The following is a 288358-nucleotide window of genomic DNA, read 5'->3' as shown; positions in this document are numbered from 1 at the left end:
AGCACACCCAATATATGTGATGTCGTATCAAATGAACGATTTAGATGATCCAAACAATGTGGGCCGACTGACTTTTCGGTAGTGAGTAAAAACCAATGATATTGCCAACACCAATGATACATTAATGATAAGTTTTACAACAGTCACGGTCAGCTGTACAACCAATGTAATACTATAAGTCTATAATAACGTTTAATTTATACAAATTCTGTGTGAGTAAATATTTATGTGCAGTATGAAGAGTCCCAAAATCAATGCCACTTTGTACAAACAAACCAACAACTCCATCCCTAAGCAAAGAAAGGAGGTGCGAATGAGACACCGGACCTACAAAAAAAACATGCAACAATCAATAAAATGATGGGTTTGATAGAGAAATCATATCAAGTGAGTCATAATGGAACATACGTATTTTCTGTAGGTGCGGATGGACCGATGGGCGTCATATTTAACTGAAGATTTACAAGGGGAGGATTTTTGCACGTTCTTTTGTTGTGTCCAGGTTCCCCACATGATTTGCAGTTGTGATGTTGTCCAAATTGTAGCCCTCTTTCCATTCGTACTTTTTTGGGTCGTCCAGGCTGTCTTCTTACTCGTGGTGGCAACACTACTTCTAAAACATGGGATGGCTCCGGCCATTGTGTGCGATCTAAAGTAGGGTGAATCACGTCGTCATATGTAGTCCGATAAGTTGAAGCCAAAAACCAATCCTGACAGTACCTATATTTGTCCAGCTTGTTGACTCCCATGGCTGCTATGGCATGCCCACACGGCAATCCCATAATTTGGAACAGACCACACGTACACGTTCTCTGCTCTAAGTCCACACGATCCGTATTAGTTGACGATATAACTTCATATTCATTCCAACTACACGGCCGGGGTGTGAACTTACTGCCATACAGACATGATCTGGCTAACCATTTTTCTGCATTATGGGTCAAATGCATTTTCCATTCAGAAGCAGCCTTGCGGCGAAGGTGGAAGTACTCTTGTACTTTCCATCTAGTGTGATCGACTAGAGCCGCGATGGGTAACTCCCGTGCGCCCTTTAATACGTTGTTGAAGTACTCCGCTGCATTAGTTGTCAACATATTCCACCTAGACCCTTTAAAGTATACATTAGCCCACTTTTCTTTAGGAATCTCAGATATCCATTTCTCTGCTTTTGCATTCTTCTCTTTAATACATTCCATCGTCTCCTTATATTCTCTCTCCCTTAAAGCATATGCGGCTCTCGAAAATAGTTTACAAAGTATTTGACTCTTAAAGGTCTTCAGAAAATTAGCATTGAGGTGACGAATACAGTAGCTATGGTATGATCCCGGCAATGCTTCGTCTATAGCTCTAGGCAAACCCTTCATCCTATCAGAGGAAATAGTGAATTTGTTGTTGTTTTTTTCGGCTGGTATCACCCTTTGGCGGAGTAAACGAAGAAACCATAGCCAGCTCTCATACATCTCATTCTCAACCACTGCATATGCTAACGGAAATAATCCACCGTCACCATCTACTGCAGTGGCAGCTAATAAAATTCCTTTATACTTGCCTCGCAAATGTGTCCCATCAATTAGTATCAGTGGTCTAATTGTTCGACTGAATGCGCGAATGCTAGGGCCGAATGACCAAAATAAACTAGCAAATGTATTATCTCCACCGGTCCATAGCTGACGACTTCGATATACACACATAATGGTGCCAGGATTGCATCTCTCCATCTCTTCAGCATATGCAGGAAGGATGCGGTAAGACGCTTCGGCATTTCCACACATTTTTTCGTGTATAATGACCTTCGCATTGAAAGCCTTCACATAGCTTATGGTTATACCCTACTTATCCTTGATGTATGCTCTTATCAGAGTAGGCCTCACGTCTCCTGGGCAGGGAAATAACCCAAGACAGGTGTCTGCTGCCCAAGCTGCTGTGACAAGGGGATGGTCATTACCCCTCATAGTACCTGAGCATGTATGCTCTGGCACAAACCGTTTTACCATAACATGATCCAAACAAATTCTCCCACTGATTCTGAAGGGGCAACTTTTATCCTTGCATCTAACAGCATATTTTGTAGGCTTTGAATCTACTGGGACGAATACAAACTTCCGTTCAATTGCGTACTCTTTCACTTTGTTCTTAAATACTTTCAAATTCGGGAAGATTCCCCCCACCTTCATCTCCTCAAGTCCTATACGTCCCTCATTTAATTCATCTACAACCATCTCATCTACTTCCAACCGCTCCCTTCTATATGTATTACACAACGGGTCGCCCACAACGTTCTGTAGACCAACGAGGGGGCGTACAGCTTCGCACTCATCTTCCTTACCAAAGTCACCTTCGCGCACACTGTCCTCAACGAAGTCATCATCACCAAATGAATCATCACCCTTTATACTATTACCATCCTCGCATTCAATGCCATTACTAACATGCATATCACTATGGAAATCCCTACTGAACTCTGCATCGTGCCTGCACAGTAGGGACTACGTTAGAATGAATATTGTATGAGAGAAACATAGAACTGGCGAAGTAAATGTAATTAGTAATTACAAGATTACATGGCAGTGCTCATATGTTACCATGTATTTTCGTCTGCCACATTAAAAATAGGGTCCTCATAGTCTTCGTTCAAGTCCACGGAATATCTGTTCGGATTCCGAGGAATATTGGTATCTTCTCGGTTTCTGCCCAATATTTGTATGTTCTTCGGAGCACCAACGTCATTTCGATTAGGTGTTGCTGACGCTGCACGGATGGATTTATTTATGAGGTTCAATGGCGGTTCAAGAGGACGAGAAGAAGGTTCACAAATATTTCCATATAAAATAGGATATTCATAATGTTGAATTCGATCCCTCATATTCCTGAGCAATGACAAATTTCACATCACCTAATAGTGTAATGGAATGAGAGTTGAAAGAATGAAAATTTCCACCTTACTGAATATTTTACCTCCGGATGGGGATCGGTGAAGAACTAATTCCTCCTACTCTGTACTCTTTGGTTATGTACAGGCTCATACAATTGAAGAGGCTATTCTCAAAAAGCATCATCACCATAGCTACGTCATCGTCATTTCGAATGTCGTACAACACGATTTGATATGGATCCACGACATATCGACATTGTATAGATTGTGAGATACCGGTTGCTGTGGTATGGATTTTTTGGTGAACTAGAGACTCAAATTCTGCAAATTTTATATTCCGATTCACAATTAAAGACATCTTCGTCCCGCCAATATACTCAAATGATACTTTATCCTTCAAGTACCCATCAACGTGTAACATAAAAGAAGCCATTCTTTCCACCATTTTCGCAAACCCTGTTAGGATAAGAACCAATATTAAACCCCCATAAAATTAGAATACAAAGTAATATATGAACAACCATTTACAATGATACAACCACAATTGGAACAATAAGTTACACTCATGGAAGCACACTTTAATTCCTTCGAACCACAGCGGGTCCACAATTTATACCTCGGAACAACATTTTATACCCCGGGAACCATTACGGATTCACATTCTATACCTCCGAACCACTACGGAACCACATATTATACCCCACAACCAATATGGAACCACATTTTCTACCCTGGAACCTCTAGGGAACCACATTTTATACCACGTAACCACAACGGGATCACATTTCCTACTCCGCAACCACTCCGGAACCACATTTTATACCTCGGAACCACTACGGAACCACATTTTATACCCCGGAACCACTACGGAACCACATTTTATACCTCTGAACCACTACGGAACCACATTTCCTACCCCGGAACCTCTAGAGAAGCACATTTTATACCCCGGAACCACTACGGAACCACATTTTATACCCCACAACCACTATGGAACCACATTTTATACCACGTAACCACAACGGGATCACATTTCCTACTCCGCAACCACTCCGGAACCACATTTTATACCTCGGAACTACTACGGAACCACATTTTATACCCCGGAACCAGTACGGAACCACATTTTATACCTCTGAACCACTACGGAACCACATTTCCTACCCCGGAACCTCTAGAGAAGCACATTTTATACCCCGGAACCACTACGGAACCACATTTTATACCCCACAACCACTATGGAACCACATTTTATACCACGTAACCACAACGGGATCACATTTCCTACTCCGCAACCACTCCGGAACCACATTTTATACCTCGGAACCACTACGGAACCACATTTTATACCCCGGAACCACTACGGAACCACATTTTATACCTCTGAACCACTACGGAACCACATTTCCTACCCCGGAACCTCTAGAGAAGCACATTTTATACCCCGGAACCACTACGGAACCTCTAGAGAAGCACATTATTTCTCTACCCAACCAAATTAATGAAATCTAGGGTTTATTTTGCTTGCATGGATTTTCCTTAGAGTTTGAATTTTATTTATTTATTATTTGGTTCAGTGTATGTTAATATCAATTTCCAGTTTCTTACTGTTGTCAATTTCATTTTGTTTAAGATTATCTTCTCCATTGTCAAATTTTGGTAATCCTTACTATTCTAAATGCGTCAATGTGAAATTGTTATTGTTGTTGTGTTACCCTTTTTCTATCCAAAGTATCTTCGAAAGATTATTTTGTTTTGACTTGAAATAAAGTTGTGTTTGAAGATAGTTCTGGATCATTTTGTTGCCTATACCATTTGAATTAGTTTCTGAGATTTTTCATAACCAATTACCATAAAAATTGGTAATGTGGTTTGATTTGATATCAAGCAAATCTCATCATTTTTCTGGCCAGCTATAGTTTTGTTCTGGAGAGAGTACCTATGCTTTTTCTCATTTTCTTTTTAATGTATTGATCAGAAACGAAAATCTAATCTACGAACAAATGGAAGGAAAACAAAAAGTGGGCTAACATTAATTAATTACCTTCCATTTTTTCTCCGTTGAGTTAAAATTTCATGTATTTCTATCTCATAAAAATTATTCTTTTAGACATTATCCATTGGAACTCTGAAATTCATTGCTACAGATTTCAGATTCAGGAATCCAATGGTGAGGCAACTGTTTTCAAAACCCTAGCTTTCAATATGTCATTGTTACATATTTCAGATTCAGGAATTAATTGGCGAAGTAACTGTTCACAAAAAATAAAAAAATTCGGGATTCATGTTTCTTCCTTTTAGTTGTGTTGCTGGTCTTTTGCGTGTTTCTGAAATTCATTGGAATCTTAAGGGTTTTAGATTTCAATAGTGGGTATAGAAAGTCCAAAAATAAAAAACAAAATCAGAATACGATTGTCATTGATTGACCTGTCAGGCATTCATTACTGGATGCTCCATCTGATTCTCGCAACAAGTGAACCTTATGTCGTTATTCCCACAGGCTGTGGTTTTCATTTTGTTCATTCATTCGACTTCATCAATGATGTTGACCCTTATACACTATGCAGGGCTATGCTGACAAGTATGTCAGGCTGCAAGATGCGGTTGTATGAGTTGGCTTGGGCAATGGTGAGGATGGGTTGAATATTCTGTTAGTTCCTATTTGTGGGCACTATTTTTCTAATTTCATTGATGAGGTGTATTGTTGCATTTGGCTTCAATTAAGTTCGAAGGGCTTTGTGAGAGGGTCAGTGAAGTTCCCATGGAATGAAGGTATTGGAAACTGGTGTATGAATTGGCTTGGACAATGGTGAGGATTTGTTGATTACTCTGTTGATTGTTATTTGTAGGCATAATTTTTCCTAATTTCGTTTATGCGGTTAAGTTCAAAGGACTCTGTGATAGGAAGTAGAATGCTGCTAAACTTGGTATGTTGGAATATGGCTACATGTTCTGAAGTTTACTTGGGCCATGTTTATTTTGGATTGTGAGAATGGATTGTAAGTCCAAAACTTATTATTGGACTAAAACATAAACATAAATTTGAGTCCAATTGTCTTGGACTCACAAATTGGTTCCTCTAAGAAAGTATTTAAATTGTGATATCTTTCTATCTCTGTCTATAGATATAATTGAGAATTGTGAATGTGGACAATTCGCTGATTAACCCCTTTTCCTTGGTTTTTTGTCTGAAATAATCGCTATTTTATTGGAACATACATTGAGACAAGACAATAAAATAAAAAAGGGAATATGAGTGTGGACAATTCGCTGATTAACTCCTTTTCCTTGCTTTTTTGTCTGACATAATCACTATTTTATTGAAACATACATGGAGACAAAACACAAAAATAAAAAAGGGATGGCAGGGTTGTGGGTGGTTATTTTCTCCAGAAGTAACAGTCAAGTGAAAAGGATGGCCTCGACTTCCTGGCAAACCATAAAACATGGTGACACTCCAAACTCTTTTAAAAGCAACACGCAAGTAAACTAATTAGCAAGCCAATTTTGTAAGCCATAGGCCTTTTTTATCCTTTCATATGCATGTTACAACATAAGTTATACAATCTTTGTTGTTTTATGGGTGCAAATCCTTGGTACATTTAACTAAAAGATTGTTATTGGTATTATGTTGGTTTTGGTTTACAAGATTGTGTAGAACTATTATGGTAATTGAAATCCCCCCGTATTGTATTTTTCATTTGTTATTTATGTACTGGAAAGATTGTGTAGGCCCCAAAATTAGAAAATTCATGGTTTTTAGTGAATTAATTCACGGGGTCTTTCAACCTTTAGAATTTTTTATTTATTTTCTCCTCAGTAGCTTGCCTTGAATTTACATGCTTCACAATGGCCTGAGTAATCTCTCTTTATTCTATGAGATCTTTGCTTTGGACGCAGATGGGGTCGGCATCAACCCACAGCAAAGGGCAGATATGCGGTATGCCACGTATTTGGCATATACGACATCTGCTCTGTTTAGGGAGACAGATGGCGAGACTTTTGGCATATATTTATGATGAAAATACCCCTCAGAAATGGGACGTAATGGAAAGATAGAGCACAAGGGCAAGGAAAGATTGGAAAAGAGGAATCGAGTGAAAGAAAGGGAGTTGGCAAGAAAACGAGGAAGGAGCGGCTATCTTTGGTATCAACGTCAAAAGTCGATGAAGGATGTATTCCATTCAATCCTTCCCATGTGATGTACAGCTGCATCTTTGCAGTCATAGATAAAGTGAACCTGGGTGTTCCAAGTAATGGAAAGGGGCACATTTATCATTTCCCTTTGTTTTCCCTTTCATTATTTGATTAGTTATTTAAGGGGGATTGCGTGTTGAAACAGTTGTCCATTGCTAGGAAGCAGATGAGTACAATGCAGCCATGTACTGCTTCATATATTCTAAAGAGATTGAATATGTCCCACCCCATTATCGAGAGTACGGAGCCGAAAGAAGTGTTGGAAGAGAAGTCAGGTGGTCTGTTACAGAATCTTATCTTCCATCTCTTGGAACGACGATGAGTCAAGTAAGGGAGGAACCAAGGGAGGTTAAAAGTGCCAAGGCTACTCTTGAAGTGATAAGAGAGGAAGGGATTGGCGTAAGTTTCTTTGAATACTCCTTTAACTTTATTATGCATTATGAGAGCATGAACAATGTTCCAACATTTCTAATAAATCTAACTTCAAATTCTTGGCAATTTGTTTGAGTTAAGCTATTAAAAAAAGGGCGGGGGGGGGGGGGGGGGGGGGGGGGGGGGGGGAGAGGGGAGTATTTCTTTCTCCATATTTAACACTTCTACAGGTATTACAATGGGCACATTTAGTAGTTATGTTCCAATTGAATACATTTAAAGGCTCAACTCCATATTTATTTTTGCCACATGCTCCAAAGCTTTTTTATTTGAAAGGGCTTTGCAAAGCATCACAGTACTCATTAATTTATCTAATTTATTGGAAAGATGATATAGGAGCACTCTGTCTTTCCTGTAACTTTTGAATATTTTTTTGATGTATTTGTTTGTATCTTATAATGGACGGCCTGCACATGACTGCCTTGTAATTTAGAACTTTGGAGCTGGAGTTAGTTGACGACTGTAATGGGGTTACAGAAACAACAATGCATTTCATGATTCTCCACTAACTTGTGACTTGTGAGAGAAAATTACAGGGCTCTTTGATGTGATGATAAGAGAACTTAGCACTGAAAATATACTTGAATTTCTATATCGTAGCTCATAAGAGGTAAGCCATTTATATTTTTGTGATAAGTTCCCATTCATTTTTCTATGTTCTATATATACTTGAATTTGTATATCCAATGACATTATCAATCAGTGTTTCCGTGCTGCTAAGAGAACTTAGCACTTAAAATTGTTATATGGACATATGTTGTGGATGGTCACATTTCATATTTTAGGTGTTTTGAATATAAAGGTACTGCTATAGGATACCTGATGGTTGGCTTTCTTTTCCTTCTAATAAATCTCCACCAGTTAAAAAAAAGAGGATACCCGATGGCTACCCAAAAGCCTTGGCAGCACCATTGCTATGTGCAGGACTGAATGGGGGCTTACACGACTTTTTCTGACGCAATATATTCATATTAGGTTGGTAGAAATCATGATTTTCTTCTTACTGAATAAGTTTCCAATTTTAGGTGTCTTTTAAGCTATCTAAGTTCCAAGTGCTGTTTCTTCCTAGGTTAAGGTTTTTCTGAAAGATGGCACTACGTATTCTATTTTCAAGATATGTTTATCAGAAAGGTGAAACTAATCTTAAATATCATTGCATTATTGAGTTTTGAATATCCTTGTGTTTCTTCTAAGAGGGACCAAATTAAGCAATGCTCTGGCCACTGCGCAGGAAGATACAAGTCATGGTATAAAATTGAATATTTTTTAATATTTCTTTTCTTTATTCATCACCATGCTTCTATTTTTGTTCTTATTAGTTTTATACTTACTCCTGGGCGTGAAATCTAACTTTTAGTTTCCCTTCAGGAGTAGAGAGTTTGAAAGAAAACAACAAATGCTTTTTTAACTCATTGTAATGCAAACTCCTAAATATCCATGAATGTTGTATCACTGCCACTATAAAACTAAGGGGCCGTTTGGATACGCGGCTTTTAGAATCCAGTTCTTTAGTTTGAAAACAGTGCAAAAGAGGGTCCATGATTAAGCTGCTGTATGCTTTCCTGACAGCGTTTCTTGGATTTTAAGTGAGAAATTCAGGTTTTAAAAATCTTTCCTACATCCTAAGATTTCTAAAACCTAGAAATATAGAAATATGGGACGATCTGCTACTCTCTTGCTGACGGAAAGAAGGGAGAGAAGTCAAAAATGAGTCAAAACGACCGCTGGTCTGCTTCTTCTCTCGTCTCTTAGCTACAATTTTGAAGAAATCCCGGATTCTAAAATCTGAGTATCCAAACGGCTCCTAAATGTCTAGACCTCTTTCTAAAGACTTGAATTGCAGATGATTTTTTGCGTCTACTTGCATTTGCTTTTGATTTTGTTTGGATCATTGGATCATCACCTTTTTTATTTTGACACTTTCCTAATCTCTGGGTACTCTTTTTTTTGTACATGAAGTCTTTTTCTTAAGGCAGATTCCTCAATTGTCTCTGCTCATGATCTGATTTTTAAGCCATTTGAAATCAGCCTTGTCCATTTCTAATCGGCCTTCTCCTTTGGTTTTGCCTTTTCATTTCCCCACCCAACACCCCAATCTACACTTAGGGTCCGTTCCAAATGAAGTAAAACCCAGGTTAAAAAAAACATTTACGCCCTTACTTAAGCCTATGGTGTTAAAATATGACAGCAAAGTCACTTTCGCCGAGTGGTAGCTTGTGACTTTCATGGGCTTTTCCACAAGAGGTTGAATCTTTCAGGGTACGAATTAAAGGGTTTATGAGTTAAATTAGCTTTTCTTTGCATTTAGTTTGGAAACCATATTTTAGAGGAAGCAAAAGAATAGAATTGAACTTTTGAGATTTAGTGGTTCATTTGTTGACTTCGGCATTTATTCTTGACATTTATCATTTGAAAGAGCGGTACATCTTAATCATGTCATGAACGAATGGAAAATGTTTTCCTGTAATTACTTAGTTCCATTTTACCACTTATCACCACTCATGATTGGCATTGTCTTGTTTTAGGTAGAATTTAAGTACATCGAATTCTTTAGACCAGGAGGCTTTTGGGTCCTCTCCATTTCACCACTTATCACCACTCATGTATTATGTGCAAATGCCTTGCCATTTGCCAACTTGTCATTAATGTTTAGATGCACATGCTTATGATGCATGCAATTAATGCATACATGCCTACGCGCATATATGGAAATGATATATTCACCCTCTTCTTCTTACTACTGCTTTTCTTCCGTGAGTAAACAATTTCAACTCCTTTGTCAGATGGATTTTCATTGAGTGATTGTATGTGCAATCATGACATGTGGCCCATGTGGCCTTGATGTTGAATGTCATATGAGCTTTTCATCAAGTGGGCGCAATGGTTATTCGTTATGGTCATCCATTACCTACGCTGTTATATGGCTGCTGTGGAATGAGAGGAATAATAGAATTTTTCATAATAAACAATAGACATGGCAGCATATCGCATTGGATTCTAAACTCGCGATGATATCTTGGTACAAGGCTAAAGCGAAGAGCCCGTATTCAGCTGGGGATATGCTTCGGAATTGGAATACGATCATCTCGGAACACCCACTGAGGAAGAGCATTTCACCAAGATGGATGGCACCTCCCGCTGGATGGTTTAAATTGAATTTTGATGGGAGTTCCTTTGGAAATCGTGGACCGGCGGGTATTGGCGGAGTCCTTCGTAATGAGTTAGGGTACGAGATTATGTCCTTTTCTGGTCCAATCGAGTTAGCGATGCAAATTCTGTGGAGACCAGAGCACTATTGTTTGGACTTAAATGGTATACGGCTAACAATATGGCACCTCTCATTGTGGAGGGTGATTCGTCTAATGCTTTGGCCTAGGCTGCAAATTGGTCTTCTGGACCATGGCGTATTTCTTGTGTCCTTGATGAGATTCGTGATCTTGTTCGCATCATACGACCAAAACTATGCCATCAACACCGTACTACCAATTCAAGAGCCGATGAACTTGCAAAGGCGGGGACTAGCTTGTCGGGGACCATTATCTCATATGTTGGTATGGATGGAAATGTGGGAGATTAAGTGATCATATCTTGCTTTGGCTTATCATTGATTAGTATCTCCTGTAATCCTTGTAATTTGTTACAGGGACCTCTTATCCCAGTCTTTGTAATTACTGAATTATTGGAATAAATCTTTGTTATCTTTCAAAAAAATAAAAAAATCAAGTGATTGTATGTGGAATCATGACATTTGGCCTTGAAGTACAATGTTGTAAGTGCTATTCGAAACTGCATCATTGTAGTTAACAAGATTATTGAGGCTTGCCACCCTTCTTCCTTTTGTTGCAGGCAGCATCACAAGGACGACTGGTTCCTTTCCGCAACAAGTTTTTTTTAAATGATCCTAAGTTTTTACAAAAATTTATCTTGTACAATAACTTAATTCCATCTGTCCACTGCTTCCTTTTCCGCAACAGGTTTTTTTTTAAATGGTCCCAAGTTTTTACAAAAAATTATCTTGTAAAATACCGTTGTTTCATCTGCCTACTGGTTCCTTTCAGCAACAGAATTTTTTAAATGATGCCAAGTTTTTTCTAAAATTTATCTTGTAAAATACCTTAGTTTCACGTGCCATGTGCCTTTTACTAGTTACTCCAAAAGCTTAAGCTGATGGAGAAGGTGTTACTTAATCTTTCATACTTTAACACTCCCTCTCATGTGTGGCTCCTCTTTTTAGCGTAGCACATGTGACCCCTCGTTTTCGGTTCGCCATTAGATGTGGGTTTTAATATCAAGGGGGTTTGAGCTGAGGACCTTGGGCTTTGAAACCATGTGAAACAACCAAGTACTTACTTTAACAACTCCCCTCACTATTTTACGCTTTTCTAATCAGTTGTAAAATCGTATTGACAATTCACGAAAAGCTACCAACAGCCCTTCTCATTGGGGATTTGCTAGGCAATTCCATTTGGCATCTGACTTTTGAAGAAGAGAACAGCCACACAGGCTCACTTTTCAGCAGATTTTGTCTTATTCATTTAATTCATCTGAGGTGGCTGTTCTCTCCTGGAAAAGTCATCCGTGAAATGGCTTTCCTCAAAATTGCCTAGCAAATCCCTTCTCAGAAAAGTATATAATTGGGTGAGGGTAAGTTGAGACAACTCATTTAGTTCTTCTGTCATGTCCGGTGTTGGAAGCCTCCAGTTCCTAGCAGCAGCCACAAACACCTGAAAGAGAGAATTTTCTGTAGTTTATATATCTTAGCTATTTCAGGACCTCTTTGCATGTCTCTTTCTTTGGACGTAAAAAAATTTTACTCCCATTTTTAATTTTAGACCCCATTTCTTTCAACCTAAAAGGCACACAAAACAAATTTTACGCCCATTTTTTTAGGGTAATGATTTCAACGCTACCATGTTTTGACAAAGATGCACGATGCATCTTGCCGTTTAGTGTTTAAAGGCTTGTTAGAGCTTTTTGATAATTGTAATATTCTTCTGATAGCACTTTAAATACTAAACGTTAAGATGCTTCGCGCATCATTATCAAAACATGGTAGCGCTGAAATCATTTCCCTTTTTTTTTTTTTTCCCATTTCTTTCAATGTAAATTGAGCATGAAAAAATTTTTACGTCCATTTTTAAGTGGAAATGGGAAGAAATTTTTTTACACCAATTTTACGTTGAAAGAAACAGAATCTTTACTGAAAAATGACTATTTTCAGGAAAAGAGAAACCAAAGGAGGTAAAAATGTAGTCTTATTTACTAAATGACAAAAAAGAGAGGACAGATATGCTACAGAAGGAGGTGGAACTATAATTTCATTCCGCTTAATCTTATATGCATATGATTTTGAAGTTAAATATGATTATTTGCAAATAATGGTTATAATAGTTTTAGAAATGGCATAGTCAATGATTTCCAAATAGACCTTAATGTTGGGTTTGCGAATAAGATTAAATTAAAATAACATAATTAGACACACATATATCAAAGGTACATGTACCTGTAAGATTCGAAGGATTGTGCTTCCTTTCGGGACATTGTGCCAATAAAAAAACTTGCCCATGCATACAAACACAATGCCGAAGAAGTGGGCGATGCTACACACAGTGAAATCCCATTCCCATCCTATGTTGTCAGTGATCCACACCACAAATGTCACGCCTACTGCGGCTCCAATGGTAAGACTAAAGATGAACCAATTGAAGAAGCTTGAAAGAAGGGCGGCCTCCTTGGGGTCCCTCTCGTCAAATTGGTCAACCCCAAGGGAGGGCAGCCCTGCTTTGACGCCACTCGTTCCCAGTGCAACCAAGTACGAGCCCAAGTAGAGGATCGCAGATTGGCCGACAGTAGCAACATCACAATGATTAGTGTTGTTTATATTTAATCCTTTGCAAGGCCTGGGTCTTAGGGCGTGGAAGTGAGCTTGTAGAGTTAGCAAAATGTACCCCTAGCAAAAAAAATGTGCACCCATGTGAATAGTTAATAACTTTAGCTCAATCAACTGAGCTTAATGTTAGAATTAAGAATTGTGTTATGAACTAATAAGAAAACTTTTTATTGGAAAAATTTACAAATATTATTGATCTAAAGGTGATTCAATGACAGGAGGATATGCCAATTTTACAAGTAAGGCAATCAAAGGGTCTCATTGGATATACCTCTGAATATAATTTGCATATAAGGTAATGAGTTTTGTTAACGGGCACTCGTTAAGGTGCATTGGAAACGAAAATTTACAATAAATTTATGTAAATTGTTTAAGAGTTTTACATATGTTTTAAGTCTTTCGTTATGTGTAAATTTACTTTTCCAATGCCCATTTGCAAATAATATTTGTAATAGTTTTAGCAGTGAAATAGTTAAAAATTAAGACAATATTGTGTGCAAATAACAACCAATTTTGGTGGCAGCACATCTTTGAATATCTGTAAATATTATTTGGATATAATCTTATATGAAACTGAGTTTTGAAGTGAAACACGATTAGTCATGAATGATTGTTAAAATAGATTTAGAAATGATATAATTTCCAGAGTGGCCATAAAATCAACCCCATCCTCTTTAGAAATGATTGTTACCATCACTTCCATCCTCTTTTTTGTGTCCTCAAAATGACTTCCCTTTCATCAAAAGTCAAACAGAGGGTGGAAATGCAGTCATTTCCAAGAAAATAAAACGGAAGGGGGTGAAGTGCTGGAAAACTATCATTTCTCTAAAGACTAAATTAATATAATCTCATTTGCAAATAAATAAAAATTAACCATTCCAGACCAATGTTACGTGGAATCTACTTAGACAACGCGACACATGCCTTTTCAAGTCACTTACTGCAGCGTTTTTGTTTGATCCGACGCTTGTTTGAACAACAAATTAAGTAAAGATTCATAGAGAAAATTACAATGAAGATAAAACAACAAGTTTAATTCAATTTAATTAATGGTAGTAGTAATTCGATAGTTCATTAAGAGGGTTGAATGGCTAAATATATAGTGTATGCACTGACTATATGTTCTCCGCGCAATACATTGTCATCTGATCAAGATATGGCTGTGATTGGATCTGCCTCGTTGATTGATCACAGTTAGATCATCATTGAAGAACAGGTCAAAAGCTAGGGACAAAGTAAAGCAACATTGGCGAATCCTGACCGTCGAATCACTATGATGAGCTACCTATAATTCTTGATTGTCAGTGCAAGGGAATCTTATCTGTATATTCTGTGATTGTCACCACTCATGGCAATGGGCTATGGGCATGGCAAGGCATTCACACTGAAAAGACACCAGATGATCTATAAAATTGTGCAAACTTCAGTCATTTCAGATATAAAAAATCGAATTGGCAATTCTGACTGATTTTACACTCTCTTCTACACTCCTACAAAAATCCCCAAGTATTTCTACATACTGTTTTTTTCTTTTGTTTACTGTTCTAGATACTGTTTTTCTGCAGAAACAGAATCTAGAGATTTCTCTAAGGCTTGAAATTTCGGAAGGGCATTTCGGGTTTGATTCCGCTAGTGCTACGCGTCATCAAACATTAGTAGGGCTTCCCTACTAGGCTTCATTGTATCTTGGAGGCAATTCGCGGATCCCCTTTGCACACTACTAGTGGGGGCGAATCTTGTCTTAAGGAAAGTGATATCACGCCTTGAAGCAACAAGTTTCTGTTTTCTATCATCAACAGTACCCTCAACAAATTTTCCAACATGTTTTTGGTCACATAAAGCATTGGGCAGTAGATTAATGTATAGGGTTGTTGCAAGGGGCAAATCATGCCTGGCCCACATTTTAGAGTTTTATGCATGTCGTGTAGTGGAATATGTGCAGATGACCATGCTTAAAAAAATGTGAGAATTACTTTATATGTAACAAATTCAAAGAAGCATATGAATGAGGCTAATTTGTGGGAGATTCTCGTGTGAAGTTCAAAGATCCTTTCCCTGTTATAGTCTACTCCTATCTGCTTCAACGCCTAAATGCCCTTTGATCTAGCCTATCAGAAAGAAAAAGAAGATGTTCTTTAATATGGAAACAAGATCTGGGTACATTTATAAGATCCAACCATTCATTTGGTTGTCACCAAATTTTGATACTCTTTTGGATCTGACTGTTTTCTTTTGATGGGTACCCACTATGAAAAAGGACCCCCAAGTTGTTATTACTTAGCAAACCTTTTAGGGGCCATTTGGGTACGTGGATTTTAGAATCTTGGATTTCCTCACAATCCTGGATGGGAGACGAGAAGAAGGAGACTGTCCGTTTTGCTTTTCTTTAGAATCTTGGATTTTAAGTAAGAAATCCAGGTTTTAGAAATCTCTCCCCCATCCTGAGATTTATAAAACCTAGAAACATGGGATGATCTTCTACTCTCTTGGTGATGGAAAGAAGGGCGAGAAATCAGAAAACGATGGCTTGTCTCCTTGTTCTCTCGTCTCCCATCTACCAGTCTATGATTATAAGGAAATCCAAGATTCTAAAATCGATGTATCCAAACATCCCCTTAAGGTCTTCAAAACCTTGTATGCAAATTTCAGGAGGAATTGCATAATGCTCTTCATGGATATTTTGTTAGGGATAACATCTATATATGTGGGCCACACCTTTAGTTGATGCAACCCATTCATCTATTGGGCCCCATGGATTGGCAATATCCCTTGTCAGCTAGATAGTCCATGTTCAATTTCAAATTAGGTTTGCTAGAGTCATCGTCGACTGGTACACAGCGTAGGAGGGGGTCGGCCCACTAAGTCAAACTATAGGACCTATTGTTTTTAGAAGACTTGTAGTCAGATAAACTGATCAATGTGCAGTTAGTTAGGAGTTGTGGTTAAATGTGTTAGAAGAATAGAAATTGCAGTTAGAATAAGACACTGTGTTTTGTTTTATTTGCATGTTTTATGTGATTACTTTATAGTTTTTGGTTTTAAGAAAGTGGGGGAGAAGTGCTTGGTTTCAAATTTTCAGTCGGGTCTATTTTTGTTTTTGTTTATATATTGGGAGGGGCAAAACCGTACTCTCTATATGCCCTAACTAATGCAAGTTGATTAGCCTTAAGCTAATGCAGGTGGGCCTTATACCCTATGTGTATCTAGGCTATGCAACCTAATGAAAACCTTGGGCTGACTATATGCTTCCTAGTCTAGTCATCAGTTCGACTAAATGTCTAACCGATCAACTCGAGGCCTCCTAACTCTAGGGACACTCACACGACAGGACACACCATATCAATACAAATCAGGACAGCCTCCTAACTCTAAAAAATACACCAAACAGCTAGGACAGACTCTTAACTCTAGAGGAAGATCTTTTTGAAAAGGTTTTGAAGAATTTTTGTATTTTTAAAAGGTTTGAAATGTTTATTTTGAAAGGTTTGGCTGGACTTGGGATCAAGATCCCAAGCTGCACTACGTACCTCGTAAAAGAGGATCAAGCCAACGTAGTTCGGAAAAGATTTTCCTACTACTCTCCTAATGACTCGAGATTTTTAAGATTTTTGGTTTTTTGAAATGTTTTTGTTATTTTTGACACAAGAGGACAGGATCCTATCATCATAAAGGCAGGACGGACTCCTGATATCCCGCAAAGGTTGGACAGCATCGTATGCTTTGCGGGGGGGAAGAATAGAATCACAGCTCTGCAAGGGTTGGACAGCATCCTATACCTTGCAAAGAACTGAATAAAATCAAATGACTTGACGAGAGGTTGGACAGAACCCTAACCCCTATGATGATAGGACAGACTCCTGAAAGATTGACTCTCTAACTAAAGACAGACTCTCTAGCTAAAGACTGACTCATATACGAAAGGACTGACTCCTAGTGTACAACCCTAAGAGGGGAGTGCTAATGAGACTAGGTTAGTCTCCTAAAAGAAATGGAGATAAAGAAGGGTGCTAGTGAGACTGGGCAAGTCTCCTAGAAGAGAGAACACTATGACCAAAGAGACAAAGCCTGTCTCCAGAAGGTTTGACTTTTCTGCTGAGACATAGCTTGTCTCCTAAAAGGGTTTGATTTTTCTGTTGAGACACAACTTGTCTCTCTAAAAGGGTAGCTCCAGCTAGCGCTTGTGGGCCCCGATCCCGCGAGAGGGGTGGTGGCGCGAGAGCCGCCACGCACTATCTCTTGGTCTCTCGTACCCACGCGATTGGCGTGTGCCTTTCATTATTGATTTTAATTCGTCTTTTATGTGAACTTGGGATCACTAAGGCAATCCGAATTCCACACAAAAGAGACTGACAGAGTCGCCACCTAGATGTGGGATCTAGGACCCATAATTAACCAGAAATCTAGACTCGCTACCTGGTTACAAGAATGGAAGGTATGGGGATTTATCCACCACATGCACCATTCCTGCCCGATAATCGGTCTTCAATTCCAAAAGTTAACTCTTTTAAATTCATTTTTAATGGCTCATTCAACTCTCTGTTAATGTGCTATCTATGTGACATGCATCCTATGATCTAATTTCAATGTGAATCCTAAATGTGTATCTTGATTTCTTAATTGGTTTGGATTCAATCTAAGTGAAAGTTCTCCTAAAATTCTAATTTCATGGAAAATCCTAAGTGATTTGATTGTTTCAACAGTTTTAAAAGTGATTAGCCCGAGTCCTCAGATGATCTGGTATTCATCCAAAGAAGCCTACGTATCCCCGCCTCCACGAGAATCAAGGCAACGTAGTTCTCCGCGCCTATTCTAAGCTAGGATGCCTAAGACACCTAGACTTCTATCCTAGACTCGATCTAAAAGACCGAACCGGTTATTAAAGTTTCTTGTACGATTATTTAAATTTCAGTGAATTGTGGATTTTATGACACCCTATATGCCCTAACTAAATGCAGATTAGCCCTAAGCTAATGCAGGTGGTTCTTACAACCTATGTGTGACTAGGCTGTATTTCTTAAGGAAAACCAAGGGTGGACTAGCGTATCATACTCTAGTCATCACTCGGCGATGTGGATCGCCGACTGACCGGACGGAGGCGCTCCTATAACTCTAGGACAGACCCCTAACTCTAAAACAAGCACACAACAAACAAACAATCAAATAACCTATCAAAAGAAAAACCCTAACTCTAAAACTCTCTATCTAGGAGAAACTCCTAACTCTAGAAGAAGATCTTTTGAAAACAAGATTTTAAAGGTTTTTTAAGAAGGTTTAAAATAGTTATTTACAAAAAAGTTTGGCTGGACTTGGGATGTAAATCCCAAGCTGCACTACGTACCTCGGAAGAGGATCAAGCCAACGTAGTTCGAAACGAACTCTCAAACTACGCTTCTAAAAGAAACACTCACACTTCAGATTTTTTAAGGTTTTTTTATATTTTCAAATGTTTTTGATATTTTTAAAGTTTTCAAATGTTTTTGAGTTTTAAATTTCTAATGTTTTTGGATTTTAAAGCTTTTCCAATGCTCAGGACCTTAAAATATTTTTAATCTTAAAGGGAACACGCAAGTAATACCACAAACTAGGGCAAAGCCCTAAAGCAAAAGGGGAAACCCCGAATAAGCAATTAGCGTCTCAAAGAGACAAACCACAACAAGAAAGATAGCGTCCCAAGAAGAGAGAAAACGATCCAAGATCCCAAGCAAGCAAAGCTCTAATAAGACTGAGTTAGCCTCTAATCAAAAGCGAAGTAATCAACAACTCTAAAGGAGAAACTCCGAACTAACAACACTAAAGAGGGGAACAGATGAGTCAGAGACTCTCTAATACTACAACTTAGAGGAGGAATGAGTCAAAGACTCCCAAAAAACGCCAACAGAAGAACCAATGAGTCAAAGACTCCCTAGTAATACCACAAAAGAACGAATGAGTCAAAGACTCTCTAATAATACCTACTAAGAAAACGAAGTGAATCAAAGACTCTCTAAAAGAAAAGGAAACACGAGTCAGAGACTCCACTAACACCCACTAAAGGATAGATGAGTCAAAGACTCTATAAAAGAAATGGAAACATGAGTCAAAGACTCCACTAACACCAACTAAAGATAAATGAGTCAAAGACTCTCTAAGAGAAAAGGAAACACGAATTTGAACATTTGGCAGAGGTAAAACACCCAGCCGGGCCGGACAGCTACCTAGCCCTAGGGTGCAACAAATGTGCAACCCAATACCCATAAGGGTAGGGGTATGAAGCCAAGCCGAGTATGGTGTTCTCCCAAAACCAAACGGCGCACAAAGAGGACTAACGAGAGAATGAGACCGGGCGGGTCTCCCAAACACACACAAAGATGAAGGTGCTTTAGAGATTTTAAGATGATTTTCACTTAATTTTTATTTTTTTAATGGATTTTACCAATTTTTAACCATATGAGTGATTTTACAAGTGAAGCTGTTGCAAACGAACTCGAAATGAGTTGAAACTTCTCCACCAACAAGATATGATGAGATGTAATTTACTGGAAGATTTTTACAGATTTTTACATTAAACTCATATTTAATATGGATTTAAAAATTAATTAATCAGATTGCAAAAATAACACATAAACTACTAGAAATAGATATCTAAATTCCATGAAATTTCTACAGTAGTAAGAGATAAGTGAAAATAGCATGCTGTGAGATTTCCATGAATTTAGAAAACTATTTACTATCAGTTTCGGATTTTTCAAATTTCAAACCAGATTATGAATTAACACTACAGCTCATATGAAAAAAGATCCAAATCACTTGAAAATTTTACAGAAGCAAGAAGTATAGAATTTAAGACTACTGTAAAACTTTGGAGAATTTTATCTGTGATTTGACGTCAGTAACAATTCTCTCAAAATCTGATAATTTTCAAAGAATGCGTAAAATAATATACCAAACAAAATCCAAAAATTCTCACAAATTCATGGTAGAATGTATCATTATCATATTATTTTCCCACGAAATTTCATTATTTTTGGAATCTGTTTAGTATATCGTTTAGTTTTCTTTGTTAAAAATCATGCAAAAATCCGAAAATATACCAAATAATTCTAAAAAAAATTCCGAGAATGGTGTACCTACCTGTGATCGAAATCCTCGCCGAATCCGAGAGCCGAAAAACTCGAAAATTCCGCCTCCGTGCGATCGCTTCCGCTTTCTTTCTCTTTTTGCTTCTTTTTTGTTTCTTTTTCTTCTTTTCTTGTTTCTTTTCTTTTTTTTTTCTTTTCAACCCCTCATAGCAACTTTGTTAGAACACATGATAGAAGAGAAATGAGTTCTCTCCTCTTACTCACCCTCATTGAACCATTTATAGCAAAGGAATGGGAGGGTGGTGGCCACCATTGTGGACTTATTCCATGGTAGGTGGCCACCATTGTGGACATATTCCATGGTAGGTGGCCACCATTGTGGACATTGAATTTTGACATGTGTGTGGCCCCATGCATGTTTTTTAAAGTCCTTTTGAGTAGGTAAAAGATAATCCAAATGGGTCCCATATGTGACCAAATTCCCAATTGTGCATAAAATCATATGTCCCACTCCAAAGTATGATCGGAACCGTTCATTTGATGGGCGACAATGTGATTTAATTTGTGCTCCGCTAATCAATCCTATGGGCTGATCCAAGCCATCCAATAGATCAAAATGTGAATATGTTACCCCATTTTTAAATCACTCCCATTTGATGATCCGAACCGTCCATTTGATGGGCGACAATTGATGATCTTGACCGTTCAAATGGTGGGTCGCAATGTAAATTGGTTGTGCCCCCTTAAATCATTCCTCTATGACGATCCAGACCATCCAATTGATGGGTCCCCTACCTAAGTAGGTTGTGTCCTCCTAAATCATTTCAATGGGCTGATCCGAGTAACTCAACCTGATGATCGTAACAAAATTGGTTGTTAAAACGACTTCTCTGAGATCTTGACCGTTCTCTTGATGATCATCTTTAGGTGTTGGATCGAAGTAGGTTCAAAACTCATTTTTCACTAAAACAATGCGCGGGCCACCCTGTTTGATCCAAATCTAAACAAATGCTCAAGACGGGCCCATCAATCGGATCCAAATTCTCTCTTGCTCGAATTCTTGGGAATAATCTCTCTCAACACTTAACGGAAAAGTGCGAAACATGGCGGAAACGACCAAAAATATTTAGAAATGTAACAAACGGACGCGGGAAGGAAAGACATTGGAAAACCGATGGAAAAAACCCTAATTTCTTAAGGCAGAGCAAAATGGGGTGTCTACATGCCAAGCATAGCGAACTTGGGTCCGGTCAAAATGGGGTGTCTACAGATGCCCCTCTTTGGCAGAGCGTGTGTAACACGCGAATGGCAAAGCTGAACAGACGACACATTTTGACTGACCCGAAAGCAAAACAAATTTTTGGTTTTTTTCAGCTTTAAAATGATATTCACAAAGATAAAACTCTACCAACAATAGAGAGATAGCCTCTCACTAACTCTTAACTCGGCAACTAAGACATCTCAAAGAGATAGTCTCTCCCTAATACTCATGACTCAACTATCTAAAACAAATACGCAAGGGCTCTATTAAAGCAAACACAAACACACTCTTTTTAACAACAAAGCTTTAAGAAAACTAACACAATGAAATTATTTTTAGAGAATGTAGACCATTATCAATGCAAATATAAATCAATCACCCGAACAAATGTGAAACAATCACTCAAAGAGTCGGTAACACTCTGGGAGTTTCAAAACAATCACCCAAAGAGTCTGTAACACTCTGAGAGTCTCAAAACAATCACTCAAAGAGTCTGTAACACTCTGAGAGTTTCAAAACAATACAGAAATCTTTATACTCAAAGAGCCCTAACTACCCGAAGAGTCTCTAACACTCAAAGGGTCTCAACTACTCAAAGAGTCTCAAACGCACACGAAAAACCTTTATACTCGAAAGAGTCTCAACTACATAGAGAAACCTTTATACTCAAAGAGCCTCAACTACCCGAAGAGTCTGTAACACTCAAAGGGTCTCAACTACTCAAAGAGTCTCAAACACATCAAAGAAACTTTTATATTCAAAGAGCCTCAACTACCCGAAGAGTCTGTAACACTCAAAGGGTCTCAACTACTCAAAGAGTCTCAAATACATCAAAAACTATTTATACTCAAAGAGTCTCAACTACCCGAAGAGTCTGTAACACTCAAAGGGTCTCAACTACTCAAAGAGTCTCAAATACATCAAAAACTATTTATACTCAAAGAGTCTCAACTACCCGAAGAGTCTGTAACACTCAAAGGGTCCCAACTACTCAAAGAGTCTCAAACCAACACAAAACATTTATACTCAAGGAGTCTCAACTACCCGAAGAGTCTGTAACACTCAAAGGGTCTCAACTACTCAAAGAGTCTGAAATCAACAAAAACATTTATACTCAAAGAGTCTCAAATCAACACAAAACATTTATACTCAAAGAGTCTCAACTACCCGAAGAGTCTGTAACACTCGAAGGGTCTCAACTACTCAAAGAGTCTCAAATCAACACAAAACATTTATACTCAAAGAGTCTCAACTACCCGAAGAGTCTGTAACACTCGAAGGGTCTCAACTACTCAAAGAGTCTCAAATCAACACAAAACATTTATACTCAAAGAGTCTCAACTACCCGAAGAGTCTGTAACACTCAAAGGGTCTCAACTACTCAAAGAGTCTCAAATCAACACAAAACATTTATACTCAAAGAGTCTCAACTACCCGAAGAGTCTGTAACACTCAAAGGGTCTCAACTACTCAAAGAGTCTCAAAACAAATCAAAACATTTATACTCAGAGAGTCTCAACTACCCGAAGAGTCTGTAACACTCAAAGGGCCTTAACTACTCAAAGAGTCTCAAATCAACACAAAAATATTTATCGATCTTATATCGAGTTCATTGATAGCATAGCGATCTCCTGCCGAGAATAAATGGGAGTGCATGATCTTTGCTGAAAGCAAAACTCAAGTAGATTGATGAGATTTTTAGGTGCTGACTCTCTTTAACAGATGAAAAGCATTCTAATGAGGTTTGAAGGATGCAGGAGTAGATTATATAACCCGCTGGGAATTGAAGTTTATGAAACTTTTGACTCCAAAAGAAACAACTTGATCAAGGGAATTCAACTCAAAGAGTATGTTCAAGCTTCTCTGGTTTCTATTTGCTAAGAATAGATATCCCAGTTATCATTGTGTAATATCTTTTATGACGCAAGTCATAAAAGATGCCCCTAGTATGATGTGCTTCCATGACAAGGTTTTAAGAAAGCAGAACCAAGGTAAGTAGGAAAAATTTGAGTTTGCATGGGTTCTTTCTTTGGTATAATGGTAAGACCACCTTCACAAAGGCTGAACGTAAGAGTTCTTCATTTTGCTCAGTGCTTGAGGCTTTGATGTTTCAGGCAGGTCTGAATAACAAATCTCTTGCCCTTCTTTGATTCTTAAACCAGGATCTACTCTAGATTTTTCTTTACATTTCGGAAGGTCTACACCCATTCTCTCCAGTGCCAAACACTTTTGATTCTAAAAGAAAACAATGAGAAACAAGGAACAGACTCCTGAGGACTCTTTCAAAGAAGACTTACAATATTCATGAGACTTGACTAAATTTTGATTCACTCTTAAATCAAATGTGTTATTTTTAAATGGTAAGGTCAGCCACTCTTAGAGTAGTCTCAAAAACCATGCCAAAAGGCTCTAGTTTCCTCCATCAGGACATCCGTCATGGTTATACCCCTTCGGATTGCTCGGTTTTAATGCCCCTAGTTTAAAAAGGTGTCAAAGTAAGCCTTGCTGACACTATTCGGATTCCAGGATCCTGCCCTATAGAGGTTGCTTCTCAGTCTCCTTGATTTGTCTTTTCGGAAGAAGTCAAAATTAATGTCTTCCAAGTTTTCAGTCTAAAAGACCACTTATCTCAACTTTTGCTTTCCAAGCTTTCAGTCTAAAAGACTACTTATCTCAATTTTTGCTTGTACTCAAACTTGAGAATTCTACGTAACTGAGGAACTCCTTCTGCTTCTATTCAACTCAACTTTTCATGGGAAGTATTTGCCTCTGACTAGATTGTCTCTTCAAGTTTTCAATCCAGCATACCACTACCCTTACCTTCTGATAAGTCAATCATTTTGCTTATTGACTTAGCAAGAAAAACGACTTTCACCTTTCTCTAGGCCGCCCTTTCGGGTTTTCAACCTAGCGGATCTTCAGACTCTCATTCTTTTCTTTCTGTTTTTCTTTTCATTCGCCTCGAACCTTTACTTGTTTCACCAGAAGGACTTTCTAGGTGGGCTCGGGTTCAAAAGGGTTGAATACCTAAGGTTCTAAGGATTTGGACCGAATCTGGTCTAGCCAGACTACCTACGTACCCCAAAAATGGAGGATCAGGTCCGCGTAGTTCGCTTAAGGATTTTTCAAAGAATGGTTTAGCATTTAGCTTCAAAATTTTGAAAAGGGATTTTATCCCAAGGTTTGACCGAACCTGAATTAATCAAGTTGCCTACGTACCCCTGAAGAAATGGGGATCAGGTCCGACGTAGTTCGGGTGCATAAATGCCCCGGGTTTATAATGTGTTTGAAAAGAAACATTGGCTTTAAATTGTTGGCCCAAAGGGTTCTCAAAAGGATTTTAAAACGTTAGGATTTTGGCTATAAAAGTTCAAACGCCCAAGGATGGCCTCCTGATGTATTTGATGTATAAGCTCTTTTGCTTAAGGTTCAAAGGCTTAAAAAATTTTCTAGGAGTCTGACGGCATGTCAGGCAAAACTTCAACCACTGTGCTCCACTCTCATCTCAAAGATCTTGGATTTATGCTCAAGATTCCACCACTCCTTGTCCGAAAATCTTCTCTCAGTATTTCATCAGCTCCACAGGATGTCTGATGCTTATCTCTTTAAAATTTTACTCTTCAACTGGATGTCTAAAGCAGATGAAGTCTTGCTTTGCTCAACGACAGGGCATTCCCCTGGTTTATCCTTATAGGATCAAGCAAGACTACCTCAAACCCCTCTAAACAGGTTTATCAATTCTTTGCGTTCCTCGGGAGATAAAGTTTTGCCACTCCATCTTTCTCGAGTTTCGAATTTTGATACCACTATCAATGGCTTCGATTTCTTCTTCAAGTGGCTATGCTCGACGCTCTTCCTCTCGTTTGACCATCTTTCAGATCTCGAGGGGAATTTCGTCTGCATTCTCATCCGAGAAGGGGGTCTTGTAGTTGTTTTAAACATTTAATCCAAGAGTGAATCATAAAAATTTGAAGATACAGACTCAAATGCTTTATTGAATTGAAATACTTTGAAGTACATAGATGACTTTGAACGCGCCTCAGTAGGCTCTACATTGAATTTAATCAAAAAGCTAAACACCGACTCTGAACGAGAAAGACTGATTGACATGACACATTTTCTTTTCTTTTTTTAACATCAACATAACTGAACTTTTCCAAGTTCGAGAGAAGAAAGTTGATGTACACTTAATGAAAGACAAATCTAAAGACACAGGACACTTCTTCAAAGGTAGTGAACCGGCACTGAAAGTTTATAGGTGATACACCTTTCTTCATGATAATGATAATTATAAAGTTCGATCCCGAAGTAGGAATCCCAGAAAAGGCAACTCCACAAGGTCTAGGTTAAATGGGGCAACAAAAGGCTTATGCTGACAATGTGGGTAAAGCAATAGACTGATGTATCGAATGAATTCAGAAATGGTCAGTCTTTTGGAAGAAGGGCTTTTTGTTGAACACAGACTTTTGACTTAGAAGCAATCACACTATCTCAATAGTCATGGGATAAAAATTCTAAACAAATAGAGAAAAGAGTAATCTTGAAATACATCAACGGGTATGTTAATTTGGAAAGAATCCTCAATCTATTCCTTAAGATGTTCTTTGGGTATAACCGTTCTTCTTTTGGGAATGAAAGAGTCAGGAACGATAAACATCCCTAATCAGAATAAGTTTCGATCTCAGCAACGATCATGCACTCAAAGAATACAGGTAAGATCAAACTTTTCCATCAATGATTTCGATATGATCCAAAGGTAAAAGATATATGATAGGTAAACATTGATCAATGAAAAATCAATGGCTCAGATAATAGACCATGGCCATAAGAATGACAAAAGTAGAGTCCAGGGCCAGATCTAAAATCTGAATGATGGATATCAACAACTGTAGATCAATATGATTAGATCAAGATGAGATGAGATAGCATAAGATTGCTTTCAACGGATGGATCATGAATGACTAATCCTATGAGATCTTTGGAAATGAATGGGATTTACATCCTAACCCCAAAGGAAAAGTTTTTTTTAATCTTCGCACATTTTATCAGTGTTACCTGAAGGCATCAATCCTAACCCTAATCTAGCGGAGTGGAGAGAGGATCTCGACTCATGACTTTGTTTGTGTACCTAGGACCGATCGTAGCCATTGGAAGATGGACTACGGCTTAATCTAGACACAAATGGGTTGGATATCCTAAACTAGGCTCACACACGTGATGCACATGTGTTCGTATACTACATGCATGTGTGGGTTAATCTAGGGGTAAGGCCAAGAGTTCCCTTAGCGCGAATCCATGTTCGATATACTGTACCAGTGTCCGGTGTATCAGTACGTGAACAAGAGATCCGTTTACGTACCATAAAGGTACTAGGCTAAGGGTGGAATGCTTCTCTAGCACAGAGGCACCAGGTGATGAAATCCCAGTCAACCATGCTAGATAACACTCCGGGTTCCTAAAATAGGACGTGTGTGCATGTGAGATGCAGGGGTTTAGATGAAAGTGATGTAAGTGTGTGCAATAAGTTCGCGCAATCTATGATGCCTTCAGGTTTTGTTAGATTAAGTTTGAGTAAATGTGATGAGAAAATAAAGCATACAAAGTAATCTAACAAGCATAAAAGAGATAGAGTTTTCATGAGCCGGTTGAAATAGATTCAAATGAGTTATCCTTTGGAATTGTAATGAAGTTAGGTTGTCCCCAGCAGAGTCGCCAGTCTGTGGGCCCCGATCCCGCGAGAGGGGTGGTGGCGCGAGAGCCGCCACGCACTATCTCTTGGTCTCTCGTACCCACGCGATTGGCGTGTGCCTTTCATTATTGATTTTAATTCGTCTTTTATGTGAACTTGGGATCACTAAGGCAATCCGAATTCCACACAAAAGAGACTGACAGAGTCGCCACCTAGATGTGGGATCTAGGACCCATAATTAACCAGAAATCTAGACTCGCTACCTGGTTACAAGAATGGAAGGTATGGGGATTTATCCACCACATGCACCATTCCTGCCCGATAATCGGTCTTCAATTCCAAAAGTTAACTCTTTTAAATTCATTTTTAATGGCTCATTCAACTCTCTGTTAATGTGCTATCTATGTGACATGCATCCTATGATCTAATTTCAATGTGAATCCTAAATGTGTATCTTGATTTCTTAATTGGTTTGGATTCAATCTAAGTGAAAGTTCTCCTAAAATTCTAATTTCATGGAAAATCCTAAGTGATTTGATTGTTTCAACAGTTTTAAAAGTGATTAGCCCGAGTCCTCAGATGATCTGGTATTCATCCAAAGAAGCCTACGTATCCCCGCCTCCACGAGAATCAAGGCAACGTAGTTCTCCGCGCCTATTCTAAGCTAGGATGCCTAAGACACCTAGACTTCTATCCTAGACTCGATCTAAAAGACCGAACCGGTTATTAAAGTTTCTTGTACGATTATTTAAATTTCAGTGAATTGTGGATTTTATGACACCCTATATGCCCTAACTAAATGCAGATTAGCCCTAAGCTAATGCAGGTGGTTCTTACAACCTATGTGTGACTAGGCTGTATTTCTTAAGGAAAACCAAGGGTGGACTAGCGTATCATACTCTAGTCATCACTCGGCGATGTGGATCGCCGACTGACCGGACGGAGGCGCTCCTATAACTCTAGGACAGACCCCTAACTCTAAAACAAGCACACAACAAACAAACAATCAAATAACCTATCAAAAGAAAAACCCTAACTCTAAAACTCTCTATCTAGGAGAAACTCCTAACTCTAGAAGAAGATCTTTTGAAAACAAGATTTTAAAGGTTTTTTAAGAAGGTTTAAAATAGTTATTTACAAAAAAGTTTGGCTGGACTTGGGATGTAAATCCCAAGCTGCACTACGTACCTCGGAAGAGGATCAAGCCAACGTAGTTCGAAACGAACTCTCAAACTACGCTTCTAAAAGAAACACTCACACTTCAGATTTTTTAAGGTTTTTTTATATTTTCAAATGTTTTTGATATTTTTAAAGTTTTCAAATGTTTTTGAGTTTTAAATTTCTAATGTTTTTGGATTTTAAAGCTTTTCCAATGCTCAGGACCTTAAAATATTTTTAATCTTAAAGGGAACACGCAAGTAATACCACAAACTAGGGCAAAGCCCTAAAGCAAAAGGGGAAACCCCGAATAAGCAATTAGCGTCTCAAAGAGACAAACCACAACAAGAAAGATAGCGTCCCAAGAAGAGAGAAAACGATCCAAGATCCCAAGCAAGCAAAGCTCTAATAAGACTGAGTTAGCCTCTAATCAAAAGCGAAGTAATCAACAACTCTAAAGGAGAAACTCCGAACTAACAACACTAAAGAGGGGAACAGATGAGTCAGAGACTCTCTAATACTACAACTTAGAGGAGGAATGAGTCAAAGACTCCCAAAAAACGCCAACAGAAGAACCAATGAGTCAAAGACTCCCTAGTAATACCACAAAAGAACGAATGAGTCAAAGACTCTCTAATAATACCTACTAAGAAAACGAAGTGAATCAAAGACTCTCTAAAAGAAAAGGAAACACGAGTCAGAGACTCCACTAACACCCACTAAAGGATAGATGAGTCAAAGACTCTATAAAAGAAATGGAAACATGAGTCAAAGACTCCACTAACACCAACTAAAGATAAATGAGTCAAAGACTCTCTAAGAGAAAAGGAAACACGAATTTGAACATTTGGCAGAGGTAAAACACCCAGCCGGGCCGGACAGCTACCTAGCCCTAGGGTGCAACAAATGTGCAACCCAATACCCATAAGGGTAGGGGTATGAAGCCAAGCCGAGTATGGTGTTCTCCCAAAACCAAACGGCGCACAAAGAGGACTAACGAGAGAATGAGACCGGGCGGGTCTCCCAAACACACACAAAGATGAAGGTGCTTTAGAGATTTTAAGATGATTTTCACTTAATTTTTATTTTTTTAATGGATTTTACCAATTTTTAACCATATGAGTGATTTTACAAGTGAAGCTGTTGCAAACGAACTCGAAATGAGTTGAAACTTCTCCACCAACAAGATATGATGAGATGTAATTTACTGGAAGATTTTTACAGATTTTTACATTAAACTCATATTTAATATGGATTTAAAAATTAATTAATCAGATTGCAAAAATAACACATAAACTACTAGAAATAGATATCTAAATTCCATGAAATTTCTACAGTAGTAAGAGATAAGTGAAAATAGCATGCTGTGAGATTTCCATGAATTTAGAAAACTATTTACTATCAGTTTCGGATTTTTCAAATTTCAAACCAGATTATGAATTAACACTACAGCTCATATGAAAAAAGATCCAAATCACTTGAAAATTTTACAGAAGCAAGAAGTATAGAATTTAAGACTACTGTAAAACTTTGGAGAATTTTATCTGTGATTTGACGTCAGTAACAATTCTCTCAAAATCTGATAATTTTCAAAGAATGCGTAAAATAATATACCAAACAAAATCCAAAAATTCTCACAAATTCATGGTAGAATGTATCATTATCATATTATTTTCCCACGAAATTTCATTATTTTTGGAATCTGTTTAGTATATCGTTTAGTTTTCTTTGTTAAAAATCATGCAAAAATCCGAAAATATACCAAATAATTCTAAAAAAAATTCCGAGAATGGTGTACCTACCTGTGATCGAAATCCTCGCCGAATCCGAGAGCCGAAAAACTCGAAAATTCCGCCTCCGTGCGATCGCTTCCGCTTTCTTTCTCTTTTTGCTTCTTTTTTGTTTCTTTTTCTTCTTTTCTTGTTTCTTTTCTTTTTTTTTTCTTTTCAACCCCTCATAGCAACTTTGTTAGAACACATGATAGAAGAGAAATGAGTTCTCTCCTCTTACTCACCCTCATTGAACCATTTATAGCAAAGGAATGGGAGGGTGGTGGCCACCATTGTGGACTTATTCCATGGTAGGTGGCCACCATTGTGGACATATTCCATGGTAGGTGGCCACCATTGTGGACATTGAATTTTGACATGTGTGTGGCCCCATGCATGTTTTTTAAAGTCCTTTTGAGTAGGTAAAAGATAATCCAAATGGGTCCCATATGTGACCAAATTCCCAATTGTGCATAAAATCATATGTCCCACTCCAAAGTATGATCGGAACCGTTCATTTGATGGGCGACAATGTGATTTAATTTGTGCTCCGCTAATCAATCCTATGGGCTGATCCAAGCCATCCAATAGATCAAAATGTGAATATGTTACCCCATTTTTAAATCACTCCCATTTGATGATCCGAACCGTCCATTTGATGGGCGACAATTGATGATCTTGACCGTTCAAATGGTGGGTCGCAATGTAAATTGGTTGTGCCCCCTTAAATCATTCCTCTATGACGATCCAGACCATCCAATTGATGGGTCCCCTACCTAAGTAGGTTGTGTCCTCCTAAATCATTTCAATGGGCTGATCCGAGTAACTCAACCTGATGATCGTAACAAAATTGGTTGTTAAAACGACTTCTCTGAGATCTTGACCGTTCTCTTGATGATCATCTTTAGGTGTTGGATCGAAGTAGGTTCAAAACTCATTTTTCACTAAAACAATGCGCGGGCCACCCTGTTTGATCCAAATCTAAACAAATGCTCAAGACGGGCCCATCAATCGGATCCAAATTCTCTCTTGCTCGAATTCTTGGGAATAATCTCTCTCAACACTTAACGGAAAAGTGCGAAACATGGCGGAAACGACCAAAAATATTTAGAAATGTAACAAACGGACGCGGGAAGGAAAGACATTGGAAAACCGATGGAAAAAACCCTAATTTCTTAAGGCAGAGCAAAATGGGGTGTCTACATGCCAAGCATAGCGAACTTGGGTCCGGTCAAAATGGGGTGTCTACAGCGCTATCATTGCCTTTGCAATGAGAGGGACCTAAGGTTTAAGGAATATACATCTAAAAGATTGGGCAAGTCTTTCAAATCAAAGAGGGGAGTGCTATTTGGACTAAGCAAGTCCCCTAATGATGGGCTTGGGCTATCGCCTTCATCGCCCTCGGCAATGAATGGGATATGAATAAATGCCTAATCAGTGGGACAAGATGACTTTCTAAAATAATAAACCAAACCCTGAACTAAAGAGCAAAATCTTAGGCTTATAGACAAAACCTTAAACTAAAGGACAGAAGACTCCTACACTAAATGGTAATTTAATCTTATGAACACCAAAATATCTGTTATATATGATGGGAAGTGATAATCCATACCACAAAGTCTGTTAAAAGTATTGTCAAATGAATCTAATAATACTCATAAAAATTATAAGGAAATAACTCAAGCATTCTTACTTCAGTATTTTTTTTTTATAAACTACACATATGTCCTGATTCATGAGAGGTTTGCATAAATCAATCCAAAAATACACAACTACTGTAACATGGTTAAATCGACACCATCCCACATGTTGGAACTAATGGACAGCAGTTATATCATGGCCTATCTTTACTAGGACCACTTCATTTGGCACATTAATTATCGATTACAGTCATGGAGACATGGCCTTTTTAGCTTCAGTCAGTCAAAGTTTATGAAACACACTATAGACCCAATCTTTTATACAGTACATATACATGGCAAGCTTGAAATTTAAAGGAAGCAGAAACTCCTTATTCTTCTTTCAACACCTATCATCATATAGGAACTAAAGCATAATGAATCATGACCATTGTCTGTACAGTCCTATAAGGACAGCAGCTATGTGCTTGTGAACCGAAACAATGGGCAGCAATTATATGAAATAATGAGTAGCAAGCAGTGGACAACAGTGGACAACAATTATGTGCTTGTGAACCAAACCAATGGGCAGCAATTATATGAAATAATGGACAGCAAGCAGTAGACAACAATGGACAGCAGTTATATGCTTTTGAACTGAACCAATGGGCAGCAGTTATATGAAATAATGGACAACAAGCAGTGAACAACAGTGAACAGCAATTATGTGCTTGTGAACTGAACCAATGGGCAGCAGTTATATGAAATAATGAGTAGCAAGCAAGATTGGAAACATACTTAGAGCGACAAGCCATGAGCATTAATTCATGAAGTTTTGATATTTTCAATTAAACACCTAAATTTTCACAAGCGAGAACCATGTGTCTCCGAAACAAATCATTTGCTCGTTAATTTTCAAATACATATACAGCCCCTCACTACTGTTCCAAAATCCAGAATATTTTTAACTTTTCAAAACCCCCATTTTCTTTTTTTCACACATACATATTAATGACACTTATATATAACTGATCAAACCTTCATCAATAAGCTTTTCCTACCCCTCACCACTACAGCCCACTCTCGTGCATGCCTATTGATAAAACTAAATGGACTCACTTGCTCAAACTCTAATAGTGTAAGCACTTAAACATGGGTGGAAGAAAGGTTGTCATTATCAAAATAAAGAAGTTGCCTCCATAACAAGTGTGTGGGGGCTGCACATATCAAAAGGGTGAGGGGCTGCAAATATCAAAAGTGAAATGAGGGCTGTGCATATCAAATAAGGTATGAGGAAATTCATTAGAAGGTGATAGAGGTGTACAAGTTTAGTTCTGACTCACACTGTTTTGAATAAGATCATCATGCAACTCACAAAACTTAGCATGCCTAAGATTTATCATAGACTGGACCTTTACATGTCATAATACTAAAAAAAAAAAAAATTGGAACATCATACCAAAATAACAGCACAAAGATTTTCAAGTAAAAAAAAAAAAAATTATGCACAAGGAACCCGTAACAAAATTTGTCTACTTTGCATATTATCCCTAAACATGTAGATAAAAGCATTCAAAACACAAGTTTCAACTAAAAGCTAGAAAACTTCTTTCCCCTTTTTTATTTACTTTGCTTTTGTTTGGAAGACTATAAAAAAGGGAAAATCTTCACCCACAATTACCAACCTCTCCATTTCAAGAGGCATAGAAGAAACAAGGGAGCTTGATGTTTGTCACATAAGGGAACTCCAACCGAACTTGGTGTACTCATCAAAAAATAAAATAAATAGAGCATCCACGTAAATAATTCCAATAACCACTATATTATTTTATTTTAAAAAAAAAACTCACTATACAGTCCAACATTTCAGCAATATGCATTATTTCTTCTTCTCATTTATATCTAAAATGTTATTTCACTCAAAACCTTAAAACATATTTTAGGAATAAAATCCCCCCAAACTCATTTTCAACAATCCATGCATCCATCTATTCAAATTCTTTTGGGAAACTTCACTGAATAATATTCTATATAAGTAAATGATCACCTAGCTGCTGGCGCAATTTTCAAAAATTACTAATGCTAATAGCCAATTCTCAAAACAAAACAAAAAATTTCATGTATCAAATTGAAATAAAAAGCAAAGATCAAATCGATTACTAGCACTTGCAGAGAACTTCGAAAGCAGGTATCATTCTCCAAAGAGATTCATTAAATCTGAAATAAAATAATCGTATCAGAGAGATTAAGCTAATTCTAGCAATCAAAATAACAACCAGAGTTCAGGTAAGGTTTTGGCAAGCTATGAAAGACAAAGAAAAAGAAAAATCGAGGAGCTTCGGCCAGAGACTAATCAAAGAAAATGAAAAAAGAGACTGCTAAAAATAAAAAATAAAAATCATATGATTGTTAAGGCGTGTCAGTGTTTGTGTTAAAAAAAAAATCATACCCCCGTGTCTTTTACACTTGTATTATCCTAACAAACATCCAAATGGAACAAAACCGTGTCAAAAGAAAATCAATCATCATTAGAAAATTTCTAAAACTGAAATTATGAACCTTGCCTTTTCTAAAAAATATACATCATTCTAACCCTTAAGCCCCAAAAATAAAAATAAAACATAAGAAGAAATCACATGCTTTTCAAATATAATTCAAAGACTATTACTAGACAACATGACCGGAGTTGCTACCCCCAAAAAAATCAAATTATAATATTTCTAGCTTCTCTTCTTCGTTTAGATTTATTTTTCTTTACTATGACTTCCACAAAATTAACTCAATCATTTAATCATTAACCGGTTGTATCCTGATGTTGTAGAAGATTAGCAAGAATCAACTCATCCTTAGAGACATCATACAACACATCATAATTTGTGTTAAACAAAGTTATTCAAGAAAAGATGAAAGGAATGAACCAAAAAATAATAATAATAATAATAAATACCTTTTTTAGAATTTCGAAATGATCAAGCTTAGTTGGAACCTAGTTGATCTTGTCTTTGAAAAGTTCTGGAATGCTCAAACCTTGCTCAAATCAAACAAATTTCTGCAATTTCTCTTCTTTAAAATCCTCTCAAATTTCTCTCCGAAGCTTCCGATCTCTCTCTATTTACAACTCCTCCTTGTAGATCTTTAGTTTTTCTCAACAAATTCGTAGATCTAGGGCTTTTGGTTAAGGTTTTAAGCTTTAGGATGATAGATCTAGGGTTTGAAATCGTAAGAGAAAGGCATAATAGCAGCAAAGGCTGGTGAAGGAAGGAAGAAAAGAACGGCCGGAGATCGAACGGAGCTTGATCGGAGAGGAGAAGAACTTGATCGGAAAATGAAAGGAGCAAGGGTTTGGAAGTTTAAAAAGAAGAAAATCTGAGATTTTAGGTTTAAATCAAAGAAAATAAGAGGATAATGAAGATTCTAAAGATCATGACACCGGATTCCAGTGAAATTCCGGCGGGATTACCGGAGAAGGTGACCGGATCTCTCTCTCTTTCTCAGATCTATTTTCACTCTCTTTTCTTCTCTCTCTTTCTCTCTCTAAAAGGCAAACGAGAGTTTTTTTTCTTTTTTTTTATGAGGGTAAAATCGATATTTATAGGTATAGCAAAGTGTTGATATTAGCACCAGTGGAATTGATGGGCGCGCAGTTGCGCGGATTTTGATAAGCGCACAATGCTATTGTGTCCCATTCCAAATCGGTTCTGTACCGTTCAGGATAAATGCACCCCCCCTTCTGCGAACTTGCACTACGACATTGCTTGACTCGTTCGCCAGGCAAACGCGCTCGGATTTCGATAAAATTTTACGGGGACCTTGCTGGGACCCTAACCTACCTTGAGGTGAAATTTGGAGTTTTAAAACATTGGTTTGATAGGATTTTGCTTAAACTAGTGAGGTTTAGGGTACGGTCAAAATCGGGTGTCTACAATATCTAGAAAAGAGACAATCGAACTGGTGTTGTGGGGAAACTGAGGAATTGAGCCTTCAAAGTGGTTACCCCTCAACGACATGATTCGAAGTGATGTAGTATTGTACAAAAGCCAAGATGGGATGACCCCTTTAAGGGAGTTATGATCCAATTGGAAGCAGTATAAACGTTGCTGATTTGAAATGAAGCTGGGGATGCTAGAAGTGCTACGTTGGTTTAGATTGCAATTTTCAAGGAGCAACCACATGATTTGAAAAGTAGGAACCCAATGCGGGTATTCTGTTTCAACCTCTAATTGGACATTGTTTGAAAGGTCAACATATGAAAGCTTTGAGAGGTTAGCAAACATGGAAAATGAGAACACACCTGTGAACTGATTGTTTGACAGAAAAATAGTCTCCATCATTGTTAGGTTGTTGAAAACGAATGAAGGAACCCCCCCTGAGAAGCGATTGTACGAGAGATCAAGCGATTGCAAGTAATGCATATCTTTCAAACATGGATGAATATTGCCTTCGATCGAGTTCCTCTTAAGATTCAAGGTAACTAAGTTACTTAGTTTGCAAAGCCCTGCAACAACAAGACAGAGAAATGGATCATGAAATTAGATAGATGGTCTAATAGGGGCCAATACCTAAATGATACATGGGAACCTAATTTTTTAGAATGAGGCTAGGCAATTCATCGTTTGCAAAATAGGATCATTCTTTTCTTTTTATGCTTATTTTCAATTTATTCATAAAAATGTAAACCGCCAATTTTTGGGAAATAACATTCCCACACCCTTGATTTAATGTCACTAGATCTTTTTACTTTACACTTTTCTAATTAGATTTTAAAGATTGTTACATTCCTAAAATGCTTTCAACAACCAATTTAAAACGTGTAAAGGGTGTAGTGCTATTATTGAAATAAGGGAGAGGAAATATCATTTCCCATAACCAGAATTAAATTTCTACTTATTCGCAAAAAATCCAAAAATCCGCTCTTGAAGTTTCCCACAAATGAATTTTGGCTTGGAATACGTTAGAAACAAAGAGAGCTGAAACAACTACAAAAGCCTAGCAAATAGATCATGTTATCATTATCATTGTGAGAGAAATGAAAGTGAAGAAAAAAACTACTTCATCCATCATCATCACTTTGGATGAGAAGATACTATAACCATGTACCTGTTGAGATGCCAAATGGGTTTGTAAAATTATTCTCTGATAAATCCAGTAGTTCCAATGAGGAAAGGTTGAGTAGACAAGATGGAAGACTTTGATCGTTAAGAAAGTTATTGCCAAGATCTAGTTCCTTGAGTCTCTTCAAGCCACATAAACCTACAAGAAAATGATCACGACATAAAACCTCATGCAACACTTGATTTATTACCAAACAACAAATTCCTTTTAATGCAAGGGGAAAACTCAAATTTGTATATGAAAAATGCTAAAAAGACTCATCCTTAGTTTTTTTTTTTTAACAACAGATCACTCTCTGGTTATGCTTCTGCCATGTAGATGTAACCAATTTCGTCAACCCAAAATTAACACAAATCTGGCCTGTTGTTGTTTTCCCTAACATGATTGGATAATCCTAACCCTTGATTTATTGGTCCCGTATAGTGTTCAACTAAGAGAAGCTAAAGTTTTGATATTTATTGGCCTTAATTTGGGGGATGGGATGTCCATTGGGGGACTAGGACCATATGGATTGCCTCATGATGGTCTAACAAGAACAACGTTCTTGACTACACATCCCCTCGCCACAAAAACAGAATGGGCCAAATTTGAGGAACACCATCTCTGACTTTATATATGGTGTAATTGCATTGCTGTGCATAATCAGGGCCCCGCTCTTGATATTTTTGAAATAAACAAGAGGGGGGGTGAATTGGTTTTAACACTAATTTATGCCCTTTTTAAAATTTAAGTATTAAACCTAATTTAATTTGTCTTCTCTTGATTGAATTTTTGGTTAGTGTAAGTAAGATTAAAAGACAAAGTTAAATGCTAGACCAAAAAGAATGAAAGTGCAAGATAATGGAAGAGACACACCGATGTATAGTGGTTCGGGCAAAGCCCTACTCCACTCTTCTTAAGATCGTCCTTAAGGATTTCCACTATGCGAGACCTCCACGATGCCCGGCTCTGAGGCGGTTACACTTCCAAGGGATATTAAATAAGGATGCCCTTACACCTTTACAATGACTCTCCTTCTCCGCCGAGTTCTAAGTGCTTGCTCTCTAGGGAATTAATATAGGATGCCCTTACACCTTTACAAGAAATGAAAGAGAGATAGCTTGGCTTCTTCTTGAAAGCTTGATGCTCTTTGTAGTCCCTTGATTGCTCTTCAATGATGGTTGCAAGTGAAAGCTCTAAAATCCCAAATCAAAAGATTTGCAAGTTGCAAGGCAAGTTTGGGAAAAATAAATTCTTAAGCTTGAAAGGATTGCAAATGTGTTTGAAGGCTTAAGGAAGTTTTTCAAATGATCAAGAGAGAGGAAATAATCCTCTAGATGTTGTATAAATAGTCTCTCCTCAAAATATGACCGTTTGGGGGTGGGAATAACAAAAACCACAAATTAATTCAAATCCCAACGGCTATATTCTCAGCTGTCGTGAGGTTCTCAGAGTTCCGAGAACCATTCTCGGAGCTCCGAGAGAACGGCCAGAAGATGAAAATTTTCTACTGGACAATTTCTCGGAGTTCCGAGAAAATTTCTCAGAGTTCCGAGAAAATGGCCAGAAGCTACTGGACCATTTCTCGGAGTTCCGAGGGAACTCTCGGAGTTCCGAGAAGCCTAAAAATCAGCAGTTTTTGTATTTTTATTGCTTGTTTCATTTTTGGCTTTTGGAACTCAACTCCTATGATAATTTTGGAATATTTATGAGGGTCCCAACATGTCGGTCCACCACATAATCATTCACTAACCATTTTAGTTCTTAAGTGTTTTTGAAAAACTCTTTTGAAAACACTTTGCCTTGTCTTGGAAATCTAAAGAGAAAGGATGTACAATGATACCTATGTAACCTTCAACTTCTCTTTAGTCTTGGTCTTCAATTGCTCTTCCATTGTATGCTTGCTTGAGAGATGATGTGAGCTCCACTTAGCTCCTTTGACTCTTGTGTTGGTACGTCTTCAAGCATGACCATGTAGTGTGTTGGTTTCTTCAATTGATTAATCCTATCTTAAACACAACACTTCAAGGCAAATTGATTAGTATTCAATAACACAATCAATTATGTTTAGAATCATCAAAACAAGATAGGAGAGTAGACCCTTGGGCTTACAATCTCCCCCTTTTCTATGATGACAAACAAAATTGATTATGAGGTGTGTGTGGAGTGACATAATAGGCAAGTGAATGCTGGAACTCCCCCTCAATATATGCACACAGAAAAATGATAGCAATTAAAAGCATATGGTGCATATAGTCAATTGAATAGATAATCAATTTCAAACTTCTCCCCCTTTTGTCATCGACAGAAAGGGTGTACTAAAAAGTAAAGCAATTTAGGAGTAGAGGAAGATTGAGTTAGGTACTCCCCCTAAATCAATGCTTATGGTATAAAAATATATAACCAAGTAATGCACATATACCTGTTCATGATCGAGATGTTGACAAATGTCAATTTGTTAGGTATTTTTAATTAAAGTGAAGGTACCTCTCCAACTTAGAAAATTAAGAAGGCTAAGAGTACCAATTGAGTGATTTTTAAGATTAATATTTGACATCTCATTCATGCAGATACTACCAAACAAGGATGATAAATATAAATACTATATAGATAAGCTGGTGAAAGGCACAGAGTATTTATTTGGCAATTTCTTTGACTTGTTCCGCACTCCAAATGTTTAAGGCACTTCTGATATAACATATTCTATCATCACTAAGGGGTTTTGTAAAGATATCCGCTAATTGTTCTTTAGTGTTGATATATTTTAAGCAAATATCCCCTTTTTGTGAGTGATCTCTAATGAAGTGGTGCCTAATCTCAATATGTTTTGTTCTTGAGTGTTGTATGGGGTTCTTTGTTAAGCTTATAGCACTAGTATTGTCACATTGGATGAGAATGTTTTCCATTTTAATTGCATAGTCCATCAATGTGCTTTTCATCCATAGGACTTGTGCACAGCAAGCTCCAGCTGCCACATATTCTGCTTCTGTTGTGGACAGAGCTACTGAATTTTGTTTCTTGCTAAACCATGAAACAAGTGATTTGCCCAAGAATTGACAAGTCCCACTAGTGCTTTTCCTATCCACTCTACATCCAGCAGAATCTGCATCTGAATATCCAATGAGAGTGAAGGCAGATGATCTTTCATACCATAGTCCCAGACTTTGGGTTCCTTTTAAGTATTTGAAGATCTTCTTGACTGCCGATAGGTGAGACTCTTTTGGATCCGATTGAAATCGAGCACAGAGACAGACAGTAAACATAATGTCTGGTCTGCTGGCTGTCAAATAGAGTAAGCTACCTATCATACCCCAATACATCTTCTGGTCCACAGATTTGCCAAATTCATCCTTTTCTAGCTTAGCAGTAGTACTCATGGGAATTCTTGATGTCTTACTGCTATCCATGCCATTTTTCTTGATTTAAAAATATCCCATTTTTGTATTGTTTAATTTGGAGTCCCAAGAAGTAGGTTAACTCACCCATCATGCTCATTTCAAATTCATTTTTCATTAGAGTTGCAAATTCATCACACATTTTTTGATTAGTTGAGCCACAGATGGTATCATCCACATAGATCTGGACAAGGAGGATATCTTGATTTTCTCTTTTGATAAATAATGTTTTATCCACCTTTCCCATCTCAAAACCTTTTTCAACTAAGAAAGTCCAAAGCCTCTCATACCAAGCTCTAGGAGCTTGTTTCAACCCATATAAGGCTTTATCAAGCCTGAAGACATGATTTGGGTGTTTGAAGTCTTCAAAACCTGGAGGTTGCTCAACATACACTTCCTCTTGGATATAGCCATTTAGGAAGGCACTTTTGACATCCATTTGATATAGTTTAAATCCTTTATGAGATGCATATGCCAAGAGTATCCTAATAGCCTCCATACGGGTAACAGGAGCAAATGTCTCATCATAGTCTATTCCCTCCTCCTGATTGTACCCTTGGGCTACAAGCCTAGCTTTATTTCTAGTGATAATTTCATTTTCATCCAACTTGTTTTTGTACACCCATCTCGTGCCAATGACTGGATGATCACTAGGTCTAGGCACTAGCCTCCACACCATGTTCCTTTCGAATTGACTCAACTCTTCTTGCATAGCCATCAACCAATATTCATCCTTTTCGGCTTCCTTGATGGTTTTAGGTTCTAATTCGGATAGGAACGCTAAATTGTTACTCACACTACGATAGTATGATCTAGTTCTTAGTGGTGATGTGGCATCACCTAAAATTTGGGATTCAGGATGATCTACCAATATTCTCATATCCCTAGGTAATGAGTCATCATCTTCATTTTCTGCTTCCTCACTAGGTAATGTGTGACTTGTAGATGCATGAGGAGGAGCACTCAACTTAGGTAAGAGATGTTCATTAGGTTCATCCTCATCATGTGGCATTTCTTGAGGTGTTGGCTCTCTCTCATCAAATGTCACATGCATGGATTCTTCTACAACTAAAGTTCTTCTATTAAATACTCTATATGCTTTGCTATGTGAAGAATACCCTAAGAATATGCCATCATCCGATTTCTTATCAAATTTGTGTAGGTTATTTTTAATGTTCAAGATATAGCATTTACAACCAAACACTCTAAAATAGCTTATATTTGGTTTTAAGTTTTTCCAAAGCTCATAAGGTGTTTTCTTAGAAATTGGCCTTAAATATACCCTGTTTATGATATAGCAAGCAGTGCTAACCGCTTCCGCCCAAAAAATATCTAGGGAGATCATTTTCATGCAACATAGTTCTAGCCATTTCTTGGAGGGTTCGGTTCTTTCTTTCTACAACCCCATTTTGTTGAGGTGTTCTAGGTGCGGAAAAATTGTGTTTGATGCCATGTTCATTACAGTAAGTGTCAAAATGTACATTTTCAAATTTCGTTCCATGGTCACTTCTAATGTAAGATATGGCAATACCTTTTTCATTTTGTATTTGATTACACAATTTTAGGAAGTTTTCATAGGTTTCATCTTTATCTGCTAAAAATATGACCCATGTAAATCGTGAGTAGTCATCCACAACTACAAACACGTAACCTTTTCCACCTAGGCTACTTGTCTTCATTGGTCCAAAAAGGTCCATATGAAGTAGTTGCAAGGAGTAGGTGGTTGAAATCATATTTTTAGGGGCAAATGAGCTTTTTAATTGTTTTCCTAATTGACAAGTTCTACAAATGTGATCTTTGGTGTATTTGAACTTAGGCAATCCTCTAACAATTTCTTTTGAGGAGAGAGTCGAAATGAGATCCATTCCGGCATGACCCAACCTCCTATGCCACAACCAAGAATCTTCACTAATGGCATTTAGACAAGTCACATTTTGGAGTCTAAGATCATCTAGTCCAATAGTGTAAATGTTATTGTCTCTAGAACCTATGAATTTCACTTCTCCATCTATCTTATTTTTAACAATGCATCTGTCGGGGTTGAAGACTACTTCAAAACCATTATCACATAATTGACTAATGCTAATAAGATTATGGGACAAGCCATCAACAAAGAGTACATCATGTATGGGAGAGGTAGAGTTACCTATGGTGCCTTCTCCTTTGACTTTTCCTTTCTTATCATCTCCAAAGGTAACGTCTCCACCATCCTTGAGTGATTGGGATGCAAATTGAGTGAGGTCTCCGGTCATGTGTCTAGAGCATCTACTATCAAGGTACCATGTGTTCTTCTTGTTATGGCTTTTAAGGCATACCTACAAATGAATAGGCAAGTGAGATCCTTTAGGTACCCAAATCTTCCTAATCTTGCTATGTTCATTTATTTTTACTTTAGAGTTCAATTTGATTTTATCTTGTTTAGCATGGATGCAAGCAACTTTATAATGACCTTCTAAACCACAATAAAAGCAAGTTTTGGTACTACTAGAAGAAGCCTTTGAAAGTTTGTTTTTATAGTTGGATATTGTAGTATTCCATTTATGTCCAAGTCCACTTTTATCATGTGGCATTCTTTGAATGTTAACAAGTCTATCCAATTTCAATGAACTATGTTCAAAATTTTCAAATAGTTTCTTTAGTTCATCATATTCACAAGATAGTTTACTATTTTCATGCTTTAGCTTGTTGTTTTCAATAGAAAGTTCTTGACGATTTTCATTTAAGATTTTAACAGAAGCATTTAAATCATGAATTTCAACTTTGTATTTTTCATTTTCATCCTCTAAAAATTCATGGTCTTTCTTTAACCAACCAAATTCTTTTGTCATGTTAGAGAGAGAATTTTCAAGTGATGCATTTTTATCAAATTCAATCTCAAGTTCATCATGTGCATTTTGCAAAGAATCTAGAACTTCTTTTAAAACAATGACATTATTTAAGGTATTTACCTCTTGGTTGTCGTTTGTTGAGGCCATGAAGCAAATGTTTCTTGCAATCAAGCAATCTTCTCCATCATTTTGTTCGCCTTCACTTTCAATTTCCTCATCCCATGTGGCGGTCATTCCTTTCTTGCATTCTCTTCTCTTGAAACGGTTGTTTGAAGAAGGCTCATTATTGAGTGGACAATCCGGGCGAATGTGTCCAAGCTTCTTGCATCCATAGCATCGGGGTTGAGACGATCCATCACCGAGCTCTTCTTTCTTTTTGAATGGAGGATTGGTCCTTCTATTTTTCATACCTCCCATGTCCTTTGCAAGAATTTGATCATTCTTGTTAGGAGGGCAACTTCATCTTCGATGTCTTCCTTTGCATCTTCATTTTCACCTACATTGCAAGCAAAAGCAACTCATTTTCCTTTTTCAATTTTAGTTTCAATTTCGGGTGCTTTTGTTTTGAAAATCATCTCATGGGTTATCAAGGACCCTATTAGTTCATCTAAGTTCAATGTATTCATGTCCTTGGCTTCGGTGATTGTGGAGGTTTTGGATTCCCATGACAAAGGTAGGGATCTAAGGATTTTGGTCACTAAATCTCTATTTGAAAATTGCTTTCCAAGTCCCCTTAATCCATTTACAAGGTTCGTGAATCTAGTGTACATGTCGGCAATAGTTTCATCGGGTGTCATTTGAAAGAGTTCATATTGCCTAAATAAGTGATTCATTTTAGATTCTTTGACTTGGTTGGTTCCCTCATGGGTGACTTCTAAGGTGTCCCAAATTTCCTTAGCCGAATTCAAATTTGACACTCTATTGAATTCTCCGGGAGACAAAGCACAAATTAGGGAATTCATGGCTTTAGCGTTATAGTTTGAGGCTTGTTGCTCGGCTTCGGTCCAATCATTTAGATTTCTAGTGGGTAATATATATTCATTATTAATTGCTCTCCACATTTGGTAATCTTGGGTTAAAAAGATTTTCATTTTGGTTTTCCAAAATCCATAGTTTGTTCCATCAAAGTAGGGTGGCCTAGTGTTTGAGTAACCTTCATGGTGTTGAGGATGGTTTGCCATTTTTTAGAATCTTTACTCTAGACCGGTTAGGATTTTTAAAAATTAGAGACGAGGCTCTGATACCAATTGAAATAAACAAGAGGGGGGGTGAATTGATTTTAACACTAATTTATGCCCTTTTTAAAATTTAAGTATTAAACCTAATTTAATTTTTCTTCTCTTGATTGAATTTTTGGTTAGTGTAAGTAAGATTAAAAGACAAAGTTAAATGCTAAACCAAAAAGAATGAAAGTGCAAGATCATGGAAGAGACACACCGGTGTATAGTGGTTCGGGCAAAGCCCTACTCCACTCTTCTTAAGATCGTCCTTAAGGATTTCCACTATGCGAGACCTCCACGATGCCCGGCTCCGAGGCGGTTACACTTCCAAGGGATATTAAATAAGGATGCCCTTACACCTTTACAATGACTCTCCTTCTCCGCCGAGTTCTAAGCGCTTGCTCTCTAGGGAATTAATATAGGATGCCCTTACACCTTTACAAGAAATGAAAGAGAGATAGCTTGGCTTCTTCTTGAAAGCTTGATGCTCTTTGTAGTCCCTTGATTGCTCTTCAATGATGGTTGCAAGTGAAAGCTCTAAAATCCCAAATCAAAAGATTTGCAAGTTGCAAGGCAAGTTTGGGAAAAATAAATTCTTAAGCTTGAAAGGATTGCAAATGTGTTTGAAGGCTTAAGGAAGTTTTTCAAATGATCAAGAGAGAGGAAATAATCCTCTAGATGTTGTATAAATAGTCTCTCCTCAAAATATGACCGTTTGAGGGTGGGAATAACAAAAACCACAAATTAATTCAAATCCCAACGGCTATATTCTCAGCTGTCGCGAGGTTCTCGGAGCTCCAAGAAATTCTTGGAGTTCCGAGAGAACCGCCAGAAGATGGAAATTTTCTACTAGACCATTTCTCGGAGTTCCGAGAAATGGCCAGAACCTACTGGACCATTTCTCGGAGTTCCGAGGGAACTCTCGGAGCTCCGAGAAAAAAAATCTCGGAGTTCCGAGAAGCCTAAAAATCAGCAGTTTTTGTATTTTTATTGCTTGTTTGATTTTTGGCTTTTGGAACTCAACTCCTATGATAATTTTGGAATGTTTATGAGGGTCCCAACATGTTGGTCCACCACATAATCATTCACTAATCATTTTAGTTCTTAAGTGTTTTTGAAAAACTCTTTTGAAAACACTTTGCATTGTCTTGGAAATCTAAAGAGAAAGGATGTACAATGATACATATGTAACCTTCAACTTCTCTTTAGTCTTGGTCTTCAATTGATCTTCCATTGTATGCTTGCTTGAGAGATGATGTGAGCTCCACTTAGCTCCTTTGACTCTTGTGTTGGTACATCTTCAAGCATGACCATGTAGTGTGTTGGTTTCTTCAATTGAATAATTCTATCTTAAACACAACACTTCAAGGCAAATTTATTAGTATTCAATAACACAATCAATTATGTTTAGAATCATCAAAACAAGATAGGAGAGTAGACCCTTGGGCTTACAATTTTATCAAGGGCAGCTGATTTTATAAGTCTCTATCATTGGATCAAATATCAAGGTGGCACCTATGTCGTTTCCTGTTACACACTGAAGCATGTCGAGCACCATATAATTTCACTATATAGGACAATCTTGTTGTGGACATGAAGAATTCTTCAGTTAAAAGGATTAAAACGTTGCATTATATATTTTTTGAGAAATTTCTAAATAGTAAAATCTACTTTCATTTTTTTTTCACACTGCTTCACCTAGTATAAAAGTAGAAAATGAAATGGGAAAAAGTACAATACCAGGTAAGTTTCCTCTCAGATTATTCCCATACAAGAATAATTCTTCCAATGGAGAGGAAGTGCTTAGTAGACATAGTGGAAGTGCTCCATCAACAAGATTGTTGTAGTCAAGATCCAAACTTCGTAGTTTTGTCAAACCACATAAACCTACAAGAAATGGGCTAATTATATACTTGTATAGTGAAAACATGCTTTTTACAAATCACAACACAGTTTGAGGCAGGATCAATACTCCGCAAGGAATTGCTGCTTTCGTTTAGCCTATTCAGCCCAAGTTTCAATATCTCTAAGTTTTGCATTTGAGTGAACCCTGCGAAAAAAAGAAGAGACGATGAGAGATGGACTTGGTGATGATTTTAGATATCGCATTCATGAAAAGTTAACTAAATCATATTATATTGAAGGTTTTTTTTATCAGTAAGCTGGGGTTTGGTGGACCCCTACCAATATATTAAATAAAGTAAGATGATACAATAGCAAGAACAAGAGCACTGCCCAATCTTGAGAACAATGTCTAGGGAAAAGGGCAAAACAACTAGTGTCATGATACCTTTGAAGACAAACTCAAAACAAGCAAGAGAAAAAAAAATACATGAGCTGGATTGTGCAATTTGTGGGACTTGAGAGACATCTGATCCCTAGAGCAAGACCCCATACCCAGGTAAAGCCTTGTTTACTGTGATCTGGGAGATCTATCATCTTCTGGCTATACTTCCTTATTCTCTAGCTTTTCCTCAACTCCTGAACCATTGGGGTTGACTCGTAAATTTCGTTGGGATGGAAGATAGCCCACTTGTCGTCTAAGATAGGAAGAAGACGGGAGTGTTCTTTTTTCCTTTGGACATTTTGCCATGATTCTTCTTCAGAGGGATTGGATTCCAATTGGAAGGATGTTCCTTCCTCTAGGGTGTCTAAAGGCGAGAATCTGTTTCCTTGGCTCTTTAGGAGTTGTCTCTTTAAAACTTCTACATGAGACTCACCATGATGGTTGCCTTGGTGGTAGGTCGCCTGTTTTTCCTAAGTTTTGTCCTTTGGGGAGAACTTATTATCTAGGGAAACTATTGTATTCTTGTTCGGTCGAGGAGCCTAGGTCACTGAAGTTTGAAGCTTGTCGAATTTTTCACTTTTCTTAACAGGCCTCAATTCCTTCTTAGGTTAAGGGGGTTTCTGATCTAAAAGGTAATTGCACTCCTATGTGTTGTGGCTGAAATCTTTGCAATTGCTTCAAACCTTGGGTTTTAAATCATAGGTTATTGGTTGCATGATGACTCCCGAAGCTGTTCTAAGTTTGATTGAGTACGGTAGGGGTTTATTGACTTTAACTTGGATGCACATCCTAGCATAGTTTAACCTTGACGAATCGGTAATTGGGGTACTGGCAATCCTGCTCATATTATGGGGGGTCCAAAACTTTAGGTGGAGCCCCGAGAGATGAATCCAAATGGGAATTTCATAAAGTTGCTTCTTCTCCAAAGAGGTTTTTGGACTTCACCTTTTGAGGATTTCTTATACTAAAGGTTAAACTTGCTCACAATCAGCACCACCACCCCAATACTATATCCACATAAATTGCTCATGATTCTAACACCCTTTTGCCCAAACCCAAAACTCCAACTAGAAGATCAACTGGAATCACTCTCCGATCACATCATAGATATATGTAGAGAAAGAAAGGTGAAAGGAGGATCGAAATTTCAAAGTCTTCCACTCAGACTAGCTATCCTCCACTGTCCAAACTTCAGAGAATAAGCTCACAGCTTACACCAAAAGAAGAAGCCCAACTTTAGTTTCTTTTCCAAACCAATCTCTCTTTCTACAACTAGAGACGACTCCCATGGTATTCTAAAATCGTGTGACACAGGGTGTGTTTCGTAACCACACCTCTAAAGTCTTCAATGTGAATAAGCACCACTAATCCTAAGCTATCAAAGGGTCAAAAGAAATACAGGGGAGGGTGAGAAAGGGAAAGGTGATCAACCTTTCTAATAATTATTTTCTAATATCGTTTCAACACGGGTCAAAGATGTCGGCAGGGGATCATTAGGAAACTACTAGACTCAAAAGAGTCGGCCATAAACTCATTACTCTCCACACGATTCATCTTTGGTAAATCTAGACCATTAAATTATTGTGGGCCCACCTTGATCTACAACAATCCAAAAAGTACATAGATCATGTTGGTCATCTCGTGATATTCATCTCATGATCAAGGGGTCAAAGACATAAAACACATATTATTAAGATATAATGCATGATTGGTGTGCCTTTCAAATGTTGGATATTTTTAAAATATTTTATTTTTTAAATAGAAAAATGAGATTATTCAACCAGAATTTTCAAAGAGAAACTTCTTTTTGTGTGAATGATGTTTCCAAAAACTAGAAGACACTTATGTTGTGAAAAGGTATTGTTTTGCGCACTGTTCATGTCAAATCAAGCTATAAGGGGTGCGGATGCGTACTTCAGGGGGTGCGAATTTATCATTGCCCTTGTTTTAAAATGAAAGGGTACTTTTCATTTGACGTGGTGCCTTCATATCCTTTTTATATTCGATTAAAAAAAACAAAGGCTTGCTGTGTCAATTTTAAGATAACTTTCTCCCATTTCACTCTTCTCTTTTCCTATATGTAAGGGCATACTTGTTGTCTTGAACTCGGGGTGCAGACCTTGTTCTTGGGTTTATGCATTATTTCCGTTGGACTTATTTCCATGTAGTCACCTCCGTAAGTGGAGAAAAAGAATCTTTAAGAGACACCTTCGTTGTGCCTTGCCTACCTCTCTTTCTCTCCTATTCTGATTCTTTGTTCTAAAGAGTCACTTTGTTCATCCACCGTTACAATTTGTCACAACATGAAATGGGCAATATTTGCCTTATGGAGAGCAGATTCAAATTCATGCCTCAACTCAGTCGATAAGTCACTTCTTTACCATTTGATTGTTACATTACTTTCTTGCGATCAATTACTTCATTTCCGCCATTTATTAGTATAATCCTAAAGTCCATGTTCATTTTCAATCACAAGTAGGACCTTATAGGCAGTAAAATTTTCACTATAGGTGCAGAATGCTACATTTAAAAAAGAAAACCCCATAAATGTGAATAATCATACTGAAAATATGTACTATAGTGAATAGTTATACTTAATATGTTATTAGTGTGGATAATTACACCGAAAATTTACGATAGTGTGGACACCCACACTGAGTATTTTATAAAGTGGGGATGGATTCAGTGAGAAAAGCTGAGCTAGTGATGATGGCTATCATCTGTTCTAGTGTGGATAACTACAATGAAAGTATGTCTTAGGTGTGGATCTCCACACTAAGAAAACCATATTGGATAAGTTATGGATAGCCACAATGAATTGTAACTAGATTTTTTATTATGGGTTAGCTGGTGTTTGGCTGAACCCTTACCAGTGCATTGAATAGAAGGAAAGAATACAAGAGGAACAGATGAAAGCAGAGAACAAATTGCAAACAAGAGTACAATTTTCCTTCACTATCTAACCGGATTATTTCCATGAGCATTGGAGGGATGAGTGGAAGAGGGATATCTTCTCCCTTGCATGGGCAACCTCACTTTGAGAGGAAGTCTGCGGCCGAGTTTGCTTCCGTCGACACGTGAGTTATGCACCAGGCTTTGAAAGTGTTGAGGATTTCTCGAATGTGGGTTATCATTGGGATATTTTCCATGGGGGCTTGGATTTTCCCCGTAATTACATCTACTGCAAATAATTAATCGGCTTCAATCTATGCATTTGGGGTTCCCCATTTTTGCACCATTTTCACTCCCATGAAAATGGATGAGAGCTCTAGTCCAAAAAACTGTTCTTTCATGACTTCGATGGAGAATAAACCAAGAACTATTGTCTTGAAGAATTTCACCAATTCCAGCTCCTTCGATATTAATCTTGAGCTATCCAGGATCAGGATTCTGCGTTTCATATGGTTTGATTTGGAATATCCTTCCAGTAATACTATCTGGTGTTAGAGCGTGTAGCATTTCTTACCCTTCAACAACTAGCATTACCTAGCAGGCTTATCCTAGCCTTTAGTAAGTGTTGTATTTTTTAGGTGCCTTGAAGTCCTCCTTTGAGTCGTTAAGATTCCTTTTCAGGTCTACCTTAGGGCATGTTTGAATTGCAAGAAAAACATTTCCGATGGAAAAAGCTTTCTTGGAAAATTTCTTCTTTCCACGATTTTGAAGGAAATAATATGATTATTATTATAAATTATAAGTTCCTCTTAATAAAATTTGAATTGTGGTGGTTCCAATTAGCTATTTCATGTGTAAAACAAGTAAGAAATTTTAGAAATATTTTTCCTTTCCAAACGTTTCCACAAAATTCTTGCCATGTAAACAGGGCCTAAAGGATTTCAAGTGAACAAAACTTCGCTCCTCAACATTGAGTAGGAAATGCTCCGCAATTCTACGTGGGTGTAGACACCCCATTTTGACCAGACCCAAGCTTGCGGTGTTCAAGCAAAACCCCATCCAATCACTAAGCTAAGATCTCAAATTACATTGCGAATTAGGGTAGGGTCTCACCAAGGCCCCCGCCAAATTTCATCAAAATCCAAGCCGATTTGTCAAATAAGACGAGCAATGTAGGAAGCATAGTGTAATCTACATAGTGTAATCTAAAAAGGGGGGTGAATCATCTTAAAGGTGGTTGTCCATGGAAAAGGGAGGCATATATATCATTTATTATTATTATTATTATTATTATCATTTTCGTTTTTTTTTTTTTTTTTTTTTTTTTTTTTTTTTTTTTTTTTTATCTGAGATTTTGGGAGTCTCAGATCTAGATCCGAGATTTTAAGAATCTCAGATCTGGATCTGAGATTTTGAGAATCTCAGATCTAGATCTGATATTTTGGGAATCTCAGATCTGGATCTGAGATTTTGGGAAAACTCAGATCTGGATCTGAGATTTTGAGAATCTCAGATCTGGATCTGATATTTTGAGAATCTCAGATCTGGATCTGAGATTTTGGGAGAAAATCTCAGATCTAGATCTGAGATTTTCAACTATAAAAGAAGAGTGTAGAGAGGTGTTTAGGGAGAGAAAAAGAAAAGGAAAAAAGAAAAAAAAGAAGAGGAAAGAAAGAAAAAAGAAGAAGAGAGAAACAGAAAGAAAGAAAAGAGAGAAAAAGAGAGAGAGAGAGAGAGAGAGAGAGAAACACAGAGAGAGGGAGAGGGTTTGGAGATTTTCTTCTCCTACCACCATCTTCTACTTCAATCCCATCTCCTCCCTCCACCTTCACTTTCTCCTCCATCGCCGATCATCCCACCGATCTCCGGCAATCGGGTGGACTTCGACAACTCTGGTCGAATCCCAACCATCTTTCCGTCAATAGCACAATTACAGTTCCTTCATTTGGCTCTACTGGAACTCAGGGAATTATCTACATCAGGTATGTCAATACAATGGATGTATATGGATATGTACTTATTTGCAGATATATATGCGCATGTCTACAAATAGATGTATGTGTCTCTGAATGTGTATGTGTGTTTCCTAGGTATAGTGATCCTTAGTTCTGATTTTTTATTTTTATTTTTTTTTATTTTATTTTTCGACCTCAAATGCTCAAAATTTTCAAAATTAAACATCTCAATCTTGTAGATCTCGTCAAACCGGTCAATTCGACATATGGCAGCCCAAATTTGGCCAAAAGACGAGAGAGTTATGCCCGTTTAAAATTTTCAGTCCATAATGATGTTTTTGTTAAGTGTATTAGAAATTACTGTGTCGTGAAACTTTTGGACTGCTACTGCTTAGAATTGTTCAAAACTGTGAACTGGAAAAGTGTTCGTTATAGTATTTCCTAAAACTTTCTTATTGATCAAATTTTTCCATAAATGCTTTTTAACATGTCAAAAACGACTTGCAAGCTTCAGTTTTTCTAAAAACAATGTCATTTCTGCAACAGCAGCTTGTTGGCCATTTTTAGGCTATTCCAGGTCTGTTTCGCCCGAAGCCATACAAAGAAAAAATGTTATTCAAGAGATTTTCTAATACTTTGTCCTTGTGTGAAGTTTTCCAGAATCAATGTTTTAAGTGTCAAAACGGAGCCCGAACTTTCAGTTAAAACACTAATATGTCCTTTAATTGATGTTTTTGTTGTGTATTAGAAATTACTGTGTCGTGAAACTTTTGGACTGCTACTGCTTAGAATTGTTCAAAACTGTGAACTGGAAAAGTGTTCGTTATAGTATTTCCTAAAACTTCCTTATTGATCAAAGTTTTCCATAAATGCTTTTTAATATGTCAAAAACGACTTGCAAGCTTCAGTTTTTCTGAAAACAATGTCATTTCTACAACAGCAGCTTGTTGGCCATTTTTAGACTACTCCAGGTCTGTTTCGTCCGAAGCCATACAAAGAAAAAATGTTATTCAAGAGATTTTCTAATACTTTGTCCTTGAGTGAATTTTTCCAGAAGCAATGTTTTAAGAGTCAAAACTGAGCCCGAACTTTCAGTTAAAACACTAATATGTCCTTTAATGGCGATGGATCGGAAGAAGCCATTTTCCGACCACTTCTGGCCAGATCCAAACAAAGTGGTCAACTGAGAGAATGTTTCTTATGATGAGATCTACAATTTTGATTAGTAGTATTTTTTATGGTTTTGATGTTTGGGGGGTCCAAAAGTAAGTGCAAAGTTGCATTTTTCACATTATATGTCATAATTGTGCTATTTCTTGAAAATCATGGATAACTTGAGCTCAATTCAATTTTAATAATTGTTTTGGATGTTTGAGCTTGGTAGCAAGTTTTAAATTATATATTGAATCATTCTCATGATTTGTTTGGCATTTTTTACAATTTTTGTTGAAAATTACATGTTGAATGGAGATTTCATTTTTTTTAGATTGTTTTGAGCCTATATAGTTCTAATGCTTGTATTGGGATATGATGAGCATGCTAGCAAGTCAGAAATCACATATTGAATCATTCCCATGATTTGTTTGGCATTTTGACCATTTTTTGAAGAGAATTACATATTGGGTGGAAATTTCACCTTTTCTTTTTTTTAAAAATTGTTTGGAGCTTATATCAATTTTAATGCTTATATTGGGGCGATGAAGGTGCTAGCCCAAGCCCATCCTTAGGGGACTTGCTCAGTCCAAGTAGCATACCCCTCATTTGTATATAGGAGACTTGCCTAGTCTTGCTAGTTTTTTTTCTCTATCCTACCTCTGTGTATAGGAGACTTGCCCAGTCTCTTTCTCTTGCTAAACCTCCTCTTTGTGCGTCGTTTGGTTTTGGGAGAACACCCTACTCGGCTTGGCTTCATACCCCTATCCTATATGGGTATCTGGTTGCACATTTGTTGCACCCTAGGGCTAGGTAGCTGTCCGGCCCGGCTGGGTGTTTTACCTTTGCCAAATATGCGCAGGGTCTCTTATTCTTTTTTTACGTCATTTGTGTCTCGGAGACAAGCCTTGTCTCATGTAGACAGTTTCCCCTTTAGGAGGCTTACTTAGCCTCATGTTAGAGTAGCCTCCTCTTTTAGAGTGAGTCTTTGACTCGATAGTGTTATTAGAGAGTCTCTGACTCATTTATTCTCCCTCTTTAGTGTTGTTAGTTCGGTGTTTCTCCTTTAGAGTTGTTGATTACTTCGCTTTGATTAGAGGCTAACTCAGTCTTATTAGAGCTTTGCTTGCTTGGGATCTTGGATCGTTTTTCTCTCTTCTTGGGACGCTATCTTTCTTGTTGTGGTTTGTCTCTTTGAGACGCCAGTTTCTTGTTGTGGATCGTCTCTTTGAGGCGTTAGTTGCTTGTTCGGGGTTTCCCCTTTTGGTTTTAGAGCTTTGCCCTAGTTTGTGGTTGTTCTCGCGTGTTCCCTTTAAGATTGAAAACATTTAAAGGTTTAGAGCATTGGAAAAGCTTTAAAATCCAAAAACATTAGAAATTTAAAACTCAAAAACATTTGAAAACTTTAAAACTATCAAAAACATTTGAAAATATAAATAAACTAAAAAAAAAATAAATCTAAAGTGTTGAGTGTTTCTTTTATAAGCGTAGTTTGAAAGTTCGTTCCGAACTACGTTGGCTTGATCCCTTTCAACAGGGTACGTAGTGCAGCTCAGGATCCACATCCTAAGTCCAGCCAAACCTTAAAAAATAAACATTTTTAATCTTTAAAAATTACAAAAATATTCAAACCATTTTCAAAAAGATCTTCCTCTAGAGTTAGGAGTATGTCCTAGCTGTTTAGGTTGTGTTCTAGAGTTAAGAGTTTGTCTTGATTGGTATTGATATGGTATGTCTTGTCGTGTGAGTGTCTCTAGAGTTAGGAGGCCTCGAGTCGATCGGTCAGACATCTAGTCGAACCGATGGCTAGATTAGGCATATAGTCAGCCCATAGTTTTCCTTAGGATGCACGGCCTAGTTACACATAGGTTGTAGGAACCACCTGCATTAGCCCAGGGCTAACCTACATTTAGTTAGGGCATATAGGGTGTCCTAAAATTCACAATTTACCGGAATTTAAATAATTGTGTAAGAAACTTTAATAACTAGTCCGGTCTTTTAGATCGAGTCTAGGATAAAGGTCTAGGTGTCTTAGGCATCCTAGCTTAGAATAGGGCATCGAACTACGTGGGCTCCGATTCTTCCCGAGGCCGGGATACGTAGCGCAGCTAGGATGGATGGCCATTCTGGTCCGAGTCCAGTCCTGCATTAGAGTTAGGACTTGTCCTGTCATATATAGCATAGATTTGTATCTCATGTTTTGATGTGTTTTCTTACTTTCTTGTACTGATACTATACCTTTGGTTGTAGCTTGCATGTGTGTGTCCACCAGAAACTTAGACACCCATTAGGCATGTCACTCATAACCTAGCTTTGCTTAGGTGACACATTTTTCATTTCATTTTATGTGTTTATTTCTTCATTCTCAGGAAATGCATGCTTAGGTAGACGATTCCTGAGGATTGTTCCCATTTCACATGATTTTTACCCAACTTCTTTAGAGTTAATGAAAATGGCATAAGAGACCAAGTGCTTGCACTCGGACGAATTGGGGGTGCTCTCAGACCTTCTCCATTCGTAACCAGGCACGAACCCATATATATTTCTGGTTATCCATTGCACAGAGGATTTGATTTTAGGGTTCCATGGCATGTCCATGGATGGCGACTCTGAGTTTATTTTAGGTATGTCTCGATTTTGAACTTCGGTTCCGGATCAAGACATATCTCTTTCTTTTTACATCGCCACTCGTGATATGCTATGAGGGTGGCATCCGTTTTGAGAGTTCCTTGGCAGAGCTCTCATTCACGTGGATGATCCAGAGGATGGTGTAGGGGGCCTGTTCCCTCACCTTCTCATTTCGTCCTCTCCGGATCGGGGTCCACAGGCTGGCGACTCTGCTGGGGAGTTTTTTTGAAACATTGCCTAACTCTATAAAAATGCCATTTTTACTAACTTTGAAGAAATTTGAGCTAAAATCATTTTAAATGGGAACTTTATCGTTAGAATCCAGGGGCACCAGATAGGCGCGTAATTAAAATGAGGGATTCACACACTACACATCATGCATTATCATAATTGTTATTTCTTTCATTGTTTTTCCTTCTTGGTTCCACGGGATAGATTCAATGCGTGCCCGACTGGGATATCTTTATCCTGATGGTACTGTTGAATCTATTTCCAAGCTATGCGCCGGTGCTGCAGCCGTAGACATTGGGCGTACTTTTGTCTACAGCAGCCGATGAGCAATGAAACATACTATGTATAACATGGGGCGTACTTGTGTTATACATGTTAAGTATGTTTCATACGCATAGTACCCGATAGATTGAGTCTGGAGCCCTACTTTGTTTTATATATATTATATATACTTACTAACCTAGTAAAGCCCAACTAGGAAGTACCCGTTTCGAGATTGCATTCATATAGGGTCGAACATGTGTTGCTTACACATGTGGAGCCTAGAGTTAGGAGCTTTGTCCCATCTGTAGACTAGAGTAGCTCACCTTGCGTGGCTACAACACGGTCCTAGCACACTCATCAGTCTGTCTTGAGTCGAGATTTTCTCGACTCCGCTAGATTAGATTTAGGGCTGGTGCCCCTGGTTAGGATTTGTGTGTATGTGTATATACCTATATATATACTGATTATGTATATTATGGTTCTCCTCTTAGTCAGAGATTCTTTATTTAATTCAATCAGTTATATCCATTCCGTTATTCAGATCTAAGTCTAGTCAGTGGCTTTTTGGTCGCCATTATCTTGGCCAGGTTTAGTCCTTGATCTGTTGATTATAGGGTTTGATCAAAGATGTGTGATCACTCATCTTTGATGAAAAAATTCCATGTCCCAGATTGTCAAGCTTATTCCTATTGATCACTTAAAGGTTATCTTCCCTTCCTTATCATCTTGTTCTATCTGAGTGTCAGGTCTGATCATGGCGAACAATCTGTTAGACAAGTGGATAGCCGAGACTATTAAATCTTTTCCGCTAAGGTGTGAAGAATGGAGTATCACTGAGCGTTTCATCGGTTCATTTACTCATCTGAATAGTCGTGGCATAAATTGGAAGTTTCTTCAAGCAGCTGCTAAATGTTGGGATCCTGTTTTCCATGTTTTCCGATTCGGGTCTTTTCAACTCTGTCCTATATTTGAGGACTGGTGTGCCTTGTTAAAGCTTCCTCCCGAGGGACTCTGGATCCGACCTTCAAGCACAGACTCCCCTCATGATCTTTTTTACAAACTTTTTGAAAATAAGATCGTGAAAACTCTGCCTTGCTTAACTGAGAAAAATGTGCAATTTCAAACCCTCATTGAACTGTTTTCTCAAAACGTCGATCCTACTGACTCCCGTTTTCAGAAGTGTCGACGTAATGCCTTAGTCTTTGCTGTCTTTGCACGTCATGTTCTTCGTAGAGATTCTAGTGCTGCTCCTTTCACCTTGTTAACAATTGTAGATCAGATAAATGAGGGGAGAAATCCTGTCCCTACAATGCTAGCTGAAACCTTTTATGGCTTAGACGTTATTGCTAGTAAAAAGGTACAGGATAACTTTTTCGGCTGTGCCAAGCTGTTATATGTGTGGCTATGTGAGAAACTCACTATCCTTCAGCCACAGAACCGCATTGAGTACACCCTTAAAAGTCTTCATTCCTGGAAGACCAAGATTAAGCAATCTCAGCTTAAAGAATGGCACCATTGGTTGCAGACCATAAAGGAAAGCCAAATTCGTTGGGTGAGTCAATCATGTCCACAAATTGTTACCAGTACTTGCCCATACTCATTTGTCCATCTTATGGGTTTAGAAAAATCATCTTTCTATGCACCTTTGTGTTTCCCTTCTCAGATTATTGGAATCTTGTGTCCTCCTAAGGTTATCACACCACCTTGTTGTGAAGACCTTACTCCTGATCTCATTGCATCCATAGTAGCTGCCTGGAGAAACAAAATCACGGAGAGGAGATCTATTTTCATGTCTAAACTTCGAAAGGGAAGAGAATTTGGGGAGCCTGCAAACCGAAGAGCTCGAATTAATGAACCATGAGGATCTTTGGATCAAGATTGTCATTTTATTGTTTTCATTTGTTCAAAGAATTTTTTTTTTTGATTCAGGGTTTTCAGCATTTTTACATTGTAACCGATTGCCGCCAGTATAATCAATACAAAGGATGTTTGTTTTTACTTTTGTCTCTATTGGTACAAACTCTTTTATTTCATTTGTCAATCAATTAATCTAGTTTGTTAACTTCCAATCAGGATTCTGAAAGATAGCAACCATCGCTCCTAAAAAAGACTCCCAAGCTAAGCCTGCCTGGTCTAGACCTACTTCAGTGTCTAGACTTGTTCGTCATTTTGATTCTCCTGTGCCATCCGCAGTACACTCACCTTCTTCACCAGAGTCTTCTGGTTCCTTTGAAGTAAATCAAATGGCAGACACAACTGAACTTTTAATGAGCATGCAAGAGATGATGAAAAACCTCACCCGAGACATGGCAGGAATGAAAGAAGAAATGGCAAACATGAAAACACAGATAAGTGATAAGACTTCCACGTCTAGGCCCGTACTTCAGCCTTCTCATGTTCCAGCTCCGGAGTCGCATAGACCCGTTATCCAGTCTTTCGAGGTGAATTTAGATGATGATCAGTATGCTGCAGAGTATTGTGCTCCAGAGGTTGATAGAGAAAAAGAAAAATTTGAAAAATTTGAGAAGGAAATGTCTGAAAAGTTCAGCAAGATGGCTCATGAGATGGAGCAGATGAGAGTCCAGGGACCCAAGAAATTTGACGTATCTGAATTAATACTATCTTCAACAGTTTCTTTACCGCCCAACTTCAAAGCTCCTGATTATGACAAATATGACGGAACCGGGTGTCCGCGTAACCACATGAGGTGGTTTATCATTTTGTCCCAGCAGTATGGTCTGAGCCGTGAGCAGATGGCCCAGTTATTCCCGATTTCTTTGATTGGGATCGCAAAGAAGTGGTTTCTAAGGTTAAAGCCCGAGGAGGTGAGAACCCTGGAAGATATTTCGGAGAAACTGATAGAGCAATTCTCAATGGAAGAGGGTATTGAGGTCACGAAGAGAGACCTAAAACAGCTAAAGCAAGGTCCTCAAGAGACCTTCACTTTCTTTATCAGGCGCTGGAGACACAAATCTGCTCAGCTAAGCCAGAAAATGACTGAATCAGAGCAGATAAAGCTGGTTCTGAAGAGTTTGTCTCCCACGTATTTTCATTTTCTTGCTCCTCAGCATTACCCGAGCTTTGACCATTTAATCAAGACGGGTACTCAGACAGAAGATGCCATAACAAAAGGCTTGAGAGCCAAGGTTTCTTCTGAAATCCGAGACGGGAAAAGACCTATGGTCCAGTCCAAAGAAATTCATGCTGTCAGTTATACCAGGCCTGTGGCCAGAGTTGCTGCAGAGACTGCTCCAAGGAGAATTGCATATGACAGAAAGTTTGATCCTCTTCCATATCCGATAATAATGATATTCAAAAGGCTTATGAAAGACAGGAAGATCCGGCTCCCAGATATCAAACCTCCACCCAATCCCTTACCCACATTCTGGAAGACGGATCAGTACTGTGAATATCACAGAGGTCCAGGGCATTTGACTGAGAATTGTTTAGCCTTGAAGCATGCCATCCAAAACATGATTGACAAAAATGAGTTGGCAGTGGAGAGACCAAACGTCACTCAAAACCCACTTCCTAACCATCATGCCATGCCTCCTCCTACTACCAACGCCATCTTTACTGACGAACCTCTGCTTGATCCAGCAAACCTCATTTGTGCCATTACAACAGAAAAAACCTATGTCATGAAGTTTGATGATAGGGAGCTGGAGGCAGTAGAAAGGAGAGAACGTTATGTGATTTCCTTCGTTGATGACGAAGTTGCTGAGTCATCATCATCCCAGCCTTGTGTATTTCAGACTGACAGTGTCGGAAATGCAAGGGCAGCTCCTTATGTCTTAAGGGCTGAGGACTTTGAAGAAGATGAGTTATTGTTGTTGGATAACCATTGTGACGAGATGCGTCACATGACCCGTGGTGGGCGTGTATTCAAGCCTCAAGAATTGTGTGTTGAAAATCCTGCAGAGGTTGCACGAAATGCTGAAAACCAGAGACAGAATAAGGTCAGTAAGGTCAGCGCCGATGAAGAAGAAGAGAGCTTGTTAAAGCAGTTGAAAAAGACTCAGGCTAATATTTCTGTATGGGGTTTACTCATGGCCTCATCTAAGCACAGAAAATTAGTCCTTCAAGAGCTTAACTCAGCACAAGTCTCTGTAGACACTACTCCTGATGAGCTGGTAAGCTTGGTTGCCATGACAAGAGTGTCTAAGACTTTATCTTTCACTGACGACGATCTGCCTTCTGAGGGCCGAGACCACACCAAATCTCTGAAAATCACAGTAGTTTGCAACAAGAAGAGAGTACCAGAGGTATTGGTTGATAATGGCTCTGCTCTGAATGTATGCCCGTTGAGTACTGCAACAACTCTTGGATTTGGTCCTGCGGATTTCATCCCATCTGAACAGGGTATTCTGGCATACGATGGTACTCGCCGAGATGTGATCGGAACCCTAGTAACTGAGATACAAATCGGAGGAGAAGACTTCGAAATAGAATTCCAGGTTTTGGACATCAAAGCCTCATTTTTGCTGTTACTTGGGCGCCCCTGGTTGCACAAGTTCGGGGTTGTTCCTTCCTCTCTTCACCAAAAGCTGAAATTTCTTCGTAAAAACGGAGTGGTAACCGTAAAGGGAGACCCGGACCTGGAAGTAGGACTGATTACTCAGGACCTGACAATGGAGAAGTCTGAGGATGTTAGTTTAACTGGATTTTCACTAGAGGTGGCTACCATCACCTTTAAAGAAGCTATGAATGAGGAAATTTGTTTCCTGACCAGTACAAACTTGAATGTCGTTCGGATGGTTCGTCGACAGGGATACATGCCAGGTGCAGGGCTGGGGAAATACCATCAGGGTTTGACCGAATTCCCTGAGTTCGAATCCTTCAATGGTCTGTTTGGGCTAGGGTACAAGCCCTCAAAGAAGGAAATTAAAGAAATGAGGTTGCTGATGATGAAATGGGCTGAATGTCGCCGCAGAGGGTTAGAATTACCAATGGCGCCGATTAGTTTGACGATGAACGGCCGGTTTAGGAAAGAAGGTGCTGATGTCCCTTTTTGTGGTTTTGCCGAGACTTGGCTGGATGAGAGTTCAGGGCAAAGGTTGCCAGGCTTTGAAATTTTCTTCGATTTGCAGTTGGAAGACAAGCAGACTGGTCTGCAGATTTCAGAAGTTGAGTCAGAAGCTGATTGGGCAGAGCATGTAGAGTCGAGCCTTCTGAGTTCATTGTTTCTTGAAGATTCACAGACTATTGCTGTGATCGACCAGAGGATTTCAATTTTGAACCCTACCCATTTAATCATCCCGGCAGAAGAACCATTGACCAATTGGACTTTTCAGGTCATACCTCAGGTTACTTTCCTAAACAGTCGTGTCCCTCCAAAAGAGTCAGTTGTCCATAAGTACCCGTCAGTCTTTAAGTTTGATTCAGAGTCTGTTTATTCTAATAATTCTTTTGATGCAGGTAATATAAATGTCGAGTCTCCTGAAGTCGATGATGATTCCTCTTCTTCCAGAGGGATCAAGTCAGATGCTGCCTCTATCGTTGATTCAGATATTATTTCCATACATAGTTCAGAGTCAATTGACATAAATGTCAATATGTTCGTTGAGTCCGTAAATTTGTTTCAAGAGTCTATTGTAAAGCCCGATGTGGGTGATTCATCATTTCATGTACTTGATTCAGCATTCAATGAAATAAAAAATTCTTCTGAGTACATTCCTGTCTCTACTTTTATTTCTACTGTTTCTGCTTCAGAATTTGATAATCTTAATAATAACAATCAAGACTCCCCCTCTGATGAGGATGCCGACGACACTCCTCCTGAAATCAAATACATGATTCAACAGGATGAGAATCGCCGAGCAAAACCACTCGAAGAGGAAATTGAAACCGTGAATATAGGTGACGAAACCTTGATTCAGGAGATTCGAATTGGTAAAACTTTATCTCCTGAAGAACGCAAGGAATTAATCGCCTTACTTAAAGAGTTCAAGGAAGTTTTTGCTTGGTCATATGATGACATGCCAGGGTTAAGTGAAGAAATTGTTCAACATCGCTTACCCTTAATCCCTGGTATTAAGCCAAAGAAGCAAAAGCTCCGAAAACTCAAAACTGAATGGGAGTTGAAAGTTTATGAAGAAGTTAAGAAGCTGTTGGAGGTAAAATTCATTCAAGTAGTTGAATACCCAGAATGGCTTGCAAACATTGTACCGGTGCCCAAAAAGGACGGGAAAGTTCGAATGTGTGTCGATTTTCGAGACCTGAACAAGGCAAGTCCTAAGGATGACTTTCCTCTTCCCAATATTGATCTCCTGGTTGATAATACAGCTGGTCATGCTCTTCTATCCTTTATGGATGGTTTCTCAGGCTACAATCAGATTAAGATGGCGCCCGAGGACATGATGAAGACAGCGTTCATTACTCAGTGGGGTACATACTGCTACAGGGTGATGCCGTTTGGTTTGAAAAATGCAGGTGCTACATATCAGAGGGCTGCTACAACTCTTTTACATGATATGATCCATAAAGAGGTCGAGGTATATGTTGATGACATGATTGTGAAAGGCAAGACTCGACCTGAGCACACTGTTGCCCTGAGAAGGTTCTTTGAACGGATCAGGAAGTATCAGCTTCGCCTAAATCCGAGTAAGTGCGTCTTTGGTGTTACATCAGGAAAGCTCTTAGGGTTTATGGTCAGTGAAAGAGGGATTGAAGTAGACCCGCAAAAGATTAAGGCAATTCAAGAAATGCAGCCGCCGAAGACAGAAAGGCAGATCCGAGGTTTCCTTGGCAAAGTTCAGTATCTGAGACGGTTCATATCACATCTGACGATGACGTGTGAACCCATTTTCAAGCTTTTGAAAAAGAATTCCTCGAAGAAGTGGAATGAAGAATGTCAGGAGGCATTTGAAAAGGTTAAGCAGTGTCTATCCTTGCCCCCTGTCCTATCGCCAGTTACACCAGGCCAGCCATTATTGTTGTACTTGTCTATCACAGATACAGCGATGGGTTGCATGCTTGCTCAGCAAGATTCAGAGTCTAAACGGGAGAAGCCCATTTACTACATCAGTAAGAAGATGCTGGAATACGAGTTAAAGTACACAGTTTTGGAAAAGACATGTCTAGCATTAGTTTGGGCTACCCAGCGGCTTAGACATTATTTGCTTTCGAGCAAGATCTTTTTGCTTTCACGGATGGATCCGCTAAAATACTTGTTTGAGAAGCCCGCCCTTACAGGAAGAACCGCAAGATGGTTGTTGTTATTGTCTGAGTTTGACATCACCTATGTCACTCAGAAATCAATTAAAGGGCGTGTCGTTGCTGAACAGTTGGCTGATGCACCCGTTGAAGAGAATGCTTTTCTGAAGGCAGAATTTCCTGACGAAGAGATAATGGATATTGAAGAAGAAGCGTCAAGTACTAAGTGGCTTATGTATTTTGATGGAGCTGTAAACAGTCGAGGACAAGGAGTAGGAGCTGTGCTTATATCCCCTCGGAAAGAGTATATTCCTGTTTCTATCAAGCTACAGTTTGAATGTACGAACAATATGGCCGAGTATGAAGCTTGCATCGCCGGGTTAGAGGCAGCCTTAGCTTTGGAAATTCAAGATATTGATGTGTTTGGGGATTCTATCTTGATCATTTGCCAGATTAATGGGCAATGGAAAACTCGAGAAGATAAATTGATCCCTTATAACACTTATTTGGAATCTTTAGTCAGAAAGTTCAAGAACATTACGTTCACTCACTTGTCAAGGACCAGAAATCATTTTGCTGACGCTTTGGCTACTTTGGCCTCGATGTTAGACATTTCTATATCAATGGAGGTTCAGCCGCTAGTTGTCAGACTTCAGTGGGCCCCTTCGCATGTGAATGCAATAGAGATTTTAGCCAGGTGTCCAGATGGGAAGCCATGGTATATAGATATCAAGAATTTTATTGCTGGTAAAGGGCATCCTCCAGAAGCTTCAAGCAAAGAGAGGAAGACTCTTCAGAAGTTGGTTGCCAACTTCGTTATTTGTGGTGAAGAGCTGTACAGAAGGTCATTTGATGGCATACAGCTTCTCTGTGTTGATGAAGACAAAGCCGCAGAGCTTATTGAGCAGACCCATGAGGGAGTTTGTGGACCTCATATGAATGGCAAGATGTTGTCTAGAAAGATTTTGAGGCTTGGATTCTATTGGCCCACAATGGAAGCAGATTGCTTCGCATTTGTGAAGAAATGCCATAAGTGTCAAATCTATGCAAATCTTATTCATGTTCCTCCTTCGGAGTTGCACTCTATGACTTCTCCATGGCCGTTTTCAGTCTGGGGAATTGATATAATTGGGAAGGTTTATCCGAAATCTTCGAGCGGGCATGAGTATATTCTAGTCGCAATTGATTACTTTACGAAATGGATTGAAGCCGCTTCGTATGCTTCCATAACATCGAACACAGTTGCGAAGTTCATCCGTGCCAACATTATTTGCAGATATGGAGTGCCTCATGAGCTAATTTCAGATAATGGGTCGCATTTCAAGAAAGAGGTGTTACACCTGTGTGAAGAGTTCAAGATAAAGCATCACAAGTCATCTCCTTACAGACCTCAAACAAACGGGGCTGTAGAGGCGGCAAATAAGAATATTAAAGTCATTATCAGTAAGATGACTGAGACTTATAAGGATTGGTCGAATAAGCTTCCATATGCCTTGTGGGCTTATCGGACATCAATCAGATCTTCAACTGGTGTAACTCCGTATTCTTTGGTGTACGGAATGGAGGCAGTCCTCCCTGTTGAGCTTAGAATTCCCTCTTTGAGAGTGATGATGGAAGCTGACTTACCAGAGTCTGATTGGGCTAAAGCCAGACATGATGAGCTGCATATGATAGATGAGAAGAGGCTGAGAGCCTTGTATCATATCCAAGGATATCAGAGGCGGATCGAAAGAGCCTTCAACAAGAAAGTTCGTGTCCGAGATTTGAAGCCTGGAGATCTTGTTTTGAAGTCCTACAAGGCACCGGTATTTGATCCTCGAGGGAAATTCAGGCCAAACTGGTCTGGTCCTTATATAGTCGATGAAGTCCTGCCTGGAAAAGCCGTAAGACTCCTCAATGAAAATGGAGAAAAATTAAATGAACCTACAAACCTGGATCAGTTAAAAAAGTATTATGCTTAAATATACCAGGAGGCCGTCTTTGATCGACCTGAGCTTTGAGCCAACAGCCTAAATGTTTTAAATCGTTTTGCAAACCCTTTGGGCCTATAAATCAATTTGTTTCTTTGATAAACCCAAACTAGGGGCATTTTTTTTATATATATAGACATATAAAAAAAAAAGTAGTAGTTTGAACTACGTTATGACCTGATCCCTATCTCTTCAGGGGTACGTAGGCAACTTGATTTATTTAGGTTCGGTCAAACCTTGGGATAAAATTCCTTTTCAAAAATTTTGAAGTTAAATGCTAAACAATTCTTTAAAAAATCCCAAAGCGAACTACGTGGACCTGATCCTCCATTTTTGAGGTACGTAGGTAGTCTGGCTAGACCAGATTCGGTCCAAATCCTTAGAACCTTAGGTATTCTGCCTTTTTGAACCTAAGCCTACCTGAAAGTCCTCCTGGTGTATTTAGACCCAGATTTGCAGAGAAATCGAAAAAGAGAAGCGAAAAAAAAATGATGGAGTCTTAGACCCGCTAAGTTGAAAACCTGAAAGGACAATTTAGGCAAAAATAAGGGCATTGAGCCTGCTGGATGAAAAATCTGCAAGGGCAGACAGTCCAGGCAAAAATTAAGGCATGCGGTCCGCTAAATCGAAAACCCAAAAGAGCGATTTGGTCACGGCAAGACTTCATGAAGGACAGAGCTATCTGAAAGCCAGTTGAACTTCTCTTTTTCTCTTTGGCTCTTCTTTAATGTCTGAATAAGTGCCATCAGAGCTTCTTTGGTTACTCTTTGAGTCAGGAAATTGAAACTAAGTAATCTGAAGGTATAATAACCATGATGGAGATCTTGAAAAGAGGTTGGAACATCTTTAAACATGATATTTTAAAAACAAAAAAAAGGCCCTAAGAGTGGTGGACTTTTAACCATTTTTAAAAATGTTTATCAGTTTCAGAAGCAGATTCAGTCTCTTTTAAAGTCTTGTTTAAAACTCGTCAAAGTCTTTAATCATTGTCTGTCAAAGTTAGTTTGTTGTCGACTCAAAGTCAATTTCCAGAGTCCTATTTAGTCAGTATTCTTCCCAAAGCCGGGGTGATAAAGACTCAGAAGCTTAGAGAAGCAGAGAATTTGTGGTTCCTGTGGATAATGTAAAGCAGAGCAATGTTCATATGTCGGCAAGCTTTCAGCTCAGTTTCGATATCAGCAGATGGCAAAGATGAAAAAATTTCGGGTGTAACAAGTTTCTGGTGCCTATGAAAAACCTTGTAAACCCAGGTGTTTATCAGAAAAATTTGTTGTAATCTCAAATGTTCAGCCTTTGGCCCATTCCCTTTTTGTTGCTCTCTAATGAATTTTGTCATGGAAGTAATCATACTAGGGGCATCTTTTATGACTTATGTCATAAAAGATGTCAAGTAATCATTGAGATTTGAAATAAATATTTTTATAAAATAGAGACTAAAGAAGTTCGAACACTCTTTATATTGAGCTTCTTAGTCAGGTTATTTTCCTTTGGAGTTGAATTTCTTTGAAAAATCTTTATCCCAGTGGAATCTAGAATTCACTACAGAGATTTTCAAATTTCAGTAAAATGCTTTGCATCTTTTTTTTTTCACTCCAGAGAATTCGCTCAAAAAAAAAAAAAAAAAAAAAAGGTGTTTGACCTTCAAAAATTCTCTCAAGTTACTCGAGTTTTGAAAGATTTTTAATAAAGATAAAACTTAACAGATTCCGTATTCCACGATCTGGTCTTTCTCCGAACCTGTGTTACACAGTTTGTTCTTTTCTTCAATCATTTTGAAAAATTTTAATAGGGGGAATCACCGAACCTGTGTTACACGGTTTGGTCTTTTCTTCGCTCATTTTGAAAGGTTTTAATTGGGGAAAAATCGTTGATTCTGTGTTACACGGATTGGTCTTTTTCCTTCTCCCGGGTATTTAATACCCTGATGATTAGTATTGTAATGTCAAATAGTGACTTACCTAATCATCGTTCCGCAATGTGCAGCTTCCTAACGTGTTAGGAGTCATGTGTATCTGCGAAGAGGTTTGTAGGGGACTGTTTAGCAGAACCTGCGAATTTGGATTTACGTGTAACTGTTTAGCAGAACCATGTAATCCAGAGTGATTCGCTACCTTGAAAGAGAGGAGTTAGAATTACTCGGATAGTTAAACAGATTTATTTTCAGCAATGGTCTGTATAACTATCGTTAGGCTTGAGACTTAGTCTCGCCTTGGGTATTAGAAGTTTGAGTTTAGCTCAAATATTCGAGTACCCCGATGATTAGTAATGTAATGTCAAGTAGTGACTTACCTAATCATCGTTCCGTAATGTGCAGCTTCCTAACGTGTTCGGAGTCATGTGTATCTGCGAAGAAGTTTGTAGGGGACTGTTTAGCAGGACCTACGAATTTGGGTTTATGTGGAACTGTTTAGCAGAACCATGTAATCCGGAGTGATTCGCTACCTTGAAAGAGAGGAGTTAGAATTACTCGGATAGTTAAACAGATTTATTTTCAGCAATGATCTGTATAACTATCGTTAGGCTTGAGACTTAGTCTCGCCTTGGGTATTAGAAGTTTGAGTTTAGCTCGAATATTCGAGTACCCTAATAAGTGGTCGAGAAAGTTTTAGACTGATCGACGAGATTTTATTGGAGTTCGAAATTACCAAACCTGCGTTACGCGGTTTGGTCTTTTTTGAAAGATTTTAACAGAGTTTGAAATTACCAAACCTGCGTTACGCGGTTTGGTCTTTTTGAAAGATTTTAACAAAGTTTGAAATTCTCAAACCTGCGTTACGCGGTTTGGTCTTTTTGAAAGATTTTAATAGAGTTTGAAAATACCGAACCTGCGTTACGCGGTTTGGTCTTTTTGAAAGATTTTTAATGGAGAAACTCACTGAACCTGTGTTACACGGTTTGGTCTTTTCTTCGATCATTTTTTTTAAGGAAAATATTTCCGATCCGGCGTTACGCAGATTGGTCTTCGCCCGGATACTTAGTACCCTGATGATTAGTAGTGTAATGTCAAGTAGTGACTTACCTAATCATCGTTCCGCAATGTGCAGCTTCCTAACGTGTTAGGAGTCATGTGTATCTGCGAAGAAGTTTGTAGGGAACTGTTTAGCAGAACCTGCGAATTTGGATTTACGTGGAACTGTTTAGCAGAACCATGTGATCCGGAGTGATTCGCTACCTTGAAAGAGAGGAGTTAGAATTACTCGGATAGTTAAACAGATTTATTTTCAGCAATGATCTGTATAACTATCGTTAGGCTTGAGACTTAGTCTCGCCTTGGGTATTAGAAGTTTGAGTTTAGCTCAAATATTCGAGTACTCCGATGATTAGTAATGTAATGTCAAGTAGTGACTTACCTAATCATCGTTCCACAATGTGCAGCTTCCTAACGTGTTAGGAGTCATGTGTATCTGCGAAGAGGTTTGTAGGGGACTGTTTAGCAGGACCTACGAATTTGGGTTTATGTGGAACTGTTTAGCAGAACCGCGTAACCTAGAGTGATTCGCTACCTTGAAAGAGAGGAGTGAGAATTACTCTGATAGTTAAACAGATTTATTTTCAGCAATGATCTATATATCTATCGCCAGGCCTGAGACTTAGTCTCGCCTCGGGATTAGAAGTTTGAGTTTAGCTCAAATATTCGAACACCCTATAATTGGTCGAGTCTTTGACTGATCGGCATGATTTTAAAAAAATATATATATAAATTTTTTTTTTTTACTCTTTGAGTATTTGGTTTTGCACTTGTTTTGGACGAGTTTTGATTCATTGGTCTTTGGCCTATTTTTGCAGGTTTTCTAAAAAGGAAAAACTCTTTGAGTTTGTGCTTGTCTTAGACAAATTGCAACGTGGTTGATATAAAAAAAAAAAAAAAAAAAATGAAAGCTCTTTGAGTAATTGGAGTGATTGGTTTGTTTGTTTGGTTTGTGCTCTTTGAGCATTTGATATGTTTACTTTGGCTTAGCCTGATATATAAAAATAAATAAAAATGTTTGTGTTTTTAAAAAATTGCTCGTTCCTCTTTGTTAACTAGTTTAGATAGTTGAGTCATGAGTATTAGGGAGAGACTATCTCTTTGAGATGTCTTAGTTGCCGAGTTAAGAGTCGGTGAGAGGCTATCTCCTATTGTTGGTAGAGTTTTATCTTTGTGAATATCATTTTAAAACTGAAAACCCAAAAATTTGCTTTGCTTTCGGGTCAGTCAAAATGTGTCGTCTGTTCAGCTTTGCCATTCGCGTGACAAGCACGCTCTGCCAAAGAGGGGCATCTGTAGACACCCCATTTTGACCAGACCCAAGCTTGCGGTGTTCAAGCAAAACCCCATCCAATCACTAAGCTAAGATCTCAAATTACATTGCGAATTAGGGTAGGGTCTCACCAAGGCCCCCGCCAAATTTCATCAAAATCCAAGCCGATTTGTCAAATAAGACGAGCAATGTAGGAAGCATAGTGTAATCTACATAGTGTAATCTAAAAAGGGGGGTGAATCATCTTAAAGGTGGTTGTCCATGGAAAAGGGAGGCATATATATCATTTATTATTATTATTATTATTATTATCATTTTCGTTTTTTTTTTTTTTTTTTTTTTTTTTTTTTTTTTTTTTTTTTATCTGAGATTTTGGGAGTCTCAGATCTAGATCCGAGATTTTAAGAATCTCAGATCTGGATCTGAGATTTTGAGAATCTCAGATCTAGATCTGATATTTTGGGAATCTCAGATCTGGATCTGAGATTTTGGGAAAACTCAGATCTGGATCTGAGATTTTGAGAATCTCAGATCTGGATCTGATATTTTGAGAATCTCAGATCTGGATCTGAGATTTTGGGAGAAAATCTCAGATCTAGATCTGAGATTTTCAACTATAAAAGAAGAGTGTAGAGAGGTGTTTAGGGAGAGAAAAAGAAAAGGAAAAAAGAAAAAAAAGAAGAGGAAAGAAAGAAAAAAGAAGAAGAGAGAAACAGAAAGAAAGAAAAGAGAGAAAAAGAGAGAGAGAGAGAGAGAGAGAGAGAAACACAGAGAGAGGGAGAGGGTTTGGAGATTTTCTTCTCCTACCACCATCTTCTACTTCAATCCCATCTCCTCCCTCCACCTTCACTTTCTCCTCCATCGCCGATCATCCCACCGATCTCCGGCAATCGGGTGGACTTCGACAACTCTGGTCGAATCCCAACCATCTTTCCGTCAATAGCACAATTACAGTTCCTTCATTTGGCTCTACTGGAACTCAGGGAATTATCTACATCAGGTATGTCAATACAATGGATGTATATGGATATGTACTTATTTGCAGATATATATGCGCATGTCTACAAATAGATGTATGTGTCTCTGAATGTGTATGTGTGTTTCCTAGGTATAGTGATCCTTAGTTCTGATTTTTTATTTTTATTTTTTTTTATTTTATTTTTCGACCTCAAATGCTCAAAATTTTCAAAATTAAACATCTCAATCTTGTAGATCTCGTCAAACCGGTCAATTCGACATATGGCAGCCCAAATTTGGCCAAAAGACGAGAGAGTTATGCCCGTTTAAAATTTTCAGTCCATAATGATGTTTTTGTTAAGTGTATTAGAAATTACTGTGTCGTGAAACTTTTGGACTGCTACTGCTTAGAATTGTTCAAAACTGTGAACTGGAAAAGTGTTCGTTATAGTATTTCCTAAAACTTTCTTATTGATCAAATTTTTCCATAAATGCTTTTTAACATGTCAAAAACGACTTGCAAGCTTCAGTTTTTCTAAAAACAATGTCATTTCTGCAACAGCAGCTTGTTGGCCATTTTTAGGCTATTCCAGGTCTGTTTCGCCCGAAGCCATACAAAGAAAAAATGTTATTCAAGAGATTTTCTAATACTTTGTCCTTGTGTGAAGTTTTCCAGAATCAATGTTTTAAGTGTCAAAACGGAGCCCGAACTTTCAGTTAAAACACTAATATGTCCTTTAATTGATGTTTTTGTTGTGTATTAGAAATTACTGTGTCGTGAAACTTTTGGACTGCTACTGCTTAGAATTGTTCAAAACTGTGAACTGGAAAAGTGTTCGTTATAGTATTTCCTAAAACTTCCTTATTGATCAAAGTTTTCCATAAATGCTTTTTAATATGTCAAAAACGACTTGCAAGCTTCAGTTTTTCTGAAAACAATGTCATTTCTACAACAGCAGCTTGTTGGCCATTTTTAGACTACTCCAGGTCTGTTTCGTCCGAAGCCATACAAAGAAAAAATGTTATTCAAGAGATTTTCTAATACTTTGTCCTTGAGTGAATTTTTCCAGAAGCAATGTTTTAAGAGTCAAAACTGAGCCCGAACTTTCAGTTAAAACACTAATATGTCCTTTAATGGCGATGGATCGGAAGAAGCCATTTTCCGACCACTTCTGGCCAGATCCAAACAAAGTGGTCAACTGAGAGAATGTTTCTTATGATGAGATCTACAATTTTGATTAGTAGTATTTTTTATGGTTTTGATGTTTGGGGGGTCCAAAAGTAAGTGCAAAGTTGCATTTTTCACATTATATGTCATAATTGTGCTATTTCTTGAAAATCATGGATAACTTGAGCTCAATTCAATTTTAATAATTGTTTTGGATGTTTGAGCTTGGTAGCAAGTTTTAAATTATATATTGAATCATTCTCATGATTTGTTTGGCATTTTTTACAATTTTTGTTGAAAATTACATGTTGAATGGAGATTTCATTTTTTTTAGATTGTTTTGAGCCTATATAGTTCTAATGCTTGTATTGGGATATGATGAGCATGCTAGCAAGTCAGAAATCACATATTGAATCATTCCCATGATTTGTTTGGCATTTTGACCATTTTTTGAAGAGAATTACATATTGGGTGGAAATTTCACCTTTTCTTTTTTTTAAAAATTGTTTGGAGCTTATATCAATTTTAATGCTTATATTGGGGCGATGAAGGTGCTAGCCCAAGCCCATCCTTAGGGGACTTGCTCAGTCCAAGTAGCATACCCCTCATTTGTATATAGGAGACTTGCCTAGTCTTGCTAGTTTTTTTTCTCTATCCTACCTCTGTGTATAGGAGACTTGCCCAGTCTCTTTCTCTTGCTAAACCTCCTCTTTGTGCGTCGTTTGGTTTTGGGAGAACACCCTACTCGGCTTGGCTTCATACCCCTATCCTATATGGGTATCTGGTTGCACATTTGTTGCACCCTAGGGCTAGGTAGCTGTCCGGCCCGGCTGGGTGTTTTACCTTTGCCAAATATGCGCAGGGTCTCTTATTCTTTTTTTACGTCATTTGTGTCTCGGAGACAAGCCTTGTCTCATGTAGACAGTTTCCCCTTTAGGAGGCTTACTTAGCCTCATGTTAGAGTAGCCTCCTCTTTTAGAGTGAGTCTTTGACTCGATAGTGTTATTAGAGAGTCTCTGACTCATTTATTCTCCCTCTTTAGTGTTGTTAGTTCGGTGTTTCTCCTTTAGAGTTGTTGATTACTTCGCTTTGATTAGAGGCTAACTCAGTCTTATTAGAGCTTTGCTTGCTTGGGATCTTGGATCGTTTTTCTCTCTTCTTGGGACGCTATCTTTCTTGTTGTGGTTTGTCTCTTTGAGACGCCAGTTTCTTGTTGTGGATCGTCTCTTTGAGGCGTTAGTTGCTTGTTCGGGGTTTCCCCTTTTGGTTTTAGGGCTTTGCCCTAGTTTGTGGTTGTTCTCGCGTGTTCCCTTTAAGATTGAAAACATTTAAAGGTTTAGAGCATTGGAAAAGCTTTAAAATCCAAAAACATTAGAAATTTAAAACTCAAAAACATTTGAAAACTTTAAAACTATCAAAAACATTTGAAAATATAAATAAACTAAAAAAAAAATAAATCTAAAGTGTTGAGTGTTTCTTTTATAAGCGTAGTTTGAAAGTTCGTTCCGAACTACGTTGGCTTGATCCCTTTCAACAGGGTACGTAGTGCAGCTCAGGATCCACATCCTAAGTCCAGCCAAACCTTAAAAAATAAACATTTTTAATCTTTAAAAATTACAAAAATATTCAAACCATTTTCAAAAAGATCTTCCTCTAGAGTTAGGAGTATGTCCTAGCTGTTTAGGTTGTGTTCTAGAGTTAAGAGTTTGTCTTGATTGGTATTGATATGGTATGTCTTGTCGTGTGAGTGTCTCTAGAGTTAGGAGGCCTCGAGTCGATCGGTCAGACATCTAGTCGAACCGATGGCTAGATTAGGCATATAGTCAGCCCATAGTTTTCCTTAGGATGCACGGCCTAGTTACACATAGGTTGTAGGAACCACCTGCATTAGCCCAGGGCTAACCTACATTTAGTTAGGGCATATAGGGTGTCCTAAAATTCACAATTTACCGGAATTTAAATAATTGTGTAAGAAACTTTAATAACTAGTCCGGTCTTTTAGATCGAGTCTAGGATAAAGGTCTAGGTGTCTTAGGCATCCTAGCTTAGAATAGGGCATCGAACTACGTGGGCTCCGATTCTTCCCGAGGCCGGGATACGTAGCGCAGCTAGGATGGATGGCCATTCTGGTCCGAGTCCAGTCCTGCATTAGAGTTAGGACTTGTCCTGTCATATATAGCATAGATTTGTATCTCATGTTTTGATGTGTTTTCTTACTTTCTTGTACTGATACTATACCTTTGGTTGTAGCTTGCATGTGTGTGTCCACCAGAAACTTAGACACCCATTAGGCATGTCACTCATAACCTAGCTTTGCTTAGGTGACACATTTTTCATTTCATTTTATGTGTTTATTTCTTCATTCTCAGGAAATGCATGCTTAGGTAGACGATTCCTGAGGATTGTTCCCATTTCACATGATTTTTACCCAACTTCTTTAGAGTTAATGAAAATGGCATAAGAGACCAAGTGCTTGCACTCGGACGAATTGGGGGTGCTCTCAGACCTTCTCCATTCGTAACCAGGCACGAACCCATATATATTTCTGGTTATCCATTGCACAGAGGATTTGATTTTAGGGTTCCATGGCATGTCCATGGATGGCGACTCTGAGTTTATTTTAGGTATGTCTCGATTTTGAACTTCGGTTCCGGATCAAGACATATCTCTTTCTTTTTACATCGCCACTCGTGATATGCTATGAGGGTGGCATCCGTTTTGAGAGTTCCTTGGCAGAGCTCTCATTCACGTGGATGATCCAGAGGATGGTGTAGGGGGCCTGTTCCCTCACCTTCTCATTTCGTCCTCTCCGGATCGGGGTCCACAGTGGGCGAGTAAGATTCTTCCATGTTGAGGACTCTTTAACGCAAAAAATACTCAACTTTCATGAGGACCATAGTAACCCTAACCCTTTAACGCAGCCACACTTTTAGGCAAAAAAAATTTATCTTTCGTGAGGACAATAGTACCCCTAAACCCTTTAACGCTGCCTGCCCTCTTTAGAGGAAAAATATTTAATATTTTTTAGGACAATCATACCCATTGCCCTATTATACTTTCTTTTTATGCCTTCTTTTCTCCTTCCTTATCGATTACTCTTTGGTCTTTCGAACCGTGAGACATGCCTCCTAGGTCAATAGTAATTAAACTACCATTCATCCAGAAATTCAGAAACTTTGAGTAATTACTTAGTAAAATGTCTATATATTATAGTGAAGATATCTCAACTATCACTCTAGAGAGGATGTTCTAGTCTAAAGAGATTGCTAGGAACATCCAACAAAATCTGGGAGATCCTCACAATGCAGGTGATGATTATCTAACAATAATTTATTAAAAGTTCAAGCACTTATTTTTTTGTGCCATCCCAACCATATAATAGTTGATATGGAGTGATCAACACCATTGCTTTGCGTAGGCGGTTTGATCTTTGTGGTCATAAGCCATTCATTGCAAAAATAGCAAATTATTAACTTAAAACTCAAGATAAAGCTTATTATTAGATCCAACAATCATTTTGCATTACAACTAAAGGAAAATTGTACTATTATTTGAAACAACAATTTTTCAAGTAACTACTGAATTCTAAGAGCTTCTCGGTCGACCAGTCAATATATGCATCCATAGCTCTGAAGTATTTATGCCTCCAATTTTTGTTGAGGATGAGAAAGCCGATGACTCCCCAAAATCCCAAAGCATATGACATTGCCACGAATGAGTAGAAAATCACAGGATTATCAAGAACCCTAGATTTTTTTCCCTCATCTCTAGGGTGTGAAGGGGTTTCCAATGAGCAATTTCTTTCTAGTGGTGGTCCACAAAGATCTTGATTTCCCTCATAGCTATCATTACCAAATGTGGTAAGGTGGTTCTCAAAAGGGATCTTACCTGATAGGTTATTGTAGGCGACAGAGAAAGCACCAAGTGAATCCAGTTGAGATAATTCATAAGGGATTCTCCCAACTAACTTGTTGTGAGAAAGATCCAAACTCTCCAAGCTTTTTAGGTTTTGAAAGGATTGTGGAAGATAGCCAGTTAGCAAGTTGTTGGAAAAATTTAATGAGTGAAGCTCTCCCAAGTCTCCTATTTGGAATGGAATATCACCCTCCAATTGATTCATGGACAAATCAATTCCAGTCATGAAGCTAAAAGGAAGGCCCTCATAAAAGTAAGTAATACCCTTTGTGGTGAAAGAAGTTGAAAGCCTAGGATGAAAGGATGTAAAATTGAATTCAACATCAGAAATTTGGATTTGATCTGCTTTCTTCCATGAACTTATACTATTGAGACAAGAAGGTATATTTCCAGAAAAATAATTGTTGGAGAGATCCAAGGTATGGAGGTTACTTAGTTGACACAGTTGTATTGGAATGTGTCCTCGAAAGAAATTATGCCCTAAAAGAATTGATACCAATTTTGGTAGGGAGAATAACCAACTAGGAATAGTATCGGATAGGGTATTTTTTTGCATATCAAGAATCATCAAGTCAGGGCTATTTAACAGGCTAGATGGAATTATTCCAGTGAAGTTATTGTTGCTGACAAGTAAATATTGCAATTGTGTCAAGTTAGCATCAATTGGGAGAATGTCTCCTTGCAATCTATTACTTGATACGTTTAGGTAAACCAGCTGAGTGCAGTTTTTGCTGAGTTGATGTGGCATTTCTCCTGAAAGGTTGTTGCTAGATAGATCCAATACCTGTAAGTATTTTATTTCACCCATGGATGATGGGATCCTACCTTGTAAAATATTTTTGGATAGGTTGAAGTAATTCAATTGAGGAAAGAGTGTGCCGATGTTTGTAGGAAGTGGCTCAGACAGATTGTTCTCAGAGATATCTAGAAATTTGACAGATGATGTAGTATTGTGGGTAGACTGAGGAATTGAGCCTTCCAACAAGTTACCGCTCAACAGCAAGATCTCGCTTGATATATTGTACAATAGCCAAGATGGGATGGTCCCTTTAAGAGAGTTATGACCCAAATTTAATTGGAATAAATTAAGCTGAGTTGAAATGAAGCTAGGAATGGTATGAGTGCTCAGTTGGTTGAGTCTGCAATTTTCTAAACTCAAGTACTCGAGTTGAAAAGTAGGAACCCAATGTGAGTGTTGGGTTTCGACCACTAATTGCATATTGTTTGAAAGGTCAACATCTGAAAGCTGCGAGAGGTTGGCAAAACAAGAAAATGAGAACACACCCATGAACTGATTATTTGAAAGATCAATGAAGAATATTTGTGTTAGGTTGTTGAAAATGAATGAAGGAATCTTCCCTGTAAAGCGATTGTCGGAGAGATAAAGCTCTTGCAGGTTATGCATGCCTTCCATGCATGGATGAATATCACCCTCAATTGAATTGTTCCCGAGATCCAAGAAACTTAAGCTCCTTAGTTTGCAAATCCCTGTAAGAATAAGAGAGAGAAAATGGTGACAAAATTAGATTGATGTCGCAAAATGATAATGAGGAAGCCCCATTGTATGATTATGAGGCAAGATAAAATTCTTCGTTGAAAAATAAGTTTCTCATAAAATTCTATTTTTCTTTTTTTCCAATTTATTAGTGTAAATGTAAATAGTCATATTTTGGGAAATAATATTCTCACACCTTGACTCAATGTAAGGCCTATCAAATGTCGATCTCCTCGGTTCTTGATTTTTTGCCCCTTGGCCTAGGAAAGGCTGTTTTTATGGAAGTTCATTCTCTTGGCCGCATTTTGGGGATTATGGATGGAATGGAATACTCATGTAATCAAAATCATGGTTAGAAGCGCGCCCTCATTTGAGAGGATTATGTTGCTTACAATTTATTTCCCTTGCTTTAAATTATATTCAGGCACAAATATCAGGCGATGTTGGGCGGGGGTGTATTTTCATGAGTTGGATCGAAAGGTGTTAATGGCTCCAAGATGGTCCCTACACCCTGGTTGTTTGAAGCTAAATTTCGATGGTTCTAGCTTTGGCAGCCCGGGCCCGACCGGCATCGGAGGCCTTATTAGAGACAAGACTGGTGATACTAAGCGAGCCTTCTCTAGGCCTTTTGGTATCAAGGAATCTAACAAAGCGGAAGTGAAAGCTGCTTTCCAAGGCATCAGACCGGTGGCATGGTCTTAAATTTCGACTGAAATTTCATATTTCGGCCAAGACCGAAACGAAATTCACAATGAGTCATTTGTTTTACACGATTTCATTGAAATTCCAAAATTTCGCTGAAATTCTAAAATTTCATTTTCATGCTTATTTACAAGATTTCCACCGAAATATTAAATATTCCCATCGAAATTTTAAAGATGTCCAATGGTTCAACGATCACCCCTGCTTTGATTGATCCCAAACCCAAATTGATTGAAATTTATAATCTAATGATTTGCTTGTTAGTACTATGGATTAAGTTCAGGTCAGTATGAGATTACTCCACAAGCAACTCAAATGGAAAGCCTCATGACAAGCACGTCAAGGAGTGACAAAGACCTTCTTCTTTGGTCGATCATATTTCCTCCATTGAGAGTTTTATAGTTTTCCATTGAATTTATTCACAAAATAAAATAAAAAAAACAGAGCATCACATTGCTTTGCCTCCATTGTTTTTTTCCCTTGGACTATACCCGGAAAACTATTCACGTCACACGAACTGTAGATTATTAGGATACTTGAGGAATTCTCTCTGTTTTCATGAGAGTTAGAGTTATTGAGATTTAGCAATTGGAGGAGAGCCTCACTGTTTGATTCCACATCCTTGAGTGTTCTTTTTCTCTTTGTTCTGGACGTGCAATCCATTCGCTCCTCTCTGTCTTCATTGCTGGACTTCATATCTGAGAGCTTTCCTCATAAAGATCTAATAGATCAAATAGAAAATGCATGAATCTATTCATGTTTTTCATGAAATTTTGAAAGCCTTCTTTGAACAGAATTGAAATGGGTAAAGGAGTCATTAGGAGGCAATGAAACCACTATGTTGTTACACTACTTCATGACAGATCATTCGTCTTTGGGAAAACTGATCATTCATCTTAATGGAATACAGAGTGCTAACTGTTAACAACAAGAATTGTGGATCCTATACTTATTATCATCTTACATCTCTATTGTTAAAGTATAATAGATAAATAACGCCTTTCTCCAATAGCTTAAGCTTTTGGAGAAGTTGGTAAGTCAACATGGTATTACAGCCAAAGGTCTCGAGTTCAAACCTCCCGGATAGCGAAAATCCACATGCAATGGTCAGCCCAAAGTGGGACCACATGTGTCACGTGTTTGCCAAGTGGGCCACACATGCGGGGGAGTGTTAAAGTATAAAAGATAAATAACGCCTTTCTCCAATAGCTTAAGCTTTTGGAGAAGTTGGTAAGTCAACATCTACATAACAACAAATCCATTTGATCTTGAAGGATTCGACTTTTGTTTCTTATATTCTATAAGAACACGGAAACTGAGTACCACCAGCACTCTATTTTTTAGAAAATTCTATGCTTTCTGGTTGTTCGATCCAAACATTGGTATTTGAGAATTGGTATTGCTGAACCTTTGATCCATTTTGAGTTGGAAGGAGAAAAGACATCGTGCTCTATTATCGTGGAAATCAACTATGTGGAGTTTGAGTTGCCACCTGCTTATTGTTACTCATCAACATTGTATCCTGGCTTGAGACGATAGTTTTCTGAAGCTGAGCTTCGGACCACTTGAATACATAGACATTCCGGATCTACAAGTTCCGGCTCTCCACTCTAGTATTCTGCAAGTTCTAGGTCCTATTGCTCCTTCTCTCTCGTTTGTTTTTACCCCTCCAATACTTGGGTTCAAGTGCCAGATCTGAGCTTCCTAGAACATGAGAAATCAGAGTTGAAGGTATTCAGTTACCAATTTGGTACTTCCTAATATCTTCTTTGGATCTACTTCTCCACTTCGCAATAAACTCGAACTAGTTCAGAGAGTGAAGCAAAGCTTGCTGAACTCCAATCCAGCGAGCTATTGTCAAACAACAAGCGAGATCGTGTTAATCTGGATTTGGCCAAATCGAGTTTACTAAGGAGCAATCATTGGAGGAGTTTCTTTCAACCTGGAGCTTGCAAAACTGAGATTGCTTTGCAGCTTCCATCACTAAAACACGACTGAATCCTAAAGAATCAAAAGTCCTTGGTTAGAAGAATCTTCAATCTGAGAGTTCAATCAGAGCAGCAGTATAGAGATTCGCGAGCATTAATTTCACAAAGAATATAGTGATAGCGAAGCCTCAGTCTGACCAGAAATTTTAAAACTCATTTCTGGAGAGTGAGTAGATCGAACTGCGTCACTGTTGTTGAAAGCTTTGCATTTAGATCCAAGTCTTGAAGATCACACCTTCAGAGTTTTCCTCTAACCTTTGGGAACTAGCATGACAATTTGATCTAAAAGTGGCGATCTACATCAATTGATGTGTGTACATGAGCAGGTTGATGATAGATTCTTGTGTCGAGAAAGAGAGTATGACACACAAAGTGAGATTTGTGAGGATTGTGGTACGCAAGTTGAGATTTGGGAGGATTGTCAGTCTGACGTCGTAGATACAAGGAAAACTTCATAGAGGATGATGGAGAGTCGATGGCATTTGCAAAGGACGACCATATTGTGCCCAGGGGTGTGGGCAGTGGACGGCCTAGATCTTGAGGTGACAAGAGACCATTTTGACTTAATAGAGCTTTTCTTTCACGATCCTTTTCTAGATCATCATAGAACATTATGGCAAAAACATTTGATTCGTGAGGATAGCCTTGGGGCATAAAACTTGCTTGAAATTCAAGATGGACATAAAGACAAGGCACCATCAAATGTAGCCTGACAACGAGGCAAGGTGTTGACATGGATCAGGCCCGGCGAAGGGCATTGCTAAAGAAAGCTTTGTCTTTCACCTGGGAATTGGCTTCATTGCCTCCTTGGCAAAACAAAGGAGACGGAATCCCTAAAGTCCAAGAACCTGTGTCGTGTCTTCTTGGAGAAAGACGAGAGCTTGAAGGAATGCTCTTTTGAAGGGGGAGAGATCGAGGAGCCCGGGTTTCTTTTTAGCATAGAGATGACAAGTGTGAAGAGAAATTAAGGAATCTCCATTAGCTTCCACGTACTAAATCAGTTCTGCATCCATAGTGACCAGATCCGATCATTTCCCTAAGCGATCTGTGGACAAAGAAAATTAGATACATGTTGTTTAATGAGTTCGAGTTAACGTTCCATTTTAAGCCTTTCTTTTCAGCCGATCGACTCCGAGTCGTTATTGATAAATCCTCATCTATAACAATCTTCCAAGATATAGTGTGGTGGTGCCCACAACACCACATATTGCTTAAAAGGGATTCAACTCTGGGTGTCCACAACTACGGGGAGGAGTTTGTAACTATGCTTGCAATAGCCGGCGTACCAGGTTATAGGGGGTGTATTTATCAATAGGGGGATCTTGATTTTTAAGCTTTGCTTCGGAACAAATTCACTTACAAGTACTATAATATCGATACGTGTCCTGAAACAGCCAGTTAATTTGGCATGATTTTCTGGAAAATGGAAAAGTAGAGTTATAAGGGCAATGATAAATTCGCACCCACTGTAGGATAATTCGCACCCCCTGCAAGATATTTGAAGGTAGGGGTGGCCAGAACCGAAGAACCGAACCGGAACCGAAGAACCGAACCGGAACCGAACTCTAAAAAATATTTTTGGTCCGGTTCGGTTCCACTGATGAAGAACCGAACTTATTCGGTTCGGTTCCGGGTCTAATGTTCTCGGTTCGGTTCCGGAACCGAAGAACCGAACTTTGAATATATATATATAATATTTTTATATTTTTATTATACATATACTTAATAATATAAATTACTTATAATATTAATAAGTAATAGTTAATACTATTATTATAATAAGAAAGTAACTTATATTATAACTTTAATTAAAAGTTTTTATAATTAATAATTAATAATTAATAATTAGCCATTAGAACCGAAGAACCGGACCGGACCGAACCGATTATATTCGGTCCGGTTCGGTTCGGTTCTACTGTGTACTACGGTTCGGTTCGGTTCTTACAGTTCATGGAACCGAGAACCGAGAACCGAAAAAAAAGGGACCGAGAACCGAGAACCGAACCGGTTGGCCACCCCTATTTGAAGGAACGTTTTTAACGTCGATTGACGGACCAAGGGTGCGAATTATTCTACAGCGGGTGCGAATTTATCATTTCCCAATATTAATTGCCAGACAACCACTCGCTGCCAGGCCAGAAATCAGAGTGAAATTTTCCTTTCCACAAGGGAATGGGACACCGACACGTGTCAACCAGGCGTATGGGTCCCACTAACGGCTTAATGTTTAGGAGTCGTTGCTATTTATTGCCCCGGGTGTCAATGGACCGGACGGCCCAATGGATCCCAAGGATCCGAACCTTTAATGAACCGGAAATGGGCATTACAGCCGGATCCAACCGTGTCTATTGGATGCATATCCTAGGGCCTGAAAGTAGGCCCTGTTTAGATTGAAGGAATTTTGTAGAGAAGTTTGTAAAAGAAAATTCTTGCTTTTCGATTTAAATCTTTGAGATGATAATAAATTCCTAAGAATTTTTTTTCACAAGAAATATTTTTCTTGCCATCCTGACATGGCCTCATTTTAGATCATGACCCAAACCAACTACAAAATCCAATGGAGCGTCCTAGATCCGAATAGAAGGTTCCAATGTATGAAAAAACTCTTTAAAAAAAATCTTTCGCGAGATCTAATAGGGTAGCCGACATTGCCACTTAGATTTTTTACTAATCCGTGTTTAGGATTTTTGCTAAAATGGATTTTAGATAAAGTAAAGATTAAATCTATTAGAAGTTCAACTTTAATAGATACAAACACAAATTTCTGCATCACTTCTATGAAAAATGCTAAAATGTCACCCATAATTTTTTCCCCTAATGGTTACTTTATGTCCTAATGACATGATCAACTCCGGGTTTCTTTTTAGCATAGAGATGACAAGTGTGAAGAGAAATTAAGGAATCTCCATTAGCTTCCACGTACTGAATCAGTTCTGCATCCATAGTGACCAGAGCCGATCATTTCCCTAAGTGATCCGTGGACTAAGAAAATTAGATACATGTTGTTTAATGAGTTGGAGTTAACGTTACATTTTAAGCCTTTCTTTTCAGCCGATCGATTCCGAGTTGTTATTGATAAATACTCATATATAACAACCTTCCAAGATATAATGTGGTGGTGCCCACAACACCACAGATCGCTTAAAAGGGATTCAACTCTGGGTGTCCACAACTACTAGGAGGAGTTTGTAACTATGCTCGCAACAGTCGGCGTACCAGGTTATAGGGGGTGTATTTATCAATAGCGGGGGTCTTGATTTTTAAGCTTTGCTTCGGAACAAATTCACTTACAAGTACTATAATATCGACACGTGTCTTGAAACAGCAGGTTAATTTGGCATGATTTTCTGGAAAATGGAAAAGTAGAGTTATAAGGGCAATGATAAATTCGCACCCACTGTAGGATAATTCGCACCCCCTGCAAGATATTAGAAGGAACGTTTTTTAACGTCAATTGACGGACCAGGGGTGCGAATTATTCTACAGCAGGTGCGAATTTATCATTTCCCGATATTAATTGCCAGACAACCACTCGCCGCCAGGCCAGAAATCATAGTGAAATTTTCCTTTCCACAAGGGAATGGGACACCGACACGTGTCAACCAGCGTATGGATCCCACTAACGGCTTAATGTTTAGGAGTCGTTGCCCCAGGGTGTCAATGGACCGGACGGCCCAATGGATCCCAAGGATCCGTACCTTTAATGAACCGGAATTGGGCATTACAGCCGGATCCAACCGTGTCTATGGGATCCATATCCTAGGGCCTGAAATTAGGCCCTGTTTAGATTGAAGGAATTTTGTAGAGAAGTTTGTAAAAGAAAATTCTTGCTTTTCGATTTAAATCTTTGAGATGATAATAAATTCCTAAGAATTTTTTTTCACAAGAAATATTTTTCTTGCCATCCTGACATGGCCTCATTTTAGATCATGACCCAAACCAACTACAAAATCCAATGGAGCGTCCTAGATCCGAATAGAAGGTTCCAATGTATGAAAAAACTCTTCTGAAGATCTTTATGTCACATTCAAAGCCCACTAAAGCCCACTACTTGGAAATGGGAATACATGCGCGGAGACAAAACTCCCTTGGAATCACCAACTAAAAATCACGAAACAAATGAAGTAATGTCGTAATTTTTACTTTCCTTTATGTGTACAGGGGATTAAATGGAGTAATGTCAATGTTGTAATATGAGAGGCAATATAGGGTCGAAAGGATGGTAGAGCATAATCGGTTTGGAGGACTGCTTGTTGAAATGCTTTGGGGGCTACAAGTTTGCCACATAAAGAAGTGGGACTGCTTTGAAAGCACAAGAACACACCATGTGTCAGTCAATTGGGAGCTTAGAGAAAGGGGACCATTTGGGCAAGAAGGGACCACATGATTGGGAGCCTTACAAGAATCCATGTGGCATGCCACCTCAGCAAGCAAGCTGGCTTGAGCTATCACAAGATGGCAGCATCTTCTAGAAGGCTTCTGTCCCTCTATCAATAGAGAGTTTCATTTTTGGCAGTTATCGAAGGTAAGATTGGAAGTTTTGGTGAGAGTTTAGAAGAGCTTCTAGCTCTAAGGAGTGAGAGATTCCTTCCAAGTAAGGTGCTCCATTTCTTCTTCTTTATCTTGAATTTCTTTGAATGTAATCAGTCCCAAGCTCTTAAAATTTCTCTTTCAAGTCAACTTTGTATCTGCAAGGGTCTTTCCCATCTATGTTCAAGCTTTCTTACTCACCTGTTCCACTCCGTACCTGTTGACATGCCACGTGGATTTCTAAGATTATTATATGATAAATCTAAATCTTCCAGGGACGAAAGGTTTCCTAGACATGATGGAAGACTTCGACCATCAAGTTGGTTATTATCTAGATAAAGAGTCTTGAGTCTTTTCAAGCTGCATAAACCTACAAGAAAATTATGAAGACAAAAACATCTGAGCACATTTAATTTGTTACCAAAAAACAAATTCCTTTCATTTATTTCTAAACAACAAATTGCTCTCAATGCAAGGGAGAAATCTCAAAGTTTTATATTACTTATATGAAAAATGCTAACAAAATCACCCTTAGATATTTTTTTCCTATTAATCACTATTTGGGCCCACTTGTGCCATGTGGACATGATCAATTCTGTTGATCTTGCGGACAGCCAAGGGCCCACTTGTGCTGTAACAAGAGAGTATTATATGCATCATCTTTTCATTGAAATTATGAGAAAAGTGAAAGTGAAGAGAAAAACTACTTTAACCATCATCATTTCGGATGAGAAAATACTATTGCCACTCCGTACCTGTTGACCTGCCACGTGGATTTCTAAGATTATTATATGATAAATACAATAAGATTATTATTGTTACGGCTGATATCTAGATTCGTGAGTCTCTTCAAGCCACATAAACCTACAAGAAAAATGATGAAGACATAAAAACCCATAACCCATTTCATTTATTGCTAAACAACAAATTGCTCTCAATGCAAGGGAGAAATCTCAAAGTTTTATATTACTTATATGAAAAATGCTAACAAAATCACCCTTAGATATTTTTTTCCTATTAATCACTATTTGGACCCACTTGTGCCATGTGGACATGATCAATTCTGTTGATTTTGCGGACAGCCAAGGGCCCACTTGTGCTATAACAAGAGAGTATTATATGCATAATCTTTTCATTGAAATTATGAGATAAGTGAAAGTGAAGAGAAAAACTACTTTAACCATCATCATTTCGTACCTGTTGACATGCCACGTGGATTTCTAAGATTATTAAATGATAAATCTAAATCTTCCAGGGACGAAAGGTTTCCTAGACATGATGGAAGACTTCGATCATCAAGTTGGTTATTATATAGATAAAGAGTCTTGAGTCTTTTCAAGCTGCATAAACCTACAAGAAAATGATGAAGACAAAAACATATGAGCACATTTCATTTATTACCCAAAAACCAAATTCCTTTCATTTATTTCTAAACAACAAATTGCTCTCAATGCAAGGGAGAAATCTCAAAGTTTTATATTACTTATATGAAAAATGCTAACAAAATCACCCTTAAATTTTTTTCTCCTATCAATTCTGGGCCCACTTGTGCCATGTGGACATGATCAATTCTGTTGATTTAGAAGACAGCCACAAAAGTGGCTCTTTATCATTTGCCCAATCTTGATCAGATGATCCTGAGCATTGATTTAGGAGGTCTCACACCAAAAGCTGCTAAAGCTTTCATATTTGTATTCAATAATTAATCTTACTGATGGGATGGCCGTTAGGTGTGGTGCTAGGGCCATATGCGTTGCCTCATGATGGTTACGCACACCCTTGTGCCTATGTGCGATGTATCTGATCCTGGCCTAGTAGTCATCCTATGAGATTTGTTTAGGCCGGCCATGTTTGGATTGCAGAAAAACATTTCTGGCAGAAAATATTTTCTTTGATTTTGTTTATTTCACAATGTAGACTGAAATCATATGGTTACGGTTTATTTAGAGGGGTACCATTGGATAGCCTTGGGGCAGAAAACTTATTTGAAATTCAAGATGGAGATAAAGACAAGGTACCATCAAAAGTAGTCTGGTTGTGCGATACACCATATATAAGGAGGCAAGGTGTTGACACGGATCGGCCTCGGGCTAAGGTCCTTGTTAAAGAAAGCTTTGTCTTTGACCCGGGAGTTGGCTTCATTGCCTCCTTTTGGCCGAACAAAGTGGACGGATTCCCTAAAGCTCTAGAACCACTGTCGAGTCCGCCTGGAGAAAGATGCGAGCATGAGGGCAAGCTCCTTTTTTTCTAGGGGTGGGGGATGAGTGAGTTTGATGTAGACGCAGGATGGCCTAGGAGCTATAGTAGTCGTAATTTTTACTTTCCTCTATGTGTACAGGGGATTAAATGCAATAATGTCAATGTTGTAATATGAGAGGCAATATGGGGTAGAAAGGATGGTAGGGCATAATCGGTTTGGAGGACTGCTTGTTGAAATGCTTTGGGGGCTACAAGTTTGCCACATCAGCAGCCATGTGGCAACTAGAGGGTTTCATAAAGAAGTGGGACTGCTTTGAAAGCACAAGAACACACCATGTGTCAATCAATTGGGAGCTTAGAGAAAGGGGACCATTTGGGCAAGAAGGGACCACATGATTGGGAGCCTTCCAAGAATCCATGTGGCATGCCACCTCAGCAAGCAAGCTGGCTTGAGCTATCACAAGATGACAGCATCTTCTAGAAGGCTTCTCTCCCTCTATAAATAGAGAGTTTCATTTTTTGGCAGTTTTCGAAGGTAAGATTGGAAGTTTTGGTGAGAGTTTAGAAGAGCTTCGAGCTCTAAGGAGTGAGAGATTCCTTCCAAGTAAGGTGCTCCATTTCTTCTTCTTTATCTTGAATTTCTTTGAATGTAATCAGTCCCAAGCTCTTAAAATTTCTCTTTCAAGTCAACTTTGTATCTGCAAGGGTCTTTCCCATCTATGTTCAAGCTTTCTTACTCACCAGAAATGAAATGGTAAAATGCAAAATACCAGGTAAGACTCATTTCCTACTCACCTGTTCCACATCACTAATTCTAAATGGAAAAAATCTACTCTTTGATTTTTTCACTGCTTCAACAAACACAGAAACGAAATGGTAAAATGCAGAATACCAGGTAAGTCTCCTTTCAGGTTATTCACATATAAGGACAATTCTTCCAATGCAGAGAGATTGCTCAGCTGACACGATGGAAGTGCTTCAAAATTGTTGTAGCTAAGATCCAAATATAGTAGCTTTTTCAAACCACATAATCATGCAAGAAATGAGCAAATTATAGTGAAAACAAGCTTTTTACAAATGAGAAAACAAAGAAGAGAAGATGTTTCATACAAATCATAAAGGTGATTCAATTTCCATCCAAGGCATGTCGTTAGAATATGAGTTTGTAAAATTCGATCTTGACTCAATACCTGACAAGGATTGGCTGCTTTGGTTTAGCATATTCCCCCCAAGATACAATGTCTTTAAGTTTTTCATTTGAATGAACCCTGCAAAAAGGAAGAGATGATGAGAGAGTGAGGTGCTGATGACTATATTTTCTCCCCTTTTATAATAATACTAAAAAATATATGTGCCTCATGCCGGTAATGATTGTTGGATACCACTGTTTTCAAATTACCATTTGTCCATTGTTGTTTTTGTTCTTTTTTATATTAATTTAATAGAGCCCATTATTATTATTATTGCCTTCTGGCAACTTTTGTAATTATTCTTAAGTTAATATTATTAATAAAACATTTTCATTCTTCTCTTATTCTTTTATTTATTTTGCTACTGATATTGGCACTACCATGTTTTGATAATTGCACTCACTTTGTCTTTAAATAGTTAACCAGGTGTCAAAAGATTATAATTCCCAAAAAAAACTCTTGGAAGGCAATTAAATTAAGAGAAGACAAGATAATATCGTGCGATTATCAAAACATGGTAGTGCCAATATCAGTCGTCTTTATTTCCTGTTCTCCTTCATAGGAATTAGGAACTGTATTGTGGGTATACCTTATTAACTTGTAACAGTTGCCTATAACCATTTTCAGTTTGCAAGTTATTGATATGACGGTGGCCCACTAGATCAAAGGCCACGATCACTTTACCATGTACCAGAAATAATTAGGACAGCACAGCATATAAGCACACCCATGCAAAAAAGAAGATACCCAAGAGGCCTCGTTTGGATTGTAAGCGGTGAATCCATTTTAGGTCTTTGTTGAACTAAAAGTAAAACCTGATTTGCGAAACATCCATCAATATCTTTGAATTGCCTAAGAAAAGAAGAGATTGAGGGTTTTTATGCAATTTGAGGAAGGATTTTATAAAATTGGAGGAAACGAGTATTACCTTCTGGCATAACCCATCCACCGATCTGATTAAACCTCAAATCTAGTGACTCCAATTCTTTGAATTGCGCAAACAGAGTAGCATTAGGATACCACACTCCAAACGAACGATCCCTTGCGGCGAGAAGGTCGATTACTATCACGCGAGATGAAGAATTAGAGCATGCTATTTCCCGCCATTGACAGCAATCCTCTCCAACCCAAAGTTCCAAGAGAGAATAAGTAGCATTATTTGGATAGTCGTTGATGGAATCTTTCAATTGCAAGAGAGCTTTTCTCTCTTCCACCAAACATGCTTGGCCCCCGTAAAAGCAGCAACACACACTCACAAACCACAACACCCCAACAATACTATATGCGTGTAAACCCCTCATATTTTTGACAAGTTTATCTCCAAACTAAAAGCTCGGTGGTAGTTTCACTCTAAGCTTAAACATAGATATATATGTAGAGAAGGAAAGGTGGATGGTGGATCCAAAGTCTTCCCAGTCTTTGCCACCTCACCATTCATAAATTTGGACCGTCCAAAATGTCTAAAGTAGAAACTCAGCTCACAAATAAGGAAAAACCGCGTAGTAATAGTGACATCTCTTAAAGAGTGAGACCCACAACCGTGACAGGAAAGGTCATCTCTTTCTCTATCCATCTAACATGAGAGTCAAGAGAATACTTCCACTGCGTGCTACACACTCTACACGACCATCTCAATCACTCCTCAATAATTTCTTCACCTTACATTGAAGGATGGTAGGTCCCACGCGTTATTTTTTTCTGTAATCTTTATTTAATTTTTAATTATTCAAAAGAATAGGTGAGGATGTCGGTCAAAGTTACTTTTGGTCAATCTAGACCGTAAAATGAGAGTTAGATCAAAGTTACTTTTAGTCAATCTAGACCGTAAAAAAACTATAGAGCTGATAATGATCCTAACTATCAAACCCAGCCAATGGATTATCTTAAAAGGGACTGTTAGGATTTTTTGAATATAGGCTGTGTTTGGATCGTAGGAATTCTTTCCTTTCAGGAAAATAGAGGAAAATGATACGGCTACTGCTTATTTAGAAGAATACCATCATAAATTGAAAGTTTGTTTTTCACTAAAACTTGAATGGGTTCAAGTTATTTTTTTCATACAAAATCAGACAATGGAAAACAAAGAAATATTGGATAAGTGTTTCCTTTCATTTTTCATAAAATTCCTGCAATCCTAACCGGGCCATCATGATTTGGTTCAGATTGAACAAGGTGGATGGCATATACATATGTTTTTTTTTTTTTTGGATAGGTATGGCATATACATATTGTAATACATGCCATGGTTTTTAATTTCGGTTTCGGTACCAGTTTGGCAGTTTCAGACCCCACCGAAATCGAAATTTCGACCAAAATTTTGAAATTTCGGCCAAAATCCGGCGAAACAAGGTAAATACTATTTTATTCCATACAAGAAATTACCGAACTGAAATTTCATTAAAATATTTAATTTATCAAAAAAACAGTTTTTTAGGTGAAATTTTGAAATTTCGGACGAAATAAAATACCAAAAGTTGATTGTTAAGATTAAACTCGATCAAATTGTATTCAATAATTTTTATAGGCTCTGAAATTTGCACGTCATGTTTTGATAATTGACCCTAAAAAGGAAATATATGATGATTGGATTTTTTTTTCTTGGATACTTCCTGATAAATTCACACCCAAAATTTCTTCCATTCTCCCTTGGCTCAAAACTGGCAATCTGATTTTTGAGGAGTCAACAAGCCCACTGTCCACTCGGATCTGTTTCAAAGCGGATACAAATTAATTTGGTTTTCTCTCAGATCGTACATTCAATTTTTTAATCCATAATTGTTCGAACTCAGGCCATATCTTAATGCAGAATGCTAGGTTGATAGCCCCTGGACAATATTTATGTGTGGATTATTTGAACAAAGCCGGACTGACTTTTTTGGAAAAATACTCATATCTAAGCACAAACATCATATTTAAAATTTAGAACTATGTTTTCATATTAAATTTCCTATTTGTTGAGTTATACAAAATTTGTATGGGGTAGAGCAAAAACAAGTGCCAGCTAGCAGGAAGGGGCCAAACAGATGTAGCTGATCATTATCTCAAACTCGAAGATAAAAGGGAAGAGAAGAAATGCCAAAACTAAAAGTGAAAGGTATTTTAGGTTTTTTTAATTCCTTATGGTTAAATTTTAACTTTTAATAAAATTCAATAAGTACTATTTTATAAATTATTTAGCCAGGTATTCCCTCTCTGATGGCTTATGACTAGTAAAAGCATATGGGACCCAACTGAAAATGAAAGGACATCTCTTGTGGACAACTCTCACTCCTATGAAAAGGATAAGAGAAGCGCGATGATAAATTCGCACCCCTATTACACGTAAAAAAGCGTTATAGTCTGCCAGGGGTGCAAATTTATCATCTCCCAGAAGATTGAAAATCTTAATTTGGGGGACCTATCATCCTTCGATGGAAGATGATGAGTAATTGAGACGGTTGTTTCTAGTGTGGAGTGTGGGTCGGACTGTTTTTAATGCCTAATTGTCTACTAGTGAAAAAACAGTCTTGTTGAAAGAGATTTAAACAATTAAAATTTAATAGTCAATGTCGTGCCATATACGCTACATGACCATAACAATCACTCGTTCTCTCCTTACATTCATTGATAACAGGCCCACATGACTCAAAGTAGTCTCCACGGTATCTAAAATCCAAGAGAAATTTTGGGTATGATCAAGATAGTATAATTATTTTGTTTACCTTCCAATTTGATTTTTTAGGCAGTTTAGCGAGTTAGGGAGGAGTGAGGTCGTTTCGACTTTTTATTCTTATTACTATACGCATGTAAACCCCTCATATTTTTAACAAGTCTATCTCCAAACTAAAAGCTCGGTTGTAGTTTCACTCTAAGCTTAAACATAGATATATATGTAGAGAAGGAAAGGTGGAAGGTGGATCCAAAGTCTTCCCGGTCTTCGCCACCTCACCGTTCATAAATCTGGACAGTCCAAAATGTCTAAAGTAGAAGCTGAGTTCACAAATAAGGTAAAAACGCGTACTAATAGTGACATCTCTTAAAGAGTGAGACCCACAACTGTGACAGGAAAGGTCATCTCTTTCTCTATCCATTTAACATGAGAGTCAAGAGAATACATCCACTACGTGCTACACACTCTACACGACCATCTCAATCACTCCTCAATAATTTCTTCACGGCCTTACATTGAAGGATGGTAGGTCCCACGCGTTATTATTTTGTGTAATCTTTATTTAATTTTTAATTATTTAAAATAATAGGTGAAGATGTATGTTAGATAAAAAAAAAACTATAGAGCTGATAATTATCCTAACTATCAAACCCAGCCAATGGATTATCCAAAAAAGGGACCGTTAGGATTGTTTGAATATAGGCTGTGTTTGGATTGCAGGAATTCTTTCCTTTCAGGTGGAAGGTGGATCCAAAGTCTTCCCACGCTACCTCACCGATCATAAATCCAGACCGTCGAAATGTCTAAAGTAGAAGCTGAGGTCACAAATAAGGGAAAAACGCGTAGTAATAGTGACATCTCATAAAGAGTGAGACCGACAAGTGTGACAGGAAAGGTCGTCTCTTTTTCTATCCGTCTCACATGAGAGTCAAGAGAATACTTCCACTGCGTGCCTCACACTCTAAATCACTCATTATCATTTTGTGTAACCTTTATTTATTTATTTAAAGAAGATGCAGGTATATATATTACAAAATGAGAATTAGATCAAAGACACTTTTGGTCAATCTAGACCGTCAAAAAATTACTGAGCTGTCCATGATACTAACTCACATTGTCTTGTACTATTCAACCAGCTGTCAATGGCTATGACAATTTCAAAAAAATGCTATAGAAGCAAATTATGAAATAAAAGACAAGGTAACTTAGTGCAAATATCAAAACCCAGTAGTGCCAAAATCAATAGCCTTCTTATAAACTGCATATTAAAAACTGGTGAGACTGATATCTCCATGACAATGTTTTCCCTCAGATCGTACATTCAACTTTATAATCCATAATTGTTCAAAATCAGGCCATCCATTGGATTGTTAAATATCTTAATGCAGAATGCTAGGTTGATAACCCATGGACAATATTTCTGTGCGGATTATGCACACATGTAAGTAGGAAAAGATGGCGACATGACCATCATAATCACTCGTCTCTTCTTACCTTCATTGATAACAGGCCCACATGACTCAAAGTAGTCTCCACGGTATCTAAATTCCAAGAGATATTTTGGGTATGATCAAGAGAGTATAATTATTTTGTTTACCTTCCAATTTGATTTTTTAGGCCGTTTAGCGAGTTAGGGAGGAGTGGGGTCGGTTCGACTTTTTATTCTTATTACTATACGCATGTAAACCCTTCATATTTTTTACAAGTTTATCTCCAAACTAAAAGCTCGTTTGTCGTTTCACTCTAAGCTTAAACATAGATATATGTAGAGAAGGAAAGGTGGAAGGTGGATCCAGAGTCTTCCCAGTCTTCGCCACCTCACCATTCATAAATCTGGACCGTCCAAAATGTCTAAAGTAGAAGCTCAGCTCACAAATAAGGTAAAAACGTGTACTAATAGTGACATCTCTTAAAGAGTGAGACCCACAAGCGTGACAGGAAAGGTCATCTCTTTAACATGAGAGTCAAGGGAATACATCCACTACGTGCTACACACTCTACACGACCATCTCAATCACTCCTCAATAATTTCTTCACTGCCTTACATTGAAGGATGGTAGGTCCCACTCATTATTATTTTGTGTAATCTTTATTTAATTTTTAATTATTTAAAAGAATAGGTGATACAAAATGAGAGTTAGATCAAAGTTACTTTTGGTCAATCTAGACCGTAAAAAAACTATAGAGCTGATAATGATCCTAACTATCAAACCCAGCCAATGGATTATCTAAAAAAGGACCGTTAGGATTGTTTGAATATAGGCTGTGTTTGGATCGCAGGAATTCTTTCCTTTCAGGAAAATAGAGGAAAATGATACGGTTACGGCTTATTTAGAAGAATACCATCATAAATTGAAAGTTTGTTTTTCACTAAAACTTGAATGGGTTCAAGTTATTTTTTTCATACAAAATCAGACAATGGAAAACAAGGAAAAATTGGATAAGTGTTTCCTTTCATTTTTCATAAAATTCCTGCAATCCTAACCGGGCCATCATGATTTGGTCCAGATTGAACAAGGTGGATGGCATATACATTTTGTAATACATGCCATGGTTTTTAATTTCGGTTTCGGTACCAGTTTTGGACCCCACCGAAATCGAAATTTCGACCAAAATTTTGAAATTTCGGCCAAAATCCGGCAAAACAAGGTAAATACTATTATATTCCATACAAGAAATTACCAAACCGAAATTTCATTAAAATATTTAATTTATTAAAAAAACAGTTTTTTAGGTGAAAATTTGAAATTTCGGACGAAATAAAATACCATTTTGGGGATATGTGATTTCGGTCGAAATTTAAAACCATGATACATGCATGCAAGAAAGATTTCGGTTGGGAAAAGTGCATGGTGGTGAGTTCCACCTTTGATTAATCTAAACATTAATTTTCATATCCATTAATCTATCAGATCGAATGGTTTGGATTACACATACATGTCTTTATGCAAGACCCAAAAGTTGATTGTTAAGATTAAACTCGATCAAATTGTATTAAAAGTTTACCCTCATACACAATCCAAATAACGTCTCTTAAGTATTTGATATGATACACAGACTTTGTTGTAGCACGTTCAATAATTTTATAGGCTCTGAAATTTGCACATCATGTTTTGATAATTGACCCTAAAAAGGAAATATATGATGATTGGATTTTTTTTTTCTTGGGTACTTCCTGATAAATTCACACCCAAAATTTCTTCCATTCTCCCTTGGCTCAAAACTGGCAATCTGATTTTTGAGGAGTCAACAAGCCCACTGTCCACTCGGATCTGTTTCAAATCGGATCCAAATTAATTTGGTTTTCTCTCAGATCGTACATTCAATTTTATAATCCATAATTGTTCGAACTCAGGCCATATCTTAATGCAGAATGCTAGGTTGATAGCCCATGGACAATATTTATGTGTGGATTATGCACACATGTAAGTAGGAAAAGATGGCGATCCTAACTATCAAAATGGGAGTTAGATCAAAGTTACTTTTGGTCAATCTAGACCGTAAAAAAACTATAGAGCTGATAATGATCCTAACTATCAAACCCAGCCAATGGATTATCTAAAAAGGGACCGTTAGGATTGTTTGAATATAGGCTGTGTTTGGATCGCAGGAATTCTTTCCTTTCAGGAAAATAGAGGAAAATGATACTGTTACGGCTTATTTAGAAGAATACCATCATTCAACTTTTTATTCTTATTTATTACTATATGCATGTAAACCCCTCATATTTTTAACAAGTTTATCTCCAAACTAAAAGCCCGGTTGTAGTTTCACTCTGAGCTTAAACATAGATATATGTAGAGAAGGAAAGGTGGAAGGTGGATCCAAAGTCTTCCCAGTCTTCGCCACCTCACCGTTCATAAATCAGGACAACATGTTAAGGTAGTTATCAGATTAAGGTAAACATATTTTGACAAGGGTTATGAGCTTATCTGTTACAGTTCTATGATCATAAAAAATCTTAGGGTTGCAACTCGAGCCACGTAAAACCCGACCCGAAAATAACCTGGGTTGGGTTCAAGTTTCATGGGTTTCGGGTCGAGCCGGGTTGAGCATCCAAAAGCCCGCATGAATCTCGGGTCGAGCCGGGTTGAGCATCCAAAAGCCCGCATGAATCTCGGGTCGAGCCGGGTTGAGCATCCAAAAGCCCGCATGAATCTCGGGTCGAGCCGGGTTTGAAGGGGCCCGACCCAAGTTACATAAGTTATGGTATGTACTTTTTTTTTTCTATGGTTAGTTAAAAGTTAAAAGTGAAAACCCACGCACCCATTGTTATAGTATGTGAGTGTAATTTCTGCTTCTATGAGTTGAGCTGATTCAAGTGTTTGATTCAGCATTGTTTGATTCAAGTGTAATGTGAGTGTAATTACATCATTGTTTGATTCAAGTGTAATGTGAGTGTAATTTCTACTTCTATGAGTTGAGTTGCTTTGCCAAACAAGAGTTTTCCTTAAAAAATTGCGTCAACGTGAAAAAACCCGACCCGACCCAAGATTTATCATGGGTAGGGCCGGGTTTGGGAATCGTGGGTTTTCCGAAAAAAAACCCGACCCGACCCGACCCGAGATATTTCTCGGGTAGGGTTGGGTTCTCCAAAACCCGACCTGCCCGACCCGAGTTGCAGCCCTAAAAAATCTAATAGGACGTTTCTATTTATATGCCATTGGTCCCACTACTTTCTATCCATTGACTAAGGTTAATCTGACCTTGCTTCATCATCAAACACCATCAATTGTAAATAGAGTTTAGCAATCTAAATTGTGGTTTTGTAGTCCAGTCAACAGTACATTTAGATCATTATTAGATCTTTATGTTGCTTAGATCTATACTAATGATGAAAATTAGTAAACTATAATAGATTTGTAAAGTTTTATAATAGATCATAAATAAATTTTAACATAAGATGTTTGATCTAGCTAGTTCTACATTTATATGATGGATGCATATATTTTTCTATAAAAAAAAAAAAAAAGAACTGGCAAAAGTACAAACGGAGACTACTTGTTCGACGATCCAAACCATTTATCTAAAGAAGGGTGACAGAATTTATTAAAGAAGGGTGACAGAATTTACAAAACAATGGTGTTTTAAATAAGGTTTTACCAAGCTCACAATTTAGATTGCTATAGAGTTTAATATAGCTCAAATTAAATGAGTGCATTTTTATTATTCAATATTTTATCAAAAACTTTAAATTTATAAAAAGATATCTTAGACACTGATTTGATATGGGAGGAGTGCTAACAATGAGTTGTGGGTCAAATCAGACGATTGCCCGAGTCACACCTAACGATTCTTATGTCATTGATAAGAATCATTAATTGACGAAAACACCCCTATCTGAACCACTTTAGAGCTAAAAAGCTTCATTCCAATAAGTGTATTAACGTAATTCTAGTGGGTGTTTTAGTAAATTCGGAAAAAAACTAAATTAGTTTACCAAAAAGGATCCGTGCACCCTCCATTGACATTCCAAGCACAAAGTTAAAGACGTGAGCAGCGTGGGAATTAAAAAAGTAGTGCATGGTTGCCAACCTTGCAGAGTAGTGGGAGGGGTGTCATTACTAGTATAAAAAGGAAAGAGAGAGAGAGAAAAGGCATTATTCTCCAAGCCAAAATCCACATTTTTTGAGAAATTTGGCTTGGAAAGGTAGAAGGTGGATCCAAAGTCTTCCCACGCCACCTCACCGTTCATAAATCTGGACCGTCCAAATGTCTAAAGTAGAAGCTCAGCTCCCAAGTAAGGGAAAAACGCGTAATAATAGTGACATCTCATAAAGAGTGAGACCCACAAGTGTGACAGGAAAGGTCGTCTCTTTTTCTATCCGTCTCACATGAGAGTCAAGAGAATACTTCCACTGCATGCCTCACACTCTGAATCACTCATCAATACCTCACACTCTAAATCACTCATCAATAATTCCTTCACCTTACATTAAAGGATGGTAGGTCTCACTCTTTATGAGATGTCAGTATTACTACTCATTATTTATTTATTTTCTATTTATTTAAAGAAGATGCAGGTATATATATTACAAAATGAGAATTAGATCAAAGACACTTTTGGTCAATCTAGACCGTCAAAAAACTACTGAGCTGTCCATGATACTAACTCACATTGTCTTGTACTATTCAACCAGCTGTCAATGGCTATGACAATTTCAAAAAAATGCTATAGAAGCAAATTATGAAATAAAAGACAAGGTAACTAAGTGCAAATATCAAAACCCAGTAGTGCCAAAATCAATAGCCTTCTTATAAACTGCATATTTAAAACTGATGGGACTGATATCTCCACGACAATGTTTTCCCTCAGATCGTGCATTCAATTTTATAATCCATAATTGTTTAAAATCAGGCCATCCATTGGATTGTTAAATATCTTAATGCAGAATGCTAGGTTGATAACCCATGGACAATATTTATGTGCGGATTATGCACACATGTAAGTAGGAAAAGATGACAACATGACCATCATAATCACTCGTCTCTTCTTACCTTCATTGATAACAGGCCCACATGACTCAAAGTAGTCTCCACTGTATCTAAGATCCAAGAGATATTTTGGGTATGATCAAGCGAGTATAATTATTTTGTTTATCTTCCAATTTGATTTTTTAAGCCGTTTAGTGAGTTAGGGAAGAGTGGGTCGGTTCGACTTTTTATTCTTATTACTATATGCATGTAAACCCCTCATATTTTTTACAAGTTTATCTCCAAACTAAAAGCTCGGTTGTAGTTTCACTCTAAGCTTAAACATAGATATATGTAGAGAAGGAAAGGTGGAATGTGGATCCAAAGTCTTCCCGGTCTTCGCCACCTCACCATTCATAAATCTGGACCGTCCAAAATGTCTATAGTAGAAGCTTAGCTCACAAATAAAGTAAAAACGCGTACTAATAGTGACATCTCTGAAAGAGTGAGACCCACACGCGTGACTGGAAAGGTCATCTCTTTCTCTATCCATTTAACATGAGAGTCAAGAGAATATATCCACTACGTGCTACACACTCTACACGACCATCTCAATCACTCCTCAATAATTTCTTCACTGCCTTACATTGAAGGATGGTAGGTCCCAGCCATTATTATTTTGTGTAATCTTTATTTAATTTTTAATTATTTAAAAGAATAGGTGAAGATGTCGGTATAGTACAAAATGAGAGTTAGATCAAAGTTACTTTTGGTCAATCTAGACCGTAATAAAACTATAGAGCTGATAATGATCCTAACTATCAAACCAGCCAACTGATTATCTAAAAAGGGACCGTTAGGATTATTTGGATAGTCGTTGATGGAATCTTTCAATTGCAAGAGAGCTTTTCTCTCTTCCACCAAACATGCTTGGCCCCCGAAAAAGCAGCAACACACACTCACAAACCACAACACCCCAACAATACTATACGCATGTAAACCCCTCATATTTTTAACAAGTTTATCTCCAAACTAAAAGCTCGGTTGTAGTTTCACTGTAAGCTTAAACATAGATATATATGTAGAGAAGGAAAGGTGGATGGTGGATCCAAAGTCTTCCCAGTCTTCGCCACTTCACCGTTCATAAATTTGGACCGTCCAAATGTCTAAAGTAGAAGCTGTGGTCACAAAAAAGGGAAAAAACGCGTAGTAATAATGACATCTCATAAAGAGTGAGACCCACTAGTGTGAAAGGAAAGGTCGTCTCTTTTTCTATCCGTCTGACACTCTAAATTACTCATCAATAATTCCTTCACCTTACATTAATTAAAGGATGGTAGGTCTCACACTCATTATCATTTTGTGTAACCTTTATTTATTTATTTAAAGAAGATGCAGGTATATATATTACAAAATGAGAATTAGATCAAAGACACTTTTGGTCAATCTAGACCGTCAAAAAACTACTGAGCTGTCCATGATACTAATCCCATCAAACCTACCGATGGATTATCCACAAATTGAAAGTTTGTTTCTCACCAAAACTTGGACCGTCCAAAATGTCTAAAGTAGAAACTTAGCTCACAAATAAGGGGAAAACGCGTACTAATAGTGACATCTCTTAAAGAGTGAGACCCACAAGCGTGACAGGAAAGGTCATCTCTTTCTCTATGCATTTAACATGAGAGTCAAGAGAATACATCCACTACTGCTACACACTCTACACGACCATCTCAATCACTCCTCAATAATTTCTTCACAGCCTTACATTGAAGGATGGTAGGTCCCACGCGTTATTATTTTGTGTAATCTTTATTTAATTTTTAATTATTTAAAATAATAGGTGAAGATGTAGGTTAGATAAAAAAAAAACTATAGAGCTGATAATGATCCTAACTATCAAACCCAGCCAATGGATTATCCAAAAAAGGGACCGTTAGGATTGTTTGAATATAGGCTGTGTTTGGATTGCAGGAATTCTTTCCTTTCAGGAAAATAGAGGAAAATTATACGGTTACGGTTTATTTAGAAGAATACCAACATAAATTGAAAGTTTGTTTTTCACTAAAACTTGAATGGGTTCAAGTTATTTTTTTCATATAAAATCAGACAATGGAAAACAAGGAAAAATTGGATTAGTGTTTCCTTTCATTTTTCATAAAATTCCTCGGATCCTAACCGGGCCATCATGATTTGGTCCAGATTGAACAAGGTGGATGGCATATACATATTGTAATACATGCCATGGTTTTTAATTTCGGTTTCGGTACCAGTTTCGGACCCCACCGAAATCGAAATTTCGACCAAAATTTTGAAATTTCGGCCAAAATCCGGCGAAACAAGGTAAATACTATTTTATTCCATACAAGAAACTACAAAACCGAAATTTCATTAAAATATTTAATTTATTAAAGAAACAGTTTTTTAGGTGAAATTTCGGTAATAAATGAAATTTCGGACGAAATAAAATACCATTTTGGGTATATGTGATTTCGGTCGAAATTTAAAACCATGATACATGCATGCAAGAAAGATTTCGGTTGGGAAAAGTGCATGGTGGTGAGTTCCACCTTTGATTAATCTAGACCATCCATTAGGGTGAGCTCATATTGTCCTCTCAAATTGCCTTGTGATCTTCTTTGAAAGTTTTCGATTCCTAAGATCTATGGAATACCAAAGGCTCTAGGGCTTTATTAGTTTCGGCCTCGAATCGCAATCATGGATGGGAATCAAGCTTTCAACCCTTGTATAATTTAGCACGTAAGTTATAGTATCTTATTGCCTTGGTTTGTAGCAAAAAGATTCGAAATTTCATTAATTTAATATAAAAATGAATTACGACACGTAAAACGAAGAAGCGATTAGAAAACGGATAAAAAACATTTTTTTCGAAACTTTTTTCATGAGAAATTCAATTTATTATTGAACATTAATTCTGGAGAGTTTGATCAATTTTTAAAAGCTTTTGATATTTATTAAAAATGGCCGAAATCTATAACTCTCACTGAAATAGCTTTAAATCTCTTTTGATATTTATTTTTAAAAGCTTTTGATATTTATTAAATTTTGATATATCATAAAAACATTAATTTTCATATCCATTAATCTATCAGATCGAATGGTTTGGATTACACATACATGTCTTTATGCAAGACCCAAAAGTTGATTGTTAAGATTAAACTCGATCAAATTGTATTAAAAGTTTACCCTCATACACAATCCAAATAACGTCTCTTTAGTATGTGATATGATAAACACAAACTTTGTTGTAGCACATTCAATAATTTTTACAGGCTCCTGAAATTTGCACATCATGTTTTGATAATTTCACTAACTCACATGGTCTTGTACTATTCAACCAGCTGTGAATGGCTATCACAATTTCAAAAAATGCTATAGAAGCAAATTATAAAATAAAAGACAGAGTAACTTAGTCCGAATATCAAAACACAGTAGTGCCAAAATCAATAGCCTTCTTATAAACTGCATATTTAAAACTGGTGGGACTGATGTCTCCATGACAATGTTTTGATAATGAGGAGACAATTGCTCTGGGCATTTTTCAAAAGGAGATAACGAGTTATGCACAGCTAAAATCAAATAAGGTGCAAAATTTTAAAGTAAATAATTCACGGGTGTAAACTTTTACGCCCATTTTATGCCAAAACAAATTGACCCTAAAAAGGAAACATATGATGATTTGGATTTTTTTTTTTGATGGGTAGTTCCTGATAAATTCACACCCAAAATTTCTTCCATTCGCCCTTGGAAACCTGATTTTTGGGGAGTCAACAAGCCTATTGTCCACTCGGATCTGTTTCAAAGCGGATCCAAATTAATTGGGTTTTCCCTCGGATCGTACCTTCAATTTTATAATCCATAATTGTTCAAAATCGGGCCATCCATTGGATTGTTCAATATCTTAATGCAGAATGCTAGGTTGATAACCCATGGACAATATTTATGTGTGGATTATGCACACATGTAAGTAGGAAGAGATGGCGACACTCATATCACATGATCTAACATTATTAGATTGGAATGAGTTATTATATAATGCTTAGGAGTAGCTATGCTTTATTTAAAAACAAAAAAAACAAATAGTTGAGCCGAAGTTTGTTTACAAATTTATGAGGAATGAGAGATGCAAGGGCGCCCTTGCATAAAGAGCTGGAAAAGAGCCCTTGATTGCATCACATCATTTTGGGTAACCGTCCAAAATCGGTTGAAAAAGGTAAATTCGGTTTTAGTTAATGATGTGGATCCAATCAAGGGCCTTTTCCAGCTCTTTATGCAAGGGCATCCTTGCTTCTATCATTCGGGTCACCTTAATGTAAGTAGGCTGTGCCCCAAAATTCATCCCCTTAGGATGATCCTAGCCCCCCGAATCCAAAGCGTTTGGTAGTGTTTGGATTCGGGTATGGGCCCACATTATTTGGATGATCCAAAGCGTTCATTTAATAAAATTCAATAAGTACTATTTTATAAAATATTTAGCCAGGTATTCCCTCGTTGATGACTTATGACTAGTAAAAGCATATGGGACCCAACTGAAAATGAAAGGACATCTCCTGTGGACGACTCTCACTCCTATGAAAAAGGATATGAGAAGGGCAATGATAAATTCACACCCCTATTACACGTAAAAAAGCGTTATAGTATGCCAGGGGTGCGAATTTATCATCTCCCAGAAGATCGAAAATCTTAATTGGTGGGACCTATCATCCTTCGATGGAAGATGATGAGTAATTGAGACGGTTGTGTCTAGTGTGGAGTGTGGGTCGGACTGTTTTTAATGCCTAATTGTCTGCTAGTGAAAAAGCAGTCTACTTGATAGAGATTTAAACAATTAAAATTTAGTAGTCAATGTCGTGCCATATACGCCACATAACCATAACAATCACTCGTTCTCTCCTTACATTCATTGATAACAGGCCCACATGACTCAAAGTAGTCACGTGATCTAAAATCCAAGAGATATTTTGTGTATGATGGAGAGAGTAAAATTATTTTGTTTACCTTCCCATTTGATTTTTTAGGTCGTTTAGCGATTGGAGTTAGCGAGGAGTGGGGTCGGTTCGACTTTTTATTCTTATTACTTTTCTCAATTTCAAAGAGCATGGTTGTCTCTCTCTCTCTCTCTCTCTCTCTCTCTCTCTCTCTCCTTTCTGTCTTTCACCCATCTACTTTCTTTTTCTCAGTTTCCATTATATTTCTCTCATGAAAAGAACACCCCACCAAATGTCTATACCGTGCCATATACTCCATATGACCATCTCAATCACTCATTACTAGGTCTCTCCTTACATTCAGAGTGAGTTTGGTTGCACAAAAGCCGGGGAGGCTTAGGGATTTTGCTTGGCATTTGGGTGTCATGTCAGCAAAATACTTTGTTTTTGGTTGCCAATATAGCATTGAACATCTTGGAGACTCCCTAACATGTCGCCTGGGTAATTATTGCATGTATGTTGATATGACATTCTTGTGCATTGTAACATACAAGAATTTTGCTTGTAGATGTGGCTCTTGGCTGCAGGTGAGTGGTATAACTGTCAGTGTATTTTCAAAGAAAAAGTGTTTTGAAAAGGCTTTATATAGAAAAGTGCATTTGGTTTGTAAAAGTGGGTGCTTTGGAAAAGAGGTTAAAAGTGCTTTGAGGATAGGCCCACATTGGAAGTTCAAAGAGTTCGAAAAGGATATATATAGCGTTATCTACTTCTCTCTATTGTTTTGTTGCACAACCGGTGGACCCACGAGACGGTGCAACGCACCATCCACACGTGTGGCATGAGTTGTAGGGCGCTAGTGGCGCTCTTTTACTATAGGGCTTACGATTGTGGATTCCATATCTATGCCATTAGTTGTTTACTGGATACAAAATAAGCACATCGACATAGAGTACCTCAGGGTTAGAGAAAATTTCGTGAATCATCGTGTGGCTATTAACCACATTTCTACCATGCAGATGTTAGCATATCCCATGAATAAAGGGCTTCCTCCCAAGTTATATAAGGAAAATGTGGATCGTGTTGGTGTTATTGTATTTGGTGTTTAGTTACATTTGTCACTTTAAGTTGCAACATAAAGATGATGATTATGTTCATATGTTTTTACATATATTCTGCCTTATATAAAATGTATATACATCTAGGTTAAATAAGACGGGCTGTCCATGAGGACATATAAAGTTGGACCCGAATAAGCATTTGAAATCTTTGTCAATAAAGTTTTAAACCACACAAAAAGTGTACATTAGTGTGAATCGGTGTATGTGACACATAGAAGACAGCATCTAAACCAAAAAGCTTAAAGAATTTAAGCAAAATATATGACCACCGGAGCTTTATTCAATCTAGTCTATGATTACCTATCAGATGGGGTTAGAGTTAATGCATCTCTTAAAATCAACTGCATTTTCTGAGGTTTTGAAGGTCATATATCATATACAATTCTAAATGTATAGCCAAAATAGATTTTAATGCTATGATAATAGGAATCAACTGATATCATTTAGCAAAGCAGTCATAAATGGTACAGAAAAGACAAGTCTTGCAATTTTCCCAATAGGTTTGAAGTAAGTTCAATCTTACAGGTCGTGAACAGTGTGTGAATAGTGAAGTGTGCCCTCTTTTAATCAAGAGTCACTTAAACTCTCTCCCTATGACTCACAAGTTAAAAAATTAAAAGAAATGGCATGAGCTCTATTAACTTGTAACTAATAGAAATAACAGACATAAAAGATATGGCCATGTTCAATTACTGCCACATTAGTAAGCTACAACTAATGCCGTCTGTCTAAAAAAAAAAGTGGGGCAAGTAACAAATTTAAATATGGAGCTAACACGACAAGAACAGAACATAGAAGGATGAGAGCAATGTATTCACCTTCTAATGCATCCATTACAACAGTGACATGGTTAGGGGTTGAGAAACAACGGTACAGACACACATCATTGCCCTAAAAAAAGAGGGAAACAGAATGAAAAACTCACATCATTGTCCTAAACAAGTGAACATCCAACTTAATATACAAATTTAGTATCATTCAAAATGATATATACAAATTTAGGAAAAATGTATAGAAACATGTCTTAATTCCGGAGCTTTGGGTTTGACATGATCCATAACATATTTGCATAAAGGAAAAAAAGAAAGTATAAAAGGATATCTCATTTTCTTCTTTTTGGGTATGTCTAATTAGCTCCTGCATGTATCTTGAAACATCACTAAGATGCTCATTCAGCTATAGTTATAAATGCAAAAGGTACATCATATGTTTTGCAAAATTTTACCCAAAATTTATCAAACCATACTAACTTTATTTCAATATCCATCTATCTTACAAGAAATAAAGGTCAAATCTAAGTTGAGCATCCGGACGAATCAGTAATCAATGAAGTTGATTGCATCATAAGACAGTTAGATACAAAGAAATTTTTTTTTTGGAGAAGATAATACCCTAGTAAAAAGATACATTGACAGCTACATCATTGGGATGAGGCTGCCCTACATACGAGAAGTTTGTAAATGCCGGTGCCTTCCGAAGCAAACCCATTTTCTAGGGAATAGATTGCTGCCATCTATATGTAGTTGCACATTAAGCATAACCAAAATGTAATCAGGGAAATGTACATCCAGAAAACCAGCAATTTCTAAGCATGTTTTGAAACCTGAACTGAAGAAATAAAGGCCATCATGAATCATACAAACAAAGCTTGCAAAAATGCTTAAACTGAAGAGCTATGAACAAGCAAAAATTGTGAGTTTCAAAGAGATAAAAACATGGACCTTTCCCAAAGCAAGAACGTAAATGGAGGAAATGACCACCTTTGGTAAAATTACATGATTGCACGAACCAGGAAATCAAAAAACAAAGTCTAACAAATTTTTAGTGGTGGCTAGTAAGAAGAGACGAGATGAGGCATACATAGAAATTGGAGGAGCAGAGGGATTGGAGTCCAACAATTAGTTTTTAACTCACAATGGGCACTTAAAATCCAAAACAAACAGGTCCTTCCAATATTTGCAGCTCACACTTTCAATTCGGCAAAAATATCAGAAGCTCAAACGCGAACAGTATCAAGAGTGAAGAATAGGGAACACATATTGTCATGAATGCAATGCAAAATACATGAGAGAGACAGAGAGAACCAGATTTAAGTTTCATTTCTATTCCAAAATAGAAAAACTAACATTCTCAAGAATCTATCAATCTGTAAAACCGAAAATCCATTATCTCATATAAGCAAAATGCAGGGGCTAATCCATTATCCCATAAGCAAAACGGAGGGACTAATGCCCTTTTTGGTTTGCAGGTAAAACCTAAAATCCATTATCTACAATCAGACGAAAATGCAGGAATATATACCCGAGAAATGCGAAGATGGAGAAAACCCTAGGATCGAAGAAAACCCAATGCTCCTTTTCTTCTTCCATGAAACCCTAAGTCTTGCAAAGGGGAAAACCCTAAATAAAACCACACAAAACCAAATAACACAGAAAGCCCTGAGTCTTTCAAAGGAGAAACCCTAAATAAAAGCACACAAAACCTAATAAAACAGAAAAACTTAGATAAACATACACAAATAAAAAATAAACAAAAAAAAAATTGCAGAGACATACCCAGAAAAAGGAAAAAACCAGAGTAGGGAACGGAGTTTTGCTTTCTCGACGAAGGAGACGCACGGACTTTGCGTTTTCTCGAGGCAGGAGATGTTGTGTATTTTCTTACGTTGTACGTGGGGTTAGTTAGTGCACAGTAGTTGGGAGTTTTTATTCGATAAAGAGCCTTAGAAAGCAGTATTGGACATACCATACTTGATATTATTTTTTTTTGGGTTTGCCTATACTTGATATTTTGATCTAACAGCAGCTCGCTTGGAGGATTCTTGATCTTGTTTCTAATTGGCTTGAGGTAAGTTTCGCGTTAATTTTGAATTACATAAAGTTTTACACCTATGAATATTATGGGTCGTGAATAGTGTAAAATTTGAGAGGCTAGAGCCTTTTTCTCTAATTTTAAAAATGAAGATGAAGAAAATAAAAATAGATGAAGGGAGACACACGTGCTCTCTATCAATACAAATGGGAGAAGGTGGCTCCTCCCCGGTTCAAATCTCGTATCTTTTCAATAGGATTTTGATGATGTGGATTTGTTTGGCTCACTTAGTTACCTTGATAATTAGTGGTATAAGTAATCTATAGGGAGGAGAGAAACATTTGATTTACCTTGTAGAATATTGATAAGTAGTGTTCGGTTACCAAACTCGTAGAATTTGACTTGGAGAACGACGCTCTCTCTTTCTTCTCTCTCCCTCTTCTTTTTCTATATTGGTAATGACACCCCCTCCCACTACGAGGTTGGGAACAAACACCAAAGGGTGTTTGGATACGCGGATTTTAGAATCCAGGATTTTTTAAAAATCCTGGATGGAAGATGACAGAAGAAGGAGGCCGTCTATCGTTTTCAAATTTGACGCCCTTCTTTCCGTCAAGCCAGAGAGCAGGAGATCGTCCCATGATTCCAGTTTTTAGAAATCTCAGGATGAGGGAGAGATTTCTAAAACCTGGATTTCTCACTTAAACTGCAAGATATCTAATTAAAACGAGGTTTTAGTTTGAAAATAGTGTAAAAGAGGGTTCATGGTCAAGCTGATGTATGTTGTCCTGAGAGCGTTTCTTGGATTTTAACTGAGAAATTCAGGTTTTAGAAATCTCTCCCCCATTCCGAGATTTCTATAACCTGGAATCATGGGACGATCTCATGCTCTCTTGTTGTCAGAAAGAAGGGTGAGAAATCAGAAAACGACGGCCGGCTCTTGTCTCCCATCTACAATTTTTAAGAAATCCAAGATTCTAAAATCCCTTAGGGGCTGTTTGGATATGCAGATTTTAGAATCTTGGATTTCTTCAAAATTGGATTTTAAGTAAGAAATTAGGAGATAAGAGAAGAAGGAGACCGTCTGTTTCACTTCTCTTTAGAATCTTGGATTTTAAGTAAGAAATCCAGGTTTAAGAAATCTCTCTCCCCCATCCTGAGATTTTTAAAACCTGGAAACATGGGATGATTTCCTACTCTCTTGCTAAAGGAAAGAAGGGCGAGAAATCAGAAAACGACGGATGGTCTGCTTTTTCTCTTGTCTCCAATCTACAATTTTGAAGAAATCCAAGATTCTAAATCCGCGTATCCAAATGGCCCCTAATTATCACTATCCTACAAGGTAAATTCTAGGTAAATCAAATGTCTGTCTCCTCTAGTTATACTACTAATCTACAAGGTAACTACTTGTAGCCTTCTAGATATTCAGCTCTACCAATGGAACACATTGGTGAAAGACCGGTCCCGGCACTAGACATGAGACGTGGGCTGATTCTCAGCTAAACCCACTGCCCCATGGCAAAGCACAAAGTTACCTGGCTCATACAAAAAAGGGCACTTTCGAAATTATACTCAAAACCAATCCTCATTGTCACGGCCTATTTTCTTCTTAGTCGGTCACGTTCGCATCGAATTCCTTTCCCACTCCATTATTTTCCTTCCAAAAAACAGAGTGACATAAAGCAGAAATCTAAATTAAGTTTTGATTCTAAACCCTCTGAAAATTTCCGGCAATGGATCTAAGAAAATCAATCGGCAACCAAACAGATTTTTCACTGAGAATCGCAAAGCACATCCTGCTGAAAGAAGGGACCAATCTCGTGTTTTCTCCATCATCGATCCATATAGTCTTGAGTCTGATCTCTGCAGGGTCGAAGGGAAAAACCCTAGAACAGTTGCTTTCCTTTTTAAGATCAGAAAGCAACGAAGAACTCAACACCCTCTCTTCTCAGCTCGTTACTCTCATCTTCACTGACGCATCTCAGAGTGGTGGGCCCCGTATCTCTTTCGTTAATGGGGTTTGGGTTGAGAAATCTCTCCCTCTCAAACCCTCATTTGAAGAGACTGCTAATAAGCTTTATAAAACAGAAGCTAAGCTAGTAGATTTTCAGACCCAGGTCAGATTTTCTTTCATTTCTCTCTGAATGGTCTCGCATTTCATTCATTCTCTTTGTATTGGGGAAGCGTTAGGAACAAATGCCTTTAAATTGAGCAGAAATTATGACAATTTCTGGGTTTTTTTTCCCCGAATTTCAATATCCCACCTTGGAGAAAACACGCCAAGAATACCCATATGGGCTTTGTTGTGAATTACTTGATGAAGGGTATAAAAAGTAATTTTTCCCTTGAAAGATCTTTTGTTTTAGATTGGTGTTATTTTTTTTTTCTTGAAACTATTGTTTAATTAGCTGCTTTAAGATTATAATATTTGGTGCGCTAGTTCTTTGCTTATAATATTTGGTGGGCTAGTTCTTTTCTTTGGCTTTGCAAATTTATATTGCTGTTTCCTTCTTGAAACTAGTGTTCAATTAGCTGCTTTGGGAATATATTTCGGTGGGTTGATTCCATGCTTTTCTTTTATGCTTCTCTAACTTGGTGTTTTCAAGATTCTGAATGGACTAGAAGTTCTTCGTGCTTTTAGAGTTTATGTTGCTAGTGTTGCATTTTTCTCTTTGTATTAGACGTTCATCTGAGTTCTTTGGGAAGGTTGCGATTCTTGTAGTCTTTAAGGTGTACATGTCCATATCACAGACACATATATTATCTTCTAAACATTTGGTATTAATAATTTAATATAAGAACATAATTATGCTACATCTGATCAGACTAGACTGTCGAACATATACATTTTTAGCAGTGCTAATTGTGCTGATATGCAGATAATACAATATTATTTAGCCTGTACAAGTTTAAAATAAAATTCTTAAGGTAGTGATCAGATGCAATGAAGCAATACCTGGTCAAAGAGTAAACTTCACCAAATTGGTGGTTTTTTTTTTGGGGGGGTGGGTTTGGGGTGAGTTACTTGGACTTGGAATTTCAAAGCTAGAGTATCGGGCTAAAATATTAGGTTGCAAGATGGGTTCTATCCCTGATACATACGTAGGCCTTCCGTCATGTACAGGAAGACCACAGAGGAATTGAGAACCAGTGATTGGATGTGTGGAAAGGCGACTGTTCTCTTAGAAAAAAGGAGTGTCGTCTTTCGAGGGAGAATTACCTTACTCAAGGAAGTCTTGGCTAGCCTGACACTCTATTTTACGTCGACCTCTGTTGTCCAACTTCCTTCGTTAATAGAATTGATCAACTTCAAAGAAATTTTTTATGGAACAATAAAGAAGAAAATAGAAACTATCATTTGGTCAGTTTGGATGCAACTAATTAAGGGTCGCAGTAATCATTTTTATATGGAACAATAAGGAATAAAATAACCTGACACTCTATTATGAAATTCTAGAGTCTCATTCAAAAAAGATTATGATTAATGATAGGAGATGGGGAAATGATTAGATTCTGGTTAGATAACTTGTGTGGGGATGGAACATTAATGTAGGACTTTCCAACATTATTTAAGGCAGCATCTCGCATTGATATTTTGGTGGTTGAATCTTTTTGCAAGGTTAATGATATGGTAGATTGGAATTTCAGATTCAAGAGGAATTTCTTTGAGCAAGAAATGAGAGAAGTTACATCCTCTCAATGAAGAATTAACTCAATCTAAATAAAACGCGAGGAAAAAGACATAAGAGTTTGGCTATGGATCTCAATGGGCATGTTGTCAGTCAAATCTTTCTATAAACACTTGGTCCTGATTCATAATTCATCACTAGCATGGCTAGTTTGGGAAATTAAAACCCCTTCGAGAATTAATGCATTCTATTTTGCCCACTTGTTTTCATAAGATCCTCACCGTGGATCACCTTCGTAATACACAAAATATTATGGTTAACCATTCTGCCATTGTCTTTCCGACGTCGAGTCCGTTGACCACCGTCTTCTTCATTGCCAATTTACTCATGAGTTGTGGTAATTTGTCTGTGTCTCTTTAGACTTTGTTGGGTTCTTCCTGATCATATTGAATCATGGAGTTTTGCCCCTTGGCCCTCTAGATGTAAGACTTTATAAACCCTATTCCTGGCTGCCACTTTCTTTCCAGTATGGCCCTCTATAAACCGTCTCTTTCTCTTGCCGCCAAGAACGACAAAGGGGTTGTGAAGTAGGCTGCTGAAGTATAAATGATTAAATAACACCAATTCTAACAGCTTAGGCTTTTGGAGTAATTGGTTGCTTCAAATTTTATCAGAGCTATTGCATCGTTCTGAGTTTAAAACCTTACAACTCCTTAATATTAAAAAATCCACGTATATGGCCAATCCATGCTCTCCCCTGAGAGATGAATACCCTCTTACAGTGCTGAGTGGGGGCCCACCTATGTATAGGACTGGGTGGGACCTAGCCTAGTATGGAAAAGGTTTAAAGGGCCATGCCTAATGCGTTCCATCAGCTCTGGAGCTTTGGCTTATTGGTAAGGTACCTAACATTTGGTATCAGAGAAGCCACCACATCTTGTGTTCGAGTCACGGAATGGGGCGACCTGTGGAAAGGGCTACCTGGAAAAAAGAGTGGGCTGCCGAGGACGGTCCTAAGTGGGGGCCCGCCTAGGTCTGGGACTGGGTGGGACCTAGCCAGCCTGGTGATGGATAGATTTAAAGGGCCTTGCCTAACGTGTTCCAACCAAGTTTTTAAAGTTCGGCTGAAATCCGTGAAAGTGCTCGATACTGGATGAGCACGAACACGATCTTGGGCGCGAAACTTTGAAGAACCCATTACTTTTAAACGTTTTTAACGAAACTTTATAAACCGACTTACCGGATTCCATTGAGTTGATCCATCTCGCACAAGCGATGTCTAGAGATGGTACTGAACAGTGGAAGCTTTTCTCTCTGGTCTCCTAGCCATCGTTTGCAAACCTTGAATTTTGAGAACACATGAAAAACGTTAGACCCGCGTCGCTCTCCTCACTTCACATCCAAAAGGCTGACGGGATGCCTGGGATCTATCAATTCTTTCCGTGGATACCAAGAACTGATTTCTCTTATCTCTTCAAGGGACGTGCGTGAGCAGGGCCGTGGGAGAGATACATATCTTTATAGAGCTTGAAGAATAGAAACTACCCATCACCGTTTCATTCTCCCACTCTTCCCAACATTTATGTTTCCACTTCCTTTTGGTAGTTAGGTTGTTATTAAACATCTTCTGATTCCTAATATCATGGGGCCCACTAATCCCAACCGTCGATATTTGCGCAGGCCACCTAAGGCTGGGATTTATCCCAACATTCTCCCACTTGGCCCTACAAAGATCTACTGGCTTACCTTAGGGATCATAACTTTATATGATATATGAATCACTTACCAAAACAATACTATTCAATTCAGTAAAAATGACCAACAACAAATCGTGTAACCATTGAGTCACCAACTCTACCCATATTGTTAGCAATCCTTACTAACATGAATATTAATGCATACATGCATGAAACGTAAAAAAAATGGTCCAAAAACAGTCATTCAAACATTCTGCCTCTTATTAACAATCCATGTAATGTGCACAAAACAAATGGAGCGGCAGAAAAATAACCATAATGTCAGAATCAACATCCCATAATGTGATCACAACACAAATGTCTAGACATAATGCAAACTCCCACTGTCCAAAGCCATTATGCTTATCCACCAACTTTATGCATGCAATTTGATCCTTAAGGACCTCAGGTGGTAAGCCTTTGGTCATTAAGTTTGTCAACACATGTGCGGTCATCATGTGTTCCGAAGATATTATATGATTCTGAACTCTCTTCCTCACGACAATATGTCAACACATTGACTCCTTAACTTAATTTGGCGTTCTTGAAAAAGTAAAACCGCAACGGAATTATCACTATACATTCTCAGTGACTTGTTGACTATCAACAAGATAAAACCCTGAGACGGAATTCCGCAACTATAAGGCATAATAACATGAGGCCTTAAAATACACAAGAAACTCCGAACCTAACACAAGAAACTCCGAACCTAAGGTGGAGACAACCGATAATGTCTACTTGACATTCTTCCACTATTCCGGACTTTCTGCAAAATATCCCAAAGCAGAACTCTAGGTGTCCCGAATGTGAGCATGTAATCCGAAGTCCCTCGCAGGTAACGCATAACCTTCTTGGCTGCCTTCCAATGATCCAAACCTGGGTCACTTTGGTACTTCCCAAGAATGCCAACTGCAAATGCAATATCAGGACGGGTACAAACCTGAGCATCCATGAGACTCCCAACTGCCGAAGCATAAGAGATCATCTTCATCTCATCCCGTTCCAGTGCGTTCCTGGGACAATGTAACTGACTGAATATAACGCCCTTAACCAAAGGGGCAAGACTAGGGGAGCATTTCTCCATGCTGAACCTTCTAAGGACTTTCTCTATATAGGCCTTCTGGGATAAACCCAGCAATCCTCGAGTCTATCTCACATAGGATGCTTCACCAAGGTCTTTCATGTCAAAGTTTCTTGAAGGAAACTTTTTTGTCTCGATCAACACTCCCAAATTACTACTGGCAAGTAGTATATCATCAACATATAACACAAGGATGATAAAATGGCTCCCACTAACCTTAAGATATATGCACTGGTCTACAACGTTCTCTTTGAATCCAAAACTGGAAACTACCTTGTGAAACTGAGATACCACTGCCTAGAAGCCTGCTTTAGTCCGTAAATTGATTTATTTAGTCTACAGACTAGGTGTTCCTTGCCTGTAGTCTCAAAGCCATCGGGTTGTACCATATAGACCTCCTCATGCAAGTCACCGTTCAAAAATGCAGTCTTCACATCCATCTGATGGAGCTCTAAGTCATAATGAGCTACCAGAGCCATGACAATCCTCAAAGAGTCTTTCTTTGACACAGGAGACAAAGTCTCTTTGTAGTTTATTCCCTCTTTCTGAGTGAACCCCTTACTGACTGGCCTGGCCTTGTATCTTTCAATACCGCCCTTGGAGTCCCTTTCAGCCTTGAAGACCCATTTACAGCCTATAGACTTGGCTCCTTTTGGCAACTCAGTGAGTTCCCAAATGCGGTTCTCTTCCATAGAGAGCAACTCATCCTTCATGGCTTTAAGCCATTGAGTTGTTCGATTACTATCCATGGCCTGACTAAATGAAAGTGGATCATCATCCATTTCACCGTCGTAGTCACACTCATTCAGATAGACAATGTAGTCATCAGCAATGGCCGACCTCCTCTCTCTGTGTAACCTGCGCACAAGTTGCTCACTGGTAGTGACCATAGGAGCATCAAGAACGTGGGGTGGAATCTCCAATGTGCCCTCTAGAGCACCAACTTCCTCGACTGGAGGAATCGGTACCACTCTGTCTTGGATTACCGGGACTGGAATAGTCAATCGGTTCTCCTTAAAAGTGAATGACCTAGGCACAGAACTCCCACTAAGGTCGCCATCCTCTAAAACAACAGCGGTCCTAGTCTCAATGATCCTGGTACTATGAGTGGGACTGTAGAACCTATAACCTTTGGACCTTTCAAGGTACCCTATAAAGTAACAAGTGATAGTTCTGGGGTCCAGTTTCTTCATCTGTGGGTTATACACCCTTGCTTCAGCTAAACAACCCCATACGTGCAAATATCCTTGCTTTGGCTTTTTACTGACCCAGAGCTCATAAGGGGTCTTAGCCACAGCTTTACTCGGTACACGATTTAGAATATGCACAGCTATTTTTAGGGCTTCACCCCATAAGGACTCAAGCAAAGGTGAATTGCATATCATGCTCCTCACCATATCAATAAGAGTACGGTTCCGCCTCTCAGCCACGCCATTCTGCTTGGGTGTACCCGGCATTGTGTACTGAGCGTCGATCCCATTCTCTTGCAGGTAAAGTGTGAATGCACCTGGATTGTGGCCCGTATCGGAGTGTCTGCCATAGTACTCTCCACCTCTATCGGACCTCACAACCTTAATCTTTAAGTCAAGCTATTGCTCAACTTCAGCCTTATATATCTTAAAGGTATCCAGGGCTTCCGACTTTTCTTTAATGCGATATACATATCCGAAGCGCGAAAAGTCAGCTATAAAGGTAATGAAGTATCTCTCGCCACTCAGATAGGAGTAAAAAATGACCCACAAATGTCAGTATGAATGACCTCTAGAAGACCGGTACTCCTAGTGGCGTCCTTCTTGTTAGTTTTCGTTTGTTTGCCTTTAAGACACTCTCTACAAATACTGAAATCAGAAAAAATCGAGTGCATGGAGAACTCCATCCTTAACTAGTCTCTCCATCCGATCGACAGAAATGTGGCCCAATAGCTTATGCCACATACTAGAAGAGTTTTCATCTACCCGACTCCGTTTATTGCCACAGTAACCGATTTCGTCGTTCACATGCATGCGTAATAAAGCCTGAGAAAATGAGTCATCTAAATGTAACATATAAAGATTACCCATGAGGGTGCCAGAACCAACCACAATAGAATGATGGAGTAGAGAAAAGCCATTATTTCCAAACTTAAATTCAAATCCACACGAATCAAGTTTAGAAACAAAGATTAGGTTTCTACTCATAGATAGAACATAGAGAATATCTAAAAGATCCAAAATAAAACCAAAATTTAAAACAAGGCGGAAAGTCCCAGTCGCCTCGACATTAGCCTCTACTCCATTTCCAACTTTAATTGTTCTCTCCCCTTTCCTGAGTCTCCGACTATCAAGAAAGCCTTGCATGGAACTCGATATGTGAATAGTCGAACCAGTATCTATCCACCAAGTATTTCTAGGAGCGTTTACCAAAAAGGCGTCTACCAAAAAGGACTCATGAGAAACAAAAACTAAATGATCTATCCCGAAGAGGTAGTCTGACACGGAACCTGGGTTCATTTTGGTAGAACTAGACCAAAAGTTACAGTCATGCTCACAATCTATGACACCATATGAATCCATACAGGGGAGTTTATTAGTTCAATCCACGATTTAAAATAATCCAACTTTAACAGAACAGTCAGATTACTTAGAATTAAGGAAAACATGAGTGTGTTTCTAAAAGGACACTAGCGTATCACCATGGCCCTTCCGTTGGGCCGAGCCACGACATACAATTAGCTCTCACTGTAGATAACACAATACCGTAATTCTAAAGGGACACCGGGTGTATCATTGTGACCCTTCCGTTGGGCCGAGTCACAACATACAATTGGTTCTCAAAACACATCACTCGGCCAATCCGACCTATGAGAAATTGGTCAGATAGTCTAGAATCACAGAAACACCTGAGTGTGAGTCTAGCGAAACACCGTCGTGTCATCGTGACCCTTCCGTTGGGCCGAGCCACGACACCAGTTGGCTTTCAACCTAGTCAACACAATATGCGATTCTAGCGAGATACTGGGCATGTCATCATGACCCTTCCGTTGGGCCGAGCCACGACACACAATCAGTTCTCACCAGTGAGACCGACTAGACCTAGACAACATGTACCAGGGGTGCTCAACACCGTTGGGCAGAAGTAGCACTCCTGACAAAGTTATTCAAGTCTACCCTCCTCACACTGCTTGTTTGCACAAACACACCAGCCCTCCATTGGGCTGACTGCTGCCTTTGAACAACCAAACACAACTTTAAGTGTTGTTTTATCAGTCCTGGATGTGTCACTATGTGCGACACGGTTTTCGATTCAACCACTAATACACAAAAGATCTTGCTTTCCCAGATAAGACCGAAGTTTTCCGTTTTATCATTTATGCAGTGTTTCACTTTATGGAAATCCATGATATATTAACCATAACCATAAAACCATCATTTAACTATAGGGCACTGGCATGCATTTACATAAATCAATTCCAATTACATGTCAAGGCAAATCAATACTTTAGTTGGATAACAAAATCCAAAAAATAACAACCACAAATAGAGTCAAGAAAACTGGTTGATTAACCTTGTTTGCAAAGGTTTTGGACTGATCGGATACATCCACAGACAATCTTAACCATTAAGAAAATCCTTTTAAGTTGTGTGTAAAATAACATACATACATAACTTAAGGTTTCTGTGTTTCATAATTAGAAACCACAAAGCATCATCCAAACTAGGTTTTAATTGTCAGTCAAATCCAAAATTTTATGCAAAATCAGTTCCTTAAGGCATGGATCATGTTTTAAAGTAGTTTCAATATCAAAAGGAAACTCTAAGAACAAGTTACATAACTTAAAATTGATAAAATACACATAAACAGCACCATCGGTGCTTTAAATGCCGAAATGGACCCCACCATTAGATCCGGAACATGCCAAAACTTTAGAAACCGATCCCACCCTAAAAATTTTCACCCAAAAATGGGTGTGAACCGGACCGACCGGTTCAAAGCAGATAAGAAATCAAGACCAGCCCACTTATTTAAAAGAGTGAGAAACGTGCATTGCGCGTCACGAGATGTACACGCGTCAGAGTGACGTGTGCATCACAGTGACGTGCATGCTTTACTTCTTCAAAGCAGATAAGAAATCAAGACCAGCCCACTTATTTAAAAGAGTGAGAAACGTGCATTGCGCGTCACGAGATGTACACGCGTCAGAGTGACGTGTGCATCACAGTGACGTGCATGCTTTACTTCACATTTATATACACTTAAACTTTTTTCTATATATAGTCACTTTATATGTTCATATATGTGTTGTGTATACACATAGCTACTGTATATATACCTATACAACTGGATATTACTATCTTAGATGGGCTGAATGGGCGGGACCCACCCACGACTTTCGGTCGTCGTCCAACCCGGTTCGGCGAATAAAATATTAGTTTTTCTTAAATAATTTCAGCTTTTACAAGTTCTTTAGCCGAACTTCGACTTGCCGCCAGCGATGCATCCGAAGTCCGATCGACCTTCTGTCAATTGAGTTGGACTCCGGACATTGCCTTCTTTCCATCCATCATGGCCGATCGCCGGTCGGACGGCCAAATCTCCGGTGGCGTCCAGATTTCCACACTGCCCCGGAAAACTTTAAAAGCTTGATTTTCTCGCCGGTTTTCATTGCATCTTCACCGTTTCAACACCGGCAACTGTAGCTCTTATACCACATGAAAGTGCTCGATACTAGATGAGCACGAACACGATCTTGGGCACGAAACTTTGAAGAACCCATTATTTTTATACGTTTTTAACAAAACTTTATAAACCGACTTACCGGATTCCATTGAGTTGATCCATCTCGCACAAGCGATGTCTAGAGATGGTACTGAACAGTGGAAGCTTTTCTCTCTGATCTCCTGGCCATCGTTCGCAAGCCTTGAATTTTGAGAACACATGAAAAACGTTAGCCCCGCGCCGCTCTCCTCACTTCACATCCAAAAGGTTGACGGGATGCCTGGGATCTATCAATTCTTTCCGTGGATACCAAGAACTGATTTCCCTTATCTCTTGAAGGGACATGCGTGAGCAGGGATGTGGGAGAGATACATATCTTTATAGAGTTTGATGAATAGAAACTACCCATCACCGTTTCATTCTCCCACTCTTCCCAAACGTTTCCACTTCCTTTTGGTAGTTAGGTTGTTATTAAACATCTTCTGATTCCTAATATCATGGGCCCCACTAATCCTAACTATCAATCTTTGCACAGGCCACCTAAGGCTGGGATTTATCCCAACAATCCGAACTTCCAGATTTTCGTGAGGACGGAAATCGAAATGTTCCAAAACCGAAATTTTCAAAATTTACCAAATTTTGGCGAAATTTTTGCTAAAATATTAGTTTTTTATTCCTTTACCAAATTTCAGCCGAAATTACTGAAATTTTGGCCCAAAAAAAATGACATTTCGTGAGCCTTCACTGAATTTCGGCCAAAATTTTGGAATTTTGGCTAAAATTTCGGTTTCAGTTAACCCCGAAAGTACCTATGAAACCGAAATTTAGAACCTTTGTTCCATCAGCTCTGGAGCTTTTGGCATATTGGTAAGGTACCTAACGTACCCACTCAAGAGCATGGCCATGATGAGATCGAAATGTGTGTGTGGGTTGAGGGTAGTTCTGCGAGTAGAGGTTGGTCATAGTGATGTAGATATAGGGGCTGCCATAGTGGTGGTGACACGTCGGGTTATCTGTCTATTTGATCTAAAAGCTAGAACCACATCTTAAACCATCATTGAAGAGGGCCATGCTCAGAGCGGCAATCTCCATGTTGTAGCCCTGGCTATTGCGATTCTCGTCAAATCAAACAGAGCATAGGTAAATATTTCGGGTTTTCTTCATACCGGCTACTGTGCACTCATTCAATATATAGACATCACATAACTTCACATGTTTGATGAATTTTTTCACATAAAGAATGTGACAATAATAAAAAATTACAAATTAAGGAGAGAAATCTTCAATCATGCTTTCCTCAACTAGGTTATCATCCTCCCGGTCAATGTTGCCCGTGGTTAGGATCAAACAGTGACAGACACTAGCTATGGTTATGATTAATTAGAATTACCCTCAGCAGCAACAAAACTACAAGCAAGATCCCCTAGCCCAAGATCAACAAAAGCCATTTGTAACTCCTAGTCCTGGACATGGGCCAATTGCGGGATCATCTTTGACCATTGATGCAACAATCACATCCCAACCATATATTGCTCAGTCATTTAGCCAACTGCCACCATCTCAGTCGATTGATTATAAGCATTCAGTTGTTCCTCCAGTTAGATACACATCTTCTCAGACTTACTCAGGTCCTACCACCACCTCAGCCACGCTATGATGAGATGGTTATTTCTCAGTCAGGATTTGTTGGTCACCAATCGGCACACATCCCTTAGCCACAGGCAATTGTTACGGTCCAGGGGACCACCTAGGTATGGGACTTGGTGGAACCCAGCCTGGTATGGGACAGGTTTAAAGGGCCTTGCCTAATGCGTTCCATCAGCTCTGGAGCTTCTGCTATATGATAGGTGATGAAGCTGCTGTGGATATCTGGGACCAACCTTGGCTGCCCCGGGGGCCTCTCTCCTCTCTCATTTCAAAGCAACGCAATGACTCACCTCTGTCAACGCTTAGAACCCTTGATCAACTTCACCTGGATGGAATGTGGAACCCTATTCTGAATATTGCATCCCTCTCTGAAGAAAAAAAAATTCTGGCTGAAGCTGTCTTCAATGAGAATCCCTCTACAAACCAGTTTGGAAACCTTGCACTATTGGCGTTTTCACGTCTAAAAGTGGGTGGAATCTCTGCAGAGTCAAACATCAGAAAGTTGAATGGGCCTTCAAAGTCTGGTTCAAAAACCATATTCCTAAACATGCCCTCACAACCTGGAAGGCTCTTCTAAGCAATGGGCTTAGCACAAAAGTTAAGCTCCCATTCCTATCCCCATCAGCAGATCTAAGAAGTGTGCTGTGTAGAGAAGAACCTGAATCTGTGAACCACCTCTTCTTCACCTGCAGTTACACAAGATGGATTTGGAAATCAGTTCTTTCGAGACTTGGATATCGGAGAAGCCCTGCATCTAGCTTGATCCAATAAGCTAATTGGCTTAGCACCCACTTCAGGGGTTCTGGCCAGATAACCTCAACTGCCTTCATTTCTTTCGAAGCAGCAATCTTCAGAATCTGGTCTGAAAGGAATTCCCGCATATTTGATGGTTCGATGCACCACACAAAAATTCATTTTGGCTGACATTTTAAGCACCACCAGGGCAAAAATTATGGGATTACAGAATAATGATGAGGACAACCCCAGAAACCAAACCATTGCCTTGGTTTCCCTCTTCGCCCGCATCGATCAGAACCTCAATTCTGCACCTGGTTAAAGCCGGACCCTGGTACCCTCAAGATCAACACTTATGCTTCCCTTAACCCAGATGGAGGAGGCATTGGTGGAGTTATCAGGGATGAAAATGCAATGGTGGTATCTATGTTCTCTTCCAACTTGGAGCGGGAAGAAATCTTTGAGCTGGAAATTCTCACGATCCTCAAGGGCGTCCATCTTGCAAAGAAGCTGGGAGTTAATTCCATTTGGATCGAAACTGACTCTAAGGTGGCCATGGATGTTATCAATGGCACCTCCCCGACCCCATGGCGCTGCTACAATCGCATCAGAGAAATTCGGAACATCCTCGCCCATTTCGAATCCTGGAAGGAATCTGTGTCATATCTGGAGAGAGGGAAACAGCGTGCTGATTTCCTTTCCAAGAGTAGCTGTCCTTGTAAAGGATTTCCAATCCCTCCTTTTCTTTCCCCCTGTTCCCTTCTTCTCCTTCTAAATTGTGACAGGGTGAGTATGCCCTTCCCAAGGCTGTAATCTCTTTGTTCATTAATATATTCTGGTCGGGGTCCTGCCTAACCCCTGCTTACCAATTTAAAAAAAAAAGGTACGCCCCTGAGGCCCCCACTCAGGACTGTAACAACAACATCCTTCGCGTTTTCACAATCAACATTCAATAGTGAAAGAAATGCGGGTGGAAATGTTGTTGTTGGAATTTATGCTTCTTCCCTAGCCAGATAAGAAGCCACTCATCCTCAAGCTGAAGGTATTGGAGCTGATATCTTTTCTGTTTTGCTGCCTCATTTTATGAAAACACAGCATAACTGTGTAAATTTTCTATTTTCATTCATATATTTTTAAGGGATATTAATTCTTTTTTTTTTTTGGCCCTTTGTCAGATTGGTGACTCTTAGTTTTGTGACTTATGTAGGCTATAGATAAAGAGACTGATTTTTTTCATTATCGTGGTTTTTATCAGACCGAAGAACTTTAGTTTCACCGAAAATTGAAGGATATGCATTTTCTTGAAGCATGATTAGGAAATGGACTTTGGTAAAGTGAAGTGCTTGTAGGACGCTGCAGGGGGGACGACCTCTGGCTGTGTGCAATGGGTGTAGTTGGTTGGTGATTGATAGTATAATCAACTCTCTGTAGTTGGTTAGCGATTAAAGAAGTCGATTCTAAGCTAGTGCTTGAGTCTTTACCAAGTGTGTGAAGATGGTGATGGAGTCGAACTGCTCGGGTAAATGAGTGGTTAGAGAAAATCAATAATTGGAATCTACACATGTCTGTAGATCAACAACTTGGGATAGGAGACTCCGTGTTACTGCTTTGATCCATCTTAGAAGAGTAAGGTGTATGCATTCCCATACTGCAAACTCCAGATTGGGGAGTAGAAATCAATGGTATTTAGGAGAAATTGGGAGTGAATGAGGTTCCATCTACTGCCCTGAAAAGATCATGGCGACGAAGGACGGGGAGAAGTTGAGTCCTCCATAGTAGAAAGTTATTTCTATCAAGATGAACAAACACTAAATGCATTATGTTCTGGATGAATGGAGGATGGAGGATGGAGGATTGGTGAAAATAGACCTCTTATTGCTAAGAGGAATCAGAAGGGAAATGATATAGACTATCAGAAGTTATCAACCTTAGGTACCATGTAGAAACTTAGAAAACCAAAGGGAGAGAGAGCGAGGTCGAGACTTACAATGGGAAAATGACACAGCGGAAGCTGGAAGAGGGAAGGCGAAGATTGCCGACTTCAACCTGTTTGAACAACAATCCTTGAATCACAAGGAAAAGAAAAAAAAATTGAAACTTGTTTTTCTTATTCAATGCAGATATCAAATCCTGTATTTAGTCATATCAAATCCTTCTTCCCTTTTGAATCCTACTGAAACTCATTCTCAAATTCTGTACAAACTCTACACCTCTGGCCTAACTAAGACTAGGAGTCTTAATATAACCGTGCATCTTTTAAATTAAAAACCGAATTCTAATTAGAGTAGGACAAAGTCTACCCCAAAACAACCAAGAAATCTTAAGAAATAGAAACATCCTACATCGTAAAAGAACTGCTCACTTTCATTGGGTGCAAGGTTTCCTATTTACAAGAAAGGGATTTTTGCCAAGGAGTCCGTAAATGGTAGAATATATGCCAATTAGTCATTCAAAATCACATATTATCTAAAGAGTTAGAAATTCAAAGGAGAATTTCTAAAACGTCCCTGAAACCAATTGCCGTCATGTGCTGTTATTTTTTATTATTATATTTGTTATTACAAATTTACCCTCCCTTTAGATTGTAAATTATGGCATGAGTTTTCTTAAGATGTCTTACTGTATCATTCTAAGGGTGGCTGTTTTTTATTATTAACAATTTGGATTTTCATTTAGTTCATCTGAGGTGGCTCCTCTCCTTCGAAAGTGAGCCGCGAACTGGCTTTCTGCAAAATTGCCTAGCAAATCCCAACAGATTAGTATTTTTTCCTAAATTTTGGGGTGATTAATTTGGCGAGTTCATGAATAGTGAATGTTTATTCCATTCCTAAATCTTGTAACCACTTCTAGAAGCCTTTCCAATATCAGATTTACAGCATTGATGTTTGTTTATTGCTAAATTTTGTCAACTTCGAGTGCATGCTCTTACTTGAGAATTTTTTTATTGTGATAGAAATTTATTTATGTTGTTTTCGTGTAATCTTATTAATTTTTCAATTTTTTTGTTGAAAAGGAATTTTTTTTTTTTAAATTGACAGAAATTTTCATTGCTACTGTGACAGGTACATTGGGGACCAAAGGTCCCATCTAGCATTACATAGTATCAATAAAGCATGGCTATATTTCTGAACCATGAAGATAAAAGATAGCAAATAAGCAGAAAAATGCAGCATTGCATCAATCAGGATCATGCCCACTTTAAGTCCCCTCTTCACTAATCTTCACAACCAACAACTTCTAACATCAACCAATTCACTTCTTTTCTTGAAGTACTAGACCTCCAACACAACAAACAACTAAAAAAGGCTTCCAGGAAAAAACTGCCTCACTAAGCGAAAGACCGTGGTCTCTCAAGCCATTATGGGTCCCTATCGATTGATTCTCCCCACTAGAAATATATTGAAGCTCACCGACTGGACTGTTGTGAAGGAAATACATAAAGCCTCCCGCCTAATAAGACTACTTCTTAATCTCAGATTCCAAATAATAACTTAAAATGCTTCCAGGAAACAATGCCTAACAGAGCGAAAGACCATGGTCTCTCAAGCCAACATGGCCTCTTTCAATTGATCTACCTGGAAAACAATGGAGTTCACCGAATGGACCATTGTGATGGAAAACATAAAGGCATCCCGCCTAAGAGAACAACTTCTTAACCTCAAAATTCCAAACTAGAACAGAATACTACCACGCACCATCAATCATCCACCTTCTACAATCCTCTCCTTCTAGACACTTGTTACTTTAAGAAACTAGCAACCACTAATTCTTCCACCCGAAATTCCAAAAAATCCAAAAATACCCAAAACCCTCCAACCCTAAACACCTAAAGACCGATCTTCCAAAGCCTAACTTTACAACTAAAGGCAATTCCAGCCATCCAAACATGGCAAATGACTGAAAAACGGCACAGAAAGACCCCTAAACAAAAAAACTATTGCAAAGGGGGAATAGACTTTTAAATTAATGGGATCAAAAGGGTCTTCCTTGAACCCACCCTGAAATTTACTAACTTCCTCTTCCTTGCTATGAACTTTAGCCTCCTCTTCCAAGAGCCTCCTCTTTTCCTCTTCTGATTGCTCGTCAACTCCAGTTCCAAAGACATTGCCAATAGCCAGAATTTCCTCAGCAATCATAATGTCCTCCTCAGTTTGATGGCTCCTAGCCTCCCCCTTTTTTCCTTCTGCTCAGACTCCCATCACATTCTCCTTTCCTTCCTTTCTTCTTCTAAAGCCTTTTGAAAATGCGGGAATTTATAAACTGGAATACAAGCTTTCTTAACATCTCTCTTTCCTGTTAGACGGAAAAATTCTTCTCCATTCTCTCTAGCCGATTTTTTAAACTCTTTCCACTCTTGCTTTAACTCTTGCTTTAGGATTTCCATCTCTCTCTCTCTCTCTCTCTCTCTCTCTCTCTCTCTCTCTCTCTCTCTCTCTCTCTCTCTCTCTCTCTCTCTCTCTCGGCGTTGGAGAACCTTCATAAGTCCTTAACTTCTTGACCTTAGATACTTTTTTTACGGTCCTCGACCTGATCTTCCCATCCTACCTTCCTTTTACCTTTTCAGTCCTCCCTATTTCCTTCACCTGATGCAGAGACGTAACTAGAGACGTAACTAGGCTTATTGAGATTTTCCATTATCTTTCGTATTTCTGATACAAACGTTTTTTCCTCTTCTCGGCCCTTGTTAAGCTACCCTGTAACTTCCTTTTAAAGAGGGAAAGACCTCCTTTAGTAGCCCGAAGCGTCGATTGTTTGAAATAATGATTATTTCCTTCGGGATTGAGTTCACATCCATTTCATTCTAGATTGTGACCACTAATTTTGAGTCCAATGATTGATCTGGGGCTCACAATGGGTTGTCACAATCTAAAACGAATAGGGCCTAACCATGTTTTTTCATGTTTGCATTTATCTAGACGTTCTTTTATTATGTGTTTTTTTTTACCCATGCAGTATTGAACGAATAGTTTTTTATTATGTTTTTTGAGCCAATGCCATATTAAACTCGATTTTTTCCAATCATGTTTTATTGGGGTATCACATTTTGCTAACTGTGTCCCAACCCCATAGTCCCCGTTTGTTTTGATCCCAATAATCAGTTTCCGAGGTAAGAACTTTAGCCGAGGTAAAAGCCAAACAATGGTCATGATTCCCCCGTCAGCTGGACCTCAATCACCTGCCCAAAGTGTTTCCCAAGGCCTCAATTGTTGAGGGGTCCACCCGTGTAGCGGGATATCATAAAATCTAATCCATTTAGCTTTTGTACCAGTGTTAAGCTTTGGACTCCAAGTCTGTAGCAAAACAAGAAAACCTCCAAGGGCGCCATTTCCTCTACTAAGAATCCCTTTTGCTTGTACTTCCGACTCAAAATTAAAGAGAATTAACGATGAGCCGATGTGAAACGGTTTTGCTAGCTGAGGTATATGCCAGAAGCTTTTTGCCTGTGACCATACCTCATACAGGGTCTAGGAGCTGTTTCCCATGGACCCCCACCAAACATTTTCTGAGGGCCAATTTGAGCTCTTCCACCTGTTCCAGTGAATATTGACCTCCGGTGGGCCACTGAAAGATTCGTTATTTTTGTTCATTTCATCCATAATTCCTTTGAGAATCATACTTCTTGTCCCTTCCTTACGAGGCACCGGGCACTTCCGACATAGATTACGACTCCCAAAATTCTTATACCCACAGCCTGGGCATTTCCAATCCGACTGGAGTGAGGAATTCCAATAGCTTCTCTCCTCCCATGCGCCGGGACTTCTCCTAACTCCTTCATGGTAGTTTCGAATGAGGGAATCTCTCACGATTTTAATTTCCGAGGCTACATACGCATTCCTTGGATAGGGACGAAGCAAATCGATAGTAGTTTTTCCTTTGGATGCTGATTGTCCTACTAATCCAAGGCGTTGAGCCTCTCCGAAGAAAAACTCCATCTATCCCAAGGGTCTTAAAGAGTTTTCTTAGAGACTCCCTCTCCCGTCAAACGATCAGCACTTGTCCTATCCCAAGGTGAAAGAAGCCCTCTGAAAAGGAAATTATCTTTCGTTATTACTTTTTTCTACTTCTTCTCCCTTCCACACATATGATCGATCATAAATGGTGTTTTCATCTCATTTGTTGTTTCAGAACAAGCTTGATTGTTGGGGCAGATGAAGCATTTTTCATCCATCATCATCTAAATAGTGTCCCTTTAATGACTAATTCTAAGATAGTATTGGTAATTAATCCTAAAAATCTAACTTTTTAGATTATAGCGTACCTTTACTGACTAATTAGAAGATAGTCTTTCAGATAAGGATTTTTTTTGGGCAAATATCCCTATTGTTTCTATCTTCACAATCTACAAGGATTTAATCCTTAAAATAAATATATTACAAGATATAATAGCTAAGCTATTAAGAGAAGAAGTTGCTAATCTAAAGAGATTTCTAAGAATATTAGACTATCCCAATGATGATCATCAATATCTAACAATAAATTATTAAAAATTCTCAAGCATTTTTTTCTTAAAAACCTTTGGAGTCATCATTAGCATATGCTCGTATCTTTGGAGTCATCAACAGCATCACTTTGAGTAGGTTGATTTGATCTTTGCGGTCATATGCCATTCATCATAAACATACTCAATTAGTGCATTAAAACTCGAAGAAAATACTATTATTAGTCCCAAAAATTACCATACTTGACAACTGAAGAACATCTGTACAATTATTTACAACAACAATATCTCAAGTAACGACAGAATCGTAAGAGCTTCTGTAATGACAAGACAATGTATGCATCCATGACTTTGAAGTATTTATCCCTCCAATTCTTGTTGAGGAGAAGAAAGCCAATGACTCCCCAAAATCCCAAAACATATGACAATGCCACGAATAAGTAGAAAAACACGGGATTATCAAGAATCCGAGAGTCATCATCTTCCTTGCTTTCAGGGGGCTGTGAAGGGATGTTCAATGAGCAATTTCTTTGTAGTGGTGGTCCGCAGAGATGGATTTCCCTCATAACTAACCTCACCAAAAGTTGAAAATTGTCTCTCAAAAGGGATACTGCCCGATAGGTTGTTGTAAGCGACGAAGAAAACACCAAGTGAATTGAGCTGAGTTAATTCATAAGGGATTCTTCCGACCAACTGGTTATGAGATAGATCCAAACTCTCCAAGTTTTCTAAGTTTTGAAAGGATTGTGGAAGAGGTCCCGTTAGTAGGTTGTTAGATAAGTTCAATGAGCGAAGCTCTCTCAAGTCCCCTATTTGGAAAGGAATATTACCCACCAATTGATTCATGGACAGCTCGATTCCAGTCATCAAGGAAAAGGGAAGGCCCTCGTAAGAGTAAGTTACGCCCTTGGTGGTGAAGGAAGTTGAATACCTAAGGTGTAACATACCCAATACATTTGAGCCACTTTGGATTGGAGAGTTTATCTTCCATGCAGTAATGTTGTTGAGACAAGAAGGTATGTTTCCAGATAGAGAATTATTGGAAAGATCAATATATGGAGGTTACTTAGTTGACACAGTTGTACTGGAATGAGTGCTTCTTGAAAGAAATTATCCCCTAAAAGAAGAGATGCCAAATTTGAGAGAGAGAATAACCAACTTGAAATAGGGCCAGATAAGTTATTTTTTCGTATATCTAGAATCATCAAGTAGGGGCTATGCAACAAGCTAGTTAGGATTGTTCCTGTGAAGTTATTGTGGTTAGCAAGTAAAGATTGCAAATTTGTCAAGTTACCATCTACTGGGAGAAGCTCTCCTCCTAATCTATTGCTTGATACACTTAGGTAATTTAGGGAAGTGCAGTTTTTGGTTAGTGGACTTGGCATTTCTCTTGAAAGCTGGTTGTTAGATAGGACAAGTGTGTATAAGTCTGCCATTTCACCCGTGGACAAAGGTATCCTACCATTCAAATCATTCGTGGACAGGTTCTAGTAAGCCAAATGGTGGAGAAGTGTGCCGATGTTTGTAGGAAGTGACCGACTTAGATTGTTTTGAGAGATATCTAGAAAAGAGACAATCGAACTGGTGTTGTGGGGAGACTAAGGAATTGAGCCTTCAAAGTGGTTACCCCTCAACGACATGATTCGAAGTGATGTAGTATTGTACAAAAGCCAAGATGGGATGACCCCTTTAAGGGAGTTATGATCCAATTGGAAGCTGTATAAACGCTGCTGATTTGAAATGAAGCTGGGGATGCTAGAAGTGCTACGTTGGTTCAGATTGCAATTTTCAAGGAGCAACCACATGATTTGAAAAGTAGGAACCCAATGCGGGTATTCTGTTTCAACCTCTAATTGGACATTGTTTGAAAGGTCAACATATGAAAGCTTTGAGAGGTTAGCAAACATGGAAAATGAGAACACACCTGTGAACTGATTGTTTGACAGAAAAATAGTCTCCATCATTGTTAGGTTGTTGAAAACGAATGAAGGAACCCCCCCTGAGAAGCAATTGTACGAGAGATCAAGCGATTGCAGGTAATGCATATCTTTCAAACATGGATGAATATTGCCTTCGATTGAGTTCCTCTTAAGATTCAAGGTAACTAAGTTACTTAGTTTGCAAAGCCCTGCAACAACAAGACAGAGAAATGGATCATGAAATTAGATAGATGATCTAATAGGGGCCAATACCTAAATGATACATGGGAACCTAATTTTTTAGAATGAGGCTAGGTAATTCATCGTTTGCAAAATAGGATCATTCTTTTCTTTTTATGCTTATTTTCAATTTATTCATAAAAATGAAAACCGCCAATTTTTGGGAAATAACATTCCCACACCCTTGATTTAATGTCACTAGATCTTTTTACTTTACACTTTTCTAATTAGATTTTAAAGATTGTTACATTCCTAAAATGCTTTCAACAACCAATTTAAAACGTGTAAAGGGTGTAGTGCTATTATTGAAATAAGGGAGAGGAAATATCATTTCCCATAACCAGAATTAAATTTCTACTTATTCGCAAAAAATCCAAATATCCGCTCTTGAAGTTTCCCACAAATGAATTTTGGCTTGGAATACGTTAGAAACAAAGAGAGCTGAAACAACTACAAAAGCCTAGCAAATGTATTATGTTATCATTATCATTGTGAGAGAAATGAAAGTGAAGAAAAAAAACTACTTCATCCATCATCGTCACTTTGGATGAGAAGATACTATAACCATGTACCTGTTGGGATGCCAAATGGGTTACTAAAATTATTCTCTGATAAATCCAGTAGTTCCAATGAGGAAAGGTTGAGTAGACAAGATGGAAGACTTTGATCGTTAAGAAAGTTATTGCCAAGATCCAGTTCCTTGAGTCTCTTCAAGCCACATAAACCTACAAGAAAATGATCACGACATAAAACCTCATGCAACACTTGATTTATTACCAAACAACAAATTCCTTTCAATGCAAGGGGAAAACTCAAATTTGTATATGAAAAATGCTAAAAAAACTCATCCTTGGTTTTTTTTTAACAGCAGATCACTCTCTGGTTATGCTTGTGCCATGTAGACGTAACCAATTTCGTCAACCCAAAATTAACACAAATCTGGCCTGTTGTTGTTTTCCCAAACATGATTAGATAATCCTAACCCTTGATTTATTAGGTCCCGTATAGTGTTCAACTAAGAGAAGCTAAAGTTTTGATATTTATTGGCCTTAATTTGGGGGATGGGATGTCCATGTAGGGACTAGGACCATATGGATTGCCTCATGATGGTCTACAATAACAACGTTCTTGACTACACATCCCCTCGCCGCAAAAACAGAATGGGCCAAATTTGAAGAACACCATCTCTGACTTTATATATGGTGTAATTGCATTGCTGTGCATAATCAGGGCCCCGCTCTTGATATTTTATCATGGGCAGCTGATTTTATAAGTCTCTATCATTGGATCAAATATCAAGGTCGCACCTATGTCGTTTCCTGTTACACACTGAAGCATGTCGAACACCATATAATTTTACTATATAGGACAATCTTGTTGTGGACATGAAGAATTCTTCAGTTAAAAGGATTAAAACGTTGCATTATATATTTTTTGAGAAATTTCTAAATAGTAAAATCTACTCTTTCATTATTTTTTTTTCACACTGCTTTACCTAGTATAAAAGTAGAAAATGAAATGGGAAAAAGTAGAATACCAGGTAAGTTTCCTCTCAGATTATTCCCATACAAGAATAATTCTTCCAATGGAGAGGAAGTGCTTAGTAGACATGGTGGAAGTGCTCCATCATCAAGATTGTGGTAGTCAAGATCCAAACTTCGTAGTTTTGTCAAACCACATAAACCTGCGAGAAATGGGCTAATTATATACTTTTTTAATGAAAACATGCATTTTACAAATCACAACACAGTTTGAGGCAGGATCAATACTCCACAAGGAATTGCTGCTTTCGTTTAGCCTATTCAGCCCAAGTTTCAATATCTCTAAGTTTTGCATTTGAGTGAACCCTGCAAAAAAAAAAAAAAAAGAGACAATGAGAGATGGACTTGGTGATGATTCTAGATTTCGCATTCATGAAAAGTTAAATAAATCTTATTATATTGATGGTTTTTTTTATCAGTAAGCTGGGGTTTGGTGGACCCCTACCAATATATTAAATAAAGTAAGATGATACAATAGCAGGAACAAGACCACTGCCCAATCTTTAGAACAATGTTTAGGGAAAAGAGCAGATACCTTTGAAGACAAACTCAAAACAAGCAAGAGAAAAAAAAAATACATGAGCTGGATTGTGCAATTTGTGGGACTTGAGAGACACCTGATCCCTAGAGCAGGAACCCATACCCAGGTAAAGCCTTGTTTACTGTGATCTGGGAGATCTATCATCTTCTGGCTATACTTCCTTATTCTCTAGCTTTCCTCAACTCCTAAACCATTGGGGTTGACTCGTTAATTTCGTTGGGATGGAAGATAGCCCACTTGTCATCTAAGATAGGAAGAAGAGGGGAGTTTTCTTTTTTCCTTTGGACTTTTTGCCATGCTTCTTCTTGTGGGATTGGATTCCAATTGGAAGGATGTTCCTTCCATATTGTTTGTTCCTTCTTCAATGTGGGATGTCCCTTCCTCTAGGGTATCTAAAGGCGAGAATCTGTTTCCTTGGCTCTTTAGGAGTTGTCTCTTTAAAACTTCTACATGAGACTCACCATGATGGTTGCCTTGGTGGTAGGTCGCCTGTTTTTCCAAAGTTTTGTCCTTTGGGGAGAACTTATTATCTTGGAAACTATTGTATTCTTGTTCGGTCGAGGAGCCTAGGTCACTGATGTTTGAAGCTTGTCGAATTTTTCACTTTTCTTAACAGGCCTCCATTCCTTCTTAGGTTAAGGGGGTTTCTGATCTGGAAGGTAATTGCACTCCTATGTGTTGTGGCTGAAATCTTTGCAATTGCTTCAAACCTTGGGTTTTAAATCATAGGTTATTGGTTGCATGATGACTCCCGAAGCTGTTCTAAGTTTGATTGAGTACGGTAGGGGTTTATCGACTTTAACTTGGATGCACATCCTAGCATAGTTTAACCTTGACGAATCGGTAATTGGGGTACTGGCAATCCTGCTCATATTACGGGGGGGCCAAAACTTTAGGTGGAGCCCCGAGAGATGAATCCAAATGGGAATTTCAAAAAGTTGCTTCTTCTCCAAAGAGGTTTTTGGACTTCACCTTCGGAGGATTTCTTATACTAAAGGTTAAACTTATGTCGGATTGTTCTTAGGTTCTTTTTCCTCTTAAACCCTATTCGGATCGCATAAATTTTCTGAAAAAAGTTGGGAAAGAAAAAAAAATTGGGAAATGATTTCTGCGCTCAAGTGTTTTGATAAACACGCACTCTACTTGTTTCTCATGTAGTATTTAAAGGGTTTTAAGAGATTTTTGAGAACCGTAATATCCTCTGACATCCCTTTAAATACTACACGACAAACAAGTGGAGCGCGTGTTTATCAAAACACTTGGGCGCAGAAATCATTTCCCAAAAAATTCTCAAATTTCCTAGTTTTTTTGTGCACAAAAATGATTACTTGAACCAGCCCTATTTAATTTTTACTTAGAGAGACCTTCAATTTATGACAATATCCCTCTAAATTAACCATAATCATAGCTTTCCCTCTAAATTGCCGACCCCAACTAGTCTGGGACAAGGGCTTAGTTGAGAGTATAGCTTTCCCTCTAAATTGTGGAAAGAATCCATCATAACTGTTTTTCTTGCAATCCAAAGAGGGCCCTAAAAGAATCCAAGACAAAAAATATCGGTTTCATCCTTCTTTTTTTAATCTTAGTTGAGCCAAAAAACAACCTGATTTGCTGAATCTCAATTAATATATTTGAATTACCTAAGAAATGATACCGTAGAATTAGAGAAAACAAATATTACCTTCTGGCATAACCCATCCACCAATCTGATTCCACGCCAAATCAAGCAATTCCAATTCCTTGAATTGAGCAAACAGAGTAGCATTTGGATACCATGCTTCCAGTGCTTCCCCTCTCGCAAATGAAATATCGATTTTAGTCACACGAGAAGAAGAAGAAGAAGAAGCACATGATATACCTTTCCATTGACAACAATCATCTCCAACCCAATCTCCGGTTACAAAATAAGAAGCATTATTTGCATAGTTGATATCATCTTTTAATTGTAAAAGGGCTGTTCTCTCTTCCTCTAAACAAGCTTGGCACCCATAAAAACAGCAATAAACACTCACAATCAGCACCACCACCCCAATACTACATCCACATAAATTGGTCATGATTCTAACACCCTTTTGCCCAAACCCAAAACTCCAACTAGAAGATCAACTGGAATCACCCTCCGATCACATCATAGATATATGTAGAGAAAGAAAGGTGAAAGGAGGATCGAAATTTCAAAGTCTTCCACTCAGACTAGCTATCCTCCACTGTCCAAACTTCAGAGAATAAGCTCACAGCTTACACCAAAAGAAGAAACCCAACTTTAGTTTCTTTTCCAAACCAATCTCTCTTTCTACAAGACTACAACTAGAGACGACTCCCATGGTATTCTAAAATCGTGTGACACAGGGTGTGTTTCGTAACCACACCTCTAAAGTCTTCAATGTGAATAAGCACCACTAATCCTAAGCCATCAAAGGGTCAAAAGAAATACAGGGGAGGGTGAGAAAGGGAAAGGTGATCAACCTTTCTAATAATTATTTTCTAATATCGTTTCAACACGGGTCAAAGAGTCGGCAGGGGATCATTAGGAAACTACAAGACTCAAAAGAGTCGGCCATAAACTCATTACTCTCCACACGATTCATCTTTGGTAAATCTAGACCATTAAATTATTGTGGGCCCACCTTGATCTACAACAATCCAAAAAGTACATAGATCATGTTGGTCATCTCATGATCAAGGGGTCAAAGACATAAAACACATATTATTAAGATATAATGCATGATTTGTGTGCCTTTCAAATGTTGGATATTTTTAAAATATTTTATTTTTTAAATAGAAAAATGAGATTTTTCAACCAGAATTTTCAAAGAGAAACTTCTTTTTAAAAGTTGCGCACTGTTCATGTCAAATCAAGCTATAAGGGGTGCAGATGCGTACTTCAGGGGGTGCGAATTTATCATTGCCCTTGTTTTAAAATGAAAGGGTACTTTTCATTTGACGTGGTGCCTTCATATCCTTTTTATATTCGATTAAAAAAATAAAAAGGCTTGCTGTGTCAATTTTAAGATAACTTTCTCCCATTTCACTCTTCTCTTTTCCTATATGTAAGGGCATACTTGTTGTCTTGAACTCGCATTATTTCCGTGGGACTTATTTCCTTGTAGCCACCTCCGTAAGTGGAGAAAAAGAATCTTTAAGAGACAGCTTCGTTGTGCCTTGCCTACCTCTCTTTCTCTCCTATTCTGATTCTTTGTTCTAAAGAGTCGCTTTGTTCATCCACCGTTACAATTTGTCACAACATGAAATGGGCAATATTTGCCTTATGGAGAGCAGATTCAAATTCATGCCTCAACTCAGTCGATAAGTCACTTCTTTACCATTTGATTCTTACATTACTTTCTTGCGATCAATTACTTCATTTCCGCCATTTATTAGTATAATCCTAAAGTCAATGTTCATTTTCAATCACAAGTAGGACCTTATAGGCAGTACAATTTTCACTATAGGTGCAGAATGCTACATTTAAAAAAGAAAACCCCATAAATGTGAATAATCATACTGAAAATATGTACTATAGTGAATAGTTATACTTAATATGTTATTAGTGTGGATAATTACACCGAAAATTTACGATAGTGTGGACACCCACACTGAGTATTTTTTAAAGTGGGGATGGATTCAGTGAGAAAAGCTGAGCTAGTGATGATGGCTATCATATGTTCTAGTGTGGATAACTACAATGAAAGTATGTCTTAGGTGTGGATCTCCACACTAAGAAAACTATATTGGATAAGTTATGGATAGCCACAATGAATTGTAACTAGATTTTTTATTATGGGTTAGCTGGGGTTTGGCGGAACCCTTACCAGTGCATTGAATAGAAGGAAAGAATACAAGAGGAACAGATGAAAGCAGAGAACAAATTGCAAACAAGAGTACAATTTTCCTTCCCTATCTAACCGGATTATTTCCATGAGCATTGGAGGGATGAGGGGAAGAGGGATATCTTCTCCCTTGCATGGGCAACCTCACTTTGAGAGGAAGTCTGCGGCCGAGTTTGCTTCCGTCGACATGTGAGTTATGCACCAGGCTTTGAAAGTGTTGAGGATTTCTCGAATGTGGGTTATCATTGGGATATTTTCCATGGGGGCTTGGATTTTCCCCGTAATTACATCTACTGCAAATAATTAATCGGCTTCAATCTATGCATTTGGGGTTCCCCATTTTTGCACCATTTTCACTCCCATGAAAATGGATGAGAGCTCTAGTCCAAAAAACTGTTCTTTCATGACTTCGATGGAGAATAAACCAAGAACCATTGTCTTGAAGAATTCCACCAATTCCAGCTCCTTCGATATTAATCTTGAGCTATCCAGGATCAGGATTCTGCGTTTCATATGGTTTGATTTGGAATATCCTTCCAGTAATACTATCTGGTGTTAGAGAGTGTAGCATTTCTTACCCTTCAACAACCAGCATTACCTAGCAGGCTTATCCTAGCCTTTAGTAAGTGTTGTATTTTTTAGGTGCCTTGAAGTCCTCCTTTGGAATGTATTAAGCTAGTCGTTAAGATTCCTTTTCAGGTCTACCTTAGGGCACGTTTGAATTGCAAGAAAAACATTTCCGATGGAAAAAGCTTTCTTGGAAAATTTCTTCTTTCCACGATTTTGAAGGAAATAATATGATTATTATTATAAATTATAAGTTCCTCTTAATAAAATTTGAATTGTGGTGGTTTCAATTAGCTATTTCATGTGTAAAACAAGTAAGAAATTTTAGAAATATTTTTCCTTTCCAAATGTTTCCACAAAATTCTTGCCATGTAAACAGGGCCTAAAGAATTTCAAGTGAACAAAACTTCGCTCCTCAACATTGAGTAGGAAACTGCTCCGCAATTCTACGTGGGCGAGTAAGATTCTTCCACGTTGAGGACTCTTTAACGCAAAAAATACTCAACTTTCATGAGGACCATAGTAACCCTAACCCTTTAACGCAGCCACACTTTTAGGCAAAAAAAATTTATCTTTCGTGAGGACAATAGTACCCCTAAACCCTTTAACGCAGCCTGCCCTCTTTAGAGGAAAAATATTTAATATTTTTTAGAACAATCATACCCTTTGCCCTATTATACTTTCTTTTTATGCCTTCTTTTCTCCTTCCTTATCGATTCCTCTTTGGTCTTTCAAACCGTGAGACATGCCTCCTAGGTCAATAGTATTTAAACTACCATTCATCCAGAAATTCAGAAACTTTGAGTAATTACTTAGTAAAATGTCTATATATTATAGTGAAGATATCTCAGCTATCACTCTAGAGAGGATGTTCTACTCTAAAGAGATTGCTAGGAACATCCAACAAAATCTGGGAGATCCTCACAATGCAGGTGATGATTATCTAACAATAATTTATTAAAAGTTCAAGCACTTATTTTTTTGTGCCATCCCAACCATATAATAGTTGATATGGAGTGATCAACACCATTGCTTTGGGTAGGCGGTTTGATCTTTGAGGTCATAAGCCATTCATTGCAAAAATAGCAAATTATTAACTTAAAACTCAAGATAAAGCTTATTATTAGATCCAACAATCATTTTGCATTACAACTAAAGGAAAATTGTACTATTATTTGAAACAACAATTTTTCAAGTAACGACTGAATTCTAAGAGCTTCTCGGTCGACCGGTCAATATATGCATCCATAGCTCTGAAGTATTTATGCCTCCAATTTTTGTTGAGGATGAGAAAGCCGATGACTCCCCAAAATCCCAAAGCATATGACATCACCACGAATGAGTAGAAAATCACAGGATTATCAAGAACCCTAGATTTTTTTCCCTCATCTCTAGGAGGTTGTGAAGGGATTTCCAAGGAGCAATTTCTTTCTAGTGGTGGTCCACAAAGATCTTGATTTCCCTCATAGCTATCCTTACCAAATGTGGTAAGGTGGTTCTCAAAAGGGATCTTACCTGATAGGTTATTGTAGGCGACAGAGAAAGCACCAAGTGAATCCAGTTGAGATAATTCATAAGGGATTCTCCCAACTAACATGTTGTGAGAAAGATCCAAACTCTCCAAGCTTTTTAGGTTTTGAAAGGATTGTGGAAGATAGCCAGTTAGCAGGTTGTTGGAAAAATTTAATGAGAGAAGCTCTCCCAAGTCTCCTATTTGGAATGGAATGTCACCCTCCAATTGATTCCTGGACAAATCAATTCCAGTCATCAAGCTAAAAGGAAGGCCCTCGTAAGAGTAAGTGAAACCCTTTGTGGTGAAAGAAGTTGAAGGCCTAGGATGAAATACTGTACGAGTTAAAAAAATATCAGAAATTTGGATTTGATCTGCTTTCTTCCATGAACTTATACTGTTGAGACAAGAAGGTATATTTCCAGAAAAATAATTGTTGGAGAGATCCAAGGTATGGAGGTTACTTAGTTGACACAGTTGTATTGGAATGTGTCCTCGAAAGAAATTATGCCCTAAAAGAATTGATACCAATTTTGGTAGGGAGAATAACCAACTAGGAATAGTATCGGATAGGGTATTTTTTTGCATATCAAGAATCATCAAGTCAGGGCTATTTAACAGGCTAGATGGAATTATTCCAGTGAAGTTATTGTTGCTGACAAGTAAATATTGCAATCGTGTCAAGTTAGCATCAATTGGGAGAATGTCTCCTTGCAATCTATTACTTGATACGTTTAGGTAAACCAGCTGAGTGCAGTTTTTGCTGAGTTGATGTGGCATTTCTCCTAAAAGGTTGTTGCTAGATAGATCCAATACCTGTAAGTGTCTTATTTCACCCATGGATGATGGGATCCTACCTTGCAAAATATTTTTGGATAGGTTGAAGTAATTCAATTGAGGGAAGAGTGTGCCAATGTTTGTAGGAAGTGGCTCAGACAGATTGTTCTCAGAGATATCTAGAAATCTGACAGATGATGTAGTATTGTGCGTAGACTGAGGAATTGAGCCTTCCAACAAGTTACCGCTCAACAACACGGTCTCGCCTGATGTATTGTACAATAGCCAAGATGGGATGGTCCCTTTAAGAGAGTTATGACCCAAATTTAACTGAAGTAAATTAAGCTGAGTTGAAATGAAGCTAGGAATGGTACGACTGCTCAGTTGGTTGAGGTTACAATTTTCTAAGGACAACCGCTGGAGTTGAAAAGTAGGAACCCAATGTGGGTGTTGGGTTTCGACCTCTAATTGGACATTGTTTGAAAGGTCAACACCTAAAAGCTGTGAGAGGTTGGCAAAAATAGAAAATGAGACCATACCCATGAACTGATTATTTGAAAGATAAATATACTCTATCATCGTTAGGTTGTTGAAAAAGAATGAAGGAATCTTCCCTGTTAAGTGATTGTAGGAAAGATCAAGCATTCGCAGGTTATGCATGCCTTCCATACATGAATGAATACCACCCTCAATTGAATTGTTCATGAGATTCAAGAAACTTAACTTCCTTAGTTTGCAAATCCCTGTAAGAATAAGAGAGAGAAAAAGGTGACAAAATTAGATTGATGTCGCAAAATGATAATGAGGAAGCCCCATTGTATGATTATGAGGCAAGATAAAATTCTTCGTTGAAAAATAAGTTTCTCATTAAATTTTCTTTTTCTTTTTTTCCAATTTATTAGTGTAAATGTAAATAGTCATATTTTGGGAAATAATATTCTCATGACTCAATATAAGGCCTATCAAATGTATGGATAAGATCAATCTCAAAGGTGGGAACCTTAAGACCATCAACTTCCTCTAGATGCTACCCTCATACATCAAATCTCCAAGGTGGGGTCCCATTCGCTATTTCCTCCCTTTTTCATTTTTTTGCTTATCTTCTCCATAAAAAAATATTTTTTTATATATTTAGTTGAATGGATTGGATAGCCAAACATTGGTCCCCACCTTACAACGAAGGCAATTGACCTATGCCCACGTTTGGATACCTATGAGATTTAGATTTGGATTTCTCACACTTGCAATTGAGATTCGGAACTGGATCAGATCCTTAGATTTCTAAAACAGCTGGAGCAGTGAAAAAATCCGATTTTCAAATCTGTTATGCAAGACTTTATTTGAAAATCAATATTTGACGCAGTTACCTTCACCCTTGCTCCTCGACCTTGCTGCAGAAGCAGCCACACATCCCTTCCTCCCTCTCTCTCTACTCTCTCAATCGAATTCATACAGCATGAGCATGAGGATGATGGATTATTTTGTATCCAAAACTCAAATCCAATTCCAAATCCAAAAATATGAGGTATCCAAATGTGGCCTAAGTGTATTTGTGTTGTTTGACTTTATTTTTCTTGAAAAGGTAATGAATTTTATTAATACCCAAAACACAAGTGCCGGGGACGAGACGTCCCCAAAACACCGAGTATTACAAATTTACCCGATATTCAGGATAATGTTTACAATGTATGATCCCCCACCAGAACCGCGTCCCCAATAATGGTATCGTTACAAATTTACACTGTTTTCAAACAAAAACCTGGATTAGAAAATCTGTGTATCCAAACAGCCCTTAAGTATTACAAATTTACCCGATATTTAGGATAATTTACCCGATATTCAGGATAATGTTTACAATGTATGATCCCCCACCAGAGCCGCGTCCCCAATAATGGTATCGTTACGATTCACTCTAGTCTTTGCTAAAGCATCCGCTACAGAGTTTGCGGGCCTCCGTCTGTGAATTTGTGTGTTAGTTGACTAATGGAAGGAAAATTGATACTTGAGCCAAGAGAGGGTATTCGTAACCATGTGGAACTTAATGTTGATCCTAGGCTTGATCCTAACCATGTGGATTTGATATTTCCACACTCTTTGCTATTAGAGGGGCTGGAGGAAGTTTCTCCAGACCGGTCTGGAGCCAACCATGACCACTCAAAATAATAACATGATTAGTCCAGTAAACATGTGGAGATGATATACCTTTTTTTTTATTAGTAGAGATGATATACCTATAAGATATGGCACAGTCATTGTATTGATTGTCTCTGGGTTGTGACTTGTGAGATCCAAAGATCTTAAAAGAGGGGGTGGGAATATCATTTCCCATTTTCTTTATTAAATCTATAGTTTACTTTTCTTAAAACGGGTACTATGTCAAAAAAATAACAAAATCCTGTCAAAGCTATTGCCCCGTACCTGTTGAGAATGTGAATGTCAGATTATTCTCTGATAAATCCAGATTTTCCAGGGAGGAGAGATTGCCTAGACATGATGCAAGACTTTGATCGTGAAGATAGTTATTGTCGAGATATAGTTTCGTGAGCCTCTTCAAGCCACATAAACCTACAAGAAAAATGATCAAGACATAAAAACCCATAACAACAATTTCATTTATTGCTAAACAACAAATTGCTAAAAACACCCTTGACCATTTGTCGGACTTGATGTTGAGCCTAGGCATATCCTAACTGAAATGCCCGAAAGTACCCCTAAGCAAATTTGCCCTCATCTTTAGACAAAGAGGGTGTTTTTATCTGTTTGCAAAACCTGGGTCAGGGCTTCATATTAAACACCTATAAATACAACTTTTGGGTGGTTTTTTCAGAGTTTAACCTAATCTAATCGTGCAACCGCCCTAAAGGAGCGTGTTTGCATGGGAGAAGGTGGAGAGGATCTCCGTGATTGATCTCGGATTCCCTGGGGTTCACCTTGTTCTTGGATCTCCATCGAACCCAAGATCTTTCGGTTTTGGCCTAATGGATTTTGACCTAGATCTTGGATTCTCCTCTGATCACCGCACCAAGGGACCCACTTTCCATTTCTTTCCCTTTTATTCCCTTTTCTTTTCTTTTTTTGCCTAATTTATCCAAGAGAAACAAAACTTTTTTGTATGGCATTGATCCACCAGCATATGAGCATGAGTTGAAAGCTTGTATAACCAAACAATGGTATTTGTGTTATTCTATAAATTGAAGGAAGAAAAATTTATTTCTTTCGCTATTGATCAATCAATCCTCGTTTTTAGGTTTCTCCAAAAAGAAAAACGGTTAACTTTTTATTATTATATTTTTCATAGGCCTACGACAGTCATTATCTGATTTCCCCATCCATGTGGACAAGATGAGTTTGCTCTATTGTCAAAACAAGTTTGTGCCGTGATCAGTTGCCTTTCGAAATTGAAAAAGGGTGCAGCTGCTGAAGATCCCCAGATACCCTTATCATTGAAATTATGAGATTAGTGAAAGTGAAGAGAAAAACTACTTTAACCATCATCATTTCGGACGAGAAAATACTATTGCCACTCCGTACCTGTTGACATGCCACGTGGATTTCTAAGATTATTATTTGATAATCTTAAATCTTCCAGGGACGAAAGGTTTCCTAGACATGATGGAAGACTTCGATCATCAAGTTGGTTTCTCCACAGAGATAGAGTCTTGAGTCTTTTCAAGCTGCATAAACCTACAAGAAAATGATGAAGACAAAAACAAATTCCTTTCAATGCAAAGGAAAAAAATCAAATCAAATTTCTATATTACTTGTAAGAAAAATGCTAAAAATAGTGATTCTTAGGCCCTGTTTTCTTTTGAATAGACACTTGGGTTTTTGGAGAACTAAAGCAATTCTGAAGAAATAAATGGATTAGATCAATCAAAGGTGTGACTCTTTTTTTTTGTTGCATAATTTGTCGAAGAATAAAATTCTTTTTAATAGCGTTGATCTACCAACATATGAGCATGAGTTGAATTATATTGCCAGATACCCTAAGGCCTAAAACGAGAACGTATTATATGCATCATCTTATCATTGAAATTATGAGATTAGTGAAAGTGAAGAGAAAAACTACTTTAACCATCATCATTTCGGACGAGAAAATACTATTGCCACTCCGTACCTGTTGACATGCCACGTAGATTTCTAAGATTATTATTTGATAAACTTAAATCTTCCAGGGACGAAAGGTTTCCTAGACATGATGGAAGACTTCGATCATCAAGTTGGTTATCCTCAAGATTTAGAGTCTTGAGTCTTTTCAAGCTGCATAAACCTACAAGAAAATGATGAAGACAAAAACAAATTCCTTTCAATGCAAAGGAAAAAAATCAAATCAAATTTCTATATTACTTGTAAGAAAAATGCTAAAAATAGTGATTCTTAGGCCCTGTTTTCTTTTGAATAGACACTTGGGTTTTTGGAGAACTAAAGCAATTCTGAAGAAATAAATGGATTAGATCAATCAAAGGTGTGACTCTTTTTTTTTGTTGCATAATTTGTCGAAGAATAAAATTCTTTTTAATAGCGTTGATCTACCAACATATGAGCATGAGTTGAATTATATTGCCAGATACCCTAAGGCCTAAAACGAGAACGTATTATATGCATCATCTTATCATTGAAATTATGAGATTAGTGAAAGTGAAGAGAAAAACTACTTTAACCATCATCATTTCGGACGAGAAAATACTATTGCCACTCCGTACCTGTTGACATGCCACGTGGATTTCTAAGATTATCATTTGATAAATCTAAATTTTCCAGGGACGAAAGGTTTCCTAGACATGATGGAAAACTTCGATCATCAAGTTGGTTATTATCTAGCCATAGACTCTTGAGTCTCTTCAAGCTGCATAAACCTACAAGAAAATGACGAAAGACAAAAACAAATTCCTTTCAATGCAAAGGAAAAAAATCAAATCAAATTTCTATATTACTTGTAAGAAAAATGCTAAAAATAGTGATTCTTAGGCCCTGTTTTCTTTTGAATAGACACTTGGGTTTTTGGAGAACTAAAGCAATTCTGAAGAAATAAATGGATTAGATCAATCAAAGGTGTGACTCTTTTTTTTTGTTGCATAATTTGTCGAAGAATAAAATTCTTTTTAATAGCGTTGATCTACCAACATATGAGCATGAGTTGAATTATATTGCCAGATACCCTAAGGCCTAAAACGAGAACGTATTATATGCATCATCTTATCATTGAAATTATGAGATTAGTGAAAGTGAAGAGAAAAACTACTTTAACCATCATCATTTCGGACGAGAAAATACTATTGCCACTCCGTACCTGTTGACATGCCACGTAGATTTCTAAGATTATTATTTGATAAACTTAAATGTTCCAGGAACGAAAGGTTTCCTAGACATGATGGAAGACTTCGATCATCAAGTTGGTTATCCTCGAGATTTAGAGTCTTGAGTCTTTTCAAGCTGCATAAACCTACAAGAAAATGATGAAGACAAAAACATATGAGCACATTTCATTTATTACCCAAAAACCAAATTCCTTTCAATGCGAAGGAAAAAAATCAAAATTTTATATTACTTTAAAGAAAAAAGCTAAAAAAGTGATTCTTAGGCCCTGTTTTCTTTTGGATAGACACATTGTGAGATGTTACGAGTGGCAGTTTGGAGTGACACTTGGGCTTTTGGAGAACTAAAGCAATGCTGACAAAATAAACAGATTAGATCAATCAATGGCGTGACTCTCATGACCACCAACTTCCCTATAATGATGCCTGCATGCATCAAAGCCCCAAGTTTTGGATTTTAAGAATCATTTGTGAGTCCCAAACTGATTATTGGACTCAAAATTACTTTTAATTTAGAGTCCAGTAATAAGTTTTGAACTTACAATCCATTCTCAAAATCTAAAACAAACAGGACCTTAGTGTTTGATCACGATTACGTGAGACTTTTAAATTTAATGTTGAAACTAAATTTGGTGATTGATATCATATGTAAAGTGTATACATTTGGATATAGTCAAAGGAAGATTAACTACGAGCATTAAATAAAGTTTGAATGGAATGGATTTTAGTTAGTCTTATCATAAAGAGTGAACCACATTAAGTACTCACAAAAGGAAATCATTATTTGATGCAGCCCACATCCATGTGGCTGACAAAGTTGAAGCCCACATGAACCACTCTAAGCAAATGAGAAGATCAGCCTGCATTCAAGCCCAACACAAGGCCGCCCAAGCCCAACTTGAATCCACCAAGAATAAAGGCCAACTCCAGCCCAAGAACATAGACAAGCCAATTTTAGCCTGATCCAGTTGAAATTCTTGTCATAATGATTCTGGCCATTTTTGAAGCATGTTTTTGGACCTTTAGATGGACGAAAAAGAAAAAATGGTTAACTAAGAAGTTGTACGTATTTGAATTATCTTTCCAACGGATATTTATGGTCTTCATTTTTCTAAGTGGTTGAAAAGTTATGACCATTTTAGAAGACTATGTCTGTAGGTCTTTGACTTATGTTTTGAGTTCCTAAGTTATTAATGGTGTATGCAAGTATCAAAAATAGTTAATGGGCTAGCTTGCACGTTTTTTCTCTTGTATTTTCTCTATAAGAGTCCAGTAAACATCTGTAATGAGGTTTTTAGTTGATTATTGAATGAAAAATTGCCTAGAGCAATTCTTTTGAACCTTGAAGAGTTCATCATTGAAACCTAGAAGAGTTTCACTCCTTCCTTGAAGAGTAGGAGCTTTCACTATCATTTGCATTCTTGAAGAGTTGCAAACATCAATCTAGAAGAATTGATGTTACCCACTATAGACACCCCATTTTGACCGAACCCTTTCATGTTTTGTTTTAAATAATTGCCCTAATAAACTAGTGTTCTAAGGTCCCAATTTGTGCCCTAGGTTAGTTTAGGGTCTCACAAGGGTCCCTGTAAAATTTCGTCAAGATCCGTCCGCGTTTGCCTAGTAAGCAAGCTAAGACAGTATCGTGGGGCAAGTTCAGAAGGGTGGCGATTTAGCCAGAAAAGGGGTTGTGTTGGAATCTGAAAAATCAGTTCAAATTGTCCGTAATGGGTTGTCCAGGGAGATACGGGGGTATACAGATTAGTGTGTAACAAAATCAGTTAGGGGGGAATCTTAGGAAGCTTCCTGGAAGCTTTTGATCTTAGCCATTTATTGACAAAGACATTTTTAAGGGTTAAGATCAATTCTCAAGAAGATATTTTGCAAATTTTCTTTCCCCTGTTTTCTGCTTGGTCCCCCCCCCCCCCCCCCCTTCGGTAAAAAGTAGTTATAAATGCACTAGGGTTGGTTGTCCAAGGAAAGAGTGAGGGGAGCAAACATATAAATTTCATTACCACAGGTTTTTACCGAGGCCCCCCTGTAGAACAAAAGATTAGTCACAAATACTCTACATAGGGCTGTCCATTTAGAGAGGAGGGGGTGTGAATAGACTATTTCCCTCTTTATATAAAAGCAAAACCCATTCTCGTAAAGAAAAAAAAAATCACAGAGGACCCATTTTCTAGAAAATTACAGAGGGAGAGAGAGGGGGAGGATTCCGGTCATCATCTCCGGCAATCCCGCCGGAGATCCGACCATCAGCATCTCTGTCTGCCTTCGAGAGTTGACCACCACCTCCATTTTTCTATCACCACTACCCTTTTCATTTTCCCCACAGCATCACTACCATTTTCAGCCACCCAGACCCACTTCAAAACCCATTTCCCTACACATTATTTCCTCCATCTCCACCATTAACACCACCATCTCCTCCATCAGCCACCATCAAAACCCTCTTCTCCATCTCCTTCTTCAAACCCATCTTCTCAAACCCTAATCACTTTCCCCCCTATGATTCTCCTTCTCCGACCTCACTCCCGCCGGAGCTCCGGCCAAATCTCATCTTCTTCACCCTCATATCCACCACCATCTCTCCACTCATCCTTTTTCCATTAACCCATTTTCCTTTTATTTTCCCCATTCACAGCAGACGCAAGAGAGAGAGATGGGATCCCCATTTTCTGAAAAAGAAGAAGAAGAGAGTAGCAGAGGGAAGGACCGAGAAGAGATAAGGAGGAGAAAAAAAAAAGAAAAAAGGGAGCCATCGTCCCCACCAAGTCACCTTCTCCGAGCATCCTTGATCGGAATCCGATGATCCCTAACCCAATTCTGCCCTTGCCACCGCACCCCTCCAAAATCCATTGAAACCCCTTTCATCTCCCAACACAATCTCCGTCAGCCACCACCGAACCCTTGAAGTCTGTCCAACTTCGACCACCGCCACTACCCCTCTATTTTCACCATCCATTTTCACTATCACCTCCCCCATTAAAACCCATCTCCATCAAATCACTTGAAGAGGGTTTGTTTGGGACTCCAAAGAAGCTTGGAGGTGATCTCACTCTTGCCCAGATCTGTGACGGAGGAGAACTTCGATCCGGCCATCGCCATCTCTGGACACAAATCCGGCGAGCCCTCGGAATCCGGCTACCACAGAACAACCGGCACCATCATCTCTGCAGTCCAGTCGCTTCTATTTTCACAATTCCGGCGAACTCAATCACCGTCCATCTTTGCCGTCAACAAATCTGACTGACCCTCTGCAATTGACCGACAGTCTCAATCTCTTCGATGCCGAAAAGCTTTGGTAGTTCTCTTTCCTTCTCCTTAACTCATGATCAATACTTGAATTTTTTTAATTGGTGTAACACATGTTCCCTGCTAGTTGGTGAGATTGTTTTACTTTTACCAATTCATTTTCTATCCGACCACAGAAGTCTGGGAGCGTAGATCGTCTGGGAGGGTAGATCCTACGATCGATTCAAATTCTTAATTCCCAATTGTGAATTGAGATCCCCCTCACTAAAACCATTTCATCGAGGATTGGTATCAATACATCTATGTTTGATAAGTTGCACCAACTCTCTATGTCTTCCCTTGTGTAATCTCTCTCAGCCCATTTGGGAGCTACAATGGCCACAGATGATTGTCTCCGTGCTAAAAGATAAGTTGTGTTGGTGGTGCAGGTTTGAAAACATAGATGTAGAGACAGCATTTCCTTAGCTTACTTTTCCCAATTCAAATGTTATCTGCAAAGAGCAGATTCATCTTTTTTTATATCATTTTGCACTAACAGGTCGATTTCATTTCTTTTAATAAATAAGATTTTGGGGCTTCTGTTAATTTGAGAATTTGATCATATATATCATTTTTACGATCTGATTGTATCTAATGGTAGATGTTATTGTAAAAACTGATTTCTTACCTAAGAAAATTTGTCATTAAAGAGCATTGTATAGCCTGATCTGCTGATGACATCAGAGCTCTTTCTACTTAGAATTTGCAGAGATACCAACTCAATCTTTGGAAAATGCAAATCAAACCCCTCGTCAATTCCTCTTCATCTCTCATTTTTAATTTGCCTTAGTGTTCATGATCTTTGTAGGGTCTGTGTGACCATCACTTGCTCTCGGTTCCTTATGATTTTCAGGATCATCTTCGTCATTCGAGATCTACTTCCTTTCTTCGGGACTACCCTCGGGATCTTTTTCGAGTTTTGGGATTCCATCGATTTTGGGAACACTTCCTCTTGGGTTTGGTGACGATGGAATGTATCTTGAGCCAGCCTTTTTTCCTTCCTGCCTTAGAGTTTTCACAGGTTAAGGGTTTCTTTTCTCTTAGAGTATTCAGCCAGTTAGGACCGTTCCTAAGTGATTGATCGTTTAATAGATTTTCTTATAGAGTTTTTGTCGGTCCCTTTTTGTTTAGGTATCGTTTGTTTAGGATTTTCCCTCGCGGGTTAGATATCGTCTCCTTTGGAGATTGATTAGGGCTCTTTAGTTTTGTTTCCGTCTCTTCGAGATTGTTCTTTTCTTTGGAATTTTAGTCCCCCCTTGTTTTGATTTCTTTTCCCTTAGGCTTTAGAGATCCCGTTTCCCTCTAAATTACTCTACCGCGATATGGTGGGTAAGGAGGCTCTTCTATCGGATCCCCTTTAGCTGAAAGGGTGTTAACGCATTTTTAATCATAAAAAATATAAAAGCATATAAAAAACATTTGAAAATATCAAAAACCTTTAAAAAAAATCTAAAGTGTTGAGTGTTTCTTTTAGAAGCGTAGTTTGAGAGTTCGTTTCGAACTACGTTGGCTTGATCCTCTTCCACGAGGTACGTACTGCAGCTTGGGATCTTCATCCCAAGTCTAGCCAAACTTTTGTAAATAAACTTTGAAAATCTTTCAAAAACCTTTGAAAACCTTGTTTTCCAAAGATCTTCCTCTAGAGTTAGGAGTTTGTCCTAGATAGAGAGTTTTAGAGTTAGGAGTTTGTCTTTTGTTGTGTGCTTGTTGTGTGTTTGTGTTAGAGTTAGGAGTTTGTCCTAGCTAGGAGCGCCTCCTTCACATGTGGAGATCTAGAGGATGGTGTGGGGGCCCGTCCCCTCATCCTTCCTCGGATCGGGGTCCACACCCACCTTACTTGGCAATCTTGAAGAGTAGCCATTGAAGTTGTTATCTTACCCTATCATATCCCACTTTGTTTCCAGAATTTTGTCCATTCGCATTCATCCACTTCAAGTAATTTTTCAAGCACCCTATAATGATAATTTGAGAAAACTTTTGCTATCAAAGTTATAGATCTTTGAGTCCTTGAAATTTTGGCTTTGGAATCAGTCATTCTGACCTATATCGAGGGAGATACGCTCATTTTACTGAGCTTACGTAAATCTGCTTTCTTGTATCCTAGTTATTGAGCAATTGAGTATCTATTTGTCACTCTCCTCATCCTTAGTCCAAGAAGCCTAGAACGGGCTTGCACCATTATTTCTGTGTTATATGGAATGTAATGCTCATTATTTGGGTATTTGCTGCCATGATCTATATATTTAGTTCTCTTTACATGAATGTACATTTTCCCTAAAAGACTAGACTAAAGAGATTATTTGTTAAAGGAAATGATGTATGCCCATACTTTAGAAATTTAAAGTGTCCAAAGCCCGGTCTTTTTTTACCCAGAACATAGAAGTGTCAATATGGACCACTGGGAGAATGCTGGAATAATCTCTCGTGAGATCTAATAGGGTAGCCGACATTGCCACTTAGATTTTTTTATTAATCCGTGCTTAGGATTTTTGCTAAAATGGATTTTAGATAAATTTAAGATTAAATCTATTAGAAGTTCAACTTTAAGAAGGAAGGTGTGTTTCACTAGGAGGATTAACGCCCTAATCTCTTTTATTAATATCGGTTTCTGATTGACGAGAGCAAGAGATATTCAGATCTCAAATTTCTTATGATTTTTCTTTGATATACCAAGGTAAGGCCAAAGATTCTATTGATCTGAGCATCACGACTTGGCTATATTGCAAAATCATTCCAGTGATCAACAATACTCGAAGATAGATGCATTTTCAATGGTAGCACATGTCATAAAGCAATGTCAATATGATCATCATGGCAAGAGGAACTATCAATTTTCCACATTTCTTATTTGTCTTAGATACTAGCACAAATTTCTGTATCACTTCTATGAAAAATGCTAAAAATGTCACCCATAATTTTTTTCCCCTAATGGTTACTTTATGCCCTATTGACATGATCAACTCCATTGATCCAATCGAAGGACACAAATATGACCCATTGTTGTTTGTTCAATATTGATCAGATGATCCTAGCCCTTGATTTATTAGTTCTTGTTAAAGGTTCTGCTAAGAGAGGCTAAAGCTTTAATATTTAATTTGTAGGCCCTAAAATGATGGATGAGATGTCCATTAGGCTATGGACTAGAACCACATGGTTGGCCTCATGGCCTCATCCTAGTTATCTAGATTTTGGAGGGTTCCATCCACTCTGCGCTTTCAAATCGACAGCCTTCCAGAACAAAATCTAGACTATTGACCAACTTTGACGCTTCCATATGCTCATTATAGATTATTTTGCCCTTTGCATAGAGCAAGCGAAACTGTGGATCACTTGCTCCTCCACTGTAAGTATTCTATACCTGTCTAGGCTAAAATTCTCGATAGGTTTGGAATCTGGATGTTCCCAGTCATACTGTCGATCTCGTCGGTTCTTGATTTTTTACACCTTGGCCTAGGAAAGGCTGTTTTTATGGAAGTTCATTCTCTTGGCCGCATTCTGGGGATTATGGATGGAATGGAATGCTCATGTAATCAAAATCATGGTCAGAAGCGCACCCTCATTTGAGACGATTATGTTGCTTACAATTTATTTCCCTTGCTTTAAATTATATCTAGGAACACATATCAGGCAATGTTAGGCAGGGGTGTATTTTCATGAGTTGGATCAAAAGGTGTTAATGGCTCCTAGATGGTCCCCACACCCTGGTTCTTTGAAGCTAAATTTCGATGGTTCTAGCTTTGGCAACCCAGGCCCGACCGGCATCGTAGGCCTTATTAGAGACAAGACTGGTGATACTAAGCGAGCCTTCTCTGGGCCTTTTGGTATCAAGGAATCTAACAAAGCAGAAGTGAGGGATGCTTTCCAAGGCATCAGACCGGTGGCATGGATTTAAATTTCGGCTGAAATTTCGGATTTCGGCCAAGACCGAAACGAAATTCACAATGAGTCATTTGTTTTACACGATTTCATTGAAATTCCAAAATTTCGCTGAAATTCTGAAATTTCATTTTCATGCTTATTTACAAGATTTCCACTGAAATATTAAATATTCCCATCGAAATTTTAAAGATGTCCACCAAAATTTCCATAGAAATTGTCGAAAAGTCCACCAAATTTGCAGAAATTTTGTAAGGCCAATGGCTCAACGATCACCCCTGCCTTGATTGATCCCAAACCCAAATTGATTGAAATTTATAATCTAATGATTTGCTTGAGAGTACTGTGGATTAAGTTCAGGTCAATATGAGATTACTCCACAAGCAACTCAAATGGAAAGCCTCATGACCAGCACGTCAAGGAATGACAAAGACCTTCTTCTTTGGTCGATCATATATCCTCCATTGAGAGTTTTATAGTTTTCCATTGAATTTATTCACAAAATAAATAAAAAACAGAGCATCACATTGCTTTGCCTCCATTGTTTTTTTCCCTTGGACCATACCCGGAAAACTACTCCCGTCACACGAACTGTAGATTATTAGGATACTTGAGGAATTCTCTCTGTTTTCATGAGAGTTAGAGTTATTGAGATTTAGCAATTGGAGGAGAGACTCACTGTTTGATTCCACATCCTTGAGTGTTCTTTTTCTCTTTGTTCTGGACGTGCAATCCATTCGCTCCTCTCTGCCTCCATTGCTAGACTTCATATCTGAGATCTTTCCTCATAAAGATCTAATAGATCAAAATAGAAAATGCATGAATCTATTCATGTTTTTCATGAAATTTCGAAAGCCTTCTTTGAACATAATTGAAATGGGGAAAGGAGTCATCTAGGAGGCAACGAAACCACTAATTTGTTACACTACTTCATGACAGATCATTTGTCTTTGGGAAAACTGATCATTCATCTTAATAGAATACAGAGTGCTAACTGTTAACAACAAGTATTGTGGATCCTATACGTGTTATCATCTTACATCTCTACTGTTAAAGTATAAAAGATCAATAACGCCTTTCTCCAATAGCTTAAGCTTTTGGAGAAGTTGGTAAGTCAACATGGTATTAGAGCCAAAGGTCTCGAGTTCAAACCTCCCGGATAGCGAAAATCCACATGCAATGGTCGGCCCAAAGTGGGACCACATGTGCCATGTGTTTGCCAAGTGGGTCACACGTGCTGGGGAGTGTTAAAGTATAAAAGATAAATAACACCTTTCTCCAATAGCTTAAGGTTTTGGAGAAGTTGGTAAGTCAACATCTACAAAACAACAAATCCACTTGATCTTGAAGGATTCAACTTTTGTATTCTACAAGAACACAGAAACAGAGGACCACTGGCACTCTGTTTTTGAGAAAATTCTATTCTTTCTGGTTGTTCGATCCAAACATTGTTATTTGAGTATTGGTATTGCTGAACCTTTGATCCATTTTGAGCTGGAAGGAGAAAAGACATCGTGCTATGTTATCGTGGAAATCAACTATGTGGAGTTTGAGTTGCCATCTGCTTGTTGTTATTCATCAACATCGTATCATGGCTTGAGGCGATAGTTTTCTGAAGCTGAGCTTCGGTCCACCTGAATACAAAGGCATTCCGGATCTACAAGTTCCGGCTCTCCACTCTAGAATTCTACAAGTTCTAGGTCCTATTGCTCCTTCTCTCTCGTTTATATTTTTTCCCCTCCAATACTTGGGTTCAAGTGCCAGATCTGAGTTTCCTAGAACGGGAGAACTTAGAGCTGAAGGTATTCAGTTACCAATTTGATACTTCTTAATATCTTCTCTGGATCTACTTCTCCTCTTCACAATAAACTCGAACAAGTTCAGAGAGCGAAGCAAACCTCGTTGAACTCCAACCCAATGAGCTATTGTCAAACAACAAGCGAGATCGTGTTAATCTGGATCTGGCCAAATCGAGTTTACTAAGGAGCAATCATTGGAGAGTTTCTTTTAACCTGGAGCTTGCAAAACTGAGATTGCTTTGCAACTTCCATCACTGAAACACAACCGAATCCTAACGAATCAAAAGTCCTTGGTTAGAAGAAACTTCAATCTGAGAGTTCAACCTGAGCAGCAGTATAGAGATTCGCGAGCATTAATATCACAAAGAATATAGTGATAGCGAAGCCTCAGCCCGACCAGAAGTCTAAAACTCATTTCTGGAGAGTGAGTAGATAGAACTTCATCATTGTTGGTGAAAGCTTTGCATTTAGATGCAAGTCTTGAAGATCAGATCTTCAGAGTTTTCTGCTAACATTTGGGAACTAGCATGAAAATTTGATCTAAAGTGGCGATCTGCATCAATTGATGTGTGTACATGACCAGGTTGATGATTCTTGTGTGGAGACAGGGGAGTATGACACACAAAGTGAGATTTGTGAGGATTGTGGTACACAAGTTGAGATTTGGGAGGATTGTCAATCTGACACCGTAGATACAAGGAACACTTCATAGAGGATCATGGAGAGTCGATGGCATTTGCAGAGGACGACCATATTGTGCCCAGGGGTGTGGGCAGTGGATGGCCTAGATCTTGAGATGACAAGGGAGTGAGGGACCATTTTGACTTAATAGAGCTTTTCTTTCACGGTCCTTTTCTAGATCATGATAGAACATTCTGGCAGAAACATTTGATTCGTGAGGATAGCCTTGGGGCATAAAGCTTACTTGAAATTCAAGATGGAGATAAAGACAACGCATCATCAAAAGTAACCAGGTGGTGCGATACACCATTGACAACGAGGCAAGGTGTTGACATGGATCGGCCCCGGGCGAAGGGCCTTGCTAAAGAAAGGTTTGTCTTTGACCTGGGAATTGGCTTCATTGCCTCCTTGGCCAAACAAAAGGAACAGAATCTGATGCAGGGCATCTTGCTTTCCAATTTTACCATTCGGTATTAGGAAGTTACCATTTGAATCATTACCTAAAAGATATCATTTTCATTTTACCAAGTTACCAACCATGGCAACAAGTGCCAATCCGTGGGATTTAGATTTAGGAAACTAGCCTTTCTTAGTTTAATAATTTAGCAGATTCCTTTCTTAAGTCTAGCTAAATAGCAATAAATTCCTTTTAATTAGTACCCAATAGGAATGAGATCTAAAACAGCTTTTATTTTCTATTTAATTTTTTAATGTAAAATTGTTTAAGATCTTTACACCTAGATTAGAGTTGCTACTTTCTTTGTTTGTTTTTAGTTTCCAAAGTTAGAATAAGGATCTCATTAGCCTATTTAAACTCAATGTAATGGAGAAGATCTTGGGTTTTGATAATTAACCATTGTATTTTATTTTTCTCATAGGGGAAGATCATGTTTCTTGTCCGTGGAGTAGGCTTGGCCGAACCACGTAAAATCTTGGTGTTCATCTTGTGGCTTGTTTATTTTACTTTTCCGTTTAATTTGTGCACGATCGGGTTGTTTGGGTTTGTGGGTTTGAGATTAATCCATTGTAATCCTTGTATTTTGTTTTTCTCATTGGAGAAGATTGTGTTTATTGCCCGTGGTGTAGGCTTGGCCGAACCACGTAAAATCTTGGTGTTCATCTTGTGGCTATTTTATTTACTTTTCCATTTAATTTGTGCACGATCGGATTGTTTTGTCCGGCGGATTTTCTCAACAGGGTGGATTTAAGATATATGGGGGTTGATTTATCACTCCCCTTCATTTATTACCCAAAAAACAAATTCGTTTCAATGCAAAGGAAAAAAATCAAATTTCTATATTACTTATATGAAAAATGCTTAAAATAGTGATCCTTATGCCGTGTCTGTATTGGATACACATATGAGATGTTAGGAGTGTACGTCTGGAGTGACTCGTGGGTTTTAAGGGATCTAAAGCAATGCTAATGAAATAAACGGATTAGATCAACCAAAGGTGGGACTCTCGTGACCACCAACTCTACCTTGTGATGATGCCTGCATGCACCAAAAGCCCCAAGGGTAATTGAAAATGCCTCAATAGTAGTTTTTGAGTATGTGTGTGCCAATGGACCCAATTTCCATTTCTTCCCCTTTTATTCCCTTTTCTGTTTCTTTTTTCTACCTATTTATCCAAGAAAAACAAAACTTTTTTGTATGGCATTGATCCACCAGCATATGAGCATGAGTTGAATGGCTTGGATAACCAAACAACGGACCCCATCTTGCAACAAAAATATGTTGTTTTTACTAAAACCGAATAGACAATTAATCTAATGTGTATTTGTGTTATTTACTAAAACCGAATATGAGAGTCATTATATGCCTTGATCAGTTTGCCTTTCGAAAATTGAAAACGGGTGTAGCTGCTGAAGATCCCCAGATACCCTAAGGCCTATAACAAGAGTGTATTATATGCATCATCTTATCATTGAAATTATGAGATTAGTGAAACTGAAGAGAATAACTACTTTAACCATCATCATTTCGGACGAGAAAATAGTATTGCCACTCCGTACCTGTTGACATGCCACATGGATTTCTAAGATTACTATCTGATAAATCTAATTCTTCCAGGGACGAAAGGTTTCCTAGACATGATGGAAGACTTCGATCATCAAATTGGTTACTGCTGAGATCTAGAGTCTTGAGTCTTTTCAAGCTGCATAAACCTACAAGAAAATTGTGAAGACAAAAACATATGAGCACATTTAATTTATGACCAAAAAACAAATTCCTTTCAATGCAAAGGAAAAAAATCAGATTTCTATATTACTTTAAAGAAAAAAGCTAAAAAAGTGATTCTTAGGCCTTGTTTTCTTTTGGATAGACACATTGTGAGATGTTACGAGTGTTAGTTTGGAGTGACACTTGGGCTTTTGGAGAACTAAAGCAATGCTGACGAAATAAACAGATTAGATCAATCAACGGTGTGACTCACATGACCACCAACTTCCCTGTAATGATGCCTGCATGCATCAAAGCCCCAAGTTTTGGATTTTAAGAATCGTTTGTGAGTCCCAAACTGATTATTGGACTCAAAATTACTTTTAATTTTTAGTCAGTAATCAGTTCTGAACTCACAATCCATTCTCAAAATCTAAAACAAACAGGACCTTAGTGTTTGATCACGATTACGAGAGACTTTTAAATTTAATGTTGAAACTAAATTTGGTGGTTGATATCATATGTAAAGTGTATACATTTGGATATAGTCAAAGGAAGATTAACCACGAGCACAAAATAAAGTTTTAATGGAATGGATATTAGTTAGTCTTATCATAAAGAGTGAACCACATTAAGTACTCACAAAAGAAAATCATTATTTGATGCAGCCCACATCCACGTGGCTGACAAATTTGAAGCCCACATGAACCACCCTAAGCAATTCAGAAGATCAGCCTGCATTCAAGCCCAACACAAGGCTGCCCAAGCCCAACTTGAATCCACCAAGAATAAAGGCCAACTCCAGCCCAAGATCATGGACAAGCCAATTCGAGCCTGATCCAGTTGCAATTCCCGTCATAATGATTCTGGTCATTTTTAAGCACGTTTTTGGACCTTTAGATGGACGAATCAGGAAAAATAGTTAACTAAGAAGTTGTAGGTTTTTGAATTATCTTTCCAACGGATATTTATGATCTTTATTTTGCTAAAGTTATGACCATTTTAGTAGACTATGTCTGTAGGTCTTTGATTAGTCAATGTGTTTTGAGTTCCTAAGTTATTAATGGTGTATGTAAGTCTCCAAAATAGTTAGTGGGCTAGCTTGTACGTTTCTTCTCTTGTATTTTCTCTATAAGAGTCTAGCAAACATCTGTGGGGACATTGGAGTGGGAATCTCTCTCTAGGATGTGGGCCCACGGGCCATCTAGTGTCCAAAGGGGCCAAGAGATGGACATATTTTGTAATATTTCTTCATTGGGGAAGAAATGATATTGGCACCGATGTATGGGTGAGTTGAACGTGTTTGTTGCATTGGGTCAAGAAGTACATGATCATGCAAGGGCTTCTTTAGCCTAATCTAATCGTGAGCGTGTTCGTGTGTGGGGGAAAGTGGAGAGTCATCTTGGAGAAAGATCTCTATCGAACCTAGGATCTTCGGTTTTGGCCTAATGGATTTTGACCCCCTTTATTCCCTTTTCTTTTCTTTTTTTGCCTAATTTGTCCAAGAAAAACAAATCTTTTTTGTATGGAATTGATCCACCAGCATATGAGCATTTGTTGAATGGCTTGGATAACCAAACAATGGACCCCACCTTACAACAAAAATATGTAGTTTTTGCTAAAACCGAATAGACAATTGATCTAATGGGTATTTGTGTTATTTTAAAAATTGAAGGAAGGAAAATTTGTTGATTTCGCCATGAGACATGATACTAGCCTATTGATCAATCAATCCTCGTTTTAAGGTTTCTCCAAGGTTTCTCCAGAAAGAAAAAAGGTTAACTTTTTATTAATATATTTTCTCTATTGTCAAAACAAGTTTGTGCCGTGATCAGTTGCCTTTCGAAAATTGAAAAAGGGTGCAGCTGCTGAAGATCCCCACATACCCTCCTAAGGCCTATAACAAGAGCGTATTATATGCATCATCTTATCATTGAAATTATGAGATTAGTGAAAGTGAAGAGAAAAATAATTTAACCATCATCATTTCGGATGAGAAAATACTATTGCCACTCCGTACCTGTTGACATGCCACGTCGATTTCTAAGATTATTATCTGACAAATCTAAATCTTCCAGGGACGAAAGGTTTCCTAGACATGATGGAAGACTTCGATCATCAAGTTGGTTAACGCTGAGATAAAGATTCTTGAGTCTTTTCAAGCTGCATAAACCTACAAGAAAATGATGAAGACAAAAACATATGAGCACATTTCATTTATTACCCAAAAACCAAATTCCTTTCAATGCGAAGGAAAAAAAATCAGATTTTTATATTACTTAAAAGAAAAAAGCTAAGAAAGTGATTCTCAGGCCTCGTTTTCTTTTGGATAGACACATTGTGAGATGTTAGGAGTATCCGTTTGGAGTGACACTTGGGTTTTTGGAGAACTAAAGCAATTCTGACGAAATAAACGTTCCTGCGATAATGCCTGCATGCTTCAAAGCCTCCAAGTTTAACATAAAATGCCTCAATAGTAGATTTTGATTATGTGTGGGCCAATGGACCCACGTTCCATTTCTTCCCCTTTTATTCCCTTTTTCTTTTTCTTTTTTCTCTTTTTTTCTTTTTGCATAATTTGTCCAAGAATAAAATTCTTCTTAATAGCGTTGATCTACCAACATATGAGCATGAGTTGAATGACATGGATAGCCAAAAAATGGACCCCACTTTACAACAAAAGTATGGTGTTTTAGCTCAAACCGAATAGACAATTGAAGGAAGGAAAATTTGTTACTTTTGCCAAGAGACATGATACCAGGATCTTTAACCAACCCTCGTTTTAAGGTTTTTTTTTTTAAAAAAAAAGGTTAACTTTGTATTATTATATTTTCATAGTTTACGAGATAAATAGTCATTATCAAATCCTCGCATCAACGAAGACATATCACTTCCTGGCCCTCCACTTGTGCTATATTGCAAAATCATTCCACTGATCAACAATACTCGAAGAGGTAAGGCCAAAGATTCTATTGACCTGAGCATCACGACTTGGCTATATTGCAAAATCATTATAGCGATCAACAATACTCGAAGATAGGAGCATTTTCAACGGTAGCATATATCATAAAGCAATGTCAATATGATCATCATGGCAAGAGGTACTATCAATTTTCCACATTTCTTATTTGCCTTAGATACTAACACAAATTTGTACATCACTTCTATGAAAAACGCTAAAAATGTCACCCATAATTTTTTCCCCTAATGGTTACTTTATGCCCTACTGACATGATCAACTCCGGGTTTCTTTTTAGCATAGAGATGACAAGTGTGAAGAGAAATTAAGGAATCTCCATTAGCTTCCATGTACTAAATCAGTTTTGCATCCATAGTGACCAGAGCCGATCATTTCCCTGAGCGATCTGTGGACTAAGAAAATTAAATAAATGTTGTTTAATGAGTTGGAGTTAACGTTCCGTTTTAAGCCTTTCTTTTCAGCCGATCGATTCCGAGTTGTTATTCATAAATCCTCATCTATAACAATCTTCCAAGATATAGTGTGGTGGTGCCCTCAACACCACAGATTGCTTAAAAGGGATTCAACTCTGGGTGTCCACAACTACGGGGAGGAGTTTGTAACTATGCTTGCAACAGCCGGCGTACCAGGTTATAGGGGGTGTATTTATCAAAGGGGGGGGGGTCTTGATAAGAAAATTGTTGCTTTTCGATTTAAATCTTTGAGATGATAATAAATTCCTAAGAATTTTTTTTCACAAGAAATATTTTTCTTGCCATCTTGACAGGGTCTCATTTTAGATCATGACCCAAACCAACTACAAAATCCAATGGAGCATCCTAGATCCGAATAGAAGGTTCCAATGTATGAAAAAACTCTTCTGAAGATCTTTATGTCACATTCAAAAGCCCACTACTTGGAAATGGGAATACATGCGCGGAGACAAAATTCCCTTGGAATCACCAACTAAAAATCACGAAACAAAAAAGGCGATGATATTTCCACCCCCTCCAGTAGGCACGCGCCCCCCTTATAACATTATCTGACGTCAAAAAGCGTTAATGTTGCCAACTGTTCATGTCAAATCAGGTTATAAGGGGGGTGCATGCGTACTGCAAGGGGGAGTACTGAAAATATCATCTCCCTTAACTCTATTCAAAATACGATAGAGTATTCCGTCACCCTCATCTCAGTCGTGCTCTCTCAAATCTCTCAAATCTAAAAATTCCCGGACACGGAGATAAAGACAAGGTATCATCAAAAGTAGCGTGGTGGTGCGATACACCATTGACAAGGAGGCAAGGTGTTGACATGGATAGGCCTCGGGCGAGGGGATTAAATGAAGTAATGTCAATGTTGTAATATGAGAGGCAATATAGGGTAGAGAGGATGGTAGAGCATAATCGGTTTGGAGGAGTGCTTGTTGAAATGCTTTGGGGGCTACAAGTTTGCCACTTCAGCAGCCATGTGGCAACTAGAGGGTTCCATAAAGAAGTGGGACTGCTTTGAAAGCACAAGAACACACCATGTGTCAATCAATTGGGAGCTTAGAGAAAAGGGACCATTTGGGCAAAAAGGGACCACATGATTGGGAGCCTTACAAGAAGCCATGTGGCATGCCTGACAAGGATTGGCTGCTTTGGTTTAGCATATTCCACCCAACATACTATATTTCCTCCCCCTTTATAATAATACTAAAAAATATATGGGTAATGATTGTTGGATATCCCTGTTTTCAAATTACCATTTGTCCACTGTTGTTTTTGTTCTTTTTCCTTTTGGAGAATTCCAGAAGAATATATAGACGGTCAATCCATATTTTGGTCTTTGTTGAACTAAAAGAAAAACCTGATTTGCGAAACATCCATCAATATCTTTGAATTGCCTAAGAAAAGAAGAGATTGAGGGTTTTTATGCAATTTGAGGAAGGATTTTATAAAATTGGAGGAAACGAGTATTACCTTCTGGCATAACCCATCCACCGATCTGCTTATTACTCAAATCTAGTAACTCCAATTCTTTGAATTGGGCAAACAGAGTAGCATTAGGATACCACACTCCAAACGAAAGATCCCTTGCAAATAATTCAAGGTTGATTGCTATCACGCGAGATGAAGAATTAGAGCATGATACATGCCACCATTTACAGCAATCCTCTCCAACCCATTCTTCCAAGACAGAATAAGTAGGATTATTTGGATAGTCGTTGATGGAGTTTTTCAATTGCAAGAGAGCTTCTCTCTCTTCCTTCAAACATGCTTGGCCCCCGTAAAAGCAGCAACACACACTCACAAACCACAACACCCCAACAATACTATACGCATGTAAACCCCTCATATTTTTAACAAGTTTATCTCCAAACTAAAAGCTCGGTTGTAGTTTGACTCTAAGCTTAAACATAGATATATATGTAGAGAAGGAAAGGTGGAAGGTGGATCCAAAGTCTTCCCAGTCTTCGCCACCTCACTGTTCATAAATCCAGACTGTCCAAATGTCTAAAGTAGAAGCTCTGCTCACAAATAAGGTAAAAACGCGTACTAATAATGACATCTCTTAAAGAGTGAGACCCACAAGTGTGACAGGAAAGGTCATCTCTTTCTCTATCCATTTAACATGAGAGTCAAGAGAATACATCCACTACGTGCTACACACTCTGCACGACCATCTCAATCACTCCTCAATAATTTCTTCACTGCCTTACATTGAAGGATGGTAGGTCCCACCCATTATTATTTTGTGTAATCTTTATTTAATTTTTAATTATTTAAAAGAATAGGTGAAGATGTCGGTATGGTACAAAATGAGAGTTAGATCAAAGTTACTTTTGGTCAATCTAGACCGTAAAAAAACTATAGAGCTGATACTGATCCTAACTATCAAACCCAGCCAATGGATTATCTAAAACGGGACCGTTAGGATTGTTTGAATATAGGCTGTGTTTGGATCGCAGGAATTCTTTCCTTTCAGGAAAATAGAGGAAAATGATATGGTTACGGCTTATTTAGAAGAATACCATCATAAATTGAAAGTTTGTTTTTCACTAAAACTTGAATGGGTTCAAGTTATTTTTTTCATACAAAATCAGACAATGGAAAACAAGGAAAAATTGGATAAGTGTTTCCTTTCATTTTTCATAAAATTCCTGCAATCCTAACCGGGCCATCATGATTTGGTCCAGATTGAACAAGGTGGATGGCATATACATATGTTTGTTTTTTTTTGATAGGTATGGCATATACATATTGTAATACATGCCATGGTTTTTAATTTCGGTTTCGGTACCAGTGTCGGAGCCCACCGAAATCGAAATTTCGGCCAAAATCCGGCGAAACAAGGTAAATACTATTTTATTCCATACAAGAAATTACCGGACCGAAATTTCATTAAAATATTTAATTTATTAAAAAAACAGTTTTTTAGGTGAAATTCTGAAATTTCGGACGAAATAAAATACCATTTTGGGTATATATGATTTCGGTGGAAATTTAAAACCATGATACATGCATGCAAGAAAGATTTCGGTTGGGAAAAGTGCATGGTGGTGAGTTCCACCTTTGATTAATCTAAACATTAATTTTCATATCCATTAATCTATCAGATCGAATGGTTTGGATTACACATACATGTCTTTATGCGAGACCCAAAAGTTGATTGTTAAGATTAAACTCGATCAAATTGTATTAAAAGTTTACCCTCATACACAATCCAAATAACGTCTCTTAAGTATGTGATATGATACACAGACTTTGTTGTAGCACATTCAATAATTTTTATAGGCTCTGAAATTTGCACATCATGTTTTGATAATTGACCCTAAAAAGGAAATATATGATGATTGGATTTTTTTTTCTTAGGTACTTCTGATATATATTACAAAATGAGAATTAGATCAAAGACACTTTTGGTCAATCAAGACCGTCAAAAAACTACTGAGCTGTCCATGATACTAACTCACATTGTCTTGTACTATTCAACCAGCTGTCAATGGCTATGACAATTTCATAAAGAGTGAGACCTACAAGTGTGACAAGAAAGGTCGTCTCTTTTTCTATCCGTCTAACATGAGAGTCAAGAGAATACTTCCACTGCATGCCTCACACTCTGAATCACTCATCAATACCTCACACTCTAAATCACTCATCAATAATTCCTTCACCTTACATTAAAGGAGGGTAGGTCTCACTCTTTATGAGATGTCAGTATTACTACTCATTATTTATTTATTTTCTATTTATTTAAAGAAGATGCAGGTATATATATTACAAAATGAGAATTAGATCAAAGACACTTTTGGTCAATCTAGACCGTCAAAAAACTACTGAGCTGTCCATGATACTAACTCACATTGTCTTGTACTATTCAACCAGCTGTCAATGGCTATGACAATTTCATAAAGAGTGAGACCTACAAGTGAGACCTACAAGTGTGACAGGAAAGGTCGTCTCTTTTTCTATCCGTCTAACATGAGAGTCAAGAGAATACTTCCACTGCGTGCCTCACACTCTGAATCACTCATCAATACCTCACACTCTAAATCACTCATCAATAATTCCTTCACCTTACATTAAAGGATGGTAGGTCACTCATCAATAATTCTGTCACCTTACATTAAAGGATGGTAGGTGTCACTCTTTATGAGATGTCAGTGTTACTACTCATTATTTATTTATTTTCTATTTATTTAAAGAAGATGCAGGTATATATATTACAAAATGAGAATTAGATCAAAGACACTTTTGGTCAATCTAGACCGTCAAAAAACTACTGAGCTGTCCATGATACTAACTCACATTGTCTTGTACTATTCAACCAGCTGTCAATGGCTATGACAATTTCATAAAGAGTGAGACCTACAAGTGAGACCTACAAGTGTGACAGGAAAGGTCGTCTCTTTTTCTATCCGTCTAACATGAGAGTCAAGAGAATACTTCCACTGCGTGCCTCACACTCTGAATCACTCATCAATACCTCACACTCTAAATCACTCATCAATAATTCCTTCACCTTACATTAAAGGATGGTAGGTCACTCATCAATAATTCCGTCACCTTACATTAAAGGATGGTAGGTGTCACTCTTTATGAGATGTCAGTGTTACTACTCATTATTTATTTATTTTCTATTTATTTAAAGAAGATGCAGGTATATATATTACAAAATGAGAATTAGATCAAAGACACTTTTGGTCAATCTAGACCGTCAAAAAACTACTGAGCTGTCCATGATACTAACTCACATTGTCTTGTACTATTCAACCAGCTGTCAATGGCTATGACAATTTCATAAAGAGTGAGACCTACAAGTGAGACCTACAAGTGTGACAGGAAAGGTCGTCTCTTTTTCTATCCGTCTAACATGAGAGTCAAGAGAATACTTCCACTGCGTGCCTCACACTCTGAATCACTCATCAATACCTCACACTCTAAATCACTCATCAATAATTCCTTCACCTTACATTAAAGGATGGTAGGTCACTCATCAATAATTCCGTCACCTTACATTAAAGGATGGTAGGTGTCACTCTTTATGAGATGTCAGTGTTACTACTCATTATTTATTTATTTTCTATTTATTTAAAGAAGATGCAGGTATATATATTACAAAATGAGAATTAGATCAAAGACACTTTTGGTCAATCTAGACCGTCAAAAAACTACTGAGCTGTCCATGATACTAACTCACATTGTCTTGTACTATTCAACCAGCTGTCAATGGCTATGACAATTTCATAAAGAGTGAGACCTACAAGTGAGACCTACAAGTGTGACAGGAAAGGTCGTCTCTTTTTCTATCCGTCTAACATGAGAGTCAAGAGAATACTTCCACTGCGTGCCTCACACTCTGAATCACTCATCAATACCTCACACTCTAAATCACTCATCAATAATTCCTTCACCTTACATTAAAGGATGGTAGGTCACTCATCAATAATTCCGTCACCTTACATTAAAGGATGGTAGGTGTCACTCTTTATGAGATGTCAGTATTACTACTCATTATTTATTTATTTTCTATTTATTTAAAGAAGATGCAGGTATATATATTACAAAATGAGAATTAGATCAAAGACACTTTTGGTCAATCTAGACCGTCAAAAAACTACTGAGCTGTCCATGATACTAACTCACATTGTCTTGTACTATTCAACCAGCTGTCAATGGCTATGACAATTTCAAAAAATTGCTATAGAAGCAACATATGAAATAAAAGACAAGGTAACCTAGTGCAAATATCAAAACCCAGTAGTGCCAAAATCAATAGACTTCTTATAAACTGCATATTAAAAACTGGTGGGACTGATATCTCCACGACAATGTTTTGATAATGAGGACAACCCACCTGGTTTTACATTTTTTTAACGAGCTGTGCTTTGGTCATTTTTCAAAAGGAGATAAACGAGTTAGGCCCATTTTATGGCAAGACAAATTGACCCCAAAAAGGAAATATATGATGATTTGAATTTTTTTCATGGGTACTTCCTGATAAATTCACACCCAAAATTTCTTCCATTCGGCGCCCTTGGCTCAAAACTGGCGACCTGATTTTTGAGGACTCAACAAGCCCACTCGGGTCCAAATTAATTGGGTTTTCCCTCAGATCGTACATTCAATTTTATAATCCATAATTGTTCAAAATCAGGCCATCCATTGGATTGTTAAATATCTTAATGCAGAATGCTAGGTTGATAACCCATGGACAATATTTATGTGCGGATTATGCACACATGTAAGTAGGAAAAGATGGCGACATGACCATCATAATCACTCGTCTCTTCTTACCTTCATTGATAACAGGCCCACATGACTCAAAGTAGTCTCCACGGTATCTAAAATCCAAGAGATATTTTGGGTATGATCAAGAGAGTATAATTATTTTATTTACCTTCCAATTTGATTTTTTAGGCCGTTTAGTGAGTTAGGGAGGAGTGGGGTCGGTTCAACTTTTTATTCTTATTACTATACGCATGTAAACCCCTCATATTTTTTACAAGTTTATCTCCAAACTAAAAGCTCGATTGTAGTTTCACTCTAAGCTTAAACATAGATATATGTAGAGAAGGAAAGGTGGAAGGTTGATCCAAAGTCTTCCCTGTCTTCGCCACCTCACCATTCATAAATCTGGACCGTCCAAAATGTCTAAAGTAGAAGCTCAGGTCACAAATAAGGTAAAAACGCGTACTAATAGTGACATCTCTTAAAGAGTGAGACCCACAACCGTGACAGGAAAGGTCATCTCTTTCTCTATCCATTTAACATGAGAGTCAAGAGAATACATCCACTACGAGCTACACACTCAACACGACCATCTCAATCACTCCTCAATAATTTCTTCACTGCCTTACATTGAAGGATGGTAGGTCCCACCCATTATTATTTATTGTAATCTTTATTTAATTTGTAATTATTTAAAAGAATAGGTGAAGATGTCGGTTTGGTACAAAATGAGAGTTAGATCAAAGTTACTTTTGGTCAATCTAGACCGTAAAAAAACTATAGAGCTGATAGTGATCCTAACTATCAAACCCAGCCAATGGATTATCTAAAAAGGGACCGTTAGGATTGTTTGAATATAGGCTGTGTTTGGATCGCAGGAATTCTTTCCTTTCAGGAAAATAGAGGAAAATGATACGGTTACGGCTTATTTAGAAGAATACCATCATAAATTGAAAGTTTGTTTTTCACTAAAACTTGAATGGGTTCAAGTTATTTTTTTCATACAAAATCAGACAATGGAAAACAAGGAAAAATTGGATAAGTGTTTCCTTTCATTTTTCATAAAATTCCTGCAATCATAACCGGGCCATCATGATTTGGTCCAGATTGAACAAGGTGGATGGCATATACATATGTTTTTTTTTTTTTTGATAGGTATGGCATATACATATTGTAATACATGCCATGGTTTTTAATTTCGGTTTCGGTACCAGTTTCGGACCCCACCGAAATTGAAATTTCGGCCAAAATCCGGCGAAACAAGGTAAATACTATTTTATTCCATACAAGAAATTACCAAACTGAAATTTCTTAAAATATTTAATTTATTAAAAAACAGTTTTTTAGGTGAAATTTTGAAATTTCAACCGAAATTCTGAAATTTCGGACGAAATAAAATACCATTTTGGGTATATGTGATTTCGGTCAAAATTTAAAACCATGATACATGCATGCAAGAAAGATTTCGGTTGGGAAAAGTGCATGGTAGTGAGTTCCACCTTTGATTAATTTAGACCATCCATTAGGGTGAGCTCATCTTGTCCTCTCAAATTGCCTTGTGATCCATGTATCATTGTTCAGAGTTGAGCGGAGAAAAATTAAAACATTAATTTTCATATCCATTAATCTATCAGATCGAATGGTTTGGATTACACAGACTTTGTTGATTGTTATGATTAAACTCGATCAAATTGTATTAAAAGTTTACCCTCATACACAATCCAAATAACGTCTCTTTAATATGATTTAGCGGCGGAAAAAATTGCCCGTAAAAGGTAACGCAAAACTTTTAAGGAGTTTCCACGCGATCTTGCCTTTCTTAAGCCACGGTTTCTTAGACCGCCTCTACAAAACTGCCACTATAGATCTCTTTTGTTGTAGTGACACAAACTCTTTTGATCTGCATTCTATAAATATGTGTTGCATTTGATGGGAATAATACACATACGTTATAGCAAAAGTCCATCATAAAGAGGGTACCTAATCTGAGAGGAAAATATGTGCCTGCGATTCCATCATCAAGCCCTAAGGTCTTCTCAAGATTAGAAGATCTCTCTTCTCTTGTTTGTGAACAGTGGTTCGTGTTCGTGGATCGCAAAGCTTGGAGGATTCTTGATCTTGTTTCTAATTGCCATGGCCAGAGGTAAGTTCCTCGTTAATTTTGAATTACATAAAGTTTTACACCTGTGACTATTATGGGTCGTGAATAGTGTAAAATTTGAGAGGCTAGAGCCTTTTTCTCCAATTTTAAAAATGAAGATGAAGAAAAGAAAACAGATGAAGGGAGACACACGTGCTCTCTATCAATACAAATAGGAGAAGGTGGCTCCTCCCCAGTTCAAATCTCGTATCTTTTCAATAGGATTTTGATGATGTGGATTTGTTTGGCTGCAGGTAGTTACCTTGACAATTAGTGGTATAAGTAATCTATAAGGAGGAGAGAAACATTTGATTTACCTTGTAGAATATTGATAAGTAGTGTTCGGTTACCAAACTCGTAGAATTTGACTTGGAGAACGATGCTCTCTCTTTCTTCTCTTTCGCTCTTCTTTTTCTATATTGGTAATGACACCCCCTCCCACTACCAGGTTGGGAACAAACACCAAAGGGTGTTTGGATACGCGGATTTTAGAATCCTGGATTTTTTTTAAAAATCCTTGATGGAAGATGACAGAAGAAGGAGACCGTCTGTCGTTTCCAGATTTGACGCCCTTCTTTCCGTCAAGCCAAAGAGCAGGAGATCATCCCATGATTCCAGGTTTTAGAAATCGCAGGATGAGGGAGAGATTTCTAAAACCTGGATTTCTCACTTAAAGTGCAAGATTTCTCATTAAAACGAGGTTTTAGTTTGAAAATAGTGTAAAAGGGGGTTCATGGTCAAGCTGATGTATGCTGTCCTGAGAGCGTTTCTTGGATTTTAAGTGAAAAATCCAGGTTTTAGAAATCTCTCCCCCATCCCGAGATTTCTAAAACCTGAAATCATGGGACGATCTCATGCTCTCTTGTTGTCGGAAAGAAGGGCGAGAAATCAGAAAACGACGGCTGCCTCTTGTCTCCCATCTGCAATCTTTAAGAAATCCAAGATTCTAAAATCCCTTAGGGGCCGTTTGGATAAGCAGATTTTAGAAACTTGGATTTCTTCAAAATTGGATTTTAAGTAAGAAATTAGGAGATAAGAGAAGAAGGAGACCGTCTGTTTCGCTTCTCTTTAGAATCTTGGATTTTAAGTGAGAAATCTCTCTCCCCCATCCTGAAATTTTTAAAACCTAGAAACATGGGATGATTTCCTACTCTCTTTGCTAACGGAAAGAAGGGCGAGAAATCAGAAAACGACGGATGGTCTGCTTCTTCTCTTGTCTCCAATCTACAATTTTGAAGAAATCCAAGATTCTAAACCCGCGTATCCAAATGGCCCCTAATTATCACTATCCTACAAGGTAAATTCTAGGTAAATCAAATGTCTGTCTCCTTTAGTTATACTACTAATCTACAAGGTAACTAGTTGTAGCCTTCTAGATATGCAGCTCTACCAATGGAACACATTGGTCAAAGACCGGTCCCGGCAATAGACATAAGACAGCTACATCATTGGGATGAGGCTGCCCTACATAAGAGAAGTTTGTAAATGCCGGTGCCTTCCGAAGCAAACCCATTTTCTAGGGAATAGATTGCTGCCATCTATATGTAGTTGCACATTAAGCATAACCAAAATGTAATCAGGGAAATGTACATCCAGAAAACCAGCAATTTCTAAGCATGTTTTGAAACATGAACTGAAGAAATAAAGGCCATCATGAATCATACAAACAAAGCTTGCAAAAATGCTTAAACTGAAGAGCTATGAACAAGCAAAAATTATGAGTTTCGAAGAGATAAAAGCATGGACCTTTCCCAAAGCAAGAACGTAAATGGAGGAAATGGCCACCTTTGGTAAAATTACATGATTGCACGAACCAGGAAATCAAAAAACAAAGTCTAACAAATTTTTAGTGGTGGCTAGTAAGAAGAGACGAGATGAGGCATACATAGAAATTGGAGGAGCAGAGGGATTGGAGTCCAACAATTAGTTTTTAACTCACAATGGGCACTTAAAATCGAAAACAAACAGGTCCTTCCAATATTTGCAGCTCACACTTTCAATTCGGCAAAAATATCAGAAGCTCAAACGCGAACAGTATCAAGAGTGAAGAATAGGGAACACATATTGTCATGAATGCAATGCAAAATACATGAGAGAGACAGAGAGAACCAGATTTAAGTTTCATTTCTATTCCAAAATAGAAAAACTAACATTCTCAAGAATCTATCAATCTGTAAAACCGAAAATCCATTATCTCATATAAGCAAAATGCAGGGGCTAATCCATTATCCCATAAGCAAAACGGAGGGACTAATGCCCTTTTTGGTTTGCAGGTAAAACCTAAAATCCATTATCTACAATCAGACGAAAATGCAGGAATATATACCTGAGAAATGCGAAGATGGAGAAAACCCTAGGATCGAAGAAAACCCAATGCTCCTTTTCTTCTTCCATGAAACCCTAAGTCTTGCAAAGGGGAAAACCCTAAATAAAACCACACAAAACCAAATAACACAGAAAGCCCTGAGTCTTTCAAAGGAGAAACCCTAAATAAAAGCACACAAAACCTAATAAAACAGAAAAACTTAGATAAACATACACAAATAAAAAATAAACAAAAAAAAAATTGCAGAGACATACCAGAAAAAGGAAAAAACCAGAGTAGGGAACGGAGTTTTGCTTTCTCGACGAAGGAGACGCACGGACTTTGCGTTTTCTCGAGGCAGGAGATGCTGTGTATTTTCTTACGTTGTATGTGGGGTTAGTTAGTGCACAGTAGTTGGGAGTTTTTATTCGATAAAGAGCCTTAGAAAGCAGTATTGGACATACCATACTACATTTTTTTTTTTTTTGGGTTTGCCTATACTTGATATTTTGATCTAACAGCAGCTCGCTTGGAGGATTCTTGATCTTGTTTCTAATTGGCTTGAGGTAAGCGGCTTGAGGTAAGTTCCGCGTTAATTTTGAATTACATAAAGTTTTACACCTATGAATATTATGGGTCGTAAATAGTGTAAAATTTGAGAGGCTAGAGCCTTTTTCTCCAATTTTAAAAATGAAGATGAAGAAAAGAAAAATAGATGAAGGGAGACACACGTGCTCTCTATCAATACAAATGGGAGAAGGTGGCTCCTCCCCAGTTCAAATCTCGTATCTTTTCAATAGGATTTTGATGATGTGGATTTGTTTGGCTCAGGTAGTTACCTTGATAATTAGTGGTATAAGTAATCTATAGGGAGGAGAGAAACATTTGATTTACCTTGTAGAATATTGATAAGTAGTGTTCGGTTACCAAACTCGTAGAATTTGACTTGGAGAACGACGCTCTCTCTTTCTTCTCTCTCCCTCTTCTTTTTCTATATTGGTAATGACACCCCCTCCCACTACGAGGTTGGGAACAAACACCAAAGGGTGTTTGGATACGCGGATTTTAGAATCCTGGATTTTTTAAAAATCCTGGATGGAAGATGACAGAAGAAGGAGGCCGTCTATCGTTTTCAAATTTGACGCCCTTCTTTCCGTCAAGCCAGAGAGCAGGAGATCGTCCCATGATTCCAGTTTTTAGAAATCTCAGGATGAGGGAGAGATTTCTAAAACCTGGATTTCTCACTTAAACTGCAAGATATCTAATTAAAACGAGGTTTTAGTTTGAAAATAGTGTAAAAGAGGGTTCATGGTCAAGCTGATGTATGTTGTCCTGAGAGCTTTTCTTGGATTTTAACTGAGAAATTCAGGTTTTAGAAATCTCTCCCCCATCCCGAGATTTCTAAAACCTGGAATCATGGGACGATCTCATGCTCTCTTGTTGTCGGAAAGAAGGGTGAGAAATCAGAAAACGACGGCCGGCTCTTGTCTCCCATCTACAATTTTTAAGAAATCCAAGATTCTAAAATCCCTTAGGGGCTGTTTGGATATGCAGATTTTAGAATCTTGGATTTCTTCAAAATTGGATTTTAAGTAAGAAATTAGGAGATAAGAGAAGAAGGAGACCGTCTGTTTCGCTTCTCTTTAGAATCTTGGATTTTAAGTAAGAAATCCAGGTTTAAGAAATCTCTCTCCCCCATCCTGAGATTTTTAAAACCTGGAAACATGGGATGATTTCCTACTCTCTTGCTAAAGGAAAGAAGGGCGGGAAATCAGAAAACGATGGATGGTCTGCTTTTTCTCTTGTCTCCAATCTACAATTTTGAAGAAATCCAAGATTCTAAATCCGCGTATCCAAATGGCCCCTAATTATCACTATCCTACAAGGTAAATTCTAGGTAAATCAAATGTCTGTCTCCTCTAGTTATACTACTAATCTACAAGGTAACTACTTGTAGCCTTCTAGATATTCAGCTCTACCAATGGAACACATTGGTGAAAGACCGGTCCCGGCACTAGACATGAGACGTGGGCTGATTCTCAGCTAGACCCACTGCCCCATGGCAAAGCACAAAGTTACCTGGCTCATACAAAAAAGGGCACTTTCGAAATTATACTCAAAACCAATCCTCATTGTCACGGCCTATTTTCTTCTTAGTCGGTCACGTTCGCATCGAATTCCTTTCCCACTCCATTATTTTCCTTCCAAAAAACAGAGTGACATAAAGCAGAAATCTAAATTAAGTTTTGATTCTAAACCCTCTGAAAATTTCCGGCAATGGATCTAAGAAAATCAATCGGCAACCAAACAGATTTTTCACTGAGAATCGCAAAGCACATCCTGCTGAAAGAAGGGACCAATCTCGTGTTTTCTCCATCATCGATCCATATAGTCTTGAGTCTGATCTCTGCAGGGTCGAAGGGAAAAACCCTAGAACAGTTGCTTTCCTTTTTAAGATCAGAAAGCAACGAAGAACTCAGCACCCTCTCTTCTCAGCTCGTTACTCTCATCTTCACTGACGCATCTCAGAGTGGTGGGCCCTGTATCTCTTTCGTTAATGGGGTTTGGGTTGAGAAATCTCTCCCTCTCAAACCCTCATTTGAAGAGACTGCTAATAAGCTTTATAAAACAGAAGCTAAGCTAGTAGATTGTCAGACCCAGGTCAGATTTTCTTTCATTTCTCTCTTAATGGTCTCCCATTTCATTCATTCTCTTTGTATTGGGGAAGAGTTAGGAACAAATGCCTTTAAATTGAGCAGAAATTATGACAATTTCTGGGTTTTTTTCCCGAATTTCAATATCCCACCTTGGAGAAAACACGCCAAGAATACCCATATGGGCATTTTTGTGAATTACTTGATGAAGGGTATAAAAAGTAATTTTTCCCTTGAAAGATCTTTTGTTTTAGATTGGTGTTATTTTTTTTTTCTTGAAACTATTGTTTAATTAACTGCTTTAAGATTATAATATTTGGTGGGCTAGTTCTTTGCTTATAATATTTGGTGGGCTAGTTCTTTTCTTTGGCTTCGCAAATTTATATTGCTGTTTCCTTCTTGAAACTAGTGTTCAATTAGCTGCTTTGGGAATATATTTAGGTGGGTTGATTCCATGCTTTTTTTTTTATGCTTCTCTAACTTGGTGTTTTCAAGATTCTGAATGGACTGGAAGTTCTTCGTGCTTTTAGAGTTTATGTTGCTAGTGTTGCATTTTTCTCTTTGTATTAGACGTTCATCTGAGTTCTTTGGGAAGGTTGCGATTCTTCTAGTCTTTAAGGTGTACATGTCCATCTCACAGACACATATATTATCTACTAAACATTTTGGCATTAATAATTTAATATAAGAACATAATTATGCTACATCTGATCCGACTAGACTGTCGAACACATACATTTTTAGCAGTGCTAATTGTGATGATATGCAGATAATACAATATTATTTAGCCTGTACAAGTTAAAAAAAATAAATCTTAAGGTAGTGATCAGATGCAATGAAGCAATACCTGGTCAAAGTGTAAACTTCACCAAATTGGTGGTTTTTTTTTTTTTTTTTTTGGGAGGGGGGGGGGGGGGGGGGGGGGGGGGGGGGGGGGGGGGGTGGCGGGGTGGGTGAGTTACTCGGACTTGGAATTTCAAAGCTAGAGTATCAGGCTAAAATATTAGGTTGCAAGATGGGTTCTGTCCCTAATACATACGTAGGCCTTCCGTCATGTATAGGAAGACCACAGAGGAATTGAGAACCAGTGATTGAATGTGTGGAAAGGCGACTGTTCTCTTAGAAAAAAGGAGTGTTGTCTTTAGGGGGAGAATTACCTTACTCAAGGAAGTCTTGGCTGGCCTGACACTCTATTTTACGTCGACCTCTGTTGTCCAACTTCCTTCGTTAATAGAATTGACCAACTTCAAAGAAATTTTTATGGAACAATAAAGAAGAAAATAGAAACTATCATTTGGTCAGTTTGGATGCAACTAATTAAGGGTCGCAGTAATCATTTTTATATGGAACAATAAGGAATTAAATAACCTGACACTCTATTATGAAATTCTAGAGTCTCATTTAATGATAGGAGATGGGGAAATGATTAGATTTTGGTTAGATAACTTGTGTGGGAATGGAACATTAATGTAGGACAACATTATTTAAGGCAGCATCTCGCATTGATATTTTGGTGGTTGAATCTTTTTGCAGGGTTAATGATATGGTAGATTGGAATTTCAGATTCAAGAGGAATTTCTTTGAGCAAGAAATGAGAGAAGTTACATCCTCTCAATGAAGAATTAACTCAATCTAAATAAAACGGGAGGAAAAAGACATAAGAGTTTGGCAATGGATCTCAATGGGCATGTTGTCAGTCAAATCTTTCTATAAACACTTGGTCCTGAGTCATAATTCATCACTAGCATGGCTAGTTTGGGAAATTAAAACCCCTTCGAGAATTAATGCAATCTATTTTGCCCACTTGTTTTCATAAGATCCTCACCGTGGATCACCTTCGTAATACACAAAATATTATGGTTGCCATTGTCTTTCAGACGTCGAGTCCGTTGACCACCGTCTTCTTCATTGCCACTTTACTCATGAGTTGTGGTAATTTGTCTGTGTCTCTTTAGACTTTGTTGGGTTCTTCCTTTTTTTTTTTTTGAATGGTAACGGATTTCATTAAAAGAAGACTGAGAAGGTCCCCCTTACAATACAAAGACATACACAGAAGACACAACAGACAGATACAACCCCACCATATTCAATTAGGGTGGAAGAAAATCAAAAAGCTCTAAAACCTGCTTTGAAACTCCGTCCTTTGCCAAATTTTGTTGGGTTCTTACTGATCATATTGAATCATGGAGTTTTGCTCCTTGGCCCTCTAGATGTAAGACTTTATAAACCCTATTCCTGGCTGCCACTTTCTTTCCAGTATGGAAGGAAAGAAACATGAGAGTTCTCTAAAGATACTTTCAGAGGCATGCGAAGTTTACAGAAAAAATTTCTCGGTAATTGTTCGGTGGGCATCAGTCCTCTCTATGTTCAGTGGAGTTTCGGTAACATCTTTGCATAGGTTGTGGGAGGTGATTAGGCTAAGCAACATTCACTCGGAGCGCCCCGAGCCCAATGAACCCCTCAACCTTGTCGGTTAAGACTGTACTTCAATGGTTCAAGTATTGGTAATCTTGGTCTGACATGCATTGGGGAGCTGTTGAGAAATGCAAACAACGAGGTAATTTGGGCTTTTTTGAGCCCAATTGGTAATAGCGATGCTACCAAGGCAGAGGATATGATGCTTCTTAGTGGGATTCAATACGCTTCTTAGGAGCTGATTCAACATGATCATTGAAAGAGACTCCCTCAATGTGGACAAATGGGTGAGAAACGAGATTAACTACCCATGGAGCTTCGTGGATGCCATAGAGGATATTAGGGATTCTTTGGAAGGACTTGATACCGAGATTCAATATGTATGGAGATCGGCTAATGCTAGTGTCAGGGGTTAGCTGAGAGCAGGCCCCTTTTTCATACAACTTACCAGCTTGAGAGTGTATAGTTTCGTGGCAAATAATCTTTTGTGGATTTTTTTTGTTTTTTGTTACTTCTACCCTGCATCTTTTCTTCTTTTTCTGTTCTCTTTGTCATTGGATTGTGCCTTTAAACCATCTCAGTCGTTGGGTTATGCCTTCTCTTAATAAAGCATTCACCGTTCTATATTAAAAAAACTAATTGTCCCAATAGGCGACTATGGCCTTGTTTTCTTGTATTTGCAGGCAGGCACACAGGTCGCATAGTAGTTTTTTCTGTTTCACACAAAGCCTAGAAAGTTGATTGAGAGAGGTGTGGTCAGTGGTGTATTCTTTACTGCCCCTTTGATTGTTTAAGGTTGCTAGAAGTCCAAGAACTTGAGCTGGTAATGTGATACGTTAGTATAGGACTATAGGTCCAAAGTGTGTGGTAAGTAAAATTAGATAAAATGATACTGTGAAGGAGAAAAGACGAGAGATACCATCCGATACCATCACACGTGGGCAGTGACTCATTAATTTCGAAATAAGACATACGATGACTTATATACAATACTTCGTAAAATATCTAAAATACTCCTTTGTGGTATTTTTTAACATTCCTCAAGCTGAAATGTTCCTTTGAACTTTCTCAGCTTGCTAATCAGGTTATGATGTTGGTCTGAGTTGCCCCTTTTTGTGAATGCATCGCCAAGCGGATCTTGACTATATACATTTAAAGGAAGCACTCCACTGCTGCCAACTAACTCTTGAACAAAGTAGTAGTCAATCTCGATGTATTTGGTTCTAGCACGATGAATGAGACTTTGGGACATCTTGATTGCACTTCGATAGTTGCACAAAAGAGGTCATATATGCAACTTCAAATGCAGTTCATGTAGGAGATGTCGTATTCACATAAATCCTGTTTGGTGCATTCAAGTGCTCAATGATACAGTGCAGCCATTCACAAGCACAGAAAAACTAGTTAGAAATTGGCGTTTATCGGAGTGACTAGACTAGCCTACATCAGTATACCATTCTACATGAATATCTACCCATTTTGTGTGCCATAATGTAGTCCATAATCATTTGTGCCCGAACATATCGAAGAATCTATGCTGATTACTAGGAAGAAAAATATTTCAAAGAATCCTCTTGGCTGCTTGAAAGTTTTCATAGTTGGGGTCATGAAGATGTTGAAAGACCTGATATATTGCATAAGTGATATCTGTTGTGGTGAAGGTTACGTTATGTAATGTGCCAATGATGTTGTAGTTTTTAACCGGATCAATGAACTTCACACTTTACCACTCGTATTTGTTGTTGAATACCGCAGGATTACTGACTAGTTTACAATTCATCATCTTGAACTTGTTGAGAAGTTCAAATGTATACTTTCTTTGGGTTAAATCCATTCCTTAATTATTTTAATCTCGACACCTGGGAAGTAATTAAGCTAATCCAAAATTTTCATATCGAACTCTCCGTCTGAGTTTTAGCAATGGTACTTTCAATAATTATAAAATTGTCAACTTAAACATAAAACTGGAACCATACATGAGCTTGTGTACTGAGAAAAGAGTGAGTAATCACATTTAATGCGCTTGTAATTCTGTCATCTAAGCGATTTATAATCTTTTCAAATCATCTTCATCCAAGTTTTAACAATAGCACTTCCAATAATCATAAAATTGTCAGCTTAAACTTAAACTGGTACCATACACGAGCTTGTGTACTGAGCAAAGAGTGAGTAATCACATTTACTGCACTTGTAATAGCCTAACCCTCTTGACTCCTGTAAGTCTCTAGCCTCGGAGAATAACCCCACGACCATTATGGGCGTCAAACTATTATCATCTAATTGTCTGCAGTGGGCCTAGGCAATTACTTTGTATGTTCATGGTCATATGAAGATGGAGCTCCTTGCTAGGGCTACTCCAAGGTCGAAGGCCGAAGGCCGGCGCCCTTGATGGAATGAAATGGGATGCTGACAATATCATTTTTGGATGGCTCTTCAACTCTATGGAGTCGTCCCTAGCTCAGGTTCATATTTTGTACAACTCGGCCTCGATGTTATTGAACAAAATGGTTGTTTTATTCACCTAGTTAGCATGATCACCGCATTTATCAGCTCATGCGAGCCATTGCTGCATTTAAGCAGGAAGATCATAGTATAGGAGAGTATTATGACTCTCTATAATGTATGTGGGAGGAGCTTAGTCATTATCATCCCCTATTGGAATTTCCAGTAGACATTGCGGCTAATCTAGCCCAGTGTGCAAAGAGGCATCAGATATACACCTTTCTTGGTTGCCTACATGTTCAGTACGAGCATACGCGGGCGTTGATTCTATCCACATGGTGTCTTCCTCCTCCCAGCATTGTATATGTCATTTTTCCGAGGAAGAGCATCACTATATTATAATTAGCCTTCCATTGATTCCTGAGACACATCCAGAGCATACTGCAATTGTACTGGCCCTTTCCCTGTTGGTGGTCATGGTAGTCAGTTGTGGCGACGGTAGAGGCCCTCGGGGTGATCGTTCTCGCAGTCACGGGCGATCCTCATTTAGATGTATGTACTGTGGTGGGTCAGGATATGAGTGTGATTACTGTTACAAGCTACATGGCTATCCTGCTGATACCTCGGGATGTCCTTCAACAAATCCCTCTGCTCCTTCCTACCCCTCTATCCACACTGTTGTTGTTGACCCTCTCATCTCTAGAGCTGAGTTGGATGCTATCCGTGTTGCTTTGCATGCTCAGGCTCATCATACTATGGCTCCATGCATACCTTCATCTACCACAGAGGCTGAGATCCTACTTATTCATTTTACATCCGCATTTGCCTCCTTTTCCTTCCATCCTTCCTCTAGCTAGCTAATTGACTCTGGCACGACCAATGATATGACTGGTGAGTCTGGTAGTTCTTTTTTTGTGTTTTCCACCTTTCTCACCTACTCAGGTTCGTTTGGCTAATGTTCCTCCACTCCTATGAGGGTGTTGGAACCATTCTCATATCCTGTTCTTTTTTCACTTTCTAGAGTTTTGTGTTTTCCTCATCTCTTCTCTATCCTTCTTTCTATTAGTGGTATTGCAAAATAGTTAAATTGTTGTGTGATGTTTTACCCATCTCAATGTGTCTTTCAGGAGCTTACTACAACGAGGATTAGTTGATAGAGGTGTTGAGAGAGGAGGCTTTTACTATTTTGTTATTGATTCATAGTGACCTGCTGTTGCAATTATCGATTATACTGCAGAGCCTCCAGTGTCTATTTCCTGTTTTTCTTTCATATTGTAGCCCGTCATGAAACTATTTTTCCAGTAGCATGCCATACTGGGGCATTTGTAGGATTTCAATATCTATGTACAATGATTCCTCTTTTTAAATCCTTAAATAAAACGTTAAATTTCATTTTGATACTTTTGTGAGTTGTTGAACATGTTCCCACTGTTTATCATTCTCGCGTTCATTGTTGTAGGTCTTCTTTTGATTTGATTCACTCTGGTATATGTGGATCATCTCCAATCATCTTCGTTGATGGTTTTTTTCCTTTGTGACTTTATCGATTCGCGCGACATGGCTGTATATAATGAAATCTATGGATGAAATATTGTCCATTTTTCAGATGATCTACGCCATGATCCATACTCAGTATGGGGGCCTTATCAAGGCCCTCTGATGTAGTAACGATGGCGAGTACACCTCTCGTACCTTTGCTCAACTCTTCCAGAAGCAGGGGATTGGCTATCGTTTACTGCCCATAAACCCACAACAGAATTGGGTGGTTGAGAGCAAGAATAGGCACGTTATAGGTGTTACTCTGTCTCTATTATGTGTGCACATCTCAAAATCTATTTGGTCTATGGATCTTCGTACTACATGATATCTAATTAACCGCACTCCCTCCCATATCTTATAGTGTCATATCCTTTTCAGATTCTGTGTGCCCATGGTAATTATTTTTCAGATTAAACCCTGCCTATTTGGATGATTGTGTTTTGTTTAGGATATCCGTCCTAATAGAGACAAACTTGATGTGTCTGTTGTGTCTTTATTGGGTAGACTACAATCTGTACTTTGATCCTCTCACGTCTTTTTATACCACTATGGATGTTATTTTTCAGGAGTACACTCGTTACTTTTTTCCTGCCTATGATTTTCTAGTGCATGTGGGTGCCCTACATGTGCCTTTTCCCATTTCCTGACCTATTGTCCCAACGCAATCTCTTGCCCATGCACCTCTTACTCCTTCACCCCAGGAACTAGTTGCTTATTTTTGTCTTTGACCGCATGATTGTCCCTCTCTCACATTGCTTCCTCTTTCCTTTATGCAAGAAGCTCCTCTTGGTATTTCTCTTTCATCTTTACTGGATATTCATGTTCCTTCTACTGGCCCTCATGTTGTGTTTGACCTTGACTTCCCTATAACACTTCACAAAGGGGTGCACCGGTGTGCTTCTACACATCCTATTGTCCACTTTGTGTCCTACACTCTCAATCATAGCACTCCTTCCTTTTTCTTTTTTCTTTTTGAAAATTGACATATTTCATTAATATTAAGATAGCAATCGGGACCAGTAGTCCCATTCTGCAGTACAAAATACTAAGGTGTACTGGACCGACATGCTGGCACTAATCCAAAGGATAAACAAAGCAGCACCCGGACATCTATTCAAGATTCAACCACAATTCAGGTCTTCTTTTTTCCACTTCTTTTTCCAAAAAACCAATTAAAGTTCCCTAAACAATCCATTCAGAAACTACTACCCTAAAAAACCCCTTCTACTTCCTTACCCTCTTTTTATATCTCCAACCATTCCTAAACTAGTTTCCAGAATCCTGAACAACCCCAAAAAACCATCTATCCAGGCCCCGCCTATATTAAAATAAAATCATCCAAACTAATTCTAACACGAGACTGTCACGCACAGTCACGTAGCTCCACCAATAGAACCCCAATATCTAGTTCTAATTCCATGTCTTCAGAGAAATAGTCTGAGGCGAACTGCAGATAGGGAACCTCTTCTATCTGAGACTTCCGGATTTTAATCTGTTTGGATATCTTTTGAATGCAAAGTGTTTGCTTCGCCTCCCACTGTAACCGTCTCTGGTTATTTGTGAACTCCAAACAGTCTCGGAAGAAAGGAAGTTTGTAGACCGGAATACATATTTCCTTCAAATTATAAGTACCTGTCACCGGAAAGAATTCTTTGGAAATCATCCAACAGTCCTCCTGAAACTGCTTCCATTGCCTTTTAATAATACTTTTAACTTGCTCAGGGGTGGTGGGAACTACCGCCGAGGCTTTTGCCAGATTGTACTTTAAGCTACGGACCCACCGGCGATCATGGAGCCACTCAGAACAGTCCGGAAATTCTCTCCTTAGTCTCTTGAAAGTTCGAGGTTGCGAAGGAGAAGGAGCAGCAGCCATATTCCAAAAACAAGATAAAGATTACCTTCTCTAAAGAAGACCAAGAGACCATTTAGACTCATCTTCATTACCATTGTGTCATATAATGAAATAAACCGCCCATAACTTCGTATCTTTGGGCCCACAACCAAATCTCAAAAAAGCAGTTGATACGGGTTCAGGTGACTACCCAAAGAAAGCTAAATATTAAATCAACCAAAAAGAGCCGTCACCGCCTAATAAATGAAGAAACACCTGTACCAAAAAACGAGGGTAATACGTCGGTGATAAGACTAATTCGTTGCCACATACACACCTCCCTAGAGATCTATGGTGCGTAGGCTGAAATGCAACACGATTCTACCTTTAGTAATCATAATCTAACCAAAAAGTCATATTTGGAGGGAGGAAAAGGTCTTTCTCCAAGCCTGACAACCCATTAGATGATGCAAAGCCTGACACGCCCGAATCAACCCATATTTTGGAGGGGAGAATGGAAAATCTTGACCCAAGAGATTGCTCAAAAAGCTTCCCAAAATTTTGTTTATTTTTGTTTTTCGTAATTTTTTAATATTCTGACTTTGATATCCCCTCTGCTGGCCTTTCATGACTATAGTAGAATCCAAGCTGCTTCCCCTAGGCTTGTCCTTGACTAGAGAGGTGATTTGCCTTTCCCTTTTCCAATCTTGCAGCGCCTACATCTGCTTCGCCATCTGAAGTTAAGATAACCCCAATCGGTGCATGTCCAGTCTCCCTTCATCTTATGGTTAACGGACCTCATTTTCCCCCTCGAATATTTGAAGCCACTTGACTAAAGCTCCTTTTCCCTCTCGAATATTTGAAACCACTTCCTAAAAGAGCTTTGTTCCTTAACCTAAGATTCCCAAACTATTCTGCTCATAGTGCTGACTTAGCACTCCTTCCTCACTGTTGTTGATTCTCTCTCTATTCCTCATGGAAGGCTGCTATTGTTGAGGAGATGGTAGCACTTCAGTGCGATCATACTTGGGATCTCATCTCTATTCCTCCTAAGAAGAAATTTGTAGCCTGTAAATTTCATGCTACTCCATGTCATCCTGCATGGAAGGCTGCTATTGTTGGGGAGATGGTGGCACTTCAGTGCGATCATACTTGGGATCTCATCTCTATTCCTCCTAAGAAGAAATTTGTAGCCTATAACTTTGTCTTTGCAGTGAAGCATTGCTCTGATGGGATTGTTGAGAGGTATAAGGTGTGTCTTGTTGTTTAGGCTTTTACTCAGACTTATGTCCTTGATTACAGTGCCACTTTTGCTCGTGCATCTAAGTTGGCGAAGGTTCGGGTCCTTCTGTTGATTGCTGCCAACTAGGGTTGGCCTCTTCAACAGCTTCATGTGAAGAATGCCTTCTTGCATGGGACTCTCGCAGAGAAGTATACATGGCGACGCCTCCTGGCTCTCTGCTGCAAGGAGAGGATGGATTGATGGAAAGGTATGTCGCCTTCATAAGTCTATATATGACCAGTCACGACAAGCATGGTTTCACCGTTTTGGCACATTGATATGTGACATAGGCTTTCACCAATGCCAATCTGATCACGCGGTCTTTACTCACGACGATACAATTGGCAGGATAATTCTCTTGGTTTATGTTGATATAACATTCTCACTGAGAGGATATGACGCTCATCACCCATGTGAAAGGGGCACGTGGTCAGATTTTTTAAGTAAAGGAATTATGAACTTCTGTCTGGGTCTTAAGGTCGTTCAATCCAGAAAAGGGATATTTTTATCTCGATGAAAGTGTGCCCTGGAATATAGGGGCGCAAACCCTATAGTTCTCTCATGGATCTAAAGCCCTATGTTCATGCAGGAAAGCGGAGCTAGTCCTTGATCCTTAGGAGTATCAGCATTTGGTAGGTTGTCTTTTCTACTTTAAAATTACTTGGACAAAGATCACATTTGCAGTTAGCATGGTCAGTCAATTCATGCATGCTCCTTGTTCGCCTCACCTTCCTGGGGTGTATCGCATCCTTGCTTCATAAAGTCTAGCATCGATTGTGGGCTTCTCTATGGTCATGGCCACTTGGATATCCCATCTTATACCAATGCGGATTGGGCTGGATTCTCCACTGACAAATGCTCCATATCATGATATTGTGCCTTCCTAGGGCCAATTTACATGGAATAGCAAGAAACAATCGATGGTTTCTGGCTAGAGTATTGAGGCTGAATACAAGGTCGCATCCCATGTGAGCTTCTATGACTTCGTTCCATATTCTCTGAGTTGTGATTTCATACTAGGGGTCCAATGCCATTTCTTTGTGATAACTGATAACCAAGCTGCTATCCACAATCCTTCCGTTTTAATTCTTCATGATAGAATGAGGCATATTAATGTGGATGTTCACGTTATCTGGGAAAAGATCAGTGATGGATCCTTAGCATTTCCTCGTGTTCCCATAGTGTATCAGTTGGCTCATATCTTTACTAAGGCTGTAGGGAATACACTTTCAGCATACTAGTATTAAGCTGGGAATGTCGAACCTATATGGCCCCGCTTGAGGGGGGTGGTTGTAATGTGTTGTATCATTTGATATGTACATTAGAATGTTTTGGATTATTCATTTGAGTTTTGGATAATACATGGAAAAGCCTTTTTGGGATTGCTTATTTATAATTGTACGATCTGAGAAAAGACAATCCCCCCCCCAAAAAAAAAAACCAAAAAAAAAGGTCTTTCCTTCTAGCTCGTTTCTCATTTCCAATGCCCACGGCAAGCCCTTTCTCCTTTCAGGATAGGCTTCCCATTTGAGCAAATGTACAAAAATCTCAAGAAATCTGCCAACTCATGCAAATATGCAGGATAAGATTTCCATATAAGCAGATTTTGCCAACTCGTACGAATCTCGGTAGTTCCTATGCCCACATCATCTAGGCAACAACTAGTTTCAACTACCTATAAATTTAAAAAAAAATAGGTACCAGTTTCGGCTTTCTATAAATAAAAAAAAAAAAAAAAACTAGTTACAGCCGAAACACCTTTAGCATCCATGGGCCCTTGCTTGGAAGATTTTTGGGCCGCATAAAAAACAAATAAGTGTTTGGAATAAATATGTTTGATCCACAAGACTTGCTGAATAATTGATGCTGCTTTTTCTTGTAGGCTTACGGTGTAACTGTCATAGTGTCGGTGGAATGCCTCATCCCCGCTGATGTATTTTGGTTACCTTTAAAAGAAAGACTTGCTGAATAATTAAGAGGGAGTGGCTATACTATACCATACAGTCTTTGGACAATCCTCTAGAACCATAATATTATATAAAAGTGATGTTTTATGTACACAGATTGCCTGGTACGAGGTGTGTATGTCTATATTTACATGTAAAATAGCTTAAATGTCTTTACTACAATGTACTACAATGTGTAGGAGAATGTACCAGATGATTTAAGCAACATTTCCAGTGAAGTTTATGGCCCATTCTTAGGTTGAATAAAGCGATCTACAATATTTTAAATTTTGCAATAATCTGTTAAACAGGAGTATCTTGTCTGAAACTTTGAGCAGTGAACTTAATTTAAGTCCCTGATTTCATTCAAATTTATTGAATTTCTGAAAAAGAGGCATGAAACAAGCGATGTCGCATATGAACATAACATGTGTTCATCATCATTTGAACTCCCTTGACATAGGACTTAATCAACTTATTTGGAATGACCTCAGTAGGATTAGCAGTGTGTATGGTTCTTGAAGGCCAACTGCCAGATGACACTAAATTGTAGTCATATTTATTTGTTGCGGTGTGCCCCAAATATAACTAATTTTACCCAGATACCTCATTTCAAATCCCTTGCTAATATATTCCTTGACAGCATGTCAAAATTATACCCATATTGAAGTAAAATTCAGAGTAAGATCTAACAGAATTATGAATGGTTGGAGTTTTTCTTAAAGACCTGAATCCATGTAATTGTTATGCAAACCATCTCATCATAATCTCCATATAGTGGAATCTTTTAATCTGCTCCATTTCTACCTTTATTCATGGAATGACGATAAACTGCAAGAGCTTCTACTCAACTCAACTAAGCCTTTGTCCCAAACTAGTTGGGGTCGGCTAATGAATCCTTTAGAAAATTTTCATGAAGAAGGTGAAAGAATCTTCTACCTGGCTCAAATTGACTAAGTCTAATCCTGACACTAGTTGGGTTCGTCTACATGGATCATTTTATGCTGAGCTGTATAGAAATAGATTCTCTTGGCCTTTGGACGTGTATATGCAAAATGACTAACATAATATTCCAAAATATTTTATATGGTGCCTGAGATGATCACGCCTTTGATATTTGATCCAACAACAGCCCGCTTTTTAAGAGGCTGCTGTTGCATCAAATATCAAGGGCGGTACTTTCGTCGTACTGCCTACACCGGAGTTCCACGCTCTAGCACCTTAGAATTTCTCATATTCCACATTGTTGCAGATTAATCTGTATGAGTTTAGTTGGCAACTCCATTTCTTTTATTTTAGAGGCCTTCTTACATTAAAAAAAATGTGGCATAAACATTTGATAATACCATTCAAAAGGAAAAACAATTGATAATACTTGTAAATTCTCACTGTTTTTTCTTAAAAAACTTTTCATTCAAGCTTTAGAAACCTACATCTTATTTTTCCTTTTTAATGATATAATTCTCTGAAGATGATGTTGATCTTTAGGATGGTGCTACTGACTGCTAATGCTGGTGATATGATTTTTGTGCATGCATGATTCATATGTCATTGTGTCATTTGATATTATTGGTGTTAATGAATATGTTGGTCGTGGTGTTCTTGAAGGCTTCCCAAGTAGCTAATGAAGTGAACTCATGGGCCGAAAATGAGACCAATGGCCTTATCAAAGAGCTTCTTCCTTCCACATCAGTTGACAATTTGACTAAACTAATCTTTGCAAATGCACTCTATTTTAAAGGAGCTTGGAATGAGAAGTTTGATAGCTCTAAAACCAAAGACTTTGACTTCAACCTTCTTGATGGTGGCTCTGTTCAAGTGCCTTTCATGACCAGCAAGAAAAAGCAATTTCTCAGCTCCGTCAATGGGTTCAAAGTCCTTACACTTCCTTACAAACAAGGCACAGATAAGAGGCAGTTCTCCATGTATTTTTTTCTTCCTGATGAGAAAGACGGGCTGCACAATTTCGTAGAGAAGTTGGGTTCTGATTCTGGATTCATAGATCGTCATCTCCCAGTCCAAAAAGTCCAAGTTGCGGAGTTTAGGATTCCGAAGTTCAAATTCTCATTTGGGTTTGAAGTTTCTACAGTTCTAAAGGAATTAGGACTGGCATTGCCCTTCTCCGATGAAGGTGACCTAACTGAGATGGTGGATTCACCTCTGAGCCGGAGCCTATATGTTTCGAGCATTTCCCATAAATCCGTAATCGAAGTAAATGAAGAAGGAACTGAAGCAGCCGCCGCTTCTGCTGCTGTGATAGCCTTGAGGTCTGTTTCTCCCAAAGAGCCCATGGACTTCGTAGCTGATCACCCATTCGTGTTTCTGATCAGAGAAGATATGACTGGAGTGGTGCTTTTCATTGGGCATGTTCTCAATCCCCTGCTGACTAGTTGAGTTATGTACTTATGTGGGAGTTGAAGATCAGCCTCAGGTAAAGTTATAGTTATCTAATGTTCCGCGTTGCTCTGCAATGCTTATCCTGAATATCATAGATTGTATATTCTTCTATATCTTAAATATGGTGTGATATCCAAGATCCTGACTATCTTTTTGTCTTTTTTTCTTAATGAGCTGCATTAACCAATATGTTGCTATGACAAAAAAATTTGCCACTCTCTTGTCTGTAAAAATCTTATTTATTCATTTTTCAGGCAGAATATGTAACACATGAAGAAAACGTTATAGGAACATTAGTTCAATGGGAGAGTGAAATATGTTTGTTTGGTTTGGTAATAGATGTGACTTGTTTTGAGTTGATCCTTTGACAGTTGGTTTTTGTCGAATCAGTAAATCCCACTTTTTCCCGATTGAAGAACCTATGATACACTTTTTAGTTATTGGGAGAACCTAAGTAAATATGTTTGTTTGGTTTGGTAATTGATGTGACTTGTTTTGAGTTGATCCTTTGACAGTTAGTTTTTGTCGAATCAGTAAATCCCACTTATTCCCGATCGAAGAACCTATGATACACTTTTTAGTTATGGGGAGAACCTAAGTACTCTCTTTCTGATTCATGAAAGCATTCTCAGATATCTTTTTTCCTTTTGGAAGATGAGTGAAACAAATGATGTCTATATGTTGATGATGTCACACCAGACCCCATTGGATAGACTGCATGCTGCATCGATCTTCAGTACATCTATCATATTTAATAAATTTAGCTTGTCGTGGGTCCCCACAGTTCCAATTGGTAGATATGATGGGACATCCAGATATTGTGTGGGTCTTATAAACTCCACCAACGGTGAGATTTGCAAGCTGTTAATGGTGTCTGGACCCCACCAGGTGGGTCACACCCCTAGACTCCCGTAATTGAATGGATGGTCTTATGCTTTGCTTTATCCTGCCCGAATAACTGTTGATTACATTTTCGTTAAGGACCAACTATCATTGTCGAAGCTACTAACTGTTGATTATATTTTTGAAGGACCAACTATCATTGTTGAAGCTATTAAAAGTTGCCAAGGTTTTAAAGAAACTACCAATACACCAAGTTTAAAGGGTAAAAATAACAAATTTCCTTTCTTCTAAAATATTTTTATTCAAGATTTTAAGGGTTTTTTTCTCAGGGAATAAGAAGAAGGAGAAGAAAAATTGAAAATAAAAAAAGGAAAAAATTACAAAAAAGACCTAAGTATTGGGAAAGAAGATGAAGAACAAAGTAAGAAAAATAGAGAAAAAATAAAATAAAGGGGGAAAATTAAAACTCCATTAGAGAAGAAGAAGAAGAAACTCCTAAAAATCTGGGAAGGAGGATGAAGAGGAGGAAATTAGGGGGGGAGAATAGAGGGACAAATAGGCATATACATGGGATAGAATTTAGAACATAAATATAACACTTTTTTCCATTCAAAGATCACATCTAGCATTTTGTAAAGAAAGGTTTGGGTGTTGCCTTGACCAAAATGATTAGGCTTGATATATATTTGAAGATAAAAGTTTGATAATGATTTGATATTGTAAACGAGAGATCAGGTGAGGTGAGAATGCAGGTTCTTATTTTTCAATCAAAACTATTTATTACCTCAAGTGGACTATTTGTTACCTCAAGCTGTTGTGGATTTTCAGATCTACAAGCTGGGATTTGATTTCTTTTCTGAATTTTTTTTCATTGGTAGTGTTACGTGCTTAGATAGGTTCCACTTAAGGTAGAATAAATTTTTTTTTTTTTTGAAAGATGACATATTTCATAAATATTGAAAGAGCATTCGGGACCAGTAGTCCCAACCTGCAGAATAAATTAGTTTATATTTTTTTATAACTCTCGAAATTTTTTCTCTAGCTGTTTGGTATGGATAGGAGACTTGGAGATAAGGGTTATCTAGATTGGCTTGTGTAGGAGTTTTAAAGGAAGTGGTAAACTGGGTTTTCTATAGATAACAAGTAGTCTTTTTCAAATGGATGAATAAATTTATCTTTTAAATTGTGTCTTCGAGTACAAAGGAGGACTGACCCTTCCCTCGAAGTGGGTTAGGAGGAAGACTAACCCTTCCCTCAAAGTGGGTGAAGAGGCTGATCTTCCCTCTAAGAAGATCAATCACATTGCAAACTAATTTGAGTTCATAACAATTGGTATTAGAGCGGCAAGATCGTGGCCTCAAGTAGAAACAAATCTGAGCAACAATGAATAATTGAGAGGAGACAATGAGAGAGATCAAAAGGCATTTGGCTTTACTAAATGCCAGTTGCGATTGAATGGCATCGACATTCGGCCTAAAGCTGGAGGAACCCCCATGTTTGAATAAGCTGAGCGAAGAGTTTAATTTATGCACCATGAGCAATGTCGAGAAGGCTTCCACGGAAAAAATAAAAAAAGAAGCAAAAGAAGAAAAGAAACAAAGAGAGAGAAATTGGATAGAAGAAAAAAGAGAAAATAACCACAAAAATAAGCGTCGATGATTATCAGCGTTGTCAATTCCAACAATGTCGTCATCGAAAACTCTACTATTTTGCTCAAATTTCTTAGCCCCATCAGGAAGATCTTCACTCATAATCAACATCTCAATAATTCCAAAAAAATACAACAGAGAAGCTTTGATGAATGACACAATGAGATCAGTTTAAAAATGGAGATGCCTCAGTCGATGATGATGACATGCCAAATGGTGACTAATTGCAAGAAGAAGAAGAGAAGAGGTGAGGGGGGATAAGAAAAGGAGAAGAGAGAAGGATTTCAAAAAGTTCTGCACAAGATCTTGTTTTTCACTAATTGGCAAGCTCTTAATCCCCAACCTTGAAGACAAGGTTGATTTCAAGGCGGTGGAATGTTACATGCCTAGATAGGTCTCACTTAGGGTAGAATAAATTATTTTATATTTTTTATAGCTCTTGGAATTTTCTCTCTAGTTGTTTGGTATGGATATGAGTCCCACAGATAAGAGTTATCTAGATAGGCTTGGGTAGGAGTTTTAGAGGAAGTGGTCAAGTGGAGTTTCTATAAATAACACATAAGTAATCTTTCTTAAATGAATGGAGAAATTTATACCAAAAATTGTGTCTTTGAGCACAAAGGTGGTGATACCCTTCCCTCGAGGTGGTTCAAGATGAGGACTTCGAAGTGGGTCAAGAGACTGATCTCTTCCCTCTAAGAAGATCAACCGCGCTGCGAACTGATTTGGGATCGTAACAGGCAGAATGTTGCTTGTGCACATCATGTAGATAGTTCTAGTAAAATATCTCCTCCATGACCTAAAAGGTAGGCTATTCATTTTTTTAGATGAAGGGTGAAGATCACTACTCCTTATCTCACCTATCACACACACACCCACACACCCACCTACCCCTTAACTATTCGAATCTTTCAGTACAATGTCCATCAATGGTTTGAAGATACTCGATATAGATATGTATGGGGCTTCCTTTGATCGGACAATCTCTTTTGGATAAAAATCTGCTGCATAGTTTGCTTCCTTCCATATGTGGGAAATTGTCCATTTTTTGAATAGCGAGAGCTGATCATGAACTTGCGAAATTATGTTCTTCTTCTTCCATTGGCATGGACTGATTCCTTTAACAACATTTACTGCTGTCAAAGGATCAGGGATATTGTCATGTGATGAAGATTATTAATGATCACAATCTTTTCATCATGGATCTACGAACGAGGGCAAATGACCACACGATCTAAAAGTATTTATATATGACACTGATTTACGTTCATTAATATTATAAAGAGAGATGCATTGGATTTGCACAAAGAGTTTATTTGTAATTCTAGATATATTGTCGAAGTATGATTTTATTCTCTTTAATAACATATAAAATAAAATAATGGTTAGACATAGGGAAATGATATTTCACCCCCTTAAACTGACTGTTTCCAACCCTTGGTTTGCCATTCTGATGACAGGACAAACCAAAAGAGGTGAAAATAACAAAAGGAATTTCAGAAGGGAGGTGATAAATTCGCCCCTTTTTCTTCCCCAGGGTGGCCCGGGGAAGAAAAGGGAGTGAATATATTACTTTCCTTTCGTAAACAAAAGTGTTTGGCTAATGTCACATCACAAACGGATCACAGATGACGAAAAAGCATTTTTTTTCGTTCAACCTTCTTTTAAACTGAACCTTCTTCTACTCTCACTCCTTTAAATCAAGAGATAAACCTGGTTTGAAGAAAACCCACAAACAACCAAACAAGTTACCATATAAACCGGACAAATGCTATGTTTAAATCAACATTATATCCCTGAAGTATATCAAAACAGAAACAAGGTCTCTTTCATCAGTCTGAAAGGAAGAGTTGGGTCAAATTTTTTTAACATTAATGGTTCTTAGATGCATGGATTGAGAACCAAGTTTCAGATTACATGGACCCACACGGCTATGTAAGATGTGATTGATTCTTATGGCATTCTTCTATGGTGGGCCCATTGACTTCACTTTTGGCACATATTGCCAAAGTTTCACATGCACTGAGTCTTCGGTTTTTATATATGTTGACTGAAATTCTGAAACGAGCTCAAAAGAAAGTGAATAAGTTTGGGTGGAGCAATGTAAAAGTGGGTCCTACGTGAACCTTATCTAAAGAGACTAAGACCATCTTCTTTTACCATATGTTGTGTTTGGCCCAGCAGGCACTTATCTTTCTTAACCTTCGCCAAACTACTAGAAAAACACAAAAAAAAAAGTTAATAATACTAAAACCAGCAACTTTCGGACCAGCATGAAATATATGTGGTTATATGCCTAATTTTAACTTCCTAGTCAAAGATTTTCATTTCTTATTTATTTATCATCTTCATCTTCCACTTTTGTTAATCTATTCGCATCCTAGTGAATTTATGGATTTGAGAAGGATTTGAATGTTTTTCTTAAATACAATCAAAGATTGATTCAAAAGCATGCCAAACTAACTAATGGAAGTGAACCAAAGAAGCCCACCCATAAAAAATGGAGTTTGTGTTAACTATTTTATTCTTATGGATGACTTGTTTGTATAATGTATACAAAGAGGAGTCTAGCTAACATAATAATCTTTCTGAGGTGAAATGTTGAAGAAGGGACCAAATATTTTATTTTCAAGTCCTTCTAGGTTCTTTTGTTCTTTCCTAGCTAAAAAGGACAGTCTCGTTGGAATCAGCCGAGTCACTTAATCCTCCCATTTTTACATATTGAATTTTTTCCAATAAAAAAATTCAGAGGCAAGGGTAGCCAGTTTATCATTAAAAAAAAAATCGGTAGCAAAACGTTCCCTAAAAATTCAAAATTCAAAACTCAAAAAGAGCAGCCACACATGAAGGGGAGTGTTGAAGTATGTATAAATGATTAGGGATTTGCTAGGCAATTTTGATGGGCAGCTAGCTTTCGCATGAGAGAACAGCCAACTCAGATGAATTAAATGAATAAGAGAAAATCTGTTGAAAAGTGAGCCTGTGTGGCTGTTCTTGCATGCAAAATTCAGCCGTGAAATGACTTTCCGTGAAATTTAGGGGTGCAACTCGGGTCGGGTTCAAGCCGAAAAAAAGTCAAGATGGGTCGGGTTGGGTTGAGTTCGGGTTGACTTTTCCCAACCCAGGTCGGGTTCGGGTTGATTGTTTGGTAACCCAACCCGAGTGAAACCTGACATTTTTTTATAATTTTTATTTTTTTAAGCTTAAAAACTCTGGTTGGGTCGGGTTGGAAAGATGGGTTCCTCGGGTCAGGTCGAACCTCGTCGGGTTGGAATCGGGTCGGGTCCGGTTGGAAAATTGGGTTCCTCGCGTCGGGTCAGGTTGGCCTCAACCCGAGTTGCACCTACTGAAATTGCCCACCACAATCTTCTCATTATAAAATAAAGAAGGGGTGAGATACTAAATAAAGGAGAACGAAATATACAGCTACAACACAACTAGGAATCTTCTGTGAACAAATTTACAAGGAACGACTGCAGTAACAACAACAAATTGTTATTACATAATTTTTAAAAAAAACTGACGACTATGTACACTAGAATTTTCAGATATAATAAAAAAATTATTTACACAGCAACTTAAACATAAGCATTAGCATGGAAGACTAATTCACTCCACAAGCCAGTCCAGAGTATGGCACACCTCTGCAACCTGAACCCGAAGCTCTGGTATCGCCTTTTCCACTTCTTTCCAGGAAAAGGAGATATCTTCGTCGCATATCACACGTACCAGAGACCTCAATGACGCCACCGAAGAAGGAAGATAACTTATCTGCAAACACTCCCTCATGTCAATCTTCTCCAAACTAATCAACTGACCCATCCCTTCAGGGAGATTTCTCAGATCCACGCATTGAGAGATATCAAGATATTTCAATCCCTTCAGCTTACAAATCGCTTGAGGAAGCTTTTTCAATGATGGGCAGGCATAAACTCTAAGAATCTGTAGAGAATTTAAGTTGCCTAGTTCGGCCGGTAACTCATACAGATCATGGCAGTTGGTGATGCTTAGACTCTCAAGAGAACGAATTTTGCAGATGGTTGATGGTAGCTTGATTAGATCGATACAGTGATCCATGGTGAGGTCTGACAGACGAGGGAATATTAGAGGGATATCGGCTACTGACCCACTGAGACTGTCATTAACCTCACAAAGAACTAGAGAGATTTTTCGTAAGCTTCGAAGAGGGACTGTGGTTTCGGGTAGGGGAGGGACAGTTATCTTTTCTAACCAGATGCTCGTCAAGTTAACCAATGAGGTGAACACTGATAAATTGTGAAGGGTTGCGCTTGAGGTGGAGTAATTTATTATGACTAGAGCCTTGAGCTTTGGCATTATCTTGATGAATGGAGGTAAGAAATACGTGCTTGATGAGAAATGTAGCATTAGAACTTCAGCATTAGGAAAGGACATCTCAAACCAGTCGGATTCTTTCATTTCACCTAGTAATTAAAAACATGTTTTAATCAGATTTAGTATCTTTATTGAGTAGAGCACACTATTCAAATGAGATGAAAGTATTAAAAGAAAATGCTAACCATTTATGAATTAAACAAGGATATGAGAAGGAAGCACAGATGAAAAATTTACTGAACTATAAGAACAGATAGAGGATGAATTGAATACCTGTATGAATTGAAACAATCTGGGCTTCAAAGGGTTGATCCTTATTCCTCAGCCAATCCCTTGGGAGCCCATCTCCTCTTCTTGGCATAACCAATCTTTTTCGCATGTTTAAACTCTCACGGTTGCTCATGTGAATTGCAACATCTCTTAAAACATCATGCTGAGTGACAGAAAGCTCACAATAACTGCTATATATGTCCCCAGCCCTGTTCCTGAGATACAAATAATTAAACGGGAAAAACTAGATTAAATTGGGATTTCTTTCAGTGTTAGGAATATTCAAATTTCAAATTGAACAGATCATCTGAGTTTCTCAATACATACTGTGGGTCTTTCACAAGAGTGAGAAGATTTTTGTTTGAAAGCTCAATCAGTATTGCAAAAGCATCCTCTTCATCAAGATCATGTATCTCAACCCACATGTTGATAAGCACATCCAGAGGGATTTTTTTGTCCTCGGGAAAGGAACCCAAATCTAGAAAACACTCCCTAACCTTTGTCGATAAGCAGTCGATACTAATTGCCATTCGTTTGAGCAATTTGAGCTCATGAGAATCAGAAATTGCTTCTCCTTGTGATAGTTTGTTTCTGGCACTTTTCCAAACTAGTGGAGGTTGGCCTCTTAATGAAGCTCCAATCACTTTTAGAGCTAGAGGGAGCCCTTTGCACTCCTCAACAACCTGTTGTTCAGTTGTAAGTCAAGTCTCTCAACAAATATAGGCATGGTTTCTTAATCCAAAAAAAAAAAAACAAGGAGATTTCTGTGTTTGTAGGTTGATTATGTACCAGAAAGATTGTTCACATTCGCAACAAATCTAAACTTATATCATAAAGACATGTGTACAAAACATTATGGCATGCAATTCAGCCTGGATTAATTTACGTTTCCATCAACATAAAGTTGAGTGGGTTTTTTCAGTTATTGATACAAGGCCATATTCGTTTTGGATTTTGAGAATTGATTTTGAGTCCAAAACTGGTCATGGGACAAAATTGCATTTAATTTTCAGTTCTATAATCGGTTTTCGACTCACACTCAATTCTCAAAATCTGAAACAAACAGGGCCTAAGGGTGTTTGTTAATCGTACCTGTAGTACAAGTTTCTTCTCGGCCGTGAGAGGAATTGACTGTTGCTCGAAAGCGGAATGAGAGAATATGGATAGAGCCTCCTCTTCTCCAAGCAATTCTACATCGTAAATGCTGTCAAACACAGTTGTGAATCTGAACCTAGACACAACAAGTGTTTTGCATCCAGGTATTTTAAAGATGAGCTCTTCAAGCTCAGGGAGTGACCACACATCATCCAGAACCACCAGTGTTGGTTCCTTAATCCTCTGATCAAATCGAATCTTCCATTGCGGAATCAGATCATTAACATTAGTGCCACGATTGCCAGTGATCTGTTCCCATATCTTTAATTTCAAGTGTTTCACATTTGGGGATTGTGAGACAGTCTCAAAGATAATCCTATTATTGAAGTGACCTGGAGAAGGAAGTTTAGAGAGTTGTAATGCTTTCGCAGCAACCAAATGAAAATGGAAAAAGAAGTAAATCAAGGCCTCTTATATCAACAACATGAGTTTCATCTCTCAGATGATTTATCAGACACAGATGCCGAATAATTCTTCAAGAATGATCAGAAAGAAAATGGATCAAATCAGGAAAGAAAAAGATAAGGCAATGACATGATTTTTCAGCATACTCAATTCAAAAAGAAAAACACGATTCATGATAGTATCAAAAATAATTCAGCAAGTAACATACATTATAAAACACATTCCAAAGGTGCAATATCATTTAAAAAAGTAGTGAAGATGGAATAATAATTACAGTCTAAACATATATTACAGAAACACCAAACCCCAAGGACTTCTTTTTCAAACCCAATACAAGGCAAACATGGCCAAATTTTGTAGATTCAGAAAGGGGAGAAAAAAGAAAAACCACAAAAATGTCTTTCAATAAAAAAACCACACCCAAATCCCCAGATTCACAAAGCAACAATAATAACAAAATAAAATAAAACCCAGAAATATCTTGCATTTTAGATACCCACAAACCCAAACCTTCTAATTTCAAGTACAGAAAACAAATAAACAAAAACCCAGAAAGCAAAAATAAAATAAACCAAAACCCAGAAATACCTTCCATTTTAAAAACCCACAAATCCAAGCCCTCTAAATTAAAAAACAAGCAATTAACCAAAAAACCCAAATCAAAATACTTACTTCTTATCTGATAATCTCTACAAATCTCTCTAGCCAAAGTAGTCTTCCCACTCCCACCAATCCCACTAATCCCAACAACCCTAAAATCCTCCCTCCAAATCAACATATCCTTAACCTTCTCCTTCCCAACCTTCAAAGACTTTGTCCCTTGCATGCCTCCATACTCTCTCTCCTCCTCAATTCTCCTCACAGCCTCCTCAACCCACCCATCACCAACCAACCTCCTCGCAGCGCCCTCAATCCGGTCAAACCGCTGAGCGCACTCGGCCCTGAAATGGTTCACATCTGCCAACAAATGGGCCTGCATAGGACCCTTAACAAACCTAGAAAGACACTTCTCAAGCTTCTCCATTTTTTTTGAAAGTTGATGGTTTTTATACAAATTCCAACTTCTAGAAGCTGAGGCCTGGTGGACGAGTTCGAGGCCATTGCGAAGCTTTTCGCAGAGCTCTTCGAGTTGTTGTCGGCGGTTTTGTGGGAGTTCTACGCCTGAGTGTTTGATTTCTTGGATAATTGGGAGGAATTCATCTACTGATTGTCTTAGTTGTTCGGCTCTTGCTTTGAAGAAGGTGGTTTTTCTGCAGAGTTCTATGAGCTTTTTTAGAAGCTCATAGGCAAATTCTCCTGCTGAAACTAGGTCTGCCACCATTGTTGGGTTCTTAGTTTTTACAGAGACAGAGAGAGAGAGAGAGAGAGAGAGAGAGAGAGAGAGAGACTTAACTCTTGAGAGGGGAGGTATGAGAGTCTTAAGAGGGGAGATATGACTTATAAGTTACAAGTATTATAAATTTAGGGAAATGTTATCAGCACTACTCTCTTTTGATGAGGGCACTCCTCACTTTATTAAAAGTACGGTATGGCCAGTACCATAGGATGATCCAAACCGTCCATTAGATGTGCCACAGCCTAAATAGGTTGTGCCCCAAAAATCATTTCCATAAGTTGATCCGAACCCTTCGATCTAAATGTTAGAGGGTTGATCCTAACCCTGTATAGATTGGAGGGTTAGGATTAACCTATGGAAATAATTTTTGAGGCACAACCTATTTTAGGCTGTGGCCCATCTAATGGACGGTTTGGATCATCCTATGATGAGGCCCATACTGTACTTTTAATAAAGTGAGGAGTGCCATCATCAAAAGACAGTAGTGCTGATAACATTACCCTAAATTTATAACTATATAAAAGTGGTTGGTGTGGCAGTGGAAGAAGGGTAGTTTGGTCAGTATAGAAAGTGGGTTTTGCTAAGAGGAGGTGTTCTACAATGATAAGGGTAGACCTTGACTTTTGAAAATGAGGAAAATGCCCTTCTTCCCTTTCTTGGAGTAGTTCCAAACTTCCACTAACTAGAGTTTCTCAAATCCTACGCTGGGAGTTTGAATCTAAGTTCATCAAGATTAGCAGAGTTTAGGATCCAACAACAATATAAATAGCTATTTTGTCATTATTAAAAATTTATCTAATATTGAGTGAATATTTACATAATTATAAATTATAATAAGAAATAGGGGAGTGATAAATCGACCCCATATATCTTAAATCGGCCCCTTTTAACGGAAAATGTTAGGACCTAATGCTCTGTTTGGTTGCTGGGTTTTTTTTGTTCCCAGGATTTATGTGGGTAAAGGTTTAGTGGTCACATCAGCTTTTTCTTGCTGATATCAGCAAAATCTTGTCTTGAAAAGGGTGTTCTCTCTTTCTCTCTCTACCCTCTCTCTCCACTCATCATAATATCTTTCTCTAATTAATGCTTGTCCCCTCTTTTGTCTCCTACCTTTACCCACATAAATCCCAGGAAAAAAAAAAAACCCGGCATCCAAACAGAGCATAAGTGGTTGTACACTTGTAACGGTGTTCAACGGCAGATGAAAACTTTATTCATATGCTCTGACATTTTACATTAAAAGGGGTTAATTTACTGCCCTAAAAAATTCTTATGATTCATATTACACCATACTGTAATAAATTACTTAATAATTGCTCTCTCATGCAACAGCCAGCATCGAAATGCCTTATGTGATGGTCCCTAGCAAATCCTCATTATAATATAGACTAATCTATACTTTGGACCCTAATTGGATTTGGGCACGTACATAGATCTTAAATATAAATCCATAATTTTCAAACCCTATCGAATCTTGAAGGATCAGTCTCATTAAAATTAGTCTCCAAGATTCATTTTAATTAGATAGGATCTATCACCGAGTCCGAGTCCATTGACAACACTAGAATTTAAATTAAACAGCATTTCGATGTGATGAGATGTTTAACAAAAGATGGCTCATGGGTTTAGGTCCCTATGTGATCTAGTGGCTTTTTTTTTATGGACGGTTACGAAATATAATAAGAAACCAAAGACCATGACCAAGAAGGTCAGGCCTTACAACACTGAACAGAGAAAACAAGGGAAAAAAAATAGGCACAACCTCAAAATAAGCCAAAGAAATTCAAAGGGAGAGATGACCAAAAGTCTCGAGCTCCCAACTATGGACCCCCACCATGCAATGATATCCGTTGCCCCGTTAGCAGACTGAAGGACGCGCTGAAAAAACTACAGAATGGCACCTCAACTGTGTCAAATCTCAAGAGAAATTATATGGTGCACGGCTGTGCATGCATGTGCAGAAAAAAAACTGTGGGGTCCACCAAAAAACCCAAAATTACATTCTCCTTGATCAAGAGTTTAGGCATTGTACGTAGATTTCTTCCCATCTAGTCTTCACCTATGTCACCCAGTCCATTGATGCCCTTGGTTCGTGTAGGTTTGTTATTTGCAACTCTCATACAAACCTAATTTGTTGTGGTTGAGTTTCATTAGTTCATTTTTATCTGCTAGTTCTGTGTGTTCTTCCATTTAAATCCCTGTCAAATGTCTAAATTCATTGTAGTTGGGAAGTAAATACTTCAAGTGAAAGGTGAAATATATGTAGAAGTTGGAAGTAAAAATTTGAAGCCTAACCTTATATATTTAAATAAGTTCTTATTTCCCTTCCCTAGTTTTGAAGTAGCACACGGAATTGTGATCTGAACCGGGCAGCCGGTTTACAAATCGACATGGAATTGGGTGACCCAAATAACATAGGTTTTGACTTGTAAAATTAAAACATAATTGGTCCAGATCTCTAATTTTAAGGAGATTTGTGACATGAAGAAATAGAATCTCTTGACTATGATTAGGATTAAGTAAGAAAAGAAGAAAGAATTCTACAATAGGCATCGAGTAGGGTCCAAAACTTTCAAACACATATACATCATTCATGACATAGCTACATGGTTTCTACCCCCAAATTCATCATTTCATCATTTTATTTGAATCACTTGACATTAAAGTTTAATCTCATTTTGCCATTAGGCTCCTTTTTGACATATTCTAGAAGTGTTGGACCCCGGCCAATATATTGGTCAAACGTTCTATTTGCTTTCCCTATCCTCCTGATTAGCTTGAGGGGGAGGGCGGAGGTGTCCTCTGTTGTTAGGAAAATTTGCTGTAGACAAAGAAAGCAGAAGAAACAGTGCATGTGGCAACCAAATGTAAACAACAAACGGCATCATTTTACTTTCCTTTCCCATATAAACACTCTCGCTTGGATGCACCAAAACAGGGGAAAATAAAAATAAAAGGACACAATTTCCATTGGGAAATGATATAGCCGCCCCTTCCCATTACTTGGGACACCCGAATCTAGTGTGTCTATGACTGGGAGAGGGCCAGACTTACGTAATGGGGGAAGTGTTCAACGGCCTAGAATTCCATGTACACTGATTTCGGGTGTCCCGAGCAATGAAATGGGGCGGATATATCACTTCTCTTTCCATTTCCTAGCATTGTTTGGTAGTCCAATTAGTACAATGCAATTTGTATTATTTGGGTTTCCTCTCAAATCAAGAAAAAGAAGGAAAGTAAAGAAAGGGGAAGACATTTACTATTCATATGAGTGTCCTAATGGACTCCAAATTTTCCAAATGCAAGCCAAACCTTCTTATTCCCTATGACTTTCCTCTCAAATCTTAAAAAAGAAGAGTAAAAATACATGAATCTGGTTTCCTTTCCTTCTACTTCTATATTATGTGTATCCAAATGGACCCTATCAGTAATCTGTAAGTAGAAGGATAAGAAAACAGATTATCACATTTCTTTACTTTCCCTCTCCGATTTGAGAGGAGAGTCAAGCAATAAAACTATACTTGCATTCCAAAAATTTACCACAAGTAGTAGATGGTAACCAAGCAATAGTAAAAAAAGTAAAAAATGTCGTCTTAGTTTGATTTTCTAATCTTTGGTGCAACCATGTACAACAAAGTAAAATTGTCTTTTCCACTATTAGTGGGCCTCACCTATTTCAGTCAACTAAGCGATGAAAACGCGTTTTGTTTTTGTAGTACAAACTATATCCGTTGTGCTTATTTGACTCTAACCATGGCCATACAATCTTTAAATCAAGGGGACATGTTTGTATCCTATGATGTGGTCGTTTCTAAGGAGCAATGCACCTGTGACTGGCGACTGCCCATTAAGCGACTGCAGATAACATTTATTTACAAAATAGGTTGTGCCCAAAAAATCATTTTCATAGGTTGATCCTAACCCTCCGATCTTAGAGGGTTAGAATCAACCTTCTAACATTCAGATCGGAGGGTTAGGATGAACCTATGGAAATGATTTTTGGGGCACAACCTACTTAGGCTGTTGCCCATCTAATGGACAGTTTGGATCATCCTATGGAGCGGTCCATACAGTACTTTTAATAAAGTGAGAGTGCCCTCATCAAGCATTTCAATCCTCTTGAAAAAATTTGTGACGAAGTGGAGTAGAGACTAGATGCTACACAAACTAGGAGTGTCAATATCAAATATCTGTGGAATAATTTTTAGTTTATTAAATTGGAAGAACGCGTTGAGTATGTAACTTGTCTACTTGAATTTAAGTTGAGACCCAGGAAACACGGCTACTGGACTATAATAGGAGCTACTTTTGCCACCAACTTCTTTTGGTCCTTCCAACCAACACTTCTTTATTTAGAACATTAAGCACACGTGCGAGTCAATGGGAAACTTGAAAATAAAGCAAGAGTGGAAATGACCAAAAACGTAGGATTATACAATTTTGATTTATAGTCCCTTGCACTCACTGGAGTGAGTCACTTGAGACTCGGGTTTCATACTCACTAGATTGAGTATGGGCCATGTTACAAAATCTCACATATTAGGCGATCTTAACCGTTCAATTAGTGTTGTAATTAGATGGTTAGAAAATGGATTAAGAAGTCTACAGAAATAGGATTGTGTCATGCATTATACGATCCTAACCGTTCAATTAGGGAGTCATATCTGTTCTTCATCTCCGTCACGGATAGCAAGCAGTCCAAAATGGAACTCACAGCATGATGATATCTAACGGTCAAAATTTCCTGGTGAAGAAGCATCTAACTATGAAGAGATCTTAATGCCATGTGGTAAAAATCTTCCTAATACTGTGGGATTAATCTATGAGATTATCATTTCAAATACATTGATTAGGGAAATTTTTAACTATTATAGATTAAAAGAAGATTTATCTTTGTTAAGTAAATGGATCCGTGGCGCAATGGTAGCGCGTCTGACTCCAGATCAGAAGGTTGCGTGTTCGATTCACGTCGGGTTCAAGCTATTTTTTGAGAGAAAATACAGCGTTAAAGTCTGCCTAAACAATTCATAAGATGCCCTCCAACTAAATTACCAATTAATAGGCCATCAAATTGCATAAGAACAAATCTTCTTTCACCTGCTTACCAAAGAGAAATTACACTGGAAAGAGATGCTTTTATCTAAAGTTTTCAAGAAAAACACAAGTTTGAAATTTTTAACACACCACCTGAACTGAAAATCGCAGGCTTCAAATGCAAGAAATAGATACCATTAAGCTAACACAAAGGGTTTTAAATAACCGTGAAGTGTACATATATGAGCACAACATTAACATACAAGTACATTAATTTCCAGATCCTGAACTCCCCTTGCAAGCAAATCCAGGGGCGTCCTCCCAACAGGCCATCAACAATATCAGCATTACAGCCCATTCCATCCACACTTAAGCGTGAGAAGGGCCCAGAAGAGCATTTGATTCATAGTGAAAGATGGTCATCTTTAATCAAAATGGATAGTAGATCACATTGCATAGACTATCTCCCCACTACTGTCACCGTCAAGATCGGGATCAGTATCTAAATCCTCCATGTCATCATCAATGTCAAGGCCGTCCATGAAATACTGGCCAGCGCCACTGATCCCAGCCGCTGGTATGGTGGCCTCTACAATTATTTGCATGATCTCATCAATGCTTTGCATAGGTTGATAATCAGGCTCTTCGAACTGATTGTTCGTCGTGTTTTCATCCATAAGATCTGCTGGGAGGTTCTTTAGAAACCACTCATGGTTCCGGATCTCAGGAATGGTTATCCTCTGTAATGGAAACACAGACATAGATGAGAACTAGAAAGAGGGTGCTTTTGAAAGCCTAGATAAAACAAGAAAGTCCATGAAACTCCCTATAAGAATAAATTTAGTTGGATTTGATGTGAACTGTTGCAAGAGAGAAAAATTACTGCTATTAAATATAAGCAGAGATGTTCACATCATCTGTGGAGAAACTATGGTTATCTGGAAATAGGTGTTACTAACCGTGGCAGGATTGGCCACAAAAATCCTTGAAATAAGGTGCTGGCATTCAGAAGATATGTGAACATAGTCCGGAATCGAGTACTGCACACTCAGAATCCGCTGCAAGAAACAAGCAATGATCCGAGTCATTTATTATAAAATTTCGCCACATGCTACAGTGGTAAGAGCTAGGAAAAACCTGTATTGTTTTCTTAAAGTTCTTGGGCTCTTCAGGATCCTCAAAAGGGTATGCACCCACTAGCATGACATAGAGGGTCACTCCACATGACCACACATCTGCAATCTGAAATGTGGTCGTAAAAAACTACTTGTTAGGGTTATTACATTGAAAGCACAGTGGGAAAGGCTAGAAATTAAGTACTTCATCATCTTACAAAATCCTATTCCAAAAGCAAAACTGCGAGTAGAATACAACAATGAAAAATTCATGGATTTTAACTGATACTAAGAGTTGGAGCAAGTACAGTTTCCTAAAGCGTGGATATAGAAGTGCAGAAGATGGTCATAGAGTAAATAAGCTTAATTACTGTGGCACAAAGTGCTTAAGGCAGAAACTTTCTTTGCTCAATGGAGAAGGTGGTGGGTAATGCCAATAGCAATCTGAGAGATGAAGAACAGAGTGGGTTTGTCAATCATGTGTTGAAATCCTGTGTATCATGGTTGATCTAAAGTCTTAGAAGTCTAGGCACTGTATCATTGATTTACCATGTTGGAGGAAGTAGATGCTATTGGAACTTCAATTGTCATAATTCATGAAGCCCGTCTTAAGGCAAAACGTCACTCTCAATCTCAAATAAGATATAAGTAGTTTATACAGTTGTATCAGACCAAAATACATCCAGGTTGGGGGATAAAAATTGCCTAGCTCATCAAATCATCCAAGTCAACCCAGATCGAAAATCAGTGCCTGTGGAAAACAGAAAAACCCTGGATCTCGGATGAATAACTGGATCAGCTGGTCCTCCACCTTCTTGCCAAAGCAAGTGGTAGCAGATTCAAAGAATGACAACAAATCGGGCCCGTGCCTAACCCAACACCACCTGTTCAGCATCAGCTGGATGAGAAATGAGCATGCAGCAACGCAGAAGTTGAGACCATTGATCAATCATGGACACCGACCATTAATACAGGAGCATGCATGGACCTAAAATCCAATCATTTGTCACCAATTAATGACAGTTGGAAAACGTCTGAAGACTTTGATGTATCGAAGGCTTTGATCCCATAGTGTGGCCATATATCATCAAGTCACCACAGTCTAAGGGAAGAGGATTTCCTAGAAACAGATTTAAGAAGAAACTTACTCCTCACATGGCAAGAGAATAATAGTGAGTACTTGGTGGGGACAGTGTGACTTTGTTTCTACAGGAAATTGATGTGAAAAACAAGACAAAAGGATGGAAGAAAATTTTGGGCAACTCAATTGGCGCATAAAGAGGAAACCCTCAAGCGAATTGAGGAGATAGATAAAGCAGATGAAGTGGGTACCATTACTAATTAGCCTCACTCGAAAGCAAATTTTCTACTTAGAAATCTTCGTATTCTTCCATGAATCTAATCTCTGGTCACACCCCACTTACGCTGGAAATGATGAATAAAAATGAAAAACCTTATCCCTTAAGAATGGCCTTATCTTGGTTAGAATCACAAAACTTTATTAATAAGATTAAGATGTGGTGAAAAGAAGATAAGGTAAAAGGACGGCAAGACTTAGTTTTCTACAGCAAATTGATGCAAAAAACAAGACAAAAGGATGGAAGAAAGTTTTGGGAAACTCAATCGGCTCGTAAAGAGGAAACACTCAAGCAAATTGAGGAGATAGACAAAGACGAGGAAGTGGGTGCCATTACTAAGTAGCTTCACTCGAAAAGATGCCTACTCTTGAAAGAATACAAATATATTCTAAGAAAGCAGAAAATTATCCGGAGACGAAAATCCAGGGCATTCTGGCTTAAAGAAGGCGATAAAAATATTGCTACTTTCTTAGAATAACGTAAGAAAAAGAATCAATGTCATCAACTATATACAACAAAATGAGTGGTCAATAGAAGAGAAGATGAAAATTTACAAGGTTATAGTGGAATAATTCATAAAGTTGTACCCTAAGGAACATCATTAATGACCTAAGGCAGGAGGATTACCTCGCGAAGGAGGCCCCCACACTAGCCGAACCTTGATTCCCTGTGCAAGACCCGAAAAAGTTTAACTTGATGAAGATAGAAGCGGGAGGCCACCACTTTGGAGTTGGCTTAATTGTAGTAAACAAGCTCGAGTGCACCTCTTCCTAAGATCATAGTGAATACTCCAAGGCTCCCCTGAAATCTGGGAGGACTCCAACCCACAGTGCACAATCAATGAAAAAATATTTTGTTGAATGTCATGGCAGCTCTTGGCTACTCCGTTGAACACCTGGCTATTTCTCTCCTTCCAAATAGCCTAGAGAGACGCCAAGAGGGACAGGCTCAATGGAACATGGGCTCCTTCTTGGCCAAGAAGCATAGGTCCACCTCTCTTCAATATGAACCAGGAACGCCCAAGTATTTTTGAAAAATTGCAACACAAGAGACCGAATCTATCTAGCCACCCTGCAATAAATAAAGATGTGGTCAACGGATTCGCCCGCCTCAACACATCGCACAATGATCAATGTTATCATTATTGGGCTGTGCAGTTGATCCATCGTAAGAATTTTGTTGAGGCAGGATGTCCAGAAAAAAACATAGAATCTAGGAGGGGCAGGGATTATCAAATATTTGTTTACAGGCAAGGAAGACATGACTTATGAGGCACTGGTAGAAGGAATGAACAAAAAAATTCTCCAAAGTAAGAATTTTCTTGACACGGACTGTCCAGGACAAAGCTAGGACTGGCAGGAATTCTCCAACCTTTGATTATAAGCGAGGAAGACATGAACGGCATGAGAAGGTGGTAGAAAGATGAAAGAGTCCTTGATCAGACTCTCCTATCCTCACAAATCTTAACAGATATCAAGTCCAGTGAGTCCAAGAACCCAGCCACTCTGAATCTCCCGTTCCTGCGAAAATGGATCCTCCAGCTCACTAGTTCTCTCTAAGAAAGCAATCTTAGACTGTGCACTCTTGCCCTGTTGCCATAGAGGAAAGGTCATAGAACTTTCTTTAAAGGGCTCCTCATGCCATCACGAATCAGCCCAATACTTAACCCTGTCTCCTTTGCAAACCCCGAAGCGAATTCCTCTTTAGAAAATCGGTAGACCTTTCATAATGTCACTTGTAACCACCATAACTCCATTCTTCTAGCAGTCAAGCAAGTTCCATCCTTCGAAGCTAACATCATACTTCTCTACAATCACCACCTTCAAGAGATGGGAACCATCTTCTCGGAACTTCCAAAGCCATTTGCCCAACAACGCTCTATTCAGCGCCTTGATAGTTCTAACACCCAAGTCCTCAAAGATCTTCAACCGACTAACATCTTTCTATTTAATTTTAACCAAGCTGGAATATCTTTTTATCATCCAAATCATCCAACAAGAAATTTCAGTGCAAATGCTCACAGCGACTGATAACAATGACACGGCATTTGAATAAAGAAAGGTAATAAAGAGGCAAGTTCGCAAGAACTGCTTTAACAAGGGTAATCTTCCCTCCCAGTGACAAAGTTTTTCCCCCACGAGGAGAGGTGTTTCTCAATCTTCTCAATGATAGAGTCCCACAAAGCACTACGAGGTTTGCCACCATAGATTGGGAGGCCCAAGTTGATGTTAGGAAGCCTCCCCACATCACACTAAAGAGACCAGCAAAAATGGTCTCTTCCCTCCCTAAGGTGAATCCTCATTAGAACTTACTAACTAAAATTAGTCAGTTGCCCCATAACAGCTTCATAACAACGTAGAAGCAGTGTTTCAAAATGTGAATGGAGGTCAAAATGTAGCCAAAGAAAATCTTTGTTGACTCGGCTACGCGATTGACGCGGCTAAGTACCTGGTTTGATGTGGTCATAACCCGGGAGAATCAAAAGAGTTTTGATTATTTTTGTAGGGCAAAATGTGAACTCGGAGAAGTTGACGATGGCTCAGGAGAGTTTTGAAACTATGACATACGCATGTCGCCTAAGTTATAACTTAAGTGTCTTATATATGTAAATACAAAAATAACCTCCCTCTAAACATAAAAGGCAGGAAAAAAAAATCCAACTAACAAATATGTGGGCCCTAGAGATACGGGTGCAACTTGGGTTGGGTTGGGTCGGGTTGAGCTTTTGCTAAAAAATGAATACAAATCAACCCGACCAGAGTTTAAGGTAAAAGATCAACCCGAATTCCCAAAAATCGACCCGAGTTGCACCCTTACCTAGAGATCTACTACATGAATCAAATAACTAAAAAGCACAGTTTGTAGGGATCTCCTCCACTTAGGTTTGTATAGGGGGGATATTCGGGTGACTTATGTGGGGGGCCATAGTGGCCACCAATAGGATTTTAACAAGGTTCGTATTTACTATTTTTAGTATGTCTTTACTAAAAGTAGTAAATCCATACTACAAATAGTAAGCCCATATTTTCTTTCTCCTTCTCACTTAAGTGGTAGTGAATGTGGGCCCTAGGTAATGTGAAAATCCCCCACATCTTAGATAATAAATATCATAACATCGAAGTAAATCCTAGCTAAAAAATAAAATAAAACCTATCTAGAATACCTCAAGCAACTGAATGGCGAAAACAGAGTCCTAAAGTGGGCCATGTCATCATAATCATGGTTTTAAATTTCGACCGAAATCCAAAATTTCGGATTTCGGTGGAGACCGACACTGAAATCAACATTATCCTAAACGGTATTTTATTTCGGCCGAAATTTCGGTAATTTTGGCCTAAATTTTATATCAAATAAAATACTATTTTGTTTGTTCCGCCGGATTTCGGTCGAAATTTCGTTTTCCGGTGGGTCCGAAACCGGTATCGAAACCGAAATTTCAAACCATGATCATAATGCGATGTGACAAAAATAATCTCTCCATTCCATCATACGAAAATTAAATTATTGCGTTCCATGCAAGAAAATATATTCGAACACTAACCAGGCATTTCAAAAGGTATTGTAAACACTTCTACCTTCACAAATATGTCATGAAGATGTAATGTTGTTAGAGAAAGTAAAATTTAAATATATGAAAGAATTTTTTGCCATTTTGGGTAGGTTAAACAAATGAACTTGATTTGGGAAGCGATTATCATACCTTCCCATCGTATTCCTTCCTAAGTAATACTTCTGGGGCAATGTATGCAGGAGTCCCAACAGTTGACTTTGGTTGTGAATGCAGCACAGATGACTGACAAAAGCAATTGCGAGTTAGAATTGAACAAAATCCACAGATATGAACATCCTAGCCATAATACTAGCTAATAAATAAGAAGAGAATTGATAAGGCTAACCAAAAATATATTATAATTTTCCATAAATATAAAGTCAGTATCAGTAAGAACACGTAAAAGCCAAAAATTGGCTCTAGAAAAACAAATGTAAGAATGTGTGACCACAAGTATCGGTGTCTGTTTATTGATCGTTCATAAATACATAGATAACCATTGGTGCACATCTAGATACTTTTTGAATGTGCAAATCGCACATCTAGGTGCTTCACATTCTTAAATCCAAACTCCTATGAATTGACATGCACACATCCGCAACTGGAAACTCATTACACAGGAAGAATGTTAATCTGAAAGGAAGCAATTACCTTAGAGTACCCAAAATCACATATCTTAAGACGAGGAGCAGGACTTCCATCTAAAAGTGTATTTTCCAGCTTTAGATCACGATGACAAACTTGCTTCATCACATAACACAGCACATAAAAACCAATTTTAACAATGTAGGAAACAGCCCCACTATAGACAAAGAAAGACATTTCTATCAGAAAATTTGCATCATTACCATTGAATGGCAATAGCTGACTCCTGATATAAGTTGTTGGAAGAAGAAGCGTGCCTGCAGAGGAGAGCAGGGATATTAAAACAGCACACAAATGTGGAAGGGTTAAATCAAGGGATAGGATAAACAACCTCATCCTCACTAAAGCGCCCAGCGTTGCATATACGCTCGAAAAGCTCTCCACCAGATGCATATTCCATCACAATGGCCAAATGTGTTGGTGTTAATATAACCTAGACAACAATATCAGCAAAGTATTAAACCAGACATGATATGCTTGAGATAGATTCTAAAGAAGAAATCATTAATAATAAACAAACCTCTTTGAACCTGACAATGTTTGGGTGCCTCAGTGACCTATGGTTAATAATTTCACGTCGTACATTTTCATCTATCTGTTAGAAGAAAAAAAAGCAGAATAATGTCAGAAATCTTACAACAGCTCCAGCCCACATAATAGCAGTTCTAATGATTCGTATTTACAACTAATTCAATCCAAATAAAGCCAGGTCACTATGCTCTATAAAAAGAAACTGACTAGTTTCAAACCATTCCTAAGGTAGAGTTACAACGTTTGGAATTTTGGATTGAGTTTCTAGGCCTATCAGCTCTTCTTCCCAGTGTCTGTTTACAATATCTTCAAATCGCCCCCTATTTGGTGAAGTCTTGGCATGTTTTATAGCATGAAAAGATGGAAAATAGCAAATTCTGTGTTACAGTAGAAATTTATGCATGGCCATCAAAACGTAGCCAAAAAAAAAAAAACCAGCGGCATTTGTGATTAAAAAAAACGGTATCGAGTTCCATAACTCAAACAAGCGCATAAAGAAAAACATAGTGCATGTTGAGAGTTGAGACAAAGATCACTTGACGGACAGAAACTACATATTCTTGTCTCCACATTAATTAGTACATGGATGGTTAGGACACAAAAAACAATCAACAGAGCTGTTACAAGCAAAATTCTCAAGCTACCCAAATCAGTGACAAGTTCATATCCCTGAAAAGATCTTCCAAAACTATTATTCAGCGATTGACATAAAAAGGCATGCTTTTGTAGCAAGAAAAAAAAAATCAAAGTAACTCACTCAAGTCTCCACTAATTCTTTGTCTATCTTCAGATTTCAATATCAAATTCCTCAACTCAAAGCCAATTGTCCACAATAAAACCAACAAATTCACACACACACACACACACAGAGAGAGAGAGAGAGAGAGAGAGAGAGAGAGAGAGATAAACCAACAAATAACCATAAGGTGTCAACCAGAATTATCATAAAAAAAGACCCCATCCCTTCATAATTCACATTATTTCAGATTCCACAGACAAAACCAACTACAAAAAAACACCAAATAAAAACAGAACAAATGAAAGAACAATCAAAACAAGAAGATAGAAGAAATACAGCTATTAGAAACTAATACCTACATAATTCACATTATATTTCAAATTCCACAAACAAAACCAACAACAACAACAAAAAAAAAAAAATCTAAATAAGAACAGAACAAATGATTGGAAACAAAACCTTCTCGCCTCGCTCAATATACTTCACAGCCACAAGCTCCTTAGTCTGCTTATCCCTCATCAATCTCGCAACTCCGAAATTCCCCGATCCGATATCTTTTACAAGCTCATACCGATCACTATCATGCATTATCGGCAAATCCATCCCTGGCCCTACCGTAAGAGCCGATCGATCCATCGCAGAAAGGAAAAAAAAAAACCCTATAATTCTCTCCTCCTCTTCTTCAACAATCAAATCCCTCTCACATTATCCTACTAAAACCACTGGTAGAGAAAAATCCCAACGCCCTAACATCGAGAACGAACCAGAGAACCAATACGTGGCACGAGATTGATCTTACGATCAGATCAGATTGATTTAGAAAGTCGTTGTTAGTTGAAGAAAGAGATATAGAGTGCAGCTAAAGCCCGTGAATAAAGCTTACCTTCCTGAGAGCAGATTTTTCACCATTTTTAGGGTTTTTGTTTTTCGAAATTGAAACCCTAGAGAGAGAGAGAGAGAGAGAGAGAGAGATGCTCGTGAATTTCTTTTACATTGATCAAACCCTCTCGGAGAGAGAGAGAGAGAGTTGAGATATTTTTCTTTGTGATCGGGTGATCGGAAAAATGGATAATTTAATAGAACTGGATTAATGAGGTGAAGTTACGAAATTAACCTTATCTTTTAAGAGAATGACCGAGTAGGAGTTCCGGTTTTTGGCCTTTTTAGGTGGACCATAGGCTCCTTCTGAATGACAGAAATGTCCTCATATGAGAATAAAAAATTTTAAAAACCGCGGGAAATATGAAAGCCTCTTGAGGATGTGGTAAGCACGGTGGAGTAGGATTTTCGGTGAACCTAGGGGTGCAACTCGGGTCGGGTTCAACCCGATCCTGAATTTGAGTTGGGTTGGGTTGGGTTGGGTGGGGTTGGGAAAAATCAACCCGAATTGGAAATTGAGTTGGGGTGTCGGGCAACCCGACTCGACTCGAAACCCGATTTTCAATTCTGATATGTGCTTAAATGTGCTTAAAACCCGATTTCAACTGAACACATTTCCCATTGAAGCTAGAAATGTGCTTAAATTTCAACATAAGTATATCCTTCAATTCAGTTACAAAAGAATTTTTATATGGTGGATGCCTGTGTAGGAGTGTGAGCCAAAAAAAAACAGTTGGGCCCACAAAAAACATGTTCATGAATTTGAAATCGGGTTGGGTTGGACCAACCCGACCCGAGTTGCACCCCTAGTGCACCTATCACTTTGCAGAGAAATTATATGGTGTAGGCTCTTATAGTCCCGTATTTTTCAAAAAGTACATACCACAATATAGGATGATCCAAACCGTCCATGTGATGGGCCATAGTGTAAATAGGTTGTGCCCCAAAAATCATTTCTATAGGATGATGCCAACTCTCCAATCTATAGAGGAACTGTATATTATATTATGTAAATCTCTATAGATCGGAGGGCTAGGATCATCCAATGGAAAGGACTTTTGGGGAACAACGTGTTCCATCACCTGGACGGTTTGGATCATCCTATTATGTGGTCTGTACGGTACTTTTTGAAAAATACGGGATTATAAGGGCTTAATCGTATTTTCCATACTTCAGTTCGGGGGTATTATAGACTTTATAGTCAGTTGCTATATTTCGTTACACTCGAGAGAGAGGATTTAGAAAAAAGACGGGATGAAACTACGCAACTGCCCATACTGAATTTACGGAACTGCCCTTACTTCAATTGACCTCATGCTTTTTTCATACGTGTGAGAGAATATCCTACATGTTCAGAGGAATATGCCTTCCACGAGGGATTCGTTCAATTTGAGGGCTATGTCAGTAATTTTACCTATAAATAAAGAAAGATGCAATTGGATAACGTACGGCCTACCTTGAGTTGACCTGCAAGGCAGGACGGATGAAGCTGGTGAAGTGGACACATCGTGCGGCTTTACCGGCGGTGCCGGTAAAACTCTTGCTGCATCATTTATTGTAAGGCAGATGATATTTTCACCACCTCTGCAGTACACATTCGCCCCCCTGATGACGTGAACAGAGGGCAACTTTAACGCTTTTTGACGTCAAATGACTCAAATCACGTTGCAGTGGGGCGAATGAGTCCTGAAGGGGGGTTGAAAATATCATCGTTTGCAAATCTAGAAGGGCACTTTTTTTAGGGCCTCGCGGATCTTATCTTGACGCTGAATTCTGGTTTTGATTGGGTGAAGCTGCTTTACTTTTTTGACCTAAATTGAAAAGGCGGTTGCCTAGGTTATGTAGTTAGCATATGGACCACGGTTTCGGTTTCTAAATGCGTTTCGGTAACCAAAATTTTGAAAATTCGGCCGAAAACCGACGAAACTGTTAAAATTAATATTTTATTCCATACCAAATTCCGGCCGAAATTACCCTGAAAAGAATAATTAATTAAAAAATTTGAGAATTTCGCTTGAATTTCCTTAAATTTTGGACGAAATTTCCGAAAAAGCTAAATTTGGAGTGAAATTTCTGTTTCGGTCGAAATAATGTACCGTTTCGGGTATTCCCAATTTCGGTTTCGGGGTTGACCGAAACCTGAAATTTTGGATTTATGTTGAAATTTAAAACCATGGATGGGACCATGCAAGTTATATGGTTCGGTCTAATCTCCGTCGTACACTTTGGCCATTCTATGTATATTGTTTCTCCTTTTGATGATCTATATAATTTGCCTGGCAGGCCCCATCAATTTGAGCCACAAGATAATCTACAGAATGAAATGAATCACAGTACGTAATCAGAAAATTAAAACAAGGGATTACGAATACACGTTTTTGGATATTGAGAATTGATTGCGAGTCAAAATTGATTACTTGACCTAAAATTAAATATAATTTTGAGTCCAATGATTAATTTTGGACTCCATCAGTGTTCAAAATCCAAAACAAACTGGCCCGTACCAAGATTCTGAGGCCTGTGTGTTTGGATTCCGAGAAATGATTTTGAGACCAAAGCTAGTTATTGGACTTGAAATTGTATTTAATTTTGAGTCCAATAATCAATTTTGGTCTTCAAATCAATTTTCAAAATCATAAGGTCCAGTTTGTTTTGGACTTTGAGAACTGAAGGTGGGTCCAAATCTAATCATAGGACTCAAATTTATGTTAAATTTTGAATCCAACAGTCAGTTTTGGACTTACAATCAATTCTCAAAATCCGAAACAAACAGGGCGTGAACGAACATGGCCTCATAACAGAATCAACTCATTGAACGAACATGGCCTCATAACAGAATCAACTCATTGGTTACATTCAATGGACAGAAAGGATTCACATTTAGCGCGCAAAGGGACAATTAAAGTAACAACAAAATTGTCTGTTTCGCACAATTTTTGTATTGTTCCTTGCCCATTTGTAACTCCTTTGAATAGTCAGATCAAAAGTCGAAGAGGAAGCCAAATAGGCAGTTTAAGAAATTACTTTCTTGGAAATTAGTGGAATTTGTCTTCCCACTCTCAATATTTAGATTTTTTTAGTTCCCATGCTGACTTTGTTCATGGCATGTGCGAGTTGCAATTGGGACAGTTGATTTGGTGGGTCACCACTATTTCATTTATATGTGTTGGGAAAGTTGCTTGGGTGGGAAGGCAAAGGCAAAAATAGAGATTTCTATTTTTAGCTTTTGGGAAAAACTAAACTATAAAAAAAGAAGTGTTCTACTCTTGGGTTGCAGCGAAGCAAGACGTCTTTAGTGTGTCGGCTGCCAAATGAGAGAAAATAAAAAGAGAGAGAAAGGGAGAAGAGGTTTTTCATCTCGGGATTTTCTCTTGGGTTCTTTTTTGAGTTTATCTCTCGTGTTTTTTCTTGTGTACAGTCTTGGGTTTGAGAAGCAAGGAAAGGGTTGTGAGTTTGTGGGTTTGTGATTAATCCATTGTAATCCTTGTATGTTGTTTTTCTCATAGTGGAAGATCGTGTTTCTCGCCCGTGGAGTAGGCTTGGCCGAACCACGTAAAATATCGGTATTCATCTTATGGCTTGTTTGTTTATTTTTTCTTTTCCGTTTAATTTGTGCACGATCGGATTGATTTGCCCGGCGGATTTTTCCAACAATATGATTACTCGAAATATCTTGGACGTTGATCTTGCCTAAATACCGACCCGCAATGTTGCATGCACATCTCATGCGTACAGTGTGACTCCTAGCAAGGAAACACTATTCTTAATCTCAGAGTGACGGCAGCATTCGTCATTATGGCTTTTGGAGAAATGACATTCTAGTACCTTTGATTCATGGTAACTACACCCTTTTAGCCTTTTACACTTCTCTAAGGTCTTAAAAGGTTTTTATAATTTAAAAGGAGAAATGATATCAGCTTAACCATATATATTTTGATATTGGGATAAACCTAGCTGTCTTGAACCTTTTGACAGCTCTTTAAATACTAAAAGACAAGATGGGTTACTGAAAATATCAAAATATGGTTGTGCTAATAAGATCTCCCTTTAAAAAACATATATACATCTTTAAACCAAGGAGATATCAATTCCCAAGCTTTTTGGTTCATTATAACTTGAGGAGTGCTAAACAAAAGAGCTCCCATCCAAAAACCCAGCCCTAAGGGTGCCCTATTGGATCCATGTCACCCAATCACATTAAATTATTTATTCAGTTTGTATCTTTAAGCACTAATATAAATGTGATTGGTTGATCGTGGATAGGGGTGTAAACGAGCCGAGCCGAGCTTGGCCAGGCTCGGCTCGGCTCGGCTCGGCTCGGTCAGACTCGGCCAAGCTCGCGAGCCTTATCGAGCTCGAATTATATTAATTTTACACCCCTCATCTTCCCTGGATAGCCCTATCTAGTGTTTTTTTACTACTCTTTTTACACTAGGGGGGTGGTCCAAGTAACAAATGGGGTTCCAAAAAAGAAGTGACATATTTTGCCTCCCCCTTTCACTCCCTAGACAACCCTTTTAGTGTATATATTAATATATAATATATATATTTAAATATATTAAATTCTTAACGAGCCTTAACGAGCCGAGCCTGGCCTAACTCGGGCTCGGCTCGGCTCGTTAAGGATTCGAGCCGAGCTCGAGCAAGCTTCCGAGCCCGAGCCAAAATTGACACCCTTAATCGTGGCACCAATTGGAGCCCTTGTTACCAGCTTTTGCAAGGACGCACTTCAGTTTGGCAATCCTCCTATAACTTTGTAGTAAAACAAATTCTATGCAAGTAAAGTCTATTGACATTGGCTTGGCACTACCATGTTTTAATAATTGCACAAACTCGCTTGTCGTTTACCTTATTAATATGCATATGAGAGCTTTTCGGTAATATCCTTTGGAGTTTTTATATGATGAAAGGCCTTATAGTCCATTTTTTTTTCAAAAAGTATCGTACGGCCCACACTATCGGATTATCCCAACCATCTATTAGATGGGCCACAACGTAAATAGGTTGTGCCCCAAAAATTATTTCCATAGGTTGATCCCAACCCTCCAATCTATAGAGGGACCCACTCATTAGAGGGCCGATCCTAACCCTCTATAGATAGGATGGTTAGGATCAACCTTTGGAAATGAAGGCTATTTAGATTGTGTCCCATCTTATGGACAGTTTGGATCATCCTATGGTGTGGGCTGTAGAGTACTTTTTTGAAAAATAACGGACTATTAGGCCTTTCATCGTATAAAACTCAACTCGTAACCTTTGATATCACCACTTCCATAGCTCGGGAACTTGGGAGAAGGGGGTTCTCGTGATTTCATGAATTGATTAGGAACATATTTCAGTTTCCTTAACTTCACTTTAACTCTTCTTCGTGTTAGGAAATTCCAAGCCCGAACTTTCTCAAATGATCCACACCGTTTATTTACCAGGCTTTGTTGTCGATGGGCCATGGAACAAATTCTAATCCACCCAACTCCATATTATTTAAACAATGGTTCTCACTAACCCAATCACAATGCAAATAGTCAATTGCAAGGTGACATACTAATTAGGCAGTAGCCAGTAGGTAGTACTTGATAAGGTACTATAATACAAAATTTTAAAAATACTTTCTTATATACATTGAAAAATCTTCAAGTGGATGATCATTTGTAGTTTTCAATTGACATTTGTGTAGATCTTCCTTTTTTTTTTATTCTCATAAAACTCAACTAAATCTTCACATTGACCAAGAAATAAAAAAGATTCAAGTAGGAAAACCGAAACAGAAAGAAAACAAACACAATGCAAGATTTCAAGATACTCTATATCATACCATATTATATATAACTAAAAAATTGGGGTTGCTTATTTGCAAGAGTTAGGTTATTTAAAATAATACAAACGTCAATCACTCTATATATAATAATACAAACGTCAATCAGTCTATATATATCTATATACTATTTAGCAGAAGAGAAAATGAGAGATAGCATAAGAGAAAATGACAGAATTTTTTGAATTTTTTCCAAAATCCTATAAGAATTACACATCACTTTTTTTTTTAACAAAGGCACCCATTCAACCCACATATTTTCAATCATACCCCTACTTTATGCTTTTTAACAAAGGCACCAATTAAGGCCACATAATTTCAATCTTACCCATTTTCGAAATTATTTGAAAAAACAAATCATTATTTGCTAGCCACCTTCTCCAAGGGCTATGTCTAGCCCATCCTTTGCAATTTATGTGTTCAGAGATTTGTCTTATTAGACATGGTGAAAAACTGCACGGAAATACTATTTCTTGAAATGTGGCTACCAATAATAAGTACCGAAAGAAGCTAGCAATAATAATCATTACGTAGTAAAGTTTTGTAGGAAAATTATGAACAACAACGGGTACCTGTAAATGATAATTACAGAAAAAACTACAAACAAGAGGTATCGAAATATGACAATTATGAAAAAACTACTTTTCCATAGTAATTTTTTGAGGATATTACGAATTCTACACACCTTTAAAAATATTTACGAATTCCGGGCACCTTAAGAGGAACAACATATTATGAAAACATCTATAGATTGGAGAGCTAGGATCAACCTATGGAAATGATTTTACGGGCACCACGTATTGATGTAGTGTTCCATCATATGGACGGTTTGGATCAACCTATGATGTGGTCCGTACAGTTCTTTGTCGACCCGTGCATCGCACGGGGTTTTTTACTAGTATATATATATATATATATACTACAATATAGCAGAGGAAAAAGAAATTTCTTTTCTTTTTATCTGGGATTTACACCTTAGCATTACTCTTTTACCATTAACCCCTTTGTTGATATCTAACATCTATCTCTATGAGAAATTATTTGAGGGTAAAATTGTAACCTACATATGAAAAGTACCGACACGGGTACCTGTCAATGACAATTACGGAAAAAACTACCAAGAAGAGGTAAAGACATATGACAATGACGAAAGAACTGCTTTATATTACTCATGCAGGACACTTGCAAAATATTGACAGATTCTGGGCACCTGAAGAGGAACAACAATTATGGAAACCTCTATCGATTGGAGGGCTAGGATTGGCCTATATCGATTGGAGGGCTAGGATAAACCTATGGAAATGATTTTACGAGCACAACCGATTGATGTTGTGTTCCATCACATGGACGGTTTGGATCAACCTATAACCCTCTATAGATCGGAGGGTTCGGATCAACCTATGAAAATTATTTTTGGGCCACAACCTATATAGGCAGTGGCCCATTTAATGGACGATTTGGATCATCCTATGGTACGGGCCATACCGTACATTTTAATAAAGTGAGGAGTGCGATCATCAAAATACGGTGAGTAGTGCCATTATAAAGTATGGTAGTGAGGACATTAGCACTATATATAATTTGAAACCATCGTTGTTACTTGGATGTTCCCACGCGGGCCGGGTTCAACCCAAATTTGGGTTGGGTCAGGTTAAGCTTTTCACAAATCGGTTTGGTTGGGTTGGGCTGTCGGGCAACCCGACCCGACCCGAAACACGAATTTGGGTTCCATCTAAAGAAGTTCTGTATATGTGTTTTTCTTTTTCAACATTGAAATAGTCTCCACAGTCTACAATGGACGGTTTGGATAATCCTATGGTGCGGGCCATACCGTACTTTAATAAAGTGAGGAGTGTGATCATCAAAATATAGTAGTGCGGATAACAGTTCCCTTTGTTAATTGTTAGTCCCTGTTTGGTTTGGATTTTGAGAACCGATTGTGGGTTAAAAACTGATTATTGGCGACTCACTATTGGTTCTCAAAATCCAAAACAACCTGGCTTGAGTTGAGGGGGTCAACAATTGGTACCATATCAAATCGGGTAAACCCGACCCAACCCAACCCGAATTGCAAATCGGGTTGGGTCGGGTTGAGGAAATTGCAAATTGGGTCGGGTCGGGTTGAGACACAAGTTACACCCCTAACGATGACGAAAAAACTACTTTTCTTTATTCACTATGTGCGGGTCAAATTACGGAAAGTTTGATATTACGATTGCAGACACCTGTAAAAATATTGACGAATTATGGGCACCTTAAGAGGAACAACAATTATGGAAACCTCTATAGATTGGAGAGCTAGGATCAGCCTATGGAAATTATTTTACGGGCACAACCTATTTATGTTGTGTTCCATCACATGGACGATTTAGATCAACCTATGATGTGGTCTGTACAATTCTTTATTGGCCCGTGCATCGCACGAGTTTTTTTGCTAGTATACTATATGGTAGAAGAGAAAAGGAGAGAATTTATTGAATTATTTCAAAATTCTATGAGAATTACACATCACTTTTTTTTTACTTTTTTTAACAAAGGCACCCATTCAACCAACATATTTTCAATCCTACCCCCTCCTTTATGCTTTTTAACAAAGGCACCCATGAAAGCCACATAATTTCAATCTTACCCCCCCTCCTATATGCTTTTTTAATAAAAAATCTATAGGGTGATATTAACCATCCGATTTAAGAGGAACAACATATTATGGAAACCTCTATAGATTGGAGGGCTAGGATCAGCCTATGGAAATGATTTTACGGGCACAACTATTGATGTTGTGTTCCATCACATGGACGGTTTGGATCAACCTATGATGTGGTCCGTACAGTTCTTTGTCGGCCCTTGCATCGCACGGGGTTATATATATATATCAGGAAAAGGATTGTACGCTCGAGCATACCAAGCTTAAGGTACGCTCGAGTGCCCCAATCACATGGGTCCCACATTTTTTGTGGTGATCCCAAGCATTAATTTGCATGGCATTATCATAGATAGGGTGTGTACCAAAAATCATCTCCATTGAATCATCATAACCCCTCCAAAAGTGGAGGGCAAAAATGGGCAGATTTGTGGTCTGTCCATTTTGCCCTCCACAAATGGATGGGTTAGGATGATCCTATGGAGCTGATTTTTGGTACACACCCTATCTATGATAGGGCCTTTCAAATGAATGCTTTGGATCATCCTAACAAAGTGGGCCTACATGTGATTGGGCACTCGAGCGTACCATTAGCTGCTCGAGCGTACAATCCTTTTCTTGATATATATATTAGATGCTTTATATAACAAAAATAAGCTATTGAACACCTTATAAATCTAACTTTTTTCAAAAGAGATTCTTTGACTCCTTATAAATTTAAATTTCCCTATAAATACCAATTAAATACCTTATTATATAACAAACAAAAAAATTAAGAAAATTTATATATCTATTATTTTATAAACTATAGATATATAATGAGCAAACTCTGCAATGGCCCTAGTATTATTTAAAACTTATAAATGTGACGTATCTTTTAATTTTGAATACCTTATAAGTCAATGCATTTATAGCTATTAAATATCTTACCTTTAGGATGCAGATTTCTTTACATTTATAAAATAGTGTACATTTGTATGCACTAGCTCTATCTTTACCTCATAAAAATTTAGTCATAAAAACATTTTTAGTATAAAAGTGTTCACGCATAGCTCGTGACTTGTACCAATAAAAAAAATATAGGTTCCAAATAGGGAAAGATGTTGATTCCCAGTATGAGCATGCAAGTCATGTGAAATGTGGATATTGTGATGGGCCTTCGTGTTGTAGTTTTCCAATGCTTGTTAGCTTGTAGGAGACAAGGAAATATTGAAAAGAAAAGGTTGGAAATTTATTGATCAATGGAAGATTTTTCAACAAGGAGAGAGTCAAACCGCCCTAAGCTTAGGATAATGAAAAAAACCCTAAAAATTATGAAAAGATAGAGAGGTCTGCCCTAACTCATTAGTAACCAGGTGTCAGGCATTGGCTGAAGCTGTCCATGACCAATAATAGAAGGCGTGTCCCTACAAAACATGAACACTTGTGGAACAAAAGCTTCATACTTGAATATTTTTAGGGCAACAAAAATATGTATGTATTAGAATATTTTGATCTCATAAAGATGTATATATGAAGACTTTTTTGTTTATTGCATCACATTATACTAAGATGGAATATCATTTCCCTACTTGGAATAAGATGGAATAAGATTGCAAATTATTGGAGTAAGATTGCAAATATGTATATATGGATGTGACTCTAATTCGATAAAGGTCATTTTATCAGCCTCTTTATCAGATATCACAATGTATATCGTGTCATATAGATGTTTTAAAGCTATTTTACCATATTATATTTGCAATTTCAAGTAAAATTTTATTTTACTAATAAATTATAAAAAACTTAAATTTACTATGAGGAATGCTAAAATGAAGGGTGCCCTTGCAAAAATCAGGCCCTGGGGCACCTCCATTGGATCCACATCACTGATATGCGTTTATTATTTATTAACTTTACATTTTTCAGTGTCTTTATAAATGGGTACTGGCGACGTGGATCCAATGGAGGCATCCTATGTGCCTGTTTTTTGGGAAGGGCTCCTTAGCTTTAGAATTCCTCTTTTTATTTTATATGTTAAAGATATTTTTTAATATTAAATACAATATATTGACCATAAATTAGCTATATATAGCAAATAAATCAAGGAAAGTGATATTTACGCCCCTTTTGATCACTAGGGACACCCAGCGCCAGTGTACGTGGCAATCAAGGCCACTGGATTTTTTTTTGACGTCAAGTACATGAGCCCCCTTTTAGTCATTGATACACTGGCGCCAGGTGTCCCTGGTGATGAAAAGGGGCGTAAATATCACTTCCTTAAATCAATTTATAGAAATATAACATGTGACCTAAGGAATGGCGTATACTCTATGTTTAATGTAGATAAAGTTAATGATTTATTTCCTTTCCTCCACAACAAAGGATAAAGACCCCGAGTGAAGCAGATGAGAAAATTAAGAACTTTATGCCAAAAGAGAGCGCGAAGCGATACCCGCCTACAAAGAGACATCAGGTTGCAGACAATCAACACTACTCAAAGGAATCAACTGCAAGGCTCTGTTTAGATTGCAAGAAGAATATTTTTCTTAAGAAATTTTTTTTCCCAATAAACTTTTATTTCCACAATTTAGAGGAAAATGATAATTTTTGCGATATCATTATAAATTAAAGGATCCTGTAAATATAAAACTTGAACTGTGGTGGTCCGGGCCATTTTTCCTCTCATATAATCAAACAATGGAAAAGCATGAAATTTTGAAAAAAAAAATCTTTTCCAAAAAATTCCTGCAATCCAAGCAGGCCTTAAAGCAACATGAAATTCTAGTCATGATTCACTTAAATACAAGTGTAGATCTCTCTTAATTAACATTAAGTAAGCATGTTTACTGTTTCCTATAACTTATACGCAATTGTATTAGAATAATCACATTTTTGTATCACTAATGCGTGGTCATAATTAGACGTCATCTTCCTTCAAGTGATAAGAGGAAAAAGATGCCTCCATTTTTTGAAAGATTCAAAGCTAGCCTCTCTTCATAGCACCTTTTTTAACCTTGTACTCTAGTGGCAAAACAGATGCTCTCTCATTTCAGGTATAAATGCTTTGATTGAGGCTTTTACAAGGTGGCATTCCTTTCTTGTGAGAGGTTCACCAGAAAAGGGAAAAGTTAAGCTTGTCCCAGTGTTATTAAGCCATGAAATTGACAAAATCTGGAATTTCTACTAATTCTTTGATGATTGACAATAAATATAATGAGTGCTTTTATAAAGCACTTAAGAGAAAAACATGGCAAGAAGATAAACACAATCTAAACCTAGTTGCCTAATCTAAACCAACTTGCTTAATCTGTCACAATCCATCCAACAATCAAATCTTGGAAGATATAATATTATTCTGAGATGGATTTGATTTTATTCTCTAGCATGCCCTTCAAACTTATGGGGATTGAAAATCGACATACGTTTGATTACAATAGAATTCCCAAATTAAATTCCCCAACTTTGCACACTGTCGAAGATGTGATGACAGAGTTCCTTTGATGATGATGACTCATGTTGATTGCCGAAAAATGTGCTGCTTTGTTGATGTGTCGCGAAGAGCCTCAGTGGGCTGAATCAAACTCAAGCCTCGATGGGCAATTTATCACGGGCCGGTTTTGGAACACCGAACCTCATAAAAGTGGGTAACTATGGACCAAAGGCTCGATGGGCTAAAAGAAGCCTCGATGGGCAAGACATCATGGGTCGATTTTTCGATCCTCATAGAAAAGAGAATTGCACTCTCGGGCACTCACTTCGAAAGAAATGAAGCACTTCAACCGAAAGCATTCAATATTTCAGGCACGCACCTTAAGAAAGGCACCTCAATTGAAATATATAAAGAATGAAATAGAAATTGAAAGAATGAGGATGGACAAGGAGATAAGGAAAGGTGAAGAGAAGCGACGAATGGTGGCTAAGAACAATGACTGCCATTATTAATAAGCTTGACAAAATTTAATTCAGCAGCTAGTGTGCAAATTTGCTTTTGAATGAGGGTGCAAATATCATGTTTTCAAGAAATTAAGAAAATGCATAGAGGATTCGGTTGGAGTGGTTTTAGAGGCCAAAAAGGAGGAAACTGAATAGGGATTTGAGGTTTCTACTGGATCTAGACAAAGGTGGTAGATGAATCGAAAGCAGAAAGGAAAAAAATAGAGATTGGGACCGGGCGGACCGCTAGATTTGCCGTCGGCCGGAGAACAAAGCTTCTTCTTGTTGTAACCAAGGCTAGGTCTGATCGACCTGCTCTGATACCATGACAAAATCTGTAATTTCTACTAATTCTTTGATGATTGACAATAAACATAATGAGTGCTTTTATAAAGCACTTAAGAGAAAAACATGGCAAGAAGATAAACACAATCTAAACCTAGTTGCCTAATCTAAACCAACTTGCTTAATCTATCACAATCCATCCAACAATCAAATCTTGGAAGATATACTCTTATTCTAAGATGGATTTGGTTTTATTCTCTAGCAGAAATTCAGTCATGATTGAGACAAGTGTTTGGTTTGTCACAAGATATACAAAATCTGTAATTTCTACTAATTCTTTGATGATTGACAATAAACATAATTAGTGCTTTTATAAAGCACTTAAGAGAAAAACATGGCAAGAAGATAAACACAATCTAAACCTAGTTGCCTAATCTAAACCAACTTGCTTAATCTATCACAATCCATCCAACAATCAAATCTTGGAAGATATACTCTTATTCTAAGATGGATTTGGTTTTATTCTCTAGCAGAAATTCAGTCATGATTGAGACAAGTGTTTGGTTTGTCACAAGATATATGCCATGATTCAGTTAACAATTAGGAAATGATATTTCCACCACCTTTTGTTTGTCTTTTCCAATAAAAGTGAGTAGAAATGCATCCACTTTTACGAGAAGACAAATTAAAGCAGGTGGAAAGATCATTTCATTCTAGAAATGTATCTATTTGCAATTAGACATGCTTCCTATTGTATATTACCTACCAAAATTGGATTTCTTTTGTATTTGTGCTTTTCTGTTTATTACCTCAAAATTGGATTTCTTTTGTCTTTGTACTTTTCTTGTTTCGAACTTTCTTCTCGTACAACTTTTTCTTTAAGGGTCTGTTCAGTTGCGCGCAGGAAACGGAAAGGAAAAGGAAATGACATGGCAGAAGGAAATGGAAAGGAAAAGAAACTGCTAAGAAAGCAGTAGGAGTGCGCATTCAATTGCCAGGAAACGGAAAAGAAACAACACAGAATATGTTTTTTACCACATATAAAGCAAGTTATGCCCCCTAAGCCCTACCAAATAGTCCACTAACACAAATAAATACTCAAAAAAACTTAAGAAACAGATTTAAAAGCAATATAATGGAACCAACAAGAAAGAGGGACACCCATGGTACCATGGAACTGTTCTTGAAAATGAAAATCAAGTGAGAGGGTGACCACCTGCAAAACAAAGGAAAGCAAACCAGATTAATAACAACCATTTAATACCCCAAAATCCAGACCCCATTTAATACTCCAACATCTCCATGGCTGACCCCTTCTTACACACACCAAGATTACACCAAGATCTCAACAAACCATTCATTAAAACCAATTACAAACCATATTAAACCAAAAACAGCTAGATGAAAAGAACACACAGCAAGATGAAATAACACCTCCAAACCGAACGTATGCATAAGAAGGGGGAAATTAAAAAAAAATACCCAAATCGTCTACATCCAAGTGTTTGCAAAAGATTGCAGCTTTTATGGGTTGGAGTGAGATCTCAAAACAAATGAATTGAAAGAGAATCAGCAATAGTAAAAAGGGAAAAAATTAGAATCCAAGATCTCCGAATCAAAAGAGAAAATCCCAAGATTTCAGCAAACACCCCAAGAACCAGAAAAAATAGAAAAAAAAAAGGAGAAAAGGAAGAAAGGGAGAAGGCGTACCTATGCTTGGAAGAGACGACACGCCGGGAGAGAGATCGACGAGGAGAGAACACCCCGGTGGAAACCATCGAGGGAAGAAGAGAAACGATAAGGCAAGGGCTTTGGTTTTTTTTCTCGCGTCTTGCGCTTTTGGCGTTAGTCGAGGAATCGCTTTCAAATCCGACTAAATTAGACGGATTTTGAGATAGGAAAATAACACTCCATGACGGATTAGTGGGATTCCACATAAGATACACGGTTTCCATTTCTTTGGCAACAAAATGCCACATTTAGGCGCTTTCCACGGAAACGAGGGTTATTTTCTTTTCCGTTTCTGTTTTTTTTGTGGCAACTGAACAGACCCTAAGGGTTTTGCTAACAAGTGCCCCCGTTAAGGTGCATTGGGAATGATATTTTACAATCATTTTACACTCTGTTTGACAAAAATACTCATATAATGTGAATTTAGAGATTTTATATGATGGCCGACCTTTACATGTAAAGGTCGGAGAGCGAAAACCCCCTCTCCCTTGATTTTTGATCCAAGAAAAGCCCCATTTTTTTACTTTTCCTTGGATCACAAATCATTCCCAGTGCACCTTAGGTCCTTAACGGGTGCCCTTAGGGCGCTCGTTAGCAAAACCCTTTCTTTAATTATTTTCTTGTCATAGTTTGTTTCTTGTAATCTTGGCTTACTCAAGATTTTGACACAGTTGACAAATTAGCTTTTGTCACTGACGCATGGACTGCAATAAAAACATTTATGAGGGAGAACTCTTTTTTGGATTTTTTTTTTCCTTACGATGATTGATAGGGAAATGATACGATTCTAGTCAATTTAGAGGGATATCGTCATAAATTGAATAGGGGTGTCAATGGATCCACTTCGGGTCGGATCCACCTATGTCACAGTTATGATCCATTCAAATTCCTTATCAGTAGGGTCGAATTCAGATTGTTCTTCGGATCCTACTTTCCACGTCATGATCACGATCCATTTTAATTCGGACCGACCATCGGAGTGTCCTATTATGTCCCACTAAGCTAAGTAAACAATTAATTTTTTTTTAAAAAGAGTTAGAATGGCAGTCCACTTTTAGTGTGTCTCTATGCATTTTCTTCAACTAAATTAAAAATTTATCTATGTTTAATCTTAAGTGTAAAATAATGCTTGTAAACAATAAAACTAATCAAAATTACATACACGAATATAATGTATAACTATTATCAAAGAATATGATGCATGCCAATAACATTCGGTAGTCAAAAAATGAAGAACTAATTATATATTCATGATGGCATATATGTTCAATAGACTAGCATAATGAAAGTAAAAACTGAGAAAATGAATCAAGGAAAAAAGACTCACCATGATAATCCCCATCAACATGACACGGAACCATCAAAAAATAGTATTGCTCTTCTAAACCACTTCTAAATATTATTTCATTAAGTGATAAGAGAGGTTTTGGCCAAAATACCCTTCATTAACAAAATTTGGAGGGTATTTTTGTAAAACATTTTGGATCGTGACTATCCAATGGGCATTTGTGGCGTGCCCATACCCAATCCGAAATTTTTCGGATCCCTGATTTGATGATCCGAAATATGCCCATGGATCCTATTCATATGTTTAGATCCCGTTCATTAACATCCGGATTCCGACAATCCATCGAACCGTCTAGATCCATTGACACCCCTAAAATTGAAGGTCCCTTTAAATAAAAATTGAATAGGTTGGTTCATGTTATCTTTTTTTAGTGTGTAAAAGTTGTAGGACACTTTAGAAATATTTTTCCTTTCCAAAAAGTTTCAGACAATTCGTGCAATTTAAGCAAGGCCTAAGTAAACAACAAAGCAAAACAAATGGTATAGATGGCACCAAGAAGATCCATGCCCTGAAATCCGACATATCAAACAATTCTAACTATTGAATGGGGATGGTCTCCGATGGGATATTCTCCTTGGGGATACCAATCCGGGATTTATTTTGTCCATGGATAGGCTTTCTATCCTCCATCTACATCAAGAACAGTCCCAATGGATAGAATGTACTCTACAGGTAGTGTATTACATGCAAGGAGTCTTTCATTTCTTGATAACTATTGATGGAGATTTTTCCTATTAGTTAGGCTATACAAAGTAATTAGTTAGAGATCATTAAGTTAGGAGTTATCAAGAGCAATAAATAGTCCATTAAGTTAGGATTTTCCTATTCTTTCTCCTACTTTTGCTCAAGTGTACGTGAGATGCAAGTCACAAGTGTGGCTCTAAAGAGAGAAGGAAATATCAATAAAGGAATGCAGAAATTTATCCCAGAAAAGTGTGTATTTTGGCACAAGGAGGATTGACCCTTCCCTCAAAGTGGATCAAGAGACTGGTCTTCCCTCTAAGAGATCAATTCCGTTAACGAACCCGAACATAGTGTAGCTAATCTCATGAGATTTATCAAGATAAACTTATCCAAGCAAGGTAGCCAATCCCAAGAACAACTTATCCAATGATTTCTATCCTCCAGGAGAGGCTCCCCAATAAAAATTAGGGTATAGGGTTTATGGATTAGGGTTTAGGGTAACTACTTGCAGGCACGTGGTTTGCAAATGTAGCCAAGATTCAAGTAAAAGACCAACCAATTAGTCGGCTAGGATTGTCTGATGAGGGAGTGAGTGGGACTTTTAGGGCATGTTGTTCCTCATTGCGTCTATTAGATGAACTTTTGGATCACAAGTAAATTCAGCTGACCTACACAATTACTAGTAGGGAAATACCCCCCCCCCCTTTTGGCCAAGAAAGAGGGTTTGGTTGGAGTGGTCTTAGAGGCCAAAAAGGAGGAAACTGAATAGGGATTTGGGGTTTCTACTGGATCTAGACAGAGGTGGTAGATGAATCGAAAGCAAGAAGGAAAAAATTAGAGATTGGGACCGGGCGGACCGCTAGATCTGCCGTCCGGAGGAGAACGAAGCTCCTTCTTGTTGTAACCAAGGCTAGGTCCGATTGACCTGCTCTGATACCATGACAAAATCTGGAATTTCTACTAATTCTTTGATGATTGACAATAAACATAATGAGTGCTTGTATAAAAATTAGGGTATAGGGTTTATGGATTAGGTTTTAGGGTAACTACTTGCAAGCACGTGGTTTGCAAATGTAGCCAAGATTCAAGTAAAAGGCCAACCAATTAGTCGGCTAGGATTGTCTGATGATGGGGACTTTTAGGGCATGCTCATCCTCATTGCGTCTATTAGATGAACTTTTGGATCACAAGGAAATTCAGCTGACCAACACAATTACTAGTACGGAAATATCCCACCCCCCCCGCGGTGCGCGCTTTAAATGCTAACCTTTGAATGTTATCCGTTAACATTCAAAGGTTAGCAAAAACCGTTAAAGGGGGTGAATTTATCCTCAAACAGTGAAACATTCTCACAGAAAATGTTAAGAGTCGCGCGGGGGTGGGGGTAGATTTTATCTGTCACAGGGGGATATCATTCCCTTTACTAGTCTCATGAAAAAGGCACTTTGCACTGTCTTTAATAATCTGAAGTAGTGATTATAGCTTCATTTTCCTTTTTTCTGTTGTGTTAATATGTTCTACTTTCTTTTTTTCTTAGTCACTGGCATCATAAAGTTACTAATATGTCAAAGGCTGATATTTCTCCATTTGAGGAGAAGAAGATAGTGAAATTTCTCCTTTTTAGCACATGATTTAGGAGTTTTTAAATGGGGGAATGATACCCCCCCCCCCCCCCCCCCCCCCCCCCGCGGATAAAATCCCTCCCTTTAACGTTATCCGTTAAGTTTTAGATGCAAGGAAAAACGTTAATGGGGGTGAATTTCTCCTCAATCAGTGAACCATTCTCACAGAAACCGTTAAAGGGGGGGATTTTATCCGTTTAGGGGGAAATATCATTTCCCTTTATATGTTGTAAGACCCTATAGTCCAGTCTTTCTCAAAATGTACTGTATGGCCCACAACATAGGATGATCCAAACCGTCCATTTGACAGGTCACAACATGAATGAGTTGTGCCAAAAAATCACTTCCATAGGATAATCCTAGCCATCCAATCTATAGAAAAAGTGCATATTATGGTGTTGGAGATTTTTGTCAAAAATACTTTAGGAATTTCTGTTAATATCAATTATTATAGATATAATTAAAATCTATCAAAATAAAAAAGGGGCGGCCCAGTGCACGAGGCTCCTGCCATTGCGGGGTCTGGGGAGGACTAGATGTACGCAACCATACCCCTGCTTTGCAGAGAGGCTGTTTCCGTGACTCGAACCCGTGACCATCAGGTCACAATGGAGCAACCTTACCATTGGGCCAAGGCTCGCTCTCGAAAATCTATCAAAATAATAAAATTAAATTAATCAAGAAAAGTTTAGAAATAGCCTATGTTTATGGATTGAGCCACGTCGGAAATATTGCTATCTTTAGAGACGATATGCCTCCTTATGCATTGGGTTCATCGGCGTTCATCTCCCAAGATTCAACAATCCTGAGGATTGTTTCTGTGCAAGCTCCCCACGAACTCTAATCGCCCGTGTCACAAACAACAATAAAATATAGAAGATGATAAAACGTGGAAATCCAATAATAATATCCCAGGATTTTATCATAGAAAACTGGTTGGTATTTTTTTGAGAAGAGAGAGCTCTGGAAGAAGACGACATTTTTCCTTTTTAAGAGATAAGGGAGAGTGAGAGAGTAATTACCAACAAAAACGTCTCCACTTTATGTAGAATCTCTTCATATCCAAAACGTCACGTCTCCACTTTATGTAGAATCTGTCCATATCCAAAACGTCTCATATTTATCCGGGAAGGTTAACACAATTAAAACCAGTAAAATCTCTTAAATTTGAAATCAATTAAACCTCTATAGACTGGAGGGTTAGGATCATCCTATCGAAATGATTTTTTGGGGCACAACCGACTTACGTGGTGGCCCATCAAATGGACGGTTTGGATCATCCTATGGGGTGAGATGTACAATACCTTTTGAAAAACACTGGACTATTTCTAAACCTGTAAGCTTGTCCGAAATTTGGAATTCAAATCTAGACCAAACTCAAGCTGGGCTCAAGAGACTTCACCTGAGCCAGCCAACTCAAAATTTAACCTAATGAATCCACAACCTAACCTATTAAGTGAACATTAATCAAATAAATGAAGTTAACCTATGTGAGAAAACAAATCCAACCCATGAGGGTAGCTAAGTTACATACAAAGTCACAAACAATACAAGAAAATCCCTTCGTTGGAAAACAATGGTCACTATCGATCCTTCATTATAAATACTTCGTAGAGACGGGTTTTTTAGCATTTGCTATTTGTAACATCAGTGAGGGTTACGACCAAAAGAACAAGAACCCAATGGAACCCGTTGTCACGACAAAAAAACAAGAACGTATCTTTAGTTGTATCAACAGTATGTGCCCATAAACTAATGGGAAACAAAATTTATTGTACTACGAATGGATAAAAGATTTAAGCTATTCATTTGTTCGTCAAGACCCATGATTGAGTTAGGCACATCGACCCACGACTGAGTTCGGCCCACCCTTACCCACCTTGCAATTTCACAGGCCCATTGAATGAAAGAGAGAGTTTTGGTGCCTCAAATGATGCTCATTTCTTGAGAGAGTAATGCATAAGAACCCTATATGAAAGCATTAGAAAATAAACCCTTTGCCGTTGCCCACTGTCCAAGGTTTCTACAACTCAAAATAGAATTTGCTTGTTTGCGTGGTCAAGGATGTCTCCATCCTATGATTCCTATTAGGATGGAGAGCCTAGAAAAAAGTTAGATAATATTTCATTACCATGTTTGGATTGCAGACTTTCTAAGTTTGGAAAATAATTTTTTTTCTTCTAGAATTTCCTATCTTCCATTGTTTGATTGCATGTGCACATTAGGAACAAAAAAGTGAATAGAATCACCACTGTTCAACTTTTATTTACAGGGATCTTCAATTTATAATGATATCCCTTTAAATAAGCCATAACCATCTCATTTTTCTCCAAATTGTGGAAATAAAAAAGGAAAAAAATCACAAGAAATGTTTTTCTTGCAATCCAAATAGGTAGAAAAATGATATTTCTTCCTCCCTCTAGTATTTCCACCTCTCTTGCATGTTTTATTCTAAAGCTGTATGCATTCCCTCCTATGGAAGATAAACACAAACAAAGCGGAGGAAAAACTGAGAAGGGGGTAGAAATATCATTTCCCTTTCTTCTTCTTTTTTCTGATTTTTTAAAATGGTGATAGATATATTAATAGAAAAAGCAAATCCCTAGACCGAGGTCAAGAGATGAGAATATAATGAGAATGAGGCACTTAAAAAAAAATGAGAATAAAATGAGAATGAGGCAGTTTCACCTCCGTTGCGACTAAGGGCATGTCTGGCAACCATGAAATTTTTTTCATGATAAATTAGCTTGTCCAAGTGGTGAGATCTTAAGAGGGCATGACTAAGTTGAGGGTGGGAGGTGGCTAAAAAACAAGGAAAAAAGAGATCATATTTTGGGGTGGGATTTTTGTTTCTTGATTTTCCAAGCTTTTTTTCCCCTCTCCTTTCAGTTAGTATCTCATGTATCGATCCCTCCCCTTCGTCACTCACGACTTGGAGAAGCTAATTTATCATGAATATAAATTCAGAGTAGCCAAACGTGCCCTAAGCGTGTGGCCCATATATGAACATTCCAATCTTTTTGTGAAGTGGTTAAATTAAAAAACATGCACTTTAATGATATTAATCTCAGTCCTTCACGAGAGAGTGGAAGACTAATTTTTGGGCGACACATTTAGTTACAGTTGACATGAAACCACCTCTTCAGAAATATCTAGTGATTGTTTCACCTCGTGACTAAGTATGTCATGCCATGACCCCACTGTATAAATATTGTCCGGTTCTGGTCCCCCATTTCGGTTTTGTTTTCCAGCAACACTAATTGGAGATGCTAAAAATGCATCTACACATGGAGAGGGAGGATTCACATATCCAACTTAGGAACTTTCTCTCCCTTTCCGATGTGGGATTTTACAACGTGTGTGCGAAAATCATCCTTCGACCTTTTTGTGAATGGCTTAGCTTAAAAATATGCTTACTTTCTCTTGCAGAATATTAATAGGTCTTACATAAATTGGCGAGAGACGTTCGTGAAGTGACCGCAATCCATATCATTCATTTGATGGGCTCCATTGTGATTATGTCAAATGATCTATCCTCAATTGGAGAACTTGAACAAATATACCTCTATCAAATCTTACCAACCATCCCTCTTTAGAGAACTAATCAAATAATCAGCATCGTCCAACAAGCACTTTCTTCAAGGTCATCCAATCAACTTGATGGGGCCCACCAGATGAACGATTCAAATCATGAGCAAGGTTTTAAATTTCGGTTTCGGAGCTCACTGAAACTGAAATTTCAGCCGAAATTCAGTACAAGGGATCAAAATGTCGGTTTTTTGGGCCGAAAAATTTGGTAAAATTTGGTAATTTCGTTTTCAGAACGTTTCCATTTCGGTCCTGACCGGATCTGGACCTAAATTTAAAACCTTGATATTCACGAGTGCTTCATACAATCGCGCCTCACGCTAGCATCCCTCACAAACAATTAAACATCCCCACTTCTAATTGTCAAAGAAACACCTTTTGTACCTGACGCTTTCCAGTTTCCACAAGTTTCAGGTCATTCCAGCAATTAACAAGGGCAATTTCGTCGATCAAGGAAAGTACGAAATACAGCTACCCTAAATCTTAAACCGGCATTCTCTTTCCACTTGTTAAAAAGACCGTCTTAGATTTTGTAATCTCATTGGACAAAGAACCCGTCGTGTCAGATTTCGCACTTTTTACGAAAAACAAGGAATCTTTCTAAACAATCCCATTTCAGTCCCCCTCTCCTCTCTCTCCCTATAAAAAAAAAATCCCGTTTTTCCTCTTTGGGCCCGACCCATTGATAAAAACCCACATTCCATTTTCGAAAATTCGAAGCTTGAAGCAAAAAAAAAAAAAAAAAATGGCTTCAGATTCGGAACTGGTGGAGAGACTCAGAGAATTTCTGACGGAATCTGACCTGAATACGACAACAACTGCAATCGTACGGAGGCAATTAGAGAAGGATTTTGGGGTTGATTTAACGGAGAAAAAGGTGTTTATTAGAGAACAGGTTGATTTGTTTTTACAGAGTCAGTTAGAAACTGATGATAAAGAAGAAGAAGAAGGGAAAAATGTTTCTAATTTGGAAGAAGAAGGAGATGAAGAAGAGGAGGAAGAAGAAGAAGAGGAAGAGGTTAAAGAAGAGGGCGGCGCGAGTAATGGGAAGAAGAAACAAAAGAAAGTGTGAGATTTATTTTTATTTTTTCTATTCTTTATAGCTATTTTTTTTTTTTTTTCAAGAAATGATTTTTGGGTTTTTTCTGTTTGTTGGGTTAATGACATTTGGAATGATTATGAAGAAATTTAATCTGAAATGCACAAAACAGGGAGTTTCAGGATTGTATTTAGCGTTTGAAATTTCGACGATTGGAAACCCTAGCCATGAGAAAGAATCTGTAAGACTTTTGGTGGGATTTCTAGATTTAGAAATTTCAATGTCATTTTCTATGTTGGGTTCTTTGAAGTTTCGACAATTAGAAACCCTAGCCATAAGAAAGAAATTTCTCTCTCTTGATTTTTTTTTTAATAAAATTTGTATTGAGATTAGTCTCTGTGTCATTGTCATGCATTTTCTTGATGAAATTTCTTCATAATCGTTTCGAATGTCTTTAATCCAAGAAATAGATAGAATCCTAAAAACATTTCTTAAAGGAAGACAATGTTCTATTTAGTCTTTTGAAAATTTGACAGTTAGAACCCATAGCCACAAGAACGAATGTGTGGAACTTTCGTTGGGATGTTGACGTTTAGAAATTCAACGTTATCTGCTATGTTTGGTTCTTCACTTCTTTGAAATTTAGACAATTAGAAACCCTAGCCACAAGAAGGAATGTGTATAACTTTCATTCAGTGTCATCTTCTTCTTCTTCTTTTTTTTTTTGAAATGGCTTCAGTGTCATCTTCTATGCTAGGTTCCTTGAAATTTGGACTTGTTCTTGTGGAATATTGTCTTTTTTCAAGAAATGATTTGGGATTTTTTCTATTTGTTGGATTGAAGTTGTTGGAGAAGAACTGAGAGAATAGAATGAGTTAGGGTCTCTCCCCTTCACTCAAGTATATATAAGATGGGAAAGAGGAAAAGACTACTATGCCCTTATGTCATACATACATAGAAACACGCATAGATATCCAACACTCCCCCTCAAGCTGGAATGTATATATTACACATTCCTAGCTTGTTACAAATATCAATAAATTTAGCTTTGCTCAATGGTTTGGTGAAGGTGTCCGCTAGTTGGTCGGCCGATCGAGTGAAAATAGTGCGTAAGACGCCTTGCTGGATCGTGTGTCTAATGAAGTGGCAGTCCACCTCAATATGCTTGGTTCGCTCATGAAACACAGGATTGTTCGCAATATAGATAGCCGCCTTGTTGTCACAATACAACTCTGCAGGAGAAGATGGAGGAAACCCAATCTCAGATAGTAGAGAACGTAGCCAAATGAGCTCACTACAAGTGTGAGACATAGCCCTGTATTATGCTTCAGCACTTGACTTAGATACAACATTTGTTTCTTGCTACGCCATGACACAATGTTTCCCCCAACAAAGGTGCAATATCCAGTAGTGGATCATCTGTCAGCCGGAGAGCCAGCCCAATCAGCATCACAAAAGGCCTCTATCTTCATGTGATTATGTTTCTTGAAAAGTAGCCCTTTCCCTGGAGCACTTTTCAAGTAACGAAGGATATGCACTACAGCTGCCCAGTGAGAGATACGAGGGCCACTCATGAATTGGTTGACCACTCCTACATCATAGGAAATATCAGGACGAGTGACAGTAAGATATATGAGCTTTCCAACAACTCTCCTATATCTGCCAGGATCCTCTAATAAGTCTCCCTCTTCTGGAAGGAGCTTTTTATTTGGTTCCATGGGAGTATTAGCAGGTTTGATCCCCAAGGATCTAGTCTCATCCAGAAGGTCCAACACATATTTTCGCTGAGATAGGGAAACATTTGTACCAGAGTACAATACCTCAATCCCTAAGAAGTATCGAAGGCGACCGAGATCCTTCGTAGAGAACTGCTTGTGAAGAAAACTCTTCAATAGTTGAATGCCACAAGAGTCACTCCCTGTAATGATAATGTCATCTACATAGACTATGAGAATGACATATCCAGCATCAGATTTGAGGTTAAAAACAGAGTGGTCCACCTCACATTGCTTCATACCATATCCTATGAGAGAATCACTGAACTTGCCAAACCAAGCACGAGGGGATTGTTTGAGGCCATAGAGGGACTTGTGAAGACAGCAGACAGAGGTGGTCAACTCCTCCTGAGCAACATACCCTGGAGGTTGCTCCATATACACCTCAACCAAAGTGCCATGGAGACAAGCATTTTTGACATTAAGTTGGTGAAGAGGCCACCCATAGTTGACTGCCAATGAGATAAGGACACGTACAGAGGGTATTTTGGCAACAGGGGAAAATGTGTCAGTGTAATCAATCCCATAAGTCTGAGTGTATCCTTTAGCAACCAAGCGAGCTTTGAGGTGTTCAACTGTGCCGTCAGGAAGATATTTGATGGCATAGATCCATCGGCATCCAACTGAGTGAACTCCAGGAGGAGGGGGAACAAGAGCCCAAGTCTGATTCGCCTGAAGGGTGCTCATCTCATTGTCCATAGCAACCCGCCAGCCATGGTGTGCCAGTGCTTCCTGCAAAGACTTAGGCAAGGAGACAGAAGACAACGAAGCTACAAAGCCACGAAATGCAGGTGAGAAACGGTCATAAGAGACATAAGACGATAGAGGGTGAGCAGTAGTACGTGAGCGTGTAGAGATGCAATGGGAGACTCTAGTGGAGAGCCAGAAGGCGGCAATACCTGTGAAGTAGGTGCTATGATTTCTGGTTGGGACGAGATTGGCGCAGGCAGAGCTGGAGACAGCTGAGGACGGGATCTGTGCTGGTAGATCCTAACGGGGCCGGGAACTTGGGGAGGAGGTGGAGACGGAGGAGCCTGTGTGGGGCAGGAAGAGAGGGTACCACATCGGGAAGCTCTGGGAGAGGAAGAGGAACCGAAGGGACCTGTGGAGGAGGCAGACTCGCAAAATACGAAACAGACTCGAAGAAGGTAACATCGGCAGAAACAAAGCACCGACGAAGGCTAGGACTGTAACACCTGTATCCTTTATGGGTGCGGGAGTAACCCAGAAATACACACCGTTCAGCCCGGGGGTCTAGTTTGTCCACACTTGGGCCCAGCTTGTGGACAAAACACACACAGCCAAACACGCGAGGGGTAAGAGAAAATGGTTCACCGTGAGGGTGAATGACCCAAAATGGGGATTGATTGCTTAAGGCTGATGAAGGAAGACGGTTTGAGAGGAAGCATGACGTAAGAATGGCATCACTCCAATATACCTTAGGAGCATGCATCTGAACAAGAAGAGTACGTGTCATGTCCAGAAGGTAGCGCAACTTCCTTTCAGCAACACCATTTTGCTGAGGATTGGTGTATAATGCCATGAGTGACTAAGAAGTCCTGAAACCCACTCAAAGAGGAAAAATACTCTCTAGCATTATCTGTTCGTAAACACTTAAGGGGACAATCATATTGAGTAGTAATTTCAGCATAAAATGTGCGGAAAGCAGTAAACACTTGAGAACGATTTTTAAGTAAGTAAACCCATGTCATTCGACTAAAATCATCCACAAAGACAAGAAAGTATGTATATCCAAAAAATGACTTAGTCCTCGAGGGACCCCATACATCTGAATGAACCAACCCGAAAGGTCTCAAAACTCTACTATCAGGCCTAGAAGGGAATGTCACACGATGTTGTTTTCTGAGTTCACACGACTCGCACAGAAATGGCTGAAGGCTAGAAGGGAACGTCACACGATGTTGTTTCCTGAGTTCACACGACTCGGACAGAAATGGCTGAAGGCTAGAGGAGACAATGGAGGTCTGCCTAAGGCGCTGAAGAGATGGATGACCAAGACGACAATGCTATTGATAGGCATCAATAGAGCTGCGCAAAATGGTGGGAGAGGGATGGCACTGGAGGTGATAGAGGCTGCCCAGCTCACGACCCGTTCCAATCGTCTTCCCAGTCGAGAGATCCTGAAAAACACAATATGAAGGGGAAAATGAGAGAGCAATGCAAAGATTTAGTAAGCTGGCTGACTGATAACAAATTAAAAGAAGAGGAGGGAACACTCAAGACAGATGATAGGGTTAGACCCTCATGGGGTGACACAGAACTTGTACTAGAAATGGGGACTTTGGTGCCATCAGCCAGAGTGACAAAACGAGAATGAGAAGGAAATGACTGAAATGATGTAAGGGATTGAGAGTTACCCGTTATATCGTTGGATGCCCCAGAATTAATGATCCAGGAGCTGGAGCTAGTGAGAAGGGAAGCAGGTGCACTACCTGATTGGGCAACCCCGGCGGATGGAGGGTGGCTGCTAAGGCGGAGACGCTGAAGCTCCTCATAATCAGCTCTGGTGAACTCAAAAGGCTTGTCTGGAAGATCTGAACCAGAAGACTGGAATGTGCAATCAGTAGGGGACGCAGCAGAGATGTGGGCAGCGCGGGAATGACGGAGCTCTGGATGAAGCACGAAGCAAGTATCAACACGGTGACCATCCCTCTGACAATGAGTGCAATATGGCCTACCACGACCACCTGTACCACGGCCACCACCCATCACACGGCCAAAGGAGCTGCGAGCACGGCCAAAGGAGCCAGTGCCACGACCAAAAGAACCAATGCCACGACCGGAAGAAGTCCCAGTATCATAAGAAGCAAGAGCGGAACCCTCTGAAGGAAGCATAGTGGAGGAGCCTCCCGGGGCACACTGCTGAGCACGGGAGTAAATCTCTGGGAGAGAGGGGATGGCCCCTAAGCTAACCATCTGTTGACGGAATGGTAAGAAGTTCGGGCCCAAGGACTCAAGGTAGTGTATAGCCCTAAGCTGATCTCGCTGACGAGCTAGAACCGTCAGATCTGAAGTGAGGGGCATAAATACATCGAGCTGCTGGCATAGAGAGATAAACCGGCTGTAATGGTCGGAGAGGGATAAGTCGCGACGTTCAAGACGAATCCACTCAGAGTAGGTCACACAGATGCGAGTGAGGTTATCAACCCCAGAGAACATGAGAGCAGCATGCTCCCAAATGTCCTTGGCAGTCGCTAAGTCCATCATCGGCCGAGAAATATGAGAAGTAATGCTTTGCCATAGTAACGTGCGAACCATCGCATCATCCTGACGCCATCGGTCATAGGATGGATCTGAGGAGGGTGGAGGACCCCGCTCAATGAGAGACACTCTGCCGCGAGCGAGAATATAGGTCTCAGCATCCCTCCTCCAGCTAAGATAATTGGAGCCGTCAAGGCGCTCCGAAGTCATCTGGGGAAATGACTACTCAACAAAGGGAGAGTACACTGTGGGATGATAGCTCAAAGGAGAAGAAGCCTCGGGAGGATCAATCACACTGTCAGTAAGGGAGGGTGAGAGAGGAGGATCCGAAGTATTCGATGGATCCATCAGAAGAGAAAATGCTCACGACGGCCCGAAAGGAGATGACATAAAAGAGACAAAGAGAAGTCACAAGGGCGACTCCATCAGAGGAGCGCGGCTCCGACGACAAAAGAGAATGAGAAGAGGCATAGAAAGACAAGCCAGATGTAGCATCAAAGAGGAAAAAGGCTCGGGCCAATACCAAGTCATGTGGAGTCGCGAAGATGAGGGATAGAAAGAAGGTGGGGATTTAGGTCATAGATAAGGTGAGAAAGAGAGGGATTGAGTATTGGAGGGGTATGGGGTTGGAGTTAGATAAGGTAATGAATAGGGTTTAAGGTTTAGAGAAAAGAGGGAGTGGAGAAAGATGGACATCAGGTGGGGGGGCGGGAGTGGAGGAGGAAGAAGAAGAAGAAGAAAGAGAGGGGGCAACCAAGAGGGGCGCGTAGGGGGGCAAGAGGAAGAAGGGGCAGCAGGGGGGGCAACCAGGGGGCACGCGGGGGGGGGGGGGGGGGGGGGGAGAGGAAGGAGAAGAAGAAGAAGAAGAAGAAGAGGAGGGAAGGGTTGGGTGGAGAGAGTGGGAAATGGGTTTAGGTGATATGGTTGGGTGGAGAGAGTGGAGAAGAAGAATCTCCAATTTGGTCCCTAGGGCACAAAAACCCTAAGGCTTTTGATACCATGTTGAAGAAGAACCAAAATCAGAGAATAGAATGAGTTAGGGTCTCTCCCCTCCACTCAAGTATATATAAGATGGGAAAGAGGAAAATACTACTATGCCCTTATGGCATACATACATAGAAACACACATAGATATCTAACAAAAGTGTTACGTTCTTTTTCTTGGATTTTCCTATGGTGAAAAATGGCTACATCGAGGGAGCCAACCTCTAGGAAAGAGTATATTTTTTTTAGGAGAAGAAAGTTGTCCGTCTTTCATTCATGAGAAGAGTTTTAAGTACAATACAATTCTCCAAATGACAACTACCACAACTCCACAACTGACTCCACGTACTAGTAACAGGACTCCATAATTGACACCACAATGACTCAAAACCAACGCCATTACATACATGGGACTGACCTTACAGACACATAACAGAAAAGAAAATAACTAAATAACTGCTACAGATTCTGCACGTAACACTCCCCTCCACTTCAAGCAACCTTGTCCTCAAGGTTTGAATTTGGAAACCTCTTCAATAGATCATGGTAGCGCTCCCAGGTTGCATCTTCAACTTCAGCTCCTTGCCATTTCACTTGCACTTCAGTCATGGCTCGATTCCCACGCTTCACAACTTGACGATCTAAGATGATTTCAGGTTGAGGTTGGATTAATCCCTCATCAGTAACTGGTGGTAGTGAGGTCTGGGTTGGAATGCTCTCTCCCAACTTCTTCTTGAGCCAAGAGACATGAAATACCGGGTGTATCCGACACCCCTCCGGCAAATTGATTTTGTAAGCTACGGATCCGACGCGCTTCACGACTTGGAAGGGCCCGTAATATCTTGGGGAAAGTTTTAAAACTTTCCTTGTTGCAACTGACTGCTGCCTGTAGGGTTGGAGTCTAAGATAAACGCAATTGCCTATATTAAATTCTCTCTCGGTACGATGACAATCTGTTAACCTTTTCATACGCCCTTGGGCCGCAATGAGATTCTCCTTGAGAAGCTTTAAGATAAGGTCTCTCCTCTTTAATAGATCTTCAACAGCTTGAACTCTTGTGGTTCCTCGAACATATGATAGCAATGTAGGTGGAGGGACACCATAAACAGCTTCATAAGGGGTAATCCCAGTAGATGAGTGAGTGTTGGTGTTATGGCACCACTCAGCTAATGGGAGCCATTTGCTCCATTCCTTCGGTCGAAATCCAGCAAAGCACCGTAAATAATTCTCTGAGCAGCGATTGACAATTTCGCTTTGCCCATCAGACTAAGGGTGGTAGGCCGTACTAAGATTGAGGCGAGTTCCTTGTAGCTTGAACAATTCCTTCCAAAAAGAACTAGTGAATGTTGGGTCCCGATCACTAACAATTGATTGAGGCATCCATGAAGTTTAAACACATGATCTAAGAAGACTTGAGCAACCGAGGTAGCTGTATACGGATGAGAAAGATCCAAGAAGTGTACATACTTGGAGAGTCGATCCACCATGACCAATATGACGTCCTTTCCTTGAGATAATGGAAGGCCCTCGATAAAATCCATAGAAATTTCAATCCAAATTCTGTTAGGAATCGGTAATGGTTGAAGTAACCCGGCGGGCGCCACATTTTTAGCCTTGTTCCGTTGGCATGTGTCGCATTCTTTGATGAATTTCCGGATATAAGAGCGCATCCCGTGCCAAAAGGAATCAGCCTTCACACGATGTAGGATCTTGTGATAACCTGAGCGACCTGCAGTAGGACTCTCATGCAGTTGCTTAAGAATTAGACTCCGAGTAGGAGATTGAGACCCCAGGATAAGACGACCTTTATAAAATAGCAGCCGATCGTGGGCAGTGTATTTTGATAAGTCTAGCTCACCTCTACAAAATTGGTGCATTTTTTCTTTCAACTCGGAATCCTCAGAATATTTACCTTTGACCTTCTCGAGCCATGAAGCTAGTGGTAGGGAGATGGCCATGAATTCGGCATACTCACTACGACAGGAAAGGGCGTCTGCTGCTCCATTCTCTCGGCCACATTTATAATCGATGACCCAACAATTTGGAGATCCAACGCTGCTGAACTGGTGTACCAACACGTTGTTCTAAGAGATATTTCAAGCTCTGATGGTCTGTTTGAACTTGAAATTGCCTGCCCAATATATAAGGTCGCCATTTCTGCACTGCAAGCACCAAGGCTAGGAGTTCCTTCTCATAAGTGGAAAGAGATAAATTCTTCCCTGTGAGAGCTTGACTGAAGAAGGCCAATGGCCTCCCTTCTTGCATGAGGACACCACCCACCCCTTTTCCTGAAGCATCACACTCAATGGTGAAAGGTTTGGAGAAGTTGGGTAGAGCCAACATTGGGGGTTCAGCCATTGCCTTTTTGAGGTCTTCAAAAGCTTCCCTTGCTACATCAGACCATTTGAAAGAATCCTTCTTTAGCATAGCTGTCAAAGGTGTTGCGATTTTACCATAATCCCTTATAAATTTTCGATAATACCCACTTAACCCCAAACACCCGCGTAATGCTTTAGTTGAAGTAGGTAAAGGCCAACTAAGTATGCAAGAAATCTTGTTTGGGTCAGCAACTACTCCTTCTCTTGATATTACTTGACCAAGGTACTCCACTTACCTACATTTAGACGCCTTTGCATAGAGCTTGTGAGATCTTAATAACTCCAAGGTGGTACGAAGATGTGAGAGGTGTGCATCCCATGATTGGCTGTACACAAGTATGTCGTGAAAGAAAACAAGAATAAACTTGCGTAGGTAGGGTTTGAATACCTCGTTCATCAAACCTTGAAAAGTCGATGGTGCATTGGTGAGCCCAAAGGGCATTACAAGGAACTCGTAGTGGCCTTCATGAGTCTTGAAGGCTGTCTTAGAAATGTCGTTCGGATGCACTCGAATATGATGGTAGCCTGAACGAAGGTCAAGCTTGGAGAAGATTGTGGCACCATGCAACTCATCCAACAATTCGTCGACTATAGGGATTGGGAACTTGTCTTTGACAGTAACCTGATTGAGAGAACGATAATCCACGCACATACGCCAGCTTCCGTCACTTTTTCTCACTAGCAAGACAGGTGAGGAAAAGGGGCTTTGGCTTGGTCGAACTATACCATTCTGTATCATCTCTCTTACTAACTTCTCAATTTCTGATTTCGGATAATGAGGGTATCTATATGGCCTAACACTGATCGGCTGAGTTCCATTTAAGCAAAGGAATTCTGTGGTCATTTGGACGTTGAGGTGGCAGTCCTTTTGGTTCTCCAAAGACATCTTGGAATTCAGCCAGCAATGTCTTGAGATGTGAGTTGGGATTTACTTGCGGCAGACTCCCCTCCACGCTAAATAATTGGAGAAGTACTTCTCTTATTTCAGTTTTAGACGCCTTCTTGATGCCATCCCCACTAGGGACAGTTAGCTCTTTTGTCACCTCACCCTTAAATTGGTGAGTCTTCCCATCAATTGTAAATTGCATAGAGAGATTAGCAAAATCCCACAAGATTGGGCCAAGGTCCTCAACCAATAGGCTCTAAGAACCACATCACACTCCTAATTGTAATAAATAAAAATCAGTGGTTATGGGAAAACCTTGTATGATTATAGTAACTCCCAAACAACGGCCTTCACTTGCAATTTTTTCTCCATTCGCCACCATTACCCAGAAGTGGCCACCCGAACTAATTGGTAGTCCCACCGTACGAGCAATACTCGGATCTAGAAAGTTATGTGTACTGCCGGAGTCAATCAAAACCACCATTTGATGTTGACCAATAACACTCTTCAGTCTCATAGTTTGAGGCGTTGGTGCACCCGCAATGGCATGTACTGAAATTTCGGGGGTGGGATCTCCTTCAACATCTGTTGCATCAATGGCTTCCAAATTGGCATCTCCTTCCACTTCCTCCACTAAAGGTTCCTCGGGATCAGCACCATCAAGTAGAAAAAGTTTTTGAGTTTTACATCGATGTCCGGGTGAGTATTTCTCATCACAATTATAGCAAAGTCCCCGATCATGTCGGTCTTTCATCTCAGCTTGGGTAAGCCGTTTAATTGGTGGTGTAGAAGGTTTAGGGAGCAATGCACCGGTTGACAAAGAGCCTCTGCTTCCTTCAATTCGGGCTCGCCGGCGACGGGCTATCATCTTTTCTTATTGTAATTGAGCCAATCCAAAGGCAGCTGAGAGGGAGAGCGGTCGAAACATCTGGACGTCCAAGCGAATTTCATTCTTAAGGCCACCAATGAGGCAACTTATCATAAATGACTCGTTCAAACCTTCGGTGCGGTTCGCGAGCGCTTCAAATTCTGTTTGGTACTCAGATACACTTGTGGTCTGTACCAATTTAACAAGCGCTGCTGTAGGATCTTCATACTCTGTCGGCCCAAATCAAACCTCAAGAGCTTTGGAGAAAGAGTCCCAATCTGTAAGAGCTCCGCTTTTTTCCATCCATCGGAACCATTGTAGCGCCTTTCCTTCTAAATGGAAAGAAGCTAGTTGCAATTTCTGATTGGGGAGTGTTTGATTGTAACGGAAGAACTGTTCCGCACGATAAACACACCCTGATGGATCCGCGCCTTCGAACCGAGGAAAGTCCAGCCTAGTAGACCACGTTTGGATGCCCCTACTCCCATCAATTGGTGAAGTCGCGGTTTGCCTATTCACGGATTGGCAATTTGAATCCTCTGCTCTATCTTGAAAAGGCTCTCGTGTAAGCTGTTCGTACTTGGAGTCTAGTGTCGAAAATCTTTGAAGCAAATCATTCATCAGTTGAAGCTGTAGACGAGAGTCCTCCTGTATTTTCATGGTGGTCTCCTTCAATTGTGTGACTGCCTCATCCAATTTCGTTAAGCGGGTTCCGTCCGCCATGCCAGAGCCGTTTGGCTCTGATGCGAAATCTGTTACGTTCTTTCTCTTGGATTTTCCTATGGTGAAAAATGGCTACTTCGAGGGAGCCAACCTCCAGGAAAGAGTATATTTTTTTTAGGAGAAGAAAGTTGTCCGTCTTTCATTCATGAGAAAAGAGTTTAAGTACAATACAATTCTCCAAATGACAACTACCACAACTCCACAACTGACTCCGCGTACTAGTAACAGGACTTCATAACTGACACCACAATGACTCAAAACCAACTCCACTACATACATGGGACTGACCCGACTGACACATAACAGAAAAGAAAATAACTAAATAACTGCTACAGATTCTGCACGTAACATAAAGACATTTGAAATGATTATGTAGAAATTTTATCTCAATTGCACAAATAGGGGGTTTCAGAATCATATTTATCCTTTGAAATTTCGACAATTAGAAACCCTAGCCACAAGAAATTGCGTTTGTCGAAATTTCAACATCATTTTTATATGTTGGGTTCTTTGAAATTTCGACAATTAGAAACCCTAGCCACAAGAAGGAATGTGTATAACTTCCAATTAGAAATTTCAATGTCATCTTCTATGTTGGGTTCTTTGAAATTTCGACAGTTAGAAATTTCAATTCATCTTCTATGTTGGGTTCTTTGAAATTTCGACAGTTAGAAATTTCAATGTCATCTTCTATGTTGGGTTCTTTGAAATTTCGACAATTAGAAACCCTAACCACAAGAAGGAATGTGTAGAACTTTTGTTGAACTCAGACATTGGATTCTATGGGAAGTCATGGCTAGTTGCTTGTTCTAGGGTTCTATTCCTTGGATTAGTAATTGGTAAAGTTGATTGAAGCAGAGTCAGAAAGATGGAGTGGGAAATGTTATGAAGCGATCTTCTCCCAAATGCAAAGATGGGGAAGCCTGAAATCCTAATTAGCCACAATCGTTGTCTATTGTATTTAGTTCCTTAGAATGTGCAATCATTGAAAAACCCAAGATTAGAAAAGAATGTCAGAGTTTCGAATTCTTGTTGAACATGCTGCAGTCCTACAAGAAAAACCATTGCATTGGGTAGTTTGCTTAATGACATGGGAAAATTCCATCAATCTTGGGGTCCACAGTGTGGCCCATATTCTGGAGATTGTTACCACACAAAGCTTCAGCAATAGTTGAACCCATCTCACCAAGCAGTCTAGGATTGGTTAGTGCTTTTCCCCTGCATTATTGTGAAGGGTGAGGGCCCATAGTGTCGTCAGAATTGACAGCCTGCGGATAAATTGAAGAAATACAGGAAACCTTTCTTTTGGGCAAATAGCAGCAGGAATGATTGCTCGATCTGCTGGCCTAGTGGAAATTAGTGAAATACCATTTCGTATTATGGGAAACATTTATTGTCTTTTTTTTAAAATTAAAAACATTTATTGTATTATGGGAAACATTTATTGTCAAGAAGATGTTTCACACTTTCACTAGCTGTTTTTCATCAGAATCTTGTCATGATCCAACACCCATAAGGATGTGCAATATCCTATAAACTCCATGGTTTCCCATAATAATGGGGATGGAACTCTCCACCTACTAGAGTGCTAAAGACATATTAATCAGAAAATAGCCTCGATTACTAAGCATCGTGCCAAACCACAAAACTGTTCACCTCTTTCTATGAATGTCTATCTGTCCAGGCATTTCTTGGAACTAGGACACTGGAATGGATAACCATTCAAGGCACTATGGCTAGCAAGGTATATAACTCCCATCTTGTTAAAAAATTCTCATTGCTCATGCTCCTTCTTTTATTATTCTTTCATCAAGTCAAAGGAAAAATATGCGAATGAGTAAAAAAAATATAAAGCATCCCTAGATTGGATTTACATAATATTTTACACAAAGCATATGGTGCCATGTCATAAGAGTAGTATCGTTGCACAAATGTTTGTGAACTTACCTCGTGGTGGTTGCTTCTCAATGAATGTGGGAAGTATAACCAATGGAGAAGAAAGAGTTAGAACTAGTTCATTTCCTAACAATTGAAAGCAAGCATAATGGTGGTGGTAACTTCCTTTATGTGCATATAACAATGTCAGGGGTGATCTTTCTTTTCTTTTTTTTGGAATGGTAACGATTTCTTAATAAAATGGGCTGAAGCCCATGGACCATGGTGGTAAAAAACATGCCAAACAAAAAGAAAGGGAAAAAAAATAAAATACGGATCAAGGTGGGAGATAACAAAAAATGTCCCGTTAATTGGAAGTGTTGTTTAGGACTCCTCTAGGAGAAGTAGGCTATTCTAGAATGTTAGGATCACAAAATTTAAGTAATCAATGATGTCCACTTTGTTGTTCAGGGCTTGATTTATTTTATTGCTGTTGGTAGGGCATTGACTAAGTTGGTGATCCATTGCAGCCTTGACAGCTTTCTGATTTGCCTTTTGTGAAGCAGGGTTTTCCCTGGTGCAATGCAACTAGTTCTTCCTAAGCCCATTTTTTACTCTCGTTCATAACTCCTTGAACTTAAGATGGGTTCTTGGGGTCCCGTTTCGCTCCGTTTGAGCTGACTTGATTGAAGGAACTCAATTTCGTGGACAAGAGTAGAGAGTGGTGCGTGGAGGCTCATTATAATGGGCCTGCTTGCTCAAGAATTGTGCAAAAGCACAAGATCATCAAGGAAAATCTTATGGGTTGGTGGAGGAACCAAAAAGGTATTACTTGGAAAAGAAAAGCTGAATGCTTAAGGTAGATTGGAAGTTTCGATAGAGAAGAAGAAGATGATCCTCTTTCAAAGGACTGGTCCTGTGATCGAGCATACTGGAGAGAAGTGTTCAACTATTATTATTCTAGAGGAGATAAAATGGAGGCACAGGGAAAGGGCCAAATCTCTAAAAGAGGGAGACAAGATTTCCACCTACTTCCATAGCATTGCGAGTGCAGGCCAATCAAATTTCAAGCTTGATGATTAGTGGCACCCAGTGGGATGACCTTTCAGTTATCTTCGATTTATAGTCTGTTATTATGCATCTCTATATGTCGCAGAGGGGGTGACCAACCTAAGCCAAACGGGGTCAAGTTTGATAAAGTTGTTGACGAGGAGATGGGGAGCCATTGGGCCAATTTTCGGCATAGGTGGTCCACAATATTGTTTCTCAATTTCTACAGACCATGCATCTAGACCAGATAGATTTTGTATGGCTTTTTACCTGGAGTTCTAGAGGTTATTATGGATGATCTTTTACAGATATCCTATCTTCCATGGGAGAAGAAGAGAAGAGAAGAGAAGAGAAGAAGATGGAGGAGAAAGAATGTGAGAGAGTTGTCTATCTCTCTCCCACATGAATATATATATATATATATATATATATATATATATATATATATATAAGGAAACTGTTGGTGAGCTAGCTTGCCCAATCACATGGGTCCCACATTTTGGGGAGTGATCCAAACCATTCATTTGCAAGGCCTTATCATAGATAGGGGGTGTACCAAAAATCAGCTCCATAGGATCATCCTAACCCCTCCATTTGTGGAGGACAAAAATGGGGCAGATTTGTGTCTGTCCATTTTTGTCCTCCACAAATGGAGGGGTTAGGATGATCCTATGGAGCTGATTTTTGGTACACCCCCCATCTATGTAAGGGACTTTCAAATGAATGGTTTGGATCATCCTAACAAAGTGGGCCCCCATGTGATTGGGCAAGCTAGCTCACCATAAGTTTGGTGAGTTTAAGCTCACCAACAGTTTCCTCATATATATATATATATATATATATATATATATATATGTGTGTGTGTGTGTGTGTGTGTGTGTGTGTGTGTTTGTGCGTGTGTGCGTGTGTGTGTCACATAGAAAAGACAGAAATACCCCCACATACATGGGCATGTAATACGACCAACACTCCCCCTCAAGCTGGAGTGTATATATCATACATTTCTAGCTTGTTACATAAGTCACTCAACCTTGCTCTGCTTAGAGGTTTGGTAAACATATCTGCTATTTGATCATTTGACCTCGTGAACACAATGCAGATCCCCGCTTTTTGAATCAAGTGATAGTCCACCTCTATGTGCTTTGTCCTCTCATGGAATACAGGATTCAAGGTTATATGAATGCCTGACTTGTTATTACAATGAAGTGAAGTAGGTGATGAGCAGGGCGACCCAATCTTTGACATAAATGACCTCAACCATATCAACTCGCATCCTATATATGGCACTATACTCTACCTCTGCACTTTACCTGGATACCACATCTTACTTCTTGCTTTCTCACGACACCACATGGGAGAAGAGAAGAAGATGGAGGAGAGAATGTGAGAGAGTTGTCAATCTCTCTCCCACACGAATATCTATCTATATATATATATATATATATATATATATATATATATATATATATATATATATATATATATAGAGAGAGAGAGAGAGAGAGAGAGAGAGAGAGAGGGTGACCCTTGGCGCAATGGTAAGGTTGCTCCATTGTGACCCGGTGGTCACAAGTTCGAGTTAAGGAAACAGCCTCTCTGCAAAGCAGGGGTAAGGCTGCGTACATCTAGCCCTCCCCAGACCCCGCAATGGCGGGAGCCTCGTGCACTGGGCCCCCTTTATATATATATATATTTATTTATTTATTTTTTAGTAGGGTTACTATTCAAAAAAATAATTTGAGTAGGGTTTCATAGAAAAGACATAAATACCCCCACATACATGGGTATGTAATACGACTAATAGATTTGTTTTTTACGAGTTCTTCATGGATGTTGGCATGACATTGTGAGTTGAGGATTCTTTCATCGCTTTCATTCATAAGCGTGTTGATGCATATTATCTGACTGATTTTAGGCCAATTAACCTTGCGGGCATTTTGCACAAAATACTGGCAAAACTGCTCTATGAGAGATTGAAGAGCCGTGTACTGTAAGGTAATTTCTAAGCCTCAGAGTGCCTTCATCATTGGCAGGCAAATTCTTGATAGTGTCCTCATCACCAATGAACCACAGAAATATTGAAGGAATTCTTTTTAAAGCTGATTTAAAATTGGCCAAAGATAGGGTGGAGTGGAAGTGTTTGGATGATATCCTCAAAAGAATAGGTTTTGGTACCGGATGACAACAATGGTCGTTCTTCGGTTCTTGTTAATTGTTCCCCTACAAAATTCTTCAAGAACTCTAGGGGGACCCCTTTTTATTTACAATTGTGATGGAGATGGTTAACTTTATGCCAGTTAAAGCTAGGTGCGATGAATTGATTGAGGAATTTGTTCTTGGCTAGTCGAGCTTGGAGATAACTCATTTCCACCATGCGGATCTCTTGTTTAGCAGTGCCATGGTTTAGAAGGTGCAGAATTGAAAATCGTTTTTAAGAGGGCGGTCATGGGGCAATGACTCAATTTCTCCTAATGAGTGGCTATTGGTGTTAAGATAGAGTGTGAGTAGGTAGACTGCTATGACCGTATGTTGGGGGTGTAGAGTTGTTGGGATTTCTAATACTTATTTGGGGCATCCGTTGTGTGTGAGGAGGCTGAATAAGAGTTTGTGGGTCCCTATCATTGAGCTGGAAAGGAGACTTGCAACTTGGAAGAAGAGTTTGTTATCACTTTATGTATGATTACTCTCATTAAGTCGGTTTTGATCAATCTCTTCCTTTCTTTTACGTCATTGTTTAGATTTTCAGTTAGCATTATTCTTTTTTTTTTTTTTAATGATGTCGGTTGGCATTATTTGATAAGTTGGACCATTTACAGAAAGTTGTTTTTTTTTTTTTTTTTTTTGCACTGGAAGTGTAGAAAATATCATTTAGTGAGTTGGGAGGGCCTGTGCAGGACTGAAGTGGAGAATGGTCTTGGGATTTGGAGCTTGAGGTTGATGAGTAATACTTTTTTGGGTAAGTGGATTTGGCGGTTTGGAGAGGAGGATCATTTGTGGTGTTCGATGATTGTGGAGAAATATGGGGTGGAGTGAGGAGGATGGTCATCAAAGCTCAGGGGACTCCTTTAGTCTGCATGGGGTTATGGTTTGAAGGGATATAATGCATCATGTGGAGGATATTCAGATGGGTTGTACGTTTCGTATTGGTGTGGAGACCGTGTTTGTTTTTGCCATAATTCGTGATGTAGTCTTTGTCCTCTTAAGTATGAGTTCCCTGGTATTTTTAGAGTACCCTTGGCTCATGAGGCTAGTGTGGAGGAGTCTTTCCGAAAGGAAAATTGGTGAAATTCTATGTTTCTTGAGCCCCACAACCCACCCAGACCAACTCAAACACATACAAATTCCAGAGCCTAGAAAAACCCAGCTCAAAAAACTGCAAAAACCTTGAACCATCATACCAACCTGTGTAAATTTAGTGTAAGGGACGAGATCGAAGGATGTGGAAGGGTGTTCTGGTGGTGATCTCTCTGTTAAATTTTTTCACTTTATGGCTATGATTTGGCCGACACTTCGAATTTATTGCCGACTCACGTGGCTTGCCGTGTCTGACACGACACGCATGTCCACACGTGTCGACACTCCTTTGGACACTTTTACTTGTATTGCTGGAAGTGTTAGACTTAATGTGGGTGTGTGGACATGTTTTTGTACCGTATCAAGTGTGACATTCTGTTTTTTTATTAAATATTGTGTTTACCTCATTTAGACAACTCGTATCCATGTCGAAACTGGACACACAAATCCATATCCACAAATCATGATTACATATACTTTCTATTTTAGCCGTGTCCTCGTTTCTAAAGTTTGGAGGTTTGCCGTGTCCGACACTCCGTGTCCGTGGCCACAAATCATAGCTTTGTGGATGGTGATTATGGTGGGGTGGCTTCCTTTAGATGGGTGTGGATGGTTTCGGCATCCCCTCAGGTGAATGAAATTTTTTGTTGGCTAGGTAATAAATGTGGTTCATCATCTTTTGCTTCGTTGTAGTTTTGTGTGGGAACTTTGAAGCATTATTCTTAGGGGTTCAACTTGGGTCAGGTCGGTTGAGCTTTTGCTGAAAAATGAATTGGAATCAATCCGAGACTTGGGCTTTTCCTCCTCTGCCTTCATGTGGTAAAATTTCTATGGTCTCTCTCGCTTTGGCATTTGTTCTATGATCTCCTGCTTTGGCAGTTGTTCTATGGTTGGCTGGGAAAGAGAAATAGAATGATTGACGATGTGGATCGTAGACATCCCTTAAGGGTTTATTCTAGGAGGGGCCGCACTCATGGGCCCACATAGGGGTCTTTTTATTAACTTTAGGGTTATTTTATTGTTCGTAGGGATATTTTTCGGATTAGTTGGTATTATTAGGGTTATTTTAGTCTTTATTACTTTTTAGGGAGTTTTAGTCTTTTAGGGATTGTTAAAAGCCTATTTATAGGCCTATTTACAGGCCAATTTACAGCTCTTTTGTTAACTTTGATGATTATTGATAGCAATTGAGTGAGATTTCTTTCCCTGAGTTCTTCTCCCTAAATTCTCCTCTTCTACTACTTCTTGTTCTCGTCTCCTTCTCTTCTTCCCGTATTCTTGTTCTATTCTTCTCCTTTTCTTCTCTTTTCTCCTCTTTCTTCTATTTCTCTCTCCCGGTCCTACATCAATTGACAAAGGCACTTTTAAGACGACAAGTAATCTTTGCCAATCCATTTTCTCCACCATTGTTAAGTTGGTGGTTGGAACTTGGAGCAAAGGAGTTTCAAGGGGTCTCAGAGTCTTTATTGAGATGATATTGGGACAGTTTTTGGAACTCTTCTTGGAGGAGGGATACTCTTTCCCTTAGATGATCACGTCCTCTGCCCGATTTCCTTAAGCTTAACCCTGATGGTTCTAGGCTTGGGAATTTGGGTCATGGGGGCGTTGAAGGAATCCTTTATGGGCTTGATAGAAGAGTTAACTGGGTATTTTCGAGGCTGGCTAGTTTGAAGGACTGTGATGAGGTGTAAGCCCTTGCCCTCAAGACTGGCATTCGTTGTGTGGGAAAAGATATTTGGACTTCTTGGTGGTGTTTTTTTTCCTTTCTTGCGGGGGGGGGGGGGGGGGGGGGGGCGGGGGGGGGGGGGGGTGGGGCGTGGGGAATGTTATCTGTTGGGCTAGTGGATGTATGGGCTTGCCTTAGAGATTTGTAAATACCATGGAGGATATTTTTGACCATATTGATGGGCATGAGATTTCTTTCTAGCATGTCTTTCATTGGGCGAATAGTGAAGTCGATGAGTAGGTCTACAATGGGGTGATTACATCCTCACGACTGCATGAGATTTCTTTCTAACATGTCTTTCATTCGGCGAATAGTGAAGTCGATGAGTAGGTCCACAATGGGGTGACTAGATCCTCATTGGTTGTACGGGATAGCTTACCATTTGAGGATTATATATGATTGTTTTTTTTATTTATATTGTTTTTCCTCTTATTTTTGCCTAGCATCTTTGTTATAGCTGCTCTTTGTATTTTCTTTGCTCTCTTTTAATGAGTTTTCTTAACATCCAAAAAGGAAAAATGCAATTCAATGAGATTATGGGATTCTTCTACTCTGAAATGCTCCATGGTGTATATTATTATCTCTGGTTCAAGGTGATTTCTTGTGGTAGCAAAAGGTGGTCAGTAGTGGGGCTAGTGTTGTGACCAGAGTTGAATACATAACTGCAGAATAGCGGACCAAGAACCTATTATGACACAAGTTATGAAGCATATGTGATAATGGTCATTTTTATTTGTTGGTTAACTCTATTTTTTTGGATAATCTATCTAGTTGTGTGTTTTACCATAGACTACTAATGTGGTTTTTCTAATGGGCACTACTACTATTTTATTCTGCAGATCGAACACACTCAACAAAGATAAGAAGAGAAAGGGGGGCGGGTTTACCAAATTATGTAGTCTTTCTCCAACACTTCAAAGTTTTGTTGGCGTATCCGAGTTAGCCAGAACTGAGGTACAGAGTTGTTGTTTTCAATTGGGAAAAACAGATGATCTTTCTGGACCATAATTTGCTTTCTTTTATGTGGTTTTAGGTTGTCAAGCAACTGTGGGCATATATTCGTGAGAACAATTTGCAAGACCCAGACAATAAACGGAATATAATATGTGATGAAACTTTGCGTGGCCTTTTTGGTGTTGATTCTATTAACATGTTTCAAATGAATAAGGTTTTGTCAAAGCATATCTGGCCTTTGGGTTCGGAAGAAGGTATTCCCTCCGAAATTCCATTTTCTATTTGTAAAGCTAGATAATGATTCTGAACTTTTATTTCTTAAGCGTGTACATTGAATTATTTTGTGCTGTTTCAAAAGTTTGGATTTGCAATTCATTTTTAACATATGCACTAATTACTTATGCCCACCTATTAGTTGGTTTAATATTGGGGCATGCAATTACCTTTCAAAATCAGATACTGAATCTTCTTGTCCTATGCAACCTATTCCCTTTGGTTACAATTTTTATAATAAATACAATGTAAGCATGTAATTCAGTACTGTGACTATGTGAGTACCATTCCAAAAAAAATTGACTACTAATTTCACTAATTAGTTAGTAATGAGTAACTATTAACAAATATTCTTAAGCAATTAAATTACTAAACTAGTCATTCCCAACAGTATTAATCAATGAATATTCATGCTTCAATATATTAGGTAACCTATGATACCAAGGATACTTGTGTAGGCCAATGTATAGTATCCGACACTCTACGATATAGATGCTCATACTCAGATAACTTCATGGATATTTCTATTGGTCAAAATAACTATAATGTCTGAAACATATGCCACTCTCTTCTAATTAACTATAATGCTCTTTTCTTGTAGGTATTGCATTTTTGCAATTATAATTTTGAATCTAGTTTAAATCTAGTTCATTTACTATTGGTACGGACACTCATATCCACATCTTTGTCTTAGAATTTGAAAATGCCAATTTGTATCTATTTCCCGTGTTCCAATTCATATTTATATCTACGTTTCATGGTAGATAACATCATAATTCATAGCATATAATAACCATCAAGAAACGAGATTGCACTATTGCAGCTTACATGGTGCATGGGCATTCATTGAATCATTTCTACCATGAACATTCGAATTTTGATTAATATCTACAATACCAATTGCTTCAAATCTAAAGTTCAAAAACCCACATGAAAGGAATTGTACAAGCCATACCTTAATTTTTTGACAAAGACAATTCATACCTTAAATGCAAATCACATAATAACGGCTATAGAAAAACAGTTCATACATTCAATAATTGCTAGTGGGGCTGCAACAGGGTCGGGTTGGGTCGGGTTTTTCAAAATGCTAGCCCAACCCTGGATCCCATTATCTCGGCCCTGAGTCAGGGCCGAAAAACCTCAACCCATTGCCCGCCCTAGGGGGCTCAGTGCTGGCCCTGGCCCGCCCTGATTGGCCCTAATTGGGCAGGGCTGGGTCGGGCCGGCCCTAATTGCCCCTAATGCAAATACCTGTTAAGAGTGCCAAAAATAAAGCAGCCACTTATCATAGAGAACAAAATGATCAATAAACAGAGAAAGGGAACAAAATAAGACAATATGAATTCAACAACATGACGGGCAACAGAGACAGTTAATAATAATAATAATCTAAAGAAACATCAATCCAAGAAAATAGAAAACATTAGCAAAAGAAACATGCACATATGGTTCAATTCTATAATAGAAAACTTAGGGTCGGGCCGGGTCAGGGTACCTGAGGCATTAAACCAGAACCCGACCCGACCTGAGTCAGGGTCTAAAAAAATGAACCCTGACCCGCCCTCAGGGTTGGAAAATCCAGCCCTGACCTTGTTCGGGCTTAGGGCAGGTCAGGGCTGACAGGACCAAACTTGCACCCCTAATTGCTAGTGATATTGGGAAACTATATGACAAGTATATTAAAAGAAACCCTTTTCTATAATAGGAAACTATATAACTTTGTAATTCATGTTGATACCTCAGTAAAGGTGTTGGACTCTGACTTTTAAAATTTTTAAATGCCTAGATTGTGACACCTTTAAATGGACTTGAAGTGTCCAACACTTTGATGATGTCGTCTCAGCACTCCATCTGTAAATGCCCAGGAGTATTGTGTTGTGCCTAGAAGTGTCCAGGTGTCGACACTTCAGCTAACTAAAAAATTGGAGTGTTTAGGTAACACAGGTAGCTAGAGGCCTAAGAACAACCAAAAGCCCTGATCTATGGGAACTAGGACCACTTCATTTAGAAGGTCATGTCAATATTTCTGTTGGAAAGTACACCTGGCATGGTGCAGGGTATTTGGATTCTATGAATATTAAAGGCTCAGGCTAGTGATTTTATGCTGAAATTGGATGATCGAAATTTATTTTCCAAGCCGTGATGCCTTCAAGAGTGTTTTGCCACCTATTAATTGAAAAATAGACATCGAAGGGATATGAACCAATATTGAGAAAGAGTGATTCTGTGCATGCCCTAAAGATTTCAAACACTGTTTAAATTGTTCCCTTTATTGTCATTAAAGAACTTTGAGAAGTGATGTTTGGCCACTCTATTACTCATGACTTGAGAATATACATATTAGCATATTACAAAAGTTAGGTAGAATTTCACTATTTTCTTTGTTTTTCCATAATTTAATGCAACGACTAAAATACCCTTTTGTTACAAAATTATTAAATTGGTATCTTCAATGCTTTCCCTCAAGTTGAGAATGGAACAGCAAACATTTATGGAGATATGCGTAACTGTCCTCCAAAAGTGCTACAATGAAAGTCTGTTAATTGTTCTGGAGGAATAAATACAGGCTTGAAGTTTCATTCACAACATTCTCTCTCGTAAGGTGGTAGTTGGCCTCAATTGGACAATGTGTTTCATACAAGCATAGAAGACTGATTTCGAAAAGAACTTCATAGTGCTTTATCATATTCCACAATAACTTGTGTAACTGATTTATTGAGGCCCCTAATGATTTTTATGCCCAACAAATTCCAGTTGTAGCTGGTGAGGTTGGTACTCACTTCTGGTTGATGGCAATACTACCATGAGGTGGGTACCAAGTTACAAACGCATTAAGGGTGTTTGTAACCCTTTTCTCCATGTTGATTGTCATGGTACCTTTGGACTGCTTCTCTTTAGAGAGATCGGCCAGGTCTCTCAAATTGAAATATGAGTGGGTTGACCCCATCAACTAATATAAATGGAATCATCCCTGATGACAGGTTAGTTTCTTGGGTTAGATGAGAGGAGGTTTGCCTTTTAATTTAAAGGTGGATATATCTACTCGATGAGGGTGAAGACCCTTTGTCAGAGGTAAGATGAACTCCCTATTGGAAGGGATCATTAATGGCTTTGGAATTGGACCTACAATTTGGTTTAGTGGTGGATTCATCAAACACAAAGAATCAGTTATCTAGTGGACTAATATCCACTATCATAGTGATTTATGTATCACCTTTGGTAGTGTGGAGAATCCTACGGCTGAGTCCCATTTATAGTGGACTACTAATGGGTTTACATCCATAGTGGGTGGTTTCCACTATTGATAAATAATTGATTCTCTCAATAAGTATATGACTCATTTATCATTGAGAATGGTTCCTGTAGATCTATAATCTAGAGAGTGCATGCTCTCTCTGGGAGTAGGCTAGACCAACTAGAGAATGGAACCCATACAGTCATTTTGAGGGGTTTTTGTGCACAGGTTAACAGAGATTGATTTCTCTGTATTTTAAATAGATTGGCCTATCGATTTCAATTTCGAGTAGGTCAATGGTTCTTGACTAACAAGTACAGATAGTTGACTTCCCTATCAATTTCGAGTAGGATAATGGTTGTGGACTAACAATTACAGAGAGTTGACTTCCTAGTTCCTATATTTTTGCCCACCTCCCGAGAGTGTAAATTTCCCAATGGTTTGGAGGCCACTCTAGGCCGAGGTTACTCATTTTGCTCAAAGAAGTACCATATTGTGATTTGCTCAAAATGGTTCCATATTGAAATCACAATGATTGTCAAACCTAGCAAATTACGAACCAGCATGAAAGCCAAGTGGTTCAATGTCGGGTTTCGATTTTCAAGTTATTTATTTCCAATTCACATTTATACTTCACACTTTTCACTTTTGAATTTCTACTTTCCTATTCCCATATATTTAGTGCTTTTTAGGAGGATCTGAATATTTTCCTAAGTTCAACCAAAGAAAGAGCTTAAAGAAACAAACTGGCAAATTGAGGAAACCAAAGAAACGTACCCCTAACAAACCGAATTTATGTGAAAGTTGTGAACTGCAAATCACGATCCCAAATCCGAACCCGAGCCAAGCAAACCGAAGAACCATGTAACATAGTTCTAGACAAACAGCTATGCCTATGACAATGGTTTGGACACCACTATGGGAAGTTACAGAAGATTAATACTTGGAGAGTTCTGATTTTCTCTCTCCTATAACAATATGATACTTGATCGCATGTAAAGTTTTACTTCTCTGCAATAGCCCAGTGGGTTGGTCGGTTGGGACTTGGGAGGAGTCTCAGATCTGGTATTGATGGACTGAAGTCCATATTTAGAGAGTATAAGCTGTTACTCTGCTGATGGGTGTGAATTGCGAACTCGTGATCGGGGGATTGATCTCTATTCTCAGAGTTTAGGCTCTATGAGTTTTTGGTGGGTTTAGTCGCTCAATTCTCAGAGGGGATGTGTTCTCTCCTATAGTAAATTTTGCTACTCTGTTAATGTTCGATGTAAACCCAATGTTCAGTGTTAAACATTCTGAATATTCTCTGGAGTCGGTGCAAAAAACCAATATGGTGATAGTGATTTTCTCTAAAAATGTACTGCATTCCGTTTCGTAGAGTGTGGACTGATGTCACAGATACCCCACTAATCAATCATCCAAAAGAGGATCTCGTTCTTGATTTTGCCTCTAGCAAACCCCCCTCCCCCTCTCTCCCTCTCCCGGCAACGGAAAATTTGCCTTTTACCATTCAAAAAAACAAATCCCCCCCCCCCCCTCTCTTATATAATTATCCAAAAGAGGATCTTGCTCTTGATTCTGTCTGCTGGCCCCCTTTTCTAATAATCCGAAAGGCTTGCTCTTCATTCTTCCTCTGGGCCCCAAATAATTCAACGACAGGCCCCTCTTTTGTTTATACTGCAATTAGAGTGCTCTTATAGAGAAAGTTCCAGATACCTCTGCGCCTAGAAGTCCATGGACTACGTCGTCAGTCAATGTGCGGATCCTCTTGGACTTTAAAACATTGCCTCATTTAGTTGCACCGGAAACTTCAACAAACCTAGAAGTCTAGAAACCAATTTGAAGGGTAAAGTGATTGTCACTGTAGCCTAGGGATCATTTGCAAATTATAGATGCTTTAGGGCTCACACTACAAAGACATCTAAATCATTTCTAAGGGAGTGGACTATATTTGATTGCTGGTAACTGCAAAGTGATGTGGAGTGTAAGGTACTACTGAATGTCTGAATTCTCCGCGATAGTCGGCTTGAAATATTTGGTCATAGGTGCATTTTCACTCCGCAGTATTTTTGTGTAGAAATAATAAAAAGAAAAGAAAAGAAGATAAACAGCTGTAATAGATTGCCGAGTCCGATGAACGGGATTGATATGCGCTTTTTATGCAGTATATGGCCTGATGATATAATTAAATCCTCGTACCTATCTTTCAAGCATAGTGGGTTCAGGAAGAAGTTCATCTATTTATGAAGTTAGCCTCTTTTGTTAAAATGAGCCTATAAGTCTATGGGCAATTTGGTCATTGTACTTCTCTTTTCATTATTATTAATAAATGAGTGAGGGGGAGATGCCCAACTCACTTTTCTCTTCTCTCTAATCTCTCTTGCAACATGGTATTAGAGCCCTAGGGTTTCTGATCCTTAGGGAAACTCCGCAGCCTCCATCTTCTTCGCCTCCCCGAAAACCCTAACCCTAATCCTCCATCATCTTCCTCCCTAATCCTAACCCTCATCCTAACATCCCCCTACGCCCACGCCTCTCTCATCCCCACGCCCCTGAAAACCTAACCCACCAGTCCTCCCCCCCCCCCCCCCCCCCACCCACACACACACATACGACCACACAACCCCCTCCGCCCCATCTGGACGTCTCCCTCTCCATCCTACGACCCTTAACAAACTTTGGGCCGACCATCGCATGTGGATTTTTGCTATCTGGGAGGTTTGAACTCGAGACCTTTGGCTTTGATACCATGTTAACTAACCAACTTCTCCAAAAGCTTAAGTTGTTGGAGAAAGGCGTTATTCATCTTTTATACTTTAACATCTTTAATCATAGCGGGTTCAGGAAGTTCATCTCTTTCCACAGTTAACTTGTGGTTCTTTATCAAGCCAGAAGGTGACCCTGGGAACCATCTATTGAACTGAAGTCTATTTCTGCTGCTACCTGGTATTTTTCTAAACACCATCGCCATTTCACACCCTTTTTGTCCCTTTCAACATTTGAGGATTTTTTATCCCTTTGCTCATCGCTCTTGTTGTAGTGATTGTGATCCCAGTTAGGTGAGTTTTGTTATCTAGTTTTCATTGTCACAGTACTTTTGTTTTTGTAATGTGTCTTATTTCCTTTTCTCTTAAAAACATGGCACATTCATGGAAAGCATAGTGAACTTAACTTTTGTATTGAATATGGCACCCATTCAAGATGTAGCTCCACCATATCTATTCATTCACCTCCTTCTATGTGTCTACTGTACCCTCGCTATTTACATATATAATTTGTTTTTCACAGTTTGAATTTAGATTTCTTTTTTTACAATCCAATGTAGTTTTCTGCCTTGTTTGTTCATTTTGCCTTTCCCAGTACTGCATGTCCTCATTTTTACTTCAAATCTCTTCATTATTAACAGCCTCTGTTTCTTTTCTACATTTTTTGAACTATTATTCTGAGGGATCAGACTGTTAACATTTCCATTAGTACCATTCAATATTTAAAAAGGTTGGGTTCAGATATATAGACAGCAGGAAATAGCATGCTATTTCCACCTTACATTCTGACTATTTACAAGTAGGCAGTAGCATAGCCTAAACAAGTAAAAATATATATGTCAAGTTGTTTGTAGTTTTTAAGTTCTGATTTATCCTCATATCTTGTTTTTTTAAGATAATAGAAAACCATTTGTTACGGTGGAAAAAAAGTACAGCATATAATGGGACTAGAAGTCCCTAAGAACTATAAATTACATCACAAAAACAGTAGACTGAACCGAAAAAACAGCCAGAAAACTTCTGCGAAGGAAGGTAATCTCCAATGTCCTGCACTTCTTTATCAAGTCCATCTCTAGGTAAGCCATCCTGCCAATGCATTTGCTGCGCTACGAACATGAACATAAGATGAGGAAACAGTCCAGAACCCATGAAGTATCTTCAAGATGAATCTCGCCAGATGCCATAGCCTGTTGATTTAAACATATATAGTTTGAAGATATGGGATTTCTTGTGATTGGGTTCCTTCTTTTCTTATCTTTACAGACTTTTTTTTTAAATAGATACCGTTATTAAATTCATTTAGTAAAAATGAGAATTGCAAGTGTGCTTCAACAGGTGGTTGAGAGCCTTCAAAGAGTTACCAGAAGCACCCAATTTGGCTACGCGGTCCGCCAAATCATTGGCACTGCTAGGAATAAGTAAAAAAGAGAAACCTCCATACAACCATGGTTTTAAATTTCTTCAAAACAACCAAAATGTTTCCGTTTCTATCCCTACCGAAACAAAATCTCAATGAATTCCTTCCACGTAATTATTTCCATCGAAATTTCCAAAATTCGATTGAAATTCTCGAAATTCTACTGCAATGGTAGGAATAAAAAAAATGGAAAGATGTTGTGATTTGCTTTTTATTTCATTTCATGGAATGATATTTGTGAGGCAACATCATTTTTTTAATGGTAGGCAACATCATTGAACTGCACAACAAAGTAACTGTATCTTATGCATGGGATGTCAGATCGGCATGGGACTAACGCATGTCACTAGGTGTTTGATGTGATTAAGTCATTGTGGATGACTTTCATGCTTATGTGATGGTTTCTAAGTATGTATTTGTGCTTACTCTAGCATAATCTCCCAAAGTGTCATCTGAAAATTTCATCATTTGTAAATGTTTCGAACTATTATGTGACTTTACAAGATTTTCACCGGAATTTCCACCGAAACCGAAATGTTTCCGTTTCCGTGTTGACCGAAGCCGAAGCCAAAATTTAAAACCTTGCATGCAACTGCATATCTTTAATCTCACCAATGATATTGCCAATTCTCCATGGTCCATCATTGATTCTTGGCCCAGTTCACAATGTTAAAAGAGTCGCTTTCCACTTCCAAAATTGCCTTCATGAAGATGGTCATACCCAGATGGAGTGTGCAAACCTTAAGGAATGAAGCCAATAAGGAGAAGATGATGTCGCCCGAATTGTTTCTAAAAACGTCTCCAATACTTGCCAAGCCTGGGTTGCCAAGGGAGCAAATGTCAACATTGAGTTTGATGACGTTCCCAGGATGGAGTTTCCATCTAACTACTACCTTTGCTTTTTAAGTGCTGCCCTCAAAATTGTGTTCCAATTCCTTATGATGGTGTCTGCCGTGTAACATGAAAAAGATTGATATTGAGGAGCCCAAGAAGCCACTGTGAATCTGATTCTCCTCTCCAGGCAAGTTAAAGTGGTGCACTTGCCTTCAAAGATACAAGAATTCCGCTCCATCCAAATAATCCATATGACAGAAAAACCAGTAAGATGCCATAAAGTTAGACAAAGAGAACCAATACCTGTTACCCCCCAACTCCAAAGCAAATCTTGTATCGAATTTGGAAAAGCCCTATTCATCCCATACCAGTTAATAATCTGATCTCTGATGAAAGAAGCCGCTCTGCACTGAATGAATAGATGTGATATGGATTACTCCTTCAATGAGCATAGGTAGCATCTATTTGTCAAGCGGAAGTGTCAAGCTTTGAGCCTATCTTTTTGCTGTTTGACTTATATTATTGTTTATTAATGTCATATAGTTGTAGCACATATGCTCTTGTTTTTTTTTTTTTGTATTTCTGTTCCCATTTTCCAATTGACCCTTACCTTTTTCGTGTAATTCCTTGACAGATTACTAATTTGCAGTTCTCTATGTTATAGCAGCTCCAGTCAAGCCAAGACAAAAGGAGGTACAAAAGGAGAAGAAACGCAAACCAGAGAGAGGTGAGAAAGGGACTTAAGGGTTTTTTAAGTGATCGTCATATATTAACAACATACTTCCTCTGCTTTTCAGGTGCGGATAGGTCAATGCCCAAAGAAAAACAGCGAAAAGGAGGGAGTTCAGGTTTTCTTGCCCCCATTCCACTTTCAGATGCTCTTGTGAAGTTCATTGGTACCGGTGAAAGTGCATTACCACGGTCTGACGTTGTAAAGAGAATGTGGGACTACATTAAACAAAACAATCTACAGGTAGTTTTGGTTATCCCCCTCTTGTTCAAAAGTGATGCATAGAAAACAGCGTCCTTGATGTGCAGAGTATGCTAGAAATGAAACCCTTGTCATCCCATCTAGGAGTTATGGCTAGGACTGAAAGTGCCCCCATTAGTAAGGGTGCATGTCATAGTTGGCTCTCCTACCAACAGAGGATCAGATTTTGTGTACAATGTTTTCATGCCCATATGTTCCAGTGGATCGCCAATATCGACAACTAGTGCTATGAGGACATGTCCAGGTGTCTTACTACTAGGGTGTCTTGTTCAGGGTGTCTTGTTACTCTCAAATAAGCCAATTCATAACACATAGGCATATTCCACAAATGACCTAAAGTATGTAGAGGTCGATTTTCATTTCATTAGTGAGGGGTATTGAGCTGTCATCATCTCTTTTCCTCATCTACCACTATGCTGGTTACCTGTGTGCACTAAGGTATTGACAAGTGATAGTCATTTGTTTCTTTTGGGCTGAGTGACACATTGATAAATCCTAATTGGTTAGAGGGAAGTAGTAAGATTTTGATACTGTTGTTAAGAGTAGGTAAGTCATTTCATATTACCTTGCATTCGTATCTAATGCAAAGGACTAAATGGAATAGTATATGTTTATATTACCAAAACTAAACATAACAAAACCAGACTTAACTGCCCCTGAGGACATCATATCTGCATGAATAACTCATAACTGGTTGTGGAATGGACTTTTCGATGCATGTGTGGGCGTGGTTTACGGGTGATTGCGCGCATCCGGAGGGAATTAGTCCCACTCTACAAAGTGGGGTGGGGACACCCTACGTCATCAAAAAAAAAAAAAACAACCAGACTTAACTGCCCCTGAGGACATCATATCTGCATGAATAACTCATAACTGGTTGTGGAATGGACAACATCCTAAATTGCACATTGTATGTTCATACGTACTGCTTGTGTAACTATTCAAAAATAATAATAAAAAAATAAAATATAAAATATAAAAACATACTACCTGTGTATGGGTTAAAAAGTACTACATTTGTCGTAGCCTGTGCAAGAACTATTGCACGTAGCATAGTGTGGGTTGTTGGGAGAGTCAAATTGCTTTTTTTTCTCTAACATGAGGGTTCTCACAGTGCCCCTTGTATCCCTTTGGTGAACCCTCAATTGATGCAATTGTAGACTCTGAGAACACTTGAACGGGATTATCACTATATCTATAAGCAGAAAGTTTTTGTTATGATTATTGAATGTTTTGCGGCTTTCCATTTTAGAAACATCATGCATTTCCCACCATCAATCATTTCATAAGCACAATTTTTAAGTATTGGGGTGTATTGATAAGATCTTACAGAATTGTCATTTAGACTTAATCTGAATAAAGAATCTGGCGGCAGTCGCAGATGTAGGGTAGCCTGTGCTGCCATGTTTAATTTTGGCCTGTTAAAATCTAAGCTTCTAGCCCAATCGGAGTCCTTATCTAGTGCCTTTGAAGGATTGAACTGCATATCTTTTAGGGGGTTACATGTTTCTGGAACCCTGGTTTTGATACAGATACAAGGTTTCGATTGTTTTTATTGATACCCATTTCATATATACTTCTTAATCTATTATTTTTTCGCCTTTTGACTTAAAGTATTTAAACTGCATGTAATTTAGAGACTTTGTCTTTTTGTGATCAAAGGATCCTGCTGATAAGAGGAGAATTATCTGTGATGAGAAGCTGAAAGAACTCTTCGAGGTCGACACCTTCAATGGCTTCACAGTTCTAAAGCTACTGGTCTCTCATTTCATTAAACCAGAACAGTGAGTTGCTCCCCCAGCTACTTCTTAAACCCAAGGCAGTGGGCAATTTTGCTTAGAGTGTAATCTGAAATTCCTACAGTCAGCACTCTACTTTTCTCCATTTTCTATGCTGTTTTTTACAGGTCCAACAAAAGGGCAAAAGTGAAAAAGAAATCAGTTTTTTCTCCCATCAATGTCAATGGATAGAAATCCTTTATGAAGTTAGCATCAGCATAGCTCAAATTCAGTAGAATAAATCTTGCTATTGATTTTGATCTTTTGAAAGATGAAAAAGAAATGTTTTTGATGGATTTAGGGCTTTGTCAATTGGAAAAGCAGACCAGAAATCTAAGTACAAATGACTACTAACTAGTGAAACTGGAGCTATGTGGTCGAGAATGGTTCGACCATCGGAACAAAGGGTGCACCCTCTTTCCATCACAATCTTCCAACTTAAGGCTGTGGGAAGACTGGGAATGTGTGTGGCAACCCATGGGGGTGGCTAAGGGCATGTTTGATAACTATGAAAAAATATTCCATAGAATATTAGTGGGGCAAGTTGTGTGAGAGATGGGCTGAGGGGAAGAGACTTGAGGGGGTGGGACAAAAAGAAGCATGAAAAGCTCATGAAAAAAAAAAATAGAAAAAAATAAAACTCCAATTTCATGAAGCCTATTATTTTTCACTGTTTTGTTTGGGTTTCTCATCCTTTCATGACCTCTCCACTTTTGCCCTCTCAACTCTCATCCCTTCACTTCTCAGCTCCTCTCTTACCATTGTGCCCACGTATATTCCATGGAATAATTTTTCATGGTTGCCAAACATCCCCTAAAAGAATGGATGGGTATTGAATTGAAAATTGAACCCCAATTCTAATCGAGGCGTTGCTTCAAACATTCATTGAATCATTTTTCCACGGTTTTTTTTGGTCTAGCATTCGTTACATTTACCATTGTTTGAATCATTTTCAACTTTTTAAGTTTAGAATGGGGAATAAAAAATTGGGTTTCGTTCAAGGAATTTATAATTATTCATAGCATCCCCTACATAAGCATTTCACTCATTCATCATAATCACCAAAGTGTGTGTTCTTTTGTCCAACACACTCGTGGTTTGAAAAATGCCTTAACAATCTCTATTGTTCTTTGGGGTTTGTCAAAATGGCAGAGGCCCATCATATAGTTAAGCAAATTGTTGACATGTCTGGTTTTTCTTAAGGCTTTGTTTATTTAGGTGTAAAATTGGAAAATGGGCGTAAAACAAATTTCACGGCCAACCGTAAAATTAGGAAATGGAGCCAACATAAACTTAACATAAAACAAAATTTATGCCAAATTTTCACATCAAAATAAATGTGGAATAAATTTTAAGCTTATTTTTTCGGCTTAAAAATGTGCTTAAATTTTGTTTTACGCCCATTTTGCCTCGAAAGAAAAAGGAGTCTTTGGAAAAAGCATTTTCCAAGGACTTGCTAACCCTTTTTTAGATAAAAAAATATTTCTTTTACCTGAAATAATTTTTACTTAAAAATGTATTGCCAACCCTGGGAAAAATTGTTCGAGAAAAGAAAATCAGAAATATATTTTCTGTAAAATTTCGTCTGGGAATATTAGCAGAAGAATAGTATTAGATTCAACAAGGAAGAGATAATGAAGTATAAAAAATGAAGCAACCAAATTGAAAATTTTGCACAAACCCTGAATGCACTCTATTTAATTGAGTCCAAACGTCCAACTCTATATACATCAAGATATTGGTTTGGCTCCTTTTCAAAAAAAAGATATTGGTTTGGCTGGATAAAATCAAACTCTTCTATTAAAGCAACTAATCTAAAACACCTCTTTGTATCTATCCATAAGGTTTAATGTAAGCCACGACATAAAAAACTTTATCTAATAGCTATCTGACTCTAAAGCAAAACGAGAAAAGGACTTGCCAAACATGTGAGATCCCACATCGGAAAAGGAGGAAAAGTTATTGGGCTATATATGTGGATTTCTCCTCTTCCTTTATAGACTCGTTTTCAGCATCTCCAAGGGACGGGTCCCGCGGAGTGAGTCGGGCACGGTTAGTGCTGCTGGAAAACAAAACCAAAGAGGATAGATGACCCAGAATCGGACAATATCTACAAAGTGGGGTCGGAGCGTGACAAAACATGTACAGGTTTCAATTTTAAGCATATATCGTAATCACCGGTAGGGGTCCGGCCTAACTCCTACTTACCCACTAAAAAAATCAATGTTTAAAGTTAAGCATATAGAAATAATTTTTTTGTCAGAAATGTTTAGATGAAATGTTAGAAGGTTAAATCTAATCCACGAAATAATTGCTCAAGTGGCAGCTACGTGGATTCGGCTATTTACGTCTTAATCATGCGCCCCCAAGGCTTGATCATACGTCTTATCTTTTGTTCGCCACCTACGTTGATTCTTCAATTCCTTTCTTTATCTTTACAGTATGGTGACGAATCCACTTCATGATAGCCACTGTTGTATAGTCTTTAGATCATGATCCTAGATTTTGGCCATCTGGGTCCCAAAAATATACCTATCTTCCTCTTCTGGAATGTAGAAAACAAATAAACATAAATAAAATAAGAAATAAAAAATTGGCTATTTAGTTTCTAAAATTTTCTTCATTAATAGAAAAGAAAAAAAGGGAACCAAAAGGAACCCAAAAAAAGTTAGAATGTGAAAGAGATAACTTTTAGGCTTTTAAACTTAGAAAAGGGAAGGAAGGATTGAGACATGAGAAACGAAAATAAGAATAACAGCAAGGAGCCTTTCATTGTAGTCAGTTTTTAAGATAATTATCACTATAGTTTAATAATATTTGCACCGAAATCTTTTTTTTTTTAATTTTTTTTATCACTATAGTTTGATAAATCTCGGTGTGAGATACTTTTTATGACAATCCAATCAAAATCAAGATATTAACGAGTAATTGGGACCGTTGATCTTGTCGACCATCATGGGGGCGACCCCATATAGTCTTTATCCCATAATGAACATGCATCCCGTGCGTAAGATAAAAATCAACTCAACTCAACAAAGCCTTTGTCACGGCTAAATGAATTCTTTAGAAAAATTTCATAAAGAATGTGAAAAGGAATTTACCCGGCTTTAATCTTGGCTCTAGTTGGGTTCTTCTTCGTTATTCATTTTCTTTCATTCTATCATATCCAAGGTCATGTATTATGTTATGTTCCTAGCTATGAAGTCTTTGCTCACTGTTTCTACCCAACTTGTTTTCTATCTGCTCCTACCTCATTTTCCTCCATTAATTTGGCACGAGTCACATCTTCTCACCGGAGCATCCAAAGGCCTATGTTGGATATGTCCAAACCATCTTAAGCGGTGCTTTCTCATCTTCTCCTCAATTGGTGTCACCCCCACATTTTTACGAATGTCTTCATTTTTAATTCTATCGAACCTTGTGTGGCCGCACATCCATCTAAACATTCGTAAAAATGAAGACATTCGTAAGACAAAACACTATAAAAACTTTACTGCTTTATTTTTCTCTGTGGAAACCTAAACTGAGTTTGATAGATCAAAGGCCTGAGATCATTTGGCCGGGGTTAGGGTTATTGTTTGGATCCATGGATCTTATCAGATACAAGTGGCTAAATTGGGACACAATAAATTTCTTTTGGGATGGAATTTTTTGGGGGTAAATGATATGTTCACCCCTTTTTTAACTTGGAACAGCCCCCTCTAGTGTAAGAGAGGAGTCATGAATACACTAAAACCATTCATTTTGCGACCCCACAATGGAGTATGGATTGCCTATTGCCTAAGAATCACCTCAGAACATTTTCTAAAATTAGTCTAAGAAATTTTAACTACTCTTTTGATTAGAAGGAAGCAAGAAATTGACGAGAAGGAGACGTTGGGATTTCTTTCTTCTTTTGTTTTCCAGGAAACATCAATCATTCGGGTTGGAAAGAGGAGATTCTTTAACCACAAATGAAAGAAAGTCAAATCTATGCATGTGATAATGGATAAGAACGCATGTATCTCTTTAAACCTTTATTTATGTTTACAAGGACTCTTCCATTGTACTTGAAAGTCAAAAGTGGAATCCACACAGTAGATTTTCTCGCCAAGTAATGCTCTATATCTCTTGAGATGATAACTCCAATTTCTCGGAAGGACACTTTTTGCAACCTCTTTTATCTCTTTGTTGGAGATATATTGATTTTTGTGAAGTTAGGCCAGTTACTATAGAAGGGTTTCAGAGTTTATACACTATTACTCAGTGTAGGTCAATAATTTGTCCTTTTGTTCAAAGGATCTCGAAATGTTATATAATGACTTAAGACATTACCCAATATGATCTTGAGATCCTTTTAGAAATGGATGGTAGATGATCGACTATAAAACGAATAATGGTGTATTTATAAACTTTCCTTTGTCCATGATCAACTAGATCTTTTTGATGAGATGATAAGAAAGCAATGAATTGAAGAGAATGCAACAGAGTGCGTACAACCTCAAAGACTCTAAGGCTCTGTTGACTTGTTTTTCTCGGGAAATGAAAAGAAAATGTTTCCCAGAAATCTGACGTGGCATTAGGAAAAGAAATTCAGGGAAACTGTGTAGGAAAAGGTTTCCCGCGCCTGTTCACGTGCGCAGGAACTATGCAGGAAAAGGTTTCCCGAGAAACTGCTTGCCCACCCCTTTTCACTAGTTTTCCTGGGGAAGCAAATCTGACCAAAATAGTGGGATTTAGTTTTCCACACTTGTGAAAAAAGAGACATTTCCACATCATTTTTGGCAATTTCCATATCATTATTTGACATTTCCCACCTAGGCTTATTACTTTCTCAGGAAAGCAAGTGACCATCAGAATTCTGCAGTCTTATTTAATTTGTGTGGTAATTAGAGACAAGATACATTTTTTTGAATTTTTCTCAAACTCTTTCCAAACATTTCCTCGATTTTCTAAACAATCGCGTTGCGGGTCCAACTCAAACATTGTGATTATGGTTGTCAATGTACAAATACAATCAAAGGGCGAAATTCAATGAGCGACTACGCCAATCAAATGACTAAGATGGCAAAGATTTTCCAATTCTATGTGCCCAATTGAGATGATTTAATGTCTTTTACTTGTTCTACGAAATTGCGTAAAGACCTAAAAATCTCATCAAATTCTAAAAAAATCTTAAATATTTTAAAATTTTGGCATTGTTCTTAAGTAGTGAATCAGAATCTCATTATATAATTTAGGGAATTGTTGTTATCCCTTGAGATATGCCTTTGAATAGATTATTGTATGAAAGCAATAATAACACATGAGCAATGGATAGGAGTCTTCCCCCACCTTTTTTATTCATGAGTAGAGAGGATTGATGTGATTCCCACACATCAAAAGCATTTCTTCTTTGGAATCCAATCCCTAATAGCTAGAACAAACCCATTTTACTCCAACAACCACCACTACATTGCCTACTTTAGCGTTTTTCAAATTAGATTACTGGAGGAATAAAAGATAGGGACAGCCTCCTTTAGTGTAGAAGTGTAGTCATAAATACAGTAGGAGGGGGTCCCAAGTAAAAAACAAGGGACAAATATAACATCTCCCTAAGAATATATTATATATTATCTGCATAAATGGGCCCACAGAATACTCACAAGAAAGTAATAGAGATTCTTGTCATGAGATTGAAGCCAACTTTTTAGGGTCACAAGTCACATCTGACTCATCTTAATTGTGCTGTTAATAGTAAAACCATTCCCCGGCTCTGTTTGGTTGCCGGGTTTTTTTTTTGTTCCTGGGAGTTATGTGGGAGAAAAAAAACCCTGGGAGTAGGTGGGAAAAAAAAAGTCCTAGAAGTATCCTGGTAAAATAAAAATCCCATGTTTGGTTGACCGGATTATGGTGGGAAAAAAAAAAACCCTTGTTTGGTTGCTTGAACTGTTGGGTAGAAAAAAATTCTTCTCAACTCACATGGATGGGTTGAAAACGTTTCCATTGTTTGATCTGGGACCTGCCTTTGGGTTTTCTTAGGCCACAGTAGATCCAAAACAAAGGCCTTTTAAAGGGACGGTTCAGATCAATCAAGGGTATGACTCAATAATCCTTAATGGGTGGTACCCAGCTGAATCAATACTTTATATCTAGTCCATTTGGGACAGATGATCAAAACCATCCATTATGGGGCCGGGCCCCACAGATATGCCATGCTAAAAATGTCCCATCTCAAAGTATCCAACAAATGAAGGGTCTAGATCATCTAAAAATAAGGGTCTATTAATGATCTTAAGTCCTTTGATTCCAAGAGTTTCCACTACTGTGCCATCCTAATGTGGGGCTACAAATCAAAGGATTATGATCATCCAACGGTTCCTATTTTTTACAAAAACAGGTCCCAACAATGAATGGTTCTGATCATCCGATGTCTTTTTGGGGTGCACGATCACTGTAAGTTAGAACTAACGGACGTATTGAAAACTCTGTCGTCATTCTATGAAAAGGAGGGGGTAGTTTCGGCATAAAGGATAAAAACCTTTTGATGACGTTTTTTGGCGAGAAAAACGACACCGCTATTTTGGACGATGGGAAAGGGCAAAAGGCAAAGGAAACGAGTTAAAGCGAAAAAGAATGGTAGACACGTAGGTCCTACCCACTATTTCTGCACACGTCAGCCCCGCCGCTCGTATGCGGCGAAACGATTCCAGCTGTGGCCACGTCATCTCCGCTTGCGGCAACGCCACGTGGACGGCGGAAAACAGGAGCCGTTCTCTCCTTCTCTTCTTTTGTTTGGACGGCACGTGTAGAACTAATGAATAAAAAATAATTTAAATGCAATTATGTATAAAAAAAAATCAAATAGGAAAAAAAAGAATATGACTCGTCATTGAATAGGATGACCCTAGCCCTTCTTATCTATAGAGAGACTGCACATTATAGAAAACAACATAGATCGGAGGGTTAAGATCATCCTACAGAGATGATTATACAGTGTGGTCTAGCAAATGAACGGTTTGGATAATCTTATAAAGTGGCCTACACTTTTCGAAAAAAAAAATACTGGACTTCACATGCGCCCACCATATAAAATATGCATGAGTGATGTAGATGTTGACCTCAATGTCATGACACCTATGAGTTTATCATCTTGTTATGGGACTAATCGCGGGCTTACCAAACTTAATTGCTACTTACATCAATTTGGGGAGGTTTTACATGCTTGTGCTAGTGAATTCTAGTATTTTTTTCAAAAAAGCATATTGGGACTTCATAGGATGATTCAAACCGTTCATCTGTTGGGCCACAACGTAATTAGGCTGTACTCCGTAGTTCATTTCCATATGATGATCCCAGCCCTACGACTACGATCTATAAATGGACTGCACATTATGGATCGAAACCCCTTTTGATCGAGGGTCAGGATCATTCTACGAAGGTGATCTATGGGGTACAACCTATTTAAGTTGTGGCCGAATAGATGAACGGTTTGAATCATCCTATAAAATGGACACCACAGTACTTTGAACTTATATATGGGCACACAACTTATAAAATCTCCTATTTCGGGTATTTAGGTCTTAATCATGAGCACCCGGGCACGATAACATGGCTTTTCGCGTGTTGGCCACCTACTGGTTCTTCTATTTATTTTGTTATCTTTACAGTATACTGATGAATTGCCTTCAAGAGAACTACTGTTCCACCCACCGAGGCATTGGCTCTTTGGCATAAAGTCACGGATTTGCTCCCGACTTACCTGACACACGTGGTGAGTCGGTCGTTGTGTGCATCCGTAAGGACTAGTCCTACTCCCGAAGGAGGTGGGGACATCCTACGTCATTAAAAAAGAAAAAAAAAGAACCACTGTTTCATAGTCTTCATATAATTATCCTAGGTACACCCATCTTCCTTATCTGAAATAGCAGGTAGAAGCTAGAAAATTACAAATAGAAAAAAAAAAAAAAAAACATTAAAAAAAAAAAGAAATAATTTATTGATTATTTAATTATAAAATGGTACTCATCAATAGAAAAAGAAAAAGAAATCTAATCCATGTGAAAGGGATCCAAAAGGAAGCCAACAAAAGTTAGAATATGAAAGACATAACTTTACCCATTGTATGATAGACTCCCACAAGGCATACAGCTCTTAGGCATTTAGACTTATAAAAGGGAGAAAAATCATTAAGAAAAAGAAAAGAAAGTGTAGTAGTACAAAAACAAGGACTCTTTCATTGTAGCCAGTTTTTAAGACAATTTATCGTGGTATTTCATATGCTTAATACATTTACACTGTAATTTTGGGAAGCTTATGTTATGTACACCATATGATGTTGCAACTCCCATGTATTGAACATATAATCGATCTGGCCATTGATCTAGACCATCCATTTGGTGACCCAACTTTGGATTACCCATCACTGAAAATCTCCCTGACGGGAAATGATCCTAACCATCAGATCAACGGCTCGTAACACTATTTAAAAAATATTATCTAAGAAAGTTTAATTTATCGTTTGAAGAGAAGGAAGCGATAAATTGCCGAGAAAAAGTTATTTGGGTTTCTTTCATCTTTGTTTTCTAGTAAACATCAACCATTATTAGGGTTGGCGAGAAGAATCTTTAGCCACAAATAAGAAGTCAAATCTCTCAAATGGATAAGATTTCATGTATCTCTTTATATTAAATTTTAAGAGGACTCTTCCATTGTACTTGTAAGGGCAAAAGTGGAATCCCTGCTCCGTTTGGTTGCCGGAAATTTTTTGATTCTTGGGACTTATTTGGAATCTCCGCAGGAAACCGATGTTTGGTTGCTGGGCCCAAAATAATCCCAGGAACCAAAATAACCCTGCACGAAACCCTATCCTGGAAAAAAAAAATACTCTTATAGGAACCAAAATAATCCTAGGAACCAAAAATAAGCTTGCAGAAGATTTTTTTTTATTTTTCTTCCCAACAGTTCAAGCAACCAAACAAAGCTGAACCCCGGTCAACCAAACATGAGATTTTTATTTTACCATGATACTTCCAGGGAGTTTTTTTTTCCCACCAATCTCCCAGGGAGTTTTTTGTTCCACAGAAATCCCAAGAACCAAAAAAATTCCACCAGAAATCCCAAAAATCTCCCAAGGAGCTGTAGACGAGAAACCCAATTTCTCAGGAGGCTCACCAACTTCTCGTGTATGTATTTTCACAACTAGCAGACTCGTATTTCTTCCTAATCCTCCAAATTAAAGGAGAGTTTGCTTGAGATTTATTGATTTTATGCATTATGAAAAGGATCTCCAAATGTCATATAATCACTTTGGGAGCTGTCTCAGACTCTCAGTATGATCTTGAGACCCTTTTGGAAATGGACGGTGGATGATAGAGTATACACCGAATAATGGTGTATGGTTTATAATGCTGCTTTATCCAATTATAGATAAGCCATGCCCCAAAACCAGTCCTGCTGCTTGTCTCAACAAAGACGGGAAATCCCCCAAAAAATTTCAAAATTCTTGAAAAAGACCCAATTGTTTATCCACCATTTTTTTACTTAATCTCTTCCAAAACATTCCTCCTTTTCTTAGAAAAACACGAATATATGTGTAGTAAATATAGAAAAAAAAGCATTTTTCAAAATTTTTGTAACTGTTCCCAAGCATTTGCCAAAATTCTGATTTATTTTCGAATCCAAACTTTATAATTTCAGCTGTTCATGCATAAAAATAACCAAGTGGCCAAATTCAATGGGCAAAAGTACACCATCCAAATGGCTAGGTTTGCAAACATTTTCTAGACATTGATATCCGCGCGGGTCCCGCTGCGAAGAATTAATATCTTTTACATTTTCTACAGAATTGTATCAAGACCTCAAAATCTGATTAAGAAGAATCTCATGTATTCTAAAAAATTGGAATTGTTCTTATCTCATCACTACGAATCTCATGATATAAATTTGGGATTCTTCTTATCCCTTGAGAGATTCCTAAGAATAGATTATTGGATGACAGCATCAATAACAAATGAACAAAGGATATGAGTCGACCCCTTTTTCTATTTTCTTGGATAGCGATTACTGATGTGATTCTTAAATAGCCCATGCAACAGAAAAAACCCTTCTTTTGGAATCTAATCCCTATTAGAAAGAAGACACCCATTTTAATCAAACACCACAACCACCAAAAATGCGTACTAAGCTTCTTTTCAAAGTATTCACTATAGGAAGAATAAGAGATATATTATCTGCCTAAAGGGGGCCCCAAAATAGTCACATGAAAGTAGTAGAGATTCTTGTCAAAAGGTTAATGCTTAATTTTAGTTTCACGAATCACATCTTACTTAAGTCCGACCATGGTTTTAAATTTCAACCGAAATCCGAAATTTCGGATTTCGGTGGAGACCGAAACCGAAATGGCACATAATCGAAATGTGTCATTATTTCGACCTAAATTTCGGTTTGGAAGGGGGGCGAAACCGGTAGCGAAACCGAAATTTCAAACCATGAGTCCGACTCATCTTAATTCTGCCATTCATAGTAAATTAAAGGGAGCGAAAAACTTCCCAAGGAATTCCAGTTTTTCTTTGGCCCTCTGAATTTCCATGAACATTTTTCTTCCCACTGGATTTTATCCCTAGAGTGTAAAATTATATAGAAGAAGTTACAGTTATTGGCCCTCCAGGACACTCTATCCCATCTAAACGGGGCAAGTTTATGGCTTCATTTGAGTACTTATATGGAGCACCCCAAAAAGGACAGTGGGGCCTACATGAAGGATGATCTAAACCATTCATTTTGTTTTTGGGTCTCATCAGAGACGTTACAGTAAAGACGAACGTAATTTTGTCGTCATTTCACGTAAAAGAACATAGCTAGTTTGAACCATGAAAGAATGGTAGACACGTAGGCCCCACCCACCATTATCGCACACGTCAGCACCACCGCTCGTATGCGGCGAAACGATCCAGAAGTGGCCACGTCACCCCGCTTGCGACAACGCCACGTGGACGGTGGAAACGGGAGCGGTTCTTTTCAAGGGGAATCTCTTTCTTTTTTTGCCTTTTTTGCAAAAAGAAGCCCTCTACTTTGCTCTATTTGTATAAAACGTCTTCTAGTCTGATAATATGCAAATAGAGACTCTTTTTGCAAATAAAGCAAAGTAGAAGACTTCTTTTGTAAAAAGCCCTTTCCTTTTTTTTTTCTTTTCTTTTCTTTTTTCTGTTCTGTACATAAAAATATATTTTAACTATAAAAACAAAACAGGAGGAAGGAATATGAGTCGGGGTAGCTTTGTTAACTTTTCTACGAATCTCGTTCTCCTCTTCGCCACATCTTCCACTTGTGTGTTGATAAAGTTTACTACCTTTTTTCAGATTCTAAGTTCTCATCATTTTTTAACTCTGACTTGACTCAGCTTAACTCAACTCGGTAAGCTTTAGGAAGTTCATTTTTAACAAAAGTTTAGCCCAATCCCGCCTAATAAATGACCAACCTAAGGAAAATGATAGTTGTCCTTTACAAATGAGGAATCGCATCTTATGATTTGTCCTTTACAATCCTTTTTTTCCCCCTTTGTGGTCTGCCAGTATATATCACTTCTTTAGTTGAAAAATGTAGCTATCTAAGTAGAAACCATGATGACCTATGAAGGACGGGGAACTCCAAAAAAAAAAAAAAAAAAAAAAAAGCACAATGATAATGCCACCCATGTTGCTCCGAAGTTGACAAATCCAAGCAAGAAAAAATATCTAACTTATCACCTTTGTCTCTTGGAAAGCTTCTAATGTGAGAAGTGGATGTGAAACTCCTTCACAATGCCGAGATGGTGGGGTTCTTTTAACTTTAAAATATCTATGACATGATAGATAGGACATCTATAAAGATGAGCCCACAAGATGAATGGATTGGATGATGGTGTTGAGATTAATCGCAGGCTTTAAATGATTTTATAATGATCAACGGCTAGGATCAAATGTGAGAATATAAAACCTATCTGATTGAAGCCAGTAGATTCTTATCACTGAAGTTGGTGGAGCAAGGAAAATCCGTGAGGAAGGAAGATTTAAGAAGATTTCAATCTTTAAGATCACCATCAATGACTTCCGGTGAACTTTTTTCCTTTTTAAATTAGATAACCATTGAAAACTATGATTTTCTTCTACGTTAATCACCAAAGATCCATGTTGATCTTCTCTAAGGCATTAGAAGACCAACACATGAGCCATGTAAATATTGGTGTGACATTGAAAAAAGGGGGCCATCCTAGAGTGCCCCACCAGATGATTGTTCTCGACAATTTGGATTGAATCCACCTATGTCTATGTCACGATCCGTTTCGTCCTAACTTGCTTGGGTTCTACTCGGTCAGATCCACGGAGCCTACTTTAAGAACCAGAGCACCCATACAATGTCCAAAGTGATACTATTTTTTACAGTATTAGAATTTTGGACAAAGGTAGAATTTCCCGTGTGTGTTTCCAGTCACTTGCAAAGGCTATCATACAATATTTTTTATATATAATCTGAATGCAATTTTCCCTTTTTGTTAGTTATATATATAATTTATACAAAAATACCGTTTAAATTTATCCTTTTAAGTCGTAAAATGTAAAGAGAATTTTCGTAAATAAAGCTATAATTGGATCTAAGTTCCTTGTGTTGGCGGTGAAAACATGTTACCATGGAAACTTTCCCCTTCATAGCAGAAAGTGCATAAAGGTGCATTAAGATTGAATGGAGAGAAGAGAGGAGAGAAGAGAGGAGAATAAAATATCTCATTTACATCCAAAGTTGATACTATAGAAAGATTGCGTCCTTTTTACGTCAAAAGTGGAAACGATGGAAAAGGGAGGTTGTGGCCGTAAAAAAATGTTAAAAAAAAAATTAAAAAAATGTAAAAGGGATCCCATCCTTTTTGTCGGTTTCAAAATCATGGATGGGAAACGAGAGAAAAAGGAGACTATCCGATTCGCTTCCCTTTAGAATCTCGGATTTTAAGTAGGAAATCCAGGTTTTAGAAATCTCTCCCCTATCCTGAGATTTTTAAAACTTGGAAACATGAGATGATCTCCTTCTCTCTTGCTAACGGAAAGAAGGGCGATAAATCAGAAAACGACAGCTGATCTCCGTCTCTTGTCTCCCATCTATGATTTTGAGAAAATCCAAGATTCTAAAATCTGCGTATCCAAATGGCCCCTTAGAGTAGCTAGTTATTGATCTTTGTGTTTTCTCCATGTAACTCACTGATGTCGTTGATAAGAGAAAGAAGTAGATTATTTCTTTGCAAGTAGGCTATTGCCGAACCATGTAAATCTACTCTCTCATAGTGTGCTTTGCTATGGGTCTCTTTCACCGTTACACTTTCTTTCATTTTTATTTTTTTTCCCGCAACTGTCTTCTCTTCGACTGAGGCTATTTTGTCCACCACCTTGGACGTTGTCTAAGTTTCATTGGATTAAAAAATCTATGTCCCACATGGGGCACTTCATTGGACCCACATTGTCTATGTTGTTTGACAGCACTAATGCACTACGGACAACTATTTTGCATGCCACCTGTAGGGTTGAGATTGACATCATATGGTTTTCTTTTCTAGGTCCAAATTATGAGGGGAAATTACTTACCCTTGTCGAATGACAAAAAAGGTCCCATAGACGGAACAAAAAGGACGGAAATGCACTATGGACAACTATTTGCATGCCTCTAACACTAATACTTGAAACCGGTAAAATTAATTTCATGCTGAAAGTCTCTTTGTTAGGAAATAAAGTCACGGGTTCAATAATAATTTAGAAAAATTGCCAATAGGGGACGTCAAAATACGAGAATTGCCGACGGAGGACGCACTTTTGAAAAATTGTTAGAGAGGGACGAAATGGGGGTTATCAACTCTCTAAAAGGTGGTTATCAACCCTCTAAATGGGGTTATCAAACTCTCAAAGGGGCTTATCAACCCTCTTTAGCATTGTTTCAAAATTGTGTTCCCCCTCCCCCGGTTGACAATTCTAGTATTCTGGTGTCTCCCATTGGCAATTTTTCCTAATTTTTTTACTAAAAGTGTCCATACACAGGACAAAAAGGACGGAAATGTCTAGGACCATTGCAGCAGCTCCATGGCAAATTAACCAAAAGTGTGTTTTGAATACATAAGGGTATTTTAGTCTTTTTATCCAATGTTAATTGCTTAGGCTATATCATCCCACTCGAAGATTCCCACGCGAACTCTTCACTTTGACGTGACTCACAACACCATGGTGTCATAAATGGGTGGGCCCACCCATTAAGACCAAGTTTTTTTTTTTTTTTTTTTCTTTTCGGATTTTGAGAACCCATTGTAAGTCCAAAACTGATTATAACTGAAAATTAGGGCTCCATCTGTTTTGGATTTTGAGAACCGATTGTGAGCCGAAAACACAGATAATTGGGCTCAATTTTGAGACAAATAATCAGTTTTGGACTCACAATCAGTTCTCAAAATCCAAAAAGAGAGAAAGAAAAGAGACTAAACTCAATTTTGAGCCCAATAATAAATTTTGGACTCACAATCAGCTAAGGAAAGTCAAACAGTGGGCCCATCTTAGAATTGCTTGTCTCATTCAGATTAATATAATAATAATTAACTATATATACCAAGACATTTTTTCGACCTGTAGGTCCATCTAATTACATTAGATGCTTTCTATGTCTTAAATAGATTGCCCTAGACTTAGCATGATGTGTGTTCAAGCGAGATATCTTAAGAACTTTTCTTTTTTTCGCTGTAGATATGATATGTCGTGTCTCTTAATATACAACATGTTTCACATTATTACATGATCCACAATTCATTCGTGGGGCTCCATTCTAGATATTTGCTGTGCCCTAAAATTCTTCTCCATAGGATGATTCCAATGCTCCAATATATGAAGGTTGGTAATGGATGTCTTCACAAATCACACGGTAAAAATAATTCTATTCAGGATATTTTAAGGCACAACTTTGATCTACAGGTCGGGCCCAATAGATGAATGGTTCAGATCACCCAATACTGCAGGCCTCATTATATTAGTACATGTGTCTGGATGAACCTTTCGTAAAAAAGGAAGAAAAAAATCTCGAGTTACTTGTATAAAGTAGACCGGCTGTTTCACATCCTTCGGACTAAGTTAGCAGCTAGAAATCAGTCTTTCACTTATGAAGGTATGAGAGATTAAAAAACATGTGTTAGTGAGATTAGTCTCTGGCTTTGATCTTAAAGAAGATCATGAGATGACCCACATGCTCTTGCTCACGTTCCGAAATGAGTCAAAATGACATCCCATATGTACAATAAGGACTGACAGCTTAAGATTTGGAGTAATTTGTTTCACATGGTATCAGAGCTATTGCCTTACAGCAGGTTTTGGTTTCAAAACCGAACAACTCCTTGATATTAAAAATCTATGTGTACAACCAACCCAAAAACAGGGACCATACATGAGAGGTTTTGAACCTACATGCTCTTTTTAGGGTTGGCCATTACATGCAGATTTTTAATATCAAGGATTTTGAACTCTGATACCATGTGAAACAACCAAAATGAGGGGCCACATGTAGGCCAACCCTAAAAATAGGGTCCACACATGAGGGGGAGTATTAAAGTATAAAAGATTAAATAACGCCTTCTCCAACAACTTAAGCTTTTGGAGTAATATGTTGGTTGTCGTGACAGATTTAACTAACAATATCATGGTTGCAACACAAAGCGCCTTTCAACTGAGATATGTGTGAGACCCTTATGTACTCTACACTTATCCGTGTGTTGCACGTCATCGGCTATTAACTCTTAATTATCTAAAACTTGTTTACAATAAATATTTAATACAATAATAGTGATCAAATCTGAAAATATTCGTTATTATCCTACGCATAAAATAGAGGATTCACTAGCATATTGTGGGGTCTACAACTATACTACGTGTCGTGACTTGCAAGCAAGATACTGAGAGGATTAGCACGAATCTTGGCTATTAATGACTTTTCAAAAATAGTAAAATTTTCAATATGGTCTAATTAGCACATCCTTTTTTTGACCTGTGGGAGACCTTGGCAGGATCTCTTCGGATACTTGGCGAAGGTAGACATGTTTCACAATATTGCTCTTGACCTTTTGCCAAAGACCACGCATTCCACCCACATTTTTTGAGACTGGAATCAGGGTTGGCCGAGTTGGCGACTCATCTCATCGTGCACGAGTCGTGGAATATTTGAGGAATATATTTTCGTGACTCACTCTGTATGTGTGTGTGTGTATATATATATATCCTTCACAAATATGTCCATTTTTAACCTCCACAAATTAAAGGGTTAGAATGATTCTATGGAGCAATTTTTTGGGCACACCCCATCTAAGGGCATATCAAATTAATGGTTTGGATCACTCAAACAACATGGGCCTATTGTTTTTCTGCCCAACAGACCAGATAAAAATATATATATATATATATATATATAATTCTTCATTGAATGCTATTCCTTTCTCATTAAGTAGGGATTGTTGAGTTTGTTGGCCCTCACGCGACCTCTCCTTTTGCTCATGAATTCGATGCTTTTTCTCATTTTACGTGAATTTTCTTTTGAATGGAATCATACAAGCATGTGTTTTGCCTATCACATTGATTCACTCTTTTATCGTTAACCAAATATTGTTTGAAGAGAGAGGAAGAGGAATAGGAATAGGAATTACAAAGATGAGTATATGACCTTGAATAATTTTGATCGTTCTCGAGGGTGTTTTTCGTAATTTCACGAAAATGTACGAGGAAGCCTCGAGATTCCGGTGTTAAAAGAAGCCAAAAGGGCAGCAAAAGATACGTTACAAATGTAACTTGCAGCTTAAAAAACGGAGAAAAAGGGAATATACTGAAATTTAAAAATGGGAAGAAGACAAAAGAAGTAAAAAAGAAGACAAAAGAAGTAAAAAAGAACTGGAGTGTGGGTTGGAATCTGATGGCTGTTAAAGGTTGTCATTTTGCAAGAGAAAAAGCATCTCTTCTCTCTCCTCTCTCCTCTCTCCTCTTTAACTAAAATCCCTCACCTACCACACCCTTCCAATCCTTATCCCTAAATTTCCCAAACACTACTACCCAGAAAATCTGACAGTCAACACCAATGGTAAAGATTAATTTTCGTCCCACATGAGTATACATAACTGAAATCGAGACCGTTGATCTTGTAGAACATCGTGTCGAGACCCCAATGGTCTTTGTCTTATCTCAAACTGATAATCTACGATTAAGATCGAGAACTATGAAAGATCAATGGGTAATCTTTTCTTAGTAGATTCACGTTCGAATCAACGGATCTGATCGTGTGAGATAGAGAGTAGAAAAGTCCGTGTGTTTAGCAATTGTCATTAAAAATTATTATTCTAAAAAAACTATTTTTTTTTTTTTAAATTTCTCTTCGAATGGTAAGATTCCGATGCGTTTGCCACGTGGAGAGTATGATGAGCATTGATAGGGAATCAAAGTAGGAGATATCTTTTTTTTATAAAGTTTTGAATGAAAATTTAAAAATAAAATAAAAATGAGGTAACAAATCATGAGGTTGGTTTTTACGGAAGTAACGATTCCCTTTCGAAGCGCGGAAAATGAGCAAACGAGGCAGGACAATCTGACCGTTCGTCAGGTGGATCCGTACACGTGTAATCATCTGGTTGGCGTTTGGACAGCCTTTCGTACGCGACGGACATTCTTCTGCGCTTCTGTCTTTTTACAGTGTGAAGAACGGGCGATGGAATAATTCGAAGGGAGATGTTACCAAAATACCCATCATATTTGACTTAATGATATGGATACCCTTGACCTCTGTACCTCCTCTCATCTCCCTCCCTCCTCTACATTTATATGTAATGATTTAATTAGGGAGATGATTTCTCACCCCCTGTAGGATTAGCACCCCCCCTTTTAACATGATTTGACGTCAAAAAGAGTTAAAAGTCTGCCCACAATTACGTTAAGAGGGGGGCGCATAATCCTTAGGGGGTGAAAAAATCATCTCCCCTTAATTACCCTTGCCTACGCCAATTTTAATGAATTGAGACATGAGCTTAGGCCCTCACAATATCAATTCTGATTAATAACTTTTCTATGGGCTGTAAAATATTGAACTAGCAATTTAGCTAAGGTATACTGAAATCCCACATGATGTATTTTCTATTTTGTCATTTTGATTAAAAACCAGGGGTATTTACGTAATCTAAATCTCTTATATTGTAAAAAGGTCGTAGGGGTAAAAAGAAAAACCGAAAGGCCTCGGAAAAAAAAATCACTTTTTACCGAGTCAGGAAAATAAAATACCAAAAAAGCTTAATTTTTTTTCCACATATTTTAAGCAAAAAAAAAAAAAACTTTAATTTTCCACCGATTCCATCATCGGCCTACCTACTCCAAAGAATCTTTAAAAGCACAAAACTCGAAAAAAATTATTATATTATTTTTATTGAGATGATATATTCCCACCTCCTCTAGGATAAAATGTACCACAATTCACGCTATAGAGTAGTGCGAATTATCCTACAGGGGGAGCGAATTTACCTCACCCTATTTTTAAATAAACACGTAATATCTAGATAGTGCTAAAGATTCCGACTCGCCGCGTTTAGGCCGAGTCGGTTCCGATTTCCAGATTCTACTTATGCGACGACGCGACCCCCTTTGTCCAAAACCGCTTTTCTCCCCACTTTCAAACCGAATCTTCATTTCTTGTTTTCTAATTTCTGGTTTTCCGATTCTTGATTCCGGTTTTCCCTCCCCCTCTTTATTACTCTATAAATCACCCTCTCTCTTTCTATTCTCCCTCTTTGAGAGATCTGATAGATTAAAAAAAAAATGGGTTCGATATCAGAATTCAGTTTAGATTTGGAAAAATCAATAACGCCCAAAACAATCACCGATTTTGTTAGAAAAATTTCTTCAATCGAAGATGGAGTCGTGCGATTATCAAAACTAGAAGAGTGTGTGAAAAGCTTGGAAGAAGAGAGAAGAAAGATCGATGTCTTTAAACGAGAGCTTCCTCTCTGCATGTTCATCTTAAACGATGGTAGGATTTTTTCTTCTTCTGTTCTTTTCATTTTTCTGGATTTATTTTTCTTCGTTTTTTTTTTTTACTGATTTTTTTTTTTGTTGGTGTTTCAGTTATTGAAGTGGTGAAAGAGGAAGCAATGAAATGTAGGTCGGCGAATGCTCGTCCTGTTTTGGAAGAATTTTTGCCCATTAGAAGTAAATTTGAAGAAGATGGAGGGGCTAAAAGGGAAAAAGATTCTAGGGATAAGATGAACTGGATGAGCTCTGCTCAGCTATGGAGTGATCATTCTAATAATTACAATAATAATAACAAAACCAATAAGAAAAATAAATCAGTTGATGTGATAGAGGTAATTTCCCAAACTAGAAAGTTTGATTTTTGTTTTCTTTTTCTTTTTCTTAAAGGGGTTTTGTTATTTTGGGTTTTGATTCAGAAAGGGGAAGAAGAATCAGAGCGTTCTGCAAAGGAAAACCCATTTGAGGGGTGTAAATATAAGAATGGGGGAGGGGCATTTATGCCATTTAAGGGATTTTCTGGGTTTTCAAAGGAAGAGAAAGAGGTGGTGGTGCCATTACCATTACCAGACCTTTCTCTTTTGTCACCTGGAATCAAGATCTCTGCTGTTGATTCAGATGGGTCCGGCGGGTCGAGTTCGCCGGACGGTAGTCGAGCTCCGCCGTCTTCTTCTTCGAATGTTCAATCGACTGTGAATCAGGCGAATCCTCCGAGGAAGGCGAGGCGGTGTTGGTCGCCAGAATTACACCGGCGGTTTGTTAATGCTCTGCAACAGCTTGGTGGTTCTCAAGGTTAGAGAATGGAAATTACTGAAATTATAATCATAGATTTAGTACAATTAATATTGGGTTTTTTTTTTTCTAATTGTGGAGTTTTAGTTTTATAGTGGGTAGTTGATTATGTAGGAATGGAAATTTTTGAGTACTTGAATCTTTGAGAAAAATGGAAATTAGTGAAAGTAAAATCATTGATTTAATACAATCTATATTGGTTTTTTTTTTTCTCTAATTGTGGGGTTTTAGTATTGGGTACTTGAATATGTAGGAATGGGAATTAATGAGTACTTGAATCTTTGAGAAAATAGAAATTATTTACTGTATAATACTATAATTACCTCTTTTTATCTGTTTACTCATTGTGGTTATTTATTCTTATAGTGGGTACTTGAATATGTAGGAATGGAAATTAATGAGTAATTGAATCTTTGAGAAAAATAGAAATTAGTGAAAGCAAAATCGTAGATTTAACACAATATATATTGTTTTTTTCCCCCTAATTGTGGGGTTTTAGTAGTGGGTACTTGAATATGTAGGAATGGGAATTAAGGAGTACTTGGATGTTTGAGAAAATAGAAATTATTGACTGAATAATTCTCTCTTTTTATCTGTTTACTCATTGTGGTTGTTTATTCTTATAGTGGGGGTACTTGAATATGAAGGAATGGAAATTAGTGAATATAGGATTGCATGTGGGTGCTAGAATCTTTGAGAAAAATAGAAATTATTTCTGTTTATCTGTTTTCTCATTGTGTTTTTTTATCCTTATAGTGGGTACTTGAATATGTAGGAATGGAAATTAATGACTATAGCATTGCATGTGTGTTTTAATTCTTTTGGGGTACTTGAATCTTTGAGAAAAAATAGAAATTAGTGTATTGACTGTATAATTCTCTATTTTATCCTTTTCGGTTTCTTTTTAGCTATTCTAATTTATTCTTATAGTGGGTAGTTGAATATGTAGGGATCGAAATTAATGAGTAGTTGAATCTTTGAGAAAAATGGAAATTATTGACTTTATAATTCCCCCCTTTTTATCTGTTTTAGGTTTCTTTTTAGCTACTATTTTTTAAAAAATGGAAATTTGTGAAAGTCAGACTTATTTGAGTTGGATCTTCTCTTTGTTGTTTTCTCTTTAAGTCAGCCGTAGTTAATTGAATTTTCAGAAATGGAAATCAATGATAGCTAGACTATGTGTCTTGAAATTTATTTTTTTTCAAAAGAAAGTTTGAAGAAGTAAGAGACTGAACTAAAGCAAATCAGAGGACCCCAAAGACATTAAATGGAAGAAGAAAAACATGTTCTTGAATCTGCCAACATGGAAATTAATATGTCATGACATTTGATCTGCATGAAATAATTGATTTGGGGTTATTTTCTTTTTTGTACAATGGGTCCTTGAATCTGTAAAAGGGGGGAGTATTAAATTGATCGGCAGTAAATTTTAGTTTCTGTATGCATCTGATTTGAGGTTTTTCTTTTACTTTTTGGTCAGTGGCTACTCCCAAGCAGATCAGAGAACTGATGAAGGTTGATGGACTAACCAACGATGAAGTGAAGTCTCATTTGCAGGTGGGTTTTGAGTGTTAATCTTGAAACTTTTATGTTCCTCTTTTTATCCCCTCTGTGGGTATTTTGTGGATGATGAGGATGAATTGGGATCTTGTGTTGTTTCAGAAGTATCGATTACATACTCGAAGACTTCCGGGTTCTGCAACAGCGTCGACAAGTCAACAGGTTGTTATGTTGGGAGGAATGTGGGTTCCCCATGACCATTACCAGACCTCCAAGGCAAGCACTTCTCAATCTGGCTCTCCCCAAGGCCCTCTCCAATTAGCTGCTGCTGGCCGAGGAATCTTTGGTACTTGTGGTGACAGTGCTGAAGAAGAAGATGGGAAATCGGAGGGCTATAGTTGGAAAGGCCACCTTCAAAGATCTGGTGAAGAGGAAACAGAATAATTGTAGTTAATGTATAGAAAAGGATTGCATAAATTTTGCTGATACTGCACTTGAGGGATAAAGTTTGAGGAAAAAAATATGCTATACAGAGGGATCTTGGTGGAGCTTGTCCCATTAAATTTTGGAGGTTTTGATAGACAGGTTCAGTTTTCTCTTCTTTTTTGCTTTCCTTTTTTTTTTTACCTTTTTTTCTTGCGGGGTTTGATATAAGGAGGTTCATGTAACATCCAGCGCAACTCGACCCGCATTTCCCAGAACATAAACTTCTCTGGCTTTAAATATACATTGTTGTTTCTGAGCTTAGTTTAAATCAACAGATCTTGAAATTTCAATTCTATGTTTCTTGTTTTCATTTGGTGAATTTCATGCAATCTGCGGGTGAAGTTAGGTCTGGATTTGGGCCTTCGAAAGAGCTACCAGACATTCTTGTGTGGATATTTTACCACTGATTGGTTAATTCATCCTTCATTTTCTAGATCTACCCACAAGAAATTCAGCATGCACTGTGTTTCTTGGAGTTTCCTCAATATCCACTTCTGATTTGGTTTTAATATGTATAATCTAGTTAAAGTTGCATACTTATCGTTATTTGGCTTGTATGTTGTATTCTGGTTAGTGTCTGTTGTACCCACCCTGCCTCTTTGATCTTCATGAGATATTTCGATTGTTCTTTCCAATACTGTTCAGGGAGCCTAGACCTCAATTCTTCATTAAATTTTATATCATCATCCTTGACTTTGATGATTTAGGGATCCCTTTCTTACTTTTGAACGTTTTAAGATCACATTCTCCTTATTCTCTTCTAATCTGTACAATCTTCAAGTAATTCTTGATGTTCTTCAATTTTGGCAGTTCTTTCACTCACATGCTTCATTTTTCTCCCTCTGGTTCTTTTTGTTTACAAGTAAGGTTGTCATTTATCAATCATTCTCTGTGAAGATGAGGAGATAAAATCTGAATTCTGGGTATAGATAAACCAAAACTAGTATAAGATTTTTAACTGATAAAATACACTTATGCTTTCTTATTTCATTCGAGGTGGATGAACTAACATATGTCTGCAACATCGAAGGTATTCTGTTTTTTTAGGGAGCTAGATTTGGATTCTAATATGGAAATACTATTGAATCTTCCCCAAAAGGTGTAGTTATTGTGATTTGAACAGTGGAAACCATCACAATTAGAGCATGAAAGTATGCTATTGAGCATAATGGGGACTTCTAGACTGCCACAGCTACAGGGAGAGAAATTTTTCTGTGATGACTCAAAACTTTGTTCAAGGCTAGAGGAAAGCAAATAGATGAACATGCCCACATGTCTCAAAGAGAACTTTACTACTAATTAAAATAGTATGATTCCTTGTTTTCTTATGTGAGTTGATGCTGACTCTCAGCAACATGTTCCAATAATGATGCATAATCATGACGAGGAATCACTGACAGTGTCGAGAAGAGAACAGAGTCTCACCCACCTCGAAACCTTAATATGCTCGGTCCTTGAGGCGAAGACTAGGACTTGATGCAGGTCAAATTGCTACTTGGTTCTTGCAATTGACCAAAATGAGTAACCCCAACCTTCTCATTACATGTCTCAGCAACTGCAGACATATGAGGCCTCATTGCAGTCTGCATCAGCTGGGCTTCTCTTTTGACCACATTGCCTAAAGTTTGGTAGAACAACCATCAAAGTGATGGTGTCTTAAGTAATAACAAGTAAAAAGGCTTTGAGAGTTCAGTCTATTCACTTACTTTACTTCAATCTTCCTTCCACTTAAACTAGGGACGAAAAATAGCCCTTCAGTTTGGGATCCAAACTCACTCAACAGGGAAATGTTTTATCTACCTGGGCATCTTGTCTACATGGGCCGTAAAGTTTTTCTTACAGGTCCCTTGGTGAAAGAATGAGATCATCCACATGCTTCAATGGTAATCTCAGACCTCTGTTTCATTTGCTTTACAAGTATAATTAAGTTTTCTTACAGTTAGCTACCATTTGAGAGCAAAAACCTAATGATGTTGCCATTTTAAACTCTCCACCTACTTCAGCCTGTAAGTCTGCTTCGTCTGAGAATTATCTTCGCAGAAATCTCTGTACGTGGATCGCCGTCTAGATATTTTTTTATTGCATCCATATTCGCAAGTCACCACTACTGGATTCCATTAAAGAATCTCAATCTCTCTCTCTCTCTCTCTCTCTCTCTCTCTCTCTCTCTCTCTCTGTGGTTCGCATTAGAGATTCGTACAGTAGTCATTTTCCATGATTGCCTCGAATGGGTACGATAGAATCCAATCAACACCACCATAATTTACATCTTCTTAGTCGGGTTAAATCTCTCTTCAAAATCAATCACATGGTATTAGCTCGAATCCCTCCATGTATCAATCAAATTAACCCGTCTAACATGTTGATTTACTCTGTAAACCCACTCTACATCTTTAGGTATCAGGACAACATCTCATCTTACAATATCTTTTTACCTTCCTAGGACTATTTTTGTTTCCTGATCTTGTGGTCATCTTGAACATTGCAGTGAAAGAATCTTCAATGATTTCACTTCCAACATCATAGATTTCTCAATGAGATTTAAGTCACTGTGTAAGCATTTCCAACTTTTGTCATTCTCTGTGTAGTTAATCTTTTAGAATTACTCAAATTCACCCTTCACCCATGTCAAATCTCTCTCTCAAAAATCTTTTGTCATGTTTCTATATCTGATTCAGAAAGACCCAGTAAAAGAGTGCACGACAAAATGGTCACTCTCTTAGAAAGAGAATAAAGCTTGAATCTTTTTGGGCAAGATACATTGAGTCCATATGAACAGAGAGATGCTGAAAATCTACAGTGGGTGCGAAATTGAGTGAAAATGACGGGTGTCTTTAAATTTTTCTAAGCTTTAATGGCTATTTTTTCTCTATTTCGTCGGTTGCTTGCACATGGGTTACATGACACTACACCCTTGGCCCAGTGGATCTCACTAAGAACAAAATCCATTCAGATTCTCTAAATCGTGTTTCGAATATAATAATATGTTCATGTTTCATGCTTTCTACTCGAATCTACACTTCTTATCTGATCAATCTTTAACAATTGATTGTACAACTAGAAGGCCAATTTGTGCAAAATTCAAGTATGTGACCTTGAAAGTTTTTCTCTTAAATAAATAAATCTATCAGCAACAGACATAACTCAAATGTCAATGTCTTTCAATTCTTAGAGATTTTCAAAAGAAAAAGGGTTCTTGAAAAGAAAAAATTATTTTTTAAAAATGGGGTTTTTGAAAGATAGAAAAAAGTACTGACGGGAAGACTAAAAATTTAGTCCCCGGAAAGTGAAAAGAGTTAAAAGAGGGGTTAATAAGTATCCCCACCCTTCTTTCTTGCTTTCAAAGCACATGCCATTTTGCAAGTGGTGGGACCATAGGACGTGGCATCATCTGAAGGTGAGGATGAGAGGTTTGAAGGCTAATGTAGTAATTAGTGGGAACAGAACAATGATTAATTAACCTAACCACATCTGCACATGAGAAAATGTTGTGACTGATTTGGAATCAGTTTGGATCAAAGGGATGTGGGTGGGGCACGATTTCACTGTAATACATTGCGGCGCACTTGATATGGTATAGTTGGTCCCACCCTTGGCTGATCTGAACCATCCACTAGATAGCCCTTGCTTTGGATCTCCTATGGCCCAAAAATTAAGCCAACCGTCCACATTGGCTTTATTTTGGGGCCATAGAAGATCCAAAATGTGACCTCTCAGATGAACGGTTTTGATTGATCAAAGGTAGGACCCACTATGTTCTAGGGGTGTCCCACATAGGGATTTCGCCAAGTGGTACGATCATCTTGGGCTATGATGATCTAATGGTCTTGAAGGCCTTCAACACCGATCAAACTTGGGGGTTAGGGTGATATAGGACAGGAAGTTGTGGATGAAGGACAGACCAAATTTACTTATAACCGTCAGATGAATTCATGATTTCGCAAGGATTTTATATAAATATAAAGGTGTCTTAGGATCAAAATATAGCCATTGATCATATCTACTTGGCTCTTGAGGGTATTCTTGGCCTACCAATT

At 38.3% G+C, this 288358-nt stretch overlaps 11 protein-coding genes, 3 long non-coding RNA genes and 1 other non-coding gene across 40 annotated transcripts in view; 6 read left to right on the top strand and 9 right to left on the bottom strand.

Annotated features, from left to right (window-relative positions):
• LOC143876305 (uncharacterized) overlaps positions 1-11241 on the top strand; it is a 24468-nt gene extending 13227 nt beyond the window's left edge. For 3 of the 13 annotated variants that reach the window (XR_013250360.1, XR_013250359.1, XR_013250353.1), the window contains exons 3-9: positions 5440-5500; positions 5598-5681; positions 6773-7468; positions 8038-8111; positions 8363-8476; positions 8571-8632; positions 10285-11241. This is a non-coding gene — a long non-coding RNA (uncharacterized LOC143876305). Of the gene's footprint in view, positions 1-5439; positions 5501-5597; positions 5682-6753; positions 7469-7934; positions 8112-8362; positions 8477-8570; positions 8633-10284 lie in introns of all 13 variants that reach the window. The other 10 variants (XR_013250362.1, XR_013250354.1, XR_013250361.1 and 7 more) reach the window with 10 other exon arrangements.
• Positions 11242-35850: 24609 nt separating this feature from the next.
• Positions 35851-47114, bottom strand: LOC143875637 (cuscuta receptor 1-like). Its single transcript, XM_077377246.1, has 4 exons — positions 46452-47114; positions 46220-46366; positions 37043-37195; positions 35851-36440 (listed from the first exon to the last, which is right to left on the bottom strand). The coding sequence occupies exons 1-4, from the start codon at positions 46516-46518 to the stop codon at positions 35851-35853; spliced, it is 957 nt and encodes a 318-aa protein (XP_077233361.1). The 5' UTR covers positions 46519-47114.
• Positions 47115-51297: 4183 nt separating this feature from the next.
• On the top strand, positions 51298-61657 carry LOC143875636 (uncharacterized). The gene is made up of 3 exons (XM_077377245.1): positions 51298-51640; positions 57962-61194; positions 61307-61657. Exons 2-3 carry the CDS (start codon positions 58132-58134, stop codon positions 61313-61315), a joined length of 3072 nt encoding a protein of 1023 aa, XP_077233360.1. The 5' UTR covers positions 51298-51640; positions 57962-58131; the 3' UTR covers positions 61316-61657.
• A 13188-nt stretch (positions 61658-74845) lies between these two features.
• LOC143875635 (uncharacterized) lies at positions 74846-88787 on the bottom strand. The gene is made up of 8 exons (XM_077377243.1): positions 88327-88787; positions 87399-87476; positions 85207-85359; positions 84812-84873; positions 84567-84669; positions 84211-84379; positions 80840-80895; positions 74846-76782 (listed from the first exon to the last, which is right to left on the bottom strand). Exons 1-8 carry the CDS (start codon positions 88697-88699, stop codon positions 74927-74929), a joined length of 2850 nt encoding a protein of 949 aa, XP_077233358.1. The 5' UTR covers positions 88700-88787; the 3' UTR covers positions 74846-74926.
• Positions 88788-104502: 15715 nt separating this feature from the next.
• Positions 104503-105926, bottom strand: LOC143876303 (uncharacterized). Of its 2 annotated transcripts, none has more exons than XR_013250351.1 (2): positions 105830-105926; positions 104503-105136 (listed from the first exon to the last, which is right to left on the bottom strand). It is a non-coding gene; the product is annotated as an uncharacterized LOC143876303 (long non-coding RNA). The 2 variants fall into 2 exon arrangements; XR_013250352.1 differs by having other exon boundaries at positions 104503-105131.
• A 2022-nt stretch (positions 105927-107948) lies between these two features.
• On the top strand, positions 107949-185319 carry LOC143876302 (serpin-ZX-like). 2 transcript variants are annotated; one of them, XM_077378046.1, is made up of 2 exons: positions 107949-108456; positions 184193-185319. In XM_077378046.1, exons 1-2 carry the CDS (start codon positions 108073-108075, stop codon positions 184976-184978), a joined length of 1170 nt encoding a protein of 389 aa, XP_077234161.1. In that variant the 5' UTR covers positions 107949-108072; the 3' UTR covers positions 184979-185319. The 2 variants fall into 2 exon arrangements, with proteins under 2 accessions (XP_077234161.1, XP_077234160.1); XM_077378045.1 differs by lacking the exon at positions 107949-108456 and adding an exon at positions 170644-171136.
• LOC143876299 (receptor-like protein 15) lies at positions 118618-133608 on the bottom strand. 9 transcript variants are annotated; one of them, XR_013250349.1, is made up of 7 exons: positions 132224-133592; positions 130230-130307; positions 129998-130144; positions 129033-129185; positions 128226-128429; positions 121850-121908; positions 118618-119813 (listed from the first exon to the last, which is right to left on the bottom strand). XR_013250349.1 is itself a non-coding variant. In XM_077378041.1 (6 exons), exons 1-6 carry the CDS (start codon positions 132597-132599, stop codon positions 119758-119760), a joined length of 1014 nt encoding a protein of 337 aa, XP_077234156.1. In that variant the 5' UTR covers positions 132600-133592; the 3' UTR covers positions 118618-119757. The 9 variants fall into 9 exon arrangements, 7 of the variants coding, with proteins under 7 accessions (XP_077234156.1, XP_077234158.1, XP_077234153.1 ...); XR_013250350.1 differs by lacking the exon at positions 128226-128429 and having other exon boundaries at positions 132224-133588; XM_077378041.1 differs by lacking the exon at positions 121850-121908.
• LOC143876300 (receptor-like protein 56) lies at positions 126470-127886 on the bottom strand. Its single transcript, XM_077378044.1, is given in 3 exon segments — positions 126470-126853; positions 126855-127356; positions 127359-127886. Coding segments are annotated over 3 exon segments (1164 nt in total). The 5' UTR covers positions 127738-127886; the 3' UTR covers positions 126470-126570.
• Positions 133627-138727, bottom strand: LOC143876298 (uncharacterized). Its single transcript, XM_077378035.1, has one exon. It carries the CDS (start codon positions 137929-137931, stop codon positions 136111-136113), a length of 1821 nt encoding a protein of 606 aa, XP_077234150.1. The 5' UTR covers positions 137932-138727; the 3' UTR covers positions 133627-136110.
• Positions 167606-168914, bottom strand: LOC143875841 (uncharacterized). 2 transcript variants are annotated; one of them, XR_013250210.1, is made up of 3 exons: positions 168751-168913; positions 168497-168594; positions 167606-167708 (listed from the first exon to the last, which is right to left on the bottom strand). It is a non-coding gene; the product is annotated as an uncharacterized LOC143875841 (long non-coding RNA). The 2 variants fall into 2 exon arrangements; XR_013250209.1 differs by having other exon boundaries at positions 167612-167803; positions 168751-168914.
• A 5575-nt stretch (positions 185320-190894) lies between the features above and the next one.
• Positions 190895-194977, bottom strand: LOC143876296 (disease resistance protein ADR1-like). Its single transcript, XM_077378033.1, has 5 exons — positions 194329-194977; positions 193189-193583; positions 192424-192779; positions 192100-192311; positions 190895-191915 (listed from the first exon to the last, which is right to left on the bottom strand). The coding sequence occupies exons 1-5, from the start codon at positions 194975-194977 to the stop codon at positions 191083-191085; spliced, it is 2445 nt and encodes an 814-aa protein (XP_077234148.1). The 3' UTR covers positions 190895-191082.
• Positions 194978-199898: 4921 nt separating this feature from the next.
• Positions 199899-199970, top strand: TRNAW-CCA (transfer RNA tryptophan (anticodon CCA)). The gene has a single exon. It is a non-coding gene; the product is annotated as a tRNA-Trp (tRNA).
• Positions 199971-200199: 229 nt separating this feature from the next.
• On the bottom strand, positions 200200-209020 carry LOC143876297 (serine/threonine-protein kinase SAPK10). Its single transcript, XM_077378034.1, has 9 exons — positions 208424-209020; positions 207215-207289; positions 207026-207127; positions 206898-206951; positions 206701-206793; positions 206200-206292; positions 201164-201268; positions 200986-201084; positions 200200-200766 (listed from the first exon to the last, which is right to left on the bottom strand). The coding sequence occupies exons 1-9, from the start codon at positions 208598-208600 to the stop codon at positions 200473-200475; spliced, it is 1092 nt and encodes a 363-aa protein (XP_077234149.1). The 5' UTR covers positions 208601-209020; the 3' UTR covers positions 200200-200472.
• Positions 209021-231010: 21990 nt separating this feature from the next.
• On the top strand, positions 231011-262797 carry LOC143876294 (uncharacterized). Of its 3 annotated transcripts, none has more exons than XM_077378032.1 (6): positions 231011-231531; positions 251129-251243; positions 251323-251497; positions 260435-260497; positions 260568-260743; positions 262424-262797. In XM_077378032.1, exons 1-6 carry the CDS (start codon positions 231215-231217, stop codon positions 262547-262549), a joined length of 972 nt encoding a protein of 323 aa, XP_077234147.1. In that variant the 5' UTR covers positions 231011-231214; the 3' UTR covers positions 262550-262797. The 3 variants fall into 3 exon arrangements, with proteins under 3 accessions (XP_077234147.1, XP_077234146.1, XP_077234145.1); XM_077378031.1 differs by having other exon boundaries at positions 231011-231537; positions 260438-260497; XM_077378030.1 differs by having other exon boundaries at positions 231015-231537.
• An 18355-nt stretch (positions 262798-281152) lies between these two features.
• Positions 281153-284614, top strand: LOC143876293 (myb family transcription factor EFM-like). The gene is made up of 5 exons (XM_077378029.1): positions 281153-281544; positions 281640-281878; positions 281963-282335; positions 283816-283892; positions 283998-284614. The coding sequence occupies exons 1-5, from the start codon at positions 281334-281336 to the stop codon at positions 284277-284279; spliced, it is 1182 nt and encodes a 393-aa protein (XP_077234144.1). The 5' UTR covers positions 281153-281333; the 3' UTR covers positions 284280-284614.
• Positions 284615-288358: the final 3744 nt, after the last annotated feature.

The sequence above is a fragment of the Tasmannia lanceolata genome, unplaced genomic scaffold (assembly GCF_043159265.1).
Source record: "Tasmannia lanceolata isolate RefF3 unplaced genomic scaffold, GAP_Taslan_0.1 ptg000004l, whole genome shotgun sequence".
NCBI classification, from domain to species: domain Eukaryota; kingdom Viridiplantae; phylum Streptophyta; class Magnoliopsida; order Canellales; family Winteraceae; genus Tasmannia; species Tasmannia lanceolata.
Note: the sequence above shows the minus strand (reverse complement) of the source record. Positions and strands in the feature narration are given on the sequence as shown.

What these genes read in the sequence shown, in the direction of transcription:
- LOC143875637 (XM_077377246.1), bottom strand. Translation starts at nt 46,518, where the DNA reads ATGCAAAACTTAGAGATATTGAAACTTGGGCTGAATAGGCTAAACGAA. An exon ending in AAGCAGCAATTCCTTGCGGA is followed by an intron (nt 46,367 to 46,451) that starts GTATTGATCCTG and finishes CATTTCTTGTAG; the next exon opens with GTTTATGTGGTTTGACAAAA. An exon ending in CCCATTTGGCATCTCAACAG is followed by an intron (nt 36,441 to 37,042) that starts GTACATGGTTAT and finishes TTGTTGTTGCAG; the next exon opens with GGCTTTGCAAACTAAGTAAC.
- LOC143875636 (XM_077377245.1), top strand. Translation starts at nt 58,132, where the DNA reads ATGGCAGACACAACTGAACTTTTAATGAGCATGCAAGAGATGATGAAA.
- LOC143875635 (XM_077377243.1), bottom strand. Translation starts at nt 88,699, where the DNA reads ATGAGGGGTTTACACGCATATAGTATTGTTGGGGTGTTGTGGTTTGTG. An exon ending in GTAACAATAATAATCTTATT is followed by an intron (nt 84,670 to 84,811) that starts GTATTTATCATA and finishes TTCAATGAAAAG; the next exon opens with ATGATGCATATAATACTCTC. An exon ending in ACAGGTACGGAGTGGAACAG is followed by an intron (nt 80,896 to 84,210) that starts GTGAGTAAGAAA and finishes TCCATTTTCCAG; the next exon opens with AAAATCATGCCAAATTAACT.
- LOC143876302 (XM_077378046.1), top strand. Translation starts at nt 108,073, where the DNA reads ATGGATCTAAGAAAATCAATCGGCAACCAAACAGATTTTTCACTGAGA. An exon ending in TAGTAGATTTTCAGACCCAG is followed by an intron (nt 108,457 to 184,192) that starts GTCAGATTTTCT and finishes GTGTTCTTGAAG; the next exon opens with GCTTCCCAAGTAGCTAATGA.
- LOC143876299 (XM_077378037.1), bottom strand. Translation starts at nt 132,599, where the DNA reads ATGACCAATTTATGTGGATGTAGTATTGGGGTGGTGGTGCTGATTGTG. An exon ending in AAGCAGCAATTCCTTGTGGA is followed by an intron (nt 130,145 to 130,229) that starts GTATTGATCCTG and finishes CATTTCTCGCAG; the next exon opens with GTTTATGTGGTTTGACAAAA. An exon ending in CCCATTTGGCATCCCAACAG is followed by an intron (nt 128,430 to 129,032) that starts GTACATGGTTAT and finishes TTGTTGTTGCAG; the next exon opens with GGCTTTGCAAACTAAGTAAC.
- LOC143876298 (XM_077378035.1), bottom strand. Translation starts at nt 137,931, where the DNA reads ATGAACAATTCAATTGAGGGTGGTATTCATTCATGTATGGAAGGCATG.
- LOC143876296 (XM_077378033.1), bottom strand. Translation starts at nt 194,977, where the DNA reads ATGGTGGCAGACCTAGTTTCAGCAGGAGAATTTGCCTATGAGCTTCTA. An exon ending in ACTCTTGTGAAAGACCCACA is followed by an intron (nt 192,312 to 192,423) that starts GTATGTATTGAG and finishes TTTGTATCTCAG; the next exon opens with GAACAGGGCTGGGGACATAT. An exon ending in GATTGTTTCAATTCATACAG is followed by an intron (nt 191,916 to 192,099) that starts GTATTCAATTCA and finishes TTTAATTACTAG; the next exon opens with GTGAAATGAAAGAATCCGAC.
- LOC143876297 (XM_077378034.1), bottom strand. Translation starts at nt 208,600, where the DNA reads ATGGATCGATCGGCTCTTACGGTAGGGCCAGGGATGGATTTGCCGATA. An exon ending in GGCGCTTTAGTGAGGATGAG is followed by an intron (nt 206,952 to 207,025) that starts GTTGTTTATCCT and finishes TCTCCTCTGCAG; the next exon opens with GCACGCTTCTTCTTCCAACA. An exon ending in GGAAGGAATACGATGGGAAG is followed by an intron (nt 201,269 to 206,199) that starts GTATGATAATCG and finishes ACCACATTTCAG; the next exon opens with ATTGCAGATGTGTGGTCATG.
- LOC143876294 (XM_077378030.1), top strand. Translation starts at nt 231,215, where the DNA reads ATGGCTTCAGATTCGGAACTGGTGGAGAGACTCAGAGAATTTCTGACG. An exon ending in AAGAAGAAACAAAAGAAAGT is followed by an intron (nt 231,538 to 251,128) that starts GTGAGATTTATT and finishes TTTATTCTGCAG; the next exon opens with ATCGAACACACTCAACAAAG. An exon ending in TTAAACAAAACAATCTACAG is followed by an intron (nt 260,744 to 262,423) that starts GTAGTTTTGGTT and finishes TTGTGATCAAAG; the next exon opens with GATCCTGCTGATAAGAGGAG.
- LOC143876293 (XM_077378029.1), top strand. Translation starts at nt 281,334, where the DNA reads ATGGGTTCGATATCAGAATTCAGTTTAGATTTGGAAAAATCAATAACG. An exon ending in AATCAGTTGATGTGATAGAG is followed by an intron (nt 281,879 to 281,962) that starts GTAATTTCCCAA and finishes GTTTTGATTCAG; the next exon opens with AAAGGGGAAGAAGAATCAGA. An exon ending in AAGTGAAGTCTCATTTGCAG is followed by an intron (nt 283,893 to 283,997) that starts GTGGGTTTTGAG and finishes GTGTTGTTTCAG; the next exon opens with AAGTATCGATTACATACTCG.